The 260,022-nt window shown below is 34.5% G+C and overlaps 24 protein-coding genes, 3 long non-coding RNA genes and 2 other non-coding genes across 60 annotated transcripts; 14 read left to right on the top strand and 15 right to left on the bottom strand.

The window, feature by feature from the left end:
- Window positions 1-443: 443 nt before the first annotated feature.
- Window positions 444-8,264, top strand: LOC128194266 (uncharacterized). Its single transcript, XR_008245646.1, has 2 exons — window positions 444-877; window positions 7,903-8,264. It is a non-coding gene; the product is annotated as an uncharacterized LOC128194266 (long non-coding RNA).
- Window positions 8,265-21,005: 12,741 nt separating this feature from the next.
- LOC108334163 (putative glucose-6-phosphate 1-epimerase) lies at window positions 21,006-26,701 on the top strand. Of its 4 annotated transcripts, XM_052869414.1 has the most exons (11): window positions 21,006-21,170; window positions 21,262-22,626; window positions 22,741-22,837; window positions 23,374-23,587; window positions 23,772-23,846; window positions 24,312-24,368; window positions 24,451-24,614; window positions 24,773-24,907; window positions 25,525-25,627; window positions 25,852-25,951; window positions 26,067-26,701. In XM_052869414.1, exons 4-11 carry the CDS (start codon window positions 23,477-23,479, stop codon window positions 26,273-26,275), a joined length of 954 nt encoding a protein of 317 aa, XP_052725374.1. In that variant the 5' UTR covers window positions 21,006-21,170; window positions 21,262-22,626; window positions 22,741-22,837; window positions 23,374-23,476; the 3' UTR covers window positions 26,276-26,701. The 4 variants fall into 4 exon arrangements, with proteins under 4 accessions (XP_052725374.1, XP_052725373.1, XP_052725376.1 ...); XM_052869413.1 differs by having other exon boundaries at window positions 21,262-22,837; XM_052869416.1 differs by lacking the exons at window positions 21,006-21,170; window positions 21,262-22,626; window positions 22,741-22,837 and adding an exon at window positions 22,888-23,149.
- Window positions 26,702-27,953: 1,252 nt separating this feature from the next.
- Window positions 27,954-52,083, bottom strand: LOC108323307 (exosome complex component RRP41 homolog). Of its 5 annotated transcripts, XM_052869418.1 has the most exons (14): window positions 51,847-52,083; window positions 51,644-51,773; window positions 51,438-51,518; window positions 32,198-32,263; window positions 31,317-31,363; window positions 31,171-31,231; window positions 30,967-31,002; window positions 30,807-30,874; window positions 29,959-30,037; window positions 29,837-29,873; window positions 29,601-29,717; window positions 29,391-29,476; window positions 28,345-28,434; window positions 27,954-28,244 (listed from the first exon to the last, which is right to left on the bottom strand). In XM_052869418.1, exons 4-14 carry the CDS (start codon window positions 32,249-32,251, stop codon window positions 28,197-28,199), a joined length of 723 nt encoding a protein of 240 aa, XP_052725378.1. In that variant the 5' UTR covers window positions 32,252-32,263; window positions 51,438-51,518; window positions 51,644-51,773; window positions 51,847-52,083; the 3' UTR covers window positions 27,954-28,196. The 5 variants fall into 5 exon arrangements, with proteins under 5 accessions (XP_052725378.1, XP_052725379.1, XP_052725377.1 ...); XM_052869419.1 differs by lacking the exons at window positions 51,438-51,518; window positions 51,644-51,773; window positions 51,847-52,083 and adding exons at window positions 38,493-38,511; window positions 39,387-39,532; XM_052869417.1 differs by lacking the exons at window positions 51,438-51,518; window positions 51,644-51,773; window positions 51,847-52,083 and adding an exon at window positions 39,387-39,544.
- Window positions 31,717-32,088, top strand: LOC128194267 (uncharacterized). Its single transcript, XR_008245647.1, has 2 exons — window positions 31,717-31,757; window positions 31,912-32,088. It is a non-coding gene; the product is annotated as an uncharacterized LOC128194267 (long non-coding RNA).
- A 5,458-nt stretch (window positions 52,084-57,541) lies between the features above and the next one.
- LOC108335519 (uncharacterized) lies at window positions 57,542-58,776 on the top strand. Its single transcript, XR_001832751.2, has 4 exons — window positions 57,542-57,672; window positions 57,781-58,015; window positions 58,124-58,358; window positions 58,467-58,776. It is a non-coding gene; the product is annotated as an uncharacterized LOC108335519 (long non-coding RNA).
- Window positions 58,777-65,604: 6,828 nt separating this feature from the next.
- On the top strand, window positions 65,605-67,701 carry LOC108335581 (uncharacterized). Of its 2 annotated transcripts, XR_001832756.2 has the most exons (4): window positions 65,605-65,675; window positions 65,830-65,977; window positions 66,892-67,131; window positions 67,388-67,701. XR_001832756.2 is itself a non-coding variant. In XM_052869821.1 (2 exons), the coding sequence occupies exons 1-2, from the start codon at window positions 65,840-65,842 to the stop codon at window positions 67,096-67,098; spliced, it is 345 nt and encodes a 114-aa protein (XP_052725781.1). In that variant the 5' UTR covers window positions 65,760-65,839; the 3' UTR covers window positions 67,099-67,289. The 2 variants fall into 2 exon arrangements, 1 of the variants encoding a protein (XP_052725781.1); XM_052869821.1 differs by lacking the exons at window positions 65,605-65,675; window positions 67,388-67,701 and having other exon boundaries at window positions 65,760-65,977; window positions 66,892-67,289.
- Window positions 67,702-68,036: 335 nt separating this feature from the next.
- TRNAT-UGU (transfer RNA threonine (anticodon UGU)) lies at window positions 68,037-68,108 on the top strand. The gene has a single exon. It is a non-coding gene; the product is annotated as a tRNA-Thr (tRNA).
- An 875-nt stretch (window positions 68,109-68,983) lies between these two features.
- LOC108334676 (uncharacterized) lies at window positions 68,984-73,621 on the bottom strand. Of its 9 annotated transcripts, none has more exons than XM_052869925.1 (3): window positions 73,486-73,621; window positions 72,634-72,702; window positions 68,984-72,103 (listed from the first exon to the last, which is right to left on the bottom strand). In XM_052869925.1, the coding sequence occupies exon 3, from the start codon at window positions 72,034-72,036 to the stop codon at window positions 69,055-69,057; it is 2,982 nt and encodes a 993-aa protein (XP_052725885.1). In that variant the 5' UTR covers window positions 72,037-72,103; window positions 72,634-72,702; window positions 73,486-73,621; the 3' UTR covers window positions 68,984-69,054. The 9 variants fall into 9 exon arrangements, with proteins under 9 accessions (XP_052725885.1, XP_017426064.2, XP_017426065.2 ...); XM_017570575.2 differs by having other exon boundaries at window positions 68,984-72,192; XM_017570576.2 differs by lacking the exon at window positions 73,486-73,621 and adding an exon at window positions 73,037-73,442.
- Window positions 73,622-80,605: 6,984 nt separating this feature from the next.
- LOC108334720 (uncharacterized) lies at window positions 80,606-83,559 on the top strand. 2 transcript variants are annotated; one of them, XM_017570645.2, is made up of 2 exons: window positions 80,606-81,160; window positions 81,899-83,559. In XM_017570645.2, the coding sequence occupies exons 1-2, from the start codon at window positions 81,062-81,064 to the stop codon at window positions 83,141-83,143; spliced, it is 1,344 nt and encodes a 447-aa protein (XP_017426134.1). In that variant the 5' UTR covers window positions 80,606-81,061; the 3' UTR covers window positions 83,144-83,559. The 2 variants fall into 2 exon arrangements, with proteins under 2 accessions (XP_017426134.1, XP_017426133.1); XM_017570644.2 differs by having other exon boundaries at window positions 80,608-81,160; window positions 81,896-83,559.
- A 4,872-nt stretch (window positions 83,560-88,431) lies between these two features.
- On the bottom strand, window positions 88,432-93,512 carry LOC108335931 (signal peptide peptidase-like 2). The gene is made up of 14 exons (XM_017572159.2): window positions 93,221-93,512; window positions 92,861-93,019; window positions 92,661-92,772; window positions 92,388-92,507; window positions 92,025-92,176; window positions 91,735-91,917; window positions 91,469-91,503; window positions 91,174-91,330; window positions 90,711-90,764; window positions 89,774-89,866; window positions 89,546-89,688; window positions 89,210-89,280; window positions 88,898-88,981; window positions 88,432-88,781 (listed from the first exon to the last, which is right to left on the bottom strand). The coding sequence occupies exons 1-14, from the start codon at window positions 93,365-93,367 to the stop codon at window positions 88,660-88,662; spliced, it is 1,632 nt and encodes a 543-aa protein (XP_017427648.1). The 5' UTR covers window positions 93,368-93,512; the 3' UTR covers window positions 88,432-88,659.
- Window positions 93,513-94,401: 889 nt separating this feature from the next.
- LOC108334696 (uncharacterized) lies at window positions 94,402-98,242 on the bottom strand. 2 transcript variants are annotated; one of them, XM_017570611.2, is made up of 3 exons: window positions 97,929-98,242; window positions 95,389-97,305; window positions 94,402-95,117 (listed from the first exon to the last, which is right to left on the bottom strand). In XM_017570611.2, the coding sequence occupies exons 2-3, from the start codon at window positions 97,288-97,290 to the stop codon at window positions 94,788-94,790; spliced, it is 2,232 nt and encodes a 743-aa protein (XP_017426100.2). In that variant the 5' UTR covers window positions 97,291-97,305; window positions 97,929-98,242; the 3' UTR covers window positions 94,402-94,787. The 2 variants fall into 2 exon arrangements, with proteins under 2 accessions (XP_017426100.2, XP_017426098.2); XM_017570609.2 differs by having other exon boundaries at window positions 95,389-97,313.
- Window positions 98,243-102,469: 4,227 nt separating this feature from the next.
- Window positions 102,470-108,783, bottom strand: LOC108336014 (uncharacterized). Its single transcript, XM_017572291.2, has 8 exons — window positions 108,344-108,783; window positions 108,193-108,255; window positions 107,198-107,995; window positions 106,922-107,056; window positions 104,734-104,817; window positions 103,165-103,224; window positions 102,996-103,082; window positions 102,470-102,904 (listed from the first exon to the last, which is right to left on the bottom strand). Exons 1-8 carry the CDS (start codon window positions 108,611-108,613, stop codon window positions 102,797-102,799), a joined length of 1,605 nt encoding a protein of 534 aa, XP_017427780.1. The 5' UTR covers window positions 108,614-108,783; the 3' UTR covers window positions 102,470-102,796.
- Window positions 108,784-114,198: 5,415 nt separating this feature from the next.
- On the bottom strand, window positions 114,199-115,517 carry LOC108334753 (uncharacterized). Its single transcript, XM_052869481.1, has 3 exons — window positions 115,219-115,517; window positions 115,066-115,128; window positions 114,199-114,872 (listed from the first exon to the last, which is right to left on the bottom strand). The coding sequence occupies exons 1-3, from the start codon at window positions 115,507-115,509 to the stop codon at window positions 114,447-114,449; spliced, it is 780 nt and encodes a 259-aa protein (XP_052725441.1). The 5' UTR covers window positions 115,510-115,517; the 3' UTR covers window positions 114,199-114,446.
- A 1,678-nt stretch (window positions 115,518-117,195) lies between these two features.
- LOC108335465 (uncharacterized) lies at window positions 117,196-119,419 on the bottom strand. The gene is made up of 2 exons (XR_008245705.1): window positions 118,995-119,419; window positions 117,196-117,961 (listed from the first exon to the last, which is right to left on the bottom strand). It is a non-coding gene; the product is annotated as an uncharacterized LOC108335465 (transcript).
- Window positions 119,420-122,103: 2,684 nt separating this feature from the next.
- On the top strand, window positions 122,104-141,294 carry LOC108335641 (lysine-specific demethylase JMJ17). 4 transcript variants are annotated; one of them, XM_052869246.1, is made up of 33 exons: window positions 122,110-123,698; window positions 125,014-125,071; window positions 126,000-126,122; window positions 126,369-126,426; window positions 126,523-126,659; window positions 128,395-128,556; window positions 128,641-128,727; window positions 129,559-129,732; window positions 129,971-130,123; window positions 130,219-130,410; window positions 130,515-130,580; window positions 130,700-130,795; window positions 131,720-131,806; window positions 132,073-132,189; window positions 132,274-132,481; window positions 132,597-132,661; window positions 132,843-132,901; window positions 132,996-133,127; window positions 133,427-133,577; window positions 133,667-134,002; window positions 134,567-134,740; window positions 135,789-135,850; window positions 136,201-136,279; window positions 136,803-136,952; window positions 137,037-137,170; window positions 137,974-138,091; window positions 138,194-138,267; window positions 139,519-139,663; window positions 139,762-139,911; window positions 140,070-140,165; window positions 140,241-140,336; window positions 140,438-140,625; window positions 140,938-141,294. In XM_052869246.1, exons 1-33 carry the CDS (start codon window positions 122,377-122,379, stop codon window positions 141,185-141,187), a joined length of 5,499 nt encoding a protein of 1,832 aa, XP_052725206.1. In that variant the 5' UTR covers window positions 122,110-122,376; the 3' UTR covers window positions 141,188-141,294. The 4 variants fall into 4 exon arrangements, with proteins under 4 accessions (XP_052725209.1, XP_052725208.1, XP_052725206.1 ...); XM_052869247.1 differs by lacking the exon at window positions 128,395-128,556; XM_052869248.1 differs by lacking the exons at window positions 137,974-138,091; window positions 138,194-138,267 and having other exon boundaries at window positions 122,109-123,698.
- Window positions 141,295-143,661: 2,367 nt separating this feature from the next.
- Window positions 143,662-149,087, top strand: LOC108335640 (uncharacterized). 4 transcript variants are annotated; one of them, XM_017571698.2, is made up of 8 exons: window positions 143,662-143,749; window positions 143,874-144,052; window positions 144,140-144,197; window positions 144,792-144,860; window positions 144,924-145,019; window positions 145,264-145,356; window positions 148,178-148,266; window positions 148,414-148,708. In XM_017571698.2, the coding sequence occupies exons 2-7, from the start codon at window positions 143,904-143,906 to the stop codon at window positions 148,226-148,228; spliced, it is 516 nt and encodes a 171-aa protein (XP_017427187.1). In that variant the 5' UTR covers window positions 143,662-143,749; window positions 143,874-143,903; the 3' UTR covers window positions 148,229-148,266; window positions 148,414-148,708. The 4 variants fall into 4 exon arrangements, 2 of the variants coding, with proteins under 2 accessions (XP_017427187.1, XP_052725184.1); XM_052869224.1 differs by having other exon boundaries at window positions 143,668-143,749; window positions 143,896-144,052; XR_008245559.1 differs by lacking the exon at window positions 143,662-143,749 and adding an exon at window positions 148,834-149,087 and having other exon boundaries at window positions 143,756-144,052; window positions 148,414-148,456.
- A 3,605-nt stretch (window positions 149,088-152,692) lies between these two features.
- LOC108335945 (AT-hook motif nuclear-localized protein 5) lies at window positions 152,693-156,871 on the top strand. Its single transcript, XM_017572179.2, has 5 exons — window positions 152,693-153,716; window positions 154,891-154,958; window positions 155,554-155,685; window positions 155,983-156,141; window positions 156,360-156,871. The coding sequence occupies exons 1-5, from the start codon at window positions 153,227-153,229 to the stop codon at window positions 156,594-156,596; spliced, it is 1,086 nt and encodes a 361-aa protein (XP_017427668.1). The 5' UTR covers window positions 152,693-153,226; the 3' UTR covers window positions 156,597-156,871.
- A 908-nt stretch (window positions 156,872-157,779) lies between these two features.
- Window positions 157,780-163,272, bottom strand: LOC108335986 (probable glutathione peroxidase 8). Its single transcript, XM_017572245.2, has 6 exons — window positions 163,132-163,272; window positions 162,389-162,465; window positions 162,144-162,205; window positions 158,648-158,766; window positions 158,082-158,249; window positions 157,780-157,992 (listed from the first exon to the last, which is right to left on the bottom strand). Exons 1-6 carry the CDS (start codon window positions 163,183-163,185, stop codon window positions 157,960-157,962), a joined length of 513 nt encoding a protein of 170 aa, XP_017427734.1. The 5' UTR covers window positions 163,186-163,272; the 3' UTR covers window positions 157,780-157,959.
- Window positions 163,273-163,988: 716 nt separating this feature from the next.
- Window positions 163,989-165,616, bottom strand: LOC108335727 (probable phospholipid hydroperoxide glutathione peroxidase). Its single transcript, XM_017571848.2, has 6 exons — window positions 165,442-165,616; window positions 165,257-165,333; window positions 164,975-165,036; window positions 164,640-164,758; window positions 164,260-164,430; window positions 163,989-164,183 (listed from the first exon to the last, which is right to left on the bottom strand). The coding sequence occupies exons 1-6, from the start codon at window positions 165,490-165,492 to the stop codon at window positions 164,154-164,156; spliced, it is 510 nt and encodes a 169-aa protein (XP_017427337.1). The 5' UTR covers window positions 165,493-165,616; the 3' UTR covers window positions 163,989-164,153.
- A 482-nt stretch (window positions 165,617-166,098) lies between these two features.
- On the bottom strand, window positions 166,099-168,371 carry LOC108335726 (xyloglucan-specific galacturonosyltransferase 1). Its single transcript, XM_017571846.2, has one exon. It carries the CDS (start codon window positions 168,105-168,107, stop codon window positions 166,449-166,451), a length of 1,659 nt encoding a protein of 552 aa, XP_017427335.1. The 5' UTR covers window positions 168,108-168,371; the 3' UTR covers window positions 166,099-166,448.
- A 1,023-nt stretch (window positions 168,372-169,394) lies between these two features.
- Window positions 169,395-173,936, bottom strand: LOC108335725 (FT-interacting protein 3). 2 transcript variants are annotated; one of them, XM_017571845.2, is made up of 4 exons: window positions 173,904-173,936; window positions 173,323-173,407; window positions 173,181-173,233; window positions 169,395-172,648 (listed from the first exon to the last, which is right to left on the bottom strand). In XM_017571845.2, the coding sequence occupies exon 4, from the start codon at window positions 172,579-172,581 to the stop codon at window positions 169,552-169,554; it is 3,030 nt and encodes a 1,009-aa protein (XP_017427334.1). In that variant the 5' UTR covers window positions 172,582-172,648; window positions 173,181-173,233; window positions 173,323-173,407; window positions 173,904-173,936; the 3' UTR covers window positions 169,395-169,551. The 2 variants fall into 2 exon arrangements, with proteins under 2 accessions (XP_017427334.1, XP_017427332.1); XM_017571843.2 differs by having other exon boundaries at window positions 173,323-173,923.
- A 5,503-nt stretch (window positions 173,937-179,439) lies between these two features.
- Window positions 179,440-186,977, bottom strand: LOC108334737 (probable copper-transporting ATPase HMA5). 2 transcript variants are annotated; one of them, XM_052869225.1, is made up of 6 exons: window positions 186,657-186,977; window positions 182,222-183,613; window positions 181,855-182,109; window positions 181,555-181,677; window positions 180,998-181,474; window positions 179,440-179,752 (listed from the first exon to the last, which is right to left on the bottom strand). In XM_052869225.1, exons 1-6 carry the CDS (start codon window positions 186,945-186,947, stop codon window positions 179,480-179,482), a joined length of 2,811 nt encoding a protein of 936 aa, XP_052725185.1. In that variant the 5' UTR covers window positions 186,948-186,977; the 3' UTR covers window positions 179,440-179,479. The 2 variants fall into 2 exon arrangements, with proteins under 2 accessions (XP_052725185.1, XP_017426158.2); XM_017570669.2 differs by lacking the exon at window positions 179,440-179,752 and adding an exon at window positions 179,987-180,552.
- Window positions 186,978-194,353: 7,376 nt separating this feature from the next.
- On the top strand, window positions 194,354-195,028 carry LOC128194292 (uncharacterized mitochondrial protein AtMg00860-like). The gene has a single exon (XM_052869478.1). The coding sequence runs from the start codon at window positions 194,354-194,356 to the stop codon at window positions 195,026-195,028; it is 675 nt and encodes a 224-aa protein (XP_052725438.1).
- A 4,222-nt stretch (window positions 195,029-199,250) lies between these two features.
- On the bottom strand, window positions 199,251-203,690 carry LOC108335985 (probable copper-transporting ATPase HMA5). Its single transcript, XM_017572244.2, has 6 exons — window positions 203,330-203,690; window positions 201,839-203,239; window positions 201,467-201,721; window positions 200,871-200,993; window positions 200,216-200,692; window positions 199,251-199,842 (listed from the first exon to the last, which is right to left on the bottom strand). Exons 1-6 carry the CDS (start codon window positions 203,597-203,599, stop codon window positions 199,411-199,413), a joined length of 2,958 nt encoding a protein of 985 aa, XP_017427733.1. The 5' UTR covers window positions 203,600-203,690; the 3' UTR covers window positions 199,251-199,410.
- Window positions 203,691-205,241: 1,551 nt separating this feature from the next.
- Window positions 205,242-207,311, top strand: LOC108335349 (actin-depolymerizing factor 7). Of its 2 annotated transcripts, XM_017571351.2 has the most exons (3): window positions 205,242-205,704; window positions 206,265-206,524; window positions 206,657-207,311. In XM_017571351.2, the coding sequence occupies exons 1-3, from the start codon at window positions 205,702-205,704 to the stop codon at window positions 206,805-206,807; spliced, it is 414 nt and encodes a 137-aa protein (XP_017426840.2). In that variant the 5' UTR covers window positions 205,242-205,701; the 3' UTR covers window positions 206,808-207,311. The 2 variants fall into 2 exon arrangements, with proteins under 2 accessions (XP_017426840.2, XP_017426839.2); XM_017571350.2 differs by lacking the exon at window positions 205,242-205,704 and having other exon boundaries at window positions 205,738-206,524.
- A 167-nt stretch (window positions 207,312-207,478) lies between these two features.
- Window positions 207,479-212,649, bottom strand: LOC108336127 (probable LRR receptor-like serine/threonine-protein kinase At1g63430). Of its 2 annotated transcripts, none has more exons than XM_017572474.2 (13): window positions 212,348-212,649; window positions 211,386-211,524; window positions 211,170-211,241; window positions 210,889-211,032; window positions 210,649-210,798; window positions 209,919-210,035; window positions 209,780-209,844; window positions 209,238-209,495; window positions 208,937-209,142; window positions 208,702-208,837; window positions 208,465-208,622; window positions 208,078-208,293; window positions 207,479-207,973 (listed from the first exon to the last, which is right to left on the bottom strand). In XM_017572474.2, the coding sequence occupies exons 2-13, from the start codon at window positions 211,409-211,411 to the stop codon at window positions 207,728-207,730; spliced, it is 1,794 nt and encodes a 597-aa protein (XP_017427963.2). In that variant the 5' UTR covers window positions 211,412-211,524; window positions 212,348-212,649; the 3' UTR covers window positions 207,479-207,727. The 2 variants fall into 2 exon arrangements, with proteins under 2 accessions (XP_017427963.2, XP_017427962.2); XM_017572473.2 differs by lacking the exon at window positions 212,348-212,649 and adding an exon at window positions 211,823-212,341.
- A 6,225-nt stretch (window positions 212,650-218,874) lies between these two features.
- Window positions 218,875-226,622, top strand: LOC108334618 (amino acid transporter AVT1A). Of its 4 annotated transcripts, none has more exons than XM_052869226.1 (13): window positions 218,877-219,097; window positions 222,324-222,562; window positions 223,815-224,068; window positions 224,171-224,385; window positions 224,591-224,614; window positions 224,709-224,889; window positions 224,976-225,195; window positions 225,290-225,425; window positions 225,521-225,537; window positions 225,642-225,790; window positions 225,929-225,972; window positions 226,240-226,302; window positions 226,380-226,622. In XM_052869226.1, exons 2-13 carry the CDS (start codon window positions 222,372-222,374, stop codon window positions 226,470-226,472), a joined length of 1,587 nt encoding a protein of 528 aa, XP_052725186.1. In that variant the 5' UTR covers window positions 218,877-219,097; window positions 222,324-222,371; the 3' UTR covers window positions 226,473-226,622. The 4 variants fall into 4 exon arrangements, 3 of the variants coding, with proteins under 3 accessions (XP_052725186.1, XP_052725187.1, XP_052725188.1); XM_052869227.1 differs by having other exon boundaries at window positions 222,347-222,562; XM_052869228.1 differs by having other exon boundaries at window positions 222,364-222,562.
- Window positions 226,623-232,389: 5,767 nt separating this feature from the next.
- Window positions 232,390-233,466, top strand: LOC108335534 (protein LURP-one-related 4). The gene is made up of 3 exons (XM_017571570.2): window positions 232,390-232,806; window positions 232,881-233,111; window positions 233,185-233,466. The coding sequence occupies exons 1-3, from the start codon at window positions 232,486-232,488 to the stop codon at window positions 233,317-233,319; spliced, it is 687 nt and encodes a 228-aa protein (XP_017427059.2). The 5' UTR covers window positions 232,390-232,485; the 3' UTR covers window positions 233,320-233,466.
- A 9,389-nt stretch (window positions 233,467-242,855) lies between these two features.
- On the bottom strand, window positions 242,856-247,738 carry LOC108335957 (intracellular protein transport protein USO1). The gene is made up of 8 exons (XM_017572195.2): window positions 247,431-247,738; window positions 246,851-247,051; window positions 246,647-246,769; window positions 246,442-246,479; window positions 246,221-246,329; window positions 243,763-246,042; window positions 243,483-243,620; window positions 242,856-243,389 (listed from the first exon to the last, which is right to left on the bottom strand). Exons 1-8 carry the CDS (start codon window positions 247,506-247,508, stop codon window positions 243,183-243,185), a joined length of 3,174 nt encoding a protein of 1,057 aa, XP_017427684.1. The 5' UTR covers window positions 247,509-247,738; the 3' UTR covers window positions 242,856-243,182.
- Between the last annotated feature and the right edge of the window lie 12,284 nt (window positions 247,739-260,022).

Genomic DNA, 260,022 nt, shown 5'->3' on the forward strand with positions numbered 1-260,022 from the left:
GGAAGGCGTTAAAAAAATTGATGAATGAGATGCTGAGATGACGAACGAACGCTCGTCCACCAGCGAACGAACGCTCGTCCACCAGCAAACGAACGCTCGGCGACCACCGAACGAACGGTCGTCCAGTGTGGAACGAACGGTCGTCCAGCGGTAAGAGGTCGACGAGTGTTCGTTCGCTGGTGGACGAGCGTTCGTTCGCTGGTGGACGAGCGTTCGTTCGTCATCTCAACATCCCACTCATCAATTTTTTTAACGCCGTCCAGCCAACTTAACGGAAAGGACTCAATTGATATAAACTTTCAAAATTAAGGACCATTTTGATACACTTTAGAAAAAGAGGACCTATCTGAGACATTCCTACACAAATAGGGACGTCAAAAAGGATTAAACCAAAATTTAATGGATGGAGGAGGAAACTGTCGAAGAGGGAAAAAGCAAATAACCTTTGGGCCTTGTACCTCCGAACCAAAATACGAAGGGTAAATTGGGAAGTTTTGGAAAAATATCTGAGAGGGATAAACCGGTAAGAGATGAGTGTTTGAGAAACAACAGAAGAGAAATGAGAAAAGCGAGAAGAGAGAAGGATGTCGTCGTTGTCAAGCATGTTTGGGTGTGGAGTGGTGATGGCGCCACCACAAGCACTGGGAATTGGAAAGAGAAGTGACGGAGTATTGACGATAGTGTGTTCGTCTCGACCGCAGAAGAAAGCGACTGCGCATCACATGAAGACTCGGCCACGGAAGACGCAGCCATGAGATATAAACCGCAAGCCAACTGTGTACGATGTTATGCCTCCTCTTCCTCCGGATTGGACTCTCGTTATTCCTGCTGACGCTTCTTCTGCTCCTCCGCCTCCCTCTGCCTAGCCACTCACTCGGTACTGCGTCGTCGTTTTCATGCTTTCTCTGTTTTCTTCAAGCCTCATATTCGCTACTCTTTAAACATTTTATCTTATATTTCTTGTTTAAATCTCAAATGAAACTTTTTATCTGTGCAATTGTTTTGGATGAATTCACTTTCTTAGGTACGGTGAGCACGAGAATTCGATTAATTTGCGAACTGATGGTTAGGTTTTCTGAATGCGTCTAGTATACGTCAATTTTTAGACTAAAACTAGACACTCTCCCTACACACTCAGGAACCCTTTGCAACTTCCTTTACCTTTATATTTCTGAATTCTTGTAGACAGATGTTCTTTCTGCACTACTTTTCTTCTTACAGTTTTCTTTTTCACATTTTTTTTGTCTCTTATTTCTTTTCTCCACTTAGCTATGTTCTCGCATGTATACATATACTAGAGAAATTAAAGAAAGAGGCATAAGTGGACCAATATCGAACACCTTCAACTCAAAACTAAGGCAGTAGGAAAAATATTTGAATGTACAGTCTGACCAAGGGTCTGTGTAAATATCTGTAATGGAAAGTAGTTACTGCAGAAACAGAACAGAACAAAGCTGTTAATTACCACACGCTTGTGTTAACCAGAATACTCTCCCTTAATCCAAGTTCTCAAAAGGAAACAATTCGTATTTCATTTCTCAGTTTTACAAATTCAGACACTCAGACAGCATAATTCAACTGCTTTTATGTTGACTTAAGAAGTCGTATTCTTTACAAGTTGGTCTAAAGAATCAGTTTATCATTTGTATATGTGCTGCCTTCCCATCCTTTCTCTTAATCACAGTATTTCCCATTCCTTCTGCTAACAGAGTGCTAATGTATGCAATTCTAATCTTAATTATTTTGCTAACGTCAAATTCATTCAGCACCTCTCTTTACTCAGTCATATAGTTTTAACAACCAGTATTAAAATACCAAAATAGGGAGATCAGTCACCGCCAACAATACTGGATCCTAATCAGAATCTCGAGCCACATTTGTTTTTGGTCTATTTCCCTTTTGCATGCCAACACTCAGAAGCAAAATGGCCCGACACAGTTGTAACAGTGTATTTTTTTTTCTTATTAAAAGTGTCTTTCCTTGACTTTTACCATTTCCTCCTCCTCCTCCTCTACTTGAGAACTCTGAACTATCTTCACTCTCTTTCCTTTATTCGAGTGCCAATTTCCCTTTCCTCTTGCTTGTACCCTTCTTTCCATCTTTCCTATGACCCATTAGTTTTCTCATAAGTTTGAACTTGCACATGTTTGATCTGTCTCTCGTCTGGACTTTCTAAACACGAGTCTTTGGTCATCATGTGTCTCAAGTCATTGAATGTTTAGTGCGTGGAGAAAATATTATTTACAGGATATATTGTAAACTCAAGATTCTAACATTATTTTAAATTTAAAATGCTTTTACATTGTTGCTATATTGTATTTTGTACATTTATATGGTATAGTAATCTATTTGTCTTAAGTGATGTATGGTATATATTACCAACTTTAGTCTATTTTTATTTACTTATATTACTGCTAATAAGAATGTATTCATACGTTTTTATGGGTTTAGGGTAAACTCAAGATTCTAACATTATTTTAAATTTAAAATGCTTTTACATTGTTGCTATATTGTATTTTGTACATTTATATGGTATAGTAATGTATTTGTCTTAAGTGATGTATGGTATATATTACCAACTTTAGTCTATTTTTATTTACTTATATTACTGCTAATAAGAATGTATTCATACGTTTTTATGGGTTTAGGGTAAACTCAAGATTCTAACATTATTTTAAATTTAAGGCTTAATTACCTACTTAGTCCCCATGTTCCGAGGTAATTTGCTGTTTAGTACCCGGTTTTAAAAATGTAGGCATTTGATACCTATGTTTTGAAATTTGTATCAATTGAATCCTACCCACTTAACGCCGTTATAAATCTAACGTTTTTTCTGACTGTGTATGTGATTTGTGGACGAGCGGTTATGGACGAGCGTTCGCTTCGTTGGACGAGCGTCCTCTTATGCCTTATCATTTTATGGTTTTTCCGTAGTTTTCCAGAATAAACTATGGTGGCGACTCCCAAAAAATCTTTTTTTCAAACCCCTGCGTTTTCTTTTTCGGATCGTTGTCCCGTCGCGATTCCGGTTGCGACACTTGTCTATTCTAAAACTCGGGAAGAACATGAAGATCACCTTAGGGCAGTGCTTGAAGTGTTGAGGGAAAGAAGATTGTATGCCAAGCTATCCAAGTGTGAGTTTTGGATGGAAGAGGTTCCTTTTCTTGGGCATGTGATTTCAGCTAGAGGAATTGTTGTCGATCCCGCTAAGGTGCAAGCAGTACTTCAGTGGGAGAGACCTAAGACTGTTACAGAAATCAGGAGCTTTGTGGGTCTAGCGGGCTACTATCGTCGTTTTATTGAGAGCTTTTCCCGGATTGTGGCGCCGTTAACAAAACTGACTAGGAAGGATCAACCTTTTGTTTGGACAGACTATTGTGAGACTAGCTTCCAAGAGCTAAAGAACAGATTGACTAGTGCACCAGTTTTGGTTATCCCTGACACAGATAAACCTTTTGAGGTTTTTTGTGATGCCTCTCATCAGGGATTAGGGTGCGTACTGATGCAGGAGAAGAAGGTAGTGGCATATGCATCAAGACAACTCAAGGTTCATGAGAAGAATTATCCCACTCATGACTTGGAGTTGGCACCTGTGGTATTTGCTTTGAAGATTTGGAGACACTATCTGTATGGCGCGCAATTTCAGGTGTTCAGTGATCATAAGAGCCTGAAATACCTCTTTGATCAGAAGGAGCTTAATATGAGGCAAAGGCGATGGATGGAGTTTCTTAAAGATTTTGAATTTGATCTCCTTTATCACCCTGGGAAGGCTAATGTGGTGGTAGATGCATTGAGCAGGAAGTCAGTGCATATTTCAGCCTTAATGGTCAGAGAGTTAGAGTTGGTAGAAAGCTTCAGAGATTTGAGGTTGCAGGTAGAATTTGAAGCTGACAGCATCAGATGCAGTAATTTGGTGGTGTCCAATGACTTGTTGAAGCGTGTTAAAGAAGAGCAGTCGAAGGATGTTGAGCTCCAAACGTCATCCAGTTTGATTGGGACTGAGCAGGGAAAGGATTTTGCCTTGGGGGCTGATGGTATCTTAAGGTTCAAAGGCAGAGTCTGTATCCCTAGCAATTCAGAAATGAAGAGGTTAATCCTTGAGGAAGGTCATAAAAGCCGTTTTAGCATGCATCCTGGCATGACTAAAATGTATCAAGACCTCAAGGAGTCTTTTTGGTGGTCCGGTATGAAAAGAGATGTAGCTCAGTTTGTTGTCTCTTGTTTAACTTGTCAGAAAGCTAAAATAGAGCATCAGAGACCAGGAGGTTTGTTGCAGCCATTGGAAATTCCAGAATGGAAATGGGATAGCATCGTTATGGACTTTGTTACCCATTTGCCACGCACTGTTCGAAGACATGATGCAATATGGGTAATAGTGGACCGATTGACCAAGAGTGCCCACTTCTTGGCAATCGATTTGAGGATGTCTATGGCGAAGTTGGCACAACTGTATGTTAAGGAAATAGTGAGGTTACATGGGGTACCTTCGAGTATTGTATCAGATAGAGACCCAAGGTTCACATCCAGGTTTTGGCAAACTCTTCAGAGTGAGATGGGAAGCAGACTTCAGATGAGCTCGGCTTATCATCCCCAAACGGATGGACAGTCTGAGCGGACAATCCAATCGCTTGAAGATTTGTTGCGGACTTGCATTTTGGATCACCTAGGGGTATGGGATGAGATATTGCCACTAGTTGAGTTCACTTACAACAACAGCTATCAGACTAGTATCGGCATGGCACCGTTTGAAGCGTTGTATGGGAGGCGCTGTAGAACACCTCTTTGTTGGTTTCAGGATGGAGAAGCAGTTTTGACGGGACCAGAAATAGTTCAGCAGACTACAGAGAAGGTGAAGCTTATACAAGAAAGGATGCGGGCGTCTCAGAATAGACAGAAGTCCTATGCTGATCGGAGGCGCAAGCCGTTAGAATTTGCAGTTGGGGATCATGTGTTCCTACGAGTGACTCCTACTACCGGTGTAGGAAGAGCCATTCGTGCTAGGAAACTATCTCCTAGATATCTTGGTCCTTACCAGATTCTACGACGTGTAGGACCCGTAGCTTATGAGATAACCATGCCACCTCGGTTGGCAAACTTGCATCCAGTGTTCCATGTATCTCAACTGAGAAAATACATGTCTGATCCTTCTCATGTGCTTGAAGTTGACGATGTGCAAGTCAGAGAAGATTTGTCAATTGAAGTGCAACCAATAAAGATTGAGGAGAGTCAAAACAAACAACTTAGAGGAAGAACTGTCAGACTTGTCAAAGTTATCTGGAACAGTGGAACGGGCGACTCTACCTGGGAGTTAGAGGACGAGATGAGAGAAACCTACCCACACTTGTTCTGATAAAGCCTAATTTTCGAGGACGAAAATTTTTGTTGTTGGGGAGAATGTAAAGACCGCACGTCCCACTTTCTTTTGAAAGTGGGAGGGGCGGCTACCTAACAGAGAAGTGGTGAGGAAGGGAGGCACGTTCCTGGAAGTGGAAGGGGGCGGCTGCACGATGGAAGTGGGCGGCTGGCTGCACGTTCGTGTAGTGGTGGGGGGCGCTTCAAGTGGCAACAGCAGCTGGTGGATGGTGGGGTCTTCCCACTTTGAAAGTGCTCCAGCCACCAAAGACACCATCATCTCCTTTGTTGGTGGGCATAGCACTGAGGAGTGGCTATGGGGAGCACCATTTCTTCCTTCTTAAAGGTAGAAATCGTGGATTGAAGGGGTTGGATGCTACATCTGGAGAAGGGAGAGGCTTGCTGCAATTTCGGGAAAAGAAGAATTGGAGTTTTGCTGCAAAAATCTGAAGAGTGAGAGGAGAGCTCTGGAATTTCAAGGAGACCTTGGGAGAGAGATTCAAGATTCAAGGAGGTCTTCAAGAGGTAAGGGGAGCTAGATCCTTTTTTCTGGATTTTATGAACCATGTATGTGTGTACTGAAATCTATAATATAGTGTCGTTGATGAACAAATTTCGTACTTAGAGTGACTTTGTTGTGTATGAATCTGTATGAGTGATGGTAGAATATTGTTGTTGAAGCAAATCTGGGAAGAAGGGGATGAAAATGGGGTTTCTGGTTTCTCTCCGGAAATCTGGTGCGATTCTGCAGATCGCGCGTTCGTCCAATTTGGTGAGCCAAATTGGACGTTCGTCCAAATGGCTCGACAAATTAGTGGTCGGCCAAAATAGCATGAGCGTTCGGTTTTGTGTTAACGAGCGTTCGTTCGTTTGCAGTGATATATTAGACGTTCGTCCCAACTGTATACAGGAATTAGTAATTTTAGGCGTTCGTCCCTAAATTGATATTTAAGTAATCTTGAGCGTTCGGTATATGGTAATAGAAATTGCAGTCGTTCGTCCTTAATGGATTCTTAAGTTTAATCTTGATCGTTCGACCTTAAGTTGATACTATTAAGTCTGGATCTCTAAACGTTCGGTTTCGGTGTATTAGTCAGCGTTCGGCCTTGGTTAATTGTGATTGTGAGCGTTCGGCCGTTAGTTGGTATTCTTAGGATTGGATTTTGACCGTTCAGTCATAGTTTAATTCTCATTGTGAGCGTTCGGTTTTGGTTTAATTCTGATTGTGAGCGTTCGGTCTTTCCTTGATTCTAATTGTGAGCGTTCGGTCTTGGCTTGATAGTTTTAAGTTTTGGAATTTTGAGCGTTCGGTCTTATTCTGTTGAACGTTCGGTTTTGATAAGGTATTCTCGCTTCTGAGTGTTCGATTTTAATTTGGATTCCTTAGTTTGGATCATAAGCGTTCGTTCATGGATATTTGTGATTGTGAGCGTTCGGCCATAATTGGATATTATAATTTGAAATTTTTAACGATCGGCCTTATAATATTAGTGAGTTTGAGCGATCGTTCTTAACATTGTATTTTTTGGATGTGTGTGAACGTTCGTTATTTGATTGTATGAATATAATGCATGATATTGGATTTTCTGAATGTATGAACGTTCGTTATTATTGGTGAAATGAAACGTATGAAAATTGCATGATATTAGTCGTATGAAATCTGAGATTTTGGGGTGATTAGAACGAACGTAATTATGCAATTATGATGAGAAGTGAACTGAAAATGTAAATGAACTCCCCATGAAATTCACGTTCGTACTGGACGTTCCTTGACCGTTCGGTTTTCCGTAGTAATATGTTTGAAATGTTGATTCGGTCATTTGGGTAAATTTGTGGTTGAGGACGAGCGTCCTCGCTCTAAAATGTTCTATTTGAGCGTTCGGTCAAGTACTGTTGAAGCTAATGTTTTTGATAAACTTCTGTCTCTTTGTAATTGTCTGTGTATATGCAACTGTTTATCTTAACCGTTCGTAAATACTTCTTTAAAAGTATCTTAGTTTATTTTTCAAGTTCTACCAATATGAGCTATTAACGTTCGGTCTTATACCGAGCGTTCGTCCATATATTAAACTAAACGTTCGTCCTAATCTTATATTGAACGTCCTGATTGAGAATTTGAGAATTTGTAAATGTATGACTGTGGGAAGTTAATGCTGGCTGTTCGATCCTGATATTCCGTGACTACTCGTCCTCACATAGAGGGGGTATGCCATGCGTGGGAATGGCAGGAGGTCCCCGTCACATAACAGTAATTTGGACGGAATGGACTAACCTCGGGTGGCAGCTGATGAGAATGCCAGTTACCACACCACCCGGGTGCGTGAACGCCTGTAACTACGCAGATTTCATACAGTCCGGACGGTCAGTCGTGTCGAGTCTTATTTTGTGCATGCGTTATAATGCCTTGATATGTGATGAATTATGTAATGAATTGTATGACTGATGCATGAGTTAAATTAAGTAAGCTTACCCTTTCGTTTCCTTGTGTTGTCTATTGTCCTTGTACGTCCGTCTTGTCATTGCAATGATCATCCGTGTGGATGTGAGCAGAGGGAGACGAGCGATTGGAAGAGGCGCTGAATGAAGAGAACCTGGTTGATGTCGAAGTGAAGACCGAGCAGTGAGGCGCTCGGCCAGTTATGTAGCCTGTATTAGAGTGGTCGTTCGACCATCTTGTCTTGTTATTTTATTCTGATAGACCGTTCGGTATTTGTGCCGTGTAAACCGTTCGGTCAAGTTTCATGTACGTTCGGCTTTTTCATTTATAACTCTGAAGACGTGCGGCTTTGCGCGTCTGTTTTGTTATTATTGTAAGACTGTACTCAAGGACGTTCGTCCTTGAGCGTTGTTTTGTTTTTAGTTGGAAAACTGTATTGAAATATTATTAAATGTGATTTTCTGATTTTATGGTTTATGCTGTATTTTTGGGATGTCACACTTCCAGTATGCTCCAGGGCGCGAAACGGACTAACCTCGTGAGGGTGGTAGGGTGGAACCCATTGGCAATGGCTTTGCAAAGCAGTAGAGGCCACCACGAGTGCATAACCCGCCATAGCTCGGTAATCATTCTGGTCCAGACGAGTCGGTCTATAAAGTAACAAGTCGGGGTTTAATGTAACAAGTCTTGTGATGTTAGTTTACCATGTATGAGTGACTTTTGCATATCATGTTGGATTGTATAACATGTTTTTTTATATCTAGCTCACCCTTGCATTGTTTGTGTTGTGTGTTGTTTGGGAATGTTTCTTTGGCGATGATCATCCACTTGGATGGGAGCGGATGGCGAGGAGAATACTTTGGAAGCAACTCTTGATGAAGACGGCAGTGCTGCAGCCTAGATTAGCTAGTCTTATTTCATAATTCTTAATGTTTGGAATAACTCGTGTGTATTTTAAGTTTTAAATTCTCTGTGATTTTCATGGAGAAATTCTAAATACTCTTGTTGTCAATTCCGCACTATTCTAAGGATGACTGTAATCCTTAAATTACTCTTGACTGCTTTCTTATATTATGTATGATGACTCTTTATTATATATGCATGATGTATATTTTTGGGACGTTACAGTTAGTATTATAATATATTTTTTAATGAAGTCTGGTATTAGTTGAAAACAAACTCAACCACCAAAATACTTTCCTTTACCATAGAAATAATCCTAAAATTCTCTTGATCATTAACTTTCAGGTTAACTTTTTCTGTGATGTATTTGAAGACTAGTTATCGCAACTCATTAATGTTTTTGGACTATTGAGGTTAGGCCAGGAAAGAAAATGGCCTTGTCGTTGTTTATAATGTAATCCACCAAACATTTTACCTAGAACCAAATTCAGCATTATAATTTAAAATATGTTGGTTATTGATTGCATCAACAATGTTATGGTTATTGAAGTAATATAAAATCTTTGTTTTGTAATTATTCTTTCAATAAATTTGTAAAACAAAATATAACTTTCAATCCTTAAATCAGAATGTACGAAAATAATTTTTTTAATATTAAAAATATGTAAATATATTGGAATTTGATTTAAAACTATTTTAACTTCGTTTTAATCATCACTTTTTTTATTTTAAAAGTTCACATTTTAAACCAAAAGGCTGAATACTGTAAGGAATCATAATTAAAAAAAAAAAAAAAAAAAAAAAAAAAAAAAAAAAAGAGAGAACGGGGAGGAAGGGACGTGCGCTGCCACAAAGGGGCAGTGAACGTTGCTTCCCCTTTGAAAACAAAACCAAAAGAAAACAAGAAAAGGAAAGAGAAGAAGAGGGGAAGAGGGAAGAGTTTGGGAGGCTCGTGGGAGATAAAAAGGGGTATGGGTCTGCACTTAGGGAGTGAAATCATTGCTGCCAAGTTTCTGAGAGAGGTGAAGTTGAAGCTGCAAGCAAAGTTTGGTTCTGCAAGTTGGGGAAAAGAAGAGGAGGAGAACTTTTTGAGTTTGAAGGAAATCAAACTCTCTGGAAGTGATTCAAGGAAGTCTTCAAGAGGTAAGGGGAGCTAGATCTTTTGTTTGATTGTTGATATATACTATGTTTAATGCAAATCTGGGAAGTTGGGGATGAAAAATTTGGGGTTGTTCTTGGTTTCTGGGTTTTCTGGAAAATCTGCAGAAATTCTGCAGAAACGCCGTTCGTCCAATTTGATTTCAAATTGGACGTTCGTCCAAAATGACTGAACGTTCGTTCAAGTGAAATTGGTCGTTCGTCCAAATTATTCGGTGGTCGTGAGCGTTCGTCCTAAACTTAGTATTTTAGTGGGACGTTCTTGAACGTTCGGCCTTGGTCTCAAGACGAACGTCCATAGGTTGTAAGTATAGCGTTCGGCCTTGATTATTTTAGCATTCGGTCTTAATTGAGTAAAGTGATTTTAGAACGTTCGTACAATGGGCTTTGAGCGTTCGTTGTTAAATTGGTATGCATAGGTTTCAATCTTGAGCGTTCGTTAGTAAATTGGTAACTGTAGCGTTCGGCTTAATTCTTGAATCTTAAAACGTCCGCCGTGTTGAAATAGTGATCACAGGCGTTCATCCTCCAAATGGTGTCCGTCCTGATGTTGAACGATAGGTACTGGTTTAAGTCAGATTTTGAACGTTCGGCCTGATATTTGGAGATAACGTTCGTCCAGTTTATTTAGTGACGTTCGGTCAAATGGTGTTCGGCCATTTACTTGGAAATGGCGTTCGTTCGTTTTGGTGAATAAGTAATTTTAGACGTTTGTTCTTATCTTGGTAGTTCAGGAAGCGATCGTTCGATCTGGATATAATTATTTTAAGTTAGTGATCGTTCATAACGAACGTTCGGTTTTGATGACGTTAAGTTCAGATAGAATTCTCCATAAGCAGCGTTCATCCAAGATAGTTTTGTGAGCGTTCGTCCTTTGTTTTGTGAGCGTTCGTCCTTTTTAGTATTCTAAGTTTGAATCTTTGTCGTTCGGCATTGGTATGGTTGTGATGTGAGCGTTCGGCCTTGGTGTTGCTGTCATTATGAGCGTTCGGCCTAGGATCTGATAACGTCCGTTCTTATAGTATTCAGGAATCAACGTTCGGCCACATAGTGTTGAATCCAATATGACGTTCGGCCTAGTTGTATTTAGCGTTCGATTCTAGCGTTCGTCCAAACTGTGTTAAATCTCATAGCGTTCGTCCAACTAGCATGGTAGCGTTCGGCATTTGTTTTCGGTGAATAGTGTTCAATCAATTTTAGCGTTCGGCCTATTTGAATCTAATAGCGTTCGTCCTGAGTATCAATCTCAGCGTTCGGCCTTATGGTGTGATCGGTTAAATAGCGTTCGGCCTGCTGGTAATAGCGTTCGTCCTAAGTATCAATATCAGCGTTCGGCCTAAAAGTGTGTTCGGTGAAATAGCGTTCGGCCTGTTGGTAAATAGCGTTCGTTCAATACCGTTCGGCAGATAACGTTCGTTCAAATAGTGTTATGAAAATAATGGGTTTCAAGTTCATTTCTCTTGAATTGAATTATGTGCAAAATGTTTGGAAAATATATACTGTGATGGGATTTATGTGAATGTATGAAATACGTTGGATTTAATGTGATATCGTGGAGGTAGCTGGTCATTCATAACTTGGGATAAGGTTTAACGTAACAGTATAATTCATGGACGTAATTCCATGATCCTCAAGGAGAGGATATATGGTGGTGTTTTGGGGTTGTATAGAATAATTACATGGTAGCTCAGTTTTGGGGGTCATCCTGAATCTCCAATGGTCCTTCTTCTCATGTAGAGAGGATTGAACATGTGGTGAGGAGTAGCAGGAGGTCCTAGTCTTGGATGCTTCCATATGATCCAAGGTGAGTAATAACGGATTAACCTCGTGATTGTGGCCGGGCGGGAGTGCCCAAAGTTCCATCAGGCGGTAGTGCCTAAAGTTCCATCAGGCGGTAGTGCCTAAAGTTCCATCAGGCGGTAGTGCCTAAAGTTCCACCAGGCGGTAGTGCCTAAAGTTCCACCAGGCGGTAGTGCCTAAAGTTCCATCAGGCGGTAGTGCCTAAAGTTCCATCAGGCGGTAGTGCCTAAAGTTCCACCAGGCGGTAGTGCCTAAAGTTTCATCAGGCGGTAGTGCCTAAAGTTCCATCAGGCGGTAGTGCCTAAAGTTCCACCAGGCGGTAGTGCCTAAAGTTTCACTAGGCGGTAGTGCCAGGGCGGGAGTGCCCAATTTCATAAAGCCACCACGAGTGCAAGACCCGCCATAGCGGTAATCATTCTAGTCCGAACGAGTCGGTCAATAAAGCAACAAGTCGGGGTTTAAAGTAAAAAGTCTTGTGATGTCAGTTTACCATGTTTGGATGAATGTTTACATGTCATGGGAGTGTGTGAAATATGGATCAATGAGTATGCTTTAATTGTTCGAATGATTGCATAAATTAACTGTGCTGTATGTATAACATGCTTTTTATATCTAGCTCACCCTTGCATTGTTTGTGTTATGTGCTGTTTGGGTATGTTTCTTTGGCGATGATCATCCACTTGGATGGGAGCAGATGTTGAGGAGGAAACTTTGGGAGCAGCTCTTGATGGAGACGGCAGTGCTGCAGCTTAGATGTCTAGTTTTTATTTCGTAAACTCGTTTTATTTGGAATGATGTTTTGTGTATTTTAAGTTTTAAATTCTCCGTAATTCCCATAGAGGAATCCTAATACTCCAGTTGTCAATTCCGCACTATTCTGAGGATGACTGTATTCCTTATTTAACTCTTGACTGCTTTCCTATATTATGCATGATGAGGTCTTTATTATATATGCATGACGTATATAACTGGGATGTCACATTTATGGTATCAGAGCAGTTCGTCCTTAGGATGACCTTTGTGTTGTGGGTTTGCCATGTCTTCTCTGTGAAGAATTGAGTGTAAATGGTATGACTTACCATTTCCCCCGAATCTATATAGTAAGGTGTATATCTAACTAGAAGTTTTAAGAACAGAAAACGTCTTAATAAGAGTAATGAGGGTGCCAGTTGTTTCCTAATCATGTTCCATAAGGATGGGACTCCCAATGTAAACTTTTCAGCTCTTGAGAACCAGAGTGTAGACCTTCTGGTTGTGAATGACTTCATGGATGTTTTCCCAGGAGAAGTTCCTGGTTTACCTCCTCCGCGAGAAGTGGAGTTCTCTATTGATCTGGTCGCTGGAGAAGGACCAGTATCCATGGCTCCTTATCGGATGGCTCCAGCTGAGCTGGCTGAGTTGAAGAAGCAGATTGAAGAGTTGTTAGAGAAACAGTTTATCCGGCCAAGTGCTTCGCCGTGGGGTGCGCCAGTGTTGCTAGTAAAGAAGAAGGATAGTAGCTCAAGGTTGTGCGTTGACTATCGACAGCTGAATAAGTTGACGATCAAGAACAAGTATCCATTGCCGAGGATCGATGATCTGATAGATCAATTGCACGGAGCTACGGTATTCTCCAAGATTGATTTGAGGTCGGGTTACCATCAAATTTTAGTGAAAGCCGATGATGTGCAGAAGACGGCATTCAGGTCCAGGTATGGCCACTATGAGTATGTAGTTATGCCTTTTGGTGTGACTAATGCTCCAGCCATCTTCATGGACTATATGAATCGAATTTTTAGACCCTTCTTGGACAAGTTTGTGGTGGTGTTTATAGATGACATACTTGTCTATTCTAAAACTCGGGAAGAACATGAAGATCACCTTAGGGCAGTACTTGAAGTGCTGAGAGAAAGAAGATTGTATGTCAAGCTGTCCAAGTGTGAGTTTTGGATGAAAGAAGTTCCTTTTCTTGGGCATGTGATTTCAGCTGGAGGAATTGTTGTTGATCCCACTAAGGTGCAAGCAGTACTTCAGTGGGAGAGACCTAAGACTGTTACAGAAGTCAGGAGCTTTGTGGGTCTAGCGGGCTACTATCGGCGTTTTATTGAAAGCTTTTCACGGATTGTGGCGCCGTTGACACAACTGACTAGGAAGGATCAACCTTTTGTTTGGACAGACCGTTGTGAGACTAGCTTCCAAGGGCAAAAGAAAAGATTGACTAGTGCACCAGTTTTGGTTATCCCTGACACGAGTAAACTTTTTGAGGTTTTCTGTGATGCCTCTCATCAGGGATTAGGGTGTGTACTGATGCAGGAGAAGAAGGTAGTAGCGTATGCATCAAGACAACTCAAGGTTCATGAGAAGAATTACCCCACTCATGACTTGGAGTTGGCAGCTGTAGTTTTTGCTTTGAAGATTTGGAGACACTACCTGTATGGTGCGTAATTTCAGGTGTTTAGTGATCATAAGAGCCTGAGATATCTCTTTGATCAGAAAGAGCTTAACATGAGGCAAAGGAGATGGATGGAGTTCCTTAAGGATTATGACTTTGATCTTTTATACCATCCCGGGAAAGCCAATGTAGTGGCGGATGCATTGAGAAGAAAGGCAGTACATATTTCCTCATTGATGATCAGAGAGCTTGAGTTAGTAAAAAGCTTCAGAGATTTGAGGTTGCAGGTAGAATTTGAAGCTGACAGCATCAGATGCAGTAATTTGGTGGTGTCCAATGACTTATTGAAGCGTATTAAAGAAGAGCAGTCGAAGGATGTTGAGCTCCAAACGTCATCCAGTTTGATTGGGACGGAACAAGGAAAAGATTTTGCATTGGGGACTGATAATATCTTAAGGTTCAAAGGCAGAGTATGTATCCCTAGCAATTCAGAAATGAAGAGGTTAACCCTTGAGGAGGGTCACAAAAGTCGTTTTAGCATGCATCCAGGCATGACAAAGATGTATCAAGATCTCAAGAAGTCCTTCTGGTGGTCGGGTATGCAGAGGGACGTGGCACAGTTTGTGGCTTCTTGCTTGACTTGTCAAAAGGCAAAAGTGGAACATCAAAGACCTGGAGGTTTGTTGCAACCGTTAGAGATTCCCGAGTGGAAATGGGATAGCATCGCGATGGACTTCGTTACCATTTGCCACGCACTATTCGAAAACATGACGCAATATGGGTAATAGTGGACCGATTAACCAAGAGTGCTCACTTATTAGCAATTGATTTGAGAATGTCTACGACAAAGTTGGCTCAACTATATGTTAAGGAGAAGAAAGGTTTTAGAACAGATGATAAAGGGTGGTTGTAGTATAAGTTGCTAAAGAGGGTATCGAGAATGATCAGAGAAGTTTGGGTTGGTTGAGATGTTTAGAGTTATGAAGTTGTATGTTGTGATAAAGTTAATTTTCTTTGGGTATGGTTTTATGGTGAGATGTTTAGTGTTCGGCTGAGTTTGATCAAGAGAGAAGTGGATATTGAATGATGGAATGCAGAAGGCAGTAAGTTAGTAAGTTCAGATAAGGTCAGAGGATTGGTATTATTGGTTAAGATTATCTTGAGGTTTAGAGGATTAAAGATAGGGTTTATATTTTGACGACTCCGAGTTGAAGAGGACAATCCTTGAAGAAGAAGGTTTTAAGTTAATTTTGACGGGATGAGTACAAGAAGAAGTATGAGTGATGTGGCGTTTGTGGAGTTAATCTAAGAGCTCAAGTTTGAAGTTTATATGGAGTGCTTCCTTGACAAGGAAGGAGAACGAAGGTGGTGCATCAAGTGTAGTTGAGCGAAAGATCGAAGCAAGTGTTATGAGAATTCAAGATGTCTGCAAATTGTAAATGAAGAAGAGATGATGTTGTTCTTTCGTAAGTTTGAGGTGTGATTCAAGGGAAGGGTTTTGATTGGTTTTCTGCAACAAGTATGGGATTTTATGACTTGAAGAAGTGGAATTCACTTTGGAGTGGGGTCTTAGGCAACATCTGCGTCCGAAATTTTTGGGTGGTTCCTGTTTAAGTCGTGTAGTGTAAGAGGAAGATGGAGGTTGAGTTAGAGCAATAATATTTAGACTCAATATAATCATAAGGAGAACTACAAGGTTGAGGAATCGCAGAAGAGAAATAGAGGACATGTTGGCATAGTCTAGTATAAGTCTTGACAATCAGGAGTGATTTCAGGCATGGTCGTTTTGTGGAGTAGAAAGCAGTGTTGAGGAAATGGAATGACAAGGCTATTATGCAAAGGGAGAGTTCTCAGAGTTTTGGTAAGGCCATAAAAGTCCTGAGAAAGGTTCTTCGAGGGTGATCTTTTGCTGGTTACAGTTGTCATGAAGGAAGTGTCATTTTAAGTAAATTGGTTAGTAAGGAAGTATGAGGAGCAGAGTAGCGCAGCAGATGATGCTGAGCATGTTATTGTCAGAAATAGGTATGCATGAAGAGCTTTCAAAATTGTGGATTAGTAGTTTGTGAGGGACGAATTCTTTGAAACAATATTGGTGTTGTCTTATGAGCATGAGTTAGGAGTGTTTAGTAATCTTCAGGAGTCAGAAGTAAGTTTAGGTGTGAAAGAAACATGTATCAGGCAAGGAAGATAAGTGAGCCTTCGGTTGCAAGCTACAGGATCAACTTTAAAGTGAAAAGTATTAATGGCTTTGGAATGGGAAGAGTGGGTCAATGGGCGAAGGAGACTATTTGAGCTGTGGTTTTGAGTTATAGTGGCAATCTAGAGGTAAGGTTATGTTAACAGATGGTTTGAACAAAGAGAAAAATTTTCGACTTGTTCCGGGAGACTTAATTTTCGAGGACGAAAATTTTTGTTGTTGGGGAGAATGTAAGGAATCATAATTTAAAAAAAAAAAAAAAAAAAAAAAAGAGAACGGGGAGGAAGGGACGTGCGCTGCCACAAAGGGGCAGTGAACGTTGCTTCCCCTTTGAAAACAAAACCAAAAGAAAACAAGAAAAGGAAAGAAAAGAAGAGGGAAGAGTTTGGGAGGCTCGTGGGAGATAAAAAGGGGTATGGGTCTGCACTTAGGGAGTGAAATCATTGCTGCCAAGTTTCTGAGAGAGGTGAAGTTGAAGCTGCAAGCAAGGTTTGGTTCTGCATGTTGGGGAAAAGAAGAGGAGAACTTTTGGAGTTGGAAGGAAATCAAACTCTCTGGAAGTGATTCAAGGAAGTCTTCAAGAGGTAAGGGGAGCTAGATCTTTTGTTTGATTGTTGATATATACTATGTTTAATGCAAATCTGGGAAGTTGGGGATGAAAAATTTGGGGTTGTTCTTGGTTTCTGGGTTTTCTGGAAAATCTGCAGAAATTCTGCAGAAACGCCGTTCTTCCAATTTGATTTCAAATTGGACGTTCGTCCAAAATGGCTGAACGTTCGTTCAAGTGAAATTGGTCGTTCGTCCAAATTATTCGGTGGTCGTGAGCGTTCGTCCTAAACTTAGTATTTTAGTGGGACGTTCTTGAACGTTCGGCCTTGGTCTCAAGACGAACATCCATAGGTTGTAAGTATAGCGTTCGGCCTTGATTATTTTAGCATTCGGTCTTAATTGAGTAAAGTGATTTTAGAACGTTCGTACAATGGGCTTTGAGCGTTCGTTGTTAAATTGGTATGCATAGGTTTCAATCTTGAGCGTTCGTTAGTAAATTGGTAACTGTAGCGTTCGGCTTAATTCTTGAATCTTAAAACGTCCGCCGTGTTGAAATAGTGATCACAGGCGTTCGTCCTCCAAATGGTGTCCGTCCTGATGTTGAACGATAGGTACTGGTTTAAGTCAGATTTTGAACGTTCGGCCTGATATTTGGAGATAACGTTCGTCCAGTTTATTTAGTGACGTTCGGTCAAATGGTGTTCGGCCATTTACTTGGAAATGGCGTTCGTTCGTTTTGGTGAATAAGTAATTTTAGACGTTCGTTCTTATCTTGGTAGTTCAGGAAGCGATCGTTCGATCTGGATATAATTATTTTAAGTTAGTGATCGTTCATAACGAACGTTCGGTTTTGATGACGTTAAGTTCATATAGAATTCTCCATAAGCAGCGTTCATCCAAGATAGTTTTGTGAGCGTTCGTCCTTTGTTTTGTGAGCGTTCATCCTTTTTAGTATTCTAAGTTTGAATCTTTGTCGTTCGGCATTGGTATGGTTGTGATGTGAGCGTTCGGCCTTGGTGTTGCTGTCATTATGAGCGTTCGGCCTAGGATCTGATAACGTCCGTTCTTATAGTATTCAGGAATCAACGTTCGGCCACATAGTGTTGAATCCAATATGACGTTCGGCCTAGTTGTATTTAGCGTTCGGTTCTAGCGTTCGTCCAAACTGTGTTAAATCTCATAGCGTTCGTCCAACTAGCATGGTAGCGTTCGGCATTTGTGTTCGGTGAATAGTGTTCAATCAATTTTAGCGTTCGGCCTATTTGAATCTAATAGCGTTCGTCCTGAGTATCAATCTCAGCGTTCGGCCTTATGGTGTGATCGGTTAAATAGCGTTCGGCCTGCTGGTAATAGCGTTCGTCCTAAGTATCAATATCAGCGTTCGGCCTAAAAGTGTGTTCGGTGAAATAGCGTTCGGCCTGTTGGTAAATAGCGTTCGTTCAATACCGTTCGGCAGATAACGTTCGTTCAAATAGTGTTATGAAAATAATGGGTTTCAAGTTCATTTCTCTTGAATTGAATTATGTGCAAAATGTTTGGAAAATATATACTGTGATGGGATTTATGTGAATGTATGAAATACGTTGGATTTAATGTGATATCGTGGAGGTAGTTGGTCATTCATAACTTGGGATAAGGTTTAACGTAACAGTATAATTCATGGACGTAATTCCATGATCCTCAAGGAGAGGATATATGGTGGTGTTTTGGGGTTGTATAGAATAATTACATGGTAGCTCAGTTTTGGGGGTCATCCTGAATCTCCAATGGTCCTTCTTCTCATGTAGAGAGGATTGAACATGTGGTGAGGAGTAGCAGGAGGTCCTAGTCTTGGATGCTTCCATATGATCCAAGGTGAGTAATAACGGATTAACCTCGTGATTGTGGCCGGGCGGGAGTGCCCAAAGTTCCATCAGGCGGTAGTGCCTAAAGTTCCATCAGGCGGTAGTGCCTAAAGTTCCATCAGGCGGTAGTGCCTAAAGTTCCATCAGGCGGTAGTGCCTAAAGTTCCACCAGGCGGTAGTGCCTAAAGTTTCATCAGGCGGTAGTGCCTAAAGTTCCATCAGGCGGTAGTGCCTAAAGTTCCACCAGGCGGTAGTGCCTAAAGTTTCACCAGGCGGTAGTGCCAGGGCGGGAGTGCCCAAGTTTCACCAGGCGGTAGTGCCAGGGCGGGAGTGCCCAATTTCATAAAGCCACCACGAGTGCAAGACCCGCCATAGCGGTAATCATTCTAGTCCGGACGAGTCGGTCAATAAAGCAACAAGTCGGGGTTTAAAGTAAAAAGTCTTGTGATGTCAGTTTACCATGTTTGGATGAATGTTTACATGTCATGGGAGTGTGTGAAATATGGATCAATGAGTATGCTTTAATTGTTCGAATGATTGCATAAATTAACTGTGCTGTATGTATAACATGCTTTTTATATCTAGCTCACCCTTGCATTGTTTGTGTTATGTGCTGTTTGGGTATGTTTCTTTGGCGATGATCATCCACTTGGATGGGAGCAGATGTTGAGGAGGAAACTTTGGGAGCAGCTCTTGATGGAGACGGCAGTGCTGCAGCTTAGATGTCTAGTTTTTATTTCGTAAACTCGTTTTATTTGGAATGATGTTTTGTGTATTTTAAGTTTTAAATTCTCCGTAATTCCCATAGAGGAATCCTAATACTCCAGTTGTCAATTCCGCACTATTCTGAGGATGACTGTATTCCTTATTTAACTCTTGACTGCTTTCCTATATTATGCATGATGAGGTCTTTATTATATATGCATGACGTATATAATTGGGATGTCACAAATACAGCCACAAATCCTTTTCCTATGATCTTCTATTTTCTTTTCTTTTACCAATATTAAAATGAATCTTTCCTTTTCCTATGATCTTCTATTTTCTTTTCTTTTACCAATATTAAAATGAATCTTTCCATGTAGGCCGAAACGGTTCAGTGCAGCTAATATTTTTTTTTAATAGGTTCGGAAGTTCCTGTATTTACGGGTTCGTTTTAATTGAATCTTTTAATTTTAAAAATGATCAATTGAATCCCTAATTTAACATAATTAAATAATAATATCTTTTCTTTTAAATACAATGAACGGCGTTAATTTTTTAAACAGGAGACATACTGCCCCCACAGATCACCATCAGGCTTTCCAGTGTGCTTTGTCCTCACTCGCACACTTTCTGGGAAAACTTCCCAGAAGGTCACCCATCCCAGAATTACTCCAGGCTAAGCACGCTTAACCACGGAGTAATTCTGGGATGGGTGACCTTCTGGGAAGTTTTCCCAGAAAGTGTGCGAGTGAGGACAAAGCACACTGGAAAGCCTGATGGTGATCTGTGGGGGCAGTCGATGGTCCCTGTGAGTTGCCGGGGCGTTACAGATGGTATCAAAGCCTAGCCTCTCCCAGTACGGTGTGGTTCGAGGACGAACCAGAGCGGAAGCTGGTGGGCATGTGACACCCGGGCACGGAGACGAGGGCGGGGAGTGACGCCGGTGCAAGAAGCATGGTGCAGGGGGCACAGACAAGGAGCGGCTCCTGGCAGCTTCGGGTGGAAGGGGTACATGGACGAATCGAACATACACCGGAATGAGAGGGATCTGGAGACTGTATAGGTATGGGACTATACGGTTGAAGGATAGCTTAAAGGAATTGATTTGACTACTCATATCACCAAAATGCATTTGCTTTTCGGTGGCCTGACTCATAAGAACTCCATGGTTAAGCGTGCTTGGCCTGGAGCAATTCTGGGATGGGTGACCTTCTGGGAAGTTTTCCTGGAAAGTGTGCGAGTGAGGACAAAGCACACTGGAAAGCCTGGTGGTGATCTGTGGGGGCAGTCAATGATCCCTGTGAGTTGCCGGGGCATTACAGACTGGAAAGTGTGCGAGTGAGGACAAAGCACTGGGAAGTTTTCCCAGAAAGTGTGCGACTGAGGACAAAGCACACTGGAAAGCCTGGTGGTGATCTGTGGGGGCAGTCAACGATCCCTGCGAGTTGCCGGGGCGTTACAGATGGTATCAGAGCCTAGCCTCTCCCAGTACGGTGTGGTTCGAGGACGAACCAAGCGGAAGCTGGTGGGCATGTGATACCCGGGCACGGAGACGTGGGCGGGGAGTGACGCCGGTGCAAGAAGCATGGTGCAGGGGGCACAGACAAGGAGCGGCTCCTGGCAGCTTCGGGTGGAAGGGGTACATGGATGAATCGAACATACACCGGAATGAGAGGGATCTGGAGATTTTATTTGCAGGTGGCAGAGTCTGACGTGAATACATCGACCTCTATGAAGGGTGAGGATGACGGGTGAGTTACCGCCCTTTCTATATCACTCACTCTTGCTTCTGTATCTGATTTTCTCCGACAACCAAATCTATGGCTTCCGATTCTTCTCCGAATTTCAACAACGGTTCGTGCCGCTCCTCTCTCTGTCTCTTCTTTCGGTTTTCATTTTCCGAATTTTCTGATTTGTTAATTTATTCAAACCTCCTTTCTGATAGGTCCTTCTTCCCCCGACGACTCCCTTTCCAGCCCCATCAGCAACACCTTCTCTTCTCCGGGAAGTAGGCGCCGCCGCCGCCGCTCCTCCACTCCCTCCGCATTCGCCACTCCGTCGGAGCGCTGATCTCGATTCGCCTCCTCCGAAGCCACCCCAACCGCGCCGCGCTCCCGCTAAGGCGTCGGCGGAGGTGGGCGCGTTCCCGTCACACCTACATCCACAACATATGACGCGGCGGCCTCGTCTGACGGCGGCGATGGCTACGACATGGACGACGCCAGGCCCACCTTTGTGTGGGGCACTAACATAAGGGTGGAAGACGTGAACGATGCTATTCACAGGTTTTTGAGGGACTTTAGGGAAGTGTCTTCGTCGCAGGGCGAGGATGACAGGTTGAACTTGCACACCGAAGGGAAGTATGAGAAATTAGGGATGACGGGTTTAACCGCCTATGCCCTCTGCATCAACCTCCTCAACCGCCACGCCTTCTCCTTCTCGTCCAGGAATGGATATATGAAGGATGTACTGAAAGAACAAACCTTGTCCCAGCTTCAGGATCAAACAATTTGGCAAATTTTGAAGGCGAGAAGTGACCATCCTATTTTTAAACCTATTTTTATTGTGGGAATTTCAATTTCTTTTTTTGTGTGCTCTGTCTCAGTATATTAAAAAGAAAGAAAATGGTCAGTGTTTCCGTGCTAAAAGAAAAAAGAAAGAGAAATTGAAAGATAAGCCCGGAATTGCGGTGACAAATCCATTTTGCACACCTCATTGGAAGAAATACCGAACATCTACGCATGCCCTTATAGTAGTATGCTGAAGTGATGTGATGCCTCTGTGTTGTGTGTTCTGTGTTTAAGACAAAAGTGTTTTTTTTGTTTTTTCTATTGGTTTACATCTTGAGATGGATTCATCCATCACCTTCGATTGTGTTGTGCTGTGTGTTGTGTATGTGACTCTTGATTCTGTCCACCACAGTCCAAAGAAAAAGTAGCTTTCAACCCTGTACTGGAATGGTGTATATTTTATTCTGGTTTTAAATCTTGTACACAAAATTAATGTAGTTTAATTGTCATTAAAAAATGTTTAAATTTTTTAACGGTTTGTACATGTGTACATTTACTTTTCGTATCTCCACGTCCAAGAACTAGATCTCTTCAGCAGCCAACAGACACAGAATTTACAAGACCGGTTTTTGCTCCTTATCTTAAGCTTCTGTAAAAGTTTTATCTCGCCTTCACACAACATTGCCACCTACCATTTGCTGTAGTTTTTTTGGTTTTTCAAATCTTGGGGTTGTTGAAAGTTCTGAACTTTCTTGATTCAATTGCAAGTATGGTCTTGAATGCATACTTCTAAGAAAAGGGTACCTTTCAACTTTTTGAACGCTTCTTCTTCGTCATGTATGTATCTATGTACTTGATGAGCATGTGCTGCCTCGTGTCATTGGATGTGTGAATTTTCTTAACTCATTTCACAGAGGTCATGCATTATTCTGGCTCCTACTGCTGCTTCTCTCTGCATCCAAGACCTGGTGTCGGTTTAGACTTAAGAATTCCTGATTCCGGATTGTTGAAGTAAGTAAACTTATTACCAGTGTTTGGTTAATGGGAGATTTATTATTCAGTATTCTCTTGAGATTTATTAGTGTTTGGTTTTTCTTCCTTAATTTGAATTTTCCTGAAGAAATTATGGTTATTGTATTCTGCTTATATTAAAGAAAATTTTAATTTTATTACAGCTGTAATATATGTATGTGTGTATGTATACGTATGTATGCGTGCGTGATTTATTTATTTACTGATAGTTATTATGTTTTTTCAGTGTTTAATTGTCTTTTTCTGCTGTGAATCTGACAAGTTTTAAGGACATGTTTGGATGTGTACCAGGTAGATTGGTATTCAATTGCTAAATGTTCAGTGTAATGTTTCTGCTCTTGGCTTTCTGGAGTTTTCGTGGAATTCTATCACACATTCCAGATTCTTGTTTAAATAGGTTTATTGTTCCGTAGATCTGAATCATACCAGTGAGAAGAAATTTTGAGTGAAATTGGGTGTTGGGATTTTGGATTTAACTGACGAGGAGGCTAATTCACGTGTTTGTTACGGTATAGGTGTGAGGTGGAGACCCCTTCAATCCTCTGGCATTTGCATGTTCCGAATTTGAGAAGCTTAATAGGATTTTGCTGAAGAAATTTAGGATCTGCATTAATTTGAATGGGGCATTCTGCAGCCGTATGGGACTATAGAGCAGCAACTGAAATTACAAAGGACTGGAATGGAATTGATCAAGTTCTGCTTCGGACCCCAAGGGGTTCTTCGGCACGGGTGAGTAATTGTTCATTGCAAAACTGGTGTCGGTTTTAACATTTGGTAAAGTTATGATTTTAAAATTTACTATGACATCCAATGCGAATTCTTGATGTGGATAACTTGGTCTGTAAAGATATTTGTAGTTTGAGTAATTTAATTACTACGATTACTTAGATTAACTGTTTTTTCTCGAAATTAGGTAAGCTTACATGGGGCGCAGGTCACTTCATGGCGGAATGAGCACGGGGAAGAACTTCTATTCACAAGCAGCAAGGTATGTCTTTCAATTTTGATTGAAAATCAATTTGTACATTTTAAATTATATGAATTTTGTTAGTTGTCAGCGCTGATAAGGAAAACATGTCAATATTTCATAATCTTGCTTTCTGAAAATTTTCATTTTGGGATAATCTGCATTATATTGCAACTGGCATGTGAAGGGCATTGGCCCAAATAATCAATAAATTTAAGAAGAGTTTGGATTTTGATGAATCATAGTATTCTATGCTGTCCATCAATCACATCGATGCAAGAGAAAAACAGGGAAGAATGGTGCATTGTAGTGCTTTTGTCCTTTGGAACCACTGGGGTTGAATACTGGTATAATGAAAAACTTTGACGGCAAAACCAACTTCTTAACTGATGCTTTTGTAGGAACACAGAACTTTAATCAATTATACTTTTTAAAGAGGCAAGTAGTAATAACTAACTGTTTTGTTTCATTTTCCATTATCTGTAGGCAATTTTCAAGGCTCCAAAAGCAATTCGAGGAGGAATTCCCATGTGTTTTCCACAGGCAAGCTTATTCCTTTTTACGTTCATTTTATATAACTTGTAACATGCATACTTACATATCTTGAGCTGAATTTGTTTCACAGTTTGGAAACTGTGGATCGCTGGAGCAGCATGGTTTTGCAAGAAATAGAATGTGGGCAATTGATGAAAACCCTCCTCCTCTTCCTGGGAATGACTCCAGTGGGAAATCCTTCATTGACCTGGTGCTAAAATCATCTGAAGAAGATATGAAGTGCTGGCCACACAGGTATGAATAGCATGATGTGACAGTATAACAGGGATATCCACTCTCCATGTGTTTGATAATTTGAATCTGGCATATATGCACTCGATATTACTTTTTCCTGTGTTTGACAGTAAATTTCAAGCAGTAGTAATCTAACGATTGTTTAATAATTGTACCAGTTTTGAATTCCGTCTTCGGGTGTCTCTTGCAGCAGATGGGGACCTGACTTTGATATCTAGAGTCAGGAATATAAATGGCAAGCCATTTAGTTTCTCATTCGCGGATCACACATACTTATTGGTTTCTGACATTAGGTATGGATAATTCTTTGTTGTACTTGGTCTGCATTCCCTTTTCTGAGTGTGTGGGATGATGTCCAACCATCATTTTTCTTTTCCATAGTAAATTGATTGCTGAACACTTGATCGGAGTTTTATTAGCACTAATGGTACTTCCTTGTTCAATATTTATAGTAGACAAATATATTTGGTTTTTGTTCTGAAACGTGTAGTTTCTGCATTTGCTGAATGCTTTAAATTGTGGGATTTTAACATTCAAGCAGATCTTAGAGGACTGTTTCTCTTCTTTAGAAACTAATAACAACTTACACTCTAATCATTTGAAACTAGCATGGATACTCTATATATTAGGTGGATTCTTCTCCGAATACTGCAATTATGAGTTTTATTCATGTCAGTTATCGGGAAATATGTAAACAAGTGATCAGTCGTAATGAAAGTACAAAGTTCTTACACAGCCTATAGAATTTGTAAGCATTTGAAGCAAACTACTGTTTGCAATGCTTGTTACCTATATAGATTCTTGTTTACATATTTTTACTTGAACTACCTCTCTTTTGATTGTTTTAGAACAGGAAATTTTATTTTAAGATTGACAATCATTATTAACGTCACATTAACAATTTTTATAGTGAGATAAGGATTGAAGGTCTGGAGACACTGGACTACCTAGACAACCTTTTCAAAAAAGAACGATTTACTGAACAAGGAGATGCAATAACATTTGAATCTGAGGTAAACCCTTCTAGGTTATATTGATGTTAACAAAATGTAGACATTTATAGTTCCATGCTGCAATTTAAGCTATTACTTCAGGTTGAGATAAATAGAGCACTATATTCCTGGCCTATGCTGCAGTTTTGTCAATCACACACAGTATCCACTACTAAAGTCTTTTGGTTTTGACACAATGAAGGCTAATGAAGATGTTTTTAATATCCATACTTCCTTCATGGCAGGCGGATCGAGTTTATCTTAGCTCTCCAAACATAATTGCAGTGCTAGATCATGAGAAGAAGCGAACATTTGTTATAAGGAAGGAAGGTCTCCCTGATGTTGGTAAGCTCTAAGTAGCAAATTTTTTCCACAAACAAAATACAAACGTAGATAAGGTTTCGAGTTGTAGAAAATATAAAATCAGTCCTTTTCATCTTAACTTTTATGGTGTGTTCAGCTGTGTGGAATCCATGGGAAAAGAAATCAAAATCCATGGTAGATTTTGGTGATGAAGAGTACAAACAGATGCTTTGTGTTGACGGGGCGGTGATAGAGAAACCGGTGAGCTTGAAGCCGGGAGAGGAATGGACCGGTCGGCTGCAGCTATCAGTTGTGCCATCAAGTTTTTGCAGTGACCGTCTTGGTCTTGACAGAAGTGGTCTTTGAGGAATTGTACAAAATGGGTCTGAGTTAATGCTGCTACTACATCCAGCAATGTAGCAGCATCTAGTTGTAGAAATAGTGCTGTTCAGTAGGAGTGTCAGGTTTTATGTTGTTATGATCTTAGGCTAGAAATAGTGCTTTATAGAGGCCTATGTTTTGTGTGAGAATGGCTTTCAAGTGTTACCAGGTCATTAGTCAGTTGGTTCCTTCCGTTCTGCTATGGATGCTCCTTCTTTAAGCATTAGATTTGTTGAGTTGGTGCCGAGTTTATTCTCTCCATGGATTTGATGATATGTTCCACGGCATGGATAATTTAGCTTTGGTGTTCCAATTTGCTTATATTGGATGGTTACGGCTATGATCTGCCTCTCATGACAGAGATAAAACGAGTGATTAGTGGACAATGTGATCATGCATCTTTTTTTGGCATTTTCCATTTTACAGTGATACGTGCATAATTCAATAACCTTCACATAAATTTTGTATACTATCACTGTTTTTATTTCATGGTTAGTTGGCTGAATTATGCTATAAATGGCTTTTAAAGTAATCTAGAAGTCAATATTTTTATTATAAATGATGTTTACAATTGAATGACATTGTCAAGAATTCTGATGTTGACTGTGATGTAATTGAATTCATGTCTGTATTCAATAAAGTGGGTCAAAAGTGGTGCGTCAAAAAGCAATAGCACTTCTCCTGCTTTGTACAAATGGGACCGATGGGCTGTGCATTAAAAGGTTGAAGTTGCTGAGATTCGAGACATTGCGGTTGGTTATTCAAACTATGAATCGGTATTTACTTTTTTCCAACTGAGCTTCATATGTTCATCTGCACTTATAATTATCTTAATTTTTTCATCATTTACCAGTGGTTTCTTTTAAGAGGTAAAATTTTTGTGTTCAATTATATTCTCGTTATATCACTCTCCAGTCATAATTCTCATAACTTCAAACTTATTTTTATAAATAGTTAGTATTATAATATATTTTTTAATGAAGTCTGGTATTAGTTGAAAACAAACTCAAGCACCAAAATACTTTCCTTTACCATAGAAATAATCCTAAAATTCTCTTGATCATTAACTTTCAGGTTAACTTTTTCTGTGAAATTTTTTTCCCAGAAAAATTAACATTTTTCCATACAATATTATTACTTCAAATACTTTTTTTTCTTCTAAATCTGTATTAGTGATGTTTCAAACTTACTGTATTCAACTCTACCAAAAAACTTCAGTATTCCGCTCTAGCATACGTATTTAAAAGAAATAAAAAAATGTTAACTTAATTAAACTACTTTATATTTACCAGGATTTAGAAATTACTATAAATTATTTACTTTTTATATTTACATAATTAATCAGTTTAACTCGCTATATCAAGACTTTAACTGCAATACAAACATTTAACACCAAAGCTGTCTTTATCAAACTGTATCGTACCCAAAAAGGAAATTTAGGAAACTAACCATTGAAATTAGTTAGCAATTAAATTGTCAATACTGATGTCATTGCTTTTTCTGAGGATGCAATCACCATGTACACACACTCAACCAACCCACTGATTATTTTGATTCTAACTTCAATCATTAATTCTTCATTCGTTGAAGTGTCAGATCATTAGTTCCATTCTACACGTCTTATTTTGGGGGATTGGTGGAAATTCAGAAAGTGGTCCCAAAATAAATCATAATTTTGCTACCTTTTATTCATAGTGATAAGGTGACAGAAATGAGAAACGAATTCTACAACAATTTTCCGTTTTATTCAGCACCGTATGCTAAAAACAAAATTGTTCCACGTAAATACAAGAGAATTCTCCTCCATAACCAAAAAAAAGCACAAATGCTGAAAGAACGGACCTACAAATCTGGAAAACCGTGACCACAGGTAATAATAATCATAGCATCATTTCTGCTATAAAAACTATACACCTCGTCGATACTCCAGTTGCTTTGTGTTCTCCAGCAAAATCTGCCAGCCAACAAAGAAACAGGATTTAAGCAGTGAAATTAATGTAAAACTTGTTTGGACTCCTCTTAGTATAATCACAAAAGTGTCAGCAGGTTCTTACTTCTCGAATGTAGTTTGCTATTGCTTTGCAGCCTTCGATTGCCAGTTGCATAACATTTTCCAAAATGTCAATTGGTAGTTTAGAATCCATCTATAGACAGTAACAACAGAAATTAGTGCAAATAAAATTAAACTAGGAGCTTTTCCATTCTAAACTACGGAATATGGCAGGGAGTGAACGAATGAAATAAGCTGGATGAGAAAAGAAAAGCATTGCATGCTTTTCATAATAATGATAGTAGTAAATTTCTGATTAAAACTTTGAAGGTTCACAATCTCAACCAGCCTTTACATAGTGGCACGTGTTCGAAACAAATTTAACTCCATAATATCAATCTAAGAATGGGAGCAATAAACTGTCATTGGAAAAAATCTATGCCAGCCCCACCAAATGAAGTTACCCTCCCTCTCTGTTTTGTGGACCATACATGAATTTCATCCTATAATAAGGTGGCGGAAAGAATATATCAACTATATTTCTTCAGTCAAAATTTAAAGTATCAACAAAAGATCTGCAACTAAAAAAGTAAAAGATGCTGAACTGGAATTCCAAATAAAGAGTTACCAAGTATGATACTAGTGAAAATTAAGTTACACTTGATCAAACATTAACTCAGACTAAAAAGAAGATTTGTCATGACATAACTCCATCAAAGGGTACAACAGCAAATCACTCTATCAGGAACCTTCGTAAGAAGTATCTGTTGATTAAAAAACAACTGATATTTGAAAAAAGATTCATGTGTACAGCAAACTATTAAGTTGTTAAATCTGAGGCGAGCTTAGATAAGCTTCTTTGGGGGATTTCCGAACATGCACCTATTCCCTCGAGTAATCAAGGGTTAAAACTCTACTGTTCTCTCCAAAATCTCTAATAACAAGAACAGTTTTTGAAGGAAGAGGAATTAAAGCTTCAACACCACCAGACTCTTTACTACGTGAGTATCAATGACTGAGAGAGCAATAAAAAGTTTTCCTTTCTGTTGAACTAATTTACCTGGTTGACTACACAATAGATACAGAGAAAATAACAAGACATGAATTAACCTGAAGCAGTGTTACTTTATCCAACTTTGGCAGAATTCCTAGGGTTACATCAGGACCTCCAGCACTGTCTTCTACATAGTTCAAATCTGTACACATTCAGAAACCCTTAATAATTAGGGCAGCCCGTGCATCAGAAGTAGACAGAAACAAAACAGACATACCACACTTGTATTTAGCCAGTTCAAATTTAGAGTAAAAACAGATATATACCAAGCAGACTTGTGCTGTTAAGGTATCCGGCACTGCAGGATGTTACAAGATCACGCATAGGAATCCCAGCATCGGCAAGGGCCAAAGTTGCAGCATTTATACAAGCAGATCTAGTTCCTGTAAAAGACATGTCAACATCACCCAAAATTAATGTACATATTAAATGAGTAAAGAGAGAAAATAAAATGGCAATGACAGAAGAGAATCACAAGATCCCATTATCAAGTCTTAGTTACCTCCATCTGCTTGGAGAACTTGGACATATATATCTATCTGCAAATTTAATAAGTAAAACATTAGGGAGGACTAGGGGAAAGCAAAGCACATGACAAAATAAGTTCTTAATGTGTAATAAAACCTGAGATCGAGGCAATAGATGTGTCAATATAGATGCTTCCATGGTTTGCCGAATAACCAGGGAAATTTCAGTTGATCTCCTGTAGAATGAGAACTTCAAATCACGTAGTAAAAAATAAGAAGTGATCCTATTATCCTTCTGTAAGAGAACCTTACAATGAGAACCATATTAAAACTATGAAGGAAAAGCAAAACAGGATAACATTTATATCTGCCAACATTGATGGTTAAGCCATTCAAAACTATTCAGTGAGTTTTGGCCAAAGATTACTCAAAAAAGTCAAAGCTTGCAAAAAAGATTAAAAATGAGAAAAGGCAGTAAAAGGGTGCATGGGGTTAAGCTTTTCATTGTTTTATGATACATAACCCATTGCTGAGCCTGTAGTCAGCTATATCACAGGCATGGAGCAGCCAGCCCCAAAAACACTACAATACGTTAGTGGATAGCAAGATAGTTGTTACATAGAAAATTATGAATGCAAGATTAAAAAAAAAATTATACTGTATCACATGAACAAATGCAATATATATATATATATATATATATATATATTACTAATTAATAATATATATATTACTAATTAATAATCAAAATTTATACTCTAAAAGTCTAAACATGCATTACCACCATTGCTATTAAATTCTTACCTCAGTAAAAAGATCAAAAAGTCCAATTTACAAATTACAAGGCACTCTTAAGATAGATTCTACTAATGCAACATTCGCTATCATCCTAGTAGTCTATGCTCCAATACCATTTTGATAAGTATAAAACTAAGAATATATAAAAAATAAGTGAAAGGTCAAAAAGAATAGGAAGTTAAACAAAAGCAAGTAAATGAGCAAAACCTTTCACCCTTTGATTTCCTCATGCGATCTCCAGTGCTAAAATTAGCCATGCTGTACTCACACCGAACCTATAGACATACATTGCACATAAGCAACAATTAAGTTTTTGTTACAATTCATATAAATACAGACAACATAACTTAGAAAAAAAAAAAACTACCAGAGCATGGTTGGTTATTTGGCTTCTATTTTGCACCTGAAATGCAGAGAAGTTACTAAAGAAAAACAGCAAATCATCTAAAGCTCAACTACAACATCAAAGTTTTTTAAATGTCTAAACCAACTAACACTGAAAAAGGATAGTTAACAATCCTTAACTTACATAGACAAATTTTCATTAGCAAGGTAAATAATTAAACAGTACCTCTCTAGGGCCATAGACAGCAGCAATAACTTTTGTATTACCCATCTCAAACATGGCAGAACTGTTTTCAAAATAAAAAAACTTTATGGTCAAATGCTTCAAATGATATCACAACTTAATTTTCTAAAAAGCTAAAATTCATTTACCCATCTGCTTTGGATACAGCACCAATTTCTGCACGAATTTGTCGCATCTACAATATACCATAAAGAGAGGAGAAAAAGTTAAAGGCAAAAGATCAGTAGAGAAAGAAATATAAAATCATAGATTTAGATCCTCTGCAGTGAAGGAATAACACTTTAGAGGATAAACTGCAGTAATAGTCATTGAGATTTTAATAACTTCATAGTTTCTTATACATGTACATATATTTTATCACACTCTTAAATACTAAATTTTTAATACATAGTAATAACTTCACCTTATCCTCTAAAGTGCATCTCCTCATTTTAAATAGTCGAATCCCAAAATCATGTCCAAATCACAGCTGTTAAATAGGACTGAATTCCATAGGCCAGACCTTAAAATGCTGCTTTCAATTAGCTCATTTTGTCATAGGACCAAGTTCATATATCTCACTAAAAAAGGTTGGTTAGACATCCTTAGGGTTAGAACCCTCCATTTTCTTACTTTTATCATTTGGCAAACTACAACATTTGTAGCTTTTAAGTGATAGGTTTTAATGTTTATCAGAACTAAGGTTATTGACTGCTTCTAATCTGTTTATATGTTTTTTTGCAGTTCAAAATGTGCCCTTACACATTTCCATTACCCATGGCATGGCTCATCTATGTATAACCCATATGCAGAACTATCTGCAGATCTTATATATACTAATTAACATAAAGCTTCAGTAATTCATGACTATGTAAGAATTCATGTAGGATATTATTATTTATTAATACTCCGCATTTCATACACTTCATGAGTATTCTTGAAAGATCTAAAGGAACCTTTTTTGGAATGAATATTAAGTGAAGAAAAAAGGAGGAAAAAAAAAAGCCCAAGAAAAAAATAATAGCTGTACCTCCATGGGTCTGCGACCATCCAGTCGAAGTCCTTCTGGGCTGACGTATTCCATCCTCAGGTCAATCTATGGCAGAGACAAAAAGGAGACAAAGATGAGACATAAGCTGTTACGTGTCTGACCACGTAACTTGCTTTTCACTGTAAACGTACGTACTCAAATGAATGGAAAATCTTTATTATTGAGACTAGGGTAATCACAAACACAACCAATGACTGGGAGCAGGTTCTCCTTCAGTCACACGAGAGCATAACCTCTCTAACAATACTTCCAATAATCAAAACATATCCCCTAACCTCTAGGTACCCTCTATTAATAATATTAATCACTCCTTCCAGAAATGGTAAGGAATAATTACTAATTATTAGTAATTATTAGTAATTATTGGAAAGAATCATTCTGTCCTTATTTACTGCATTTATTACTAATTAACTCCGCTGACCACCTCTTGAATTCCCGCCTGATCTTCCGCTTGCCATTTAGACGAACGCTGTCGCTCCTCTTCGCTGCTGACGCTCGTCTTTATTTAGGACGCTCGTCCCGGTTAGGACGCTCGTCCTTGCCCATTGTTGGGACGCTCGTCCATGTTAGGACGTTCGTCCTCGCCCATCGTTGGGACGCTCGTCTTCGCCCCTTGCTCCGGACGTTCGTCCATGTTCTGCTCGTCCTCGCCCATAGTTGGGTCGCTCGTCCTCGCCCCTTGCTCTGGACGTTCGTCCATGTTAGGACGTTCGTCCTTTCCCTTCTCCCTCCTATATCGCCTTCTCTCATACACTCGCCAGGCCCTAACATTACCCACCCCCTGAAGATCAACCTTGTCCCCAAGGTTGAAGTCGGGATATTGGTCTTGAATGGTGAGGGCATCTTCCCATGTAGCCCCGTCAGGATCTCCCTCTTGCCATTCGACCAGTACTTCCTGGCGTACGTCCTCCCCCTGGTGCACTGGCCTCCTGTCCAGCACTCTGACCGGTCGCGGAGACGCTGCCTCCATCTCTAAGTCCATTGGTAACTCCTGTTCGACCCGATGATCCCCTACTGCCTTCTTTAGCTGCGACACATGGAACACGGGGTGTATTCTTGCAGACTCGGGTAATTGCAGCTTAAATGCGACTGCCCCCACCTGCTGGATGACCAGGAACGGTCCAAAATAACGAGCGGCTAATTTAGAATGTACTGTGGACGACATCGTAGTCTGCCTGTGCGGACGAATCTTCAGATAGACCCAATCTCCCACCCCAACTTGGGACGGCTTCCGTGCCTTGTCAGCCTGCCGCACCATTAACTCTTGAGCCCTGGCCAGATGAAACTTGAGCTGATGGAGTGCTTCATCTCTGGTCTGTAATTCCTGATTGACTGCTTCCACTAAGGTCTCCCCTGGAACGAACCTATGCAGTGAAGGAGGCGGCCGTCCATAGACTGTTTCAAAAGGGGTGCATTTGGCTGACTCCTGATAGCTGGTGTTGTACCAGTATTCGGCCCACGGTAATACGACGCTCCAGCCCTTGGGTTGTTCGGAACAAAAACATCTCAAATACCCCTCCAATATCCTGTTGACCACCTCCGTCTGCCCATCGGTTTCAGGATGGTAGGCTGTGCTCATCTGTAGTTGAGTGCCTTGCAATTTGAACAACTCCTTCCAGAAATTACTCAGGAACAGTGGATCCCGGTCACTGACTATAGATAAAGGCACCCCATGCAACCTGACGATCTCCTTCACAAAGACCTCGGCTATGGTGCGTGCAGAATACGGGTGTTTTAAGGGTATGAAGTGGCCGTATTTGCTGAGACGGTCCACTACCACTAATACTGCATCATACCCTTTTGACTTGGGTAATTTGACAATAAAATCCATGCTTATCTCCTCCCAAATTGCGTTGGGGATGGGTAGCGGTTGTAGCAGTCCTTGCGGAGATGATGTCAAATATTTATGTTGTTGACATACCAGACAGCTTGCAACGAACTCGGTCACGGCTTTCTTCATTCCTACCCAATACAGGGACTGTGCCACCTTGCGGTACGTTCGGTAAACTCCTGAGTGACCTCCGGTCTGAGTGGTATGGAATTCCGCTATCAACTTGGGCACCCAGGCCGAACGCGCTGACAGTACGAGCCTCCCTTTATAATGCAAACGCTCGTTTTCCAGTGTGAACGAGGGGTGGGAATTTGGGTCTTTTCTCAAATCCCCAATCACCTTCCTTAACTCTTCATCCTCCTCGACTTCTTGCAAGACTTCCGCGAAATCCTGCCAGTAGGGACGAGCAATCACCGTCAATTCCTTTTCCTCCGGCCGATTCTCCTCCTCCCTCCTTGATAGGGCGTCCGCGACCTTGTTGGTGACCCCTGATTTGTACACAAATTCAAAGTCGTACCCCAGGAGCTTTGCAAGCCAATTCTGCTGATTCTGAGTGGTGATGCGCTGTTCCAACAAGTACTTCAAACTTCTCTGGTCCGTGTGCACCACAAACCGCTGTCCCAAAAGGTAGGGCCTCCAGTGTTGTATGGCTAACACCAGTGCCATTAATTCCTTCTCGTAAATTGACTTCCTTAGGGAACCCTCAGATAACGCTTTGCTAAAGAAAGCTATGGGCTGCTTCCCTTGCATGAGGACCGCCCCTATCCCTCGTCCAGATGCGTCACATTCAATGTGGAAAGGCTGCTCAAAGTCAGGTAGGATCAGCACCGGAGCGGACGTCATTGCCTTCTTTAATCGGGACATGGCCTCCTCGGCCTGCTCCGTCCAGGCGAACTGCCCCTTTTTGAGGAGATCGGTCAGGGGTTTGGCGATCTTCCCATAATCCTTCACAAACCTTCTGTAATATCCTGTCAGCCCCAAAAATCCCCTCAATGCCTTCACCGTCTTTGGTTGTTCCCACTCCAGTATGGCCCGTATTTTGTCCTCATCCATTTCTACACCTCTTGCTGAGATCCGGTGTCTGAGATACCCTATTTGAGTTCTACCGAACTCACATTTCTTCTTGTTGGCTACCCATCGGTTTGTCACCAGTTCACCTAGCACTGTGTCTACGTGCACTAAGTGCTCCTCCCATGAACGACTATATACCAGTATATCATCAAAAAATACCAGGACGAACTTCCGCAGATATGGTTGCAACAGGCTGTTCATGGCACTCTGGAAAGTGGCCGGTGCGTTGGTTAGACCGAACGGCATTACCATGAACTCATAGTGACCTTGGTGTGTCCGGAAAGCCGTTTTCTCTATGTCGCCTCCTCCCATTCGTATCTGGTGATAGCCGGACTTCAAATCCACTTTTGAAAAATAGCTGGCCCCTCTCAATTCGTCTAACAATTCTTCTATTAGGGGAATAGGAAATTTATCAGGGACAGTAGCTCGGTTTAAGGCCCTGTAATCCACACAAAATCTCCAGCTGCCATCCTTCTTCTTGACCAAGATCACCGGACTCGAATAAGGGCTGTTGCTCGACCTTATAACGCCCGCCTTCAGCATTTCTGCTACCTGCTTCTCGATCTCCCCTTTCATCACATGGGGATAACGGTATGGCCTTACATTCACTGGGTCCGTCCCTTCTTTTAAGGGGATTTGATGCACCATCCCCCTATCTGGTGGTAGGCCGTTCGGCTCCTGGAATACGTCCCTGTGCCGTTCCAGAACTCGCCTCATGTCGCTCGCTTGCTTTCTTGTTAACTCTGGACCGAACGTCTCTTCTTCTTGAGCGTGTGGTCTTTGCTCCTCAGATTTTTCGGTCACCCCAAGCTCCCATACTAGCAACCAGACCTCCACTTCTTTCATCTTAAGCAAGGCTGCAGGCTCTACCAGTGTCCGAGTTAGAGTTGGGTCGCCTTTGATTATCACTTTTCGCCCTGCCTGAACGTACGCCATTGTTAGCTGGCCCCAGTTCAGTGTTACTTCACCCAGCTTGGCCAACCATTCTACTCCTAATATTACATCCACCCCTCCCAATTCGAACAGGTGGAATCGTTCCTGGATCACTGCCTCACCCATAGCGATCGTTACTGATTCACAACAACCCCGCGTTTCCTTCTTCTGCCCATCCCCCAAGCTCACTCTATACGGTTGAGTGTCTACTACTGGTAATGCCAGATCTTCTACCAACTTCCTGCTTATGAAGTTGTGGCTGGCGCCACTATCAATCAGAATTAATACTTGCCGCGTTCCTATTTGTCCATGCAACTTCATCGTCTTGGGCTGGGTAAGCCCGCCTGCCGAGAAGGCAGATAACTCCATGTGATCGAGTTCGACCTCCTCTTCCTCTTCTCCTCCTGGATCCTCGTCCTCTGCTAAGATTAGCATTCGTAAACTCCTTTCTGGGCACCGATGCCCTGGGCCGAAAGGTCCTCCACACCTGAAACACTTCCCTTCTTCCCTTCGTTTGACGTACTCTGCGTACGGTAAGTCCCGTACGTTCCTGCCTTGCGTGCGTTCGCCTTCTCTCCTTGGAACTCCTTCCTTGCCTCCCGTGCGTCCTCCTTCCACAGGTACCGTTCGGTTTTGATTGTAACGGTTGGGTTCCGTTTTTATCAATGCCCCACTCGGTTTTCCCCACGTCTGCCCTTTGCCGACGATCTCCCCGCCTGTCCACGTGCCTGCTTGGAAAGCTTCCACGTCCCTTGCTAGTCTCATGGTTTTCATTAAATCCGTCGCGTCGAGCAACCGAAGTTGGTTGCGGATCCCCTCCTGCAGACCAGCCATGAAATATCCCATCAACTGAGCTTCGGGTATCCTTTCTGCTTGGCCCACCAGCACTTCGAATTCCTGAATATACTCCCCCACGGACCCTGACTGTTTGCAGGATGCCAACCTCTCAAAAACTGTCCCTCGGTTTCTACCGCCAAACCGTACCACCAATGCTTCCTTTAAACCTGCCCACGAACGGTTTCTGGCCTTCTCCCTCCAAAACCGGAACCAATGCCCTGCAATTCCTTCCATGCTGATGAATGCCAGCCGCAATTTTTCGTCCTCGGGTACTCCTTGTAGTTCGAAAAATTTTTCGGCTCTATAGATCCAATTCATGGGATCATTGCCTTCGAACATGGGTAACTCGACCCTCCGCCTCCAAAACGGCTGCTCCTCTCGGGGTCCTCCCTCAGGGCCTCCGCCTTCCCCCACGTCCTCATCATTTCTTCTTCCATTGACCGAACCTTGGCTACCATCCAGGTTTCCATCGTACCGTCGACCTCGCTCCCCTATCACCCTTACCAGTTCCTGTACTGCAGCTTCCAGCCCTCCCATGGATATTTCCATGGACTCCATCCTCCCTTCCACCGCGTTCACCCTTCCTTCCATGATGCTTGGTTCCCCGTAATTGAGATCCGGCAGTTTCCTCCCTTGACGATCCGGCAGTTTCCTCCCTTGATGATCCGGCAGTTTCCTCCCTTGACGATCCGGCAGGTCGGACCAATTGTTACGTGTCTGACCACGTAACTTGCTTTTCACTGTAAACGTACGTACTCAAATGAATGGAAAATCTTTATTATTGAGACTAGGGTAATCACAAACACAACCAATGACTGGGAGCAGGTTCTCCTTCAGTCACACGAGAGCATAACCTCTCTAACAATACTTCCAATAATCAAAACATATCCCCTAACCTCTAGGTACCCTCTATTAATAATATTAATCACTCCTTCCAGAAATGGTAAGGAATAATTACTAATTATTAGTAATTATTAGTAATTATTGGAAAGAATCATTCTGTCCTTATTTACTGCATTTATTACTAATTAACTCCGCTGACCACCTCTTGAATTCCCGCCTGATCTTCCGCTTGCCATTTAGACGAACGCTGTCGCTCCTCTTCGCTGCTGACGCTCGTCTTTATTTAGGACGCTCGTCCCGGTTAGGACGCTCGTCCTTGCCCATTGTTGGGACGCTCGTCCATGTTAGGACGTTCGTCCTCGCCCATCGTTGGGACGCTCGTCTTCGCCCCTTGCTCCGGACGTTCGTCCATGTTCTGCTCGTCCTCGCCCATAGTTGGGTCGCTCGTCCTCGCCCCTTGCTCTGGACGTTCGTCCATGTTAGGACGTTCGTCCTTTCCCTTCTCCCTCCTATATCGCCTTCTCTCATACACTCGCCAGGCCCTAACATAAGCAGCTGGATTTTGTTTTATTTTGCTTTATATTCTTGGCTTCCAAAAAAAATGATATTTTCTACTAAAGTTATTGAAACAAAATGGTGAGATTTTGCAGAATCTGAGCCATTTAAAAGTTTGTGTTGGCTCAAGTAGTTTGTGGGTCATGCAGTGAGATGAGTGAGAGGGCAGTTCGAATTAATAACACTGCTCAATTGAAAACATACCGAACAAACTCCAGTTGCTCTGTAAAGATTAGGATGAAAACAAGGTTACAAAAAATCAAGCAATCTGAACTTTGAATGAATATCATATAGACAACAACAAACATTTACCCAATAAGTGGGGCACTAGGTAAATAATATTGCAGAAATAAATATTAGAAATCAGCAAACAACAAAATAACAACGCATTTGAAGAAAATAAATCTGGTCGTGTCCCTACCCTTTTAAACGTTTAAGTTTGCTCTTAATCTTACTGCAAGCAAAGAAAAAGAGGAAAGTACACCACGGACAGAAAGATATTGTAAAGGGGTGGTTCTCGAAGCAAATTCAATCTGCATACTGTTATTATTTTTATTTTATTCTAGCACTCCCCGAATTTCAACAAATTTCTAAAGGAGAATGAGCAGGCTTTTAGTTTAATAGTTACAGAAGAAAGATTTGGGTCAATTATATATGAGAAGGACAGTGTTCCCTTCCCACTTAATAAACTAATAACACAGAGCAATGATTTTAGTGACTCGGTTATGCTATAGATCAATTTTATGGTTGAGTGGTATGCAAGTTCAAGGTGCAGGATTTTTAAGAAGAGCTTTTGTGAGATCGATACAAAGGGCAAGGAAGGGTTATAAGTTTGATTGAGAGAACGATATAGTATAGGAGTAATTGGTTATCAAGATGTTCAATGTTTGAAGCTTATACAAAGCTGTCGTAAACTCCATTTTTCTTGGTTGTAAATGTTGAATTGATTAAATTAGAAAAGCATAGCAACTTTTACGAGTTTAACAGAAAATAGGGATTGGGTGGTGAGTGGTGACACTGCAAGGCACTACACATGACAACGCAAACATTGAAAGGGTTTGAACTTTGATGACCAGAGAGAGAGAAAAGGAAAAGTACCTGACTGACGGCGAGATTTGACGGTGGCTGTTACGCTCTGTGTGGCGACGGCGAGAACGGAAGTTGGTCCGCGCACTGCAAACGAGCCTAGTCTAGGCAGGGTTCCGCTGTTCGGTGTTTAAATAGGTCACTAAATAGGTTTAATAGGTCACTTGTTTAAACCTGTTCTGATAGCAATGTTGAGCGTTCGGCCTTGAGTAGTATTCTTAGGTTCCAAGCGTTGCGCGTTCGTCCAAGTATTGAATTTAGTACTGGTGTTCGATGGTTTAGCGTTCGGCCTGATAGTGTAGGATTTGATAACGTTCGTCCAACAGCGTTCGGCCTGTTGATTGATAACGAACGTACGTCCAAATAGTGTTCGGCCTAGTGGTTGGAAGGTAGTGTTCGTTCAGTAACGTTCGTCCACTGTGCTCGGTGAACAGTGCTCGTCCAAATAGTATTCTGCAAATGTTTGATTTTAAATTCATTTTCTCTTGAATTGAATTACGTGCAAGGTTTGGAAAATATATATTGTGAAGTGATTTATGTGAATGTATGAGGTGTGTTGGATTTACTGTGATAAAATGGATATGTAGTGATTCGGGAGTAACAATATGATTCATGGACGTAATTCCATGATCCTCATGAGAGGATACATGGTGGTGGATGTAATTCCATGATCCTCAAGGAGAGGATACATGGTGGTGATTTAGGGTGTACAGAATGATTTCATGGTAGCTCAGTCTTGGGGGTTTTCCTGACGCTCCAATGGTCTTTCATTCTCAAGTAGAGAGGATTGATCCATGTGGTGAGGAGTAGCAGGAGGTCCTAGTCTTGGAGGCTTCCAGTATGCTCCAGGGCACGGAACGGACTAACCTCGTGAGGGTGGTAGGGTGGAACCCATTGGCAATGGCTTTGCAAAGCAGTAGAGGCCACCACGAGTGCATAACCCGCCATAGCTCGGTAATCATTATGGTGAGTGCTCGTGTGAGTGTTCGTGCGATCGTGATTCTTAAATAGCAGTATAGTTGACGAGTCTTGAAACACAGGATAATAGTTCACATCTGGCAGCAAAAACTTCATGAGCAACAGGAATCAGATTCTTAACCAGCATGCCATTTTCAGGAGGTTGTAATATAGTCTCATGCACCTTTTGTCTCTCCTTTTTCTTTAGTATAGCTTCTCGCTTAAGCTCGTTAAAACTTGTCACTAGCGGTTTCCGCTCAAACTTGTTGAGCTTTTTTGGCATCTCATTGCAAGTCGACAGAGTGGAGTACCAAAGACAAAAATGTCCATGTATACCTCTGAGTTTTGAAAATCGAACAAGTTTAACTCTCTCAAGGAGATCACTAAGAGTTTGAACATGTCTTGGCAGCATCACTGCTCATTACAAGAGGATACCTACATACATGGACAAATTTATATATACTTTAAGCAAACTAAAAATTTGTGGCAATTATTTATTTTATGTTTTTATAAGTAAAATCCAATTCGTTGAAAAAACATGCATTATGATTTAATGTCTTCATGTTGGCTTTCCAACAAAACAGAAGGTTGTTAAATCCAAACTTTATGGCCGAAGTTACACATGTAACAGAATCATGACTAAAGCTAGGAAAAAACACCCACACAAATATGAGCTTCAGCAGTTAACTTCATACACATAACCTACTTAGATTATGAAAATTGTAAATTCAATCAACAAGCAATTATTATTCACATGCTTGGATCGAAACCATTTAATCATGCAGCTTTTGGGACAACCAACATTCTCTTATAAGTTTTAAGTTCTGTCTTTTTGTGGATGACTGTAATATCAGCTACCGAACTACTATTATACTCTGACGGTTCTCTTTATTGGAATGTGGACGCCAAAGTTATATGATTGTGGTTATTATATATTTGGGATGCCACACAAGCCATCTGTTGATTCTGCTCTGGAGATGAGAAATCACGTTAAGAAGTTTCAAGGTAAAAGAAATGGAAGCAAATATCAACATACTGGAGAACCGAAAGAATGATTTAGAGGAGCAACAAAATATATTGAAGAAAAGGATTTCTGACATAAGTCTAAGCCTTGAAATAATGAAAAAAGAGATGGCGACAAGAAAAAGAAGGGTATGTCGAATTGGATATGGACGGAGAACTTGAATATCCAGAATAATTTTTTCTAGCCTTTGTTATTGCCAGTGTTTTTAGTTTTTAGTGAGTTTAGCATAATCATGAGATACTCATTTTGTTTTGAATTCATTTTACAGATATTAAAGTTCACTGACACTGTTAATGAATTCATTTATGAAAATTTTTGTTTAAATGGATGAGATTTCACCAGCCATTTACTATCAGTTTTTAGTAAAACGTTGTTCCCTGTTATTTATAATTTTAAAAGTTCAATACAATATTCATTACTATATTTTGAAAATTATAAAATATAATCTTTAATTATTTTACACATTTATCATGAAATTGCCACAAAAGACGAATAATAAGAGATGGAGAAATTTATTTATTTAATTAGAGGGGTAAATGGTATAATATGAAATCAGATAATGATTTTAATAGTAATGAGAACATTAATTGTACTTCTCATTTACTATATCAACCATAAAAGACACTCAAAAAGGAACAAAGGTCATGGCATACATGCGCACACACATATCCTTAATGAACTAATCAAAAGCACTATCAGACCTGCAGTTAACATAAATTCAAAATCTCTTATTTACAAATCAATTGATGCCCTTTAAAAAAAGTACAAACACATTCGTTTTTACAATAGAGCAACAAATTAGAAACAAGGCCGACATTTCCCAATATCTCAGCTAATGATCCAAAACGGTAATGGGCAAATCAAAAACAACATATGTTCCATAAGTATAGCCAACCTTCAACATAAATTGAGCCATGGCAAGAAATATTTTCAACACTGGCAGAACTTTTCCATGAATCTTTCCATTTCATATAACCAGGCACAAAGACCATAATTTATTTAATACTTCAAAAAAGAAACAATACTTGGATAGATAAAACTTACTCGTTTCAAAAAGGAAATTGTCATGCAAAGTCTCTATGGCTTTATCATTATCATGCTCATTTTTAACATAAAAATGCTTAGTTGAGCCATTCCAAGATAATCCACTTAATCCATTAAATATGTCATGAATCTTTTGCCATTTATCCTTCTACACCTTTTGTCTATTTTTTATATTATTTTTGTTTAACCCAACTAAATTAGATTAGTGTAGGTGGTCGAGAATGTTATTGTATGCTAGCGACATCCAATTGTCATCCACCCCATTACCCAATCGAGCTTTGTCACCAAATTGTCACCCTTGCTTCTTTGTTGTGTGCTGCTTGTGTATGCTTTCCTTTGCGATGATCATCCATTTGGATGGAGCAGATGTTGTTGAGGAGGTTCCCTTGGAGCAAGAGTTGGAGGATGCTGATGATGCAGTATAATATTTTTAGGATTTCTAAATTTAAGTTGGTGTTATTTTGAAATACTCTAAACTGATTAAGTTTTAAGTTCTGTCCTTTTGTGGATGATTGTAATATCAGCTACTGAACTACTATTCTACTATGACTGTTCTTTTATTGGAATGTGGACGCGTAAGTTATATGATTGTGGTTATTATATATTTGGATGCACACAAGTGGTATCAGAGCCTAGCCTCTCCCAGTACGATGTGGTTCGAGGACGAACCAAGCGGAAGTTGATGGGCATGTGACACCCGGGCACTGACGAGGGCGGGGAGTGATCGCCGGTGCAAGAGGCACGAAGTGCAAGGGGCACTGACAAGGAGCGGCTCCTGGCAGACTTCTAGTGGAAGGGACACATGGATGAATCGAACATACACCGGAATGAGAGGGATCTAAAGACTGTATAAGTATGAGACTATACAGTTGAAGGATAGCTGAAAGGAATTGATTTGGCTACTCATATCACCAAAATGCATTTGCTTTTCGGTAGGCTAACCCATAAGAACTCCATGGTTAAGCGTGCTTAGCCTACAGTAATTTAGGGATGGGTGTGTGGGGGCTTGGAAGTGTTTCAACAGCTCAAGTGATGCTTCAAGCAAGTTTATGTCATCAATTTGAAGTTGTGCAACCACTTACACAGCCAAGAAACAAATTGCAATGAAAAATCACTGGTTCACTTCCATTTAAATCAAATTTTGATGGTTTATGTTAGGGCCTGGCGAGTATATGAGAGGAGATATAGGAGGGAGAAGGGAGAAGACGAACGTGCTAACATGGACGAGCAGAACATGGACGAACGTTCGGAGCGAGGGGCGAGGACGAGCGTCCCAACGATGGGCGAGGACGAACGTCCTAACATGGACGAGCGTCCCAACGAGGGGCAAGGACGAACGTCCTAACAAGGACGAGCGTCCTGAATAAAGAAGAGCGTCCGCAGCAGAGAGGAGCGACAGCGTTCGTCTAAATGGCAAGCGGAAGATCAGGCGGGAATTCAAGGGGCGATCAGCAGAGTTAATTAGTAATAAATACAGTAAATAAGGACAGATTGATTATTTCCAAATAATTACTAATAATTACTAATTATTCCTTACCTTTTCTGGAAGGAGTGATTAATATTATTAATAGAGGGCACCTAGAGGTTAGGAGGTATGTTTTGATTATTGAAAGTATTGTTAGAGAGGTTATGCTCTCGTGTGACTGAAGGAGAACCTGCTCCCAGTCATTGGTTGTGTTTGTGATTACCCTAGTCTCAATAATAAAGATTTTCATTCATTTGAGTACGTACGTTTACAGTGAAAGGCAAGTTACGTGGTCAGACACGTAACAATTGGTCCGACCTGCCGGATCTTATTGCAGGGAGTAAAGCGTCATGGAGGGAAGGCTGAATGCTGTGGAAGGAAGAATGGAGACCCTAGAAATATCTATGGGCGGGCTGGAGTCAGCAGTCCAGGAACTGGTGAGGGTGTTAGGGGAGCGAGGTCGACGGGATGACGGCCACCTTGATGGTAGCCAAGGATCAATCAACGGGAGGAGGAATGACGAAGAAGAAAGGATTGGAAGCGGCGCAGAGGGTGGACACCAAGAGGAGCAGCCATATTGGAGGAGGAGGGTCGAGTTACCCGTGTTCGAAGGAAACGAGCCTATGAACTGGATTTATAGGGCGGATAAATTCTTCGAACTGCAAGGGGTACCGGAGGACGAGAAATTGCGCCTGGCATACATCAGCATGGAAGGGATAGCCGGACACTGGTTCCGGTTTTGGAGGGAGAAAGCAAGGAACAGATCATGGGTCGGGTTGAAGGAGGCATTGGTGATCCGGTTTGGAGGCAGAAATCGAGGCACGGTCTTCGAAAGACTGGCATCTTGTAAACAAACGGGATCTGTGGGAGATTATATTCAAGAATTCGAGGTATTGGTGGGCCAAGCAGAGAAAATACCCGAGGCACAATTAATGGGGTATTTCATGGCAGGTTTACAGGAGGGGATACGTAACCAACTCAGGTTGCTTGACCCAAAAGAGTTTATGGACGTCATGAGACTAGCAAGAGACGTGGAGGCGTTCCAGGCTGGGACAAGGGCGAGCGGAGGCATCGTCAGCAAGGGACAAACGTGGGGAAAGCCGAGCGGTGCAGTGACAAGGGTGGATACTGGCCGCCACAATCAGAACCGAACGGGTACTGTGGAAAGGGAAGGAGGTACAAGACGAGAAGGGGAGCGTACGTTCTCTAGCGCTCAGGGCAGGAACGTACGGGATTTACCGTACGCGGAGTACGTCAAGCGCAGGGAGGAAGGGAGGTGTTTCCGGTGCGGAGGACCGTTCGGTCCGGGCCACCGCTGTCCAGAAAGAGGGATTCGGATGCTGATCTTGGCCGAAGAAGAGGAGCCAGGAGGGGAAGAAGAGGTGGAGGTGGAATGCGAACAACTGGAGCTGTCTGCTCTCTCAGCAGGAGGGCTCACCCAGCCCAGAACGATGAAGTTGCACGGACAGATAGGGACGCAGCAGGTTTTGATCCTAATTGACAGTGGCGCCAGCCACAACTTCATCAGCAGGGAATTGGTAGAAGATCTATCTTTACCCGTCGTGGATACACTACCCTACAGGGTGAGTTTGGGGGATGGACGGAGGAAGGAGACGAGAGGATGTTGTGAATCAGTAACGGTTCAGGTAGGGGAGATTGTGATCAACGAACGTTTTCACTTGTTCGAATTGGGCGGAGTGGATGTGATACTGGGGGTCGAATGGTTGGCCAAGCTAGGCGAGGTAATCATAAATTGGGGGCAGCTAACCATGGCGTACGTACAAGCAGGGAACAGGGTGACCATCAAGGGAGATCCAACTCTAACTAGGAGGTTGGTGGAACCTGCAGCTTTGCTTAAAATGAAGGAAGTCGAGGTCTGGTTATTAGTGTGGGAGCTAGCGGAGACAGAGAAGGAAAAGGAACCAAGCCCGAACGTTCCGGAAAAAGAGACGTTCGGTCCAGGACTGACTCGGATGCAGACGTTCGACATAAAGCGAATCCTGGAACGTCACGCTGAAGTGTTTCACGAGCCGGACGGACTACCACCTGATAGGGGAATGGCTCATCGAATCCCCTTAAAGGAAGGGACAGACCCTGTGAATGTAAGACCGTACAGATATCCCCATGTAATGAAGGAGGAGATTGAGAAACAGGTGGCGGAAATGCTGAAGGCAGGCGTTATAAGGTCAAGCACCAGTCCATATTCAAGCCCTGTAATTTTGGTGAAGAAGAAGGATGGCAGTTGGCGGTTTTGTGTGGACTACAGGGCCCTAAACCGAGCTACCGTACCTGACAAATTCCCTATTCCCTTGATAGAGGAGTTGCTTGACGAACTAAGGGGAGCCAAATACTTCTCAAAGGTGGATTTAAAGTCAGGCTATCATCAGATACGAATGGGAGCAGGTGACATAGAGAAAACGGCTTTCCGGACGCACCAGGGCCACTACGAATTCATGGTAATGCCGTTCGGCCTAACCAACGCGCCAGCCACTTTTCAGAGTGCCATGAACCAACTATTACAACCTTACCTGCGGAAATTCGTACTGGTATTCTTTGACGATATACTGGTGTACAGCCGCACCTGGGAGGAGCACTTGGAGCATGTAGCGACGGTGCTAAGGGAGCTGGTGGCACATAGATGGGTGGCAAACAGGAAGAAATGCGAGTTCGGCAGAACTCAAATAGGGTATCTGGGCCATCGGATATCAGAGAAGGGGGTAGAGATGGACGAGGACAAAGTGCGGGCAGTGCTGGAGTGGGAGAAACCGAAGACGGTAAAGGCTTTGAGGGGTTTTCTGGGGCTAACTGGCTACTACAGGAGGTTCGTAAAGGATTATGGGAAGATTGCCCGGCCCTTGACCGACCTTCTCAAGAAAGGACAGTTTGCGTGGACGGAACAAGCAGAGGAAGCCATGCTTAAGTTGAAGAAGGCAATCACGACAGCACCTGTATTGATTCTGCCGGATTTTAACCAGCCGTTCCACATTGAGTGTGACGCGTCCGGGAGGGGGATTGGAGCAGTACTCATGCAAGGGAAGCAACCCATAGCTTTCTTTAGCAAAGCGCTGTCGGAGGGATCGCTAGGGAAGTCAATCTATGAGAAGGAACTAATGGCACTGGTTTTGGCCATACAACATTGGAGGTCGTACCTATTGGGGCAACGGTTTGTGGTCCACACGGATCAGAGGAGTTTGAAGTATCTCTTGGAACAACGCATCACCACTCAGAACCAGCAGAATTGGCTAGCAAAACTCCTGGGATACGACTTTGAGATCGTGTACAAATCAGGTGTGACCAACAAGGTGGCGGACGCCCTATCACGCAAGGATGAGGATGAGCTGCGGGACGAGAAGGAGTTAACGGTGATGGTTCGGCCATATTGGCAAGATTTCAAGGAAATCTCGGAGGAAGTCGAGGCGGATGTGGAGTTACGGAAAGTGATTTATGACTTAAAGAAAGACCCCAACTCCCATCCCTCGTTCACGCTAGAGAACGAGCGTTTGCACTATAAAGGGAGGCTCGTGCTGTCGGCCCGTTCGGCCTGGGTGCCCAAGCTGATAGCCGAATTCCATTCCACACATACAGGAGGCCATTCAGGGGTCTACCGGACGTACCGCAAGGTGGCACAGTCGCTCTATTGGGTAGGAATGAAGAAAGCAGTGACCGAATTCGTTGCCCATTGTCTAGTCTGTCAACAACATAAATATTTAACCTCATCACCGCAAGGGCTGCTGCAGCCGTTACCCATTCCTAACGCCGTCTGGGAGGAGATAAGTATGGATTTTATTGTCAAACTACCCAAATCTAGAGGCTATGATGCTGTATTAGTGGTGGTGGACCGACTCAGCAAATACGGACATTTCATACCCCTAAAACACCCTTATTCCGCACGCACTATAGCCGAAATCTTCGTGAAAGAGGTTGTCCGATTGCATGGGGTACCACTATCGATCGTAAGTGACCGGGACCCACTGTTCTTAAGTAATTTTTGGAAGGAGTTGTTCAAGCTACAAGGCACTCGACTAAAGATGAGCACAGCCTATCATCCTGAGACGGATGGGCAGACGGAGGTTCTCAACAGGGTCCTGGAAGGGTATCTGAGATGTTTTTGTTCCGAACAGCCCAAGGGCTGGAGCACAGTGATACCGTGGGCGGAATACTGGTACAACACCAGCTATCAGGAATCAGCCAAATGCACGCCATTTGAAACTGTCTATGGAAGGCCGCCACCCTCCCTGCATAGGTTCGTCCCAGGAGAAACCTTAGTGGAGTCCGTCAGTCAGGAATTACAGACGAGAGATGAAGCCCTCCGCCAGCTAAAGTTCCATCTAGCCAGGGCACAGGAATTAATGGTAAGGCAGGCAGACAAGGCGAGACGACCGTCCCAAGTTGGAGTAGGAGATTGGGTCTATCTGAAGATTAGACCTCACCGTCAAACGACGATGTCGTCCATGGTGCAGTCTAAGTTGGCTGCTCGCTATTTTGGTCCCTTCTTGGTCATTCAGCAGGTAGGAGCAGTCGCATTTAAGCTGCAATTACCAGAGACCGCCCGAATACGTCCCGTGTTCCATGTGTCACAATTAAAGAAGGCAGTAGGGGATCACCCGGTCGAGCCGGAGTTACCCAGAGATTTGGAGGGGGAGGCACCATCTCCACGACCGGTCAGAGTGCTGGACAAGAGGCAAGTGCACCAGGGAGAGGACGCACGGCAGGAAGTCCTGGTCGAATGGCAGGAAGGAGGTCCTGACGGGGCTACATGGGAAGATGCCCTCACCATCCAAGACCAATATCCTGACTTCAACCTTGGGGACAAGGTTGATCTTCAGGGGGTGGGTAATGTTAGGGCCTGGCGAGTATATGAGAGAAGGAGATATAGGAGGGAGAAGGGAGAAGACGAACGTGCTAACATGGACGAGCAGAACATGGACGAACGTTCGGAGCGAGGGGCGAGGACGAGCGTCCCAACGATGGGCGAGGACGAACGTCCTAACATGGACGAGCGTCCCAACGAGGGGCAAGGACGAACGTCCTAACAAGGACGAGCGTCCTGAATAAAGAAGAGCGTCCGCAGCAGAGAGGAGCGACAGCGTTCGTCTAAATGGCAAGCGGAAGATCAGGCGGGAATTCAAGGGGCGATCAGCAGAGTTAATTAGTAATAAATACAGTAAATAAGGACAGATTGATTATTTCCAAATAATTACTAATAATTACTAATTATTCCTTACCTTTTCTGGAAGGAGTGATTAATATTATTAATAGAGGGCACCTAGAGGTTAGGAGGTATGTTTTGATTATTGAAAGTATTGTTAGAGAGGTTATGCTCTCGTGTGACTGAAGGAGAACCTGCTCCCAGTCATTGGTTGTGTTTGTGATTACCCTAGTCTCAATAATAAAGATTTTCATTCATTTGAGTACGTACGTTTACAGTGAAAGGCAAGTTACGTGGTCAGACACGTAACAGTTTAAAAGGTGATTCTGCATATAGGCTGAAAAATGACCAAAGGATCAGTGCAAACAACTTTGAAATGGCAATTTAAACTTGCTCAAACGTTGGAAATGCACAAAGACAGCAAGATTCAACAAATCACTCTTGTTATAGTCAAATATGCAGCAAAATGCACCAAAAACAGCACCACAAATCAGATTTGAGAGAATGAAAAAGAGGATAACAGCAACCAGGACTCTAGGAAGGCCTAATGCACTAGAGCTAACTGAAGATAATCAGCTAGAAGATTATAAGCACCTAAGACACAGTCAAAGAAAGCAATCACGGTGAAAAAGCTTGATGGAAACAGATTTTTAGGCATGTTTCTGGTAAAAAACAAGTTGCTGAAACAGATTTTTCTGAACTAATTTTGCTCATGATTGAGACTCTCTTCAAGAGGATCAGTCATATGTGGATGTTTTGAAAAGTTCAGAATAGATCAAGCACTTGTGCTGTGATTTTTATACTATCGTTAGGGAAGGGATGTGCTAGGAATTCGTTTCTAACAAATTTGATTAGGACTACACTAGCCACTACCTTGTCATGTGCTAACTTCTATATCATCACTTTTCTTTTCAGATGTTGAGGTACAAACATTCCCAAGCCTTCATATCAAAATATTCATGAAAGAATAGTAATGATAGAGAAAGGATCACACAATCCTTTTATACTGGTTCACTCTCAATTTTTGAAAGCTACACCCAGTCTCTTTGCATTAATCTCCTCTGTTTTTTAAGTTGTCAAACTTTAATATCTAACCTAACTTTCACTGCTGTATTGTAAATAGGTAGAGATTTCTTTAAGCTTTTTTTAGCATTGGTTACTAACTTCATATTAAACATTTCTCCTCCTTTTGGTTATGGGAGAAACCAATACAATCTTAAAGATTTGTAACTTTTGTTTTTTGCTTGTTTCAAAGACTTGTTATCCTCTTCTTTATATGTAACAAAATGTAAACGATTTCTATTACAAATGATGGATGGTCAGAACATTATAACAATTTATGCTTAAGTTTTGATATTTTAAATATACAACCATCATTAACCTTGCAATAATCAATAATGATAAATAATTCTGTTCTGATCAACCAATATTGTGTAGAATGCTTGATGGTGTCACTTGATCATGAAAGGATCAACCTGTTGTGCTGTTCCATTGCATTTCAATTGGCAATATTTTATTGTTCATTGCTAGGTTTCTTGCAAAAAGTATTGGAAAAGAAGCAGGAACTTGAATCTTTGGAATCAAAAGCAAAATCCTTAAGTGAATTCTTACAGAGTCACTGCAAGATGGAAGGAGACCAAAGCTTTACTGACACTGTGAAAGCTGTTTCTGGTTATTTGAGGAAGAGAATGCCTTGCAAGTCTATACGCCAGAATTTGAAGGTCTTGTGACTTTAAATATAGTTCTGTCCTCATACCAGTTATAATATATATATATATATATATATATATATATATTTAATAATGCTAAACATCCTTTTTCTTCTATTTTTTTCTTTCCCAGTTGTGGGAAATTGAAGATTTTGAGCGCAAGGATGTCTGTCACAATGTTTGTCTCAACTATTGTGGTTATGTAACCCAAAGTTTAGTCAATTTTGCTCCACTTCTTTTTGTGGTTGAAGCTGAAGTGTATCTTTTATGATATGACTAAATATGAAAGTTCCAACTATTTTGAGGGGATGCAGGGTCACTGTAAATACTGGTCAATCTAGCATAATAACATCAAGTAGTTTGAATGATGTGAATATTGGGAAGGTAATTTAATTAACAATTATTCTCTTTTATTACAAGATTCAACACATGTATCCTACACTAATATCAACACATGCTCATAAAATTTCTCATCAAAAACCACTTATGATCTGCCCAAAACAGCTAGCATAATTCCACAAATAAACCACGAAGGACACCAAAAAATTATAAGCATCACAATCATGGGCATTCACTCATGGATATCAAGCATTCAAACACATAAACCAGTGACCAAAATCAGCTCCATCTTAACAAAACTTCAACTTCCCCATTTTAAACGCAATTAAAACCCAAAATAAAGCAAGCCAAACACAAGAGCACGAACTTCACCTACCTGGAAATGATGAACTCTTGGACACTTCAGTGCAGCCCTTCAGCAATGACACGCCTCAGACCCTGATCGAAGCCCCAAAACCTTGTAAATTAATGGAAAAATGACATTAGCAAAACCTAACAGGAACAAATATTAATCATCAAAAGCACCCTGTTACCCAGCAAAAGGGGCTAAACACATTCAGGTTCGATTAGAAACCTACTTACCTCAACGACAGGGGAAGAAAGACAATCCAAAACCTCTACCAAGAGGATTTAGACAAGCTCGCTCACACGCACAAACCACACTCCAGCAAGAACCCTCCAAGAACAACCCTCCAACCCTCGAACAACAATCCTGCAAGAAGAACACACACGTCACAGCAAGTGGAAACTCACCGTTTAACTGCGAAGCCAAGCGCTGAACCTACCTTTACGATGGACGAACTCCGATGGCGATTGCGACACACCCAATCACGGACACGCGATTTCGACACAGCCAATCACCAATACGGTGGCTGACGGTCACGCTAGCTGATGGAGAGGGCCTCTGCTGGTGAAATGCTGGTGAAATGTTGGTGAACGAAGGGGGAATGCTGGTGAGGAATCGAACTCTCGAAGAAAGAAAGAGAATGTGTTTGGCTCGAAAAATGAAAAACTCCCTTATTTGAATGATTAAAGACTCTTTACCTAAATCTATCTTTAGATTTCTTTATTCATTTATTGGATTAGGAGATATTAAATTTCTTTCAGTAGAAGATAATGAAACATTTCCACTTCAACAGATATGCTAGTGTAAATTTCTTAGTCTTTAATTATAAAAACAAGGCTTAATTACCTACTTAGTCCCCATGTTCGGAGGTAATTTGCTGTTTAGTACCCGGTTTTAAAAATGTAGGCATTTGATACCTATGTTTTGAAATTTGTATCAATTGAATCCTACCCACTTAACGCCGTTATAAATCTAACGTTTTTCTGACTGTGTATGTGATTTGTGGACGAGCATTTGTGGACGAGCGACGAGGACGATCGTCCAGCGAAGAGGACGCTCGTCCAGCGAGGCAGAAGAGGACGCTCGTCCACAAATCACATACACAGTCAGAAAAAACGTTAGATTTATAACGGCGTTAAGTGGGTAGGATTCAATTGATACAAATTTCAAAACATAGGTATCAAATGCCTACATTTTTAAAACCGGGTACTAAACAGCAAATTACCTCCGAACATGGGGACTAAGTAGGTAATTAAGCCTAAAAACAAAATAAAATGTTAGCCAATTCAACCAAACCTAATTATATATATAATATTGAATTCATTTAATTTAAATTTAAAAATAATATATCTAATTTGATGTCAGAAAATACTAATATTTTATACCATCTATATCTATTGAGTAGTAATAGGGTGACACGCCTACGTGTCACTTACACTCATTTGACACGGTCCACGTCAGCTTTTTTGAAAAAAAATTGCAAAGTGATGGAGGGTAAAAGTGGAAAAACACCTACTAGGGTTTGTTTTTTCAGAATCGAAATCCCCATTTGAGTTTTCTTAAGAAACTCGATTTCCACCACTGTCATATGGTTCTCAGTTTCATCTTTCAGACACCTTAGTCGTTTGTTGTGAACGTTATTGAGGCGCTTCATTGGTTTATTGTGGAGGCGTGTGCTTGGTGTATCGATTTCTGTCGTGCGTTTCGTCTTCGGATTTTACGGTACAGGTTTTTGATTTTTTATTTTTTGTCTTAGGCTGTGTAGTTTTTGTCGCAATGTAATTTTTTGCTACATCGGTTTATTGATGTGGGGTTGTGGGGGACCAATCTCTGATTTTTGGGTTGATGGGAGGTGGGGTTGGTTTGTTGGTGATGTGTTCTATGTTGGAGGTGGGGTTGGGGTTGCTTTGCTGGTAACGTGTTTTATGTAGGAGCTTTATGTGTGGTGCGACAGGAAGCAGAGTAGTAAAAAGGTTGAGACTTTTGAGTTTCATTTTGACCCTAGGGTGTAGGCGTGATACGGGGTCCATTTGGTTTAAAATTGGGGAGGTGGTTTTTTAGACTTTTGAGTTTGTTTTTGTCGCTATGCTGTTGACTGAGGTGGGTTTTTAAGACCCTTTATGCATGCATGAGTTGAGTAATGAGTTGCAGTAAGTGGTTATGTTGTTAATCCTATGTGGTTATTTGTAAATCTGGTTTTGTACTGTCGTAGAAGTTTTTTATATTCAATGAGACAATGAGAGCCTTAGAAACAATGAGACCCTTCACAACCTGCTAAGCCAGTGAGCTTGCAGGACAACCTTTTGTTTCCACTCCCAAACGAAATCAGATTGCAATATTCTCCCTGCAGTAGCTGGTTATCTTGTTAGTCGGATGTGGTTATTTGTAAATCGGTTTATCTTGTTAGTCGGATGTGGTTATTTGTAAATCGGTTTTTGTACATCTGTAGCAGTTTTTATATACAATATCAATGTCCACATTTGAAAGTGCAATAAGTGGTGTTATGGTTAGTTATGCATGCATTAGTTAGATACATTGTATTTTTTGGTACAGTAAGTGGTCAATGTTAAAATTTTAATATCACGATTCCACTTTATGCATGCATTAGTTTGATACATTGTATTTAACCAATTTATTAATTTGAACATGTGTCTGTCAACTGAGATACATAGTATTATACAATCAATTTTATTTTGTTTTGTTAAATTTTCAGAAGAACACTTCTAACACGCTTCCTAGGTTGAGCTTTTAAACGCGTGTACATGTCAGATTTTTCAGTAGGCATCTCTGCATGACCTAAAACATCACCACCATTTTCAATGAAACTTTTTCCAACAGCAGGTGTAACATCAAAAACATTCTCAGAATTCGACTTCTCCACACGATCACCTTCGATCTCTGACTCTTTCTTTGAATTTGACTTCCCAATAGATGATACTACTACCTCATAATGTTCCTGTGAACTACTGGTCCCAAATTCATGAACTAACATGTCACACTTTTTATTCCAATTTGAATTCGTAACATCATCAAACTGTTGCCGCTTTTGTGCAACAAACATTGCCAGGTTGTCAACCATTTTCTCCAGCTTGCCAATGGATGCCTCTTGGTCAACAATGATAGCAACCAAAGCTTCATTTTCTGCCACAATATCAGCCATAGATCGCCTTTGCAAGTTCTCCTTCAATCCAGCATTATGATGACCATCTAAGCCTTCTTTGACTATTTCAGTACACATCTCTTCATTGCTTACATATACCTCGGTAATCACCTATACAAAACAAAATAACCACAAAAAACATATTAAAATCAATACAAATTACAAAACATCCAATTGGTATAACACATATTAATTTAATCTCACTTCATTACACAAAAAGGCTTTCTCAATTTCTGCTTCACCAACTTTAACATGTATCCAATGAAGGATTCTAGGTAAACAACTATTTGTTTTAGCCAACTTCTTCTGACCAAATAAAACATGTTCCATTGCCCAGATCTGTTACATACAAACTTAAATTTCAAAAAAATAACAATTGTAAGTTATAACACAATAACTTTTGTAACTAACATCAAAATATACCTGTAATGCAAATACACAACCAACCACATGACAGTGTGATCTGTTTTGTCTCTTTCCCACACACAATGCAGCATCACACAAACTAGAAATCAAATACTCATAAATAACACGCCCCCAGTTATATTTTCGAATACAGGATAAATCATCTAATAATTCAAATAAACCTAAGTGAACTTTTCCACCTCTATTTGGGAAGAAAAACTCACTCAACCCTAACAATAAATATAATCTACAAACATCACTTACTTCATCCCCTTTTATATGCTTTTGAATTTCTTCATAAACATTATGAACACTTACATCAACTGTGTCAAACAATCTCCTAGTATGACAATCAACTTCGTCTTTAAACAACTTAAACATCTCTCCATTAACCTTAACCCCTAAACCTAAACAAAGGTCTAACTTGGTGAATGGAATAAAGACAGACCTAACTTCAAACCCGCCCCTCCTCTCTGACCATCTACTACACAATTCTAAAAGTAGTGTCCTACTCATTTTGGCATCCACATCAATGGACAATAGCCATGCAAAAGGAGTTGTTTGTATCAATGTCTTTTGCACATATGTTAATAATGTGTTCACATGTGCCAAGTATTTTGTCCTGCATGAATGTCGTACATAAACCTATACATCAAAGTATACAATTGAATAAGTCAGACAAAGCATTTCACCAAATTAATTTTAAATACATAATAAATCATCATGTGTATTCAAACCTGTTTCTCCATAATGACTCTTCCAACTATCTCTATGGTTTGTACTGAATGTCCATAAAATAAACAAGTTAGACTTCAAGCCATAAAAGCTAGAAAATTAAAAATCTTGTCTGTCATTCATCAAATATCGTTTCAACCAACCAATTTATTAACCTAATTATATCAAACATTCTACAAAAAGACAGGATAAAAAATAAAATAGTGGTAATAATGATTGTGTGGATAGTAGGAAAGCATTAAATACTCTCTGGAAGGGAATACATACATTTGTCATAGGGTAATCATGCAATCTTCAAGTTCACAAACATTTCTCAAATCTAACTCCTGCATCAATTGTCATAGGGTAATACATGCAAAACAATTAATTTCGTAAGAGCTGATTCCACAAGGACACTAGAAACAGAAAAAATGGAGAAAGAAACTTTTGGTGTTAATCAAGCACTTAGCTCTATGAAAGAATAATCTATATTTAAATTCATAAATTAGATGAAACTATTCTCTACATAAAATCCAAGGAGTTAAAAATAACAGTGGGCAAAACACCATATACAGACCACAAACAACATAATCACGCAATATATCTAGAGGCAAAGAGGGCACAATGCACAATGCTAATACAACTGACCAAGAAAGGGCAACCTAGTACTGATACAAATAAAATATATGTGATGTATTCCAAAGCAAATTTATCACTGAGTAAAAAACATTGGATGCTGGTAAATAACATATAGAATACATAAATTAAAAATAATATGGTGCCAGAACCAAATCTATGAAAAATTCAGGACACCTTAAACTGATGTTCAACTCTCATGACAATATTTCCCTTTTTCTAACGCAAAAAAAATATCATCAAACAGAAAACAATGAAGGAACATAGAGGGAGCGAATGCAGCATGGAGAGGGAGTTTTCGGACTATACGAAAATGGGGAATCATTTGAATCAGTTCATGGGAAGTAGCTCCAGCATTGGCGCGAAGAGAGTTAGAAACGTTTGCGTTGCATTTCGTGCTGCTGCTGAGCAGAATAACCGTGCTGGGTGGGTGCCATTTTGCAAACTACCCTTTTTCCATTTCTTCTAATCATCTCACACTTTATCCATTTATTGCAATATTCCCTTTTGCAAATAACCAAAGCAAGCCCAAAAACACTAAGGACAGTAAATAATCCTACAGGTTTGCCCAATCGAGAATTCTATCTCTCACGACATTTCCCCCTTTAGTCTAGGGTATCCGAAAATAAACCAAAAATAAAAATAAAGATAGACAAATTATGAGAACAGAAGAAAGGAAGGAGAAACTCATACTTTATATTCTTCAAACGGTACAAAGGGGAGAAATTACAAAGGGGACAAACCTTCCGCGCTCCACATCGATCACGTCCGGTACGAACTTTGCCTTCGGCTTCACCTTCGCTGGTACAAACTTTTCCGATCACGTCCAGCCTCCGGTGGCAGCAAAGGAGTTCTCCTTTTTTTTTCTCCCTCGATCTCTCTCGTTCTCTCGTTATCTCTCGTTCTCTCTCAATCCTAACCCTAGCTCCAACTTTCGAAATTTCAAATCCCACACACGATCCTAACGCAGCAAGTGAAACGCAACGTTTCATTTACTTTTTTACAATCCAACTCAGCACCAGCCCATAAACTGAAATGACCAAGCTATCCTTCATGATGTTGACAATTATCGGGTCCCACCGCGTGTCAAATGAATGTAATTTGCTTTAACCGTGTCAAAGAATCATTTTTGGAGAAGAAAATGATAAAGAATAGAATTGAAAAAGAAAAGGGTCTGAATGTGTTGTTTTTTATTGTGGTACCAACCAAAACCAGTATGCATGCCGAAAGACGCTAGCCGACAATCGAACCCGCATACGTGGCAGATTCGCTCGCAACGACGAAATCAGCGAGATTCCGAAATCACTTTCTTCAACTTCGACAACAGAAGAATATGAAGACGAATTCTGGGTAAATACTATTTATTAACGTTTGATTGCTCTTCCTAAATCTCGATCAATAACACATTGTCATGTTCTAATAAGTTAAAGTTCGTGTCTGAGATATATTTTTATGCAGGTTGAGTTCATCGAAGGATTAAACGAGGAGGTCATCGGTTAGATGGAAGCAGAAGAATGTGCAGAATTTCAGTTTCTGTATCTGTGTCTTTGGAGTCTTGACAGAAGCATCTTTTGGAAGACCCTTTCTATGATACAGCATACGTGGCAGATTCGCTCGCAACGACGAAATCAGCGAGATTCCGAAATCACTTTCTTCAACTTCGACAACAGAAGAATATGAAGACGAATTCTGGGTAAATACTATTTATTAACGTTTGATTGCTCTTCCTAAATCTCGATCAATAACACATTGTCATGTTCTAATAAGTTAAAGTTCGTGTCTGAGATATATTTTTATGCAGGTTGAGTTCATCGAAGGATTAAACGAGGAGGTCATCGGTTAGATGGAAGCAGAAGAATGTGCAGAATTTCAGTTTCTGTATCTGTGTCTTTGGAGTCTTGACAGAAGCATCTTTTGGAAGACCCTTTCTATGATACAGCATACGTGGCAGATTCGCTCGCAACGACGAAATCAGCGAGATTCCGAAATCACTTTCTTCAACTTCGACAACAGAAGAATATGAAGACGAATTCTGGGTAAATACTATTTATTAACGTTTGATTGCTCTTCCTAAATCTCGATCAATAACACATTGTCATGTTCTAATAAGTTAAAGTTCGTGTCTGAGATATATTTTTATGCAGGTTGAGTTCATCGAAGGATTAAACGAGGAGGTCATCGGTTAGATGGAAGCAGAAGAATGTGCAGAATTTCAGTTTCTGTATCTGTGTCTTTGGAGTCTTGACAGAAGCATCTTTTGGAAGACCCTTTCTATGATACAACTTAGAACGAAACAAAACAGCCTTTTGTAAGCAAAGGAAATATTACAAAAGGCTTTTCAATTCATCTCAATTAATAAAGTCTAAGTATATTTGGAGCATAAGCTATGGTATGGAAGTCAAATGTAAGTTGGGCAGTTATAGGTTGGTTTTTTTGCTTAATTCTATTTCATTTTGATTTCTCCTTTCTATTATTGTTTTCCATTTGTTCATTGTATATAACCATGTATCATATTCAATAAATGTATGGTTAGAAAATATGTACACACTTTCTACTCTTTCTCCTATGCTCATCTTAAACAAAAACGATAAAAATAGAAAGGATGAAATATCTTTTTAATTCTTATAATTTTATGCAAAATTAATATTCGTTCTCAAACTTTAAATATAAATTAACGCAATTATTTTAATTGTCAATCACCTCTAAAAATTAAAACATGTAATCAGGGGGCGCGAAAAGAAAAAGAAACATGCACTTGAATTGAAGTAATGATTCGTTTTGTATTGAAGTGGCAAATATAGTGTGTTTTGGTGCATTATTAGAATTTTGTGAAGTGGGACTTCTCTTTTCCAATCAGATACTGGTCAAATAAATTCCAAGGATAAAGGACGGTTATTCAGTAGTTTATCTTTATATTTTTATGCTGTCAAATCATTGCCCATCATCATTATATTTAACACAACAACATTAAATCTAAACAAAAAAACATGGGCCTCCAGTTTCTTAACATAAATTTTATTTTTCGGCCCTGTCGGTCTGTAATGGAACTTCATTGGTAATAATCTAATATATCCTGTACAAAGTTAACTTTTTCTAATTTAAATACAAAACAGTCATGTGGTACAAGTCTTCCATGATTACCTCATTTAAATTTCTTTTACCTTAAGTGTATAGTTTTTTAATTTTATAACAAGCATTCTAAATATCATATTACCAATATTTGTATTTAATAAAAGTATATTTTTTTTATGTTAAAAATATACGATTGTTCAATATATGAAATATAAAAGTATTGCATATACAAATAAAAATAAACAAAACCTTGAAGATATATCATCAGACAACAAGATACCAGGACACGACTGCTTTTACAGATTCTCCTGTTAAATTATGAGGTGTCAGTACAAAGAGATGCTTCTGATATTTTTAGATAATATCCATTTTCATAGCCCTCTTAAACTTTGGCATCTTTTTGTACATTTTAATAATTAAATAAAAAAATATTTTTAGCTCGAAGCAATCGGTTGAAGAAAATTATATTTGTGTAATTAATTCATTGAATTAATTTTTTTACACAGATAATTGTTAATTCATTTAACTAGAAAATATGTACTAAAACTTAGTTAATAAATATAAATTTTGTAAAAATGTATTGACATGAAACGTTATATAACGGACATTTTTGGATAACAATATATTTATCAGTTTATTGCTTATGGTTTTGAGTTAATTTGAATTCTTGTTGTCTTAATTAGATTAAAGATGCTTTTAAATAGAAAATAATATAGATGGGGTAATTATTAAGTTGAATAATAAAAAGATTACTGTGTCACTTCGAGATGAGTGGAATAATATTCCTAATGGCACCACCAAGAAGACGGATTATTTAGTCCTATTTTTATTTGAGATAAATTAGATAGTTCCACAGTAAAATATTATAAGAGAGAATAATAAAGATATTTTTAAAATAATGAAAGTAAAAATGAAAAATACGTGCATATACTAATAAAAGTAAAAATGTTAATGAAATATATACAAACATACTGATTAAATATGTTTATTTTATGATTTTTTTAGTTACCCTTACTCTTCTTTTTATTTTGGGATACATGCATAATTATGTCAAAGTAATTTGATACAAGTTAAAAGTCAGGAATGTAACAGCGACAACTTATAAAAACTCCTAAATCTAATTAGTAAGAAGTAATCTAAATGTTCTTTATCATGAAAGGTTTGACATTTTGGAATGAATGATGAGAATGGTAGAAAGGGGGCACTTCCACAAATGCAAGGTAAGCTCTTTTTGACAATAGCTTTGTGGGTGTTTTTGTTTAGTATGAAATTCATTGTACATGATCAAATTCAATTTGCCTACTGTTATGTAGTAATATCTTAGATATTTTAGACAGTTAAAATATCAGTCAAAGCCACTAACCACACTTTTAGGTAAGGTGGTTATTTTTATTCTTTATAAATACAGTGACAGGACCCAAGTCCAGGTACGTTCTCTTTAGGCTCTAGAGATCCTGAATAATATTTCAGAGCAGTATCCAATTACTCTCTTCTGAGCTTCAGCTCCATAACTCATATCTGACTTGAACGTCGGAGTATCTTTGCAGGTACCTCCCCCTCCTTTGGTGAATACGAAGGACAACAGTTGAAGAAATGCAAGCATCCCAGACATCCAGGAGCAACAGAGACACACAGGAAAATGTACACCGAAACATTTTGGCGCCCACCGTGGGGCCAAGGGCCAACCCAAAGAAGCCACAAGAGGAGCCTCGGCCTCAATGAATCACTCCTTCGAATAGAGCTACTCCATCAAATCGCGGCATCGCCACCAAGATTCCCCTCCTCGAGCCATTGACATCACTGTCACTACCAGATCAAATGACGCCTCCATCGGGTTTCTCTCCTCCTTCCCCCGTGAGCCATTGATGTCAGTAGACATCAACGAAATCACTCCCCTTTGTGGGTCAGATCCAGTACAAAAACATGCTTAAATTCATCATTCACCTCCCTCAACGATGGTGGACAAATGAGAGGAAACTTCTTCCACTGCCTCTTTGAATCTCGACGTCGTCATCCCAGTCTTTCCTTCTATTTGGAAGATACAACAATGTCGTGAAAGGGCTGTCGCCTTCATCATCAGTTTCTCGCTCATCCGTATACTCACCTCTCCTCCATCCAGCAGCACTTGGCACGCGTCAGTATTCCTCGCATACACATTTCTTCTCGTCGCATCATCAACTTTATCAGCCACGTTTCAAGTCTCCTCATCAACGAAGCCTTCGAGAGATTCTTTACTTCAGAATCTCAAACTCCTCATGTCTGCCCAATCCACCGAACCACATATTCCTCTCTGCTTCACGACCATTCTCCACCGATTAGATCCTTCCTCACCAACTAAAATCACTTCTCCATTGCTCAAACCACTTCCGCATCAAACCCTCGGTTTTTAACCGAACAAACCTCGAATCTCTGGTTTGTTCCTCGCTGTTCATCTTTGAATCTGATGCCACCAAGCCAGAGCCACTGCCATTTGTCAGGCTCATCACCGGCCAAGGAATCAGACTCCCAAATCAAAACCCAGAAATTAGGGAGCCATTATCAAACTCGCACTTCCCTTCCAGAGTCGCGAAACTCAGTTCGTATCACCATGGAGATCGCAACAGCAACCTAAATCGTGAGCGCACATCGAATTTCTCTTGCCGTTATGTTTGACGACATCGTTCCTTGCTCATCCACTCAATAACACTCTTCCATTTCTTGCATCGTCCCTACTGGACGAAGAATCTTCCATGAGCGCGTCCAATAAATGAAGAGCAATGCCACCGCACCACCGCCAGCAGCCTCTCTGCACTCGCACACACCAGAAATCCCTAATTTCCCAATAATCAAAAACCCTAAATCCCCAAATTGAACTCAGTCACAGCCACATCAGCAAACTCGCCTTTTGCGCGGAAGGTTCCCACACAAAAGATTGCCAAACTGATCGCAGACCCATTCTCCACGTCTTCCGCAACAATCACGCCATCCACGCGTGATTCGGTTCTTCCTCCACGTCATTCAACCCAAATTCTAATCCCCAAAATTCAACCATTCGGCAATTCGACGCCACGACGTTCCCGTTCGCGCGCTCGACGTTCGGCCTCGACGTTCCTGCTCGCACGCTCGACAATCAGTGTGTGCGAGCGCCCAACAGCCGACGTTCGGCCTCGACGTTCTTGCTCGCACGCTCGACGTTCGGCCTCGACGTTCCTGCTCGCACGCTCGACAATCAGTGTGTGCGAGCGCCCAACAGCCAACGTTCGGACTCGACGTTCCCGTTCGCGCGCTCGACGTTCTGCCTCGACGTTACTGCTCGCACGCTCGACAATCAGTGTGTGCGAGCGCCCAACAGCCAACGTTCGGCCTCGACGTTCCTGCTCGCACGCTCGACGTTCGGCCTCGACGTTCTTGCTCGCACGCTCGACGTTCGGCCTCGACGTTCCTGCTCGCACGCTCGACAATCAGTGTGTGCGAGCGCCCAACAGCCAACGTTCGGCCTCGACGTTCTTGCTCGCACGCTCGACGTTCAGCCTCGACGTTCCTGCTCGCACGCTCGACAATCAGTGTGTGCGAGCGCCCAACAGCCAACGTTCGGACTCGACGTTCCCGTTCGCGCGCTCGACGTTCGTCCTCGACGTTCCTGCTCGAACGCCACAATCAGTGGTACGAGTATCCAAACAGCCAACGTTCGGCCTCGACGTTCAAGGAGTCGAACGCTCGACAATACCTGTGGACGAGCGACCAAGCATTCAGCCGTTCGTCCTCGCCTTTGGGTTCGAACGCTCGACACTCAATGTGGACGAACGTTCAAGCAAAAGACCGTTCTCCTCGCCCTTGAATGCGAACGCTCGACACACCACGGCTACGAACACTCCACGACGCAAGTGACGTTTGTTCTATCGGCCTCAACGTTCGGCCACCTCAACCATTCGGCCACCAGTCTCAACAACGTTCGGCCATCTCTGGCCTCGACCGTGCGGCCACCAGGTTTGCAAACTTGACCAAACGGTCTCACCTATATGCTTAATATTATTTCTTACAGTGCAGATAAGCATACCTTGTGCGTAAAAGCGAACACCTGAGAGTCGTTCATCCTGAAGCACTCCTAAACCCAACAGATGTTCGCCCAAGAACACCCACGTGCATAAAGGGATACACTCCCGCTGGCCGATGTTCGCCCTAGAACACCCAGCTGCATCGAGCAGCACGTGCATAAAGGGATACACTCCCGCTGGCCGATGTTCGCCCTAGAACACCCAGCTGCATCGAGCAGCACGTGCATAAAGGGATACACTCCCGCTGGCCGATGTTCGCCCTAGAACACCCAGCTGCATCGAGCAACACGTGCATAAAGGGATACACTCCCGCTGGCCGATGTTCGCCCTAGAACACCCAGGTGCATCGAACAAAGGGACACACTCTCGCTGGTAGATGTTCGCCCCAGAACACCCAAACAATCAAACTTAGGGGACCATCCCCATAGCCTAGCTTATGTTCGCCCAAGAACATCTACTTTCAAAGAATCTGTCGTTCAACATCGAAGGCGTTCGTCATTTGGTCTCAACGCTCGACATTCAATTGTCAGCGAGCGTCCACTCAGTCAGTCGTTCGGCCTCAAAGCTCGACATTCAATTGTCAACGAGCGTCCACTCGGTCAGTCGTTCGGCCTCAACGCTCGACATTCGATTATCAACGAACGTCCACTCAGTCAGTCGTTCGGCCTCAAAGCTCGACATTCAATTGTCAACGAGCGTCCACTCGGTCAGTCGTTCGGCCTCAACGCTCGACATTCGATTATCAACGAACGTCCACTCAGTCAGTCGTTCGGCCTCAACGCTCGACATTCAATTGTCAGCGAGCGTCCACTCAGTCAGTCGTTCGGCTTCAACGCTCGACATTCAATTGTCAGCGAGCGTCCACTCAGTCAGTCGTTCGGCCTCAAAGCTCGACATTCAATTGTCAACGAGCGTCCACTCGGTCAGTCGTTCGGCCTCAACGCTCGACATTCGATTATCAACGAACGTCCACTCAGTCAGTCGTTCGGCTTCAACGCTCGACATTCAATTATCAGCGAGCGTCCACTCAGTCAGTCGTTCGGCCTCAACGCTCAACATTCAATTGTCAAAGCGCGTCCTCATGATCGGCCTCGCATGCCACTCGGCCTCTACCGCTCGGTCATACGTATCCTCACGTTCGGCCTCACTTGTTCCAGCTTTTTGCCGTTTGGCTTCGCCTCCTTTTGGTCCATCAAATTCAACCACTCGGTCACGTTCAATCCACACATGAGCAATGACCAGGAACACGCTCTCTAATTACAGCAAAGACAGCCTCCCTCAAACTCATAAGTCCTATAGTTACCACGTCAACGGTTAACTCGGACTTGGGGGGCATGTTATGTAGTAAGGATATTTATGTAATAACATAAATATCTTAGATATTTTAGACAGTTAAAATATCAGTCAAAGCCACTAACCACACTTTTAGGTAAGGTGGTTATTTTTATTCTTTATAAATACAGTGACAGGACCCAAGTCCAGGTACGTTCTCTTTAGGCTCTAGAGATCCTGAATAATATTTCAGAGCAGTATCCAATTACTCTCTTCTGAGCTTCAGCTCCATAACTCATATCTGACTTGAACGTCGGAGTATCTTTGCAGGTACCTCCCTCTCCTTTGGTGAATACGAAGGACAACAGTTGAAGAAATGCAAGCATCCCAGACATCCAGGAGCAACAAAGACACACAGGAAAATGTACACCGAAACATACGTTAAAGGTAAAAGCAAAGAGAATATTCGAGTCAACTTCCAAGGTCTTCGCATGCAGGTTCCTCACTAACAATGTTCATAGTATCCTCAACGATCTCACCAAATATCTGATAGCGACACATTTCGTGATGTCTAAGTGCGTTTGCACGCATTTCTTTTCTTTGCTTTCTATTAACTCCACTACCAAAATTTCTTCCATAGCAAATCAAATTCTATACATTTCAAATTATAAATTCAAAATTTCAAATTAAATAAAAAAAATAAAGATGAGTACATTTTACAACATGTATATTTTTTGTTTCAGGCCCAATACTCATGTGGGCTGGGCCACACCGACATGGAGGTAACGTTCGTTAATATCATACGTGGAAAAAGATTACGCGCCAATAGCTTAACTGAAGCAGTTTCATTCTTGACTTGTCTGTTCATCTTTAAATACAGTTCCACTGCACTCGTCTACGTCTCAGCTTGTTCTTTCTTACTATCTTTGATTTCGTTGCGCGCCATTTGCTTCTTTTCATAGTTATCTATTTTCGGTATTCATCAAACTTCTTTGTCTCTATTCATTAGTTCATCGTTCTTTTAATTCTGTTTGTGCGTAATCACTGAAAGGCTGTTCTTGTAAACTGAATGAATTTCGATAAATGACGCTGCAAGCAACTGTGCTAACTATTATTTTTTAACACTTAGGATCCGAGAAATGGCCAGTTATCCCGAAGACCCACATGAATCCAGCGCTCCACCGCCGGAGCCACCGCCGCAACGACCACGGCCATCACGCCCACCACCGCCACGACCACAGCCTTCACGCCCACCGCCACCTCCTAATCCCACCCCCGTGAGTTTCCCTCCCATTTTCTAATCACTATTATGTAGTTCTTGCGCATGCGTTACTTTTTTCTTTTACTTATTTGAAAAATAATCACTCAACCACTAAAAACTAGCGAGACCATCACGGTTAATATGAGCTAGTTTTGATAAATTTGTCATATGAATATTAGATTTATAATAAAACAAGCCTGATCAAGATTAATAATTCTCTTCCTCTCTCGCCCTTGACACATTCTTATGCATATATGCTTTCATACTTGTGTGTGTGTACTGTGTGCAAGATTATATGACCGATACATGTAAAGAAAGTGTTTAGTGTTAGAACATGTTCAAGTGTACCTTTTCCCCAATTTAACTCAGTTTTCTATCTATTAAATTCACGGATCTTGGAAGTATATTCATCTTCATTTCTTGGAGCAGGAAAGGGTAAAAGATCTTCTGGCCCGGCCAATGCGAATTGAGTGAAATTAAGCTTTCTAGAAATTATGAATCAGACCCTCTACCCCGTACTATTGCAATTTCATTTTTTCGCCTCAAATTAATACCAATAGTTTCCATCAAATTACACTGGTGTTTGTTTGTTTCTTTATTTCCTATCTTTTTGTTTTACCTGTTCTTCCTTTTTCCAAAGCGAGGATCATGTTCTTAAATTTTGTGCGGTAAATATGGGTAGGGATTCTTGATCGACTTCGGGTTTAAGGAGCTTTGGTGACTCTTTTAAATATGTTTGATTATTCTTTGTTGTTGAACAAAGCACAGAGGACATACAGCATTTGGCATTTCTTTTTGGTGTAGAAGCTCTTTGAATTCAACTCCTTGTAACTGAGAATTTACAATTACCACCGAATTCTCATCCTCTAATAATTTTGTTGTCAATCTTTGTAGCATCGGTTCATTGATGTATGTTCGTTCCCTCTGCAGAACCCAAGACTATTCAAGCTTCGGTACTTCTTCAATGACACTTGCTTCTGTATCAGACCGTTTCAAAAGTCCTCTAGGTCTCAAATTCCACCTGAGGCCCCAAAAATAGTATATGAGAATCCTTGGACCTCGGCTCGGTCAGACTGGCAGAAAAAATCGGAAATTGGACCTCAATCTTGCAATTCAGAGGAAGAGGAGGATATATAGGCACAATTTGTTATGATGGTGATGTTGCCACAGGTTCTTTATTCTACTTCTTTGGCTTTATGCATTAACTAAGCTTGATCACGCCATCGCAGTTATCTTATTCTGTTGGGAATGGACGTTATTATTTGATGAATTTTCATCATTTTATCCTCACGGTATGATGGGGAGATGCCAAAATTCTATTCAAATTGTCCGGTGTGTAGTCAAGTTTGTCATTTACTCATGATCGTCTGTCTTGTAGATTTTTTGAAACATAAGCTTTTGAGTGTTTATGTTTCTTATAATGCAGGACGTAACTCGCAGAAAACTTAAAGACGACAACTACTTAGTTTGCAATTCAAATGCACTTCCCATATAATGTAGAGAGTTCCCGAGGTTACGAAATCCATGTAGTTCTTTTGTTCCTTTTTATTTTCCACGATACCTTATGCTGGGAAAAGCAAATACACAATGGCCACAACAGTAGAATGCAAAATTCATTTCTTTTCATTGTTCCTTTATTTGCAATTTGAAGACAGTTCAGGTGACATGTAAAGTGGGGTTAGTAGAGTTTGTGATGATGAGAAGTCTTGCACAGATAATCCTCCGAGACATGTTAGTTATATTACAGATTAAGTTTGATAATATACTTCATCCTCTTGTTTGATTCAAATATTCAGATTAAAGACTTCAATCGAAAGAAAGGTTAGTCATGTCATGCGATTCATTCTTATCTGAGAACTAAATAAGTTATTTTTATTTTCTTCAATGCTGTATTTGAAATAAAAATGGCTTAAATAAACTTTATTTCTCCCACTACAACTTGTTTATTTAAGAATGAAAAGCAATTTAAAAAAAGTATATCTAATAATAAAAGAACACGTCAATTGAATTTTTTAATAAATATTTGATAATATAAGTTATAATTAAAATATTTTGTTTAATAAAAATATCAACAGGCCCTTATAGCTCAGTGGTAGAGCGTCAGTCTTGTAAACTGAAGGTCCGTAGTTCGATCCTGCGTGAGGGCAAAATTCAATGTTTTTTAATTTTTTTACTTCTTCAGATTAAAAGTTGCTGTCAGATTAAAAGTTGCTGCAATTGTCGCAAATTCATTCAATCATTTCTGATGTAACTAAATGCATTTTATCTTGGTATTCTTTTTCTTTTATATGTATTTCTCAGACTTCTATGGTGAGTTTAAATAATGACAGATACATTGGATGCAGACGGTGCTAATAAAAATAGTCTGCAACTTTGATCAAGTTAGCTCGTAACTTCTGAAAACAACTTTTGTTGAATTTTGCGAGTAAAAAACATCATGATGACAAACATATACGTTCCATGTTCTGTTTTAATGTTTAATTAGTCGATAACACTAATACACGGTTTGCCTCAAAAAATAAACGAAGAAGGACAACAGGGAAATTCATTCATTAAATGACACCCGTTGTTGCACCCTCAAATTGAATGAACTCACCTTATAGCAGAAGCAAGTACAACTGTAGTTCCAGTTATTCATAACTTTAATGATTACAATTTATACCGTAACTGTATAAAAGAAAGAAGATCGACCTAAGACGAAGCTTTTATTGAAACATGTAAAGCATTGCTGCAAAGGCATCTTACGTCTGAATAAATATAATTTAGTGAATAATGAGATATAAACTTATATCAAATGGCAGGAATATGTGAAAGATGTGATATATCCTTAGATGAATGCATAAAACAAATAATTTGATTGTGTTCATAGCAATGGGGATTGGGAAATAGCAGCAGAAGGATCGTTATAGAATTTCTGTAAGGATGCGTACTAAGTATGTGAAGATAAGAAACAAAGAGGGATATTTTTTAAAATGGAAGGAATTTAGTTTGAGCTCTTTTAAAAATGCTGTAGAGAGAACAATGAAATAGTATGCAGAAATTTTATTAGAAATGTTGTGTATGATTCTAGAGTTTCCTTACAAGATACAAAATCTAAGTCGAAGCGTGAATTTGGACATTTGCATTAAGCCTGGTAAGTTTGCTCAATGTTTCACGAGCTGATACTGTATCTGGGTGATCTTCACCACAAATTGAAGTCCTAATGAAAACAGCCTTCCGGATTAGATCATCCCCTACGTCAAACTGAGCACCTCTCAGCATGAGCTTGGCCCTAGTCTCGAGAACAGTGGCTCTAGTCAATGCTAACTCTTGCCAAAGGCAAGGATTCAACTGAGCATTAGTCTGTATGGATCTCCAGCAAAGTGATTTGTCGAACCACTTGTCAACAGGGGTAACAAATGCTTGGTCTGCAGCTTCCAATGCATTGGTGCACAGACGCAGAAGCTCAAGGGCAGCAGTGCATCGAGAATATGTAATGAATGTGTGAATTGCAAGAGGCAGAACCACTCTTTTCACAAGATACAAAAGCTCAGACACTTTGAGCTCAACAATCACAGGATCGTGACCAAATCCAAACAGCAGAAAACATGCAGCCCATAAATGATCCAGATTTTGTGATATCGACCCGTTACTGATGATAGCTTGAATCATTGCTTGTGCAGCTCCAGTATTTTCTCTTTTCCGAGCATACAGTTTGAACACTTCATTGATATGGATATAGCCTTGCTTGGTACTGTTTCTTGCAATATTGAACCTCAGCAATAAAGAGGATGCTTCTAATTCTGGTTTTTTGGCGTAAGAGGATGGGAATCCACATGATAATAATTGAAGCATTTTTCTCCAGAAACACGTTCCCTGACATCTTTCTGGTACCTTTTCAGCAGCAAGTGCCAGTAGGGAAATCGGAATAGCACCAGGTGCAAACCATCCACTTACAAGCACCATTCTGGTGGCCAAGCTTCTTGGACCATCCGCATGATCAAATATGGAGAAACAAACGTCAAAGAGTTGAAGAAGGAAAGCGTTCTTCGTGAACGAGAGAGCTTCTTTATCACTCCATGGCATCTCCTTCAAAGGCATTCTGTTTATGGTATCTAGGAGTCTGCTTGGTGTTATGGGTAGTTCCGACAAAATTGCACTGATAATGGCAAGGCCAAGAGTTAACCTTCCAACTTTCTCCTCAATACTTCTCAGGGCATCAACCTCTGCCACCGAATAGTCCTTACTACTACCTACCATTAAAGACATTGCCTCAACTCCAGATAAGTATGAAAGTTTCAACGGTTCCAGGTTCATGATTCGAGGAAGGCGTGTTGATACAATTACATGGGTCTCTACCCCAAAACGAGGGAGAAGATCCATGACAAGTTTGTGATCCCACCAATCTTTTTCACTTTCCAAGTTATCAATGATCACAAGATATGGAATGTTTTTCATCAGTTCTTTGCGAACTCTAGAAATAGCAGCCACTTCCTGTTCTTCAAAGCTTCTTATTTTTGTTTTGTCCAAACTATTCTCGACTCCCACATCAACTTCTAAAAATGATCTGATATTTAGATAATTTTGTCTGATGTATCTGCTCTCCCCTCCTATCCATAAAACCATCTTGTATCTCTGATGAAATCTGTAAGCAAATTCAAGAATAAGTTCCGTTTTTCCAATTCCTGAATCCCCAGAAACACAAGCAATCCCTTTCCCATACAAAATCTTCATTCCGTTTTTCCTTTTAGTATACTTTCCCCGCTTGAGCCTCGGATGGTTATGCCTGTGAGAAAATTCAACACCTTGCATTTCAATGTCTTTTTCGGACTCTTTCCAGACAACTGGTTCTTTTTCCTTCCTTCTGTCGTTCCATCTTTCATCTATCATGTTGCTCTTGCCCCAACCAATTCTCACACTCTTTCTCCTGGGTCTGGCCTTAAGTTCAATATAGTGTTGTTCTGCATCTCCTGTGACATCACCAAAAAGTATAAATTCTAACTGTGAAAGCTCTTTCTTTCTTCCTATAAAATTCTCGTTTCTAATGAAAGGAAACTCCTCTTTTTCTACTTTTTCTCTCCACTTTGTCACACGTTCTGCTACACTTCTCCTTCCTAACCTCATTGCTATTAATGTGACAGCCCTTAATATGCAATCTCTCCAGTTGCCATCCTGAGCTTCCAATTTGCACTCATCAACCCGAGATAGCCCATGCACGGCATCTTTCCACTCTTGTTCCAACCCTTCATACGAAAGCCAAAGTTCCCCTCCATGTTTTTCCCAAAGCTCACCCCTCTTTTCAATTATATCCCTGACAAGACAATCAGCTGGACTCAAATCAAAGTATATTGGGATCAAATTCTTCCTCCTACAGAAAAAATTCAGCTCCTCAATAGTGTATTGGTTCTTGAAAGACTTCTTTGTTATAATTACTATCCCAAAAGAAGCAGCATCCATAGCTCTCTCGGCAATGCCAAGTTTGCGGGAGCTCCTACTTCGAGCCCTGTCCGAAACAAAGCAACTGATGCCTTGAATTTCCAACTCACCACACAGCCATTTAGCAAATCGTAACAAAGGGGGTTTTCTTCCATGCAATCCTATGAAAACATCACAACTCCTCAGCCTATAAGAAGAAAATGATGTGGAACCTGGAGTTGAGGATGTTCTATGGTTTCTGTCTTTCTTAATTCGTCTTTCTCTCTGTCCAGAATAACCATCATCATGGCAATTGGAGTAACTAGATATGCTGGTACTTGAGATGCCAACTGGGGAAGATTTACGGTCAAGTTTCATCAAACCGCCTGAATTGCATCCAGCTGGAGATGCAGAGACATCTGAGACATTACATCTAACATTTACTGTTGAATTTGGTTCTGGAATCTCTGAAGTGGTGCTTGAGGGAGTCAGACCTAAATGAACTGTGTTACTTTGAGTATCAAGCCTGGCTGAGTGTGATAATTGACATGATGATGGTGATCTGGGAGAGAAAAAGGGTGACTGATTTGCAGAGAAGAAAACAGAAGATGATGATGACATATTCCTTGTAGTCATGGCTGTCAAGGAACCAAATACGGGGCTTTCTTCCTGAATGTCCATGCCTGTTCTTGTAGGATTCCCAGTTATGCAAGATACCAAATCCCATGCACGCAACCACAATTTTTATCTGAAGTTCGGATGACGATGTCCAAGTCAGTCACAATTGCACAAATGTTGCCAAACTGAATGTTCTATATTGTTAGGTTCATGCAAGTGCTGAAATAAAAACAACATAAAAATATGGTAATAGAGCATCACCAAATAAGTTATACATCTCTATTTTACATGACAAGTTAAACTTTACCCAAAGAATCAAATTCCTCGACTTACAAAAAACAGAAAAAATCATTACCAGACAACAAGAGAATCAACTTAAACGGAAATAACTTACGGAAGGTGAATTTTAGGGGGAGGGGAGGTAAAACTTTACAGAAAGAGATTGATTCCGAACAGTGAATGCACCCCAAAAATTGGTATCTGCTTGGGGAATACAATCAATTGATGCAGAGTATTCGTATCTCATTAATTGAATAACCAAATTCAAAAGCAAATAAGAAGGCACCATATCAGAAAAAAATACAATCATCATAACCCCGGCTCGGAGAGAGAATTCAGAGAATCATAAAACTGCATTGGGATTCAGATCTGAGTACTTACAGGGATACCAAACAGAAACACTATGGGTGGATTCTGTATTTCGCCTCCAACCAAATCAATCTCTTTTCACTGAACATTCGAGGAAGGTCATAACGATTAAAACTTAGAACGAGCCGAGTTTGCAAGTACAACAACAGTGAAATAACTAACTCAAGAAAACCACCAGAAACACATCATGACCACAACATTGCATAAATAAAGATACAGTACATACTATTCAATATAGCTATGATTAACGCGTCCACTGGGTCACAACTATTGAGTGAAAGGCCAAAACACTTGGAAATTAAGTGGTGGGACTGAGACGTTTGGATGACCTGAGAGTATTTGGGAGACACCTCACACCGGTCACAGAAAAGAGGGAAAAGGACAGACTCGTTGAAAATGAAGGCAAAAACTGTACCTTTTTCTCAGAAGGGAAGAGAACAAGTCTTCTGGGGTTCAGAAACTCTAGCTGTTTTTTGATAAGCACGCTGTTTTGTAAGTATATACATATATATATATAACTGAAACCTGTCTCTGACCCTCTCAAAACTTCGGCCTTTCACACTCTGTCCATTATCATTATTTGTATGACTTTCTTCAACCTTTACAAGACATTTGCTTTTTAATTTTGGGTAGAGAAGTAGTATTTAAGTCTATATGAGTGTGAGAAAAATGGTGTTTGGGGAAGGAAGGAACAGGGTGGGAAGAAGGCAATGGGACCAAAGATGGGATCTGAGTAGGGTATGGTGTGAATGGAAGTAGGCTCCACAGCCATTTATACGAGTGTTAAATTTGCAGATATTGAGCAGTGTGATTTTGGAGCATTTGCATGGGTTTGTTAAAAAATTGAAAAAGATATAGAGTTACCTGTGGGGAGCTTAAAAGGCAACTTTGATTATGATAGTCGAAAGCAAAACGTGGAGTTTTGTACTTTGTTGGATATGTGACTGACGTTTTGAGGTTCTAACTTCTGAGGAATCCTTTCTCTGCCCTGCCACTTCTTTCTTCTTCTTCTCTCTCTGTTCCTCACTGTACTCTATTCTACTCTTTTTCTTTTTAAAGTACACACAAATTACATTTTTCCATTTCATTATACTTATAAACATTTCCCATCATTCTCAATAATTACACATTATTCCCTCGTAACTTACCAAATTATCAAATTATTTCCTTTTTTGTAAAAATATTTTAATTCATTTTCCATGTCAGAAATTGTTTTAGAAATTTAGTGGAAAACTATTTCCACTTTTCTTTCTGGGAATATTATTTTTTAAAGGTAAATAATCTTTTTTCAACTTCAAATTTTTAAGAAACTACAAATTTATTTTCTACCAAATCGTTGACAGTACACCGGATTAAAACAAATACACGATTTCTTGGTAAGTTACTAATTTATGATTTTTACTGGCATATATATAAATAGATATTTGAACTGGGTTTGTGCGTATGGTTTATTCTGTTTATTTTGGTGAAAATATAAGAAAAAATAACTGAATATAGAATTACATCATTGGAATATTTTTTTTCCTCTTCCACTGTAACATCATTGGCTATCAGTGCTGCTCTCACTCGTTTTATATCAATCTATATTTCACGTAGTATACTTTTTTATTTTTTAATTTGGCTGCAAATTTTATCAATTTGTGATCAAAGAAATATTTGTCACAACATTTACTAATTTAAAATGAAAACCTCATGCGAATTAACATCATTACAAATATTTAATATTTATGATTTAGCATTACGATAAATTTGTTTACTCTCTAAGTTTTTCTTTTACATTTTAGTATTAATGGGTATAATTTACCAATGTATAAATATTTTATCTTTAATTAATTAAGTTTGGTCACGAAATTTGAAAAGAAAAAAAATTACTTATTTTATTTAATTTGGCTGTGCAAAGAATAAAAAAAATGCATATACAAGTATATAAATAGTATGAATAAAATGTATTATACAAGTATTTTGAATTTAATAAGTACTTAGAAGAATTGCAAAATAAAATTGTGCATATAATATACAAGAAGATTCATAATTTGATTAAAAAAAACAGTTTACAGGGTATTTGTTTGAACTTAAAACTAAAAAAGTAGACTTTTTAGTATAGAGAAAAAGTCAAATAATAGTTTGCAATGGTAAAATAACATTTTTATTTAAAATGTAGAGATAAAGTTGATTAAAATAGGAATAGGATGAATGAAACCAAAGATAGGATGATGAATTTGATTTTCTAATGTGTACAAATGATTTGAATGGAACAATCAAAGAGTACGGCAACCAATCAATCCATCTATATAAAACACCAGGACAGGACAAAAAACTTCAAAAGTAGAACAGAGTTCGGACAATAATTATTTTTATATAAAACATGTATACCAGAAAATAATATTATATTATATATATACCCATTTAAGTAAAATTTATTTTTTATTTGTAGAAAAACATCTTTTGCATAATAAATTAAAAAAAAATACTCTAACATGAAAGAAATTTGTTAGCGGCAACGGTCATAAATTGCATGGGTTTAGATTTTTGTTAAAGAGTTGCTATTGCACTCAAAGTAAGTAGGTGGATAATTAGTTAGATTAATAAACCTATTAAAGTTATATTAATAAATTAGTATTGTATTATTATTAAATATTAACATAATACACGTCACACACACATATGGATGAGTTATAATTTATTGCAGTAGTATTAGAAATTATATAGAGCACATGCTACCATGTGAGACCTCACCACATCCCAATTTATTATCTTTCTAGTGAATGGCTTGGATTATGCCACTTGCTACTAATACAACAACTTTCAGCGTTTTATAATATTTTTCCGTTAAATTTAAATTATTGATTACTTTTTATATCTATATAAAAATTTAAAAATAATATCAAAAAGAAAAATTACTACTACTCCTACTGGTAGTAGATAAAGAATAAAAAGAAAAAAAAAAAAAAAAAAAGCGAATGTGAATCTAATAAGGACGAAAACACATGGTCATTGTTAACTCACCCTTCTGGCATAGTACGAAGATAGCAAATTCATCATTAATGGGACCCAACTGTGCAAATATATAAGGATTCTATCTTTATATATAAATACAATCCAATTTCATGGTTTCCAAAAATGGTGCTAACTATAGCCCAGTTTTTTCTCCTATCATAGGACACCAACATTTCAATTTTACTTTCATCTTTTATACCTAAATATAAGGCATGCACTTGTAATTTTTTCACCTTCATTTCAAAATTTAGTGGGATTTGTCTGATTATAACATTTTTTAAAATTATTTTTAAATATGTGTATATAGAAATAACAGTGGACTTTTAATTTTTAAAACTATGATTTTAATATTTATAAAATAAAGATACTTTGACATTTTACAAGATTTAATAATACTTTATTAAAGAATAATGCAAACAAGAAACAATAAACTACCCATATTTTATTTATAAAATACCACAATTTACATTTGGAAAATTATTTTGAACTTTGGTATTTAGTGTTAGTTTGATTTTTATGTAAATATCTATGCGGTGTTTTTTTAACATGAAGTCGATGTCGTAATAAACTTTCGTGCTTGATCCTTATAAATTACCAGGGTGAATATTTCATTAAAAAAATACAGTTTTCAAGTTAAACTTCATGACTATTATATATATATATATATATATATATATATATATATATATATATATACGGGTTTTGTTAATTTGTGCACGTCTATTTTTTAGTTGACAAAAATACCCTAATATATCATAGATTTTAAGTTTTAAGATTAAAAATATTTTAGTAATTTTCATTTTCAAAACTAAAAAAAAAAAACCAAACTCTTGCTCACTTCCATCATTCCTTTTTCTTTCATCTCTTCCACTCCACCATTTTCTCTGTCATCCATACTCAAAGTCTCAATTGAAAAAATCATAAACACTCCCCTAACCTTAATCTACCTTTCGCTTATCCAAATTGTTTCTCTCTCATCTCCATATTTTCCCTCACCCACATATAACAACCCGTGACACCGCAATTTGTTGCTTTTGCTCGATTCGTTCATTTGTTTTCCAGTTTAATAACAAAATAATTGATGATGTTGATGTTGATTGGAGAGGTGTTTTATATATTTTCTCTTCTTTATACACTTAAATACCCTACTTGGTGTTTGGATGTTTTTTTCGTTATTATTATGAGAGGCTGTTAGGTTAGGGATTATAGACAATTTTATGAGAAAAAAACTTTACATTGAAAAATGGAAGTAGCAATTCCATTATGGATTGACTGATGTTAGGCGAGTGTTTCTGATTTTGTTCAGTTGAGACTAGCGTAGAAATGACAGAGAAAATGTTGGAGTGAGAGAGATGAAAGAGAAAGGGTTGAGAGGAATGATGGAGGTGAGAGGTGAGCAAGAATTTTAGGGTTTCTTTTTTTTTATTTTTTTGAAAATGAAAATCATTAAAATACACTTAAGCTTAAAACTTATAATCATTATATATTAGAGTATTTTTATCTACTAAAACCTAATACGCATTGCTAAAATGTATCAACTCAAAAATAGACATACGCAATATATATAATTTAGTGATGAAGTAGTGGTTATTTGTGAATATAACAACAATTAGTATTCATTCTATAAGTCTACTCTATTATTTAAGAGTAATGGGGATAGTGAGTATTGTTTAATAAAATGAAACAAAATTAAGATTTTTTGTTTACTTGAGTTCATTCTAAATTTCATATCTAGATTCAAGCATAATCAATCTCTTCTATTCATTCTAAAATTGAAACTCGCTTTCCGTACCAAATATAAATAAAATAAAATAACAAAAGGATGGAATAAAAGAAGATCACGTGTGTTATATTAATTAGGTTTAATCTTTTTAGACATTTCTAAAGTTGTCTTAAATAATTCATCGTATTTATTATAACTTGTGTATTTCTGTTTTCACTATAGTGTAATTTTTTCTAACAAGTAGTATTAGATCTTCCATAAGTTATTTTAATATATTATGTGATTGTAACTGATTTTCCACATTAAAAAGAATTAATTTAAAAATAATTAATTTGTTGTTGTCGTAAAATTATCCTTGTTGCTAAAGTTACAATGACAAATTTGAACGAAGGATTATTTTAAACTTTGAATTGACGCGGTGAATTTACAATCGAGTTATTAGAGTACGACGAGTTATTTGAATACTTGTATATCATTGAATTAGTGGGAACTTAAACAAATGTATACCTGTATATAGTTGAATATACGTTTCAAAAGGCAATTTAAATCTTAATATTAGTTAAATTAAACGCTAAAATAATACAGGGTTATATTACACAAGATATAAATTTAATTTTAAACTATAGACTGTAATTTTACAGAACACACCTTTACAGAACTGTGGATTTAAAATTGAAGAAGTTTAATGTAAAAGAAAGAAGTTTGACTTTAAAGGTTACCTATAAATATTTAAATAGTTATATCCAGCTAGAACTTGGATTTTTGTGTATAACTAATTTGGTGTCAATTTTTGGAGGCATGTTGGCTGAACTTGGGCTACTATGGTCCATTCAAGTCCAACCATCATGTGTTTGTGAAAATGACAACTTATATAAACAAATCAGTTAATTTGCGACCAACCATGCAATCAGATCGGGTAAATTATAGAATCAGACAAACAAAATTCGCCTCTACATTAATATTCTGGTGAAAGTTTAAGTTTAACTTAGTCTAAAAAGTACGTTCTCTTTCCAAAGGTTAAAGAAGTTCTCGATAAAAGAAAAAAAAGGTTAAAAAGGAAACTTAAAAGGAAGAAGCAAATTACGTTGACGAAAAAGTACCGGTCAATTTTTCAAAAGAATAATGATACTTTAAAAACATTTTTTTGACAATATTTTAATGTGTCATTTTATGATTGATCTATGTTGGTGTTTATGATTATTATTATTGATCATGAAGTAATTTTAGACTAATTACAAAATAACACGTAGATAATATTAAAATGTTGTCAAAAAAATACTGTCAAAGTATCATTATCTTTTTCAAAAACCTTTTCAACTTGTGTTTTTCACTTCCAGTAATGATATTTTCAAATAACAAGACATCATCAATTATCTTAACTAATCAAATTATCTTAACTAATTCAAATTAAGGGTTAATTAACTGTAGTGATAAAAGTTTATTTTATAAATTATAGGTGGTAATCTGAGTCTTTATTTTTTTTTATTTTAAATGATACAAACGTGAGCCTTCAATAAATATTTTTTAAGTCTTACTGGAAATGTCACTGTTAAAAGATGGTCATTTTCTTTTCTTTTTAAGATTGTTGCATTGCACTTCCAACTTATATTAGTTTGAGTAAATATTCTTATCACTCTTTAATGAGAATAATGAATTTAAAGAATGATGATTGTGTTTACTAAAAATAGTAATTGACCATAAATACCGGTTTAACGAGAATGACTCTGTGGTGATGGGTTTTTTCTGCTATGTAAACTTAAATACATTCTCATATTAAAATTATGGAGTTCTTTACCATCTTTTTCTATACGACACACAAAATACGTACATATTATACACATATATAACAGAGATGAGAAATATCAAAATATTATTTTAAGAAACAAAGAAATAATATGGGCCTTAATCGGAAGAAAAAAATGGGCCTCTGAATTCAAATCTATTTCTGGAACCCAATTGCTTCCTGCAACCCATCATATTTATTTCTACACCTGACCGTACAAGCAAAATATTTAAATATCTTTCAACTGTTACACCACACCACCACCGATGCTGTTACTGCGTCATCAGATGGCTATTTCAGAAGAAAGAACAAAACATGCTAAAAAAAATCGTTCCGAAATTTTTTTCCAAAAATTATTTCTATAAATTAATTTTAAATATAATTCAACCTCACAAAATATTTTTTTTATAAGATAAGATTTTCATTCAATTATATATTAAAAATTAATTTTATTTCGAATCAATGCCAAACTTCTAACGATTTTATGAATTGCGTAAATTTTATTTCAAAAAATTTGTTCTGAAATTTTTTATTTTGGGAATGTTATTCCAGAAACTTGGAATATCTTGTTTTTGAGAGCTTACTCCAGAATTAATAACCCGAAAGTCAGTTTTAGAAAGCTAAAATGGTGATTTTGAAAAATTGATGTGGGTAGAGGAGAAAATGGTTGGAATGCAGGAAGCAATTACCTTTTCCCAATCCTGAATATTTTGTACGGGACATAGGTTAGTAGGTGGACTTTGGATTTAAACTCTTTAATAGGTCATAATTATCTTCTACCAAGGTTAGGTAAGCGCAAACCAATCCTCCTGTTTTTTTCTCCTATTTAGCTCCTTCTCATGCTTTTCCTTTGCAACCTATGTTTCCTCTTTCCTATTTATTCTTCTATAATTTCTCAATGTTTTTTTTTTTGCTTTCCGTACGCTGCAGTGCTTCTCTAAATCGTTGTTAACAAAACATGAAAAAAAAAAAAGGAATTCTGAGATAGAAAAAATGTGGTAATCAATACACCTTACCTTGGCAAACTGAGCTGGCGTTTAAAAGTCGAGAAAAGCTGCTTTAGTGCTGATTTCCAATTTGGCATGTTGGTATGATAATTTAATGTGAAAAAGAAGAAAAAGGAAATACGTGACGGTGGTTTGAGATCCGGAATCCGAAGAAACGAAGAAGGATTTGATAAAAAAAGTAATATTGTTTAGAAAAGAAGAAAAGCATTAGTTAGGGAAAAATCTGAGAGCTCTAGAGAATTAAGAGGAAGAAGATATTTGGGTGCGGTGGAGCCCGAAAGAAAGGACTGGAGAAAATGGGTGAACGCTAACACACGTGCACACGGACTTCATTATTTGGGAACAGTAACCCACTAATGACTCCTTTCTTGTTGTTTTGTGTGGCGGCCACAACACAACAACATTACATATACTATACTAATACTAGGTGTCACGTTTTGTCATTTATACCAAGGTACCCCCGGAAGTAGAAGAATGGGTAGGCTATGCAGAGAGAGAATAAGAGAGTCAAAGGAACGGTTGAGCAAGTTCCTTTCACTTTAATACCATCACCCAATACTACTACCAAACATCATGTGATGTACCGTTTTAATATTATTACGATCCTATGTAGCATAGTAAAGCCTCATCTGGTCTTCCTTGGTTAATCACTTGACATGACATTAGCACCAATCAAACCAAACCAAATCGAGTTAGTCAGTCATTGCCGTGTTTTGACCTCTTCAACATCAATACACTCTCTCCCTTTTTCTCTCCCCCAAATTTCACGATTCATATCTATAAACTATACATATCAAACTTTCATTTTATTTTCAGTTAGTCTCCTCCGACTTTTCTCAACTTTTCATTTCTCTATGTAAATTTAGAAACATCTAATCCCCTTCTCCCTGCTAGTCTGCTTCTTTATCCATCCTAAAACAAGAGGCAGAGATGAGAGCTGTTAACAACACTTTGGAGACTATCAACGCTGCTGCAACTGCCATCGCTTCGGTAGACGATCGCGTTAATCAATCTCTTCCTCACGTCCAGGTAAAATACATAAATCATTCATACTATAAATCACTTGTTTTTGCTACAGATGTGGATTTGGTCTTTTTTATGCTTCAGACCTTTCGGTTCTCTGTTCCCTCTTCACTCTGTTTTCCTTGATCAGATTCTATTATGCAAAACTTCATTTTTTTTGTTCAATGTTGCTCTGCTCTGATTGCTTTACCAGTTATGATCATCTCCTATCCAAAAGTAATGATATTTTCAAAAATTGTTTCTTGGGTTGAACGATTCAACGTCACATACATTAAGGGTTAAAGCAGAACTGTGTATGATATTATGTTTGATGTGGTATAGTGGAGAAACATTCCATTTTTGTTTCACCGTTTATTTATTTTCTCAATATACTGATTTATTTATTTATCATGTAACGGTGATCCGATTGTTCGAGAGAACTGGCATGTCTCTGTATTTTCTACAACTCAAAACTGGTTCCATTCCTGCGAATGCCACATGATTTAGAGTCTCATTCTTTTAACCAGAATTAGACTCTGCATGTTTTTGCGCACAGAGTCAATTTCCGGAATGGTGATGTCTAGATGCAGGCTAATAGTATTTATCCTATGCAGTCTGGACCCCGTCATGCCGTGAATGACAAATTCAGTGTCTTGTTTTCTTACTTTCCTCATCCTGCAGTCATTGATTCATAAACTCTTGCTGGGCATACTTGTGGCGTCTTCTATGACTGAAAATTAACACAAGTTTTGTTGGTTGTAGAAGAAAACCTGGGGAAGCTGGCTGAGCATATATTGGTGTTTTGGACACCGCAAAAACCAAAAGCGAATTGGGCATGCAGTCCTTGTTCCCGTAAGCACACCTTCTGCTGCAGATGCTACTGCTGCAGCAGTAGGTTCAACAGCTGCACCTAGTATTCCATTCCCCTTCGCCGCACCTCCCTCGTCTCCTGTATCTTTCCTCAACTCAGAACCTCCTTCTCTTGCTCAATCCCCAGGTGGTATCCTATCTCTCACTTCTGTGTCTGCCAGCATGTACTCTCCCGGTGGTCCTTTATCTATCTTCGCCATTGGACCTTATGCCCACGAAACACAATTAGTTTCACCACCCGTTTTCTCAACATTCACCACTGAACCTTCAACCGCTCCCTTCACTCCACCTCCCGAATCTGTCTACTTGACCACACCTTCTTCACCTGAAGTGCCGTTTGCTCAACTGCTTGATCCCAACAACAAAAATGCCGATACCTATCAAAGGTTCCAAAGATCTCTATATGACTTCCACTCCTATCAGCTTCAACCTGGAAGCCCTGTTGGTCAACTCATTTCACCAAGATCAGCTTTCTCAGCTTCTGGCACCTCATCTCCTTTCCCTGATGCTGAGTTCTCTTCTCGTGGCTCCATCCTTCTTGACTTTCCAACGGGTGACCCTACCAAGCTTTTAAACATTGATAAACTGTCTGCTCGTGAAAAACACAAGTCACGTCAAGGCTCTGGCTCTCTCACCCCGGATTCTATACGATCCACAACTCAAGCTGCTTTTCTTCCCAGTCACTGGGTTTCTGAGGTCATAAGGTCTCCACATCCAAGAAAAAATCGCCCCAATGATATTAGTGTAAATCACAGCCTCTCTATCGAAGTGTCTTCCCAGGAAGCATTGAAATGTGTGGAAAACAAGGCAGTGACATCGACTAAATCACTTCCATTCAAAACTGATACACCAGGACCAGAAAAAGAAGATAATTCAAGAGAAGCCCTCGTGAACGAAACTCACAACGATGTCCCCCAGGAGATCGCAGACGATGAAGATGTGGAAAGCGTTCATCATAAGGATGAAAGTGTAACATTTTCTTCTCCTAAAGAATTCAACTTTGATAATGCAGAAGGAGGGGATTCTCCTGGGCCGAATTTAGTTATTGAGTGGTGGGCTAATGAGAAAGTTGCAAGCAAGGAAGTAGAATCCTCCAAGAATTGGTCTTTCTTCCCGATGGGGTTGGCCAATAGCCAATGAGGACTCTCTTAGTTTGGTGACTGTTACTTAACATAGCCTTTGGGTTTTGACTTTGGTGCCATTGCTGCTAAGAATTTTACGTTGGTAGATCTAACAACAATACAGTGATGGGAATATTTTTTGAACTTGCTGGCCCCGAAATGAAGGTGAGTTTTGCAGACTAGTAATCAAATTTTCAGGTAAACCCACTTTAGATTAGGAAATGCTTTACATTTATAGCATCTACATTCTTCACACCTGTTAACCTTTTTGTGTGTAAGTGTAATATAGTTGACATAAAGACAGTGGTTACCAATAACCAACCAATAATGTTTTTTCTTTTTTTACTGTTACTGACAGTTCAAACATTTTAGCAATGTTCTTACAGTTCAAAAAGTGAGAAATATTTAAATTGATGTTTTCGTAGCAATTAATGCTAATTTTAATTTACTGATAGTTATATTTACTCTCCATTTTCTTCGCACTCGTCTTATTAGGAGTGGAGTTAGTGATAATTTATTTAATATACAGGATTTCATGCAGTCGTTTAGTTTAAGAGTTTTTCTCAATAATTAAAAAATAATATTTATTGAAGCGTAAGATAAATAATCACGTGTACAATTAATAAATTACTTAATTATAGATTACAAAACATAATAATTTGAGCAAAGGATGGCACTGATACGTTAATTAACTTAACTGCGGGATCTTCTTCTGATACTGATTGAATAACTAATCTTTGTTTAGGATTAAATTACGTAAACAGATGAAGAATTATTCTCTTCAACCAATCGGATCTAGTATTTTTTTCTAGCCATTTGATACTATTGCCATAGACAGTATAATTAAATAACCATTTATTCTATACTTTAATTAATTAATTAACTTTTTATGATATCTTAGATGCATTATATCAGTATACGGTATCTGAATAAGATTAAATAATAAAAAATCTATAGAAAAATGAGAATTAGAAAAAGGCATGAGATGTGTGCTTGATTGCTTCGCTCAATGTTTCCACTTGGTGCCTCTTTTCTTCTAATTTGTGGGTACATTTTGTTTTCCAACATTGAATTTTGTAACTAAATTATTGAGTTACATTTAATAACGAGTAACACCAAGACCATTGTGTCGGTCGAAGATGAGTGTAGGGGCGGGTGCCTAAGCTGTCTTACCAATTTATTACTTTCATTTTCATACCGTTATATCCCTAAGCTATTAATTTATTATTGTAGGTCACATTGTTTTTAATATTCTCCATTTTAATAATATATATAATAACAATAATAAATGGTTTCATGTTAATTTCTTTAATATTTAATATTTTTCAAATAAAATCAATTTATAATATATAAATTAAATTAAATTTCATTTTAACGAGTTTGAGTTGATTTTATAAGATTAAATTATATTTAAATTTTATGTATTAAAATTCATCGTAGATCAAGTTTGTTTAATCTATTTTTTCACTCAAGTTTTTTTAATCTATTATCTCATTTGTAATCTTTAGATATTATTAATACGCACAATAAGTTCTTAATATGAAAATATATATTAAAAATTTCACATTAGGTATAAAATTATATATAATAATTATTCTTTATTTAGTTAGGATTTAAAGGGAAGTCTTTTTTGACTCATGACCTATAATGTAACATACGTATAATAAACAATATGACATACGTATAACAAACAATAATAGAGAATTTTATCAAATTTTAGTATAATGAATTATTTCACATTTCAAGAAAGTTTTGTTAAAAACAAATATAAACTTAAGTATTCGATAAATAAAAAACTAACGTTTATATAATCTTGAATTTATCATATTAATCATCAAAATTAAAAGCAAAAACATATATGAATTTAAAATGATAAGAGTGGATGTAACATCCCAATAAATAGTAATTACCATTAATTAGAACTAATTACATTTACAGAATTAACAGTGCAGTCTTAGTTACAATAGCTCTTAAAAGCCGAACGTACAAAATACAGGGTTCGGAATATATCGACAAAATACTAAGTTCTGGACGAAACGGCTTTTCAAAACTAAGTAACCGAACGTCCCAAAATACAATCCAGAAACACTAACAGCTACTACTGAACGAGCGCTCTAGGGCTCGGCTTTAACCTCTACTTCAACCAGATTGGCGTCCTCCAAATCTTCTTCTTCCAGCGCTTCCTCAAGCAACGCCTCTCCATCTGCTCACATCCACACGGATGATCATTGCATTGACAAGACGGACGTACATGGACGAACGACAACACAAGGAAACGACACAGGGTAAGCTTATTGAATTTAATTCACCAATAATTCATACACATAACATTTCAACATTCATAAAGATATCACAACACATAATATCAGTTCAAACTCTCATAAGACAGACCGTCCGGACTGTATGAATCCATGTAACCACAGGCGTTCGTGCACTCGGGTGGTGTGGTAACTGTATTACACTCGACAGCTGCCACCCGAGGTTAACCCTATCAGTCCAAAGTACTCAATAGGACTAGAGTCTCCTGCCATTCCCACGCATGACCTACTCCCCTCTACATGAGGACGAGCACTCACGGAATATCAGGATGAACAGCCATCAGTGATTTTACCATGGTCATACTACACACTTCTCATATACAAATCATAGAGTCGTTCCTCCACGGAACGCTCGCCCAAATCCCACAACCATAGTTTCACCTCATATAATGTTCGGCATTTATAATCTTTCACTTTTATTTTCATTTTTATCTTTCAATCCAAGTACATAAGATCACAAACGTTCAGCCCCCTTTATAATGAGGACAACCGTGGAGAACAAGACCGAAGAATTTACTCCGTTCCAAAAACAGAATAGAACCGATTTCCAAATAGATGGACGACATGTATTAATCAAGGGTACTCGACACTGTCAGTTGACACAGATGGATGATCTGTAGTCACAAGGGTGATCGACACGGTATGTCGACACAGATGGATGATCTGTAGTAACAGGGGTGATCGACACGGTAGGTCGACACAGATGGATGATCTGTAGTCATAAGGGTGATCGACACAGTAGGTCGACACAGATGGATGATCTGTAGTCACAAGGATGATCGACACAATAGGTCGACACAGATGAATGATCTGTAGTCACAAGGGTGATCGACACGATAGGTCGACACAGATGAATGATCTGTAGTCACAAGGGTGATCGACACGATAGGTCGACACAGATGGATGATTTGTAGTCACAAGGGTGATCGACACGATAGGTCGACACAGATGGATGATTTGTAGTCACAAGGGTGATCGACACATCTCATTATGAGCTCTAAGTAAAAGACCTACATAGCTCATGCTCGACCAGAATCCTTCCCAAATGAAAGTATTCCAATTCAAAGAAGTTTACTGGAACATCAAACGGTCGAGAACCGTTTAATGTCGGACATACGTTATCATAGGGGAGTTGATATTCAAGTTTCACTTATGTTCACTACTTCTAAGCATGCATATTTCATATTCACATGTATCACCCATATCATACATTTCAACCAACATATATCATGTTCATGTAGTACAGCAACGTTCGATCATGCATACTCAACCAATATACACCTCATACTTATGATCATATACCAAAAATCAGATAACACAGTTCATACTTCATGCGACACACATAATATTCATACAGTACAAGACACACATACGAATTAAATTTAATAAGCTTCCCTTACCCGGATCAATGAAGGAAACGTCCTAATATGAGTCTTTTGGTTCGTCCAGCTAACGGTCTCCTACCCTCAACGTCTCTTGACTCTTCTCACAACCAATCTAATCCACAGAAAATGAATCCTTTAGACTATACACACGCATGCAGCCAACAACTCGGTTTCTAGAAAACCTAAGGACGAGCTACTGAAGGAGAACTTACCAATTTCCGTTCTTGAAACTGTTCGGTCCAATGAGTAGCTCTCGGTTCAGCGGACGTTCCTACGGTGCTGAAACGTGATCGGAGAAAAGCTTGGTGAGTTACAGTAGAGAGAAGTTGGGAGGTTTTAGAGAGAAGTTGGAGAGAAATGGAGGTTTAGGTTCTGAGGAAGATGAAGGGTGCGTGCGGGTGAGAGAGGGAGAGTTTTAAAATCTCAGTTTTGTTGCTTTCCTCGTCAAGACGGACGAGCGTCTCCCAGCCCGACACCTGCTCACCACTTCTGATTTCAGAAGCTTCTCCCGTGACACGTGGCGTGCGTGCATGCAGTGCAAAGTGCGCTTTTAATGCTTCAGGGGAAAAATGATGGGGTGGGGTTTTCTGTGCACGTCAGAGGACTGGTTTTCAGATTAGGGTGGGGGGTTTGTAGTGAGTTAAGCGTTAATGTGGTGTGCATTAATTTGTCGTGACAGAGATTTATTGCTACAAATTATTAGGAGTCTCACAGGAGCGCTTTGACTTTTCAAATCAACACATGTTCTCTTTATAGAATCTTTTGTCAATCTATCTGCCCCTATTAATAATAAGATGTCAAGAAGAATACAATGTGATATTGGGACCTAACTAGCTTATTTTTGAACATATAAGATTGTCCTTTAGCATTTATATTTACCTATTACTATTTGATCACTTTTATTTGGCATAAGAGTAACAATAGGTGTCCTTAATATTAATATGTAATTATTATATATAAGACCAATGTTTGATTAAGGATCCAACCATTTTTCACTCAGACGATATGTGTAACTTCATGATTATATACTTTAGCCAGTGTATCTTTAGTCAAATTAGTCTAACAATCATATAATCATATCATAGTAGTCTTTGCTTCATTTATCATAGCTAAACCAATCAATATTAACACAAACTATTAACATTAATCATTATATCAATGTGCAATATTGACATTCATACAATTTGAGCTCTTTTTTTAACAACAAAGAACTTGATATTGATGTTATATCTTTAGACTTCGTTGTTATTGAGAAATAGAATTGTTGATTTTATTGCAAAAATAACTTTATATAACAAAATTTCACAACTAAAATACTTTTAATACTATTTAACAACTTTTAATTTGGCATAACACTAAATATCTTTAATATATAATTATTCATAGGGTTCACATTATTACATTAGGTTCCATCATCAGCATTCACATTATAGGCCATCTTTGTCAAAGGATTACTGTTAAGTGTTGTTTATTATATACTATTCCCTGCATATTCCTTTTATTGATGTTGAGCTGTCAATGGAATATTAAAACGTGTCTTCTTTTTTTTCTTTAAAAAAAAGACTACTGTCTTGAAACATTTTAATAAAATTGACTCCCATCCATGTCTTGAAATAGTTTCTTTTGATGTATATAATAAAAACATTAATTATCAATTTTGGATTGGAATGGAAGAAGTATAATCATAAGCGATTTCTACGCAGCACTATTGTAACAAACTCTACACTAAATGTAGAGTGTTTCTATAAATGAGTCCCCTGGTTTGTTTTAAGGGGGTTGGTGCTAATAACTAAGGCTTTGTAAGGTACAGAGGTACAAAAAATGTTACAACTTCATTCAGGGCTTAATTCTCCACTGTTTTCGAGTCTTAAATGTGGGCAGTGTTTTTGAGGTTCTCCATTTCTCCACAAACCTTTCAAATCTCCTCGCTTCTGCCCCAATGTCATCAAGGTTCCTGCAGTAATCCATGCATGCAAAAAAGTAAGCACCTTTTCTAGATAGATTGTGGTTTCAATCATTTTTTATCTTGATAGGAAACCGTAACAAAATAATAGTTTCCATAAAAAGTACCAAGAGTAAATGGAACGATGTAAAGTAGTGCTGGTTGGCCATGTCCGTCCATCAAGTTTAGTGCCACATACGTAACTAAAAGACCTGCAACATTAGGAAAAAAGTCAGAACATGCGTATGTAACCTTTAAATCAATGATTAAAAATGGCTATTTAACAAACTTTCCGTAGCCCAGTAATACTTACACTACCTAAGAAATAACCATGCATGTCAGGTATCCTACTTTAAGGGAAAAAAATTATTTGATTCTAATAGCTGAAGAAAAAATGTTACTGAAGTAAACAGACAAGGCGATTGGTATTTGATTCTCACCAAAGCCATATGCAAGCATTGCCCACAAGAAATATCCACCTCTAAGGCTCTTGTTTGCCAGCCAATCGTACCTGAAAACACGTACCAGTTTTATCAGAAAAGTTTTTTCCGCATCTAGAACTTGTCCTTGCTTCACCAAAACAGTATTTTAAGTCTTAAGATCTCAAATTTCCTTTGTTCTACCTTCTGAGGTTGCTATTGTGAAAGAAAAAATCCTGGAAACATTTTCTAGGAAAAATACTGAAGCAAAGATTCCAATTCATGAAATCTGGAAACTGTTATTAAAATCAAATTTTGCGTTGACACAAGTCATATGCAAGAGGGAGGAAAGAAAACCTGAGTGAGAATGCCACCAGCATTCCAGGTAAAAGGATGTCTCCAAAACCTATGATGCTGTAGCCACCCCATGGATCAAAAATACGTGGGAATTTTAGTAACATTGGAATTCCATCTTCTCCACTTCGATCACCTCGGGCTACCTATGAGAAAAAGTAAGCAGAATTAAAATAAGTAAATACATAGTCTTAGTGATTGTCATGCAATAGAATGGTGCATAGTACTAACCACAATCATGACACTTTCCTTGAAGAACTTCTTTGAGACAAACACCCAAAAGATGTCGTAGATGAAAGCACAGCCGAGAAGAACAGTACCAACCTAATTCAGGAAACAGTCAATATTTCAACTTAAGTATCTTGGGGCCTATTTGGGATGGTTGCCAAGTTCCAAAATTTTAAGAAAATAAAACCAATTTAAGTTTTATGATTTGCTCTAGTTTTTTGTGATGACCTTGGTTGCAACAATAGTCAATAGTAGTAGTGTTGGTGGTGATAGTAGTATTGATGTGATAGGAACTTGGTATTATGGAGCATATAAGTCCCACGTTGAGTGATAAAAGATGTCGGTTGAATGCTTAAGTATTCGGTTCTCCACTTTTGAGGATGAGTTTTCCAAGTGCTTATCAAAAGTAGCATGTAAAAGACACTTTTTTTTAAGTCTTAAAAATTAAGTGTTTTGAAACTTGGTTAACAATCAATTCAGCCCAATTATACCATTTTAGCTTTCTTTGGTACAACTAAGAAATAAAAAATAAAAAAAAAACAAGGATCAAAGTAGGTAATCCAAATGTAAATCATGTCAAAAGCCGATCCCAATTATCTTCATGTGTTCCCCAACATGCTAATATAAGCCACCGCATAACAAGACCTTGATTTTCTTTAAAAAATATTTCCTGTAGCATAAATATATCAAGACAACTTCTCTAACTTGACAAACTATAGAAGGGAGTGCTTGCTGAGCAAATAGTAATTAAACATAGAGGTAATGCAACACCAGATACAATTTAAATACGTTGTTAGTTAATTTCTTCCCAGTAAAAGATGTATAAAAAAAAAGGCCCATTCAATGGCTTCTACTGAAAAGTGACAGAATTCAAGAATAATTTTATCATGGCTAACATAAAGCACAGCACAAACATAATAATGTGAGCTCAAATAATTACCTTGAGATTTGGTACATGTACAATCTGTAGAACTGTTATAATCAGTGCAATTCCCTGTTAAAGCAACCATGAAAAATTATTTATGATTAAATGGACTGTAAGTATAAAGGCGATATCTAGTTAAGTATAAACATATAAACAAAATTTTCATATCATGTATTTAGAATAGCGAAGTCCATGATATTTGTATAGTATTATGAAAAAATTGCATTTAGAAATAAGGATCCAAAGAAGCCTTCACCAAAAGCACCCCTTCGACAATCCTGACAGGCCATTAAATTTCCTTGTCGTATGTAGGAGAGGCAAATGGCTTCCTGCCAGGACACATTTTACAATTTATGCATATAAAGCACAACTAAATTATGAGAAATGTACCACCTTTCATTATAACAAAAAAGACAAACTTTCTTTAGATCTTGAGTGTCTACACGATATGTAAGACTGGAGAAATATTTATCCTTACGAGTATATCTTGACAAATCCAGGCAAAGGAATTGTTACGATAAACTGCCCAAAGAACGGCAAATGTTGTACAGAATGGAGAAACAGCCAAAGTCAGGTATGAGATAGATCCCAAGAAAGGTACTTTGATGTATGCCTCTCCAGCATGCTTGAACCACCTGCACAGGAAAACAATGTAAGTTTCTCTATGAGTTAAAATCATGGAGGAAGTGAGAAACAAATTGATAAGTTTAATTAAAAAGGACATAAAGGATGAAAGAGTTGAAAATCAAACATTATGACAGAATATACCACACCTGGACAATAGAGCAACCAAGCAAGTTTGCAATCCCTACATACATATACAAAAAAACACATGGTTACCGATGACTTGGTAGAGACTAGCATGTCAATTGAAGGAAAGACACAGTTTGTATTTGGTAAGGACTACAGAGAGTTTCTATAACATGCATTTGTGCTATGTCATATACGTTAATGTGGTGCCCTCCTTTTTCCTGCTCAGATTTTTCCTCACACTGATGCAAAAATATAAATTTTTGACTGATTTATTGGAAGTTAATACCTCAATCCCACCAATGCAGAAGAGAACAACCAAAACATCAATGAACCACGACGACATCAGTTTGTAAAGCATAAACAGGAAACATGAAGCAAATACAACAAAAAGGACTGCAGCTTTCACGTTCATATTTACAACTCCACTAACACTAGAATATTTAGTGTTAGGGATTTCATCTGAAGCATCCTATAAGAAAAAAAGAAATTCAGATTAAGTAGTGGGATAAAAAAACGTATTAAGACAACAATGAAAATCCAACTTGAGGGAATACTGACATAATAGGAAAAACAGACCTTTAGGAGCTTATCCTGTTCAATAGCTGCTTCTCGGGCTGTCCAAGCTGACCAATATGATGCACACAATATGGTAAGAACTGCCATCATCCAAAGAAATACTTCTGCTACGTCAACAGGTGGTCTACGTGGTGAGTATAGCTGCACAGACACTGCAAAGTGGCAAAAAAAATTAGAAGCTCCCCTCTCTTGCAGGAAAAACAAAAATAGCAGTTGCATTGCAATTACAGAATCTTCTCATAAGCATTAAAGATGTTGTGACCATCACTTAGCTAAACGCATTACTCAGAAACTATTACAATTTCCACATAGCATGCACAAGAAAACATCCAGAGATATTTTGAAAATCGAAAGGAAGCTCACCAGATGAAGTACTTGTCAGCATTTTTTCTAGTCTTGCACCTGCATCTAGTGGAAGCATGACTGCAGGTATATGTATGTTCAAATCAGTTTCATCAGGATCGCAAACCATCTTGTAGAGTTCTGCAAACAATGAAAACAAATTTGACATGAAAAGAGAAATAGGTGTACGAAATATACATAACAGCGGAGCAACTCCTCCAACTACTAAAATAACAACCCCGCACACACAAAAAAAAAGCAAAAAGGAAAAAAAAAACTTGGATATCTTTTTACCTTTTTGGTTATTTATAATGAGGATGGCTGAAGCATTAGCATTTTGTGCAGTATTTGCCTTTCTTGTGAATGTACAGTTGCCTCGATCCACCATGATAACATCTCCCACAATCTGACAGTTTAGACAACTACTAACATTCAGTACTTTGCTACACTAGTGGCTAAAGTACCCTACAACACGATACAAACGAAGAAAGAACCTTGTTCTTTGGCGGGCTGCAACAATCACGAGGATCTGAAAGAATAAGGCGTGTATGTTTTGCATTTTTCTCTTTTGACACAATGGCTCTGCCAAATCTGGCACCCACACCAACAAATTCAGCATCCTCTACACCGTTAACCCAGGTTTGCACTTTTACCTGACAATTATAAAAGTTATTCATAACTCAGATTGAACTCGAGGCTAATTAATAGCTAAAGAACTAAACGCTCAAATATTGTCTAATTCTGGACAATATGATTATGATGCTCCATGACCACGGATGCCTCTAGTACCTGAAAAGGTGAGAAACCCAGAAACGAAAAGAGAAAAAGAATTGAACTTTGCAAAGTGGGTATACCAGAACGAACTGGTTCGCGCAACCCGGCTTCTTGGGAGTAGAATCGTCGTCATGAACTATGTCCCCAGCTAAGACAGAAGGGGCACCATGGAGAAGCAATATAACTGCAGAAAATAAGAGAATCGAGCAGATCTTCTCCGAAGCCATGGATGCAGTCTCACCTCAACAAGATTACCAAATCATTACCAACTCATAGTTGAAACGAAGAGAGACAGACGCCGCCGCGTCTCGGAAAAATCCACTTTCAACTTTGATCCATTAGTAGGAAATAAAAAAAACAAGAGGCATGTTACTATTATTATTGAAAGGGAAATTACCTGCTCATCAGGTTGTTGTAATTTCTATTCGGACTTATCCTCCTTTTAATTTAAAAGTATTCATGCACATCTTTTAAGACTCTAATAAAACAACAATACTAATCCCTCTAATTTTTTAAAAATCAGTCATTTTTTAATGAAACTACTTTCTCATTCTTATATTTTTAATGAAGTAGTATTTACCTATTTTATTTTATCTGCACTTGAAATAAACTTAAATACAAAAACTGTAATTATTTTAGAATTCGCAAGGAGAATATGTCACAGTGATTTTGTTTGCATTGCACAATGAATCAAATAGTGCCAATTAGTAAGCAAATTATAGATACACAAGCTATATTTTAGACTTCGAGATAAGTGAATTTATATATTTCGAAATATTATTTATGTTTAATTTCAAAATTTAGTTTATTTTTATTTTCAAGTTTCTAATATATTCTATTAAAGATCCAGATAATTGCATAATAGTCATGTGTGGATAACTTAATTGGTATAATTTAAACTAGAAGAAGCAAAAATCACACTTTTATAATACTGAATATTATAAGTAATTCCAAGAGCTTATTTAAGAAACTTCTCTATTAAGTAATTCCATAAAATAAAACAAATTAAATTAAGGTTTTAATAAATTAAAATTAGAAAAATTGAAATAAATCATTTATAAAATTTAACTCATGTATACACTAATTAATTTACCCAAAAAAAGTCCTTTTCTATAATTTTTTTAGAATGTTTAAGAAGAAATTTATGCGCATGCCTTTGAAAAACAGTTGTGGCTGTGGTTTATGATCTACTCTGTCTTCCTGTTAAATGGAGGTTCATCTGGGATTTTGTCCCAGGCACTGACAAGTTTTATTAAACAAATTAATAGATTGATTTCCAGTGTGATTTGATTTCTGAATGTTTACATACAGAAAGGACTGGAATCCAGACTACAACCAATTTCTATACCCTCTTTTATCCCTTACAATATGGACAATATTATGTTCTATTTGGTGTTACAGACTATGATGCACATTTTCTTCATGATATAGCAGCGCATTGTGGGTGACATTGTGTATATGCTTTTGACATCATGAGCAATGACCCAGACCCAGTTCAAATAAGCAGAAGCAGAGAATGTTGCACCTCCTACTCATATTCATGTAAGTCCTGTTCTCCGCAAGGTCAAGCCAGCAATAGCAAAGGCTTGAACAATGGGCTCAAAGCTTGCAGAAATATCTCACTTGGATCGAGTGAACTCTACACTTTTATACGCGAGCAATAGGAGAAAAAGGTGGGTTTGGCACATAGGATCGAGGAATTCCTTTATGAATCTCGGACACATTCTTTTTCTCACCTTTGGTCACTGAGTTCATCAATAACTCCACCTCCTCCTCAAGAAGCATTTTCAATGAATTGCATCGAGAAATCTGTTTCCTTTTCTCCTGCCCCGTAACACCGAAGGTGGAGGTGCCATGCAAAATGGCAACACAAATGGAGAAAGCTTGTAATGGAGATAACTGTGCATGGAAATCAACTGCATATTGCCCCTCTTCAACCATCGTCATGCCAAATGTAGGAGTTCGTTCTTTGACTCCCTATGCACCAGAAGGAGAAATAAGTACCAGAGAAAACAATGAATTGACATCTTATGCAGATGCATGTCTTTGGAATTAGATCACTTAGCAAAATAGAGTCAGTATCTTTTTGTTTGTTATCCTATTCTGGATGCTTATATCTTTATTCGGAAAGAGAAAATACAAAAAATAAACTCCTATACAAGAAAAGAAACGTAAATGTATGACTATTTTTCTAAATAAATTTATTTAAAGTCTTTTCACTAGAGTTGTTGTGAAATTGAAGCTTTACCTGAGTGAAAAGTTCCAGAGTTTGATATTCCTCCATAAGAGGGTTGTCGTCAGCAAATTGAACAGCAGGGTTGCCTAAGAGAATAAGGGGACACGCCATGTCCCAGCCACCGCAATCACAACCTCCACCATGTTTCCATCGATCAAGTAATGATGAGGGACCCTGGCTATCAGAACTTGGCAAGCCATGGTTGCCGGTTGGTAGTACCACCTTCACCTGTTCTAGGACTTTTCCGTTATGAAGGCTTTTTCTACTCTGCTCTACAGCTGAAGAGAGATCACTTTGTTTGGAATACGCTTCAGCCTTCACTCTATCCTTCCTTTCGCATTTCAAGCTTTTACTCTTGCGAAAAGGAATTTGCAAAACAATGGCAGCCATCTCAGGGTTTGAATATAATTCTGTGGATGACAAAGGATAAGAATTTGAATTGTCAAAACACGCATTGCTTGATATAGGCTTGCTTTTAGTTGCCAAAGTCTCTTCGTCTGGTCTCAAAGTTTCTCTCTTCATTCCTACACGGGAATCTTTTAAAGTGTTGGAACAATTTTTCTCGCTGTAAGGCTTTTTTTCCGGCGAAACACTTTTTCTTGAGCGTGCAAGATCAAACAACACAAACTCTGTTACCATAGAGTTGTCAAACATTCCAACTTCTAATTTCGAACATGAATCAGAGGAAACTAGCATCTGTGCTACCATTGATGAATCTTTGTCAGAATAATGGGATCCAAAGTCAGAGGCCGTACTTTTCTTTCTATTATCCATTGAGTGAAAGGTATACGCCCAGTTGAAAGCATTGTCTGATTTCCAGGTCTTTGCCACAAAGATATCTTCAGGGCACTTTACCCTGAACTCAAAAACTGGCAGTCCATGTTTGTTTTTCAACTTGAGTTTGCCATGAAGATGAACAGGTGAGTATGATAGACCTGAAAACTGGATATCTCTATTGATAAATTCAGAAATAATGTCAGAATGCTTTGCTGTGTCAGAGAAGTCATTTAACAAAGATCTCTGATAAGTCCTGTTTCTTGTGCCATTTCTAGTACGAGTTAATTCGAGCTCAGTTTCCAGCACACAATTCACTGGGCTAGTCAAAGTTTTCGACTTTGTGAATGGAGTTAACCTTTTCTTCATAGAGGCGAGTGAGACTTTTGGACTTGCTCTTGGAGAGCAGTCACTCTCGGAAGGAGGTTGCATGTGAGAGATTTCAACTATAGAAGAGACTGGCTTTTCAAATCCATGAACTGAATCTTTTTTGAGATGATAATTACCATCGATTAGTGAACAAACAACCTTGTCACCTATGCTTTCTGTATTTATAGAACCAATCCCTTCTACAGCACCATAATTTTCATCCCAAACATCCGAATTTAAGCAAAATTCAATATAGCCATTTGAAGTGTTGTTCTCCATTCCAGCACAGGAACCAGAAACAGATGAAAATGGTGAACCTAAATTAGAGTCCTGGGATATTACTGAAGGTCTCTCGTCCATACTTTCATCATCTGAACCGCACAGAGAATCAACAACACTACCCGAAAAAGAGGCATCACTACTCCTAGATGAAATTTCTATTTTTTTCCTTCCCCTCATGGTGCTCATTTTCTTTATACTTATAACTTGCTCTGAAGTCTCATACTTGGAACCTTTTATAATTTCTAAATTACCTACAAGTCCATGAGATCTAAAGGTAAGGCTCTTATGTGAAGAAGAATTACGGGACCTACCAAAATTGATATCAGCAAAGTTCTCTTTAAGTTTCAAAAAATCATCTTTCCCAGTGGGTTTCCCATTTTTATATATTTTCTTCACATTCAAACAATATTGCTGAGATGGAAGAACTGTGTCGGGACTAAGACCCACGGAAGACTTGTCGTTCAGATCCAACTCCAATTCTTGCCCCATTCACAGACTACAGCCCTGCAATACTATTCAAAGGAAAATTAAAACAAGAAAAAAAAACGATTACTTTGCAAGAGAGAGATCAAATTGCACTTGACAAAATGTTGCATTTGGTGTGTAATTGAAAGAGTTTTAAATCTTATTTTGCAACTAATCTACGAATATTTAGCTCAGCTTCCCAGTCAACACAGAAATATCAATAATGATTCGGACCCTAAATTTTAACATAAACAGCTGAAAATCACAACTGAAACAGAATGTGATAATATTTCACAACAAACTGCTAATTGCAAGTCAGAAACGCCACCACCACTGACAACAGATATCAACAAACTCGCAATTGCAAACAACTAATGTTGTGAAAGAAGAGAGCGTCCCACAAGTGAAATCAAAAGTTAGAAACTGGCTTCCAGAAAAGCTTGAAGATAACATTTTTTACTCCCCCCAAATTGATTGCAAAAGTAGAAGGTTTTTTACATGTGTAACACCCAGAATTTGAGTAAAGTGATTACAAGGATGGTAATTGCAGCGCGAATGTTCAGTGTAATGTTCGAAAAATTAAAATAAAGCTCACTTTAACACCAAACAATAACAGTATAAAATTACAAGAAATGAAAAGCAGCAAAAGGAAAGGGCCATACGAAGTAGTTGTTGGAGAAGTGATGAAAGAATGAGTGTCAACACATAATCATTGTCTCTAAACTTGATAAAAAAAGTCTCCAAGAGTATAACCGAAGAAAGAACACTCCTTCTTGGCTCCTTGGAAAGTCAGAATTCGAAAACAAAAGGCAAAGACAGTGGGAAGAAGAAGAAGAAGAAGCAGCGAAGCATTATAAATGGTGTGAAAAAAGTGAAGGTAGAACGGTAACTACAGAAAAGAGAGGAACAACGAACTCTCTCTCACACGAAAAGGAGCGGAAAGAAGAGACAGTGAACAGATGATCTTCTGTACATGTCTATGCTAAAATTAAAGCTATTGTCTTCAAACACCATCATTGTGCTGTTCTCTTTTTCTTAGCTTTTTTATTATTATTTACTACGCTAAATTCTTCATTTTTCTTGTTACATTTATTTTCATAAAAATGTTGAATATATTCTTTAATCATTAAAATATACGCAATGTAATTTTTTATTCAATTACACTACCAAAAGGAAAAAACATTTTGTTACTTGAGAATAACATAATATATTTCAACAGTAAAAAACCAAGTTGAACAAATTAAAAATCAAATAAATAAATAAATAAAACTAGTTAATTAAATTATTATTTGCTTTTTTGTGTCTCACTCAATAATCGGCATGTGGGACCAATGAAGCACGGTAAAGTGCGTGCGTGCAGCCATGTGAAAAGACAAATAAGCCCCCCATAAAGGATGAAACTATTCCCTCGTACACACACAGCAATTCCATGAAAATAATAATTCATCTGTGTTCGTATAATGATGATAAGATAATAAGGATGGATTTTTTTGTCAATTTTGGTGCCCATAAAATTGCTCAGTTTTTTCAGAATGTTGTAATGATAAGATAGGTTAGGTTAGGGTCATTATAGGCACGAGAGGCAGAGGGGTGAAATGACCTACAATTAGAAACACAAAAGAAGAGGACAATATTGTAAAAATGAAAATATTGTTGAACTGCATGTCCTTGGATTGATATGTGACGTCATTTCTAATATTTTTACTAATTTCTTAGTATAAAACAAGAAATAGAATATTAACGTGCCCAAGGTTAAAACACAGAAAAAGTATTTAAACTTTTTTTAAATTGATACAAAATTATTGTAAGAAGAATATAAAATCATTTACCATAGAATTCAAAACTCAAATGCCATTGAGAGGATTTTACCATGTCTTTGCTTATGAGAATAAATTTAGAAAATAAATTTGAATAGATTTGAGGAGATTTAAAGGTGAAAGTGTGGTTATCTGAATTATGAAAAAATAAAAAGAAAAAAAAATCAAATAAGATGGAAATTTGAAAAAAGTAGTGAATAATTTTCAATTTACACTATGAAAATAGTGCAAATGTGAAAAACAAAGCTTAAATCTACAATATACAACTAATTCATATCAAAGATACACTCACATTTTATAACTTATGAAGATTAATTAACTTATGATTTGTGTACATATTTTCCCTTTTTATCTCTTTACATTAAGATTGATAAATTGAAGAAAAAAATAGTTGTTGTACAAGAGCTATTCAACATACGAAAGAAAAATCAGGTTATAGAGGTAAATGTAAGACATAATATATAATGCAATGGTTAGTGTGCTTCCTAAAGATATGGGCCGTATAAGATTTTAGGTCTTTTGAAGGAAACTTGAATTTTATTTAAAATAATTTTAATGATATGAAATGTATTATTGTGTCTGGATAAAAAACATTAGGAAATTTAAATATAATAATTTGAATTATTTCATTTTAAATTGGTTAATTTTCAAATATTTTATTGATAAGATAATTTAAGTTTATTTAATTATTTTTTCTATTTAGATATAGAGTATTTTAATTATTCTGTGCATACAAAAAATAGCATTTTAACTTTGAAGACACTGATAAAAAAAAATCAGTATTATTTCATGAAAAATAATCTATTTGCAATTATAGAAGGAATAGTCTTATTTTATTGACATGAGTTGAAAAAACTCAGCTGAAAAAAGTAATTATTTTGATTGACATTAATAAATTAATAAATAAATGATTTTAGCATGTAAACTAAAAAAATAAATTAACACTCAAAAAATTTTACATACACTATCATTGAGTTTAACTGCCATCAACTTAAAAATAATCAATTCTTTTAATGATATGAATCTAGTTGACATCAACTCCAAATACTACACCTTCGTGTATATATATATATATTTTGTCAATATTGACAAAAGATTCCTAATTAAAGTAAACTACGAAATAGTAATGGCTTAAATAGAAAAAAAAAACTTTCATGTTGATTAGCCAAAAATAATTAAGATTGACTAGAATTAAAAAATTCTCTAATGATATTAAACTAGAAAACAATTTCAAATCATTAAGTCTAATCAAAGAGAAAATATAAAAAGAAATATGAAATTAAAGTGGATAAAGTGTTAAAAAAAACTTTAAAATAATACCTTTTTTGTGAAATTTGACGCTATATGTAACTAAAATGCATTTTTACAAATTTTAAAAACTTATTTTTTTTTCTTAAAAATTATCCAAACAAATTATAAACTATTTTAAAATATATTATAAAAGTAAATTATCCTCCAAAAAAAATTCCCTAAATAAATGTATATTTTGAAGGATATTTGTTTTTGTTGGTAATTGACATGGGAGCATGGGACAAAGTTCACCAACACTAGTTGAGGAGAGTTAACAGAGTGATCCTCATAATAACAGACACCTTCTATATAGATTTCCTAGCTTCAAAGTTCTTTAAGCACTTGTTTATGAAACAGATTGGATTTTTATAATTTAGATTTAACAAGAAGAAAACAGTTTATTTAAGAAGAAAACAATGGTTTATTTAATTAGTTTGATACAGTGAGATTAACAGAATGAGCCACGGTAGTTGTCGGAGGTTAGGCTGAATGAGGGAACCGGATGTGTGCCACAAGGAATAACAGGACAACAAATAAATAATTATAATAAACGAAATGACTTGTGGATAAATAATGAATTTCAGAAATGACTTGTGGATAAATAATGAATTTCAGAAATGACGTTGAATATGATAATTGTGATGACGTGGAAGAAAAGGTGCATGGATGAATGAGGAATGAACGAGGAATGAAGGAGAAGTTGGTTCAATATAACATTCCCTTTTGTGCTCCAAATTATGCAGAACATCTCAAGCATGCAATTGCTTCTAATTCTAAGCGACAACCTCTGTCATGTCAAGGTTCTCTTGCTCCAACTATAGCAATTGGTTGATGAAAAATTGAATATCGTCACGCTCAGTGGTCACCGTGGCACTAATGGTGGCCATGATGTTTCAATTTATATTCATGTCTTGTCAAACTTTGTTCTAGGCTAAAATAAGTTAAACTTTCTTCCAATCAACAACTTGTAACTAATATCCTCCTCTGTGCAAAAGAGGAGACTTTCGTACACAAAATAAACGGATTATGCCGACAACAATCCTTTATTTGGCTCAAAACAAAAGTAATCAACAAAGGACTAATCGTCGGAACGAAGAAGGTTCGTGTTAGAATACTGATTAAAAGATAGTGAAAATCCTAAAGAAACGTTAAGAAAATAGAAGAGAGCATTTTTGTGCATATGTAAAACAAATTTACTTCTAACTTGTTCTATAAGTTTATATGTATTTACGAATTAGAATTTTGATCGTTTGCTAACAAAACAAACATAATTACGTTTCAAAAGAGAATGTAGACAGGCGATGGAAAATATGGTGATGGAGTAAACAAGAAACATCAATTGATTTGTCCGAGAGAAATACAATAACTTTTAGTTTAAGTTTTAATCGATTAAAAATTACGTAGTATGAATATTCAGCATCTAAATGATATTGAAGCATTTAGAGGAATTTCTGAGTAAATATAGATATTTTGAATGGTTTCACTATTTTCACAATAGTTTGTTGAAATTTTAATGTTGACTTTTTACAAGATTCTCAGACACGTGTGTTATGTTATGAAAATCACATTTATATAAATTAAAAAAAAAGTGGTATGATGATAACGACATAATGAAAGAAACAAATTTAACTTTTACAGATTACGTAATTTTCATGATAGGGAAAACTTTATTGTGTTTAAACATCACATTCAAACTTTTAAAAGCATAATTGATCTTTTAAAAAGAGCTTTCACGACAATAAAAATAAAAAAATTCTCTTATTATTGAAAGTTATGTATTGTGTAGTATTGAAGAAGGCCAACATACTTCGTCCTTAGGGTTTATACTATTCACTATCAGATTCATCCATTGTACACTTTGTAATTTAGTCCTCACGATCATAGGTAACGTCATACCAACCAAAAGTCTCCTTTGCTCTTACGTTCAATGCAGTGATAAGGAAGGGGATAAACACAACTCCAAGCATGTCATGGGCATACTTGACCTATGGGGATGGGGGGAAGGCGTAATGTGTTTAACCACTGGTATGAGTTTTACTATTTTTATTTTGCCCATTAATGAGTTTAAAAAGTTAGCGCCTATGTACGTTCAGGTCAAATTAAAGAATTCAATTTTATAACAAACATTACCCTTACAATGTAGAAGGTAACATCAGTCAGTTAATGTGAAGTTTACCCAACCCAACTGCTTTTTGCATGGAATAGGAGGAGAACTAAATCTATTTATAAACAATCTTTTGCTATGATGTGACTCAACACTGTACAAGATAAATACATGTTTACAGTCATCTTTGCACGACTAACTAGAAAAATAATTTCTAGAGATATACGATTAACTTGTTTTGTAAGAGATTTCATTGGCTGCCTTTGAAATCGCAGGGCCTCACCAGCCTCATCTGAACATCTTTAAATTATGCGACAGGCTACGGCGCTGTGCCTATGTTTCTTTTTGAATCAGATGAATCTACGACAGGCATAGACACCTCATCTCTAGAGGCATACCAGGAATGACCGCAGGAAACGCATTCCAACTGTATAGGCAAAGCGACAGGCAATCAAACCGGGCCATAAAAGTGCAAGGCATAGTTTTGGAAAAACGGACTAAGTTAAAAAGATGCAAACCTGATATCGTTCATTATTTCCAGCATGGATAATCTCTCTCAAGCCCACCTTACATTCCATGCATTTTGAGCAGCGGCCATCTGTCATCTGTTTCAGAGGAAGTAAAGCTGTTAACGTAAATCTTCACACTAAATAGTAATGACATAAAATTGTACACGGGAAACTTTACTTGCAAATGTTGGGTCTCGTCAGGTTTCTCCTTGATTTTTTTGTCAGCAACCAAACCCTCCTGAAGTTCATATGTTTAGTATATGCCATAAGAAGTTATGCATCAACGGGTAGCTCAATCTTTTATGAATGCAACTTTCAGAAATTGATGACAAAAGTTACCAAAATCCATAGCTGCTATTGACGGGTTGATGTATTTTTTTAGTTTTTTACATAGAAAAGACACAGCGCAAATAGCTTTTTTAAACATAAAAAGTTATTTCAGAGCGCCGTTCAAAATCAACCAATTTTAGAAGTAAAATTTCAAAAAAATAATGCATTACACACACACACACACAAACCACCCCTTTATCTTTGCCTCAGTAAGACTTGATTCGCATAAAGCAATTCCAAACAAAACAAGCACTAAAATGAGGACTAAAGTTCCTATTCGAGTAGTCTCAAGCTGAATACCTACAATCGAATATAATGCATGTCCCAAAGTCACCTTAAGTGCAATCAAACCCTAAACCCTGCCCACCTTAACTCGTTCTATCAAGTAGGTTGTCAATTTCTGAAAAAATACCACCTACAAAGGGGTTATTTCTGTACTTGAGTTTTTGTCCTAATCCCAAGTTCTAAGATGTTAGAAGTTATCCTAGATTTCTTGTTAATGTTTCAACCTCTTAGAATTGGTTGTCAACGTCTCAGAAAGGACTACTTACAAATGATCTTGTTAAATCCAAATGTTTCTAACTTAATGTTTTTTTTCTGAAAAGAACCTTTGGCCAAGCAATTGTTCTAGCGTCTTGCATAATAATGAACCGAGCCAAAACTATGTTCTTTTAAGATAAATATATACGCCAAATAGGCAAAATATGCAAGAGACTACTTGAGAAGGTCGAGTCTAGGGGTTTAGACAAGTTGAGTCAAACTGAAAACTAAAATTATAGGCTTCACTCGCGAGAAAAAAAAAAACTAGTTGTTCAGGCTTAATCCATTTATTCAAACAACCTAACTGAAAACATGACCTTGACATATTCAGGAAAAGAAAAATACAGCTTCAACTTGACTTGTATAATGCATCTATAACTTGATTAATTTTGCTTTTGTGAAAGTTTTCCTTAAAACTATTTTAACTTTAAATATGTTATATTATTTAATAGATATTTTAAAAATGGATAGTAATCTATAAAATAGAAGTACGTGTTAGTCTAGTGGTATTATACAGTAGAATCTATGTAATCTGCATTTTTCTAGTTTTCTAAGGTATAAACAGGTTTTCAGGAATTACTTTTGAGTTATAAAGTTTAGAATAATCGAGCCTAATCTCAAGCTTGACAGGTTTAATTAATTTAAAAAATGAACTCAGATTGAGCATTTAACAAATCGAACTCATGTAGTTCACAAATAACCTAAACTCCTAATTGGGCATAAAGTATTTCACTAATGGGAAAAAAAAAAGATCCTTCATGGCTGAAATAAAAAAGTAGTAACCGAAAATCTAGGAAACAAGTTCATCATTTCATCACAAACAAACAACTCAATAGTTGAATTGATTTTTTGTAAAGGATGTGGACATATATCATACCTTTAATTCAATGGGTGTCATGTTTAACATTTTTGAAGGTTCCAACTCTCCGTTTAATAAACGGCATGCTAACACTGCATTTTTCTGCAAAGAACACAAATTAACAATATAATCAATTTATTATTTTTGCAGGAAAGAAACATATATATTGAAAAGTCGCTTTAGTTGTGGTCATCCCTGACCAAACCTCATGCAGTCTCTCAGAGAATGCCTCAAAAAAAGCTACCTACAAAAGACTGACCAAAAAGACTGGGTCAAGAAGCATCATGGTGTTCAGCCAACAAGGCGGCAACTCTTAGGGGCTTAAGATAATGTGGTATACCATCATACAACTTGGCCAATTGCCAACGTACAAACCAATTTGTGGGATTAAATTAGATCTTAAACTTAAATGCTAAGATAGTATTAAAGCTTAAAATCATTGTCAAGCTCCAAGCCCAACACTAGGGAATGAGTACTAGGGTGTTGGAAAGCCATTATAATAGCAATCACCTCCAGCTCACCTTAATTGTAGCCTATTAGAGTTGGTTGTAAATGTCTCAAAAAGGTCTACCTTTGATGACAGGATTGATCCACTTGTAGTAAGGGGTTGAAAATTCAACATCTATTAGAGATAAGACCTAATAGAGCTTATAGATTTTTGGTGATCCTTACCACAGAAGTCAATTTTTCAAAGTTGAGTTACACCTTGACCCAAAATAAAAAATAGCATCAAAATTTATACTAAGTTCATTTTTAAACCACCTACATTACCATGCTCTTAGCCAATAGCTTTAGGCATGAGTTGGGGCATAGGAGAGTCTCCTAAATTCTGATACCACTATTCTGCCTTAATAGCATTTATAAGAATTTGTTGTGGATGTCTAGAAAAATACTAGCTGTGAAGAAGCTAACCAAAAAGGTTGAGTGAAACATCATCCGGTGCAACAAACGAGCTATAAAATCCTACATCGTGCATTCAACTAAAGATAAACCCTAAGTAGTTCTTCTAAAACTTGGAAACCCCTCAGCTCACAAATCAATTTAGTGGGATTGAGTTAAGCTTTTAAGTTCAAATTCCAAGAATAGATTCACACAGATTTCTCAAGCCAGAAATATCAAAATCACAAGTTCTGATGATGCATGTAAGTCAGAATATATAATTATTGTTACATGTAAGGTAATCTTTAATGAAAAAACGAATTTTGGGTTCTCTGCATTTTTGTGGACCCTTTACTGACAGCTCAGACTTAAGAAATTAAATAATTTTTTATGTTAACTTTAAAACTTCAATATGGGTTCTTATGTTTGTTAATTTTTCCTGGTTTTTAACTCTCACATGATGCAACAGTCCTTTCATGATTCTTATGTTTATCCTTTTTCTTTTCCTGGTTTTTAACTCTCACATAATGCAACACTCCTTTCACTCCCCCCCTTCTCCATACCCTCCCCGATTCTTTTGTCGTCACATTATCACACATGCTCTTTTCTCTTCCTTGGCCATCTTAACCAGCTGATACAAAATTTCCCCTCTCCCTTTCCTCCATGAAAGGATCTTGACACAAAAACACAAGAAAGATGGTTGATTGGAAAAAGGATGTGCCTTGACTGTGGCCGCTAAAAGGATGACAACCCTAAAAGATGCAGACTCAACAGCAACCATAGGTGCCATCATGGATGTGATGGTCTCAATGTTTCTTATTTGCCCCCCTTTATCAACTATATCTAGGTTCCAAAATTTATTTTTTATTTTCAATAACAGTTCTTACAGGTTCTTCAATAAGAGCTGATCTCCACCATGAAAGCTGACTCACTCTTCTCCAATGGAAGAACTGAGCAAAAACGTGTTCTTAGACTTAAAAGTTGTCGTAAGAACTTGTGATAAAGATGTTCTAACTAGCTTTTCCCATTCTTTTCCATGGTCCGAAGAGATAACAGCACATGGATATACATAGTGTGTTTCATGCATATAGAAATTACTTAGTATGCAATAGCATTATCATCCAACCTTCCAACTTATCATTTCTTAAATAGAAAGATAATAAATGGTCCATATTTGTAACCTCTTAGACACTACTTTTAATAGATAACATGAACAACGATCAATACAAGTTAGAAAGTTCCAGCTTAGACTTTAGCAGCAATATTAATGCAACAGTTAAAAATATCTGAAGCATATAACTTGTATATGCAAAAGTAATCTTCTGACCTGCAGATTAAAAGCTAATTGCCGCAACTTTTGGTTGTACTTCATAAAATCTGACGAGAGAGCGTCATGTGAAGCCTTTTCGAGAGAAACTATGGCTGAAACAGCAGCATCTGGCCAGATAAAAGACTTGGAATTCTGCAAAAAAAATAAAATTGGGGAGGGAGATGAGGGAAAGAAACCGAATTCATATTATCCGATAAGGAAAAAATAAATTTAAAAAACAAAATAAAGAAACCAACTAGTTCCTAAGAACATAATAATACATATTAATCATACCTTCTGAAACTTATCTTGACAGTCATTTAGTGATTCTGAACTTATATGCTTGCTTCCACCGTTGATTTCATCAGAATTGGCTTTTCCCAATCCTTTGTCCCTTTCTTTGCTATCATTACAATCACACGTGTACTGAATGCGTTGAAGCAACCTCTCCAACCATTTGTCACGATGGCTATCTCCAGTTAGAGCGTTGAATTCTACCAATATGCCATAATACTCTGAGGCATTACTTGTTACACAATTCACTGGTGGTTCTGATTTTGGATGTTGTTCACTCCTGGGTGTTTCTGATTTTGGATGTTGTTCACTCCTGGGTGTTTCCTCCTCTTCCTTTGAAGCATTGGGAGGTGAAACACTTTTTCTGTTCAAGCTTCTTCTATGTTTTATCTGGTCCTCGTCATAATCAGGGGCTTCCTCCTTAGGCTCAATGTCAAGAAGCTCACCAATACGTTCAAGAGTCTTTTGAACAAGCACATCAATTTCCTGCTGCTTAATATCCTCATAGTCCTTATCACTCAGCCTCCAGAGCTTTCTTTCCACAGTGTCATACACCTTCTGTACAATAAAACCAGGGTGATCCTTACGTTTTGGAAGCTGTTTGTGCCTGGGAACAAAATGCACCACACACTTATGCATTACAGACTCCGCAGGAACATCATCACGATGAAAACTATAAAATAGCTCCCTCGTATCACACGATTGCCAGTTTCCACCACCTTTTTTCTCAGCTTCTTCTGGGCGATAAAACCATTGTCCCGTTACTTTCACGTTGCCACTGTTAGACTGTGTAATGTCCTGACAGCAGAAAAACGTCTAAAATTCAAGTCCCTTGAAAGAGGATAAAAGATGCAGAAAACCCTCCCTAACAGCAATGGAACACGAACAGGTATTGATAAAGAGGAGTAACAATTATTTATCAGGAATGAAACAATTGAATCGACTACCCTTTTTAATGAAACAATTGAATGGACAAGGGAAACAGATAATAAAACCTTAATAATTGCAACATATGGCTTTTGGCCTTTGTCCTCGGGTACAAGAAGAACAGGATCCTCCTGCACAAACCAAAAAAACCAGAATTAGAACTATACAGTGGTCATAGAATCCCTATAATTGAAGAATCGATGAGAAAAAGGAGCTTACGAGAGTATATTGGATGCCATCGAACTCGAAGGAGTCATAGTGCCTTTTCCTGCCTCTTCCTTTTCCCGAAACCCTAACAGGCTCGCCAATAGGCTTAGCGTCCTCCAAGGGTTGAGGCGGTTCCGGTACCTCTTCTTTTTCTTCCTCTTCATTCTCGTCATCGTTATCTTCCTCCAGAAGCCTCATCCTCTTGCGCGTGGGCTGTGGGCGTGGTGCTTCGTCTTCGTCATCGCTCGTCGCCACCCGAGCCAGGCGTCGACGATTCACCATCTTCCAATTTTCAACTACAATCACCGTCTCACCTTTTCAATGTCAATTCAAAACTCGCCTTACAAAAAATGCATATTCCGCTCAAGGCGAGTCAACATGCACAATGTTATGAACACTCCTCTCACCCAACCTACGCCCTTTTTAATTATTTCTCAAATTTTAATTTCTATACATTTTAATTATTATTAAACTTAGTTATACGTTTATCCTCTCTTTTTTTATATTATTTATTAACTTTCTTTTGCTCTGTTATTAGATGTAGTGAAAAATAAAACACTTATTTAATATAAATTTCAATTTTTAATTATGATAGTTATAAATAAATAATATTAATGAAATATTTATGATATAATTAATAAAATATTAAGTAACACAAATTTTTATTCAAGTGTCTATTCAAAATATAATAAATTATATTGTACATACTTTAATGATATTACTGCATGGTTATATTTAAAATATAATTAATTATCTGTATTTGAGTGATTTTATAATATTGTTAGACAATTTATTATATTTTTCCCTTTTCCTTTCACAAACAAGGAAAACAAGGGCCTTTTTCACATTTTCTTGCCTATTTTTCTTTCTTTTGTTTCGTTTGTCGGAAATCAGAAGTTAATTAATTCAAAGCAAAATGCTTTTTTTTCAAAGCAAAATTTATGAGGATTTGTTTTACAAAAACTGTTTTTATAGGTTACCTATTAAATGAATTAGTTTTCAATGGTCAAACTTCTTTATGGTTTCCAACTTATAAAATAAATTGTTTGAGAATACCTGAGTCAATAATAAAACGATACAATTACATAAATCTTATTTTGTAAATAAAGTGTATATTTTAAAAATATATACACATATTATGTAATTATAATTTTTATTATTTTAAAAATTCTAATCATTTTATTTGTTTTTCAAAAGGTACATGTGTTTTTTATTTAAACTATTTAATTGAGTTTATCTGGTTAACATTAAATACATTTATTTTCTATTTATTTTCATAAATCTTAATTACTTTTTATCAATTTAAACTGTTATATTTTACAATTTTTATTGTGTATAATTTTGACATAATATATTGTAGTGAATCAATCGCTACTTTAATTTATACTGTTAAGAACAATGCAACGAGCATTTGTTACGTAATAAAAATGTATATTAGCATTTAAGGGATGGTACTAACCAAAAATAATTAAGTTATGAATTACATGTCATAATATATACTTGAAGCAACTCCAAAATAATAAGTTAAAAACTCCTTTAATAACTATTTTAAAGTATTAACAAACATTTTTATGTTTGTGTTTAACTTGAAGAATTGTCTCTTGAGAAACTATGGCAAAGCTAAAATATTTGTTCACCAATAAAAATATTAGTATCAGTCAGATAAACTAAAACTAAGCTTTATGATCTTATAAAAAAAGCATTTTAAAATTTATTTTATTTCATCGAGCATTAGGATTTAAAACAAAATTGTAAGTAATATTTACTTTACCATAAGTAAAAATTGCATGTAATGCTTACTTTATTAAAATCTTCATTGTGCTAATTCATTAAGTGTAAAAAATTAATTATCTCAAACGTAATTAATTGTATAACTTTCGAAGTTATATATAATTATTATGAGGACTATATAGTTTTCAAGCTTCTATATCAAAATTTAATTTTAAAACATAAATTTAAAATTTAACAAATGTCTGGTCAAATAAAAGTTTACACATATATATTCTTTTGTTGGTTGAATTTTTCATTTTATATTTTGAAAAAGAATGAACCTTTATTTTAAAAAAATGAAAAGTACAGATGTACAAATAAAAAGTATATAAATATCCTATCAAACATTAAAATGATGAGACATTGATAAAAGATCGAGATAAGTGTTCTTCAAACATAAATATACTGGAATACCTCTATTATTGTATTTTCTAATAAGATTATTTGAATTTTAAGCAATAAAATTAATTAAAATAAAAGAGTTAATTTGGTTTGGATTTTCCCATTGATTGGATGAATTTCATCTGAAAAACTATTTTATTTGTTTCTATTACTTTATACATAAAATATATGTCATTTTTGAAATTTTAATTTTGACAAAACTACATATAAGTTGGATAACTTTCTTTACAATATGAAAATTTAGAAGTGTGAAAGAGAAAGATTGACAATATGACGCAAAGAATTTTATCATGCTTCATTTTATTACAACTTTAAAGTTCAGTTCATCCAGCTAAAGAATTTTCAATATCAATAACATTTATATCAAATTTCACAACCTTTCTCAGTAAAAAAACATGATTTTACCTTCTACATATTAGCATAGATTAAATTGTGGCGTATTGATTTAGCAGATTTTAATATAATATAAAATATTAAATTAAAAAGTATACAAAATTATTTGTAATTTCTTTTTAAATATAATATTGATTAAGTGGCTAATAAATATTAAAAAAATTAAAATAAATAAGGTTAATTCTATCAATCTTATTTAGTTTTAATGTTTATTTATTTAAATGGATGTTAAATATATATAAAAAAACTAAAATAGATAATATTAGTGTTAACAATAATATTATTTATTTTAATATTTTGTTTATTTAAGGTGATGTTGAATTAGCAAATATGTATAAAATAAAATTAAAATAAATAAAATTAATGTGAACTAAACAATGTTTTATTTTTAATATTTATATTTATTTAAAGTATGTGAAGTTATATATTTTGAATTCATACATTTTTTATGTTAAATGTGTTAAATATGGATCGTGAATTAATTTTAATTTCATAATTCATATTTAAGAATGACAAATTTCTTTATTTATAATTTTCTTCCATATAAATTTTTATATAAATTTGATCATACTATTTTCTTTATTTATACTGATAAATTTTCTCCCACTCATGTTTGCTGCTAACGCGTGTATGCCTGTTTTTCAGTTGGTACATTTTAGCAATGTATACCAGATTTTAATAGACAAAAATATCCTTATGTATCATGGATTCTAAGTTTTAAAGTCAAGGGTATTTGAATAATTTTCATTCCCAAACTCTTGCTCACCTCCCTCATGACCTCCTTTATTCCTTTCAACCCTTTCTCTTTCATCTCTCACTCCAACATTTTATCTGTCATCCTATGGTAGTCCAACTGAAAAAAAATCAGAAACACGGTTTAACAATTTATTACAAAAAATGATTTTATAATAAGTTTTCATTTTATAATTTTTGTCTTATCTAATTTTCACAAGCATAACATATGAAAGAATTGGTAATTGGCCTAGAAAAAAATCAGAAATACTCGTTGTTAAAAAATTTCTTACAAAAAATGATTTTATAATGAGTTTTCATTTTATAATTTTTGTCTTATCTAATTTTATCTAATTTTCACAAGCATAATGACATTAAAGAAATTGGTAATTGACTTGGAAAAAATCAGAAACACTCGTTAAACAATTTCTTACAAAAAAATGATTTTATAATGAGTTTTCATTTTATAATTTTTGCCTTGTCTAATTTTATTTAATTTTTACAAGCATAATGACATCCGAAGGAATTGGTAATTGACTTGGAGGGTTTTTTTTAGAAATGATGATTCAACATCTGCAGATGATGAAATTAAAAAGGTTAGTAAAGAGGATGAAATTGAAGAGATCTTGAATGAACATTTGCCTAAAGGTGAATATGGAGAAACACTTATCTAACCCTAATCCATCTTCCTCACTTATCCAATTTGTTTCTCTCTCATCTCCATACTCTCCATCACCCCCACACAACAACCTGCGACACTGTAATTTGTTGCTCTTGCTCTATTCGTTCATTTGTTTTCCACTTTAATAATAAAATAATTGATGATGTTGATGTTGATTTTTGATTGGAGGACTGTGTTATATATTTTCCCTTCTTATTATTATTAAATTTCATTTTTAAATTAAGTGACGGTAGGAATGACAGAGAAAATATTGTAGTGAGAAAGATGAAAGAGAAAGGGTTGAGAGGAATGAGAGAGGTGACTAAGGGTTTTGGGGTTTCTTGTTTTTTTAGTTTTGAGAATGAAAATCATTAAAATACCCTTAACCTTAAAACACCCTTAACCTTAAAACTTAGAATGCATGATATATAAGGATATTTTTGTCTAATAAAACCCGATACACATTACTAAAATATACCAACTGAACAACAGACGTACGTGTTAGCAAACCCCATATTATATATATATATATATATATATATATATATATATATATATATATATATATATATATATATATATATATATATATATATATATATATATATATATATATATATATATTCATCTCTTTCACCTATATTCATTTAACATAATCTTTTTCATTCACAGACATTTATTTACATTTTTTTTCTCATTTTCTTCGTTCATATTATATTTTCTCTTTTCCTTCGTTGCACATTCTTTTCCTAATTTTCTTCCTTAATAATCATTCGTTTCATTCACATTCATCTCTTCTATATTCATTCCTTTCATCCATTATATATATATATATATATATATATATATATATATATATATATATATATATATATATATATATATATATATATATATATATATATATATATTTATTGTTTATATTTGTTAAACATTAAAGTATTGAATAGGATTTTTTTTTAATTTACTGTAATTAGTGTCAGATAAAATTGACCCTAAATTAAATAGTTTTAAAATAAACAATACAATAACATATTAACACGAGTTTGACCAGCACTAAATTACTTTAATAAAAATAATCAATTTAAAAGTTAGTAATAACTTTAGCACCTTGTAAGTGAAAGCTAGTTAAAGTCAATTTTAAAGATTAACATTAACAAATTAACGGTCAAAATTTAGAGTTGGATGCGCTGCTGTAACTCAACTGACACTAATAATTATTTAAAGTTAATTTATTTGTCAGCATCAACATTTGACCTGACGCTAGTGTTTTAAAGTCTCAACCAAACATGATCTCTTCATGATATTACAAATTAATCAAGTATTTTATTATTATTAAAAGTCACTCCAAGCTTTTAGAAGATAGCGAAATTGTTTCGCAAAAGCTAGCCCACGGATGAGAATATGAAACTTCAATTCAAAATACAAAATTGAAAAAGAATAAAAATAAGTTAGAAATTACCATTCATAATAGTCACGTAGTCGTCTACTATCATTTATTGAACTCTTCATTTTGCGTTTTAAAAAAGTAATCACCGCAAGAAGTCTTCCACTCTTTCTAAAACTCACGGGATATGAGAACATATTTTTAATGTTATATAAAACCACATGCTAGACACTCTTTTGTAATAAGTAACGTACGATAAAATAAATAAAAAATGGTTTTTTTGTGTGTTCAAAACCATGTTTTGGATCCTTAGGTCAAAAACACTTTGGCAGTTGGATTTACAAAACTTCAATGTTGGATTGTTCCCATCAAAACTTTCTAGGAGTTGGACAATTCATATGTTTAGGGTTTCAACACTATTTTGTTTTCTCATGATGGTGCGCACGCACGCACAAATTGCACACAAAAAGGAACTTAAACATAAAAGCAGGTATGGAAAAAAGCTAGGTTGGTGGGTGGATATATAATATATATGTATCACAATAAACAAGTATATGAGAGAAATTTTTAGAGAAAGAAAGAAAGAGATGTATCTGACCAAACATTCTGTCAAATATAATTTAGCTCTGAAAGACAAAAAAAGCTAATGGCCATGCATGAGTTGGTGGAGGTACAATGGAAAAAGAGTGGCTGAGAGCTTAAATATTCATGCAGTTCACCTCATAAGCTTTTGATCCTTTGAAATATCAAGAGTTGAACAGTGCTTCTCCTCAAACTTTTTCACTTTTCATTTGGTCATGCGCATCATCAGTGGTTTCCACGAACTCAATACGAGGTAGTTCACCAATAAGTTGTAGAGTCTTATGAATAAGCACATCAATCTCTCGCTGCTTAGTATCCCCATAAACTTTATCATCCAATCTCCAAAGTTTTTTTCCCACATTGTCATATACCTTTTGTACAATAAATCCAGGGTGATCCTTACGTTTTGGAAGTTGTTTATGTATGGGAGCAAAATGCACCACACACTTGTGCATGATAGCCTCAGCAGGAACATCATCACGATGGAAACTGTAAAATAACTCCCTTGTATCATGTAATTTCCAGTTCCCGCCACCTTTTTTCTCAGCTTCTTCAGGACGATAAAACCATTGTCCCGTCACTATCACATTACCATCACTTCCTTGTTTAATGTCCTGACAACATAACAACGTTAAGAAAACCCCTTTGAGAAGAAAGATATCAATGCAGCATTAATATTGACAATGGGAATGATAATACTAACTGCTAACAGTGATTATTTAATAGGTATGAAGAGAAATCAAATTGATTAATTTTGAAGATCTAAAATCACAATCAATAGTAGTTGACAAGTACATAAGCGTATACCTTAATAATTGCAGCATATGGCTTTTGGCCTTTTTCCTCGGGAAAGAAAAAAACAGAATCCTCCTGTATAGAAACAAAGCAAAAGGAATTGGGAAAAGTGTTTCGTCTTGAAAACCCTAATCTGTGAACAATTAATGAGAACAAGGAGCTTACAAGAGTATATTCGACGCCATTGAACATGAAGGACTCGTAGTGACTTCTCTTGCCTTTTCCTTTTCCCGAAAACCTAATTGGTTTACCAATAGGAGTAGCATCCTCCGCAGGCTGAGGCGATTCTGGAACTTCTTCTTTTTTCTGCAGTGGTTGTTCTTCGTTCTTGTTATCATTATCGTCGTCTTCCTCTTCCTCAAAAAGCCTCAATCTTTTCCGCGTTCGTCGTGGACGTGATGCTTCATCTTCATCGTCGCTCACTGCAACTCGAATAAAGCGTCGACGATTCACCATGTTCAAGTGTTGAGTGATGATTACTGTCATCAATCTAAAATCTAATGCAGACTCAATATATATACAAGTCAAGACAAATCTTGTACACACTCACGCCATGTCGATTCAACTCAAGCGTTAATTATTTTCTCTACCCAGGTCTTTTTGATATAAATAATTAATATAATTTTAAATATATATGAAAAATATTAAATATATTTTTAATCTCTAATTTCTTTTTGTAAAATTATAATTCTTTCCCAAATTTTAATATATTTTATCTTTTAAATTTTAAAAATAAATTAATATAATTTTTTAACTCAATTACGTTAATTTTATTTTATATGTTCTATATTTACATTTGATTTTTATACACGTTTTCGTTCAAATATCAATCTAAAATATTGTTTAATATATAAAAAAATCAATATCATGTATTAAAATAATTATATTCATTTATTTTTAAAATTTGACAAGTAAAATATATCATAGTTTAAAATAAGAGTTTCAATTTCATAAGTTTAGGATTAAAAATATATTTAGTCCTAAAAACAATTTAATTGTGTAATTAATGTCATGTTAATTTTAATTTATGTAATTTTATATAACTTATATATTTACAAGTGTAAAATTTATTTATTATTAAAAATTTTAATGAAATGTTGATTTGGTTATCAATGCATGTAAAATTTATATTTTATGTCTATGTAACACTAATAAACTGTATTATAAGTCATACGTAAAAAAAACATTGAAAAGTAAAATATTTATACCATTATATAAAGATGTTTTTTTTTGTGTTTTTATTTTCATTTTTATCTCTTAAATAGAATTTTTGAAAAAATTACAAAATTCTTTAATGACACAAAATTATTTAGAATCGTGTTTGTTGTACATGTAAAAGATTTATCAAGTTGTGATAATTACTGTTAAATTAATTTTTCATTTTTATAATAGTTTTATTATGTTTCGTTCTTCGTAAGTTTTATTATTCGATACGAAGATGAGCTTTTTGGGTGTGTTGGTGGTATAGCCATGTGAAGTCTAGTTAAACAGAAAACGTTCTTTAGGTGTTGAGTTCTTTTCTATTTTATAGCTATCTTTTTTTCCATTTTTCGTGTGCAATAGGTTGTAGGCTGTCTTCTTTCACATACAAAAATATAATAAGATAATGTTTTTTTTCGTATATTGGCTAATGTTTTCGCTTCTATTGTCTAATGTTTTTCCTTTTATCGTGTAATGCTTTTCTTCTATCATCCAATGCTTTTATTATTGTTTTTTTATTAATATAAATTAAGATAAGATCTTTAAAGCTAATTGATGTATTATTTTTTGGAATTTAAAACTCCCTTATAAAATTGAAATCAAATCAAATCAACCAACCTATACTGCATTTCCTTTCTTCATGAACGCACACCACATAACCTTATATAACTATCACGAATCTAGGTATTTTTTCCCAGCAAGTGTCTTGAAACAATCACGTTAACTTAAAATATCACTAGTCTTACCTATCCAATCACACAGGTTAATAACTTTATTTTAGTTCTCAATTTTTGTTAAACAAGTGTTAAACAGCAATTCTATTCCTAAAAATGACTCTTTATTTTAGTTCTCAATTTTTGTTTTACATTTAATTTTTGTTTGTACATACTTTTGAAGATATAAATATCTAAATATAATAATTTATTATCCGATTCTATATCTCCAATATATTACATAATATCTTATTATATAATACTTGATTATATTTAACTATTATACCTATTTATACATGACTTAGGAAACAGGAGAACAGGACTCTAACAGGGCATCAGTAAAGACAATTTAGGTAGAAGCAGCAATTGAAGTATAAGGCCAGCAGGCATCATGTAAAACATACAATTGAATTTAACCAACACAGGAAATTTCCCTATTTACAGAAAGACTGGGATTGTCAAATTACCAATCTGACTGTTCTTATGCTCTTTGCTCTGAGCAATTTCCTTTAAACTCATCCAAGATTTTCTTCGTCTTTTGATGGATGTACTCACAGGATTTGCTCCTTTTCCAGACATGTTTGTAGTTTTAATAATATCATTGGACAGGGGACTATCTTGCCTTCTCCTCTTTCCTTCTAACAAAGTTTTTGTATTTGTACTCGACGAAGTAGATTGAGTTTTGGCCCCTCGGGAAGGAAACACATTTATTTCATTGATTCCATCTTTACTTGCAATGCCTTTCTCTATTTTACAAGAATCACTTACAATGGATTTTGATGGAGGTGTTGACTCTAATGATGATTTAACTTTTGACGGACAGATTCCTTTTATGTGTCCCTCTCTTTAGATTCTGATGCAAACAATGATGACACCTGTACACTACGTTGTTTTGAGTAATGTTACCAGACTTCTTTTGCTTACGCCTGACCTTCAACTTACTCTTCTCAATTCTTACAGTTGAATTAAAGCCAGGTTGAAGAACAGTTTTACATCTGTAGAGCAGTCAAATGATTATCAGTGTTGATAAACATATTTCATACTGAGATCTTATGAAATTTCAAAGCACCAACAGTTTAAAGATAACTTAGAACATGAACCTGATTGGACATTCAATCAAACTCAAATAAATGCTACTTAAAAAAATCATCTGTTGGAGCTATCAAACGATTTTTGTTTCTCTCAATTAAACTATTATCAACAAAAGATCACCAAATTCTTTAATGATATACGGGTATGGTAATTAAGCAGCTGAACATTTATAAGCTAAACCATATTGAAACTTTTGAAGAACAACAATAGCATAGAGAATAACAACACAACAACCGCAACCATTACAAAATTGTCACAAATTGAATTGTTAATTTGAATAACAAAGATAAAATTGATTGGGAATCAAACATTACGAGCTGTCTAAATCTCATATAAACTAGTATGGAATGCTATCTTAGCTATTTAATTGTTTGGTTCTTCCCCCTTTAATAGCTAGTTTTTAAGAGTGATTCTCCGAGTGCTTGGATGCTTGTGACTTAGTATCAAAGTTGGTAAAAAAAGGCTTACCTATGGAGAGTTCACACTGGAGGAGTGTTACGACCAAGGAAGTTGAGTGAAGTTTCATCTAATGAAGTGTTGTAGAGTGAACGCCACTAAAAGGCTCTCAAAAATAGTTCTATGGTAGGAATTTGAGTATTACGGGATGTCAAAGCTCCACATCAAGTTGTATAGGATACTTGGTAGAGTGTAGTTTCGGTTCTCCTCTCTTAACAACTAGACTTTAAAGGTGGATTCCTTGGGTGCTGCTTATTAGAAATATAACACTTTGCTAACTTTGATCAGATAATAATTCCAACAACAGATAGGACATATTGCTCCGTATCACTATTCAAAATGTTAAAGAAAAATAATATTGTAAATGTAGTTTTCCGCTAAAGGTTCAAGCCATAAAATTAATTATTAAAGGGACAACTGCTGAACCAAATTGAAGAACAGGAATAACTACTAAACAGACAGAAATAGGGTATAACAAACCTTTGGCAAATTATTAGAGAATTATCAGGTGGTACTCCAATTGACTCTCCAAAGGTGGCAAATTGGTGTCCATAGAAGGCGCCCAGAGAGTGTATGGGAGGGTCATTGGTGGTGGCCCACACTGCAAGGTTTTTCAAGTGCTCAAATCTCAATTTTGACTTGGTCTCAGAGGCTGCCTTCGTTTGTAGTTTTCCGGTGACCTCTTCCCTTAATGATATTGGAGCGTGAGATACAGACTCCGATTTTTTTGCCCCTCCTTTCTTGCCCATGAACTTTGTTTATGGGAATTGCTTTGAACACCTGTTATGCACAGACAGAGACACACATATATAAGAGAAACTTAGTCTCTAATAGCTTTCTACATATTCACATACGTTAATTCTTTCTTGAGGACACAATTTTCATTTTCAACCAAAGAGGTTTAAAGAGTTACGCAAATCTTGCTTCCTGGGGTGGGGGCAAGATGGGAAACTTAGCTAGATGAGTATATATATATATTGATGTCAATTTTAAAGTTGCAAGTGTTGATAACTTGTCCAAGAGAATAATAAACCTAATCGGCTTTCAATAATAGAAGCTGCCACAATAAAGGGTCAGTGCCAATAAAGTAGGAAGATATATTGAAAAACAAAAGGTAAATCTGATACAATAAAAGATAATTTAAGATGTCAATAAAGTAGAAGAAACCAATAATATAAAGCAAATTTATAATAGAAAAGATAGTGGAAAAGAGAACACGAGAACGACGACACGAACCTGAGGGATGGATGGAAACGACAACCTTAGCGAGGGAGGCGCTTTCAATCAAGGAGAAGAAATTTTCTCATAATTTAATATAATAAAATATTTGCCGGAAATGCACATATTTACCATTCATGGAGAAAGTAATAGGGACAAAAAGCTCACTGAAATCAAAACTTTCTTTTGTTTTTAACTTTTTCTTCAACACAGAAAAGATTTACTACCAAAAAGTTAAATAATTTTATTTTTAAATTTTATTTATATTTTAATAACAATAAAATAATAATAGTTTTTTATTTTTCAATTAAAATATTTTTTTAATCTATAAAATTTCTCACATTATTTATTAATTTTGATCAACTTTCTTCTTAAATCTTTTCACTTTCTTTTAATTTAAACAATTTCACATTCACCTATTTTTCCTCTCAAATTTATTCTCACAAATTCATCTTCAAATCCAAAGACAGCCTTAGTCTCTTTCAATTACATTTAAAATAATTTATTTAAATAAAACAATTCAACTTTTGTGTTTCAATTTTCCATGTTAAATTTTATAATTGTTATATTTTTTTATTCATTAAAACCTATTCATTTTAATGTTGTTAAAAAATTATTCGTGTTAAACAACAAAACCTTATAAAATTTATATTATTTATGAAAGTTTGATACGCAACTAATTTTTATGTACGTTATTTTAACTTGTTGCACGATATAAATGTTTAATGTATAAGATTTACAATAAAAGAGTATTTTTGTAGCTATTAATATTTTTTAAAACATTGAAGTTTAATTTAAAAATAAATTAAAAGCGATAAATTGGAAGAGATGAATCATTGTGCAAATTAAGTATGCCAATTAAGAAAAAGATAGTTTAAAATTAGTTGAAAATAAAATTCAAAATATTTATAAAGATAACCAAATGAATAAAATCAAATAAAAAAGAGAGTCCGTGTATTCATTGACAAAAAAATTCACGCGATATTTTTGAATAAAATCCGCGACGGATAATTAATACTTACGGATATTTTAATATCTGTTTATAAATGGATCGGGTACAGATATTATACTATCCATACCTGCGTATATTGATATCCGCAAAAATAAAAATAAAAATTTAATTTATATCTTATTAAGTTAAATTTAATTAAAATTAATTTATATTTTATAAGGTTAAATTTACTTAAATTAAATTTTAATTTATATTTAACTTAGTTTATATTATATTTTATATATGTTTTTGTAATTTTATTTAAATTTTATTTTAATAATTTATAAAAATATTTCTTTTAAATATTTGCAGCCGCATGTTTTAAAATATCTGCAAATATTTTTTAAGCGAGTATCTGTGCGGATAGCGGGTTAGATAGCAGATGAAATGTTTTTTTCGGGTCAAGTTGCGGGTAGACATTATCCGTGTCCAATCCGACCCGTTGTTATCTCTAGGTGTACTCTCCAAAATGGAAAATTATCATTTGAGCAAATTGAGTCATAATGTCACGTTCCTTAATAAAGTAAAAAATATATATATATTTTTTAACACACCTAAAATTTTCATATTAATTTAATATTACCCTTATTTATTTCTATTTCTTATTGAAAAAATACAAAACTCACTTTCATGATCATTTTATTTTTAAACTTTACGTCAAATGAATGTAAAAATGTGTCATCTTATCATTATTCAAAAAATCTTACACACTATTGAAACTTATTAATAAAGTGTTTAATTAAGTTCCTTAACTTTTAACATTAGAGATATAACTACTATCCGTTAAATTTCTCAATCTTTAAGGATTTACGTTGAAATTGACTTATCTATTTATTACAAATTAGATTGGAAATAAATTAAAATAATCAATATTTTTCTGTTGGTGGTTTTACAATTGCTTTTCAAAAATCGAAGAATTCAATTCGGTGAATTTAAATAAAATAATATAAATAATAAAATATAGAAAGTAATTTAAAATGTATTTGTAAAAAAAAGAAAAATATAAAAGTGTGTATAGGATTTTGAACACATGTTTAAAAAAAATAGCTAAAACATGAAAAAAAAAAAACCAATTTAAGAAATAAAGTTAAAAGGTGGACAAGTTAATGAAGAAATAAAAACGTGGCACAGAAATATATACACGTGAGGATTATCCATTTTAATGCGAGAAAAGAAAATTAATGTACAAGTAGGAAATGAAACTTAACAAATATTGTAATGATGGGGGTGCAGGAAGCAAACTGTGAAAGAGAGTTGTGTTGAGTCCAGAAGAAGATTGGGCCCGAGTCAACGTGAACCTAACCTAACCCAAGCAAACGAACCAAAGTATCTGGATGACGAGTTATCTTTGGAAAGAAGTCTTCCCGTGAGATACGGCAGAGTAGAGAGAAGCTATATATTATTAATTAATTTAATAGCAGTCGAAACCAAATCAAAGGCACTGTACACGGGACAAGACTCCACTGCATCTTCCTGTCTTCATTGCGCTGCTATTGCTGCTGCTACTGTCACTGCCACTGCGCTTGGGCAAAAGGTAAACTAAACTGCAACCTCTCTCTGCTGCTGCTATTACTTGGCGTTTAACGAGTTAGTTAGTTAGTTATCTTTGAAGTGTTGGCATTGATGAATTGGTTGGCGGTGGTGATAGAATAGATGGGGAAGGGAAAACCTAGAGCTGTGGAGAAAGGTGTGGTAGGACCTAGTTTGAGTGTAGCATCCTCAACTATACCTGCAGGGCCTGTGTATTACCCTACTGAGGATGAATTCAAGGATCCTTTGGAGTATATTTATAAGATTAGACCTGAGGCTGAGCCTTATGGAATTTGTAAGATTGTGCCTCCGAAGAGTTGGAAACCCCCTTTTGCTTTGGATCTAGACGCTTTCACTTTTCCTACCAAGACTCAGGCCATTCACAAGCTCCAGGCTCGCCCTGCTTCGTGTGACTCCAAGACCTTTGACTTGGAGTACTCTAGGTTTTTGAAGGATCACTGTAGTAAGAAGTCCAGGAAAAGGGTTGTGTTCGAGGGGGCGGAGCTGGACTTGTGTAAGCTATTCAATGCCGTGAAGCGGTATGGTGGTTATGATAAGGTTGTTGATGGGAAGAAATGGGGGGATGTTGCACGGTTTGTGAGGTCCAGTGGCAAGATTTCGGATTGTGCTAAGCATGTTCTGTGTCAGTTGTACCGTGAACACTTGTATGATTACGAGAAATTTTATAACCAGATGAATCAAGGGACAGACCAGAGTTGTAAGAAAAGCTTGTATGAGGAGCACAAGAGTGATTGTGGGGTGAAACCTTTGGTGTCAAAGAGGATTCACAAGAGTATTGATTGTTTAAAACGGAAGGATAGTAAAGTGCAAGGAGAAGATCATGATCAGATTTGTGAGCAATGTAAAAGTGGTCTGCATGGGGAACTGATGCTTTTGTGTGACAGGTGTGATAAGGGATGGCATACATATTGTCTTTCCCCACCGTTGAAGCAAATTCCAATGGGTAATTGGTATTGTTTCAACTGCTTGAATTCTGATCGGGACAGCTTTGGTTTTGTGCCTGGGAAGCACTATTCATTGGAAGCTTTTAGACGGAAAGCGGATCTGTCAAGGAGGAGATGGTTTGGATCAGGGCCTGTTTCAAGGGTGCAAATAGAGAAAAAATTTTGGGATATTGTGGAGGGTTTGGTTGGTGAGGTTGAGGTTATGTATGGAAATGACTTGGATACATCTGTTTACGGGAGTGGTTTTCCACGAGTAGCTGATAAAAAACCAGAATCAATTGATGACAAATCATGGGAAGAATACTCAACTAACCCGTGGAATCTTAATAACCTGCCTAAGTTGAAAGGTTCAATGCTCCGAGCTGTTCATCACAATATCACCGGTGTCATGGTACCCTGGCTATATATTGGGATGCTATTCTCATCCTTTTGCTGGCATTTTGAGGATCACTGCTTTTACTCAATGAATTATCTACACTGGTATGCCTTACTTTTATTTATTTGTGCTGATCTTGTACAATTATCTTCTTTTTTTGTAATATATATCATAACAGCGCCAAACCATCAATTCTTGTTTGTTTCAATAAAATAGAACCCTTTCTTTCAGGAGTTATGTATTTTTTTCATGTATGCTAATAGGATAATTTATGGCCATGTTGAATGAACCTAACATGTTCAATGAATCATAACCTGATCACAAGAACAAGATTTGGTTGTATTAGGGAAAATTTAACTGTAGCAAACTTGTTACTAATGATGTGCACTTTGATGTTCCACATAAACTTGTTGGTTCAATCCAATAGCAAGAATACTATGAAAGGAATCATGGAGGTTTGAACTTGTGAACTGAGGCAAATTATCCAAACCTCTAACAACTAGCTCAATCCTAGTGGCTTGTTATTATTCTCCGTTTGAGAACACAAAAGCTTTCCTAGCTAAATATGTATGTGATCAGCAGAATTACAGAAGTGCTTCGTGCGTTCCATGCTAGTTCCATGCTAGTTCCAGACAGAGTCTTTTAACAAAAACTAGTTACATTCTTCCAAATTTTCTACCTAAGCATAGAACAATTCCTTCATTCATACTTTCTCTGAGCACCGCTTATTGCATACAGAAAATTTAACGTCAAGCTGCCAAATTTTTTGCGGCAATAGGATTGTAAATAATCTTATAGCATGTTTGGCTTGGCAGTGACTCAATAAAACTGCATATTTAACTTGAAATTTTGGATACAATTCACATGCGGAAAGCTAATTGTTTACAATTGACCCACCCATCACCACTCCAAACAAATTTAATCATAAAATTACTACATTCAATTAACATGGATGTTTAGTTCAAAAAAGGAAGAACGAAAGTTTTCTATAATTGTCAAATGAGTTTTTGTTTCAAATTTTCTCCTCATGCCGAAACATGTTTATTGATTAAATTTTTGTGTGACTTCTACATAAAAGTGTGAAATTGTAACAATTTTGGACTGACATTTTTTTTTCTTTTGGAAAGCTGGAAATCTCTGGTGTACTTAACCTGTGGCCTTATTTTGCCGAAGACTTAAATTTGGCTCACAATTTTTCTTGTACTTTTCAAAGAATTCATGAATTTTGCATTTTTGTTTAATCTGCTTTTCTTTTGCTTTTCTTTCTGCATTTGTGCGGTTTTTATGTGTCATGGAACCTCAACTGCCAATATTTGCAATGTTTTTATGATCTTTAATTTTTTTTTGAATATATATTTGGTTTCATGAGTGTTATGTGCCCCCCGCCACAATTCAGTTCTGATTTCTATTTTGTTCTAGGGGAGAGGCAAAGTGCTGGTACAGTGTGCCTGGTAGTCAATCCAGTGCTTTTGAGAAGGTAGGTCTTGGGTCCTTGTTATATCTATGCATTATTTTTACTTTTTGATATTTTCTTTAAAAAGAGTGATCTAATTGCCTCGTTTTTTTCTGCTGCTTCTTCCAACCCTGCACCTGTGGAGGATTAAAATTTGCAACAGAAAATTTATTGTCATGCTTGCTATTGCAGCCCATTTGTTTACCTGTGTTTATTTTCCAGTTTCTTCGCACACAAACACTTGCATGCACACTGTAATTGTGGGTGGACATGGGGTGTGTGTGTTTAACAAAGAAGTGTATTTTTTTATGAATAGAATTTATGAAGAGGGGAATAGTTTAAAAGGATTCTTCTGATTCGTTATAATTGTGCTATTCGATACTGGATACAAAGATAACCATAAAACTGCTCTCCTTTTCCTTACGTGTAAATTGAGTTGTCAATTGTATAAGCAACTATTAGTCATGAAATGAGATCACTTATTCGGGCAACTATTGTCAAGATTTTATGTAGTGGTATCCTGTGATATAAAATATGGTTTTGAGAAGTGTAAGCTGCTAAACATGTGTTAAATTTCCCACATTGAAATCTAAAATTTGATTTTTTTTTGTATTTATCTTTGATAGTATATATATAGTGTAGTTCACTTAAGTTAGTGGTTCTCTAAAAGTATTTTTAGATGGAGTCATTTTTAGGAGTCGTTAATATTTCAATTTGAATTAGTATTTTATTTAAAATTTTGAACATTTTTCAAGTGAGATATAGTCATGTAATCTTTGAATCATCCGTCACCAGTTTTCAAAGACATTTTATCACTCTCATTTGAAAATTCAATATTAAAACATAAATCCTCCCCTCCTTTCCCTACAACCCAACAATCCAAACATTTCATAATTTGTTAATTTTAAGAAATTCATTGACAATAACAGTAAAATGATCCACTTCCTTGTAGGTGATGAGAAGCAGTCTTCCTGATCTTTTTGATGCACAACCTGATCTACTTTTTCAGCTTGTTACTATGCTGAACCCATCTGTATTGCAAGAAAATGGAGTTCCTGTCTACAGTATACTTCAGGTATTATTTATCGGGTTTAAGATATATAATATCCAAGTAAATAAGTAATGCACAATAATGCTTATAATTTGATTAGGTGGAACATTGTGGGTTGCAGTTGAAGTTCTTTTACACTTAATATTCACTTACACTTAGTGTCCCTCCATGTATGTTTCCAGTAAATGAATACGGCTGTTTGCTTGTCATTTCTTTATATTTATATATATTTGATCTTTGACATGTTTCTTTTCATTTGATGTTTTCCAGGAGCCTGGGAATTTTGTTATTACCTTCCCCAGGTCTTACCATGGAGGTTTCAATCTTGGTATGCAATTTTATTTTTGTCTTCGTCTTCATCCAAAATTACAATCTTAAATATAATCTGAAGTGTGTCATACTTTGTATTTGTTTATGTTCTCAGGTTTAAATTGTGCAGAGGCAGTCAATTTTGCTCCTGCTGACTGGCTACCACATGGTGCTTTTGGAGCTGATCTCTATCAGCGGTATCACAAAACTGCTGTCTTATCTCACGAGGAGCTTCTTTGTGTAGTAGCCCAGGTTTGCACATTGTTATGACTTTGTTACATTAGTTAATGTAATAATTTGTTGATGAGGTTAAAATCTAATAGGGTGTTTGGTTTATTTTCTTGTTTACATTTTCAGTTTATATGTTTTCACTATGATTACCAAGAGGCATTTGGTTTGAGGAAACATTTTCTTGTTTTCATTTTTTCAAAAGTTTGAATAATAAAACGTTTTCTATATTCTGTGCAATCAATGAAAAGTTGTTTACTGTACAAACTTTTGAGAAACAGAAGCATTGAAAATAATGAAAAGTTTTTTTTTTTCACTTATATCTATTCCAACTTTAAAAAGGTAACCAAGTAAAAAAAACACCACTTTATTGTAATTAAAGTAAAAATAGAAAATGTTTTTATCAAACCACAGTGCCTAAAATGCAACATTTTTTCCTCTTATTTATTTTTTCAAAAACTTTATGAAGGAATTGTTAGTTTTCACTATTTGGTCTTAAAGTTTTGTGAACAAGGAATAGAATGAAAACATGGTTGCAATTTTTACAATAAGGGAAAATATAAACTTAATTGAAAACAAGGAAACAAACCAATCAGCCCCTAATTTTTGAGGTATGCAATTTGTAATTCAAGTCTAGCAAACAAAGTACATGGATCACTATTCTTGTGGATTGTGCAAGTGTAACATGGATCATCCTAACTAAAATACAAAATTATGTTTAAACACATGTACTGATAAATGAAGAGATATAAGGCAAAATAACTTTGAATTTCTCAGAGCCACAAACTTACAAGTCACACCAACAGTTCCAAATCTAGAACCCCCTCAACAACACTCACTGATCTGCTTTCAACTCTAGTCGCACCTGAACCCTCGTTGCCTTCCCTAGCAGTTCATTTCCCACTTAATAGTCATTATAAACCGCAAAACATATTAGAGAATGAGTGGAACCCAGCAGAGAGCAGAAAATTTAATCAAGTTCTCAAACATTAAAGAAACCAAACTGAAATTAGGAGTAGTGGAACCCACTAGCAAATGAATCGAGTGTTGAATCTAGAAGCAGAAGGACCAAGGAGGGGGTTTGGTACTGTTGTGTGCAGAGGAGTAGAAAAAAAGGTGAAGATTAATACTGGAATGAATGAGGCTAGGGCCTTAATCTGATGGGTCAACTGAAAATGGGTTGGGTTTCTCAGATTTTCAAAAAAACCATTCTACACTGCTGATCCCATCTAACTGTGTGAGAGAGTGTGATTAAGATGCCAAGGCATGAGAAAGTCGTATGATTGATTGTGCAGTCTTGCGAGTAAGGTCACAATTTATATTACTGTGTAACTGAGTAAACTAGTCTTGACTTGTGTTTTTATTATATAACAATAACAATAAAAACTAAGCTTTTGTTGCCATGTGGGGTGGGATACATGAATTGATGATGCCATATTGTTCATTGTTATATTTTGACTGCAACTGATGACAGAAAAAAAGTATTGTGTACCCTTTTTGGGGGAAGGGGGTAGGGCATGCTTTTGTAAACTGCGATGGCTGTCTCCTAATAACCTGCAATGTCTGAACTGGTATTTGATGTAAAGTTGTGATGGATTGTTTTGACTTGTTTATGTTGTTTCTAGATTTTCTTATTTAGGAAGATTTATTATCATTCTGTTTTAAATCTAAAAGTGCTCTAAAGTTTTTCAGATAAAAAATGTTTAGTTCTTGACTAATCTTGCATACTCTCTTGCGTGTTGATTGTCATCATTTTTAGTTTGGTGAAGTTGACGGCAGGGTGTCTTCTTATTTGAAGAACGAATTGTTGAGAATATCAGTTAAAGAAAAATCTCGAAGAGAGAAACTTTGGAAAACTGGTATTATTAAGTCTTCTCGTATGGCTCCTCGAAAATGTCCCCAATTTGTGGGAACCGAAGAAGTATGATTTTTTTACCAATGGTAATATAAATGATAACTCATGGCTTTGATATTTTCTGATTGTGTTTACTGGTGTGCGTTATAGGATCCAGCATGTATCATATGCCAGCAATATCTCTATCTCTCTGCTGTTGTATGTGGTTGCAGGCCATCGGCTTTTGTTTGTCTGGAGGTAAACGCACAAGATTGAGCTATTGATTTATTGATGATCAAATAATGTAAATATGTAGTTGCCATCAATTCATCTTCCACCATTGCATCAATGTCAAAGCAAAATAAAAAAAGTGTTACCAGCCCCCAGAATGTATGTAGTATCCATTTTCATAGCTGAATTATACTTATTTGTTTCAACCTAAGATTGAATGTACCCAACAGATTTTTTTAAGTTCTTAAGATAGCCACTCAAGTTAAGTGAGTTCTCTCAATATTCTGCCCTATGAGAAGTGTGAATGCATCAGAAAACCAGCCTGTCCCTGGAAAAGCATATGGGTTGTCTGTTTTTGTCTTTTGGAAGTGAGAATAAGTAGACTGTACTATGCACTTCTGTTTCTGGTGTTAGGGATAAATGGAAAATTGTATTGTTGCATGACAGATATATATATGGATCACTATTATTTCTTGGATTTGCATAAGTTGGTTTGTTGATTATGAATTTATGTATTAAGTGTCTGGTATCTTCCTCATGGTGTTTATTTCTCTCCATCTTTTCTTCTCTCTCTCTCTCTGTGTGTGTGTTTTTCTAGGAAAAGGTAGCACTGCCTTTGTACCCGGTGATTGTTTGTTCTTTTAAAGTGATCAGGATTTAATGCACACAGACATGCTTAAAATTCCCAATCCATTCATGTGTCAAGTAGGATTAGGCTTTATAGGTGATAGAAAAATATTTGTATTGTTGATATTATTGTGGTCAGGAGTCACTTGACAGATTCAGGTTTCTTGGGTTTGATTAGTTTGTTCCCTTGGGTGCCGTTTTATTATTACTGAATTTAGTTTTCTCTTGCAGCACTGGGAACACCTTTGTGAGTGCAAAACTGTTAAATTGCGTCTTCTCTATCGTCATTCACTTGCAGAATTGTATGACTTGGCCTATTCTATGGACAAATATACTTCTGAGGGCAAAGCTGAGTGTAGAAGTGTGAAAAGGCAGCCTTCATGTCTCAGTGCTTTGACCAAAAAGGTCATATATACAAATACATATTTTTTTAAGCCTCCAAAATTTCTAAATTCTAATATTTGGATATACTTATCTTTCTGCAATAAAAATATATGGTGTCTTCATTTCTATATCTGACTGCTGCTCTCCTGTAAGTGGTAATGTTTAATTTTTTAATTAAATTAGCTAACGTAGTGCTTGTATTGTTATGTATACATTTGTGATTTAAGAAAAAATACTGAGACTCCTGGTATATGTGTAGGTAAAAGGTGGCTCCATTACTTTTGCTCAACTTGCTACAGAGTGGCTACTGCAATCTAGTACTATTCTTCAAAATGTCTTTTTGCAAGATGCATTTGTTACTGCACTAAGGAAAGCTGAACAATTTCTTTGGGCTGGTTCTGAGATGGATTCTGTGAGTTCTATCTATTTATTGCTTTTTAAATTTTGTTGTATGTGCACACCGTGATGTACTTGACTTAGTTAGTTCTGCTTCTTTTCGGAATGTAGGTTCGAGACATGGTAAGGAATTTGCTTCAAGCTCAGGAATGGGCAGAAGGCATAAGAGACTGTGTAACAAAAATTGAGTTATGGTTGTGTCATCGAGACACTAGTGTAAAGAAAGTTCATTTAGAATCCGTTGATGAGTTGCTGAAAGTTAGTCCTGCACCTTGCAATGAGCCTTGTTATCATAAACTGAAGGTGCTTTTCTTAACAAACTGTTAATGCCTTTGGTAATTGGGTTTTTCTGCCTTTGGTAATTGCCTTTTTCTGCCTTTTTTCTTGTTTAATTTATATGGATGCAGGAGTATGCAGAGGAAGCAAGGTTGTTTGTACAGGAGATTGATACTGCTTTGTCAATGTGTTTAAATGTACTTTTTTCTAGACTCATCACTCGTGTTTCCTTCATAACTTTATACTGGTAACACTTATATCTGGTAACAATTTATGTTCTTGCTAATTATAATTTGACTAAAATTATGTTTTGCAGATGTCTGAGTTGGAACTTTTACACTCCAAAGCTTGTGGCTTACCCATCTACGTGAAAGAAAATAAGAAATTGGAAGGAAAAATTTCTTCAACCAAGGTAGATGTTTCCTTACATAATAGTTTGGCACATATTTTCTACGCTTTATCTTTCTTTTATACTGTTTATATTTGAAACTCTTTTTTCTCTCCAAAGTGCATTTTCTTATTTACATAGTTACGGATCTCTGTAGATATTTTTTTTTATCAGAATGTGTTTGTCAAAACTTAAATAAGAATCCATCTCTCCCTCCCAGAATCGAATCTGATCTTAAAAGTTATCACTGCTCTGCTGGTTCAGTTTTTTCTCATGGTGAAAATAATCTGGAAGTTCCATAGCCCTTTACTAGTAAGGTGAGACTACCAAGACCGTTGTGCCTTGTTCATCCTGATGGTATGAAAATGGCAGTGATTGAGTCTCTATTGGGTAATTCACAGTTAGTGACTCTCAGTTTTGGATTAGAGCCTAACTCAAGCCCGCCAAACTGACTTGGGATTTCAGCAAAACTCCTCATGCCAATATGAGGTGGCAAAATGGGTTTGGGCTTCAAATTTTGAGCCTGAATTAAATGCTGGCTGTTTAGAAAAGTAAAATTATGTTTAGAAGGAAGAAATCACTTCCACAAACAACATAACTGGCAAAATGAAAAAACAAAAAGACAAAAATGATCAACATTACCATCTAATCTTTAAATGTGAGTAAACCTTAAAAATACCGTGTACTAAACACAAATTTAAAATATTTTTATCTTCAAAATATGGAGAGCTAATAGTTGTTGTGGAAAGAGTTCACCTGATTTTTATCCATTTCTTGCTTTATTTGCGAGTCCGTCTCTATCCCAGGTTCGAAGATTGGCTCATGTTCTTAACTACCCCAATTTTGTGCTTGAGCTACTGTACACTTTTGCTGTACTGCAGGGTCTTGTTGATTTATGCATTGTTTAATTTTTCATGTTGCTAACACTATTTTTTTGAGGCTCGTTAGGCATGGCTGGATAGTGTCAGAAACTGCATCTCAGCAAGACACCCTGCTGCACTACATGTTGATGTTTTTTATAAACTAAAAGCAGAGGTAATAAGAACTCTGGAAACTGCACAGGCTTTGTTTATTTCTCAAGCCTTGTTCATGTGTAGCAGTTATCAATAACAGAGGAATAGAAGTGTTGTTACGTATGTACTGAACTATTATATTTACTAAATCTAATCATGTGGATAAATCATTCATTTTTAAATTAGGTGTTTCACATTTATGTGAGTAATATACGTCATACACAGACACAACACGTGTGCATTACTCAAGTTACTGACAAAATAATATGAAATTCATGCTTTCAATAGTTTTGGGATCTTCAAGTTCAACTCCCGGAGATAGATGTGCTTCAGAATCTACTAAATGAAGCTGAATCTTGTAGTGCTCAATGTCATGATATGTTAGAAGGACCTATGAATCTCAAGGTTTACATTTTGAATCTTTGTCATCTCTTTTTGTTTTCTATGATGGTTAAAAGGCATATCTTTATTGACTAAGGAACCTTGCAGAATGTTAGTTTGCTGCTTAAGGAATGGGAAAATTTTGCAGTTGATGTACCGGAACTCAAGATTCTAAGGCAATACCATTCGGATACTGTTTCATGGGTTTCCCACTGTAATGATGTTTTAGGGAGAGTTCATATGCAAGAAGATCAGCATGATGCAGTTGATAAATTGAATAGTATTTTTAAAGCAGGTTTATCTTTGAAAATTCAAGGTATTAGGGAATGTTGCTGCGTTATATGGGTTAAGATTTTCATTTTCGAGACCCATGCATTTATTGATTTTCTTGTTAGTTTACACTGCCTCAAGGTTTGACTTATATTTCTCAGTTGATGAGTTGCCATTGGTTGAGGTTGAGCTGAAGAAGGCTAATTGTCGGGAAAAGGCTGTGAAGGCAAGTTATATTATATTTAACCATTCTAATACTGTTTTCTCATTTCTCTCCTTGCTTTTTTTTAATATGAAAAAGTAGAAGATTTCTTAATATTCAGGGGCTAATCAACTTTGCCATGTTAAAGGCTCAGGCAGTTATTTAATCTGTGAAAACTGATTGAAATACTGTGAAATTGGTACAGGCGCATGATTTTAAGATGCCTTTGGAATTCATCCAGAAACTGTTGAAGGAAGCCACCATGTAATTTTAAATGCCCTTTCGTCATCTGAACTGGCACATCATTAGGTTTTTATTTTTTGTAGTTTCAACCATTTGCTTGTTATTGATTCTTCAGGCTTCAAATTGAGCAAGAGAAACAATTTGTCAATCTATCTTGCATGCTTACTGTTACCATTCCTTGGGAGGAAAGGGCTAGAGAGATGCTTTCACATGGGGCTCCTATTTCGGACTTTGAGGACATGATCAGGTTCAACAATGCTGGATATGTTTTATTTATTTTTTTTATCGGCAGCTGGAGATGTTTTATGTTTATAGCTTCAACAAGAATATACTTGAAGAGAACTTGAAAAAAAGGAACTTAGTATATTCATTGTGTATGTAATAGAAGTTTTATAGGCTAAATGACTAAACCTATTAATAGAAATAGGGGAGTAGGGGAACTAGGAAAGAGAATAAATGTACCCTACTAATAACATTAAGATTTTATCCTATTTATAACAATTATTTTGGGTAATGATAAATTTGTTTTTGATCTTCCTTTTATAGAGCTTCAGAGAACATATTTATTATTCTTCCTTCACTTAAAGATGTCAAGGATGCATTATCAGAAGCTAATTCCTGGTTAAAGAATTCAAAACCATATTTCGTCTCTTCTATGCAAACTTCTGATTCTATGCAGAAAGTTGAGGACTTACAGGTGCTTGTTTTATTCTGTTTGTTTTGTTGCCTTAAGTTTGCTGAAAACATGACCATTATGAATATGACAATTTGATCATCTACTTTTAGATGTTGGTATCTCAATCGAAGCATCTTAAAGTATCATTTGAAGAAAGAGGAATGCTTGAATTGGTTTTGAAAAACTGCAGAAGATGGGAGTATGAAGCATGTTCTGTACTAGATGATGCCCGGTGCTTATTTGAACTGGATAACTCTCTGCATGAAGTAGACAGTGGTTTAATGTGTAACATGGAAGATTTGATTGTAAGAATCCAATCCACCATAGCATCGGGTATATCACTGGGTTTTGCCTTTAGTGAGATTTCAAAACTCCAAGCATCTTGTTCTACGCTGCAGTGGTGCAAAAGGGCCTTGTCTTTCTCCAATTGCTCTCCTTCTTTAGAGGTTACTATTTATCTCTAGTGACAATTTATGTTATAGTCATGCATTTTACAAATGCAAAAACGTATGGTTTCTTACTCCATCCTTTTAGTGTTTGACTGCTGCCTTGAACATATACATGCTTATGCCAAATATACCCTGCCTCCATGCCTAACTGTCCACCAAATTTGGTTTATTTTTGACTGGCTATTAAGAACATGGTATTAACTTGATCTCTTGACACTTTATTTTGAGTTCGTTCATCTAGATGCCTTACAAAGTTGGTATCATATTTGATTATTTTCTTATTCCTATTCAACTACACATGAAACTTTTAGTGTGTTACTGCTGACTGCAATCTCGTTTTTCTTTTACATGGTTCATTGCTTAATAATTTTGTTCACCGTCTTTGTCAATCTTCTAACCTTTTCTTTGCATGGGCATAAATAAAACTTGATTTGGGATATAAGATCAGGTGTTTGCCAACTGTTTGGGGTAAAGAACATGGCCTTTTTAATGGGGCTAGCTAAGAATTAATCTTGTTGAATTTCCTTTGTTGTTGATTAGAGATGATTGCTAATCATGTAGGACGTTTTGGAGGTTGCGGAAGGTCTTTCTCATTCCTCTATTTCTGGGGCTCTGTTGAAACTATTAATAGGTGGGCTTGAATGGCTTAGGAAGGCATTAGAGGCGATTTCTGGTCCTTACAATTCTAGAAGATCCAAGTTGACTGAGATACAAGCTATTCTTACTGATTATCAGGTAATAGGTTATGAAATTTCCTGCTTTGTGTATTTTGTTATTTTGATGAGTGATTATTGTTTTGTTTGATTTATTAAATAAAGTGGCCACATTCTTGTTTGTGCGGGCATTTATATATAATTGAAAAGGAAAAGAACTTGAGTGAAATTAACAGAGTATCTTTTATGGTATTTAACCATTATTTTATAAGTAAAAGGAAATAGTACAGAGGTTGTGAAACTATGTCAAAAGAGAAAATGTGGTTTTAGTTTTTAGGTTGGTTTTTGAATCATGCTTACAATCAGACACCGTATGTTGGGGTTTCACAGATTTTATCTCTGGGACATACTTTTGTCTCTGGTATCTTGCGCATTTATTGGTTCAGGGGAATTTCCATTTTTGATAAGCGGAGACTTGACAGCATTTGGTGTACACTTGAATCTTTCTTTTAGTTGTTTTTCAACTCCTGTTCTGGGAATATCATATTCTCTTCCTGGTTTTACTTCTCTCTAATATTTTTAATAAAAAGACTAAATTTCATGCTGTGTTCGGTTTTGGTACATTGATATATTTTGTTGGATCACAATACTCTCATAGTCACATCTTCAAAACTAAAATGTTTGTTCTTACATGCTGTTGAATTGGATTGAGCGCTGTTATGTGCATGACTGTTTCAAAGGGTTTCCTTCCTATTACTGATACATAGAGACTGAACAACTTTGTGTTGTATTCACAATACTTTTTACTTCCTTCTGGTTTCACTGCCTTTTGTTTTATCCTTCCCCAGGCTGTAGTTTTGCATTGTTGCATGGTGTCTTTTCCCATATAAAATAAAGTGGTTGTTATCTCAACTAATTTTATATTTGTGTATGGTTTTAATTATTTCATTAAATTTATGATCTCATTTTTTTTGTGAATCATTAACAAATTTTCTGATTTATTAAAGACATTGATTTATGGAACTTTGGAGAGAGAAAAGTTGGGGTGAAAACGTTCAAGCTTTTTCTTACAGTGGTTGGGAAAAGTTGTTTTGCCTCATACAGCTTACATCTACAACTTTTTTCTGCAGACAATTAATATGACCTTTACAGCAGTAAATATTCAACTTGAAGATGCCGTTGGAAAACATAAGTAAGTCTAATTTGTTTGTTGTAGAATCCAGATTATCCTTTATGTTAATTTGATTTGTTTCTGTTTTATTCTTGTAATTTTTATTTTCTTCCCTTTTCATAAATGTTTCAATTAGTTTTGCACTTCTGAATTCTTTTATAAGCTTGATTGTTGTTATTGTCATTTTCAATTTGACTCTACCTTTCAATACTACTTTTTGAACCATGTCTGTCTCCTATTGTGCATCATCTCGGTAAAGAATATATTTCTTAATCACTTAAAACACTGGGATGGAGTGGATGGAGACTGTTGCTTCCAATTATTTTGTTAAAATGTTTTTATATGCTTAATTGTATTTTATTTCTGTTTAGGATGTGGCAAGAGCAAGTGTGCCAATTTTTTGGTCTAAGTTTTAGAGAGCGGTCTTGGTCTTCAATATTGCAGCTCAAGGTAAATTTTCTGGACGTGTAGCGGGTGGCCTTTATATGTGATTATTGATCAACTGATTGACTTAGGCGCCACTACAAAACTATGATTCTCTATTTTTGCATCTAAGCTTCTGTATTGTTCGTAAAAAAAGTACTGATCACTTTGGTCAGGATATTCCTTGTCTTTTAGACAAATTGTATGCGGGTTTGTTTACTTTCTTCATTTTTGGTCAGGATATTCATTTTTTTCTATTTGTAGATTTACTTTAAGCCTTAAGGTTTGTTTTCTATTTCCTTTGTAGCTTGTACATTATATTTTGCAGCACCTTTCCCATCAAGCATTTTCTTTCAATTTAATTTCATTATGTGTATATTCTTAGTTTGCATAGATTACCAAGCTTATTTGTTCACTACTTGTGAATATTATTATTGGAAATCTGAAAGCTTTCAAGCTAGTTGGGGAGCCTTTACCAGTTTGTTTTATTTTATTTATGACTTCACATATCAGTGTTCACTTGCATAGCACTGACATTACTTACCTCCAGGAGTATGGAGATACCATTGCCTTTGGTTGCTGTGAACTGGATTTGGTTTTATCTGAAGTTAAGAAGGTGGAAAATTGGAAGAAAACGTGCATGGATAAACTAGGAGCTTCAGTGAAAAATGAAAATTCGCTACTTCATGCATTGGAGAAGGTTTTGATTTAGCCATATTTTCCTTTGCATGATCCATTTGCATATCACGTATCACATACTCAGGACATTGCTTTATATTTTCAGATGGGACAGACTCTAGATAGATCATTGCTTATGTACGACAAATTGCAAGATATGAAGGAACCAAACCAATGTATCTGCTGCTTTGATGATTCTGAAGATCAGGAATTTCTTACTTGTTCCACTTGTATGGACTGGTAAAGTACTTCTTGTTTTCTAAAAATAGGAGTTCCATAGTCAGGCAATAGCTTATGAGACTTCATATACACACAACAAATTCGTACAATAAAATGTACAGTGTCAAGTTTTGTGTCTATTACTCTCCATAGCATCAATAAAGTTTCAAATTTGTCTTTCTTCATTTTACAAATTGTTTTACTATTTGTTATATAAGTAACATTTTTTATGGCTTATAATCTTCATGTAAGTGGATTAGTATTAATAAATAAGGAAATATCTCATCATATCTTAAGATTATCCTCTAGAATTTGTTCCCCTAACTAGCTACTATTACGATTAGTATATATACGGGTTCATGCTGTAGGTTTTATGTACATATCAATCAACACACTGTAATACTTTTTAGTTAATATCAGTTAGTGTTTCATTCTTATTCATTTGCCTTTCTTACTCTTTACCTAAAACCACAGATTTTCAACATGGCATCAGAATGTTACCTTTTACCATCACCTGTGACCTTGGGTTACAATTCCATTGCCATGTTCCAAAAAAATATGGAACTGGTGTGTCCAATTTAATTCCAAGTAGTCACCTAACATAACCTACCCTATTGTCATCCCAACAAGATCTTCCTCTCTTTCATCACTGGTTCGGTCAAACACTCAGGATATACTCTGTACAACGTTGCTTTTCTGATTACGGAAATAATTGTCATTCAGCCTGAAAAATTTGTTGTTTCCATACTTCTATTAATTTCTTTCATTATTAAGAAATACATTGATTAATTTGTTTGGTGCATCGATATGTTTCATATGGACAGCTATCATGCACAATGTGTTGGACTAACAGAAAAAGACGTGGCCATTGAAAACTACCAGTGCCCATATTGTGAAATTCTAAGGGGTGAATTCTGTTATCAGAATGGAGGTGCTCTACTGGTAGGATATTGTTTCGTTTAGCAGGAGTCAGCTAGTGTCCGTGTGTTTGTGTCTCGTTCTTTCAGAAACTCATTTGTACAGCTATTCTTTTTCTTTATGCAGAGGTTTAAGAAGAAACGTGTTGAACTGAAAGTTCTTACTGAACTCATGTCTGAGGCCGAAAATTTTTGTTTATGGTAATGTGGTTCACATTAAATATTTATGTACAGCATATATAAATGAGCTTATTTTTCTTAAATAATATTCATTTTTACTCAAATGCAGTTATTTTCAAATGTCCCTGTTTGGAAAAATTGAATTTTCAAATGCTGATATTTTGTGTGTATACAATATAGACATTAACACTTGAATGGATACAATTTAAAAGAAAGGAATTTTTAGGCAAAAATTGCTTGTAAAGTGTCTCCTAGCTTGATTCTGAAATCACTTGTAGCAAGCTCCCTGAAAACACGCCATCAAACAAATTTTGTAGTTCTTATGTAAAAGCTACCAGCATAAAAAATCTACCTTTCCAAACTAGACATAGATGTGTTATAGTTTTTGGAAAACTATTTTCTACACTTTGCCCTGATAGTTTCATCATTTTTGCTCAAGATTTGCTTTGGATAATTTCATTTTTTCTTTTTATGATCCCTTAATTTAACTGTAACATGCTAAGACTGGCAAAAACATTAGGTAAAGTCACGTTTAGTCAAGCAGAAATACTTGTGCTATAATGTATTTTAGTTTTGGTACATAAACATTAATGCTACTGTATTTTATGGGAAGAAGGAATTATGGTTGTTTTAGAGTATAATTAGATATTTTTGTTTAGGTGTCTGTTGGTGTGAGGTATCATACTTGTGGGGAAGGGAGGGGGGTTTAAAGGGTTGGTTCTGTCTGCAGATGCTGGAAAATGGTAAGGAGTGGATCCTGGCAGAACTGGAATTATTTATTGGCTAAGTTGCATGCAGTGTGAGCAGAGAGTTCAGACGTATGTGGGATACCCAATGATAATTTTAATATTTTTTGTTGTACACTTTTTAAAAAAAATTTAAAGCAGAAATATGTAATATAGAAAGTTGATTTTGGATTCTTTTTAGAATGACTCTGCAAACTGTCACTCTAAGAAAACTACATATATTTCTGTAGTTTCTTTCTTTCTCTCTTATTTTCTGCATTTTTTAGAAGGTGGTGTTCTATAAGAGTCTTGGACCTTCATCTATGGTGGAAAATTTGTAGAGTCTAGGTTCGTTGTATATACCAACAAAATCATGTATACAGTGATTAGGATAAGGGCATTTGTTTATTTTTTTGATCTAGATAATTCAGGTGTGGTGTGCAGTTTCGACACATGGATACCATCACGTACCTCTTGTTTTCTCTACCTTTGACAATCCTCACTGTAAGTTTTTTATTAACTTGTAATTTGTCTATTGTATGTGTAGGATTGATGAAAGAGATGTTTTGAGTCAACTTGTTGAGAAAGCCCTTCAATGCAAATCTTTCTTGAAAGAAATTGTAATCCTTGCATCAGCTAATGTTGATCAAGATATTTGCATAATCTCTGAAAAATTGGCCACTGTTGTAAAGGCATGTATTTATTTATTTATTTTTATCTAGTTCTTGTATTATTTCACTTAACTGGAACATGGTTGTTACAATTGAGTTGGTTTCTCTTATTAATACAGGCTAGCAACGTGGCTGTTGTCTATGATCAGCACGATACTTGTGATCTTGAGCTTACTTTGGCAAAATTCTTGTGGAAAGCTCAAGTCAATAGAATATTAAATGGTGTACCAAAGCCCACTGTCCAGCGTATTCAGAAGCATCTGAAGGAGGTATCTGCTGTTGCCTTGGTTTATATTGTTTTTTGGCATTCATTGAAAAACCAAGATGCCCCCTTTTTTATCAGTACTCGTTCACTTTTCTGCTTTTATAAAATGTCTTGCCAATATAAACAATTTTAAACGTACTGAAATGTCCGAGTGCATGATAGGGACTGGCTATGGGCATATCACCTGAAGATCACTATATGTTGAAAATTTCAAATGTGAATAGCTTAGGTTTGCAGTGGACAGAACTAGCCAAAAAGGTTATTCTTTTTCCTTTGGTGATTCTTCTCTGTACTTTATTACTCTAGCTGACTTTTAATTTTAAATATGAACAGGTGGCATCGGATTATGGGGCACTCGGCCTTGATAAAGTTCTTGAACTTATAGTGGAAGGTGAAAAGTTGCCTGTTGATGCGAATGAGGAACTAAGCGTAAGAGATCAGTCATTTCTTTATTTGTTAAAGTTGAGACATTTTTATTTTGGCAAGAATTTGTTGAGATTATAATCAAGTATTTTTTCTGTTGACAATAGTTGTTAAGGGCACGATGCATGCTTTATTGTATTTGTCGAAAGCCCTTTGATCCAGAAAGGATGATTGCATGTTGTCGTTGTAATGAGTGGTATCACTTCGATTGCATGAAATTGCCATGCACAAGAGAGGTCTACATTTGTCCCGCGTGTACCCCATGTACGGAAGGATTACCTCCAAACCATGACAGGTCTGTTTATTTTATTCGTCTCCAAATTAGTTTGAGAGTAGTTTTATTTTCACTGTGGTTGCTTGAAATTTTTAAAATATTATTTTCTAGCAAGCATTTTGAAAAGATTATTAGTTGCCAACTCCATTTTATCAGCAGAAAAACACAAGTTGTTGCATCATCATAGAAATTAGGAACATTACTTAATAAACTTTGTTAAGTTCCAGCTGGTTGAGTGTCTGGAAGAATGGTTCTGTCATGTATTTCTGCTAGAGGCTATTATTTTTGCAATTCTTTTGGGTATTTTTAGTGATTATCTGTCATGCTTTACAGATTAACTAGTGGTAAATTTGAGGAGCCAAAGACCCCGTCTCCCAGGCATTCAAACCCTAGAAAGAAACAGAAGAGAGACGCACCCAACCTCACTTGCAATACGTTCGCTACCAGGGATCAAGATAGTGAACGTTGGTATCCGAGTGGGATAGAATGTCTAAGGTGGCAAAATCGAAAGCCTTTCAGAAGAGCAGCTAAGAAACGTGTTGAACTTCGAAGTCTTTCTCCATTTATTTGCATACAAAGATAGTTGAACATGGTACACAATCATTGATCATTAAATTGATTCAATTGATTTTTATGGTGTCATCTAGGTCATTTTTAATCCATCTTAATGTGAAAATTTCATTTTTAGTTTCCGGTTCTGCATTGGATTTGAAGACTGGACTTAATAGGATAAAGATGGGCGTGAATTAACGTAGGAACCATTAGTTTTTATACAGCTGACAAAATTAGGCAGGATTTGATAGAATTCACTTAGTTTTTATGGGGTAAGTTAGATAAAGCATACATAGCTAATACGCCCATGTACTTAGTGTATAAGGTTTTTACATTGCTATTTAATCATAAATTGTCATGATGACTTTTAAAATAATGGTGTAATTTTCTGTGTACAGTAATTAAATTCTTCTGCCGAAAAGATCCTAATCAGAAATTGCATTTGTAATGTATATTTTGGATCTTTGTAAAATTGGTTTTTAAGATTGACAACAATAGAGGCTAATCTAACTTCTTAAATTAATTCTTAACAGGAGACCAACTATTGGCTCATATCCAAAATATAGGGTCAGATAATTGTATTCCCTAAAATTGACACTATTAATTGAGTTTAATATTTGAAGAAGGTTTAGTATTTTATCAAACTTGATTTCAATTAAATAATGTAAAAAGGGAACAAAAAATGAGAGTTAAAATCCTTACCAAACCCGAATCCTTAAACTCTTCCAAAACCTCATTAGTATAACATGCTAAATTTTCCCATTTTAATGTCATTCCTACTCCCTTGAAGTGTTTCCTACACCACCAGCAACGTTGTGTATAAACGACAAAAACAAGATGACAACGGATATCCCTGTGCATGAGTTCTCTAATTTTGGTGTTTGATATTTTAATTAATGAGTTTAATGATTTACTATTTGGTTTGTTCTTACTAGTGTTGCTTAACCTGTAGTATGTTATTATGGTAACGAAAAATTATTTAATTATTTTAAACTTGATAAAAATGCCAGTACTTTTATCTTACTTTTTATTCTATTATTCCTTTTTTTTTTACCTGCCCTATATTAAGAGAAATTCATTTTTATATAATACAATTCTTGTGAAAAATAATCGCAGTGAAAATAGGTAAAAGAGTGGTGTAAATAGTAAACCATATTAGAATAGCTGACAAGTGGCCAGTTGTGAGCTCAATAATTCGAGTCCACATACTGGGCGTAACTCGATGCAGTAATGTGGATCTGCCTAAGCTCATGGACAAGAATGGAGGGGTGACTGTTAGTTTATAATTAGTTGGTAATTAGCCAGTTAATTGAGTTGTTATGTCGTTTGTTGGACACTTGAAATAAGTAAATCTTAAAATAAATGTTTGTGGAGATAAGTATATTTTAAAATAATAACTTATTTAAAAAATAATATATATATATATATCTGAAATCCATTTACTTTATTAAAACATATATGTAGAGATATAATAGGAAGCCAACGAGTTTCCATATTTCATATTTATTCTTAAAAATATATTTAACTCAATTCCTATATTCAACGAATATTAAATTTTTTTTCATTTTCATTCAATGAGTATATATTTATACATGTTTTTCTTTACTATTTCAATATCAATTAATCAACTTTTAAAATAATAAAAAATTACAGAAAAAATATATAATATTATTAAATATTTAATATTAAAAAAGGATATTATTATTTTTTCAATATTAAATATTTTAAAAAATTATAATTATATACATTCAAATCATGAAAATAAAAAAATTTACAAACTTTAACAAAACCTAGTTAATAAAATTTTGAAATATTTCTAAGAATATTCAAATTAAAACATATTTTAAAATATTTCTACAAATATTCAAATTAAAAATTATGATATATCTTGATCAAAATCACATAGAGAATAAATATTAAATTATTAATAATTAGAATTTAACATATATTTCATCATTTGAATTTCAATATACATTTGGATGGTGACAAAAAAATTAATTACAATTATATTAAATTAGTGTATCATATTAAATAAAAATTATTTATATTTATAGTGATAAAATTACACTTATAATAATTTGTTAGAAAATAAATATAATTATATAAAAAGATTAAAAGAACATTTTATAATAAAAATAATCAACAAATAAAAGTATTAAAAAATATTAAATATATGATTTTGAAAAAATTTAGTAAACTATTAAATGAAATTCAGAAAACAAAATTATAATTAAGGATATAATAAAAAAAAATTCTTTAAAAATTTACAAAACTTTTTAAATATCATCGTACTAAAAAAGATTAAAATAATAAAAATTATTTTAGCAGATAATAATAAAAGATAAATGATAGATTTTTCATAATAGACCAAAAATTTGTATTATTGAACACATAAGTCAATCATTCTCATATATGACAAAACAAATACAATAAATAAAAATATTAAAATATGATGCATATAAAATATTTAATTGACACTTGAATGTAGTTACACATCGATTTTAATACAAATTAAAAAAATACTTGTACTTCAAAAGTGGTGTCTGTGGTTAATACTCCGTCCTGGTCCTGGTGGAAGAGAAGAGAAGCTGGGGTAACTTTCTGCGACATTTCTTCTGCGGTTCCTTTAGATTTAGTTGCATTTTTGCTCTCTGATTATGAATAGCAAACCCTAGATTCAGGGTCATAATTATTCATTTACTTATCCGATTTCGAAGGAACGCTCATCCAAAATTATAGGCAGATAAATGAGGTACATGAAGCCCTTGCAGTTGTTTCAGCATTTGAGGAATTCAACCCGAAACCAACGGGGAAGGTTGCTCGGTTTGGATGTTGGGGAGAAATATGTTGGCCTCGCTCTTTCTGACTTTGACAACAAAATTGCTTCACCTTTCAGGTTCCATTACTTCACACTCTTACTAAAATATAAAGCTTTATTTCGTAATACTAACAGTGCATACTCTTGCAATTTGTAATGCCACAGTGTTCTCGTCAGGAAGAAATCAAATATTAGTTTAATGGCTTCTGATTTTCAGAGTCTGGTAAGCTTCTTCTGTCCTCTGAATTCAAATTAAACTTATATATAGTTGTAAAGTATGTTAATTGAGTTGTTGAGGCTCTTAACATGAACGATACCATAAGTACACGCCATTTGCACCAGCTTTACTACTTGTTTTGTTCAACTATATTCCTCTTTCATCCGTGTCTTGACAAAATATATACACTACATACTTGAGGCACATAAGATCCTTCACCAGTTCTGCATGTTTTCTAGTTCAGTGATCATTTTATCCTTTTGCCTATAAAAGAAAAATGACTATTTAATCTGTTTAGTAATGATTCTTTTTGTTATTTATGTGAGATGTCTCTTCTATCTTTGATGAATGCTGATGATGTAAGATTGCCCTTTCAGGTCAACAGTAGTCGCACACAATTGTGTTATGGAAATACTTAGTGATTTCACTTGTACCATGTTCTATTTGTATGTTAGTTAGCCTGACCCTTGGTTTAGTGTGCACGGGGAATGCATATGATATATTTATGTATTTATTTTTATCATTTATAGATACAACCTAGCGAATTGAACAATAATACTCCGAAGCATGTTATGATGACTTCAGCTTTCTTATATGTAGATGTCTGAATATTCCTTGAAGGGATTTGTTGTTGGCCTCCCTTTTGACAGGCATCGGGTGGCTTCTGAAGTGAGTTTCATTTCATTGATCATTCATATATTCATTTTCCTGTACTCACATTTTTTTTTATAGGCTGCGCCGGTGAAGATCTTAATCGATCAGCTCTGTAGAACAAAAATGCTTGAAGGAGTAAAGTATACATATTGGAATGAGTGCTTTACATCAAAAGTGGGTTAACATGATTGCTATTATGAAACTTAATGAATTTACATTTGCCCCGAGCTATTTTTTCAAAATGACTCCAACCTCTCCCTTGGTTGGTGACTACCACTGTTGAAAGAATTAAATATCTATGAAGTGTGAAGTGGATATTGTATATTGAAGTTGTACAAAATAATGGGGAGTTACCAATTTCTTTCAGCGAATAAACTCAAAGAATGTGACAAAATCTAAAGTAGAACTTTGTTTGCAGAATGTGGAATTGCTTTTAAAGCCTTTGAACTTGAATCATCCAGTACTCTCCAAGACTATTCTAGACAAGTTTGCAGCGGTCGGAATACTTCAAGTGAGTTCTTTGCGCTGCTTCTTGACATAATCTACTATTCTACTCCTCATGTTACTCATTTTGGTAAAGATAATGTGTTCTCTTCATTTGCAATTGTACTAAGGGTCTATTTGAACATGATTCTCCATAAGAAATCTTAGGAGAGAAAAGGAAAAAGGAAATGAAAATTAACTTATATAAAAGTTAAAAACAAAAATTTAGAGAAGTTATATGAAAGGGGTTCTACAAAATAGCTTATGCATAAACTAATTTTAGCTTCTGAAAAGACTATTTTTTTTTGTTTAATAGCCAATTTTGTCCCTAGTTTCGTTGACAAATCTCAATTTAGTCCCTCTTTATAAAAGTGTTTGAAATGAGTCCTCACTTTTAAAATTTAGAGTCAAATTAGTCTCTTTCGTTAAATATAACCAAACGGAGTTAATGGAGTGATGATCTGACTGATTACGTGTCAAAATATACTGACGTGTTCGTTAATTAGAGGAAATATAGGGTTTTATTAAGAACACCCCAAGATGTCTGCAGGGACCTAAACACTTCTAACCTATATTTCAGTCCCTTCTGCTAAACACGATTACGACAGAGAAGGACAAGAACAAAAAGGGCCACATTCAAAAATCAAAGGCTTCCCTTTCACAAGATGTCCCTGCAGAGTGTAAGGAAAATCACCCCCATTTTTCATAGCACAAAAGCATCCATCACCACAACCATTCACACAGTCACAACCAGTAACATTCCCACTCTGATGAAACACAAACTGTGGAAAACTTGTCCTGGCAAGATACTCATAGTTAAGGGGATCTCGATCATCATCTATGTTGTTAAAAAGGCGAACAGGAACATTCTCCTTCTAGCTGGACATATCAGCAGAAAGAAAACGAACAATATTCGATTCCATTTCACCCCTCCTAATATTCCTAGCTTCCTTCAAAATAACACTTCCCATCTCAGCCTGCCCCTCAATCCTGGAAAGCCTAAACTTGTAAACCCCAAAACCAGATTTCCCCTTTTGAAACCAGCACTCAGTAATCTTATACACTCCATCATACACATACACCTTACCAGAAGCAGAAGCACTCCCCTCATACCTCATCCCACGAATAACCCTCACCCCCACTGGAGCTCATACTTGCAGGAAGATAATCAATGCCAGCCTACATCTGACCGTGCAACCCAAGCACACACAACTCCATTATGAAAAGGAACAAATCCCCCACCAAAATCCCAGGGATCGCCCCAACGATTCGCTTCTCCCGGTTCAACCACAGTCCACGCCACCGTGAAGCATCTTCACAGGAGCACCACCTCGCGCAAGCCGCGACGCAGAAGTGCCCCAATGCCTCCATTCAGCCAAGGACAACACAGAATCCAAACCAACATCACCCTCACCAAGTTCAGAACTTTCTCCACCCTTTGAAGGATTTTCAACAATGCTATCAGAATTCGACTCGGGTGACTTCAATTTAGTGAACTCACCACCCCTTTCAGCTTCCACGTACAGCATAAGCGCCTTTTTCTGCATCAATTTAAGCATGTTCAAAAACCCATTGTTCCTCGAGGGGGTCAGGCTCTACGGCAACCCAACAGCGTGACGAAATCCGGCGTGACCCGAATGATTTCACTAACGGGTCGACCCGAGAGGCCCTGAATGAGCAACACGGCGATGCCTTTGGTGAGGACAGAGTCGCAGTCAGCTTCGTAGATGACGTTGCGGTTGGGGTCGAGGTAGGCTCAGACCCAGACCTGGGAGACGCAACCTTGGACCTTGTTGCGTTGGTTTTGAAGTGGGGCTCAAGGGGTTTGAGGTTTTTGCCATAGAAAAGGAGTTGTTCGTATTTGGCCTTGGGTTCACAGACGGATTGGAAAAGGTGGACGATTTCTTGGAGCTTCGGAGGAAGGTCTTCGATGGGTTGAAGGGAATTGGATGACGATGACGATGATGATGGCGGCGGCGGCAGCGGTGATGATGATGGAAGTCTCTGGAAGGTGATGGATTTAGAGAAGAGAGTTTTTCTTATAGAAGAAGGGAAAGCTGGGTTTTGGGGAAGAGGGAGAGAAGGATTGTCTTCTCTGAATCGAGATTCACACAAAGGCAAGCAAAAATTATGTAATTAAGGAACACGTCAGGACTCACATATAACACGTAACTACTAACAGCTGCCACATCATCACCCCATTAACTTCGTTTGGTTATATTTAACGGAAGGGACTAATTTGACTCAAAATTTTAAAAATGAGGATCCATTTCAAACACTTTTAAAATGAGGGATTAAATTGAGATTTGTCAACGAAACTGGGGACAAAATTGGCTATTAAACCTTTTTTTTTCTTCTTAAATTGTCTCTTCTAGATGTGCTTTTAGAAAAGCTTGTGCAAAAAGACCATAAGCATATTAAAAATGTACTAGCCAGTGAGGCCTCGAATTGATGTGTATATTTTTTCTGAAGTAGGAAATGGTTTATTTGTTTTTCTTTTACATTTATAAGCCAAATGTATGACAATGAGAGCCTTGAACCGAAAAATAAGTGATTCCTTGTCTGTAATTATTGGGCCACATCCACTAGATGGCCGTCATTTGATCTGACTATTTATGCACTATAGCACCAGTATATTCTGTCTGGTTTTCATGGTTCGCATAGGAATTAGATTAAATTGAAAAGTAAATATTTTTATTTGCAATTGGGCAAATGGACCCTACTTATTTACTAGGGCTGAAGTTCAATCTGAACCACGTAAACATCTTGTTTAGATTTTATATCATTTGAGCCTGTATGTTATGTTGAGCTATATAATTAGGTTTCTACTTAAATTTTTTATTTTGTAGGGGTACCTGGATTTTGTCAACAGGAAAATGAAACTGACAGCAGTGGAGTGAGGAACTCTTAATTTTTTGTTACTTTTCAAGCTTGCTATGTTAGTCTCTCTTTTTTTTTTTCCTTTACGTGATTGCTATTTCTTAAAACTAGTAACTTACTGTGGTAGCTCTCCTCCTTTTTACTTTTATGACCTTTTCTCTTTATAGGTTTCACATTATTTGATGAATTAATGCTCTTTCTACAGGTGTAGGCATGGGTCACAAATCACAACTACCTCTGAATTAAAGGTTGGTTGGGGGACAGTATAATAGATTTTAAATTTTCCTATTTTTGCATTCTCAGTTCTGAAGCTGAAATGGAATGAATCATGTCACTTTCAGTCATATTAGGATTAGTTTACAACCTTGATGAAATCGTTAGATGCTGGGCTTAGTTTATGTTTCATTATGATTTGATAAGAAGAGCGGCCACAAAATGACGACAACACTGTAGATTACATAAATTATTGGAATTAATTTGATACATTTTTCTTGCACCAAGTACTTGTATTTTTAACTTATATCACTGTTTATGAAATTGTTTTTTATTTATGAATTTGTTTATTACATTGGAGGGAAAAGTTGTAGTGGGAGATCAAACTTCTAATATCACATCATAATTTTAGACTGTACCGACTGAGATGAAAGCTCCGCGCAGGTAGATCCATTTATTCCATTGTAGATTGAGAAGATTTTGGTTAAACTATTTGAGGTGCGGGGAAAATTGGCACATTATGTATGATTTTGAAGAAAAAAAAAGAAAGCCAGAAAAAGGGCTAGCAATCCTAGAGACAATTTCTCACCATATGTAAAAGTATTAGAAAGATTCATTGTATACATGGGTGGGAAAAATTAATTGAATTGCACTGAATTATCAATTAATTGTATTATTAATTGTATTACATTATATCAAAAGTATTGAATTGTTTTGATTAAAAATGGAATTATATCATTTTATAGTTCAGTTTGAAAAAAAAAGTCTCTAAAGTTATAATTAAGTTAACTAGTCATTAATTTAAAAGTACTTTGTTTTATAAATTTTTACTTATTTGAGAGTTTCTAAAGTTATAGTTGAGTTTAGTTGTTGTTGACTCGAGCAAACTTTGGTCATATATGACTTGGTTGAATTTGATCAATTTTCATTTGGAGTTAATTTGGTTGACTTATTTTCGAGTCAAATTTTGGTCAGGACAAATTGGATTAAATTTCGATCGTGGTTGACTCGACTGAATTTGACTAATATTTAGGAGTTGACTAAATTCGGCTGAATTTCGATAAGGACAAACTCAATCGAGTTTAAATTTCGGTCAAGATTGACTCGATTGAGTTTCAGTTGTGGCAGTCCCGCTTGATTTTCAGCCATGGCAATTCAGGTTGAATTTGACCAATTTTTGGTCAGGGTCAACTTAACTGAGTTTCGACCTTTGACATCTCGACTGAATTTGGTCGAACTTCGGTCTAGACTTGTCTTAACATTTTACCAGACTTGACCCATCTCAACCTTTGGTCTGTCTTGACCTTTTGTCCTGCTCAATTTGTCTCAACCTTGAACTCAGTCTGACCTATCTTGACATTTGACCTAACCTGGCCTGTCTTAACCTTGGTTTGACCTATCTTAATCTTTGGTTTGATCCATATCAAAGTTATGTTGTGTGTCAAAGTAGAAAAAAAATGTAGTATAAACTTAAGACTCTTGAACTTAATGCATGATTGCTTAAGGATTTAAAGAATTAAAACTTGAAGGGTTATCATAGGCTCAAAGTTACTAAGAATAAGATTTGAGTAATCTTGTGAGTTTTTTTACATGAATTTGGAATTGGGATGATTGTGTATGCATGAAAATGAAGTTGATGAAATATAGTCTTGCCAATTGTAAATAGTTTATGTTAAATTTCTTGTTGCACACTAAATATTTGATAAAAGCTTAAAAAGAGTTTCTTTATTATTTTTGAAATTTGTTGTCTAATTGAGTTGTGAATTGTGAGAGTTGTTATGTATTGTACAAATTCATGTGAAGAGAACATATTTATTACTTGTTACGTGTGACCGATGCACTTATCATTTTTCACTAACTTGTTATAAAAAAACAAGTGACAATATTAATTTTAAAACAAACATGATCTCCAATAAAAGAATGAGTTGAATTCCTGTTTTAAAAAAAAAAAACTTAATCACCAATTAAACTATCTATTTCTACAAATATAACAATTACAATATATAGGTATTTAAACTTTTTAAATTTCATATGGTCTTTAAACATTTTAAATTTCATTTTGTATGGGCGTGACCTTCCTCTTCTTTCTCCTTTTCTTCTTTACTATATTTTCATTGCTTTATCATCATAACATGATAAATTTTGTGTTTGGTGCTTCAGTAGCACACTCAAGTTTTTTTAATAGCAGCATACCACTTTCCTAAAGTATTTCATTCTCTTCGTCTCCATATTTATGTGCATGTTTTCAACCTCCTTCACCATCTCTATCTTTATCTTCTCCATCATCATAAACCTGTCATGCAATACCTTCATCGCTTCCATAATCTCGACCACCTAATTGCATTTCAAAAGGGTGTGGCACTCTTGCAGAAATCCGAAACTAGAATCGGATTCTAAGAGAGGGAAATCAATTCTTGCAAAGAGAGAAAAGAGGATAATAAATTATTCTTAAAAATGAGGACCAAGAATGTAATTTAAGATGAGTTGATCTGACTCTCTTGTCTTTTTCTCTCATTTAAACTAATGTACGTTGTTTCTCAATCCAGCAAATCTTTCCTCGCATTTCTTTTCAAACCACTTAGATCCAAATGGAGTTGTTCTTTACATTTCTTTCATTGATACATCAGATAAAACAATTTTAAACTTTAAACTTCAGATGCATTTGATAGCATGAACATTCTTATAAAGAGAGCAATAAGTGTGTTTAGTTTGTATTTTTCTTTAGAAAGTGGTTAGTAATTTACTCATTAAACATACCTAAATTAAAAACATCGTTTTTTTCTTGGCCATAATTTAATTATGTATTAAAAACTCCATGTACATTATTTATCGCATGATCACTTAAAAAAATGAGAAGTGTGTTTGACTATAGTTGTTTTTGTGTCATCAAATAATAACTATTTTATAACTTCATTCATGTTTTTTCTTGATTTTGTCATTGTGTGATCAAATTTGATTTTATCATATGCCACAAGCCTCTCCAAAAATAAATAATTAAGAACAAAAATTTGAATATTATATTAAAATTATTCTGACGTATGATTATAACAAAATCAATCAAAATCATTAATTAAAACAGACTTATAAAGATAACATACTAAAATTAATAACAAACAACCTAATAATTGAAAATCATAACTAAGTACCAAACTTAGACAAAAAAAAAACTCATAAATTCGTTTCAAATTTCAAAACGTCAAAATATCACACCAACAACAAATACAAAAGTTAAATTAAAAACAGCATACATATATTTTCAAAACTCAAAATGAATCATAGTATAATCAATTTATATAATTAACACTTGAAAAACATTATAAACAACGAACAAAGTTCACATATTTTTTTAAAAATTTAAATAATTACACAGCGCAATTTGAAAAATCTTTGTTTAAAAACTAAGATAAACTGAAAACAAAAAACTAGAATCACAGACCAAAATAAAAAAACTAAAAAACATCATTAATCAAGACACAACTATTGATTTCAAATATAAGAATTGCATACATAAGAATCAATTTGCATAATCATCATTTATAAGGTAAGGTAAGCAAGAAAATTACACAACAGCTCCAAACGTGAAAAAAAAAAATTATAACTAGCTCCAAACCTGAAAATTCACCAATGATTAACTTAATGTAATATTTGAGTTATAATTTTTATTTAAGATTTTGGAATATTTTGTAGAAAAATTTAATTAATATGAGACGAAGATGAATAAAAACAAGCTAGAAATATAAAATCATCTAAGAAAAATACAATTATAATTTACTACCTTTTAAAGATAATGTTATCTTGGTTTAACAAGATTTGATTATGGGAGGATGTCAATAGGAAATTTAGTACTATTTACTTTAGATTTTATTTTAAATTAGTCTATAAATATGACTTTATATCCTATAAAGTGTGCACTGAAATAAATTTTTGAAAGTTGAAAATAAAGAATGCCTCCAATCAAGATATTATCATAAGATAAGGGTTGATTGAGCAGGATGAAGGGGGTGACCTGACAATTGGTTTATACGAAAAGGGTCATTTGGTCTGTATTTGGTACTTTGGTAGGCCCACACTGTCTCTCCAAATTCCCACCACTATTCTTCCTTTCCCATTACTCCATTATTACTATTTTTTTATTTTCCTTTAAAAATTTATAATAATAATAATATTGAATTTAATGCAGATAGATACATATATTCTTTTCATTTTGATTTTCATAAAGTATTTAAGCACACTCCTCTTTAATTCAAATGCCTTCTTAACTTAATTATTTATATTATTTTTATTTTAATTTCCCATTCTCTTCTCAAGTCCCAAGTGAAGTCCCATTATTTGTCTTTTCTCTACCCGTTTCCCACCCTTACTCACACTGCATTCTTCTGTCAAAACCCTAGATTTGAAAAATCTAGGGTTTTGTTTTCGTAGCCTGTTACGCACATGATTCCGGAGCACAATCCCCACTCTGCTAGTTTCACTTTTTTCTCTTAATCTAGGCCTCTGCCTTTTTCTACATTTTCCCTCACTAACCTGTTCTGCATTTACTTTTCAAAATCTTTGAGCTTGAATCTTTGGTGTTTCTTGGCTTTAGATCTTCTTCTAGTATTCGTCGATTTAGGGTTAAAGATCTAATCTTTCCATCATTCTGGAAGCCATTTGCTTTTTAACTTGTAGAAGGGAATCTTTCTCAACCCCTGTTATTGTGTCTTTATTGGTTTCTTAGTTGAAGATAGCACCAGTGAGAGGATTTCGGGTTGAGGACACAAGATAGAGTATTATTTTTCACAATTGACGAACCTGTTGGTTAATGCATGGATGGAAGAGAAGGTATGGGTTTTCCTGGCGGCTCTGCTCCATATTACATGCAGCATAGAGGAGGGGTTAGTGGGTCTGGTCCTGGAACTGGAACGCCCTCTGGGTTCCAACCACCTTCTGGGTTCAGAGCTTTGTCTAATGTCTCATCAGGTTCTACATTCTCATTAGAAGCTAAGCCTCCGTCTCAACCTCAGCCTCAGCGGGGAGGTTTCGGTCATGGAATTAACTTAGGTTCCTCACCTGGAATTAACTTAGGTTCCTCACCTGACGGTGGAGGCGGTGGTGGAATGTCTTCTTCTGGTGACCCTGTGAAAAAGAAAAGAGGGAGGCCAAGAAAGTATGGTCCTGATAGTGGGACTGTTTCCCTGAGACTCTCTCCCTTGTCTGCCACTGCTAATTCCACCCCAGGATCAGGCACTCCCTCAGAGAAACGGCCTAGAGGGCGCCCACCTGGAAGTGGAAGGAAGCAACAGCTTGCTAATTTAGGTACTTTTATAATTATGTTAGTTTGAAATTATAATTATAAATTCCTGTTGATTGCTTGATCTGTTGATAGAGATTCAACTTCTCAAAAGTGAAACTATCATTTGAAAGGGAAAAGTGGGGTGTTAATAATTGTTGACAAGTTTCCTAAAAGAAGTTACCTTGTTTCTTTGGCCCTGAAGTTGACGGCTCGCTGACCAGTTCAATTTTTTTTCCTATTGAGGTTGTCAACTTGCTTTCAAGTTCATCCTTTTAGGGTATGCATGAAAATAAATTAGGAACAAAAGCAGTGATATTAAATATTTTTAAGAGACTGAGTCGTGTATTTTATCTAAGAAAATTAATGGAGAAGATTATGGTAAAATATGTGTACTTGTATATAGGTTGTTAAATCTGATTTTATGCTTATTTTGGTGATTATAAAAATGGACAACTGTTAAAATTTATGATTAACATCCCAACTTTGGGCTTTTATTTTAAAGAAAGGCAGTGAGCGTGCACCCTTTTCATACTGTATTTTTCCTTACACGCTTTATTGTTTGAAGTGGCAATTTCTATTTTACTATTTTCTTTTTCTTTTATCTATTTGGAATATTTTTCTATTTTTTGCCATTGTTGTGCTTTATGTTTGTGGCGGTTTTGGCTTCCAAGTTATTGATATCTCATTACTTTTTAATTATAAATCTTTCTTCAGAAATCCCTGAATTGATAGTGATTGTAATATATGGATCTTCTGAACACTTTCAAGATATGTTGAACGGTGGAAATTAGTGTGCTTGCTTCTGCTTGAGAAAAAGACAATTTTTTTGTCTAGCTTTCTGACAGCTTTTGAAAAGAAAGTAAAAAAAGTGTTAGCAGAAAGAAGTGCCCATTGTTATAATTTCTGATGTTCAACTTATGTGCGGGTTCTCAAGCACATGGTTTACAGAAGCAACATCGTGATTCTAATTTTGTTCTTATGGTGATTGCAAGATTCAAATTGCTGGTCTAGTTTCATTCTAAAGAATTCAGAAACCATGAAAATCTGAACATTTAGTATTGAGCTACCCTTTCCTCTCTGATGAAATTGTTTATTTTCTATTATTTTAATGGTTAGTAGTAATTGAAAATGCCAAGTTTATCTTTTTTTCCATGAAATTTGTAAACTTTTACGGTGATATTATTTCTCTCTTCCTAGGTGAATGGATGAACAGTTCTGCAGGACTAGCCTTTTCACCTCATGTTATCACTGTTGGAGTTGGGGAGGTATTTCACAAGAGCTATAGTTTCCTATAGTTTGTTTATTTCTCTTACTGTCTTTTGAAATCATAAATATATAAATGTTTAAGCTCACGTTGGATATTTCAAATTCTAAAAGCTCCTAAATAATTGTTTACGTCAACATGATGAAAATATGATTTCCCAACCAAAAAAGTTGTCTTCCATGATTTGAGAGATGTTGTAATTAGTTGTATGTACTTCATGTACTCATTCAGAAATGATCAAAAGTAGTTTAGAACTGGTATTTTGTTTTTTTAATTTTAGAGTGCTTCTCTGCTATTGTTCATAATATTGATATACCGTTCATGGATGGTCAATTGCAATCATTGAGTGCACCCAACGATTTAATAGTCATGTAGTCTGGGATTGTCAATGGCGTATAAACTGAAGCATCACACATCAATGTGGTTACTGATTGGATATAAAACTGATGATATTTAATGGATCTATCTAATTTTAATTTCAGCTGAAGTAATCGGTACATTTACTTTTTTTCATCATGTTGTAAACCTTCAAGATGGTTATTTATAACTGTACATTAATTTAAATGTTACTTGATTGTAGACTTTCTTTGTTTCAGGATATTGTAGCAAAGTTATTCTCATTTTCACAGCAGAGGCCAAGGGCTTTGTGCATCTTAACTGGAACTGGTACTGTTTCTTCTGTCACTCTGCGCCAGCCAGCTTCTACTACCATCAGTGCTTCTTATGAGGTTAAAGAACTGAACACTGCATACCTCGACTATTAGAAATTTTAATCATAAATATCCTTCATCTCTATCTCCTCTGCGTGGTTCTAACTTAGTGACAAGTTATCATGTAGCAAGTTGGTTAAGTTATAGTTCTGTGCTGTCCAAGAAAAGGGGTAAATGGTAGCAATTCTGGTATTGCAATCAAAATTCAGCTTTATGCAACGGCTAATGAGATTGAGTACTGTTTAAAGTGAATTAGGTTTCTGTTCTTATCATGATGCAATAGTAAACATTTTTTTTATCTTGTACGGTTTACAGGGCCGATTTCAAATATTATGCTTGTCTGGTTCTTACTTGGTCGCTGAAGAAGGTGGACCACGCAGTAGAACAGGTGGCATGAGTGTTTCCCTTTCTAGTCCCGATGGTCATATTATTGGTGGTGGTGTTGCCAGCCTTATAGCTGCAAGCCCAGTCCAGGTATATTCTTAATTGCCCAAACTCTATTTCTTGTACTTATGCGCGCTGTATGTTCATTCAAGATGTTAAAACAATTAGTTCAGCAACTAGAAGGTATTCTGAATGGGGTGGAAGCAGTGTTTAAGCCTAATAATGATTTACGTTCTTGTGCATCTGTACATGCTTTAGATACTAACCTTTTCCCAAACATTGAGAATTTGAGACTTCTCTTGGTGCAGGTGGTAGTGTGCAGTTTTGTATATGCAGGCTCTAAGCCAAAGACTAAACAAGTGACCACTGCTACAAAAGATAACAATTCTGAACCTCAGAGTAGTGACAAGTTAGCTTCTCCAGCCAGTGCTCCTCCTAATCAAAACTACTCTTCTCCTGCCCCAGGCATGTGGCCTGCTCAATCAAGGCCATTAGAGGTGAAAAGTGCACATCCACACACTGGTATTGACTTGACGCGTGGGTGAACAACATTTATTACTTTACAAGACATTGCAGTTTTGTATAGAAATCTCTTGTTGTAAATGAACCGAATTTGTGAGCATTGTGACTCTTGCTATCCCCGTTTATGGGTGACAAGTTCTTGCTAACCTATGCTGTAACCAATGGATTTCGGGGTCAAGTAACACTCTTGACTTAAGAAAAAACTGTTTGGTGAAGTGAAAAGCAAAATATCAGGATCAAGTTGAAAGCTTGTGCTAATCAATTAATTAACACTTCAAGAATATCACTTTGATGATAATAGCCTTGCTCCAATGCCACCTCAGTTCTCATTTTTCTTACTTTTTCGGTTTCCAATGCATTAACTCATTACTATTTTCTATTTAATTCGTCTCAACCACTTGGGGGTAATAATATATCAGGTATTCTATTATGGTCTACGATTAATCTTAGATTATTTATGAAGAATGTGCTTATAGAATTTCAGCATGGCATCAGGAATCTGTGAAACCGAGTTTTCTGCATACAATCGAGGGAGAGATTCGGTTGGAGGTTCTGTGCCAGCTCGTGATAGTAGGTCAGGCAACTTATCTATGCGTATGATTGAAATTAAAATATCTTTGCCACATTTCACTTTACGCTGTTTGTTTCTTTTGACCGTTTTTTAAATGGATATCATTTATTTCTTCGATGTAATAATGACAAGTTTATTAATTATTGGTTGAAAGCTCCACACCAATCGATTAAGTGATGGATTAATACTTTAATATCCTTGTTAGGCATCCAGTGTTTAATCTATTTATGGAAAGATGTGATTGTTGCGCTTATTTAATTATACAATTGGAAACACATTTTAGTAAAAAGAACTTATTCACGAAGTGAGGATATTTTGAGGAGTTGAAGTTTTAGGCTACTTATTTTGGAGTTATGATAATGATAACATTAAAAAGAACTAAAGGATAATTCTGTAAATAAAAATTATCATAACTTGAACAGTAACATTCTTTTTAGTCATTTGTATTTTTTGTAATTCGTAAAGAACTGTTATGACGCATAATTTTGTACTTCTAAGCTTCTATTAATTTTTGTGGGAGTTTTTAGAAAGTAATATTCAAAATGAAGCATTTATAAAAGATAAAATGAGTTAAAAAATCGTCAAAAATTGAAACTTCCATAGGTGAAACATTTATAACTAAGGAAGACCGAGGGTTAAAAAAACTGAAGAGAAGTATGGTTTATGATAGAAATGAAGTTAAAAAGGAAACAAGAAAGTAAAGGAGGAAGCCATTGTATGACAAGGTGCTTATTGCATAACATTGCCTCGAGACAAAGCTGTTAAGAAACTGAGGAAGACAACACATTCGCCATATCCTCTCTTCCCAGTTGCCTTCACGAAATACCCAGAAGTTGACGGATGTCTCTCTGCATTACAATTTAAAAGATGGCCAGAGAATTACAACAGAAGCAGCACAAAGCATATGAAGTAATTTAAAGAATAATTTAGTCCTGACCTCAAGGCTGAGAGGAGAAGTCGTGGGATAATAGCGACCCACTACTTGTCCCTTCTTATCAACCACAAACTTGGCAAAGTTCCACTGAATATCATCACCAAAAATACCCCATTTGCCGGACTTCAAGAATTTATACAGAGGAGCTGAATTACCCCCATTCACTTCAATCTAGCAATAAAACGAATGAAAGAGGTATATAATATCAGTGCATGCCACGGTTCTCAGCAAAATTTAGATAAATAGCAGTAATCATATATACTTTTGTACAAGAAACTAGTCAAGGTGCAGAATTTAAGTTACTAGAAAAATAGCCTGAAGCAGTTGAATATCATTAATAGAATCTTTTCCATAGAAAGCATAACGAGGGATTAGGATGAAAGCAAAAAATATAAAGCCAACGATGACACAGATCATAGATTTAGTCTAGACTTTAGAGTAGATCTTTAGCTACAAGTCTAAAAATACTGAAAATATATATAAAGGTTTCTTTCTTTATTTGGAAACATCATAACACAATTTTGGCGAATTGGATGCTTAAAAATAATAGTTCATGCATGTGGACCAACCTTATCAAAGATGGGGAATTCAGATTTGAAACGAGTGCAGACAAAGTCCACAATTTTATCATTGCTTTCTGGTTCTTGTTCTCCAAATTGGTTACATGGAAATGCCAGAATCTCCAAGCCTATGTAAGTTCAACAACCCAGTCAATTGCATTAGTTAAATTTATTTACAAGACAAGAGAAACAAAGATAATCAGAGCAATGTATCACAGAAACATTGCCCAAAACAGGGTTCCTCCCTAACACAAATTTTTCCAAGCTGGAAAATTATCAGCACGAAGAGATAATGAAGTATTTGATCAATTTACGCTATTTAAAAAAGCAGCAATTACAATAATAGGATGCAATGGTTCCTACTCAATTGCATTTTGAATAACAGCCCCACGTGTGCATGTTTTATCCTCCTAGATTTTGCAATTCCTTTTCCAATATATGGGCCATAAGAGCGTGGCCACCTTCCTCATAGTAGCACATGGTGTAATCAGCAAATCCTACCACATTTTCAACAGGACCCAAAATGCTATTCCACAGACGTGCTTGTACCCAGAAGTTCTATACATGGGTGCTGCCCAAAAAGCAGTGCCATGTGTTCTCAAGGTTGTTTTGGCAAAAGCAGCATAGAACTCCTTTAACTTAGAGTCTCTCGCGGCATGCCACAGGAAAATCCTCACCTTCTGTAGGATGTGTACGTGCCAAAGTTTATCCCAATCTCATGGCATACTGAATTGGATTAAGCCAAACACGGACTGTGATGTAATAATAGGTGAGTTTCACAGAAAATAAGCACATCAGCCTGAATTTCTAGACAAACTGGAATCTTCAAAATTTCCTCTCTTCATCATATTAAAACTAAGTTCAGGTCCTAGCGATTATGTTTCCTGTCCATGAAAGCAGATTCACAGAGGTTTGCCATGTGCCAAAGAATTTCCAAACATTTAGCCCTGGGACATTTCCAATTCTCCATTTCAAACCTCCTCTAACCACCATCTGAGAAGCATGGATGCTAAGCCAAATATAGTTTGTCTTATGGCCTAAAGCTAAGCTACCTCTAAGAAGACCCCTTTTGGGTAGTATTTAGCTTTCAGAACTCCTGATGTAATAGCATCATGACCGGAAGATAATTTCCAACCTTGCTGCCACAGCATGGCTAGATTAAAGTTGTGAATATATCGCAAACCCATTCCTTTGTATTATTTTCTCACAACAAAAAGAGTTAATCGTCCAATGCATCTTTAGACTAAGGATGCAGGTAGCAAAAAAGTGCTGCCAAGATTGCTTAGGCCACAAACTTAACAAGCGTAGCATAAAGGCTTTCTTGCCCAATAATTAACCTTCTTCAACACCTCATCTCTATGGAAGCTGAACACAACCTTCATCCTCTCAATCATAGACGACAAAGCCCAAGTACTTTCTTGTGCCCAAACACTAAGACTCCGAGGAGAGTGTTAATGGGCTGTATAGTTTGCATGCTTGTGTTAGTTCTATAGAAAATCTCCTATTTTGCCATGTTAATGACCTGTCCTAAACAACACTTTTTTGAAATTACTATTAGAAAAACTTTCTGATACAAGGAATTTACAAACCTAGGATTTTTCACTCACCACATATCGTACTTGTCTCAGCCGATAACAACGACAAACTAATAGTTATAATACCACTTGTGGGTTGTTCAAGGAGACACTCAAGGAGATTTGGCACCAATGAGTCATGGATAAACCCATACAACATCACCCTTAATCTAAAACCTTAAAACAATGAGTTTGTGACTCTTTCTTCTTTCATAATGCTTATCTTTCTCATTTTTATCCAATCCCCTTGTTTCTTGCAACAATCTCTTCCTCAACAATTGTCCTATTAGGAATCAAACTCTTTGATTGCAACTTGATCAACTTGCTCTATGCTATAGGATAAGTGATGCAACTTGCAACAATCTTCTACTTAACAATTGCCCACTCGAACTCGTGACTTTGACTTTGATACCAATTGTTGAATCAAATGCTTAAGATTATTTCAAAAATTATAGTTAATAGTTAGAGCACAACCTTTCCTATTGTGGCATGCTCCATGTAACCTTTGTCACTGGACAATTGATGCAACTTGCAACCATCTCTCCCTCAATAATTGTCTTGCAAAATTTAAACTCTTCAATTGTGACTTGACCTACCTTACCTACTCTACAGAATAATTGATACAACACTCAACAAGACCCATCCCCTCTTTATTAATATGGATAAAGAACATGATAGACTCCATGTGCATACCTTTGATGTAATTCATTCCATACTATCATTGACTTTATTTAAGACAAGCATGAGAGCTATTTCACCAATCTTCCCCCTCCTATTGCAACTCATATGGTGTACAACCTTAAAGTCCTCCATAGTATTATTCATGATATCACAAACTTAACCAAATGCAAGCTGCTCAGGATCTATGCAGTTAATGAAAAAAGGTTTAGACCTATTGGCCAAGACTTTGGCAATAAACCTGTACAAAATGTTGCAGGCATATCGGCCCAAATCCTTCATAAACAAGGGGTTCTCTTTCTTTGGAACAAGGAAATGTTGGTGTTGGGAGGGGGAGCCCTTTTCTAACCATTTCAGACTGGCTTGGTAAATGTCAACAAACAACATATATATCCCAAAATATTTTGTAGAAAGCTGGGTTTAACCCACTAGGGTCTGGAGCTTTTTGTAGAACAATGCTTTTTTGAATTCCTTGAGTCAGAAGGGTTTGGTTAAGATATCATTATACATATCCTACCACTAAAGTACCTCAACACAGAACCATAACTATTATTGTTGAACACTCAATTTCCCACAGTAAGTTTTAGCGATTTGACTCTGCCTACTTGAGAGTCTATTATGGGTTTATTTGTGCTCTTACGGGTTTATCTATTAGGAACCTCCAATGCTTTTTTGAATTCCTTGAGTCAGAAGGGTTTGGTTAAGATATCATTATACATATCCTACCACTAAAGTACCTCAACACATAACCATAACTATTATTGTTGAACACTCAATTTCCCACAGTAAGTTTTAGCGATTTGACTCTGCCTACTCGAGAGTCTATTATGGGTTTATTTGTGCTCTTACGGGTTTATCTATTAGGAACCTCCCAACCGGACATAAGGACCATTCCACACAAGTCCCCTCCTGTTGCTCAATATGAATCTCCATCTCACCTTTGTTTTGTTCATTCCTGAAGCCTGTATGTGTGTTCTTGCCCCCTGAATATCCTTGTTAGCCACGAACTGATGTGGGAAGGATATAAAAAACATGGCGGCTGCATAAGGCTGACCGAACAAGAACACCAAGAAAAACCTAAATCATCTCACGTGAAGAGAGGCATCCCACGACAAGAGAAAACATATTTTCCATTCACCATTATTCGACTAATATGTATTCATAGATTGCTTATCCTAAGGCTACTTTATAATAGTTACAGTTGGAAATGACAAATAAGAAAAGAAACACTAAGGGTCTAATACAATACAAACCTTCGTCTTTATACTTCGCATATAATTCATTCAGCTCCGTATAGTTGGAGTTGGTCAAGCCGCTGTCTCAATCAGAAAAGCAAACTAGAATTGTAAATATACTCAACATTTATACGATTACCTGTATGAATAGTTATTGACAAGTAGAAAATAGAATCTGCTGAAATTTCAAGGCTCTAAATTAATAGAAGCAAAATTGACGTAAAAAAGAAACAAAAAGTAAACGTCACACAAACTAAGGATACCATTTAGAAGCAACATTGATAATCAGCAGGACTTTTCCCTCGTAAGTGGAGAGATCTACCACATCTCCCTTAGCATCCTGCAAATGAATGGAAGAATTGTAACAGGAATTATAGTTATCACATGCAGATGATATTTGTGTTCTCAAGCTATACATAAACACCTCAGCTTACGAGATTTCAGATAAAATATTCTTCAAGGGATTATATCTAGGTCTAAAAATAATAGAGTAGAAGAAAATATAAACGGTTTTTGTGTTAAATAGAATAAAAAAATACACAGTTCTGTCAGTATCATTTTTTCTTAAATAGAGAAGTATCTAATAATCATGAATCACTCGCTTCAAAAATAATTTTTCATCTAAACACTCTTGATCTTCAAGCGCATGGACTACTAACTCCTTTTCTAGAGAAGCCCAGGATATTCTTGAAGGAGACTTATTTTTTACTAATTTCTCAAAGCACTTAAATCTATTTGGGAGACTATGTTAATAATCTTTCTTTGTAAGAGATTGTTTTACTAATGATCGTTTGGTGAATGCATGTTTGGTTAGACTTGTTTTGGAGAAAATGATTTAATGCTTCTTACGTTTTGCACTTGAGAAACATTTACTTATTGCATGTTCAGACTGTAATATTGATAAAGAAGGGGAAAAAAACTATTCCACTTTCAAAAAAATAGGCAACAGTGCTAGTTTATCCAAAGAAGCTCAATGCACAGACGGAGATGAAGTAAGAAGACGAACCTTAACAGAGAAATCGTACACGGATTTTGGATCCTTGGAGGAACCGGTGGACATGGTGTCTGTATGTACTGTAAGAAGAGGAACTGAAGAGACACGTTAGAATGAAGAGCAACACACCAACTCTTCGATTTTGAGTGTTGAGAGTTGAAATACGTGACCAGTAATGTTTGCACACGTTGCGGGGTTTTTGTCGTATTTGCAAACTTTTTCTCTCTCTGAATCTCAAGTATACTGCGAACTAATATTACTTTTGGGATTTTTATTAATTTTTGAGACTGAGTGAAAAAATTTTCTAACATAAAATTTAAGGTTTAATATTTCTGCATCTTATATTTTCTATATATTATTTAATTTTTTATTTTTACTCTCAACACTTACAAATACAACATTCTGTAAAAAATTTTCATACGAAAATTTGATTTAATTTTGGGTCAAAGTATTTATGTCTGTCTACCGTTTAAGACTAATAAACATGATATCTTAATTTGATGATTATTAAATAATTAAAGAGTTTTCTTGGCTAATGTTCTTATAATATTGATTTAAAAATTAAGCTCTCTTATTAAAATTATACAAAAACACAATAAAAAAACTAAAATAAAACTTTTGCCCGTGCCAATAAAAAGAATTTCTCTTTTCAAATCCTTAAAAATTGATTAGCACCTGTTATATTTAAATTTGTGATAAACTCCTCAATTAAAATTTCTATTTTGAACTTGTTGATTAATTTACTCCACAATTTCAGTGTAAACGGATAGGTTTCATATTTAAAGACTAAATTGAGTAATATGTCGTGCTTAGGAACCGAAATTACGGATGCGAAAAAGAAGAAACATCTAAGCTGAAAGTTCTACTAATGAAATTAAAGCAATCAAATTATTGGATGGTTGTTAGTCACAATTTTATGAAGATGAACAGCAACTCAGAGGTACATATAGAAGTAGAAATACTGTGGAAATTCCACTTATATGGCAATACATTTTCCTTATTCATGATGATATTCATTTAGTGGCAACTCCACATCATGCATCCAACAGCTTCTTTATGTCTTTCTGCAGACATTAAGACCAAACAGTCATTGTTAGTGTTCAAATTTTACTGGTGTCATCCTCGTACAGATCAAGTTACCTCAATGCTTAGTGGAGAAGTTGTTGGTGCATAACGGTCAACCACATTCCCATCCTTGTCAACAAGAAATTTAGAGAAGTTCCATTTGATACTATCCCCAAGGACTCCTCCACCTTTGCTTGATTTCAGAAATTTGTACAGTGGAGCAGCATTGTCACCATTCACATCCACCTACATACATTAGAAGCATGTACTAACAATACTTAACATGTTTACAACAGATTGTGATGAAATACAACATAATAAGAACACTCCGTCAACATCATATTCAACACAGTTTGCAGTTTGGTACCTTTCATAAATTGGGACCTGTTCTCGAATTCTATCGAATTGATAGATATTGAATGAAATCAGTGAGAGCAATTAAGGACAACACCAACCTTGTCAAAAATGGAAAACTCAGCTTTGAAGCGAGTACAAGCAAATTCCACTATCTCTTCATTAGTTCCTGGTTCCTGAGCCCCAAACTGATTGCAAGGAAATGCCAGAATTTCAAGTCCTACGCAAAAAATTAGAAGACTGCCTCTATAAAAAAGAAGATAAGGAGAGAGAGCCTTTTGATCTTAGAAATAGACACTATCTATGGCTGGTAAATACAAGGCTGAAGGAAGATCATTTTAGCATGAAGAAAAGGTATAAAACAAACCAGAACAGAGAACAAAAACAAAGATTTATATAAATCAAAAAGCCTGCAAGAAAGATGAGAAAACCATACCTTTCCCTTTGTATTTATCATATACTTGATTCAGTTCTGTGTAGTTTGAATTAGTCAAGCCACTGCAGCAAATATTGAGTATCAAAATATATTGTAAGGCTTACTATAGGAAGAAAAAGTGAAGTGTGAGAAAAGTGCATTAAGGTTTTTTGGTAAGCATAAGATGTGCCAAATAATGGAAGGAGATTGGTTGCTGTTTGCTAAAGTAGCTATTCGTATGTTATCATGAATGACCTGCATAACCATTCGAATTAGTTGGTACTTTTCAATTAGAGATAGTACCATTGTGAGGCAACATTGACAATGAGAAGAACTTTTCCTTTGTAATCTCCCAGATTAACATCATTTCCCCTGGCATCCTGCAGACAAACTTAATAATTAAACGAGTCCATGACTTGCAAGGGATTTATACATTAAAGAAAGAAAAAGAGATAAATAAGTGGGATGTGTAGAGAAAAACAACGTACTTTAACTGTGAAATCATGAACTGATGATTTAGTGTTTGATTGGCTAGCCATTTTTAGAGTGAAGGAATTTGAAATTGAAAGAATTTTTCCTGATGAAAGATAAGAAGGATGGAAGACTGTCGAATGAATGACTTGAGAGGTAGAGAAAAAAGCAAATTATTGGACGCAACAACCAGATAGAGCCACTTCTGTAGCATTCTGAATGTGATATGCTATATAATAGAAAATGCAAAAAAAAAAAATGTTGTAAAATGAATTAAAAGAGAATAAAATACCGATTGTTTGGCATATATACTGAATTAAGAAAATATTTATCTATTGAGAAATTAAATATTTATCTACTGAATTAAAATCCTTGTATGAAAGTGCGTACATGGTTAATGAATGACATTGGCATCTAAATTGGTCAAGGGAAGTGGCGAACCAAAACTTGAGGTCTGCAATCCTTAGTTGCAGTAGCTTCTAGATTAAATTGGATCAAAAGAATGCAATGGCATATTCTCAATGTTCACACTATAATCCAAGCCAAACATACCCAATAGGAATAAAGATGCTATGGAATATGAGAATCTATTCCACACGACAAAAATCAAGAAGTCTATATACATACAAACTACGAAGCTAGAAACAACAATTTCGTTTTCATTTTCTTTCCAGTGTTCTTTTGGACTTTGTACTCGTCATGTTACTCTTGAGGATAGATCCCAATTCCCAAGACTAATTCCATGAGCTACCTTACTGTTAAAGAAAATTCATTTGATAGATTTGTGCAGAAAAATGGAGGAGTCCTAACACACATTACTATGATGAACACATTGGAAGTGCTCATATTTGTAAGCTAACAGAGAGAAAACATAGATTCAAAATTGAGAGAAACAGAGAGAGATAAACTAATAATACTGTGGCACTTTATTATTGATGAAAGATGGTTACAAGTATTGTTAGTGAGTCAGTGTAAACATGGCATTAAGTGCAAAAGTAAAAAGAAACAAATAGAGAGTAGAGAATCAATCCTTGTGTGGTTGCTCCAACATGCTAACCCTCTCAAACAGATTGTTCATTGTAATGGCAAACGCATCCTGAAACTTGTCAGGCTCAGCGTTGTAATTCCCATATACCAATCCAGGCAACAGTTCGTATACAATATATCTCCTCATGTTTTCTCTCTCTCTTAACGAAATGTTGGCCAGTCTCTCCACCACATTCATTTGTGTCAACTCTTTTTTGTCCATAAACACGGAGTACTTATCATGGTCATGGGGCAAGTGCCAAGGATATTGGTAATAAGCTGTGAAAGGATCAAAGAGAACAGGGATGCAACCTGATATGAGCGAATCAAAAACAGATTTTCTTGTTGGACTATCTCCTGGGGGCTGTAGGCAAAACTCAGACTCCACAAAAAGTTCTATTACTGACTCAGCCTCACCACACTTCACAGAACTGCAATTCATAAAATGACATTTCCCATCACCTAATGAAGTGCATTGGTTGATTAATGCTGACCTAGTGTTGTCCTCTGCATTAGCCCGTGCTGCTCCAGCAAAACTCACAAGGTTTTTGCGGTTTGATCTAATGATTTTCAGTTGCCAGGAGATTATATCATTGTCTGAATGTGGGTGGAAATTGGTTGGGTGAGGAATTCCGATGTCATTGACGTGCCAAGGTTGTCTTTCAATCAAGAGCTTAATGGGGTTTTGCATTTTGTCAAGTTCTAACAATCTAGTCCCCCAAGGAGACTCACTGCTTCTCCTAAAATCCCACGAAATCTTACCTAACACAAACACATGATCCTTACCTGAATTCCTTTTCCACGGTCCTTGTCTCTCAAGCCAGTTCACCAATTCCAGACTCAAACTGTCCTTCACATCATTTGACACGTTCTTGAAATGCCATCGCAAGATATCCAAACCACCATAGAATGGAACATAGAATAGCTTTGCAACCGTTTCATCAGAAACCCTGCATGGATGCCTCAAGACTCTGGAATGAAATATGAGTTCAAGCGAGTACTGATGAGTCTTGTACCATCCTTTGCCAAGCTTGGCTATTGGCTCACCCAACCCCTCGTTACTTAAATAGCTGCAGAAGTCCTGCCATGGAACCATGTCACGGCATTGACCCACCAAGTCCTTGTTAAACTTGGATGGCAAGTCATAAACGTATATTCCATTACCATCACAAGTTGCATAGTTTTTGTTTGACTTTGACCTCCAGGATCTATGGACTTGCAATTGTTCCTCAACGACCTTAACAGCATTTGCAACCCTCTCATCTGTATCATTGATAACTAGTCTACTAGCAGCAGTAACCGGATGTGGGGTATATGGAAAGTTGACAGGTTCAGCAGTTGCATTACCCTGATCAATTCCAGGGGTAATAGTAGAGCTATTATTGTTTGTGGAGGTTGGTATTTCAAAGGAGGGGTGAGTACCTGCAGACAGACAATAGAGGTTATCGATTTTCCTTGTGGAAAAGCAAACATGAATGATGTTTCCTGTTATTAAGGTAGAGAAGGAAGACCACATGTAGATAAGGATTATGAGGAAGACTAGAGCAGAAATTCTACTAAGATAGTTGTAGAGGATTGTAAGGCCAAAGTAAGATTGTTTAGCTTCTAGATTTCTAGATGATGATTTTGGTCTTTTTCTGGATATAGACACTGCCATTTCTGGGTGATAACAATGATAGTTTGCCTTACTTCTGGTTTTTTATAAAGTAAAGGCAAAATTAATCGTGGTTTGCTCACCTAACATCTTATCATGCAAGCAAAGTTATTTTTCCTTGACTAAATAACACTATGCACGTCGAGATGTGCGTTGCCCGAAATTTCATGTTCTTGTTGGTTGTGCTCCCCGAAACATTTACAGATGGCATATTTTAGTGGTTCACATTCATGATGCAATTAGCATTCATCCTCTCAGCGGAATGGAGTCAACATTGAATAATAAAATTATGTTAAAAATATATACATACATATCATTAGCTAAAACAAGTAGATGAATGTGTATATTCACTTTGTATATTGTGTTGATTTCATCTGCATTTTATGATTGTGGTCTATCCAAAGCTTAAAGAGAAAAAAAGAAAGTCGTTTATTTTGCCCAACACCTTAAATAATCCCCTCTTTAATTACTTTTCACATCTAAAAGTCATAGTGTTCTTTGTATTGGAGAAGTCTGAATAAGTAGTTGAATAAAATCATTCAACCTCTCTACAATTGCCACGTTCATATTTTTCAGAAGCTATACCATTTATAATGCAAGCACGTAGTGCTGTTTTTCTCTTGTGTTGACTAAATTGTGCACGTCGAGTTGCGCTTTAATTATGTGTAATGTTTTCGTTGTGTAGTTGTGCTCCCAATATAATAATACGCTGAAGAATGGCATCATAGTGGTTGGAATTCATAATGTAATAAACGTTCATCCATGTACTCAAATGTTTGATTTTCTGAAAGTCAGACATTAATGTTTATTTATGTTAGGATAAACTTAAATGCAATGGAATTAAATAGGTTGTTTATTTGTTTAGGAGTTTTGTCTATTTTTTAGTGTAAGGGTAAGTAGTTTAATATATTGGTTATTAGACAATAAAAGGTACGTCTCTATGATAGAGTTTATTTGAAGATAAAAAGTCAAATGTGAATCCTGTAAGTTGTAGTGTCTAGTTGACATGTAAAATTGTACCAAAACAAGTAGGAATACAAGATAGTTATTAAGTTTTTCATATAAAGATCGAGTTTTGCTAAAACTCTACATATAGCACTCTTCTCAACCCGTTTTTCCTTAGTAGAAAACGAAATTAGCGAAAATGAAACAGGTTTGCACAAAATCTTTACGGGTTAAGATCTTGATTCATGTTTACATGTACTAGAGCGAGTCAAAGACCAAACACTAGAAGAAAGATAATTCTACTAAATTCTTACTGATTTGCATGCATCAAAGCAATCCACATACAAATCAGAAGTCCTTTCCAGCTTGAGTTTGCACGGAAACATCAGAAAGTATAGCGTTACATGATAAAAACACATTCAGCAATAGCAGATAAAACAATAAAAAGGAAAAAAACTTATTTGAAGCATCACTTACACTAGCACTACAGTATACAGCAACTCTACAACATACTGTCTGTTCTTGCAGGGAGGCGTCGGAAAAAGTTTATTGGGACACATGGCAGCCTGTGGCGAAACCTTGGATGCCTCATGATGTAGAAACCTGCCAAACCAGCCACAGCTTGAAAAGGGGTAACATAGAGCACCAACGCAGATAGAAGACACAATGTAATAAATAAGGATGTAGCACGAGGGTCTCTCCAGCTTAACAGTGCCTGAATCCTTTCTCCCTGGCTGGCCAAATCCCCAATCACTGTTTGAATCCTTCCAGCCACACTCCTCAAGCGATCATACCTCATTCTCACAAGGTCTGGGCTTCTGCTCGTTGGGAAAGTGTCAAACTCTTCATCCAATTCATCAGGGTGCACTGCCTCAGCTTGTGAGATTCTTGTGTTCATGTGAGGAGGGTACCTTGGTCTATATCTGAAGTTCCACACCCCTATCAAAAACATGTAGAGAAAAACAGTGGGCAAGATCAATTCTGGGAAGCACACAAGCATGAGAAACAGCACATGAACCAGCACTGTTGTGATAGGATTTCTCCACATGCAGATATCACCGAACCACTTCCCAACCGCAAACACACCAGAGAAGACAGTCATCAGTCTGAAGAAATTCGCCTTGCTTCGCCGCATGCTCCAAAGGTGAGAGTCCACATCTGACATGTATTCCACCACTTCCTTGCGAAGTGGTGGCTCTGCTCGGCCGAGTCGTGCTGCCACTATGTTCATTGCTTGGTGGCGTAGCATGTCTAGCTGTGTCACGGAGAAAGGCCTAACGTAGTGCATTTTAGGCAGCAGTGGACATGAGTACAAGTAAAGCATGTTTGCCAAAGAAGTGCATGAAAATCGTATTGCCAAGTGAAGTTCACCCATCTTCTTAACCCCAGTTGGGTGAAGAACCAACAATGGATATGAGTGAGTGTAAATCCTTCCTGTTTCTAAAGTAGAGATGCGAATTCTGACCTTCCCAACTTTCAAGTCCTTCGAAGTACCGTTACCCTTTTCCCCGATCTGGCTGTTGTCGAAGACACCAACTGTAAGAACTGTGGCATGATCAAAAACCTCCCAAGTGTATTGCTCGTTGTATTTTGGACTCAGATTGTCAACAATGGTCCTTGTTCTGACCCATTTGTGACCATATTTTGCTACACAGTATGTGTCAGATGTGCCTCTACCATCCCTTGTTTTCATTGGGTGGAGTCCTACAGCATTCAGTACTCCAAGCTCTAAAACCCCAATTGGTGGCTTCCACAATTGCTTTGCTGTGGGACGGAGATCACTGCTATAATGAGTAGACTCGTCAAGAACATGATATCCTCCATCTAGGCATAACCGGAGCTGAATTCTGCTTGAGAACTTTTCCTTCTTCAACTGATCAACATCTATAGCAACTGGCTTTTCCAAGTTGAACCATCGAGAATGAATGATTCTATCATCCGCACGCCTCTCCACAGAGTTCAGTGGTATGATGACCCTCCCAATGATTTCATCTTTTCCAGGACTAACCCGATCTTCAACTGAAATGATTAAATGATCTTCAAAAGGTTCAGCAGCGACAAATAAAAGATCCTCATTCCAGAGTGCGCTCAGCGTCCGTGCCGGAACTGTTTTTGTTTTCAGCACTTGGTTTCCTATCTGCACCTTGGCATACACATCTGGGAAACGGTTTTTTTCTGTAGGAACCAAGTCTTGTGCCTCCACAATATTGACACGTACGTACCATAACCTTGGCGCATGATACACCTTTGAACGCATCACTGCAGAGATAGCATGTGTGCTGTCAACAGGTGTGGCTGCATCTGAATGCCATGCATCTGAAAAAGCCTCATCTGCTTGAGTACCAATCCAGACAGCAAGCATCAACTCACCTTTAATCTTCTCCCCTTTCTTGTCCTCAAGACGGTACCACTCCGGAGCCAAAGGGCTATCTGGTGGGACTCTCAAAGGAACCTCATTGATGTCAAACCTCACAATGCCAACAAAATCATCTTTGATGAGATCCCTGTCCTTTATCACAACATCTAGTATGGATGCTTGCATCCGGTCCCTTGAAAAGGCAAACACCTGGTTCCATTCTGGACTCTGATTCTTATCAAAGTGTCTGGTAATGCCCTTGTAATTGCCAATTCTCACCTCAACAAATGGATCAAGACTCCCAGTCATATCCATAGCAGGAAGCTCACGAGCCTTGACAACCCTCACATACAGAAAATACATCCTTTCAACAAGATCATACGTACTAGCTGTTTTGTCTTTATGAATAACACGACCACCAACAACTCTTCCCCCGCCCAGATATGGACTAGTTTCTTTAAGTGCAAAATCAACTGGTTGTGCTGATGTACCAGTACGTACTAGCTTCATGGGTTGTGGTTCAGATTTCATTTCATCAGCTTCATACTTTGTTACATAATGAGTATCAGCAAAGCCAGTTGAATGCTGCTGGTGATGGTGCTGGTGCTGGTGCTGGTTTGTGTTAGGAAGATGATGGAATGTGTGCCTTGACTCAACCTTTTCATTTGGTAAACTGTTTGCCATTGCGCTTGCAGGTGCTCGAACTTCTGCATGTGAGCTAGGATTATTGGTTGGCATGGAATCAACAACGGAAGTTGGAACAGATGATTTTATGGTTGGGTCATCAGTGATGTAAACTTTAAGACCAATCTCTCCTCTTACACGCGAGAAAATACCACGCTTTTCCAATGGATAATGCAAGACAACTGCATCAGAGTATGGGACAAAAGAAGTCCCAGTAAGGCTAACCTTGCCAAGAAATGAAGTGGAGTTAGTAGCCTTTGAATGGCTGTGGACATAGACCTCAAGTGAGAGATAGTGAAGATTAGAAGGGTCAGATATGTTAAAGTAGAAGCTCTCATTCCAAACAGGGTTAAGATCCTTTTCTTTGATGGTCGTACGATACTTCTGGCCATCAAAATAAAGTTCCACAAAGGCATTGGATGAACCTAGTCCATCTTTAGGTAATAGATTGTGAGCACTAACCACATCTACGCCTAACTTGAAGTTGTTCATAACGTGGTGGTCTGGTTTCTATTTCCAAATAAGATTTTAGCGAGAACTACACGATCACTGTAAATGCCTACAAACAGAAGAGGAATAAATAACTCGTGACAAAACAACTGAAATTTCAAAAGTGAGACATAGCTGCTTAACTATGCGAGTAAAAATCTCACATGATTCTCTAGATGTTTGTTTATGCTTATAATCTGCATTTACATACATAAAAGAAACGTCTAAGCATGTTATATTTAGATTTAACCTCGGTCCAGGCAGGTATTGAGTATAGCAAAAAACTATACAAAGGCAGGGTTAAGCATGTTAAATCTCATGTCAGACTTTATTTGCGGTGGCAAAATAAAAAATCTGTTAGTTCCACAGAAAACATAGTCCAGCTAAAAGAAGTAGGAACATTTAATAAGGTACAGAGCTTGAATCAAGAGATTTATGCACTGAATGTCGTGATGTATATTTTGGGCAGAGGGGCCATGCAACAGCCTCTGTTTCTTTCACAAAAGGAATAAAAAGAATATACTGAATAAGGGGAAAATTTTCTGAGCGGCAAGAAAACTTTCTAATGGTAGCAAACGAGGAAGTTATAACTGATACATCACCTTGGAGAGCAGAGAGCAACAAGTTGAGTGAGCAATGAATGAATGCCAAACAACTGGAAATAAAAGAAGAGTTTGTGACTACCAAAATATAATCAAATGCAAAGGTTGGCAGAAGAAAAAGCAAAATGGGGTCAATACTTACCTCTTCATAGATCGAGCTCGATCATGTGCAAAACCCCTCGTGGAAGTGTTTATGTACACGCATCTAAAGAAAGCAGCATGTGGCACTGGATGTTTTTGCAGCTCCAAGTTAGTGATCCATTAAACACGGAGCATACACATGAGCTTTGCGTAGTGAATGGACTCAACTCACAAATTTAAAACTTTATAAAGATAAAAGAAAATGACTTAACAACAACATCATGCACGATGCAGATAAAAAATGAAGGGTGGTCTCTGATAACAGTGAATGATAAAAAAAAATAATGAGAAAAAGCAGTGTGCTTTAGCTATGGACTATGTAGTAGTGGAGAGCTTAAAACAGTAGCTGAGTTATGATGAAGAATACACCTCGTTCGTTGAAGAGAGACGAGTAGAGTATGTGGAAGAGACAAAGAGGAAGCAACAAAAAAAAAGATGAATGGAATGGGTGACCACAATGGCAGTGGCAATGGCGTTATATTTTACGGTTAACAATGGTAGTGAGTTCAGAGAGATGAATGGAAACAACACAGAGAGACAAGCACTGTCTCCAATGGTAGATGCAAGAAGACAAAGACGTACCCGTGCTTCAGTTTCTGACTAGTCCTTTTTGTTTTATTTTTCTAGTTTTGTAACTTTCGCTTCGCTCTTCTAATGTAAAATGTAACGTACTTTTATACATATAAATTTTTTGCATTTATTTTACACTACTTTTATTTATTTTATTTTTTAAAAATTACAAAAATTTCTTGTTTTATGATTATTTTAATTTTTTATAATGTTTCAAATAAATGTACGTCACATTATCATTATTCAAATATAATATTATTATTATAAGTAATGATAAGATGATACAATTTTGCAGTTTACCTGATATGTACAATAATAAAATAATTATAAAAAATAAATTTTTGTATTTAAAAAAGTATATAAAAATTTTGAGTATCTGAAATATAATTTGTTTTTTTTAAATATAAAAATTTATTTTTTATGACTATTTTATTATAAAAGTAATTTTGAAAGAGGGATGACAATAATTTCATTTTTCTAACACTGACTGTAAAAGAAATAATAGTATAATTTTCATAAGAATTAACAAACAATTAAATACTAAATATTTAAATATATCTAGGAGTCAAAACTTTATTAACTTGTGGCATTGGGAGACTGCCATTCCATTAGACCAATAATCATAATCGGTTAATCAAAGTTTCTTTTTACTTTTTAATTAATTAGCCAAAAGACAGTGGTTTAATAGTAGTACTTAATAATACTTAGTGATATATTTTTTAATACAATAAAGGTTTTTGCTTGTGAAGTCATTAACTAAAAGAAAATGCATTTTTTACTGCTGCTAGTATTTGGTAGTAGTATACTTTCATCGGAAGTTTTAACGAAAACACGTCTGTTCTTTATTTTTGTAAACATTTTAATTTTCTGTAAAAACCACTTTCTATACGAGATATCTATTCACGGATTCCTGAAGATATATAAAATAAATTTGATTATGATTTTAATTTTTAGAGCATAATATGATTTTGTTAATGGTTAAGAAGGAAAATCTCTTTTTTTTCTTTAAAATAAAATCGATTCACAATATATTATTTAACCATTTTGAGAGATGTATTGAAAATTCTATACTACTTAAAAATAAAACTAATTTATAGTATAGTATATAAGTGCATGAAGGAGGATGGAGAGATATTAAAATTGGACCTCCACTTCCTAACTCTTTCAATGTGGACTAAAGGTCATGGGCTTCATGTGGTGCCATTAATGCTACACGGGGCTTTCTTGCTATACCTGATGTGGTGCCATTAAACCCTAATTTTTCTTTATCCTTATATTTACTTTTGATTCTGATTTCGAAATTCTGTTTAGGTATGTATTAAATTTTAAAATTTGATTAAGGAAAATATTAGAATTTTGAATTCCAGTTAAGAAAATTATTGAATTTCAAAATTTAATTAAAGAAAATATCAGATTTCAAAATTTAATTTAGAAAAATACCATATTTTGAAATTTTGTTTATAAAAGTATTAAATTTTGAAATTCATTTTAGGAAAATATCAAATTTTGAAATTCAATTTAGGATGACACGTCAATGCTTTTACATTGCTTTTAGTGTGATAGTTTTGTTCGAACAAACCTCTAGACTTTGATGTTATTTTGGAAACTTTCATGAACCTTTTGGGCGTGAATTGCACGAGGGTTACATATGAACTTAGGCAATGACGTGGCCTCCATGTAAGATTATGTTGATTAATAGACATACATAATGAGTATTGTGAGAACTAATAGTAGGAGTATATCGCATAGGTCTATTTTTTACATTTTGTTGGATGCACAATTTTCGTGAATGAGAGGGTCAAGTGTATTCATGTTTCCTACTCAATGCTCTTCAGGGATCTACAATCATGTGACATGTATGCATGGAAAGTTGTTGCACTTGCCGTAAAGTAATTATTTGGATATCTCAATCTTTTATCTATACACATTTTACATGCACTTATATTTTTTTTACTATTTAACTGTCAAAATACATTTTCATTCTTATGTAGAATTGGATATACGAGTACTTCTTTGCAATGAGAACAAATTATTTGTTGAATAGTTATGATGAGACTATACCTCAGATAACATGTTTTGTGATGAGGAGGTAGATTTTTTACTCTGCATGAAGTCAATGTACAATTAGATATTTTTACGTATAACAAGATGATCTAAACTCTTGTATGGATTACATCGAGTTATGCTTCCGCTTGTGGAAGTCTCTATGTTCTCTGAATTCATCAAGATAGATAAAATTATTTATTATCATATATTTGAATATATATTAAAGTAATTTAGATTTAAATAATTTATCTCGCAATCTTCAAATATTATTTGAGATAGTGACTTAAAAATGATTGATAATTATTAGTTATGATTAACCATACATGATGTGTTGTGAATGTGATATTCTCTTTTATGTTGAAAAAGTATCTTATCTTTGTATTTTATTTTGTATCTTTCTTTTAATTTATATCCTTCTTCTCGAAACTTTGAGAGTATGGCCTTTTCTTTCAAGAAGCATGGCATGAGATTGTTCACCCAACTACTTCTGAAACTATGCCCATACCCAATTGATGTGTAGTTTCTTTAAATATAGTTTTAGTTTTTCCCTCCTCTTTATTATCGTGCTCTACCCTACAAAAGTTGCCTACAGTTTGTCAGAGTAAATTCACGCATAATGCATGTTTGGATAAAGAATTCCCCATATATAGAGATTCACCTTTTAATAGGAACCCTACATTCACAGAAGATACACATTTAATGAGAGAATACGTAAATTCAACGTGCCTTAGTGATGAACCCTACATTCACAGAAGATGCACATTTAATGAGAAAATACCTAAATTCAACCTTAGTAGTGAAAGTCAGTGTAAGCAAAACTAAAAGATGGACTAGATGGGCTACATTTTAGTCTCAAATAAGAAAAAAAACAATCTATTATTTATCTTTCTAATCCATTCGTTACCAAATATTAAAAAATAAAAAATTATCGATTATATTCTCAAAATCTAATGAATGTTTTTAACTAAAATAATTTTTTATAAGTATTCTTTTAAAATTTATCTTTTAAAAACTTTTGAAAAATATAATTTGAAATTTGTTTTAAAATTAATTTTGAAATTTTTTTAAAAATACAAATATTTTATTTTTATAATTTATTTCGCAATATAACAAAAGTAAATTGATTTGATTTTTTTTTATAACAATGAAATCATAACATTAACCTAATTCTTCAAATATTAGTTGAAAATTAAGGTATTAAATATATAACTTAAACAAATAAATTAAATATTTAAATTATTTAAATATTATTAGATAACCTATTTATTTATAAAAAAAATTATAAATAGATTAAAACTATAAAACTAAATTAAAATATATAAGTGAGGACAAATCTTAATTTATAAATTAATTAAGTAAGATTGAATTAGAATTAGAATTCATTTTTAATATGATAGGAGAGTTAATAGAATCTATTCTAACAATTTTTTAATTGATGTAAAAAGTGTTAATTTTTTTAACACTTTTCCTTTTATTAATTACAATGATCATGAATAGTTATCTCATGACTCAATTATTATATTTTAAATTTATTTATGTTAATTTCTTTTTCTGTTTCATTACAGTTTAAGTCTTAGTATTCAATATTCATTTATTCATACCGGTTCTATTTAAATTCATAATTCATTTGTGAAATTATTTATTTATTTATTAATTTGTTTATGTATTACATCTATTTCAATCATGTAATAATATAATGAGTGAAAATAAATGGAGTAAAGAAAATAAGTAAATAGAGTTAAGAGAAATAATCAATGCATCAAAGTAATTTTCAATAGTTCATAACATACACATTTAATTTAATTTATAGATATGATTTTTTTATTAAATTTATTATATAATTAAAATTACCGGTGTTTAATAAAATTATATAAAAATAAAACATAAAGACAACCAATATATATAAAATATTTTTTATTTACTTAATAAAATAAACAACTAATTTGAAATGACATTCATATGTAATTTTTTTTTCCTGTCAATTTTTTAATTACTGTCAATTAACTTATATATTCTTTTAAGGCTAGTCTAAATAGATAATAAATTTTATGAAATTAAAAACTGAATCCAAATTTCATTTATCAAATAATATATACTACTTATAGTATGCAAACTATCAATTAATTTTCTTTTGTACAATAATATTTATAAGACTTTTTTGAGAGAATATTGATAATATAATATCATATTTATATATAATATATATATATATATATATATATTATATTTTTATAGTTATTCATAAAATATCACAAAAACATGCATTTTGTATGATATTAAGAGTTTTACGTCAAAAGAGTATTTATATATTCAACATCTTCTAAGAGTATTAATATAAATTATATTAGAGTTAATCTTCAGAAGATTCTCAATAATTTATGAAATAACTTTTATTGAACATGTTTTTCTTCTACTCTCCTATTGAATACATATGATATAAAAATATGAAAGGAGTGACATATCTTAAATATCAACTTCAACTATACCAATCTTAATAAACTCAATAAACAATACAAACCTTAGGAACCTAGAATTGGACATACAATCACAAGACTCAATACCATTTTATCAATGGATTCATATTTCACTTATGATGAACATCAAAATTACTTTGGAAAGTGATTAGATAATTAAGTATTTCTCATAAAACATGATAAATTTTAATAATTTTTTTGTCAAAAATATTAGTCATTTATCAACTTACAAAAGAAATATATATTCAACCTAACCTTAACAAACATTGTATAATCTCAAATTTAAATTATGAATATTCTAGTCCAAGTATTTGAAACTATCCAAATATTCATCTATTTAGAAAAACTTCCTTAAACTCTAATATGGTTTGTATCTTTCATCCAACATTGTATCAATATGTGATTTTTCAAATATAGACACTCTAACATGGGTTTAATCTCAATTCATTGAAATGGAACCTAAAACTCTTTTTAAACATACATACTCTTTGACATTTTCACAAAGGACTATCACAACACAAAAAATATACAATAACAATAAAACATATAAATAATTTTTTTTATCCAAATTCTCTAAATAAATAATTATATATGAATTAAAATATTCTAAACAAACATAATAAAAATATAAAAATAAATGAAATAAAATAAAGAAACACTAGTACGTAGCTAAAGACAAATTAAGTTAAATAAATAAATAAAACTAATGTTTGATTGGAATTAAATTAAAAGAAATTTATGTTTTATTTTAAAGAATTTTGAAGTGAAAATAAAGAGATTTAAATTTAAAATTTGTCGAAATGATTTGATAGATATCATAAATAAAAAACATTTTAATAAATAAAAAATTAAGATTATATGTAGTTAAAGTCAATATAAAATAAAGATTGAGTTAAAATTAATTTAGAAAAAAAATATTAATGATTAATTTTTAAATAAAAAAATTATTTTTTTCCATTAATATTATTTTTAAAAGCTTTCTATTTGATTTATACTATTATTATTAATTATGATAACTATTATATTTGATGAAACTAGCTCCACAAAAATTGAGAATGAAGAACAAGGCTAACAAAAAACACTGTCTTCCACCAACACCAACTTCCTATTCAAACACCCATAATAGATGCACCATCCATCTACACCAAAACAAAACACAAAATGGGTTGAAAAACATACCAAAATTATCCACATTTCACCGCATTCGGTGCTTACCTCACCAAGAAAAACACCACCACAGAACCACCAATCAACCACCACAGCACCACCGCAAGCCACCCCCCTGCACCACCAAGGACCCGTGACGACCTCTCCCTCCGCACAACTCCGGGAACACACCACCTGCAAGAAAAGATGAGACCAAAACATATTAAAAACATAAAGAATTGAATTTTAATCTTAATTTAATCTGTGGACTGAGGATATAATAGGAAAAGAACCGTACATACCCTCAAATTCTCTCGCCAGGATAACCATCCTCCATATCCACTTTTCTCTCCAAATTTTTCGAAAGGAACGAGGTGGTCACTCGCTCGCCTATCCGTTAGTACACGAAATAATAAGTAAAAGTGAACATAGTAATAAATACCAATGAAGTATTTTTAACATTCAAAATGTAGTGTTAGTTTCTATATATTTGTGCAGATGTAGTTTGATTAAAATTAGGTGTTTTATTTACAGCCCCAACAAACAAACGAGACATTTGCAATTGGCACATCGAATGATTATTCAATCTTTACACCATTTATCTCCATGTTATTTAGCTTCGAAGGTCTCTTGTAATTCTTTAACAAGAGGGATGAGCAAACCACACTGAGAGAAGAGGCAGCCATTGCAGCTCCAGCAATCCAGGGTGGTAAGCGAAATCTAGTGGATGAGTAAAGAATGCCCGCTGCAATTGGGATGGCTAAGATATTGTAACCCAAAGCCCAAAAGTAGTTTAGACGTATACGAGAGAAGGTTTTGTTTGCAAGGTCAATGGCAATGATTATATCTTCCAAGTTGCTCTTCATCAGAACGATGTCAGCTGCCTCAATTGCAATGTCTGTGCCAGCACCTATTGCCATTCCAACATCAGCTGCCACAAGTGCTGGTGAGTCGTTGATGCCATCTCCCACCATTGCCACCGTATACCCAGAAGCCTGCCCCAACTTCTCCAATTAAATAATGACATAGCATATTCATAAATTGCTGTATTATATTGTTTGATGAAAGCAATACGATGTTAGAGAGAAGTATCAAGAATTTAATTTCTATGATATCAGTGTAAAATCACACTGTCCGTTGACAAAAAATCACAGTATGTATGACATTTAAGGTGACTATTATTGAATCAATAAATTTTTAGTCCATATCAACTTGTGATTGAATAGGTGTATGATTTTTTTCACTGTTATCATGTTTCGTAACTTGATTTAACCTTAGTTATACCCTGTCAAAAAGTTGGCTAAAGGTTGTATTATCATTTAACCTTGGCTTAAATGATGTTTTGTTGTAGCGAATTTAAGTAAAGAAATTAGAAGGACGTGTAATTATGTACTGTTTGACAGGGTTAAAGACTTATTTGGGGCAATGATTTTGTTATACCTGCAGTTCTTTTATTTTAGTTGCTTTAGTCTCTGGTTGAGCCTCTGCTATGACAGTTTCAATACCGGCTTGTCTGGCAATGGAATTGGCAGTACCCCAGTTATCACCTGTCACCATGATGCTCTTAATTTTCATGGAATTAAGAATGGAAATAACTTCATTGGCGCCAGGTTTCAATGGATCTGAGACAGCCAAAACTCCAGCGACTTCTCCATCCAAGGATACTAAAATCCCAGTTTGAGCCAGGCTTTCAGCTTCTGCTAGTATTTCTTCAGCATCTGCTGAAATGGTTATGTTATGATCCAGCATCATCTTTTTATTCCCAACCAATATATCCTTGTTTAGAACAATGGCCTTTACTCCATGGCCTGAAACAGAAACAAAGTTGTGTGCTTCTGGCCAGGAATGATTTTGTTCTTCTGTGATCTTCTTGGCGTGCTCAACAATGGCCTTAGCAATTGGATGTTCGCTGTTCACCTAATAAAGATATAAATTTAAATACTATTTTAAATGTAATTTCAGATTCAAGTAGTTATGGTAAATGGAATAAGGCTTGCCTCTGCTGCAGCAGTAAATTCGTAGAAATCTTTAATTGACATCTTTTTGAAGAGTTTTGTAGTTACAACCACTGGCTTCCCAACTGTGAGTGTTCCTGTTTTGTCAAACACAATGCAATTCACCTGCAATATTGCAAATTGTAATTGTGAATTTCACATCAAAGATAAACGCTACAAAACTTACTCTTTACTGAGAGACTCTTTTTGTGATTGGGTTGAACCCACATAATATCACCCTACAACAATGAGTGTACCAATAGAATTTGTCTATTGTTATTGTCAAGGCCACTACTTACTTACCTTGTGTGCACTTTCTAGTGCTTGGCCCCCTTTGATCAAAACACCTTGCGTTGCACCAACTCCAGTACCAACCATAACAGCAGTAGGAGTGGCTAGGCCTAGAGCACAAGGGCAGGCAATGACCATGACCGAAATACCAAACTGAAGTGCAAGCTCAAAGTAGTTCATGGAGGATGGTATCCAAGATTTCGGGTATGCATGTAACTTTCCTGCTAGAAACCAGGAGAGCCATGTTGAAAGAGAAAGCACAATGACCTGCAAAAAAAAAGGGAACTGGTGAGCATAGATGAATTTCCTCTGACTGAATCCATAAGTAAAACCTAAAAATAAATTAAAAATCATTAAATATAGTTAGTTCTAAGTTTACCAGAGGAACAAAATATTTAGAAATATGATCTGCAAGTTTTTGAACTGGAGCTTTAGCCATCTGAGCTGACTCAACAAGACGAACGATCTGGGAGAGAGCACTCTCGGATCCAACTCTTGTCACCTTAACATGCATAACCCCATTCTCATTCATAGTGCCTCCAATCACCATATCACCCCTCCTCTTTGCCACAGGCCTTCCCTCTCCGGTTATCATGCTCTCATTTACATGACTTTGTCCCCATATGACAAAGCCATCAGATGCTACTTTTGAACCAGGGACCACCTTGATCACATCGTCCTTTTGTATCAACCGAATATCAATTTGTTTTTCACTAACAACATCCCCCTTATCATCTTGAGTTAACAAGGTCGCTGTCTCAGGTGTCAAGTTCATAAGCTTTGCAATCGCCTGAGATGTCTTCCCCTTTGCTAACACTTCTAAATACTTACCCAACAGAATAAAAGAAATAAGCATAGAGCTGGTCTCAAAGAAATCGTTTCCTTTGAAATGCCGAGAGAAAACAGATCTTTCCACAACATAGAGAGAATAGAAATATGCTGCATTTGTCCCTAATGCTATCAACACATCCATGTTAGCAGAACCCTTGCGCAACGCTTTATATGCCCCAACATAGAACCGTCTACCTATGATAAACTGCACCGGGGTAGCAAAGTCACACCTCAAGAGAAGTCCAATATTCAACATATTAACAATTTTGACATCCAAAACACGTTTAACTCCAGGTATATACATGAGGACCATGGATGTCAAGAAAACAGGAATGGTAAAAGCTAGACTCCATATGAAAAGCTTGAAGTATCGGTTAATTTCCTGTTGTCTAAGTGCTTCTCTTCCTTCATCGTTTGGAAATATCACCGCTTTAAAACACCCTGATCCAGTGGATTCTATGACTTCTATGAAGGTTCTTGGTCCTGTCATGTGTGGTATGTAAGTTATGGCAATTTTGTTAATGTCCGGATATATGTCTATGGTTTCAACACCAGGGAATGAACGGAGAGAGCGCTCAATGGCACCAAGGGATTGGTCGTTTTTAATGCCATCAATTTTAAGTTCAATCTTGCTCATGTGTTCCCCTGTGCTTATTAGTATGGCTTCGAACCCGGTGCCTTGTATAGCTTCCATTAGGTAGTTGTGGGTGAGGATTTTGGGGTCATAGTGGACTTCTGCTTCTTCTGTTGCTAAGGCCACTCGTGCCTTGTGCACCCCACGAAGGGATTGTAGAGCTGATTCGATAGTGGAGGAGCAAGAGGTACAAGTCATGCCTCGTATGTGTATGCGGCATATTTGAGTTGAGGTGTAGTTGGAGTCTTCTTCAATAACTTTGGCTTCAAATCCAGCGTCTTCAATGGCCTCGCGTATCCTCTCCTCCTGCGTCAAATGTATGATTTGTGAACAGATGATGAAAGAAGAGTTTAATAATGGCCATAGCTATTCTTTTATCCATGAAAGAACAAAACAAAAATGATGGAAGACATACACCCTTCTCAATAAATATCTCTTGTATTTTTTTTTCCTGAAAATATTAAAGAGTTTACTCATGAATTTATTCACCACTAAATTTTTTTAATGTGCGTTAAATTAATTTTATTTATTTAATTAGTTATTCAATAAAACGAGGCTTTATTGATTCCACCTATTATTTTAAATTTTCAACAAAATATAATATCAGATAAAATATACTTTTCGTTGTATAATTTTTTTTTAAATTCTTCGAAAAAAAATTGTCCACTCTTAGTCTCTCTAATTTTGGAAAAAATAGTGTTTTGTAGAGGTATAAAAAGCACTTAGATGATGTTTGAATATCCAAAGTAATGTAGTTTCAGAGTACAGAGATTAAGATTGAACTTTATATGTTTTATGCAAACTAAAATTATATGTTTTATTTATTAATCACTAACAAAAGATTTTTTTTATTCATTTGATTTGATTTCAAACAAATTGTACCAAATTAATCTTCTCTTAGATATTTATTTCTTTCAATATTTTATTTGTATTTGAGTTATAGTATAATGTATTGATATAAAATACTGATTCAATTGGTATAAAATGGTTATTTATAATTAAATAAGAATATAAAATTGTTTTACCATCTCGCTACATCAACAATGATAATCACTTTCAGCAGTTAAATTCCTTATATATCATGTTTATAAAATTAGATTATACTTTTAGATCGTTGGAAGAAGATCCGGTAGAAGAGATTTATGTTGAATGTGATCTACTAATGGCTACAGGAAGAAAGTGGAGCACATCATAAAAAGTGTAATATTAATACGAATCAGCCAAGGAAAATTTCGGGTCTGATGAGGTAGCAAAAAGATTGTTCTCTCTCTCTCTCTCTCTCTCTCTCTCTCTATATATATATATATATATATATATATATAACAAGATATGGTTTAATCGTCAACTTTTAAAGCGGAAAAAGATAGCATATACGTGCACAATGGGCAGCATATTATTAATGTAATGAACACTGTAAAAATAGTTTCACTTTGACTTTAGTTTCTGGTATAAGCATGTTTTTGGTTGATATTTCGGTTTTAATTTATTTATAAACCATAGATAATAATAATAATAATAATAATAATAATAATAATAATAATAATAATAATAATAATAATAATAATAATAAAGATGATGATGCTTGTAAAGCAACAAGCCAAAGGATAAAAAAACTCAAGAAATAAAAGATGAAACTTTAAAAAACTTAAAATAAATCTTAAATTTCAACCCGGAATAAGATGGATTAAAAGAACTGAGAAAGAAAATGATTTTTTGACATCTTTTAGAGCATGACAATCCACTTTTAAAAATATTTTGGTAACTAAAAGTGCGTAAAATTGTGTTGATTGTCAAAAAATAATAGTACCCAATTGAGAATGCAAGTTTTAATCTAAAAGAAACACATTATTTATATTATATATTGTGCATATTACATTAATTAACTTTTTCATTCAAATAAAATAATTTAAAAACAGTTAATTCTATTTAATTTTAACAAGATCAATTTCAGAAACAATTGATCATTTAAAATAACATTAATAAACTATAAACTTCTCAACAAAAATTATTGGAGATTCAAAAAGAACGTAAGTTAGATAAAAAAAAGAAAAAAAAAGTATTGAAAATAATATGTAAAGTTATGAAGTAAAAAATTATTTAAGTCAATTCAAAATGATGTTCTATTTTCAGGGTTGTTCCATGAGAAAGACTAAAAAAAGGTATACGGAGGAACGTTATAAGTCAATTCAAAATGATGTCCTTTTCATGAGAAAAAAGAAACTCGAAAAAGCCAGAAAACTCACTCACTTATGATCTTATCACACCAGCTTTGAATATGTGTATCCAACTATTGCTTACGAAGACGTAATACATAAAATACATGTATATACCATAACAATAGCTATTGAGTCTCGACTTAGAAATTTTGACACGCAACTACCGACCTTCCACTATGTTAGCTAAAGGCCTTGTACCATCTATAGTTATACATATGCGTAAAGATAAAAAAAATGGTTAATATATGCAATATGTGTGTGATATCATATTATTGTAATAGTCTTTATAAACTAGAACAGTGAAATGTCACCATCTAAAGCATCATTATCTGTAAAAGAGTAAACATTGAAAGGTTTGAATTACGCTTTGGTAAATTATGTCAGTTCTTTAAACATAATTATTGAGTCTTTAGCAAAGGATAACTTTATCGATTTAATTAATCAAACAATTTTTTTCTGCACGAAGCATAGCACTCCGGAATTTCAAGATCTTTGATCCACGCACTTCCCCTACTCACCTTTCGATCGGCCACTTACTTTCGAAACACGATCATTTGCCATGATCATAATATTTTAGACGTTAATGAAAAACAATGATTGAAGAGATCAAGAATAGAAAATTTTGGGAAATTTTTAAAATGATCAATTGCCAATATTATTTATATCATGTACGTAGGCCTAACATATACTTAAAGAACCCCTTAAACACTAAATAATTGATATCGAAAGGTCGTCTTAAATTAAATAAAGCTTCTTGCAAAAACATGTATCTTCGGTCCATAATCTGAAAACTTAAATCAGAATGTTATTCTCAAGTATACATATGCCCGCCTCTTCAGTTTCGTTAACTGATGTAAACAACTATTATAATTGCACATTTAATTTTACATAAAATAATTCAGTTCTTTAAAGCAGGATCACAATCTTGTGAGTAGAATTGTTCAGTTAATATTCTTTTATGGTATCATTGTGCTGCGTATAAACTTTTGTGATTTTTTAAAGAACTCAGAATTCGTGTAAGGAGAGACGCGAATGTGTTGAAAAGGCGAAAGAAGTAGTTAAAGTGGGAAAAAGCAAAGCAAACAATCATGAAAATGTTGAAATAAAGTGTATGGAGAGAGATTGATACTCACGTTAACCATTGAAGGAAAGTAAAGAACCTGAGCTTTATGATTCAAGACATCAACAACGGCCTCTCGGATTCCAGGTAAGCGTTTGATGGTTTTCTCAACGGATCCGGCGCACGCAGCACACGTCATTCCCGTAACGCCGAACAAAACCACTTTGCTCTCTGATCCTTCTAATTCCGCCACCGTCTTTCCCGCTTCCACCGCCGTCATCGAAGGATAGTGTGCCTTAGGCCACAAATTTCCACAGCACTGGAAACTGCTACTGCACTCCCAACCTTCTAACTTCTCACCCATTTCACTCTCTATTACTTTCTTCTTCACAATCAACTGCGGTGAACCCTATTTATAGAACTCAAACATTGCTCAACATCATTTAAACAAATAATAAATAAATAGTGGGGCAAAATAAAATTATATATATAAAATAAAAAACAGCAAATAGATTTTCACAGAAAAATCAAAGAATTATTTAAAGGAAAACTTATGACACGACTCGTACCATATGCAACTTAAATTTACCTCCAATTAATGGGTGTAAATAGTTTAGAATATCTTTATAACAAAACTTATTAATATTACAAAAAATAAATTACACCAAGAAATATCGGAACTGTAAATTAATTGCGGAGTGATTTCTGATAAATTTTGCGTAAAAAGACAGCAGAGCTCAATAAATACTTCGTGTCTATAACTTGATTAAAGAATAATTTAATGAAACGTGAAATAATTATTGACTTTGTTAATGTTCTTCCTGACTTACTAAAAGAGTGCACTTTGATAAATAACTTAATCAGATATTTATTTATTATTTGTAATACATAAGTTAAGTTGCAAATTTGACGATAAAGTGATAGAATAAATTAACAATGTTTTTGGTGAATCAATAAATATATTTAGATAAGCATACTTTAAGAAGCTTGTTAGAAAAATTTTCCATAAGGATAAATATTTTTATAATTTTAAATCAGCTTCTTATAATTTTTTTCTGAATGTCCCTAATTAATAAAAAATAATTTAATGTTTAAATGTTTGAGTTTATAAAATTATGAAATAGGTCAGAAAATTTGAGTAACAATAGATTATGATTGAAAATAACGTTGAATTTAAGCCAAACTTTTGTTAAATAACAAACAAAGATACCTTTTCAAAAGTAAGAATTTTAAGTGTATACTCTTTAGTTGTGAGTATAACCTATTAAAAAAATAGAATTATTTTAAACGTATACTACATAGGTTATTCGGAGAAACCAAGCGTTTTAAGTGTATAAAGCTTTCAAAGAAGAATCGTTTGTTTAGAGCTAAATAAACCTAAAGTAATTTAATTTTAAATTTTCAGAAAAAAGATAGCATTTATAGTTTTAAATAGTATTTATATATATTTTTTGTTTTAAAATAAATATTATAAATTCGTAAATAAGGCTTTTTTTTTCTTAAAAACACACAAGCAAACAGTTTTTGTCAATTACACCATCACAATATTTAATCAATTAATTGAAAGTTTATATACTGGGCCATACACAAATACTTTACTGAAAACATTAATTATTACAAAAATTAAAATGATAATATAAATTAATATAATTTAATTTATGAATTGTTAAACTATATACACAATTTATTAGAGTAGTTTCAAAATCACAACATATGTAGTATTTACATCAATTCATAATTTTGTATATCCACACACTCACAGTCCACTTTATCTTTTACTTGCTTCTTTTTCCTCTATTACGTCTTGTAGGAAACCATAAAAGCTAAAATGTCCTGAACTATGTGAAAATCGAAATAAACTGAAAAAAAAAAATAGCTTGTTGGAATTGATTTGAATTAACAATTTATAAGTTTAATTAACTAAATTCTGGAAGTTAAAGCGAAATTATTTTCCAAAACGGAATTCAACCTTTTTTTCCCTAAATTAAACTTAACAAATTCTTCTAGTTTAAAACCAAAAACTCATCTTAATTACTATTAGACTTTAAACCAGTGTCCTCAATCATATTAATATTATTTGGTTAAAATGCTCCTAATTTGCTAACAGTCTAAATATACAAAAATACGGCAAGTTTTTAAGGTTTTCAAATTTGACACGTTGTCCTCTAAAAATCTGCATGTAGTCACTATATATTTGCATAAGGAGTTCATCGTTGAGAAAAATAAAGTTGAAATTTGCAAATAAATTTAAATGTAACATAATAATTAAGATAATTTTTCTAATAATTATATATAGTTTTGAAGTTTCTCGATAATATATATCTAGCTTATTTATCACACAACAAATTAATGTTCCCACAGAAGAATAGAGTCTAAATTGTAGTAGATAAATTAATTATCACAATACCTAAACTGATAAAAAAATTCATGTTATACATAACTTTAAAAAAAAATGCCATAAAATCATTCTGTATAATAAGATTTGAGCATATTTGATCCTTAGATTTGAATCAACCCAAAATCAGCACAGGGACTTTAAATCGTTCATATATACTTTATATTTCAAGTACTTTTTTTATATGGAATAGAATAAAACCGAATACAAGTATATATATTACTTTTTTTTAACATACATGGTAAGAAATTAAAAAACTTATTTGGTTTGAGTCCCGTACCATCATGGCCACTAAGTAACAAGTTGAAATATTTGATTATGAGAGATATATTGACTTTGTTTATTTTATCATATCTGTTATGTCCAACTTATTAGTTGATTATTACTATTAAAAATGACATCGTTTTAACCAATTTTTTATTTTAGGGTTTCAAAATTGCTAGTTGCTGAAACATTCAAAATTAAATGTAGAAGAATGCGAAGTTTGACATCTTATTCTTTAAGCATATTCAACTTTAAGATATCCTTTCAGGGGTAGGTGTATTGACAAATGAAAGCAACTATATTATTATTGTATTATTTGATTAATTTATTTATTTGTATTATAAGAAAAACAGAAAAAATTATTACAAATATTTATGAACGTTTGGGCAACTTATATAGCTATTTCAAAATCTATTATAAATAAATGAGATTTAATTATTTTTGTTGAATTATTTCGAAGGGACTACGTGTCAGAACTCTTAAATTTCGAAGATGAAGTGGAAGCAAGGTGGAAGGGTGGGAATTGAGAAATTCAGAAAGTGGTAAATTTCGAAGATGAAGTGGAAGCAAGGTGGAAGGGTGGGAATTGAGAAATTCAGAAAGTGGAAGACAGGTGTGAGTAGTAGAGTGGACCGATCGGTTTTGACGATAGTAATTAAGTGAAATTTTTTTAATCTGGTGTCACTTTCTGCATGCACTCTCTTCCCTAACTTTCTGAAAACTCATTTTCTCCTCCTTCTCTCTAACTTCTCTCTAAACTATCAACATTTCCCCATTGATTCTCACGTTTTCCTTCATCCGATCATTCATCAGATTGTGTTTGAAGTTGACTGGGGGCAAAGGTTCTCTTTTCAATCGGTCAAGTGGTGGTTTGAGCTGGTAGGTCTTTTTACTTTTAAAGAAAGTTTAGTTTTGGGCACATGCAAACTAAGTTTCTGTTTGCATGTGTTTATCTTCGTATTTTTCTTCAAATCTGATCACATTTCTGGTCCTTTGGGTGGTTTGTTTCCTCAAACAGTGAATATTGGTTACATGTTTGGTGGTGGACAGATTTTGTATTGTGAGCGGTTCGGTCTGTTAAGAGGTAAGGAAAGCTATTTAATTTAATTGTGTGTGATATGAATTTGTATGGAATGAATTGATTTGATGATTGGTATATGATTGTATGAAATGTATGTTTTTGGGTTTTGGGGAATCATGTATAAGTCTGTAGGAGTTCTACAAAAATTATGCAGAAGAGCAGAGTGTTCGGTCTTGACCGCTCGGTCATGGTCAGCCACTAGAATTTCAATGGAGTTATATTTTCTTTGGTTTTATCTGAGTATAACCGCTTGGTCTTAGTTGAGTGGTCAGTCCCCTAGTGGTAAATGGTTATGTATTAATGGTGGGTCTTATCAGGTTGTGTAATATTTTGTTAAAGATCATTCTAATACTAGAGTTAGACTTTGTATTTATATTAGGGTTAAAATACATTTGGTTATAATCGGAATAGTAGTTTCGGTACATAATATGGTCATATTGTTTCAACGGTTGGTTTCATTAAAAGTGTCTAGTTTGATGAATAGTATGTAGGATTTATCCTAAGTGTTCGGACTAAACTGTAAGTATTCTTCTTAGGTTATAGTGTTCGGTTTCGTGGTAGTATTTTATTCAGTTCTAGTATTCAACCATTTTTCATCCTTACTTAGTATGAAATGTCGTTCAGTCTTGTTTTGTGGATAGTAAAACACCGTTCGGTCCTGATTTATGAATAGTGAAATATCGTTCGATCTTACACCAAGGGTTCAGTTAAATTATAAGTGTTCGGTTTAAGCTCTAGTGTTCAGTTTTGTAAGTTAGTGAGTTTCCGTTCGGTCGTATTCAGGGGTTGCGTTGTTACCATTCGGTTTTCTTCTATGAATGAATATTTTATATTTAAATAATATTTTCAAAGTGTGACTCTAATTATTTGAGATAATTGTATGGATCTAAGGTGTATGGGAAATTTTATTGTTATTCAAATAAGTATAAGTTTCATGTAATGAGAAAGAGAATTCCAAGGAGGAATGTTTAAGTGAAATGTGTATTGATGTGGTAAAGTATGAATATGGATAGTGAAATTCACAGAGTTCATCCTGATATTCTGATGATTACTAATTCTCAAGTAGAGATGGGTAATGCATTGTGTGAGAATGGCAAGAGGTCCTAGCCCATAGGTTCTTGGGTGAGTTATAACAGACTAACCTCGAGTGACAGCTAATGGTTGTTTAGTTACTACACCACCTGAGTGCATGAACAGCCTCAAGCTACATATTCATACAATCCGGATGGTCAAGTCAGGTGTTCGGTTTATGCATGTAATATAGGGCTAATTTTGTATATGTTTATCTTCATTGGTTTTGGTATGCTATAGTGTTCGGTTTTGTATTGTTACACTTGTATGAATTGTATGTACGGATGCTCAATTTAAATTATAGTAACTTACCCTTATTTCCTGTTTTGTCCATATTATCGTTTGGTTTTCTCTTGCAATGATCATCCTTTTTGGATGTGAGTAGAAGGGGAAGAGTTCACTCTGGAACAGGAGCTGGAAGGCGAGACTCCTACTGTTTAGGTCATGACCGATCGGTCATATTAGTGTAGATAGTTTTGGTGAACCGTTCGATCACTATTTTGTTTTGTAAATATAATCGTTCGGTTATATGAGTATAGTTTGGTAGTAGTATAGGAAGCTTATGTAAAGTTTTAAATTTTATGGTTATTTTGTAATAACTGTAAGTTTAACTTTATTATTTGAGCAACTGTTCTATTATATTGTTAAATGATGACACCTGTATATAGTTTTATTCTATATTTTTGGGATGTTACATTAATGGTATCAGAGCAATTTTGTTCCTTAGGAATCCTGTAGGTTTTGAGTATGCCTTGCTTTTGCTTGTGTACTCTTAGCTATGTATAGTGGTTGTCTTTGTCCTCTTGAGTGAGATTGATGGATTTTTCTCTCGGTGTAAACAGAAATGGCGAATAGATCTCCTCCTTCTCCTTCTCCACCCCAAAATCCTAATACATCCAACGTTTGGAGAATGATGGAGTCTGTGTTAGAGGCAATGCAGCAACAGAACACTGCATTGGTTCATCAACACACTGCGGCCCTACAACAATTGGATGCTGCCAGGGTGTCGGTTGAGACATCTCAAAGGCAATGCTTGGATCTGATGCTGAGTGGGCGGGCCACAGCGGGTTCTTCTTCAACAAATCATCCTCAAGAGTGGAGTTTGGAGAGTTTTCTTCAACACCATCCGGCTAAGTTTAATGGCAAATGTAGTCCGGATGAGGCAGATCAGTGGTTTCGTGATATGGAGAGAATCTTTAATGCTAAGAGGTGTCCAGAAGATAACAGGTTGGCCTACTCGGAGTTTTTTCTAACCGGTGAAGCCAGTCATTGGTGGAGCAACGCTCGGTCTTTACTCGAAAGCAGTGGTAATCCCATCTCATAGGAAGTTTTTAAGCAGAAGTTCTATACCAAATACTTTGCAGACAGTGTTCGGTTTGCTAAAGAAGTCGAATTCCTACAATTGGTTTAGGGAGGCATGTTAGTATCAGAATATGTCAATCGGTTTAAGCACGTGCTCAGATTTCACACTTTGGTCATGAATGAAGAATGACAGTGTAGGAAGTTTGAGAACGAGTTGAGGGGAGATATCAAGTTGTTAGTGGCTGGTCTGTGTATCAAGGAGTTTCATGTGATGGTGGAAAGGGAAAACCAAGTTAGAGGTTGATAGTCAGCAGAAGCAATCGGTTAGAGTTGGAGGACCGACCATATCCAGAGGCAGTATTGGTTCAAGGAAAACTCCATACGCTCAGTCTTCTTTTTCTTTAGGTGGCAGTGGTTCATCTTCTCAGTCCTCGACTTCAGTTGGTCATCAAGGGCAGCAAGGGTCTATATCCTATTATAACTGTGGAGGACCTCATCTCAAGTCAGTGTGCCCTCAATTGGGAGGATTCAGGAAGTTCAACCGGTGCGGAAGGGAAGGTCATTGGGAAAGAGACTGTCCAATGGGAAGAAGAGTTGTATCAAGACCTTCAAATGCTGGGAGAGTGCAACCAAGAGGAGGTGGAAGAGCACAAGCTGTTGGGAGAGTATATGCGATGATTGGAACTGAAGCAACAAATGCAGGTAATCTTATAACCAATACTTGTTTGTTGCATGGTATTGCTTGTTGTGTTTTGTTTGATTCGGGGGCAACACATTCCTTCATCTCGAAGGAATGTGTTGAGAAGTTGGGTTTGTCTATGGGAGAGCTTCAGTTTGATTTAGTAGTGTCAACCCCAACAGTTGGTGAGGTTAGGACGACCACTTATTGTGCAAAATGCTCAATAGTGATTGAGGGTCGTTGGTTCAAAGTGAACCTAATTTGCTTACCTCTTCAGGGTTTAGAGGTAATTTTAGGAATGGATTGGTTAGCTGTCAATCACATTCTTATAGATTGTGGTGAGAAGAAGTTGGTGTTTTCGGAAGAAGGTCAGGAAGAATCATTGACGATCGGTGTGTTAAGACAAGATATATTGGAAGGCGCCAGTTGTTTTATGGTATTATCTTACTTGGAAGTGGTTCAGCATGAGATGTTTGACCGATCAGTGCAAGGTAATACGAGTGTAAATTGTTCCGTCGTAAGTGAGTTTTGGACGTTTTTCCAAACGAGGTGCCTGGATTACCTCCTCCTAGAGAAGTGGAATTTTCTATTGATTTGGTGTCAAGAGCACGACCAGTGTCAATAGCTCCTTATAGGATGGCTCCAACAGAGTTGGCTGAACTTAAGAACCAGATTGAAGATATATTGGAGAAGCAATTCATTCGGCCTAGTGCATCACCGTAGGGTGCTCCCGTGTTATTGGTCAAGAAGAAAGACGGTAGTTCACGGCTCTGTGTGGATTACAGACAACTGAATAAGTTAACCATCAAGAATAAGTATCCATTGCCAAGAATTGATGACTTGATGGATCAGTTGTATGGGGCTACTGTATTTTCCAAGATAGATTTGAGGTCAGGATACCATCAGATATTGGTGAAAGAGGGAGACGTATAGAAGACAGTCTTTCGGTCTCGGTATGGCCATTATGAGTATGTAGTAATGTCGTTCGGTGTTACTAATGCTCCAGCTATATTTATGGATTACATGAACCGTATATTCAGACCGTTTTTAGATAAATTTGTTGTTGTTTTTATTGATGACATACTTATTTATTCTAAAACTCATGAGGAGCATGAGGATCACCTTAGAACAGTGCTCGGTTTGCTGAGGGAAAAGAAGCTTTATGCAAAACTGTCTAAGTGTGAATTCTGGATGAAGGAAGTGCAGTTTTTGGGTCATGTAATCTCAGCGGACGATATTTATGTGGATCCTGCAAAGGTACAGGCAGTGCTACAGTGGGAAAGACCCCGTTCGGTCATTGAGATAAGGAGCTTTGTGGGATTAGCGGGCTACTATAGGTGGTTCATTGAAGGATTTTCCAAGATTGTAGCGCCGTTGACTCAGTTGACCAGGAAAGATCAACCTTTTGCATGGACCGATCGGTGTGAAGTTATCTTTCAAGAGCTAAAGCAAAGGTTGACGAACGCTCCTGTGTTAGTAGTTCCTGATACAGGAAAATATTTTGAAGTATTTTGTGATGCCTCTTATCATGGTTTGGGTTGTGTATTGATGCAATATAGAAGAGTGGTTGCTTATGTTTCTCGGCAGTTGAAGATTCATGAGAAGAACTATCCAACCCATGACTTGGAATTGGCAGTGTGGTATTTGCTTTGAAGATTTTGAGGCATTATTTGTATGGTGCTCAGTTTCAAGTGTTTAGTGATCATAAGAGTTTGAAATATCTTTTTGATCAAAAGGAATTGAATATGAGGCAGAGAAGGTGGATGGAGTTCTTAAAGGATTATGAATTTGAATTGTTATATCATCCAGGAAAAGCTAATGTTCTGGTTGATGCTTTAAGCAGAAAGACTGTCCATGTTTCTTCTATGATGGTCTGAGAATTAACTTTAGTTGAGAATTTTAAAGATTTAAGAATACAGTTTGAGTTGGAGCCGAACGATATCAGGTGTTGTACTCTCAAGTTATCAAGTGACTTGTTTGACCAAATCAAAGAGAAGCAGTCGGATGATGTGGAGTTTCAAAGGATCTTTGGGTTGATCGGTTCAAAACAAGGAAAAGATTTCAATACTGGGACGAACGGTCTCTTACGGTTAAGGGGTAGGACTTGTGTTCCTAATGAGGGAGAGCTGAAAAGATTAATTCTTGAGGAAGGACACCAAAGTTGTTTTAGCATGCATCCAGGCATGACTGAGATGTATCAAGATCTCAAGAAATCCTTTTGGTGGTCGGGTATGAAGACTGATGTGGCTCGGTTTATATCTTCTTGTTTAACTTGTCAAAAAGCTAAGGCTGAACATCAAAGATCAGTCGGTCTACTACAACAATTGGATATTCCTGAGTGGAAATGGAATAACATTGTTATGGACTTTGTTACCCATTTACCTCGAACGCTCAGACATCAAGATGCAATTTGGATAATAATTGACAAGTTAACTAAGAGTGCTCGTTTATTGTGGGCTCAACTTTACATCATTTCTCTCATCCACACATTAAATATTTTGAACACTAAGAAAACTAATTTTGTCATTCAAATTATTTTCTTTCAACAGCCATAAAACGTTTTCTTTTTTATGTAATCTAACCTATAATTGAAAATCTTAAACATGACATTATATATGTACATTAAAAATTTGACGAGTAACGTACACTAAAAATTCCTGTTCAATAATTATTCTTCCCATTTTTCAAACTTTCCCTCTTTTATTTCACGTGTTTTTATCCGTTTACTACAGTATATATTAATATCAGTAACTGTTATTGGTATGAAGAGTTTTAAGACATAATTAAGATTAATTTTTTTGAATTTAATTTAACTGCCTTTTGTAATTATATAAATTTGGTTCTTTGACTAAAATTAATGAAACGGTATGATTTTTAATCAAGTTTATAATCTGGTAAAGAGATTCAAGCATGAGTATAAACGTATAAATATATAATGTATTATAAAGTTTGTTTTTTCAACTTAAATTAATTATTTCATTATTTAAATATTAAATAAACGAAGGAAGTAACAAAGAACCCCATAATTAAAATATCAAATTTTTTTTAGATAAACTATTACTTCTAAAATTTAAAAACTAAATTTTATAATAACCAAAAAAAACATATAATACAGTCCTCTAATAAAATATTAACACAACATCATAAATTATTTTGTTGTTACGGAAGTTAGAAAAAGAAAGGGTGAAGATGAGAGAAACAAAGTAGATAAAAAAATTGTGGATTATAATTATGTAAATATTTCTGATTTTTTTTATTTTCTTATTTTAAATTAAAAATAAAAATTATTAAAATTATGTTTAAAGTATGTCTTTTTTTATGAATGAGAATTTCTTTTTTACTAAACTTGATACACTATGCCAAAATGTATCAATTACATAAATTAACAAACTCATATATATATATATATATATATATATATATATATATATATATAATAATAATAATAATCAAAACAAATTTCCTAATATTACTAATATCCTAAAAAATAGTTTGAAAGTGAAAACTACAGGAAGGTCAGAGTATTATCTAAATATTGAATGAATACATGAAGAAATTGTGAAAAAAAAAATCGAAAATTTAATCAAGCTGTTGTAATAATGTCCTAGAGAAAATATAATTTTTAAAGGAAAACACTTTTTACAGAAAAAGGACTATTTTCTTAAAAATAATAAACTGTCAAAAAGTGTTATCATATCATAATCATAGACACCCGGAATGACCAAAAGTCGATGCCTCTCTATCCACCAAATAAACACTGCAACTTGTTGCTTAGTGGTCAAAATAGTCCTTTGATAGTTCTTTGAGACTTGTTTCTTTGTAAAATCCCAATTCAAGGTATCATTTTATTGTAAAGTATACTAATTAGATAGAAGAATAATTTATTCATAATTAAATAAAAAATTTAATTTATCTTTTATTTAAAAAACATACTAATAATTAATTATGTTAAATATATTTTTTGCTTTAAAATTATTATAAAAAATTATATTTATGTGTGGAGTTTTTATTAAATGTCAAATAAAATTATATTGTTAGATTTTTTTTATAAAGTTAATAAACGAAATAATTTATAATTTAATTTGAAATAAAAAACTAAAAGAAAATATCAACAGTCGAGTAACATATACTTGCTGGATTCTTTTCTATTATCTTGACTAGAATAACTATTCAAAAAATAATGACACCAAGAAAAAGAAAAAGAAAATATAAATTCTTATAGATACTATAATGTGATAAAAAAAAATAAAGAAAATTTTTAAATATTGAGTGAGTAATTAAAAATAATGTATCATTATTTATATTTATTGTATAAGGTATGAATGTTTAAAATAAGGCACTATTAAATACGTTTGTAAGAAAATATAATAGTTGTTAATTTAAATGCATAACAGAGATAACCCCTAAGAGTGTAAGAATATTTTGGTCAATTTTTCCAACCCAGTAATTAATTTAGTATTAGGTTTAATGTATATGTAGATTCCTATTTTCGTACATAATTTTAAATAGGTCCTTTTTTTTTTCGGCGTCTCAATTGAATCCTTATTTTTGTAAAATTGAATCAAACAGGGACTTTCCATTAAATTGAGAAGATGGCGTTAATTAGGACGTTACGTGACATGCTGACTGTGTCTTTTTAAATGATGTATCATTAAAAATGTATTTGAAGTGTAATTTTTTAATTTTTGAATTAAAAAATAGGGTGAAAAGAGGGAAAATAAAATTTAAATGAGGACAAAATGGTCATCTTATTTCATAGAATACATGGAAAGGTCAAAAAACACTGTCAACACCAAACATTATTCTTGGAATACTATCCTTCATCTTCTCTGGTAACCAAATTATTCCTGGAATGTTATCCTTCATCTTCTCTGGTAACCAAATCACGCATTCATGGCAGAAAAAAAAAGTAGCTTTTAGAATCATTCAACTAATAAAAAAGGAGTATAAAAGTTCTCTATTCTCTTCAAGATTTGATGATCAACAAATATATATTTTAAATACTCACCGTCTACTATCTAGGCATGAAAACCTTCCATCTCCAAAAACTTTTCCAGAATCTGAAACGAAGAACAACCAACTTCTCAAAAATTAAACTCTTGTACCTACCACAATCACATAGTCTGGGATTTATAACATCAGTAACAAACTAACATTATCATGAACACTAAATAAAAATAATTGATAATAAATAATTAAAACACGTATCAGCATCCAAATGCTCATAGAGAACAACCAAAGACATTCAACAAACAATACCATTACATTTACACGTACCACAACAAAAATTCAAAACCCCAACCACGTCTGCGTCTTCCAAGGCACCACCGACCCCTGCCACACACTCCTCAAGACCTTCTACCTCAACCTCTTCGCCTCCAAGCACGCCTCCTTCATCCTGCTCTTCCGCAACAACATCTCAGAACACTCGCTGACCTCGAGAACCAGCTTGCTGGAAGATCCTCCAAGGCGAACTTCAACTCCTTCGTCGGCTCCGCCTCCTTCAACTTTCTCTCACGAACCCTAATTTCATTCCTCAATTGCAGAAAGAGTCACTGCCTTTAATTTCCTTTTCCCAATTTACCCTTAATTTTTTAATTTAGAAATTATAAAATACACATTAATCATGTATCAACTGCCACTTATTTAAAATAATACATTGACTATGCCACGTACTCCAAACTTAAACGGCGTTTGTCCAATTTAACGGAAGACCTCTAATTATTTCAATTTTACGAAAATAAGAACCCAATTGATACGCCGAAAAAGAAAGGGATCTATTTAAAATTCTGAACAAAAATAGGGACTTAAGGAGACATTAAACCTTAGTATTACTTTTAATGTGAGAAAATCTTAAATGAAAGACAAATTGAAATGGCAGGAGTAATTTGTAAATTTTAGATACGACAGAGTTTAACCTAAGGTTTTTTACATGACCGAAAACCCTTTCTCACACCTGTACACTAAACTAAAATGATCACAACACAACATTTACATACGTACAAAAATGGCTAAAGAAAAACCAGGAATCGTGATCATATATCACTGGATGACTCGATGCTTATGCCTCGTATTTCAAGGTTGTCTAGCTTCTTGGGTCTCCTGTAATATTTCAACAACAGAGAACAGCAAACAACACTGACAGAGGAAGCAGCCATAGCAGCCCCAGCAATCCAGGGTGGCAATCTGAACCTTGTTGAAGGGAAAAGAACTCCAGCAGCAATTGGGATTCCAAGTAAGTTATAACCCAAAGCCCAAACGTAATTCAGCCTTATACGGGTAAATGTTTTTCTTGAAAGGTCAATAGCAGTTATGACATCTTCCAAGTTGCTCTTCATGAGGACAATATCAGCAGCCTCAATAGCAATGTCTGTACCGGCACCAATTGCCATTCCCACATCCGCTGCCACAAGTGCAGGCGAATCATTGATACCATCCCCCACCATAGCCACGGTGTAACCAGAAGCCTGAAAGAGAAAAACAAGTCACTCAGTATGTTGCAACAGCTAATACATTCCTCTGAAGCAGTATAAACAACTTTGAAAGTGGGATTCAGGTACAAGCATTGAAGTTTATGGTATAAAAACCAGTAATCAAGTCAGGGAGTTTGAAAAGTAATGTCCAAAAGACAAAATTACATTAGTACCGACTACTGAACATAAGCAAAGGAGATACGAGTATTTCTCAGTTACCTTCCATGAAAGAAGAAATAGTTATCTAGTTATGGTTTGAAATAAGGTGGTATTATTTTCAATCTCAAGGCTCAGAACTATCATCTCATTGATGAATAACTAACTTCTTAAAATTAAGATGAAAATATGTAATACCATGCATTCGTACCTGCAAGTCTTTCACTTTCTCTGCTTTTTGATCCGGTTTAGCCTCCGCTATAACATTCTCAATTCCTACTTCCCTCGCAATAGAACTAGCTGTTCCGAAGTTGTCCCCAGTCACCATAATGCTCTTGATTTTCATTGATTTTAGGATGGAAATAACTTCTTGAGCACCTGGTTTCAGTGGATCGGATACTGCTAAAACTCCTGCCACTTTCCCACTTATAGATACCAATATTCCTGTTTGAGCCATCTTTTCGGCTTGAGCAAGCATATTTTCAGCTTCAACGGGAATTGCAATGTTATGGTCAGCCAACAGGCTTTTATTACCGACCATTATTTCTTTGTTTTGAACAGTGGCCTTTACTCCATGTCCTGTAATGGAAACAAAATCTCGTGCTTCTGGCCAGGAAGGATTCTCTTCATCTCGAAATTTTTTGGCATACTCAACAACGGCCTTGGCCAATGGATGCTCACTATTCACCTGAGATAGGTAAGTTAAATTAAGGGCAATTTTTATGACATGTATATGCATCTATAATCCATGAATTTTAAAAGCGCTTACAAACAAAGAAGCTATCATAATCAGAAAGCAAACTCTTATTTACTATAACTATTCACTAGGCTAAGCATTCGAGAAGTAGATAGGGGGAGAGGATTACCTCAGTTGCAGCCACAAGTTCATAGAATTCCCGGAGCACCATTTTTGTCAACAATTCTGTTCTCACTATAACAGGTTTCCCGACAGTGAGAGTACCCGTCTTATCGAAAACAATGCAGTTCACCTAGAAGACAGTCATAAATATATTCACGTGTAAGTAATTACAGATAAAATCATGAAAGCTTTAACAGATGGCACAACATACAACCAATGACCAGCTTGTCCATTTTAACTTTTAAAAAAGTGTAGAGAGATATGAATGAAAGAAAAATCAGATTGATACTTGATACTGATATCCAAAAAACCTATTTATCTTCACCATGCATAACGTTAACAAAAACACTACTTCATACTTCATCTTAAGAACTGAGAAATGAAATGAAGTGAACACATTAGTTGATACTCCCTCCTAGAAGGCTAAAACATATTTGATGTTGGATTAGGTGGCAGGAATGGCTATCAAAAACCACTTGATATTAATGGTTTTTGCTATGTTTACTTTCTTCTAGCAACTTTATTAACTGTTCAATTTTAACCGATCGACATAGACAAAGTAAATCCAGAACTAAAGGGACTAATCAAATCTGAAATGCTGACCTTATGTGCACTCTCTAATGCCTGCCCTCCTTTGATGAGCACACCCTGGGATGCACCAACTCCAGTCCCAACCATAACCGCAGTTGGCGTGGCTAAACCCAAAGCACAAGGGCAGGCTATGACCATGACAGATATTCCAAACTGCAAAGCAAGCTCAAAGCTGTCCATTGAAGACGGTATCCAAGACTTTGGATAAGCATGATATCTTCCCGCCAAAAACCAGGCAAGCCAAGTCGTGAAAGAGATCACAATCACCTGCATAGGAACATCCATCCATCCCTTTAGGATCTCATCCTCCGCGAGCACAAACAATAATTCAATAAAAACAAACAAAGTCCTTCATTTTCATCACATCAAACAATTAATAATTACCAGAGGCACAAAGTATTTGGAAATGCGATCAGCAAACTTCTGCACAGGTGCTTTGGCCATCTGCGCCGACTCCACAAGGCGAACAATCTGAGAAAGAGCACTCTCCGATCCTACCCTCGTCGCCTTAACATGCAAAACTCCATTCTCATTCACAGTCCCTCCAATAACAGTGTCCCCTTTCCTCTTCGCCACGGGACGCGCTTCCCCCGTGATCATGCTCTCATTCACGTGACTCTGCCCCCACACAACAACCCCATCGGAAGCCACTTTCGCCCCAGGAACAATCTTAATCACATCATTCTTCTGAACCAACCTGCTATCAATCTCCTCCTCTCCAACAACATTCCCATCAGCGTCCAAAGTCAGTAGAACCGCCGTGTCGGGTGTCAAGTTCATGAGCTTGGCAATCGCATCAGACGTCTTCCCCTTCGCCAAAATCTCGAGATACTTCCCAAGCAGAATGAACGAAATAAGCATCGCGCTCGTTTCGAAGAAATCATTCCCCTCAAAATGCGGAGAAGTAGCAGCTCTCAAAACAGAGTAAACAGAGTAAAAATACGCAGCGTTTGTCCCCAACGCAATGAGAACATCCATGTTCGCAGAGCCACGGCGTAACGATTTATAAGAACCGTAGTAAAACCGCCAGCCGAGTACGAACTGAACCGGCGTGGACAGCACCCACCGAGCAACCTCCCCCACGGTAAGCATGTTCACAACTTTTGCATCAAGTGCGTCCTTAATTCCAGGGACATACATAAACACCATGGAGGTTAGAAACACGGGAATAGTAAACACCAAACTCCATAAGAAAGATTTATAATACTGCCTTGTCTCCTCGCGTCTGTGAGAATTTCTTTGTCCTTGTTCCGTAGGATATATCGTCGCCTTGAAATTCCCATTGCCTGTTTGCTCAATCACGTTGATCAAATCTCTGGGTCCCGTGATGTCCGGTTTGTAAGAAACCGATATTTTGCTGAATTCCTCTGTTAAGTCCACCACAAGGACTCCTGGGAGTGTCCGCAGAGAATCTAGTATTGGCGTCATAGAAGCGCCGTCAGTTACCGCGCCTTCCACGCGGAGGTCTATCTTGGTGAAGTCTTCGCTTGAACTAATGAGAACTGCTTCGAATCCGGAATCTTCTATGGCTTGTAAAACGTCGTTTGGATTGAGGAGGAGATTTGGGTTGTAATGGACTTGGGCCTCTTCAGTTGCCAGGCCCACGTGGGCTTCGAGGACACCGTGAAGGCCTCGTAAAACGGATTCTAGCGTGGAGGAACAGGATGTGCAGGTCATGCCTTTGATTTGGATGCGGCATACTTTAACAGATTTGTCGTCAGTGCCGTCTGTGAGTAATAGCGCTTCGAAACCCGCGTCTTCGATGGCCTCGCGAATGGTCTCTTCCTGAAAGAACAAAAAAAAGTTAGAAGAGTGAACGAGAAGAAAGAAATGGAGAGAGAGAGTGTGACTCTGTTGTGGAGTTGTTTGACTCACGTTAACGAAAGAGGGGTAGAAGACGACGTGGGCACGGTTGTTGAGGACGTCGACGATGGCCTCGCGGATCCCGGGGAGGCGTTTGACGGCCTTCTCGACGGATCCGGCGCAGGCAGCACAAGTCATTCCGACGACGGAGAAAAGAGCGGTGGAGTCTGAGAGCTCTTCAACGGTGGTGGCGGGCTGTCCCTTTGGATATTTAGGCATGGAGGGGTAATGAGGTCGCGGTGAGAGGTTTCGCCAGCAACTTAACGCTAACAACTTCGCCATTGCTTTTTTCGAAAAGTAGTGCCTACCAAGCAACACCACTCAGGTTCGTAAATTTGAACACATACCAATACCAGGCTCGGTTTTATAGTGTCAACCGTGTTTTTGCTAATGTAGTCTCCATCCATACGCTTTTGACTTTAAACTGACACGGCTTGTTTGGTGGGTCCTTTTTTTCTATTTTTTAGTCGGTGGACCATTTACTTACGTGGGCTTAACGCAACTTTGGGTTCGGGGAGTTGGGTCCGTGTAACTAATAACCACTTCAAGGCCCAGAACTAGGGTTTTTCACGAAGAAGCCCACTAGATACGGGTTAAATAAGGGAAGTCGAATAGAATAGTTTAATTGTATGGTCAGTTTTAATTAGAACCAGTCTTAATCGAATTTTTTTTTATTTTTAAAATTTGTATTAAGAAAATTAATATGATTATTATTATATTAAAATAAATAATTTCTTTAAATGGTTATATTTAAGTGTTATAATTATATAGTTAAGAATATAATATTTAATTAGAGTGTTTGGTAATATGAAAAAGTTAAATACTTAATTACATGTATTTATAGTTTATAAAAAATTAACAAAAAATAAATAATTTTATTTTCATATTGGTTTCTTAAGTTAATGTAATATGTCAATATAAAGTACAAATAATAATTTCAATATTAATAGTACAAATAATAATAATATCAATATTAATAATAAAAATAAACCTAAACTATGCGTTTTTTGTATTCTTCTCTCTTACAAACTTTTTTAGGTTCTTTTTTAAAAAGTGATGAAGATTTTATGGAATATGTTCTTTTCTTTGCTTTTCAAATATTTTATACCATATTGAGTTAGAAAATGACACTTCTGGAAACGTCATGCATGAAGTTGGCAATGCACTACCTACCATTGATTACATTAATGTCATTATCTGTTATATATTTTATTTAATTGGTTAATGGCATTTCTTTATTGGGCCGCGACGTCATGGGTTACGTTTAGAGGCCGGCCAGCCGAATTTGACTTGGACTCCAAAATGAAGGCCATTCAATAATAGGCTTATAAAATCACAAGATCCAGTCAGCCGTGATCCACAATCCAATTCATTGTATATGGGCCTTGTCATCTTAGATTTTTTATTTGTAGAAGGGACCAACTCTCTGAGAATGTGGATCATTGATGACAGACGGTCCAAATCTTTGATGCCCAATTCCAAATTGCCAAGCCCACCCCACTTAAAATGAATACAGTATATGCGTGCTCAAGAATAACCAATAGAATTTTTTTTTTCATTTATACTATTATATAAAGAGTATTCTTCCCTTTAAATTTTCTTTCAATTTTATTCTTGAAGTAAATTTTTGTATGTAATATTTTTTTAAAATTAAATAAATAAAAATCATCTATAAAATAAATAAAAATGATTAGAATCAAATTATATTTTTTTTATAATTATAATTTAATTATTTTTTGTTAACATAGTCAACATACATGCAATTGTTTTTACTAGTTCATGGAGAGTGAATACACATATATAGAAACATTTACAACAATTCACACATACCAATAAATTAAAAAATTAATTGAATACAAATCAAACTTTAAAAAAACAACTCAAATCTAAAAAAAAGATCAAACGTAATATGTTAAATTTGAATTTTATAAACCAAACATATTAGAGTCTTCTGGTATCCTAACGAATCTGAATTTTTTTGGAAACAAAATTACACATATTCTCTAAAATGGAAAAGAAGTGCTTAAAAAGTATTTATCCCCAAATTTAATTGCATAGTTACTGGTTATCTGGGACATGATTTCTATAATTAAGGGCACTCCTAATTTGGAAGATCTAATTAAAATCAAGGTTGGTGCATTATATAGGCTTGAGAAAGGAAGTAAAACAGATCAAAACGAACCCATCCAACTTTGAATTCCCTAACCGCAATCATAGTCTTGTGAAAGTTGAACCTCTCGTGGCTCCTAAAAAAAGGATCTTTATCTGTTATTTCTATCCATAATTTTCATTGAGTCTGTTGCTCCCATTTCCATTCTCTATTGCTCCCATCCCTTTCTTTTCCTGTACTTTTCAAAGGGCGCTTCTTACTCATTGCTGGCAAAATGGTATTTTATTATCCATTTCTCTTCTTTATCTTTCAACCTGTTAGTTTTTATATAATACTTGTTTCTGCTTTGTCAATAGGGTTCTTCTTACCCTCATTCGGACCTTTCAATGTCAATATCACCAATTCATATTCGTATGTTTTTTCATTGTATATCACAACTGAATAAATATTTCGCATTTCATATAATTGGAAGAATGAAACTTGAGAGTTGATGAGATGGACAATGTCTAGGAGAATGGAAAGTATCTCATCATGTGCATATGCATGCATGCCCCTTACAAAATTAACTACTGTCAAAAGATGCTGCTGATACAAAAATGAACTTTCGTTTCAGTCTATGAAAGTTAAGTGGTGTTTTTACATCCTCTTAGATTTTGGAACACAAATTGGGAATCAAAAACATGCAAATTCTAAATTCTTACCCCAACGAAACCAGCTGAAAATCTGTAATTACATGGAAAAATCAGTTAACATCGCGTGTTGTGATGTGTGATAAAGAATGAACATATAGAATTCTTAAATGATCGAAGACATTTTTATGACAAAATTATGGAGCAGGCAAATGCAGCGTCCGGAATGGCCGTGCATGATGACTGCAAATTGAAGTTTCAGGAGCTTAAAGCAAGGCGGATCTACCGATACATTACGTTCAAAATTGAGGCACAATCAGTTGTGGTTGACAAAATAGGGGGATCGACAGAAACATACCAGGATTTTCAGGCCAGTTTGCCAGCTGATGAGTGTCGCTATGCCGTGTATGATTTTGATTTCACAACTGATGAGAATTGCCAGAAAAGCAAGATCTTCTTTGTTGCATGGTACTATAGTTTATAAACTGTACTTCACTTATTGGTTAATAACAATCAAAACGACTTTTTAATACTGTTTAATACAGACATCTGAAGACAAATACATATCGTTGAACAAACTGTTTAATACTGTTTGTGTAGGTCACCAGACACTTCAAAGGTGAGGATGAAGATGGTGTATGCAAGTTCCAAGGACAGATTCAAGAGGGAACTAGACGGCATTCAAGTGGAACTGCAAGCAACTGATCCAAGTGAGATGAGCTTGGACATTGTAAAAGCGCGAGCCCTCTAAGTCCCCCCTTTTGCTGCCTCAGCTCTCCTTCACAGTTCAAAGTTTACTATTTTTTCCTAACTATTTGACGACATCGGGGGCCATACTGTTATTGTTTATTTTAGCCTGGATTCAATCAACAACGACAAATCCAAAATGGCATGTACTATTATAATGTATCTTTCTTCCAAACATTCTTCAGTGTTCCATTGATCTTGATTAGTTTCAAGAGACAATGTGGATGGCTGGATCAAGACTAAGTAGCATTTATTATAGGTTGCTGGTCTGACATGTTGCCAACCAAACCACTTGGAAGATGAATTTATGTAAAAGTATTTATTATATACCTCTATTTTTTTTTTACATTTCGTGTTTGAAGTAGATCACTGTCGCCGTACATTATTTACATGCTTTTTTCTTTAAGTTACAATATTTATATTGTTAACAAACTCTAAAAGGATGCAACTACAAGAAATAAACAAACGGGAGAGTGCATGGCACTGGCACTGACATGACAATTGAAATGTTTCTTTCGTTTCATCTAAAACAAGCCCAACAAATAATAGTACAGAATAAGATTTCCATGATTACTCAAACATTGCTTTGAGCTTTGTAAAACGAGGCCCTTACAAAGCTATAACATACGTCATAAAAATCCCTGAAAAATACGTGCGTGAAGAGTCCAAGACAAATGACACAATGCTCGGTATAATACACAAAGGAAACACCAGTGGAATACAATCTTGTTCTATTTAACAATTTCTATACAACGAGACCTTCTCGTGCTTAAAGCCAGAACACATACCCTTTATGAGCAATCATTTACAATAGAAATGAAATATAAGAGTAAGAGAAAAGGAAGAGAGTAGTCAGAAAAAAGTATTACTAGTGTGTGTCTCGCTGCTTTAGTGTGAATCTGTTAATTTAGTTTTGACTGTATATTAAGATAAAAGTGCAAGTTCGGCCCAAGCCAAAGATGACGACTTAAGCTCCACGCTTACTGATGTATCAATTCTGTTCTCCAGCATGCTACATAATTCTCTCATAGATGGATGCTCAGTTTTATCAGGGTTGATACAGAGAGTTATTACCTCGCATATCACTTTGAGGTCTTCATGTCTAAAATGCTTCAGTTCAGGATCCAACACGCTTGACATTTCGTCTGGCCTTTCGAGGTAGTCCTTGGCCTGCAGCACAAATATACATATAAAAAATGCGGCTTAGACAAAATACACATTCTTCCAGGTTTGTGTAAGGCTTTTTAAACATCAAATTTCCGGAAGTTCCTTACCCAGTCAACCAAGTATCCTTTGTCCTTACAGTACGGAGGTCTTCCGCTAATTAACTCCAGTAGAAGTACCCCAAAAGCGAATATGTTTCCTTTGGTATCAAGATGGCGTGCTTCAAGGGAGTTTGGAAGAACACAGATAGCACCTTGGCTGCCAATGGAACCAGAATTCTTTTCTGATCTTTCAAGAATTGTTTTCCAACTTTCAAAATCGACCAGCTGCAATTCAGGTTCATGACAATGAATGAGCAAGCTTTTGGATCTCCAACACATTATACTATATAAACATAGGTGAAAGTTACTTTATTTCTGCTCATTCTTGACAGCAAGAAGATATGAACACAACTGTATTTGGTAAATTTGAAGATTTGAACTATCTAGTGACCGCACCTTAGGGGAAAATTCTTCTGTAAGGTATACAGCACTAGAATTCAGCTCTGAGATAGTAAATGGAGGCTCCACTTCGGTATGCAAATACTTGAGTCCACGCGCAATGCCTATGGCAATCTTCATACGCCGTGTCCACGAGAATTGACATCCTTCTTCATCTGCAGTCACAATTACATGTTGAAGGAATGAAACGCTTAAGACATGTTACATGTACGCCACCTGAGAAATTTGACTTACAACAATGAAGGTGATCATGAAGTGTCCCATTTGAAGCATAATCAAAAACCAACATCCTTGTAAATGGAGTGTCTTCTCTACAGTAACCAAGTAGTTTTCCTATATTCTCATGATTTAACCTTGCCAAGTCTGCCACCTGAATGGCATTAAGAGCATAAGTAAATATTAAAAGATTGGGACAACTATCTGTCCGCAAATTCTTGCAGGCTGTTGCCATAGGAAAATTTCCATTTACCTCTCTCTGAAAATAGAGTTCAAGATATCCTGTCCAATGCTCCTCCCTGATGCAGAGGGAAATCACAGCAATCTCAGGTCCACCTTTCATTGTTCCCTTGTAAACCACACTGTCTGGAGAGGACCCAATTATGTTGCTGAAGTCTTCACAGGCCACTTCAAGCTCTTGTCTGCTATACCTTCTCACATCCTTCAACATCTCAGGGTCTGCACTTTAATAGAACTCATTATGTTGAAAACAGCTCTAGAACTATTAACTGTAAATAGAATGTTAAGAAATCAGAAAAAGAGAATTTACATACCTATATATACTGCCGTCTGATCTTTCGGGCTTCCAGATTTTTTCCAAGGAATAATGATAGATGATTTTTTGTTACATCTCTGAAAAGCAGCAAGAACAGCAACCAGAAAGAGAGAGCCCACCATAGTCCCAGTTACTATTTCTAGAGCCAAAAGCCAAACAGGTTTTGACGCTCCGTGATGCTTGGACACATATTCAGTAGGTTGGTGACTTGGATTCACCACTGGCTGACTCTTGGCACTGGCAGGAGAAGCACCCGCTATGAAATAAAATTTCAGTGTTAGAACATAAGATTGGAAGGAGCAAGTGTTGTTCAGTGTATATTGGATTTGACAAAATTCTTATCTATAAAGAATACATAGATCTATTCTCAACACCTGTTTGGGTTTTAAAAAGAGGAATACAAAGGGAATATCCATGAAAGCCACTTCACAATTAAGTCAAGACTCAGCTCCTTTCATTTCTTTCGCATAATTCAAATATGAAGAGACATTTAATTCATGCCTTCAACCTGAGTTCTTGAAAGGTAATGTCAATACATACCACACTGTATAGGAGGTCGCTGCTTTATATCCTGGCTCTGGATGCAATTCCCTTGAAAGCTTAATCTGCCAGACATAGTATATGATTGCTAAATATAGTGGAGGAGTAGAATGTACATGACCAGAGTATCAAAAAGTACCTCGGAAGATACTGCAAGCATTTGGGTATGCTACCAACTAAAAAATTATATGAGAAGTCTGCTACTTTCAACTGAGACGAACGACAGAAGCCAGTTACGTTCTCCTTGGACACATACCTGAAGAAGACAGACAAATTTATTAGAGGCAGATTAAAAAAATTCAAATTTTGACCGGTATAACTTGATCTTTTACACTTAATGTTGAATCTGACTACATGTTTTTCAGCCACAACAGATATAAGCTGTTTCATAACCCAAAGGACGTTTAACTCTCCCTAATCAAATTCTTTTTAACGGCTCCTGAACAAGTTGAAAACTTGACACTAGTCATTCATTGCCAATAATAGATTATCCCATTCCATTTTGAATGTATCCATAATATCTTCTTCACAACAACAATCTTCAAGATAAATCTAATGCATGATAATATATATAAAAAAAAAAGGAATAAAATTTCTCGTCTGCATTAGTCATGACACGAGTGATGAAAGAAGTAACATTCAAACGTGAAACAGTAATTTGCATCAATTTAATAGCATACAAGACCAAACACTAGCTCGTTCAATCATGGCTACGTACAACATATATAAAGGTGCGCTACACTCCTATAGTCTACATCCGTACTATGAAAAGGAAGTGCTTTATCAACCAGGTTAGGAAGGAACTACGTGAATAAGAATACTGAATCCCTCACCAAACTATAATAACTCGATTGTAAAATTACACTCACATTCCATGCATATTTGAAGCAAAATTTGAGCTATCGCCAGCAGGAATAGGTCCTTGAAGTCTATTCCTATCCAGCTGAAGTTCTTGAAGGAATCTCAAGTTTCCAAGCTCTGGGGGTAGCCTACCAGTCAACCCGTTGGACTGCAAGTTTCTACAAGAATGCAAACAAATTTGAATAAGTAGGAGAGTCAATCATTTTTATTTTTTTCTATTCAGGAAGTTTATACTGAATTTCTTTTACATTTTCACAACTTGAGTTAGATTTCCAAACTCCGGAGGAATTGGCCCTGTTAACTGATTCATTCCTAGATCAAGCACCCTGAGATATTTCAACTCGCCCAATTCTCTAGGTATTGTTCCAATGAGATTGTTTCCGTGCAAAATTCTGCATAAACAAAAGAACCAGAAATCAGCTTCAGCCATGATATACCAGAACCAAGCCAAGTAATAATCACAATATGACCAAGCCACAGGTTTTCACTTTTCAGGATGAAGTACGGCTAGGAGAAAGGGTGAACATACAGTTCTTGCAAGTGGGTGAGTTGCCCCAACTCTGGTGCAAGAAACCCCTTTAATGATGATCCTGATATGTTTCTGCAAAGAAGAATCTCAATCTTTAGTGCTAGGAACGTGCTACCTTAGAAGTTCACGTCATCACCCATGTGAGATACCAACAGTACACCCCCATCGACAACAACAGAAAAGAGCACCAGCAAGAAAAGACCAGTGATATCTTACAGCTTGATGACATGATCTCGCACCATAGTGCAAGTGACCCCAAACCAGTTACAAGGCTCTGCTTCTAACGTATCCCAATCGGACAAAACTTGATATAGGTCTTCATAAACAGCTTCTTTGAAGCTCCTAAGCGCCCAAACTATCAAGAAAAGAAAGAAACGTCATTGCTACGAACACCGTAATAAAAACTTGGGTAGCTTTGCCAAGAAAAAAAGGACCACGTCCATGAAAAGCAAAACCAAGCACACTATCTCGAAACTTGCAAGGTCACCAAGAAATAGACCTACCTATCAATCTTGCTACTTAATTACACCTAACATACAGCCTTAGAAGAAATTAAACAGTCAACAAGATTGTCGAAGCAGAAAAACATGGCATAACTTGAGTGAATAAGTGAGATCTGAAAAAGAAAGTGAATTCTCAAACGAAACGCATACCTTCATTAGAGGGCAGAGTGTCAGAAGCCACAAAAGAGAGAGTGTAAATCAAAGAGAGAAACCATAATGAAGTGCGAGGCTTCATCTTGTTTTGTTAGTCACTCAGCTCTTGAGTTCTATCAAACAAAACTCAAAGGGCACTCTCAAAGAAAGAGTAGAACTCATGAGAAACAAGACTTGGTGGGAAGTGGGGAGAATATAAACTGCAACTAAGTTCAAAAGGTTCCAAAACTCTGCATAGTGTGCTACTAGAAGGTTAGTCTTGCAGCAAATATAGAACGAAAGGTACCAGAGAGTGACGAAAGAGGAGTCTAAATCCAAGATTTGGCAACAACCGGTGGAAAGAATAACCAACTAGCGGCTGGTTAGAATGAGAGACATAGAAAACTAAAAGTGAGCAAAATTGTTAGGGTGACAATGACAATGAACTGAAGCAACAGCAGAATGAAAACTTGGATTGAAAGAGAGTTTAGCAAACAAGCAAGTGCCAACAATTAAATTAATTTGATTAAGATTGGCACATACCCGTAATCTGTTAAAGATGGCCCTTTTTTTCATTTATGTCAAGGAAACTTAATTGAAAAGAGAAATAAAAGATGAAACATCACAGACAAAGGGAAAAATAATGTAAAGGTGTTAAATTTATAGGTTTATAATAAAATGTGTTCAAAGTGGCCATTTATGCTGTAAAGACAACTCTTCTTGTTTTGCCTTTCTGCTCTCTGCTTCATCAAATTAATTAATAAGAATGATTAGCAACAACGCGGTGTGGTAATTGATGAAGAGGTGGGGCTTGAATTGAAGGATAACAGTATTAAACTATCTCGTGAAGTTGGTGAAGAAAATTGATAGCTCAACCTTTTGGATAAAAGTCGTTCTACGTTAGTCAACAACTTATATGTAGGTTAAACAACGAGTAATCATGGATTACGAGATCTTCAAACTCCAAAGGATTACTCTTTCTCCTAATAATGACATTTTTTTCTGTGAAAGTGTGCATTGTTTGATTAGTTTTCTTCCTCTTGTGTTCGATCAAACATGGGTATATTCAACCTATTCCACGGTTTTCTTTTCGTTTTCGTGAAGAGTTTTTCTCCAAGGAAATTATCCTCCATTTTATTCATTGAAAACGTTATTTTCCATCAAGTTTCATCTGTTAAAAAAGGTTATCATAAGATTACGATATATATTAAATACCCAGATTACTTTACCAAATTTGTCTCTGATTGGAATTGATAAAATATAAGACTTTTACAGTTAAAATGTTATAAATAGTTGTCAGAACGTAAAACATCGTCACGATGAGCCTAAACTTTTTTTTTCTTTCAATTTCATTATTGTTTTGTTTCTTTTGCTTGTCTTGAACTGCTTTTTTCAATTCAACCTTGATTATGTATATCGATTTTACTAATTTTATAATAATTATCAATTTTATACTGTGTCAGTATTAATATTGTTTTGAAAATGGATATGATAAATGCATTTGATATAGTCTTGGTCGGGCCAAATTAATTATTTATGTATTTTCTTCTGTACCGTGATTATTGGTCGGTTTGATATTTGATTATATAAAGTAATATTAGCAAAAGAAAAGTGCTTTTTTTAAAAAGGCAGAGAACTCTCCAAAATTCCACAGTTTCCAGTTGTTCTCCAACAAGAACTGTGTCAAACATATTCTAACCTTGAAATATAACAAACCCCACTTCTCCTTTTCTTGATTGTGTTTTTGAATATCTACAGAGAACTAATACCTAATAAAGATTGCCATCATCATCATCATAGATCATACATATTCAGTTTAGTTTTACTTAATTGAATATTTACTCCACTGTCATCATGTTTATGTCTGATGTACTTGAATAATTAGTGATTAATTAACTTTGTATTATGGCTAAAACCAAAAAGCATTGTGCCACTGTGGAAATTTAATTGATTAAATATGTTGAGGTTTTTTCTCATTTGAATTGATTTTGCCCACCTTTTGGTTACTCTGAAATGATTAGAGACAAATGAAGATAATTTTTTAACCCAGAAAGGACCTGGCCAATGCTTCCAAGCAAAACATTCTAAGAGTTGGAGTATATTTTAAGGAAGAAGAAACCTCGTCGCTATCATTTCAATGCACAATTGTGCTTCAAAAAATATTAAAAAAAAATATAGTCAATTGGAAATCATAAATTATCAAAAACTACAGATAATTAAGTATTAGCTATTGTTAATTAGAGATCAATAATTATTATAAAAAGTAACTTTTCAGCAGAAGACGGGATAAAAAAATTTCTGATTTTGGACTTTTGGTTGCAAAAGATAAATTTCATAAATAGACAAACAGTGTAAAAGTCAAGACATCAGGTCTTCTGGCCCACAATAAAAAAAAAGGTTTAATACCCAATTTTGTCCCCAGTTTCGTTGGCAAATCTCAATTTAATCCCTCGTTACAAAAGTGTTTGAAATAGGTTCTTACTTTTAAATTTTTGAGTCAAATTAGTCCCTTCCGTTAAATATAACCAAACGGAGTTAAGAGAGTGATTATCTGGCATAATGCATAGTAACGTGTCATTTTTATATTATTTTTATATTTGTCAAAGGTTGAGCTGGATATTATCATTTTTAAATTGTGAAAAATTATATTGTTTGTTACTCCGTTCGCCCCACTTTCATCACACTGCAGCCACCACCCACTCATTTTCGCCTTTGCTTCCGTTCGACCTCGCTTACATGACGTTCACTGAATTTGTTCTGGGAAGATGGGGCAGCCAAATTTTGTCTTTGATTCACTTCCGAATTTGGGAACCTCCTCTTTCAGCTTCCCCTAAATCCAAACCTAGAAAATTTCTGAACCTAGACAGATCTTCTTCCCACCGAAAGTGTAGTAGCCGTGGGTGAGGTGGCCGCCGGAGGGGAGATCCAAACCCATGATGCGGTCGTGGGGCTGGAGCAGTGCAGTGTAGGCGGCGAAGTTGGCCGGAGAACCAGAGTGGGGTTGGACGTTGATGCCCCACCAGGAGGGATCGAGATGGAAGGCCTCGAGGGCGCGGGAACGGCACAGGTTCTCAATTTGATTTGCAGCTTTGATTGGTGGCTATGAAGGTGCTCTGTGAGTTTGGGGTTTGGGTGAACGGAGGTGATGAAGTATTTGTATGTGGAGTGATGAATGAGTTTGGAATTTGTGGAGGTGGGGGAGACATACGGAGGGAGAAGGGAGAGAACTTCCCGCCTGCGACGAACGACGGAGGAGGAGAGATTTCTCCTCGACTGGCGACGGCTCCGGTGGCTCGCGGCTGCCAATCGAGTGGAGGTTTGGACGTGCGATGAAGACGAACCCCTCCCTGGGTTGCCGGTGTCGGAGAGAGCAGACGAGATCGGAGAAGCAGTGGCACGGTGGCTGGAGTTGACGAAGCAGTGGCGCGGAAGAGGCGCGATGACTGGTTTGGCGGAGGGCTTTTTGCGGTAGATAGAAGGAGAGTGTGTCGGCCTCGCGCGTGAAGAAGAGAAGGCAGCGGAATAGGCGCGGTGGCCGGTTTGGCAGAGGGCTGGATCTGGATCTGTTCCCCAATTAAAAAATCATTTCTGAATAAAATCCTTTCTTCCCTAATTTATTTCCTAATTAACCAACACACGTAAGCACATTTTTTGACACGTAATCAATAAGTAGTGCCACATCATTAATCTATTAACTCCGTTTAGTTATACTTAACGGAAGGGACTATTTTGACTCAAAAATTTAAAAGTAAGAACCAATTTCAAACATTTTTTTAAAGAGAGACTAAATTGAGATTTGCAAACCAAACTAGGGACAAAATTGGGTATTAAACAAAAAAAAAAGCTATTGGTGTGGAAGTTAAGCAAATCAAACTTATTTGTATGTAGGTCTCTTTAATTACTTTTCATGTGGATTTTTACTATTTAAATTTAAATTGTATTTTAAAAAATAGTTATTCTATTGGAGCATGATTTTTCTTTTCTAACTAGTCACCCTAAAATTTAGAAGTGCATCTTATATTAATAGTTGAAATGGAACAAAATCCTTTGTTTAATATACTTTTCTAGTTTTAAATTTCTCTTGATATTGGTATTGATTGTGAAATTGTTATTGAAATAAAGTAATCAAAATATGTCATTTTTAAAATTATAAAATCTCTGAACAAATATTGTGTACTATTATTTAAAAATCAAATTATTTAGTAACATAAATTATTAACTTCACAAATTTTTATGACATTATGAATATATTTGTTCGTAAATTAATAGTTTTTTCATTATAAGTTTAATTACCAAGTCCTTATTAACATGTAAAATTGATAATTCATATATTCAAAAGTTTGGTTGTAGAAAGAGACACGTATTTTGTTTTCCATTCAATTATATATTTTATTATATACTATTTATGGTTTTAAATACTCTATATTTATAAATATTTTAAATAAAATTTGATGTTATATATGTTATAAATTAACCCTAATTTTTATAGTCGATGCTCGTAAACTTTTATCATGTTTCCTTCCCAGCAGCCACGTTTGTGTAAGATTTTGTTTTTTAGTCTTTACATGAGAAATGTAATAAGTATTATTAATTTTATAAATTATAAAAAAAAATGACACATGACCTGATAGAATTTATGCTTTTAAGTCTTTCTTTAGAAGTTTATACACACTTCCAAACATACAAAAGTTGAACCTTAAAGGATGGCATTCTATTATTTTTTAATTTAAAGTAAAAATTGATAATCATTTCCATTCCATCCATTTGTGTTTCATTATATAGTACATACTATTTATTTTAAATATTAGTTAAATAACATCTTTATAAACAATAATTAAAAAAAATAATATTATCAATTATTCAATATAAAAAATATATATTCTTTAATATCATATATTAAGAAAAAAATTGTATAATTTGTATAAAATTAAAAGTTCAAAGTAAGTTTATTTGATATTTTTAGTGAAAAAGAACTAAACAATAAATGAAAATAATTAAATATATTACTTAGAAACAATTTAATTTAATTAAAGTAGAAATTTCATTTTTTAGATGCAATACAACTTTCGAAAAAAAAAACTACACAAAGCAAAAAATATTTAATTGATGTAACTGAACTTTATAAGTATAAAATAAGTTGGATAATTACAAAAGAGATATTAAAAACTAATATAATAAAAGAAAAACTTTTCAAATGAATCAAATTTAAGGTTAAAAATACTGTAAATAAGTTATATATATTAAGAAAGATAGTGAATTAAGCATGAAGAATGATGGAAGAGGAAGCATGAAGGCATGTGGGGTTTTGGTTTATGCTTTTATAAAAGATCCATGATGTCGAGTCCTTACCTTGCTCCTATATAAACTGTCCCACAAATTTTGATAGATAAGGACATCCACCTCATATGCATTATTTGTATTCAATTCAACTCACCATTTTTTTGAGTATTTTTTGGCTCTTTAACTTTTTTTCACTAAATTATTCCATTTAGATTTATCAATTTTATATATTGTCTTGTTAAACTTAACCTAGCATTAAATAGTAAATTATTTTTAATATGTTACAACAAGGTTGTAGTTTTGCAATGATTATGTTTATGTCAAAAATTAAGATTGACTTAAACTCAAAATTGAGATTTTTAGTTTAAGATAAAATTGGAATATACTATTTTAGATTAAAGGTTTAGACGAATTATTCTAAATTGAAGATTAAAACAAGTCATTTCTACTGAAAATTTAGACAGATTATTCTAAGATAAAAGACTAAACTATCGTTTAAAGTCAAAGATCAATAAGAGAAAACTTAGACTGAAAGTTGTAATAGATTGACTAAGACAAATAGTTGAGACAAATCATCTTTTATCTAATCCAAACAAGCCAACTTGGATAAAAGTTCGTGAAAAATCAATCAAAATCAAATATCAAGAGAGACTGACTCAGAGTGAAAAAAAATGGACAAGCCTAAATTGAAAATTGGTTCAACTTGAAATTTTGATTTTTATATTAATTGTTACTTATATATCCAATAATATATTTAAAATTTTAATATCTTTTATTTTATTTTTAAAAAATATCTGTAAATTAATACTGGCAAATAGAATTTTTAAAAACATTTTAGTCGTATGAACTTTTACAATAATTATTTGACTATGTGACTTTTTTTCCTTATCTGGCGTGGAATGAATCAAATTAATTGCTCTAGTTCCATCATTATCCCATTAATAGTTTCATTACACGAAATTGAAATGTTATGTAGAATATTTATGCAAAAATATTAATAGAGTGACATTGGTCCTACCTTGGTAATTATTATCATGATGAGTTCATAACTCCCGTGCTCTCTTTAATCTGCACACGTTCTTCCTCACTTACATTATCATGTTTCCCAAACTCTAGTATGTGTGCAATTCACGCAAACTATAAATAATCAAGTCATACTCTTTGGTTGGAATGAGTATAAAAGCCAACACAGTACAAAGTTGACTCATATCATAACTGTAATTTCTAGAAAATATTATAAGAATGAACAAATTGTAGAAAAATTGCAAATTGGGATTTACAAATCGAAATAAACGTCTGGGGTTCTTCGTGCAGTCCATTGTTTTCTTCTTGCAATCCAAGCTTTTTACAATACCCAATTAACTCTGAAAGAAAAGCAAAAAACATAAAACCCTAAATTGAACATCTTCTTCTCTGCAATTTGGAAAAGTTTGGATAGGCAGGAAAAAAAACATGGAGTACATGAAGAAGCTCCAAAAAACGTTTCATTCTTAATTGTTGGGCTTGCAATAAACACCCATGTTGTTTTTGGCCCAATTCATGGTCTTTGTGTTTGTCTCTGAGGTTGGGCTTTCACAAACCCGATGTACAATCTTTTGTTTAATTCCTAATTTATAGTAATAAAAATCAATAACTTAGAGCTGAAATAACAATATTTTACACATGTCATTACCATAAAATTTAAAATAAATGAATGAATAAAAATTTAACAAATATAACAAGAAACAAACAACAGAATAGGCTGATTATGTGGCAAAACATGAGACAGGGTTAAAACGGTGTATATTGTATTTGTTTGGGGCATGAGATAAACATCTGAGCATAAGCGGCAGAACACTAAAGCGATTGGTGCAAACACATCAGTTGAATGTTTTGAGTGAGATGAAGCGAATATAGCTTTTGGCACAGAGGCAAACATATTTGCTTTATTTGAAAAAGGAAGTTGGCGATCTAACTCTGCAACTCCGTTCCGTTGTTATCACAGAAGAGTACTTTTTTTCGCCATTGCTTCAGGTTAGGATTGCCTTCATCCTTTTTTTCCTGAATATATGTTTTGTTTTCTTTCGATTTTATTTTTGGAACCCTACCATGCCTATCCAATTTTTTTTTTTGGTTTGATATTTTCAAATTTTTATATTGAAATTTTCTTCTCAACTACTACAAGTCTACAACCAATGTCCTTTATTATGATCTCTTATAAGGGGAGGTACTTAAACTTAGTGCATATAAAGAAGATTTTAATTTATAAGTTTAAAATTAAACCCAGTTTTAATTGATCAAAGAATCTGGAATTGACACCCATAATTATTTTGATAATTATGAGATAATTATTTCTTATCATGTACTCTTTTTCAAGAATGAAAAATGTATCATTCCATAACTATTTGTTAAATATATAGGGCTAACATTGTTTCCGTACTAAATTAAAATATATGTTTATTTTGTCTTTATATTTTACATAAGTCGTCTTTGTATGCTTGTGTAATACATCTTTAATATAGTGTGTTTGACAAAGAACTTTACATTACACCATAATTTTCAACTATAGTTTATAAGAAGAATGTTTTACATTACATTTATAAAATACATAGATAAATAGGCTCATAAAATACATAAATAAATAGGTATGTATTTAACAACAAAACATAATTTTTTAAAATAATTTAAGGACAAAAAATATAATTGCTAATATTTGTTAATATAATTATTACAAAGAATATTCAATCAAATATTTATATTTTTATGTTAAGTAACAATTTGAAGTAGATATGGATGAGGAAGGTTTTCATCAAATAAAATATTCGATGTAAACCTTTTTACATCAGAGATAATGAAATCAACATAATATATTTTTGTATAAATATTTAAATTGAAATTTATATACGATGAGTCATAGTATTATAGTATGACGAGAATCATGCTTTTATTGTATTATAGTATTATAATACAATAAAGAGTATTATAATTATTTACAAAAAGCTCATCACATATTTCTTGTGTCAGTTTGTTTGAATGGTGAGACGTGGATTAATTTTGCAGGAATGAGAACAGAAAAAAAGAGTTCAATTTGAGAATGTTTTCCAACATTCGTATTGTTGTGATGGTTTTGTTTGCGCTGTGTCCAGCTATTGCCACCTTTATCTCCATCCCAACAATTATTTGCTTTTTCTCATCTTGCTCATGTCATGCCACACAGTACCCACCTTTCAGACCAAGATTCACATCAATTACTAAATACAGATAAATGTTCACACCTTTTCAACACTTCCTCATCGGAACACCTAAACCACAATCTCCAACATTGGAAATTTAAATGTTGATCTAAGTCCGATAAAAATGAAAAAAATAAAATATCATATAAAAAATACATTAATTTATCATCTTAAATTAAGATTAAAAGAAAAAAATGTTTCAAAATTTGTGCTGTTCTAGAAGTTTTTACACTCCAGATTTTGAAAGAAAAGAGTAAAAATATTGTGGATAAAAGCCACTTGTGTACATACTTATCTCTCTTGTTTTCATCTGTTTCGACACTGTCATGGTTATCCATACATCAGTGTCTTCCCATCTCTTTTCCCTGCACTACTTCGCAGCCACGTGCTACTCTTATTTTTCTTATTCAGTTTTTCAGTCCCAGGTACTCCATAATTTAACCCATTTTTCAAACTTTACACAATAATGACTTTTGCCTTTTTGCATATTTTGTATAATATTATTTTACTTTCTTTTTCTCCAAAATTAGCTTCTCACACGTTAAAGTTGTCGACACGAATCTAAACTAAATAATATAGAATTAAAATATAAATTTCAATGTTTATCACGTAAGTTACAATTTTTGTAAGTAAAAAGAAATAATCATTTAAAATTTATTTTTAAAACACGAGTTTGTTTGAATTAAAATGAATGGAAAGGAAAAGAAATGAGAAAAGAAAATTGAAAATGAGTAGAAATGAATTAGAAGATTGTAAATGATTTGATTACATGATAACATAAAAAAAACAATAAAATAATTTAATATAGGAAATTATTTCCAGAAATAAAAATAGAAATAAAAATAAATTTATATTAAAAATCACTGTAAAATCTTAATAAAAAATTTATTTAAAATAAAAAATCAAAATCTTGTCACAAAATATCAAAAAGTAAATTATTTTGTTTTATTATAATATTAAAGCATGTATTAATAAATATTAATAGTTAATAAGCAAACTATATATATAATCTTAATCTATGATTTTTATATTTGGCTGTCTCACAACTTGCGGATAAGTATTAAAACACTATAAAAGAAAAATAAAAGATAAGCTTATTATTTTTTAAAAGTTTTATCGGATTTTGATACTCAGAACAAAATACTTTTGAACCATTCATTGTCTAATATTAATATTTTTGCTAACTTTTAGAAATTCGAACGTTAAGATGTCGGCCTTAGTTCATTTAATTTATTTATTTTTCCACATGCTGGTGCAATATAGTCAATTTGTTAATTGATTTCAAATTGATTTTATTATTTTAATTAAAAATTCCACAAATAGTTATATTAAAATTCAACAATTATGAAGCATGCTGTTCCGACCGGAGAGATAAGTTAACACAATTTTAAGTTATGAAACATGCATTCTCTTTTCTCTCTTCGTTATATTTTTTATATATTTCATTATCATTTAAATTATTTATTATAAATAAAATAAATTTGAAAGTAGTTATATATTAACAAATTCATTCCCAATACAGTTATATTAAAATTATGAATAAAATATTTATCTTACATATGCACTTCAGAAAATAAAATATAATTCGTGTTACATTTTAATTTTCTTTTCTGTGGGACCATTTGTTTAGACGATAGGATGTAACAGAACCTGGGAATCATCTTTTATATATATTTGTAATTTAGCAAGATCTAATATGAACATACCATCATCACAGGGACTAAAATTCTGATGGTATGATTTCATTTATTAAAATTAAATAGAAATGCCATGATATGTGTGGAGATAAAATTAGAAAGAAATTCTAATAATAGATGAATAGATCTAGATGTACCAGAGTCACTAATTTAATAAATTGATAAGGTTTTCTTATGTTGTCGATACAAGGATTTTTATATTTGTCGGGTTGTCGTTTTAATGGGCTTTCGTATATTATTCATTTTGTTGAATTGTCGTTTTGTGTTATTGATGACATTGAATAGTCCTTATATATGGCTTTATTGATTGCATCTTCTGCGGCGGAAAAGTTGTTCCTGAGTCATCGTTTCAGTTTGAGATTGTGAATAGTTGCAGCAATGGTTAGTAACGAGGGCAACGAGGAGGAGAAAGACCTTGAGTTTTTGTTTGAAGATGTTATAAACGACGTCGCACAAAATGATATTGAAACTGCCAAGTTAGAGAGTGAGAGCAGTAGCAGTGATGACGACGAAATTCATCAAACACACTCTCACTCTTTCACTTCTCTCCAATGGCCCCAAAGTTACAAGTACACTCTTCTTCTCTACTATACCTATTACTATTTCTTTAAATCCATTGCTATTATTTCTTCTTTCATGGTTTTTTTTCCCATTTTTAATCTCTCACTTCTATTATAAATTCAAGTGGAAAATCTAGTAAAAATCTCAATTTTTTTAAGATGATATTATGTTATTTTATATGATTGACTCATATCTATTTTTTTTTATGTAACATGTTTACACAACTATCAAGTATGTTTTTAGGTTTATTTATCTTGTTCTTTTATGTAACATGTTTACACAACTATCAAGTATATTTTTAATATTATATTTGTCCAAGATTTCACGTCAATTAATAATGAGATAAATTTGTATAAATATGTTTTATCTTACAAGTTATTTTTGTGAAAGTTAAATTAGTTTGTTTTATGAGATTTATTAAGTATTGGACCTATAACCTTATACATTATTAAATCTCATGAGTATTTAATTTTATGCTTTATATATATATATATATATATATATATATATATATATATATATATAAATAAATAAATAAAAGGTGTGTTAAATAATCTCAAATCGAGTTATGATAAGATAAAATTATAATTAATAAATAAATTCAAATATCTCTTTATAATCTAGCTGGGTAGAATTGCCAGAGTTAGAATTTCACCTTTTAATAACATCAATTAGTTTAAAGTATACATTTTAATTGACTTAGACTCTATGAGCTTAACTAAAAACTTGTCTAACTGAACTACTAAATAGATCATTAAAATTTGATAAATTAGTAAAAAAAAGGTGAAATGTGATTCAAATCAGATTATTAAATGAATTTTAAAATCATTTCATTTCAAATACTTAAACATACTAAAATTGTGATAGTGGTAAAAAATATTTAATATTACACGTTTGAGAACTTAAGATGCATCCCTATACATCCTTTTTATAACAGTAACAGTAACTTTATATTCATCAGAATAACAGGTATGAATGAGATTTAACTTTCTTGTGGAGAATCGTAAAACATACTTTCATTTTAAAAAAAAAATACGTAAAGATTCAGAATGCTCATTTTAAGCCGTGATCATGTCATGTTAATTTTCAATGATTCCACCATTTTAAAGTAGATTCTTAGAATAGCTTTTCTTTATGATTTTAAAAACTTGGATATAGTTGTGTTATGTAGATTATTGTAGTGCTTCTGATTCCTTTTAAGTAGGAAGTAGCTATAATCGTGATTGGTCTCTTACTAATTTCCCTGTTTTGTTATGACAGAGAGACTACAGATTCTTATACACTTGCAGCAACTCCACATTTCGAATCAATTCTACGAGTACCAAGTATTATATTGTCCAGTTTTGAAAGTCGTTCAAAGCAGAACTCGCAAATAGATGGAAAGACTCCTTTCCTCTCTAGTCCTGAAGTCACTACCCAATCACCATTGTTGAAGGAAGATGCAGCACAAGGGCATTCAGTAGGCGAATTGCCCGTTAGTCGTGGGTGCAGCTTAATTCAAACAATTTTCAATGGTATGTTATTTTATTGCAAACACTTGTTTTATTAAATTATTATTACTACCTGGTCATTTTACGAGGTAATGATGTTTTTCACCTTTGTCTGTCAAATGGCAGCAACTAATGTGATGGCTGGAGTTGGCATTCTCTCAACACCTTATACAATGAAAGAAGCTGGTTGGATTAGCATGGTGTTGATGGTTCTTTTCGCTGTCATTTGTTGCTATACAGCCACCCTTATGAGATACTGCTTTGAAAGCAGAGAAGGAATCAATAGCTACCCAGATATAGGAGAAGCTGCATTTGGAAAATATGGTCGTATTATTGTATCAGTGAGTTATCTGGTTTTGGTCATTTTTCTTGTTGATCTCATAAAGTTTAATTTATGGCCCTAAGAAAATGCTTCTTAAGATTATTCACTGTTTATCTTTATTTGTTGTATAACACAAACTGACACAGTAGTGAGATGTAACTTTTTGACTTACACAAGTGGTTATAGTGAATACTAATCGTTGTATACTTATGGAATTATTGCAGATCATCTTGTACACGGAATTATATGTAAGTGTTGCAATGATTTCTTATATTTCTTTTAATAACACTTTAATTCTGTCAGTGTGCAGTGTATTTATGACACATCTTTCTGTGAGTGTAGTCATGTTGTGTAGAATTCGTCACCTTGGAAGGAGACAACCTCACTGGACTCTTTCCAGGAACATTCTTAGATTTGGGTAGTTTGCATTTAGATTCTGTGCACTTGTTTGGAATTTTAGCTGCACTTATTTTTATCCCAACTGTTTTGCTGAAGGATCTTCGCATAATCTCTGTACTGTCAGGTACTGCAAAGTGTAAAGGACATTTCTTTTGTTTTCTATTTCACAACTCAGCATTTCCTTACCAGAACTTTTGTTGTGATATGCAGCTGGAGGAGTTTTTGCAACACTGTTGATTGTTATCTGTGTGTATTGTGTTGGGATGATGGATGGTATTGGATTCCATCACAGCACAAAATTTGTCAAGTGGAGTGGCATTCCATTAGCTATTGGTATCCACGGGTTTTGCTTTGCAGGCCATTCAGTTTTTCCAAATATTTACCAATCTATGGCTGACAAAACACAATTTACCAAAGCATTAATTGTATGGTATGGTATCCCTCTATTTTGTCTGTAACAGCAAAACGTATCAGATATCTTATTTCTGAATGTCTAATTCCTAAACTCATTTCTTCACACACAGTTTTGCATTGTCTGTTGCAATATATGGAGGTGTTGCTATCATGGGATTCCTTGAATTTGGCAACGACACTTTGTCTCAAATAACATTAAATTTGCCACGAAATGCATTTGCTTCCCAGGTTGCAATGTGGACAACAGTAAGTACGAGATTTTCTGGTCTCTTAGCATTATTTCATTACTTTCACCGAAGTGAACATTTTTTGTAATGTTGTGTTCCTCACTCTTTTTTCAGGTAATTAACCCATTCACCAAATATCCTTTTTGCCTCGAACTAGTGTGTTATGAACGTGAAAATTCAAAATTGCTTAATCAAATTCAGGAATAATTGTAGTTTGATTTTCCCTAACTATACACAAATATGCATTATTGATGACCCCATTAGCAAGAAGTCTGGAGGAGCTGGTACCAGATAGATACTCAAGTAGTAATCGGTGTTTCGTTCTTATCAGAGTTGCACTTGTTGTATCAACAGTTTGTGCCGCTTTTCTGATTCCCTTTTTCGGTGAGTCTTAAACTTTGTCTGTGTAATATTAGTTTTAATGTGACTGCTCAACTGGTCAAGGACAGTGAAGAAAGTAATATAGCTTTGTGTCCATATGATCCTAAGTGACTATTTAACACCATTTTATTACAATTTCAGGGTATGTAATGGCTTTAATTGGCTCTCTCTTCAGTATACTTGTGGTAAGCAAACACTTCAATGTACTCACAAACACTTTCACAACAACACATTCAAACATATATGATGAATAAATCACGAAAGGTCCATTTTCGTTATGGAAAATAGGAAGTGTTTGATATAATTGAGAAACTGAGACCTATGTTTAACTATAATGTTTGTTGGCATCAACTTGACATGAGCTTGTTCCGTCTATAGTCCACTGTTCTTTCCTTTATTATTATTGTAAGGAATTTCACTGCAAACTGATTTTGGGAGTGCAAAATTTACAGTCAGTGATATTTCCGAGTTTATGTTTTATGAGAATTGTGGGGAAAAAAGCATCGAATACACAGGTATGATATTGCTGTTCTTGCATTTAATTTTTAATTATTTTTTCACATTTCTTATACCTTTACTCTGACACTGTCAGGTTGCGCTGAGCGTGGTAATTACTGCATTTGGAGTCATTTTTGGAGTTCTGGGAACATATTCATCTGTGGTGAGTATTGTGAACAGTTACTGAGACATCTACTCTTCTTCACTTCAATTTTTGTGTCCAAGTATTTCTTTTTATTTCATTTTTCTTCGGCATACATAATGTAAGAGAATCCATGCTGTGCAACTGTCAATTTTTTTAATATTAAAATTAAAATTAATAATTTAGATAGAAAAAGTTGTTCAATGTAGGGAAAATAATTCTACGATTAATTAAAAAATTAATTTTTATACGTATATATTATTTCGAAAAGCAAAATTCTACTGCTTTTAAATTAAAAAATATATAAAATATTATTCTATCAATTTTCTAAAAGAAATATTTTATTTCAAAAAACTTTTTTGCTTTTTATTTATTTTACTATTGCAACTACGATCGAATTTATTTTATTCGTTCAAATTTAACATCACGCCTCTTTTACAAGAACCAGCTCAATTCTTATAGAAGTTTGGTAAAACATAAAGTGCAATAACTATATCAATAATAATAGATCACCATTTTAGTCAAACTAATGAAGAGTCTAAATAGTACAAATGGTTCTTATTCAATTTTTTTTTTCCAATTACTGTTTCGTTCAATTTGTTATTGTTGCGATTAAAATTAACTATTAAACAAATAGTTATCAATATTTTAATAATTTGTTAACATTTTAAGATTTGAGATTCTTTTAACTCTAATATAAAAGTACTGTGACATATGTGAAGTGAATATCAATTCTGATAAATTATATGTTACTTATTGTATTTTATTATTATCTAACTTAAATATATTATTATTATTATTATTATTATTATTATAAATGTAATTAATATATATTAAATTTCTGTGGTTAATATATATATATATATATATAATAAATCTATGTTATACGAGGTTTAAAATTATGTTTTTGATTTGTAAATTATATTTCACATCAAGCAAGTTGAAATTTTTCTAGAGTTCTTTAAATTTCATGACCACTTCTTTAAAAAAACACTAAACTTTATTAAAACTACTTAATTTAAGAAAACTAAAAACCAAATCTTAAAATTTTTATAGAAATCAAAATCTCCTTTATAAAACTATATATTTAAGAAAAAGAATATTATTTGTCGTCAGAAAAAAATTTAAGAAAGAAATGGGATATATATTTTACCTGCAATCGTTTTCCTAATTCTAAAGACACATAAAATTGAAACGGCGTTCTAAAAAATGACGGATTACGTGCCTCAGCTCAGCTGCATTTAAATCATTTCCGTATAATTTTCAATGTCGGCGGCTCAACTTGACTGTTTAGAGACGCACTTTTTCTATTAGATAGTTCCATTATTTATGAATTTGACTTAATTAAATATATGGTAAATTTAAGTATTCTTAATTAAATTTTTATTTATAAAAAATTATTGTATATTTAAAATATTTTTATTTTACTTAAATATGCTAATATTTTATTTTGTTATCAATCTAACTTGTCGATCAATTTTTTTCATTTTAATTTTTTAAAATTTATTAATTTATTTAATCTCTTTTTATAAGTAACTTGGAGATGAATGAAAAAGAAAAGAATGAGTTCATTAATGAACTGGAAAACTAAAACAATGTTTATAAGAAAATAAAAAAGATGTTTCAAATATTTAATAGTGTAAATTTTTTAATGGATACTTAATTAAATGCTAAAATTTATGAGATATTTAAAATTTAATTAAATATAAAAAACAAATAATGATCTATTGAATTTATGTGGTAAAAATAAATAAACGACAAAAAAAAAGACAAATGATAAATTCGATGAACTTTGTAATAATAGTAAAAATGGAAGATAAAGCTACATACGCAAATCTAGAAAGAAGACGTATGATAACTTGGATGAACTTTGTGAGAAAATATTTGAAGATAGTGTTATATATACAAGTTGAGTGAATCAATCGTCATCTGTATTTTAATTTCAATACCATTATAACATATAAATAAGGTTATTGACTTGGGTGGGTAACTTTTATCATGATTATTTTAAAACTCGTGTATTATAGAGTTTAAAAGAAAAATATATATAAATATTTAAGTATGCATTGAAATTCTTATGTTAAATATAAAAAAGAAAGTTAAATAATATAAAAAAAATACACAAACATCAATTTAATATATTTTTATTAAAATGATATCTTAATTCTCTATTCGCCTACGTTGAATAAGTATATAAAAATAAAGTTTATAAAATACTCAAAGGTAAGTACATTAACAAAACCTTTACCTTTGTAAAATTTGTAATGTGTATTTATTGTGTGTATCCATCTCCCAAAACCTGTCATTGCCACGTAATATTTTAGTTTTAAATCAATAAAAATGGTTGGTTTGAGATAATTTTAATTATTATTGTTTCTAAACATATTTGTTTTGTATTGATCAGATCAAATAAACTGTTATAGTTTCGTACTCGCTTGCATATGCATGTTTATTGTATTTTAATTTCGTATGTGCTTCCCGCACATATTATACATGTGCTTATATTTTATGTAATGCGTAAATGGGTTTCACTCACACCAATAAACCACAAATATTAATAATAATTTACATCTTAACGTGTCACACCAATACGACAATAAAAATTAATTAATTTTTTTATAACTTAAAAAATCATTTTTTTTATTTTATAACTTTAACCTATTTTACATTTTTTTTCTTTTAAAATGGTGATTTAAAATTTGGTTACTATAATGAATAAAGTTTTAACAAAATAAAAACTAATCACAAATAGTATATGATTAGTTTTCATATTCGTCACTATAGATAAAATTATTACCAAAAGATAGATTCCTATAGTTTCCTATCAACAATGGCTATAAATTAACGTAAGCCGACCATACATTGAATATGATCATGGAAGAAGTGTTGAATGACTCAAATGATTAATTGCTTTTTGTAGCTATATAACCTAACACTAAGTTTTTTTTTTTCAAACAAAAGGGACATAGGACAATGATTAATTAAGGTGTAGAAGATAGGATATAGAATATATAAAACTAATGTTTCTTCCAACAAAAAAGAAGATTAATATTATCATTTGTGGGCATGACATCTACACTATATAGCCACCCCCTAGCAACATGTTTCTGGATAACTACATAAATTTGTCTTAACTCCTATCACATCAACATACATGTTAAGACTCAATTAGATAGAAAAAAGCTATATAAAATAAAATAATGGTAAGAAATATGTTTTTTTAATTGATGATTAGAGTCACGGAAATATTAAAAAGACAAATATTGTAGATCATGAATAAATTAAATATATCAAAATTATAAACATCGCCAATTATATTCTTATCACCGAAATCAACTAGTAAATAAGATGTTTTTAAATGCCTATTTATAAATTATGTCGGGTGAGAAGATATCTGAAAAAGTATGCATTCCAATGTTTTTAGTTATAATATGCTTGGACGGAAATAAAAAGAAATAAAAAAATGAATAATTATATGATTTTATTTACGTGATTGAAGTGAATTTTTTTTAAAGAATCTATTTAAAATGGACAAAAACCAAAGGGTCAACGCCGTGAAAAATTTAAGATTCCGTGTGATGCAAGACTTTATTTAATATTAGTTACGTAAAAAAAGATAAAATTTTAAAAGCAACTCATTTAAATAAATAGTTATTACAATTTCATTATTTAAAACCTGAAAAATTTGACACCATTTGCACGAGATTGGCGGTGTGCGGTGTTGCTGAAAGTAAAAATTGGAGCAATTGGAGATGGTATGTGATGTGATTTGTGGTAGAAAATCAAAATATATGTAAAATAGAGTAAGATATTATTATTTTAAAAGAAATACTTGATTAGTGATTATAGTATGTCTTAAATATAGTAGTGATGATGTGATAGATGTAACGTCCCGGCAACTCACAGGGACCATCGACTGCCCCCGAATTACTCCAGGCCAAGCACGCTTAACCATGGAGTTCTTATGAGTCAGGCTATCGAAAAGCAAATGCATTTTGGTGATATGAGTAGTCAAATCAATTCCTTTAAGCTATCCTTCAACTGTATAGTCCCATACCTACACAGTCTCCAGATCCCTCTCATTCCGGTGTATGTTCGATTCGTCCATGTACCCCTTCCACCCGAAGCTGCCAGGAGCCGCTCCTTGTCTGTGCCCCTGCACCATGCTTCTTGCACCGGCGTCACTCCCCGCCCTCGTCTCCGTGCCCGGGTGTCACAATAGACACCTAGAAGACATCCACTTAAAATGATAATATATATATATATATATATATATATATATATATATATATATATATATATATATATATATATATATATATATATATATATTATTATTATTATTAAGGTAGGTTATTAATAGAATATTCTTTAGGACGTTAAACTATTATTTTTTAAAAATATAAATCAAACCAAATCTTTCTTTAATAGTCTTTTAAACCAATGGCTTTCATTTATTTTTATTTATTAAATGTATTTCTAATTGATATTTGAGTGAAAATATATTAAATAATATAAACACATCAAACACCAATCTAAAATATTATTTTACATATGATTTTATATTATGATGATTATATTTATTTCACTTTAAATATTTTAAAATTTAATAACTCAATTCGATTTTTGAGACAAAAATTAATTTTAATTTTTAAAAAAAATATAGAAACTAAAAATATATTTAACAATAATAAAAATTAACATTTAAAACAAGAACAGATTTGAAGATGAGTTTTACCATAAATGATCTGCTACTTTTGATAATAGTTGTCCATGTTGTTAAATATTGTTACAAATTAAAAACAGAAACTGATAATACATATAATAAATATTGTAAAATTCTTATTGTATCTCATATATACAATGAGAATTGCTATTAAAATTTTCTTCACATATTGAGATATGACATTAATTCAAAATTATAACTCAAGCGTCTTTTTCAATAATGCATATACTAATGAACAATATAAAGTCATTATTGAAAATTTATTGTAATTATTGTTAAAAGTCTTATTTACATAAATGCATACTATAGACTCACGCTAAAATTTTATAAATAAATTAGACTACAAATTTTATAACATCGTTAATCAAAAATATTTAATTTTTTTACAATTCAAAAATCTAACAAACTTGTCTATTTTAAATATCAATAAATAATATTTTTCTATTATTATCATTATAATTATTAAATCAATTTTTAGTAATTTATTAAAAGGGCACATAATTTTTTACTTTTTTTTTGTAAATTATTTACCTTTTATAAAATTGAAGAATGTTGATTCCCATAAAAATTCAAATTTATAAATCCATGTCATATTTTTTAATGAATTAGCATATGAAAGTCAACTTAAATCTGAAAACTATATTTGTTTATAGAAATATATCTACATCATATAAACATGTAAGATTGAGCTGTGTATAATGTCCAACATATCTATTTCCAACCGAGTGTCGCGTTTTCAGTACCAATAATGGTAATTTTCATAATTTATATATCTAGTTTATTTTTACACAATAAAGTTTCACTATATTGAACTATTAATGTATTTCACATTAAATATATAATCCAATATATTTAATGTGAAATAAAATTTAAGCTGATTATAAAGTTAAATAATTTAAAAGAATACTTTTATTAAGGATGCAATCCAAGTCAACTAATCCGTAAATGCATCAATATCAGTAAGTGTAACTGAATTCTTACAGAGACGGTTCCAATGGCGAATTTATTTCAAATAACATGGTTTGAGTAAGTCTTGAATTTTTCAAAACAATTGAAGAAAAATATTCAACCAGTTTCCACGTTTAATTGTTATCCACGAACTGTTGTATTATAATAATATAGTAAAAAGTGATTAATTAATTAATTAATTACGTTAGGCTGTTTTCAACGGAATACTTTTCTTTATTTTTTTCAACTGTCACTCATTAAATGATGACATGTACACTTTCTGCTATATTTAGAATTATATTATTGAGAAAAGTGAAAAGTACTTATTATTTTTTGTGTGGGAGTACAGTGAAAAGGTGGTTTGAGTTTTTGACCTAGCTGATAATGAATTGGAATATAATAGTGGTTCAAGCCTTCAACTTCAAATCAACCACTCCTTCTTCTTGCATTCTCTTTCCTTCTGATTCGGCTCAAATGGCGAAGGTTTACCCTGATCAGGAGGAACCCACTTTCTCTTCCTGCCCCTCCCACGGACCACACACATATACCCTCTGGATGAAATCACTCGTTTTCAACTCTAACGGTTGCACCGTCTACGATTCCAACGGTCTCATCGTTTATCGCGTTGATAACTACGACACAAAGGGTAGAAGAGACGTTAACCTTTTGGATCTCCGAGGAAGAGTCCTCTGCACCATACACAAGGTATGTGATAATGTTATGTTGTGTGGATAAATTGTCGGTTTGGGTTAAACTTGTTTTGATTTGAAACTTGGCAGAGACTGTTCGGTTTTGGACGTTGGGATGTTTCCAGAAGTAGCTATGACAGTAGTAACAGTGAAAACCAGGAAAAGCCTTGGTTTCATGTTAAAAGATGCCATGAGATGATGACAGGAAAATTGACGTGCCAGATTAGTACGGTGGAGTGTCAGAAGTACTGCATAGAGAAAATCGGTGCCAAAACAGCGTTTCGGATTGTCAACACAGATGATGGAGACATAGTTGCCCATGTAAGATTTGTTGTCGTTGTTCTTTTTTGTTTTGGTTTATCTTTGATGTTGAGAATTTGAGAATGATGTGCAGGCGAAGCAAAAGCACTCGACCTCGGGAGTGATACTGGGCAGTGATGTTCTAACGTTGGATGTTGAAGGTGGAATTGATCATTCTCTAGTAATGGCTTTTGTCACAGTGTTTGGATTAATCTGCGGCAGAATGTGAATTGTATATATTCGTGCTCTCGTGTATCTCAAATCAACCCATCTTATGTAATCGTGCTCTCCTCCTTGCTTTTTCTTCAATAACAATTTTGTAGACTGTATTTCACTTTATTTATATATAATTGTACATACGTATATATATATTGGCATAGGCATATGATTGTGATGAATAATTTCACGATATGTACAAATTTTATATATGATTATTCAATTATAAATTATTATGTAATAAACTTGTGTATTATATGTACCAAAAATATTTTAGGTATAATTTATTTTAGATGTAAAATACCAAAAAAAAAAAACTAATATTATAGACATCCTAGTTAAAAATGACACCACAAAGTAGGTGCGAATTTGAGTATACTTGTAATGAAAGTAGAGTACCAAATAAAGTTCTATTACAAGCAAACCATTAATTAAATTTTTAAATATTAATAAAATAAAGTTGATAAAATTTAAAAATATTTTTAAAAAATTCTAAAAATAAAACAAATATTCAAATTAAAAAATATTTTAAATGTATCTTTATTTCCATCATTTTAATTTTAATAAAAAAATACATAAGCTAATAAAAATTATAATATATCACTTGAATAAAATGACACAAAGAATAAAAATTAAACTAATAATGATTAAAAATTAACACACAATTTTCATTTTTTAAACTTCAATATATATTAGGTGATGATAAATAAGATTCATGATAATATCATTAAATTCTTAAAAATAAAATGACTGACCTCCTATTATTTTATTAAATTACATAAAATCGTTTAAAACATCAAATGATTTAAAAAAAAAAACAAATTATATACGCTTTAAAAACTTACAAAACCTAGTCTTTAAAAACTTTAATTATTTTTCGAAAATCTTTTCATCTTATTGTAAAAATCACTCTGTTGTCAACTTATTTTAGCACCATTTAGACAAAAAAAAGTTCTATTTATTCATAATTCTTATTTTCTACATTATTATTGCTCATGTATGTTTATTAATGCATGAATTAAAGACAAAAATGGTAATTATTTATGTATAACTTCATTTTTTTTTTCCTCAGACATGATGAAGAGATAAGATTGCTATCTCTTTCTTGTCTCTCATGTACAAAGAAAAAAAGCTTGCAAATATTTTACACTGATTAAATGACTGGTTGATGCTACTTCAATTATATAATATGTTAAACATTTCAAATTAATAAAACATCTACAATATGTAATAATATAAGTAAAATATTATATAAAAACATTGCATTACAAATTTAAGATGTTACCTTTACGTATTTTTCACTTGTATATTAGTACTTTAGAATTACATTCTAATTAAATTCGTATAATTTTTGTTAAAAAGGTAAAATTTATTGACTTTAGACCTTCAATAGATGAAGAGATATTTATAAGAGGAATGTTCTGTAAACAGGCATATATAAGAAGATATTTATAAGAAGACATATATAATAATTGAAACAAACATTGCACATGTACAAACCTAACACTTGGAAAGGTGTTCTTATGAAAATTGAAAACGTGAAATATGTTTATAATTTTGTTTGTATGTGTGTGATGTTATATTTCTTATCATACTTCAAATGTAATCTTATTGGAAAGTGTTGTTTTAAATATGTCTTATTTTGAAAACAATAAGGAATAAAAAAGCCGGAACACTGATGTTGACCAAATATTTTGAAAGTTTGGTAATAAATTGGTGATTGATTGAACATTCCATCTCTTGAAGCCAAATCTGTCTTGTCAGGTTCAATCTAATCCTAATCTCACACAAAATAACAGTTGAGTAGGGTTAGTAAAAAATTGAATTTATATATTAATATTTATATATTCATAAATATATTTTTAATTTTTAATTTTATTTTTAATATGAAATTATTTTGTTAAAATTTAATTATTTATTATAAAAATTATTGTTAAATTTATACATGTCATATTTTTAAGATAAACAAAGATTCATTATATTTATATTATTCATTTAAAATAAAAATATTTTTAATTAAAAAATAATTTAATATAAATTCATAATTCAAAAAACACGATCGTAATCAACCAATAATTGAAATAACTTAAAATTAATTAATTTAGTAAATTAAATGATCAAATATAAAATTTAAAATATAAAATTTCAGATTATATTAAATTGATCAAGTTAGATTCAAATCGATCTAACTCAAGCTGCTCACCACAACAGTCTGAGTAAGAGAATAAAATAGACAAAAATAAAATTATATATATATATATATATATATATATATATATATATATATATATATAATAAATAAAAATTATTTATTTAGAAAATTTAAGTAATAAAAAATCGTATTCTATTTGTTGTTAGTAATTTATTTATTTATGAATATTAATATTTACAGTTATATTATTATCATTATTATAAAAATTACAAAAAAATAATATCTATATATATACATATATAATCAATTATTATAATAGAAAAATAGATATATTTAATCACTGTTTTAATAAAATATATAATTCATTTTGTATTTTTAGTTTAATATTTTTTTTGGTTGAAAGTTTGAGATGAGATTCATATCTTTATTATTATTTTTTCACATTTCTTCAATCAAATTAAACCAAGCAACATTCTATCGTTTTTCTTTTTTTTCCTCTCTCATCACCTCTGAGAAACATTTATGTTTCACATATTTGACAAAATTTTATGTTTTGTATGCATCGTTCAAAGTTTATGCAAGAAGAAATGCAGACACTAAGACTTAATTCTGGTGAAAGGTGTTACAAGCACACAAAACAAGAAGAAGAAAAAAAGACGTGGAAACTTTTTCACATAAAATATTAAGAGAAAGACGAATAAAATGTGAAGAGTTGCCACATAATTATAACATATATATATATATATATATATATATATATATATATATATATATATATATATATATATATATATATATATATATATATATATATATATATATATATATATATATATATATATATATATAATCAATTGTGTTTGTTGTATAATCAATTATATTAAGAAAATTAAATGGTTTAGATGAATAGCACATCACCCATATATAGTTAATTACGATTAATTTATTGCTTTTTATTTATAAAAATTAATATTAAAACTACAAAAAATATTATTAATAAATGTTTTCATTTTTAATAAAAATAATTATACTTTTTCATTCATTATCCAACGTCTTGTTCTATATTAAATCATCCAAAACGAGCAAATTGATTGGTATCCACCTCAAATTACGAAATGAATTTGGATGCATAGTTATATTTTTAATAACGAAGTTTCAAAAACATTGATTTGCTATTTGTATTTAAGCTAATTTGTTATCATTTGATATTTTTCAGAAGAAACAAAATTAGAAACAATAACAAAAATTGTAAAAAGACTTAATACTATAATTGAATCATCAATTACGTGTATTTGTTCCTCTAGAGGTGATATTGAATTAATTAATAGTGGTACATAATATTAAATAAGAAAGAGAGAAGAAAGGATTAGTGTGATTGCTCTTGTTATAGTGCTGCATTTGCATTGGTTATGATACGTTGTTGAAAGTGATCTAAGTCCTGAAAATAAAGTATTTTGTTTTTGTTAAATTTCTGATTAACCAAATAGACAATTTTTTTATAATTTGTATGGATCTCTTAAATGTTTTGTTAAATTTTTGAAATCTGACAAATACAAAGTTCCTGGAAAATTCAAATTCTTAAACTCAAAGAGTAACCAAATATGTAACCATTTTTAGATCTCACAATTTAGATACTCAGCATTTCCAAAATATATCAAACCTTCTTCAAGATAAATGTTAACTTTCCATTCAAAATATAATTTCAAACCAAGAATTGGTTCAAAAATTATATTCTTAAAATATAAAGTTCAAATTCTATATTGATAAAACCTTTCCTTGTAATAATAGGTTGATACTGTTAGCAAAATGATGAAGATGAAGTTTTGATGATGTCCAAATCAAGTCAAGACCAATCAAGAATCAAAATGAATTGAAGACTTGTAGTGTGATGGAAAGCTTTTGTAATACTCTTAGAAATATGTATAGGACTTAGATCAAAAAAAGAAAAGTGTTTTGTAAAATTACTATAGTAAATCATTGCAACAAAACACTATAGTACTATTCACATGAATAGTAACACTATTCACGTGAATAGTAACACTATTCACGTGAATAGTGACGGTTAACGGTAAGAGTATCGCACTTAACACGGACGTTGGAGAAACTAGTCGTTGAAGAAACTAGCCGTTTATGACCATTGAAGAAACTAGCCGTTTATGACCGTTGGACAAACTAGCCGTTTATGGTCGTTGGAGAAACTAGCCGTTAAGTTTGTCTTTTAGTAAATGGAAGAGCCTTTGGATGAGTCTATAAATAGACTCTCATTTCCTCTCAAGAAGAAAACCAGAGAAACACAGAAACTCTTCCCTTGTGCTCAAAATACTCAGAAATTCTTGAGACTTGTGTGTTCTTGTTCGGCTTGTGAAACTCGTGTCTGTGGAGCTGGTGAAGTGCTGCTACGGTGACAGAGGAAATAGCCGGTTCATCCTTGGTGTGTCTAAGGAGGTGTTCGGAAGAGAATCATCCTTCGTGAAGTATTCGGAGGAGGTGTTCATCCTTTGTGAAGACTCAAAGGAGGTGTAGTTTCATCTCTTGTGGTATCAAGAGAGGTGGTTTCTAAACTCTTACAAATTGTTTCTTTGTGATTGTAATTTGTAATTATTTTGTGTTTAGTGAAACTGTTTATCTTGCTTTGAGATAAACGACTGGACGTAGGATTGGTAAGATCCGAACCAGGATAAAATCATCTGTGCAAATTTCTCTCAACCTTACTCTCTTTATTTGTCAATATTAATTGCTAAGTAAGTTTAATTGAGTAGAAATTAAAAGGCACACGTTTGAATTAAAAACCCTCTTGGTTTGTTATTCCACGCTAATCATTCCGCTGCAGCCGCTTCTGACAATTGGTATCAGAGCTTGCTTTGATAGTCATTCAAATGGCGGGATCGTATCAAACATTTGCAGAGTGTGCTTCTATCAATAGACCACCACTATTCACAGGTGAAAATTACGCATTTTGGAAGGTCAGAATGCAAATTTTTATGGAATCTATTGATATAGATATTTGGGATGCTGTTGCATTTGGTCCTTTTGTTCCAACTAACAATATGCAGGAACCAAAGCCCCGTGACCAATGGACTGCTCAAGATAAGAAAAAATTTGGTAATGATGTAAAATCTTGTAATATTATTTCATCTGCTTTAACTGTTGATGAGTTTTACAGGATTTCTGTTTGTAAAACTGCACAAGAAATGTGGGAAGTACTAAGAGTAACCCATGAAGGTACAAATGATGTTAAGAGAGCTAGAAAGAATACCTTAATCCAGGAATACGAGATGTTCAGGATGAAGCAAGGGGAAACAATAGTAGATGTTCAAAAACGCTTCACCAACATTGTCAATCATCTCATTGGACTAGGTAAATCTTTCGATACTGATGAGCTTAATATAAAAATTTTGAAATCTTTAGACAGGTCTTGGCAACCAAAAGTGACTGCAATTTCTGAGTCACAAAATCTCAACACCATGACTATGGCGACACTTTTTGGAAAGTTGAGGGAACATGAACTTGACCTCGGAAGACTAGATGAAGAAGAAGCAAAAGCAAAAACTAAGAAAAAGAGTCTAGCCTTGAAATCTGAGGTAGAAAGGAGCAAGAGCAAAATGGAAGATGAAGATTCAGAAGATGAAGAAAATTTGAGATTCATGATAAAAAGGCTCAACAGGTTCATGAAATCAAAAGACAAAGGAAGATTAAAATTCGAAAAGAAAGAAAAACAAGGATCTTCCTCACACTATAAATGTTATGGTTGCGGAGAAAAGGGACACTTAAAAGCAGACTGCCCAAATCAAAAGAAGGGTGAAGAAAAGAAATTCTTCAAGAAAAAGAAGGCATACATTGCATGGGAAGACGACAATGAGACCATTTCAGATTCAAGCTACTCAGATGAAGAAGCAAACATCTGTTTAGTGGTGAACGACGACGCTGGAAGCCAAGTAAGTACATCTAGCGATTCTGATAATTCTAGTCAAATTAGTGAAAATGAATTGCATGAAATTTATGCTGCTTTAATAGTAGAATCTGAAAAATTAGATAAAGCCCATCAGAAATTGAAAAAGGATTTCAAAAATTTAAAGTTAAATTTTGAAAATATTTCTGAAGAAAATAAAAATTTGAAATCAGACTTTGAAAATATTCTTGAAGAAAATAAGAATTTAAAATTAAATTTTGAAAATATTTTTGAAGAAAATAAAGATTTGAAAAATAAAGTTTTATTTTTTGAAAAGGGTAAATTTACAAGTAGTGATGAATGTGCTTCTTGTGAAAATTTTAAGAAACTACTAGAACAAACAACCTCAGGAGAATGTAGTAAAACTAATGAAAATAAGGTTGTTAAAAATAAGTATGTTCCTAGAATTAAAAATAAACATAATCATAGAACCCGTAGAACTTGGGTAGAAAAAGGAACAACTTATAGGAACACAAATGTTGTATCATGCTTTTATTGTATGAAAAAGGGTCATACATCAAACAAATGTAAAATTAAGCATTATGGTGTTCCAAGTGGTAGATATATTTGGGTTGTAAAATGATTTCAAATTTTCAAACTAACTCAAAGGACCCATACAAAATAGTTGGGTACTTATTGTTTAAAATTTAGAATTTCTTTAAAAACAATATTTAAGAAAACTTTTTAAAAAAAATTGTTTTGTTCTAAATATTTAAAAAGAAGAATTAAGAAATTTTTATTCCAAGGTAGATGGAACTATTTTTCAAACGGAAAACATTTGAAATAGAAGAATGTGTGCATGTTGTCTTTGATGAAATTGTAGACCTTGAGGCAAAACCTCTTAAGTCATTTGAATTACATGCAGGCAATGATGAAGAATTGTAGAAGACAACAAATGAAGCGAAGAATGATGACAATATGAAGATCTAAACAATGGTTTATAAGTTCTTTCTCCTAAAAATATTTGCTTTAAATATCCTATTGTGCATGTTTGAATGAATCTTTAAAATTGAAATATTTTTAGCTCATATGCATACATGCTTTTATTAAGGGGGAGTATTATCTTAGGGGGAGAACATCAAACACAACTTTTTAATTATGATAAAAAAGGGGGAGAAAATGTTTAAAGCTTATTTGCCTATTTGTACTATTTGTGCTTATTCACTAATGCACCTTTTCTTCCTTAAGTTGTGTTTTAAATACAGATTATTACCAAAAGCTTTAAATCAAGAAGTTTTTTATCATCATCAAAAAGGGGGAGATTGTTAGCAAAATGATGAAGATGAAGTTTTGATGATGTCCAAATCAAGTCAAGACCAATCAAGAATCAAAATGAATTGAAGACTTGTAGTGTGATGGAAAGCTTTTGTAATACTCTTAGAAATATGTATAGGACTTAGATCAGAAAAAGAAAAGTGTTTTGTAAAATTACTATAGTAAATCATTGCAACAAAACACTATAGTACTATTCACATGAATAGTAACACTATTCACGTGAATAGTGACGGTTAACGGTAAGAGTATCGCACTTAACACGGACGTTGGAGAAACTAGTCGTTGAAGAAACTAGCCGTTTATGACCATTGAAGAAACTAGCCGTTTATGACCGTTGGACAAACTAGCCGTTTATGGTCGTTGGAGAAACTAGCCGTTAAGTTTGTCTTTTAGTAAATGGAAGAGCCTTTGGATGAGTCTATAAATAGACTCTCATTTCCTCTCAAGAAGAAAATCAGAGAAACACAGAAACTCTTCCCTTGTGCTCAAAATACTCAGAAATTCTTAAGACTTGTGTGTTCTTGTTCGGCTTGTGAAACTCGTGTCTGTGGAGCTGGTGAAGTGCTGCTACGGTGACAGAGGAAATAGCCGGTTCATCCTTGGTGTGTCTAAGGAGGTGTTCGGAAGAGAATCATCCTTCGTGAAGTATTCGGAGGAGGTGTTCATCCTTCGTGAAGTATTCGGAGGAGGTGTTCATCCTTTGTGAAGACTCAAAGGAGGTGTAGTTTCATCTCTTGTGGTATCAAGAGAGGTGGTTTCTAAACTCTTACAAATTGTTTCTTTGTGATTGTAATTTGTAATTGTTTTGTGTTTAGTGAAACTGTTTATCTTGCTTTGAGATAAACGACTGGACGTAGGATTGGTAAGATCCGAACCAGGATAAAATCATCTGTGCAAATTTCTCTCAACCTTACTGTCTTTATTTGTCAATATTAATTGCTAAGTAAGTTTAATTGAGTAGAAATTAAAAGACACACGTTTGAATTAAAAACCCTCTTGGTTTGTTATTCCACGCTAACCATTCCGCTGCAACCGCTTCTGACAGATACCAAAATAATAAGACAAAAAATTTATAATTAAGATTAAAAGTGGAAAGAATAATAAAATAAATTATATAATTTCTTTGATTTGAAAATAATAACACATTTTTTTGAAAAAAAACTATAAAGAGAATTTAAAAAAAAACTAACTTTTTTTTAAATTTTTTTCTCTCAAACACTAATAAAGTTTAATATACAAGAAATATTGTAGTATTTTATAACATAAAAATATAACTAAAGTAAATTCTTTCAAACATCTTGTCACACAATACTTATATATATATATATATATATATATATATATATATATATATATATATATATATATATATATATATATATATATATATATAACTAATACTAAATAATTTTGACTTGATTAACAAAATATTCTACACATTATATAAAAATATAAATTAAAAAGTTATAACAAAAATAGTTTATTGTTTATTACAACATAATATGCAAATAAAATATAAATATTTAAAATTTTATTTTATTTTTTTATAATTTTCAAATGCATTATTAAAATTCTTAAAATACAAACCAAAAATTACATAGTTAAATGAGATAGAAAAAAAAATAGATGAGGTATACGTATTAAACACATTCATTCAATACATATTTGAAATAAGTGCATATGTGCATTAAATACATTTATGGAATACATAAATGTGTGTATTGAAAACATTTACTGCAAATTGAATAGATTTATTACATACATTTACATTTACTAAATATATGCACATACGCTTATTTAATTCATTTATTAAATACGTGTATTAAGTATGCAAATTGAGTCCATTCTTCATTCTTTGGAGAATCTCACAAATCTCCAAGAGCTTTGGCTCGCAAGGTTCAACCATGTGGGCATCACTTCAACTTCTTTGAAAGCATCATATTTAACAAAATATAGTGTTATTAAAAAAAATCACATTATATCCTTTTAAATAAAACTAAAATGAATAACTTTAAAGATCATGATATGTACATTAAGAAAGGTCCATATATAAACACAAAAACCCTACTTGACATAGTACTTATTAATAATTCTTTGATCAATCAGTTTAATTAACAATGCAAGAAACTGAGTATATATTTGCAAAAACAAAAACGTATAAAATTTATATCAATAGGTCAGATAAATCGAATTATACCAATAAAAGAACTATTTTTTTTTCTAATTACAGATACAATAAAGAATATGTATGTTTATAAAAGCAAAAAAAATACAAGAAAACAGCTCATCCTTGTTACCAAACGTGACAGCGAGAGAGAACCATTGGCAACAAAGTAACACTTGGACATTACAAACTGATAACATTGGAGGCAAATATCAAGACTAAGAAAGAAAAACGAACAAAAAATACACGTATTTTACCATTGTACACGTTAATTTATTCGTATGACATATGTTTGGTTGCTGCAACTATACAATGCAGAATCCAAGATATGAAATATTAGCCTTTCTGGGTACTCTTGAGATTCCGTACAGCCATCACAAGCTTTTGTCTTTCACCTTCTACCTCCGCAAAATTGAGGCTCATTTCTAAGTATCTCTCTTGCATCTCTTTAAGTTCACTTTCCATTGATTTGTTTCTTTCCTTCAACGATGTTAGCTCAGCAGATATCTCATTGGAAGCTGTAAAACTTCTATCTTGAACCACCTGTTTAAAAATGTACATTTATTCCATGTGTAACTAAGAAATGAAACTTCTCCAAAATATAGTTATATAGTTAGACTGTACTAATAAGTATACCTTCTGCAAAGCAACACTTCGGTTGAATTCCTCTACCTTGTTCTCCAGCTCCTCAATTTTGGTCTGGAGTTTCTTTTCCTTCTGCAAAAATGAAGTTGTTGAAGTTTCCAAGGTTGTTTCCTTTGTCTGTATCAAGCCCTGCAATAAAAAATCCCACCTCAATTACCACAAGTAAATTATTTTTTTCCCAAGAACGCAAACAAACACGAGTTGAAAATGGATAGAAGATGAAATCATGACAAATATTGCAGAAAAAAAATTCAAGCATTTGAAACTTTACCTCAAGCGTTTTTATTTTCTCCTTCAGAGTGGCTATTTCCTTTGAATTCTGAGGAACTGAAGCAGTTTTTTTGTTCTTTAGAATATTTTTAGTTCCATCGCTAAGTTGTGCGCGTGCACTACTTTCCCTGAACCTCTTCTCGAAGCTGATTAAAGCATCATCTTTCTTCTTCAATTCAGCCTTTAGCTGGAAAACTTGCTTTAGCAGTTTTTCTTTCTCAACTTCTTCCTTAGAAAAATAGTGTTTCAGGTCATTGTACTGAGCTCTGACGGCCTCCAACTCTGACTGCAAGACTCTGACCTCAGTTTCTTTTTCATCCTTGAGATGGATGATTCTGTTTAGCTCATTAAGTGACTCTTCTGCCTCCCTCTTCAACAATTCAATTGTTGCCAACAGTTCATTTCTTTCCACAGTTCCTTTCTGTAAAAGTGTCTCAAATTCCTCTACTGATTTCTTCATAATTTCCAAATCAGTTTTTAAATTTTCCTTATCTTCTAGTTGCACAAGTAAGCATGAAATCTCCATGTTATGCTTTCCAATCTCAGCTTTTAGTAATCCGATCTCATTAGAGAAATCCCTACTAACTTGTTCCTCGTGCTTCTTCTGATTTTCAAGCTGCTTGGACTTGTCCTCAATTTCCAACAACATCTGTTGTATCTGCCCTTTCATCATATCTACTTGGTTGGAAAGTTGGTTCAGTTTTACCTCATACTCAGCAGTAGTTGACTCAAGTTCTTCTTTGACTTTATCCAGCTCTTCCTCCTGTACCCTTTTCTGTGCACGCACTTCACACGCTTCTGTCAATGCTTTCATGGTAGCCTTCTCATTCGCATCAAATGTTGTGGTCATTTGTGTGGAGAGCCTTCGGAATTCCTCTTGCAGCCTCTCAGCAGTTTTAGCATTTCTCAGTCTGGTCTTTCGCAAAGCTTCCTCCGCTTGGATAGCTCTCTGTTCTTGTTCAACTTTGTCACGCGTCACTGCTTCTAGATCAGCTTCAAATCCTTGTGCTTGCTTCTCCATTTCCTCTTCCAATTTTCTGATATGGGTTTCAAGTGCCTTGATGGTAGCCAGAGAATTTGTGAAATCTTCTGATTGTTCCTTTAGTTGATTTTCCAGATTCTTGATGTGGATTTCAATGTCATTCATTGCAGAAGGAGAAGATGAACATTCGTACTGCATTTTCAGCTGGTCTTGCAGTTCGCTTTGCTCCAGCTTATATGCAAGGCCATGGTTTTCCTGCTTCAATATCTCATAGTCCAGTGCGAGCTGTTCCATCTGCATCTCTAACTCATCTTTGTCTCTCCTGTACATCTCTATTTCACCATAGAGGTCTACTATTTTCTTCTCCAGTATGTGTGTCTCCTTGGCTTCGGCGTGTTCCTTAACCAGCTCGTCCAATGCTTTCTGTTCTTCATCATCATCATCCGATTCACATTTAGAGAGGTTTATCTTTTTCTCCGCTGAAATTTTATCCTGGTCGTTTGCATAGGAATGGTTACACGTATGACTATTTTTCTGCTCCAACATTTCATCCAGGTCCTGCACAGCAAGAACCAGTTCGGCATTAGATTCTTGCATCTTCTTTAACTGTAACCTGAGATTTGCATTGAGGTCTTTCTCATAATCCAATTCTTCTCTTATTTCTTCAACAAGAGCATGAAGGTCTCCACCTTCCAACTGTGACCTATTTCTCACTTTGGCCTCTTCCATGCGTTTCTGAAAAGACTTGAGACTGTCACATTCTGTCTTGAATGCATCCCTTTCCCCTTTCAAGACAACGATTTCCTTCGTAAGATCCTGCCCTCTTTTGCATTCCTTCATAATTTGCTTCCTAAGGGTCTGTAATTCCAAGTCCGACACATCTACCTGCCTGGCCAAAGCAGCCAGTTCAGCTTTGAGACTTTCAATCTCTAAAGGGGAAGGTTGTTGGCAGCTTTCCTTTAGAAGAGAATTATGATGAGAACCATATGTTGCATCATCTGTACTTAGCCTGTGCTCCGACCCGGCTGACCAGTCCCAGTGTGATCTCTGATGCACATCATGCATTGATGTTGAGGCATTGAGAGCAAGGTTTTGAGGTTCTGAAGCATGGAGCAGAACAGGATCTGGAAGAAACCCTTTGGTGTTGAGGTGGATGTTCTTTTTTCTTGTTCCAATTTCGCGGGGAGTATCGAGTCCAGAGCTGTCATCAGAACTTGACAATGTCATATCAGAGCCGCTGGATGTCCTGTAATTAGAACTCAATTCAGCTCTATTGACAATTGCTTTGGCAGAGACATCCTGTGAAACAATGAAAGACATGGATAACTTTGGACTTAGAAACTAGAAAGGACACTTCAGTTTATATATGCTTGCACCCTTCTTCACAAAAGAGGGGAAAAAAGTGAGAAAAACTATCACAGGGTGAGCATAAAAGGAAGTAACAATAATTCTTTAGCCCAAAGGGTGAAATTCTTACTTCAGAAGAATAACTTTTGGTGGTTTCATCCGTATCGCCGTTGTTCAATTGGTTCCTTGAGCTCCTATCGTCGGATTTCAGTTTGGAATCTTCGCATTCATCTTCCTCTCTGCGAATGTTATCGAACAAGAAGAAACCGCATCATCAAATACTGAGCTGAGGCAAACTCTTTAACCTGAAAGGCAAAAATATATAATAACATGGCAATTCCCCCCTTGTACCTTCGATCACCGTTTTCTTGCAGCCTCTGAATTGATACCTGTTTGTTGAGCACCAAATGAAATTTACCTAGATCAACATTGCTTTGACTTATGGTTTACTCAAGTTTTTCATTAGTTTTTCCCTAAATTTTCAAGTAACTTTACCTCTGGACCACAACTCTTTTTCGGGGAAAAAAAATCAGAAAATAAGAGAGCGAATACTAACATGCAAAACAGCATCACAATGAGAAATCCTGATGGGAAGAGAAACAGAGGAGGGCTTTGTGGTCTCCACATAATCAGCAAAGTTTATAGAAACCTCCCCAATGGAACTAGCTTTTGGTAAACCCTGCATAAAACGCATAAACCAGATCACGTTAAAAAAAGAAACAATTAACAATAAATGACTGAGAGGGAGAAATATTCATACCGTTGAAACCAAAAAATGATATATTCTATCACTGACTTTCCCAGTCTTAGACTCCTGAACAAATTTCACAGTTTCATACACCGGATTGTCCCATCTGCAAGTTCCATCTCGAACTGCAGCTTTCTCCAATTTCGTAGTTGGCTTTCCAATGTCCCCTGGAACTATAGACAGAACCAATGCATCCATTCCAGATTGAAACACCTGAAATTGAATCATCAAACAGGACAACTCATTTACCATGTTGATTCTCGTCCCATTATAATTCAGCACTACGAGTACACCCTCAAAATCCATTTTCATTTCTCAAGAAAACTAAAAAAAGGGTTAAAAAAAATTTCTCTTTTTCTTTAGACCACATAACGAAGAGTCTCAAGACACAATTCTGCTCCAGACAGATAAAACTGTCCCTCAGGCATATTTAACTAGTCATTGTTTATCTTGACTCAAACTTTACACTGTGAGGTAATTGATCCGCAAGTTTGATGGTGAAACATGGTGTCTGTTTTTTTCACTCAATTACAATTCCGTAAAAGAAAAGAAGAAGAAAGAAATATGAAATACTGAGAAATATGAGAGGGACCTGGGTGGCATGGAAGTGCAGCTTGAAAACTGCTTTGACCCTGTTCTTGTCGCTCCTCCATCTCGCAGAACGAAACATCCTCTTCACTCGCTCACTCGCTCACTCACTCAGTCCACTGCACGTGGATTCCTTCAATGCGGCTCAACTCATTGGGCCAAAGCGAAACAGAGAGGAGGAGGAAACGGAACAGAGAAGGAGGTGATGAAAAACAGAATCAGGTGGATCTGATGTTGTGTGCTTCGTTGCTCATCCGTTGTTGTCGTCTCTGTTCGCAGCAACGGCTTTTAAGAATAAGATGATGACATACATAAGTAAAAATATATTTATATTTATATACTGAATTAAAGTGGAAGCTTCTGCTTCTAAAATATGGTAATTTTTAATTTCATTAAAGCAACAATTCGGTGGAAAAATGTTTGTTTTTGGTAAAGAAGACGATCGTGTATTTTTCTGAGTTATATATAAATATATCACGGACCTGTGCTTTTATGGGAGCGGACAATAACGTATCTTCTTGTGCGAACATATGCCCATAATACCCTTTTTTGTCGGTTTCATATTTAAATTGAAAAACAACGATTCGGCTGCGTGTGCAAATGAATGGAGTGGTGCAGAAGAATCTAATTACTGATTAATAATATAACATAACAAAACGAAGAGAAGAAGGCGTAGGAGTAATGCATGGGAAAACAAAAATTGTCTTGGCCTTCAAAGGGAAGTTAGAGAAATTTGATTTTACAAACCTGAAATCCTTGCTGGAATTCGTTGTTTCTAAGAAGTGGTTGATACTGTAAGTAGTAACAAAAATTTCAATGGAGACAAACAAAAGCATGTACTGCATTTTATATTAAATAAAAATGAAAAAATATATATATAAAAATGAAAACTCATAAATCCATTACCTCGGTATCCTCGTATATACTGTTACAAACTCTCATTCTCGTACTTCTCAGATGCACTGGCTCTACGAGAATATGCAAAATTAAGGTTCACCGTTTCTAATGCTAATAAAACACTCGTCATATATTGTTACATGTTTTTATAAAAGTCTACACCGTATTCTTCTTTTTGACGACAATAATCATAAATAGGATTTAAAGTAAAATGTAATGCGAACTTAAAAGAATATGTCATAATTAAAAGTAACAAATGTTTATAACTTAATTCGTTTTACGTTCTCATTTTACAATTTATACGACTAACATAAAAATATAAATAAGATTGACCGTACTTTAATGCTAAAAGTTATATTTATCAAGTGAAAGTTAAATCTAATTCAAAATCAATTGTAGTATTAAATGCGGTGTTCATTAACTATAATTTAATTATCAGAAAGATAGTTTCTCATATTAATTTTATTTATTTAACTACTAGTAAAAACACATATGTAATATGTTACATACATATGGTTTTTTTTATGGTAATAAAAAATATTATAATTATTATAATTATAAAATTAAAATTAATAAAATATGTTTTTCATCGATATTTGTAAAGATTTAAAAAATAATAATTTAGAATTGGTAGTTATTTAAAAATAATGAAACTTGATTATTCTAATATTAAAAGATTTGGTATAAATCTATTTGTTATAATAGTTTCATTCTTTTAAAACACAAATTCTTTATAAATCATTTTTTTTTATTTTTTACTTCTCTCTACAAGTTATTCTTCTTTGTTTATCGATCATAGGTCGTTTCTGTTATCAAAATATCAAGTTTTATAATGATAACTTATCAACATTTTCAATAGAGTAAGTTAGTTTCTACCATTTTTCTTAGTTCGATCTTTTTTTCTCTTTGCATATAGGTTTTAATTGCTTGTGTGTGATCTTAGAGTCATCAATACGAGTCTATACTAATTAATGATCATAATGATACGGTATGATCATGTTTGTGATGTTTTTATGTGTAAACCGAGTTTGTTGTAGAGTTAAATGTGTTTTGGTGTCTTGGAGTTTGATGAGATGTTTTAACCAATAATGGAAGTTAGCATTTTGTCTAGGAATTTGTGAAATTAGTTTAATTGTGCTACTGCATGTTGATGTTAGAGAAAAAATGAGTCAATATGATTTTTGCTTATGTTAAATATGTTATAGTATGTAATCATGTGTATTTGGTTGGGTGTTATATGAATGGATGATTTGGTATGGAAATTGAATTAGAAAACTCTAAATTGAGCATTTTTCTTAATTGGTATCAATTAAAGTCTGATTTACAACTATTTGAAATAAAAAGAAAGAAGTAGATATATCAAATTGAGTAAATTGATCAAGTTAGATCCTTTCTGTTCTTCTTCCTGATTAAATTGTTTTCTAAATATTTATAAATAAAAATATTTTATTTTAATAATATTATGTAATAAGAATATATATAATTTTTAGCAAACAAAAATAAGAAATTCAGTTAAAAAAACAACGTCATGATCTTAACAAATTGAAAAAAAAAAGAGAAGACAGTATCGTATTTTTAATTTGTACCGGTACGTATACCAAACCGCTTTTACTTTTGTTTTATATGTTGAAATTTCTGTTTTTTTTTACTCATATTCACATTTCCGTATACTTTGAAATTAATTTCTTTTATTTTACTAACATTTATTTTTCTAAGCAATTTTATAAAAGCCTGGTCAAATATTACTTAAACACTTCTTTTAAGGAGATTCAAATCATGATTTATTACTTTTGGTATAATGTGATTCTTTTGATAAACCAATGTTTAATAAAGGCGTGCTATTTCTTATTTATTTGTTAATATATATTCTAGTAACTTTGAATATATATTTTTATGTAAGGTAAAAAGTACTCAAAACTTTGTCTAAAAAATCATGAACGGAGAGTAGAGTATACAACTAGATATCATTTTTTTTATTCATAGGAATTAATAACATTTTTTATCCATAGGAATTAAGCCATGTTAGGTAATTTATAATAATGTTCGTATTTTCTTTAATTAGTTGAATTAAATAGCCTTGAGTCAAGAATTTGTGTATACTTATATAAACTGTGAAGAGGATGGATCAGTACGTAGATTTGTGTAATTTCTTTATTTGTTTTTTGTTTGATTACAGAATAAATAAAGTGTACCTTTTTTCACACATATCCATAAATAAACATAATATTCTTAGTTTTTTAGATAAAAATATATGATGAAAGTCTACGATGATGAGTTGAGTTTGTTTGGGGTTAAGAGAATAATTACTTATAAAAAAGAAAAGTCCCACGCTCCAATTAAAACCATAATTTCCTCGTTTCCTTTTATAATAATATGAAAACGACTTTTCAACAAAATTTAACATGTCATATGTAATGTAGCTCAAAAAAATTGCCCTCCAATCCTCACCTCACCTAAATGGCTACACAACAATATAATATAAATAAATTCTAAATAACTGAGTATAGAACATAAATTACTATCTTTGTATAATAAATTTCTTACATTTTACAATTGTTAGAATAAAAAAATTAATTAATAGTACACAACTGTTACTGTACTTTTAAACAAATTTTCACATAAAAAAATAAAGAAAGGTTTAATAAATTTTGTCTTTATGTTTTGTTAACTTTTTGGCAAGTATACCAAATCGTTCCAAGTAATATAGAGTAAGTTCAAAGTATCGTTCTCCTAAGGGACTTGTGCAACACATGACAATTCTTCCTTTTATAACTCAATTAGACATGAAAGTGTACAAAAAAAACACAAGAAACTTTTTTTGGTATTTTTATCAAACAGTTGGTGTGCAAGGAATTATATTTAAAAGAAACTTCGTTGGAATTGGGTGTCATGAATCATATGAATATAAAACTCTGTTCAATATTTCATTACTTCATTCAAACATTCACATCAAGGCATACTAGTCCTAATCCCTTAGCAACTAGTTCTAAATTAATATATTAAAATGATAATCTCTTAGTCAATTTAATATACAATTTGCATTAAGTCCGATGTTAAGAATGATCAAGTTATTGAGTCTATCCCTAGATCCCAAATCACTTAAGTGCCCTATCTACGTTCATGTTCAAAGTTACTTTCCAGTAATCAAAGACATTCAAATAACATCATATTTTCATACAATGATAATAAATTCAACATAGAGCATATGAACGAACAACGATATATTGAACAGGAAAAGTACATCACAATGAGTTCATTACATCCAATCCCAACGAAAGAAAAACTACTCCTAGTCATCTAAACGTACACATTTGAAGCAATCCCTTGCAAAAATGGTGTCTTGATGCCTTGGAGTAGTCTCTGAAAGTTCCTGAGATGTTTTCGTTTCTTTCTTTCGTCCGGAGCTTCTATTCGAAGAAGAGTGGTTCTGTCACTCTGTCACGTCTTTTAAAGCCACTTAAATTCATTAATTCGCTCAGCGCACATGTACTGGTGCGCTATGAATTTTCTTAACTGCTGCTCTTTAACTGATGTTATTCGCTCAGCGCACAGGTACTGGTGCGCTATGCGAATTTAGTTCTTCTGGCGTGCGAATTTTGGCTTTCGCTTTGCGAAAAATGGCTGACAGAGTCTAGATAATACACCACACCAGTACAATATTTTACATAACAATCTACTACCTATTACAACTTTTCAACTTTTCAATGAGGAACAACATGAATAATTACAAGATTGAGCTCGTTTATAAGTATAAAAATAACTCTTTTTCACACTTATCATGTTTAAAGAATTTATTCAATATAACTTTTTTATTTTTGTATTTTCAATTCAATCTCATTTTATTCAAAAACAAGTCAATTAATGTAATTTTATTAAATTTGTGTTGATACCATTTATACAAAAACACATATATCTTTCTCACATTAGAAAGTCTTTTATAAATTTTTATGTATCTGTATTGATACCAACATTTGTTTTCAAATAAAATAAAATAAAAAGACTTGAATTTTACTTTATTTTCTATTTTTTCGAGTTTGTTTAATGTAATTTTTTTTGTTTATGTATTTGATAATAACATAATTTTCGTAAATTTTTGTTAATTTGATTTTTTTAGATAATAACTTTTAAATCATTAATGGAAGGTAAAAAGTGTATCTCATGTGTTAGTTCATGATTTTTTAAATTTTATTTTAATTTTTTTAATTTTTTTTATTTAAAAAAGGTGTACACATGTACAGTTGTATTTAATTCAATTCTTTTGTTAATTTTATTTGATTCAATCCCATTTTTCATTAATTTTTTTTAGTTCAATTTTTTTTTTCACAATGAATTTTTTTTGTCCTTTTCCAAATTGAAATCAAATTTACTTTTTATATAAATGTTATACTAAAATATTTATTTAAATACACATTTTTAATAAATTTTCAGTATAATATATTTATATTAAAAGTGGTTCATAACCAATTTAATATATTAATATTAAAATCGATTTATAATCAATTTATTTTTCAAAGAATCCATTAAGTCGAGTTCCAATTATCTAGAAAATCAATATCACTTTGATTATTAAAAAATTATAAATAAAAATAAAAAAATTATCTTATTTTTTGACACAATATAAGTTTATCTATATTATTTTATTCTATTTCTACAACTTATTTCGTAAATAAAAATAGTTTCATGTTTAAAGATTGATGAAACTTCTTTTATAAAAGAAAATAATAAAACAAATGGTTAGAATAAATTATTTATAAAAATTAGAGAAATTCGTAGTCATAATAAAAAAATCATAAAAGTATAATTTGATATTGTATTTCACTATGTTATAAATGTTGTTATATACACAAATAAAAAATTTAAATGTTATCATAAAATATTTATTAAAAATGTGAATTTTAATTAAAGATTCAGCATAACATTTATATAAAAATAAAATTTAGTCTCAAATTAGAGAGAAACAAAATTGTATTTTTAAAAAAAAAATTAAATTGAATAACGTTAACAAAAAAATTAGGATTCAATTAAATATAAGACATTAATACATGATATTGATATTTATTTTGTGACACTGATACAAGCTTAAAATGTGATATTGACATTGTCATTTGATATAATACTAACTTAACACGTAGACAACAATTTTATTAAATTTAAAAAAATAAAAAAATCATAAACTGACACAATATATATTGTTCATCATTGACCATTTAAACACCATTATTAAAAAGTATCAAATTAACAAAAAAAAAATTGAGACGTTAAAAAAAATGACCACATTAATTCATTTAGTTTGTTTAAATGAGTTTTTCTTAACAAGTTATTATGAATGTTGATGAAGATGAACAGTCTTTGAATCTAAATATTTCTCTAGAAGGAATTTATTGGTATAATAAGAATAACATTGAGGATAATAAATAACTAAGAGATAAATATACTAAAAAATGAATTAGAATAGATAAATGGATGAAGTTTTTGTATTATATAAAAATTGAAGTCTTTTATAGGGTCTGAATTATTTAATTTTGAAATAACAAAAGTGAGAATATAAAGGGCACTTGACAATGACCCAATGGTACTTTGGGGGCAACAAGCAAATCACATTTAATGGCATTGAAACGAACCCAGTGACTTTGTTTAAAGTACACACACCACTTTTTCTATTTCTTAGACACTATTCACTTTGACAACCATCCAAAAAGTATCTAATAACTACTTAACTATATGAGAAGCATTTAATGTACCACATTCAAGATTTTTATCTACTCCAAAATACTCAACATTTTTTCAACTATTAATATATTATTTAAGAAAAACTGAAGCGAGAATGTAGTATGAATGGATTTGTGTGGAAAAATGAAGAAGCGGAAGAAGGAAGTGAAAGTTGGATTGGTGAAGTGAGGTAGGAGGTGGTTTAGTTACTTGGCTTTAAAGCTGGTAATGCGCAATGGTTGAAGGTGTGAGGTTGCTACTAAACTTTGAGATCAGTCAATGCTTGAAGCGTGCATCTCCAGTCACAACCCACCATACTCAATCTTCATTGGTTCATGTCCAATGGAAAACATCTTCAAACGGGTTCCACATTTATATATTAAAAAGATTACGATATTTTAACAATTTTTTTGATATGTGTCACTATTTTATTGATTAGTATATTTGAAACAATCAAATCACAAGTTACTGCATAAGTTTTTGTAAAAAAATTGACAAAAAGTTTTAAAATAACATTTTTCTATTAAAAATTTAATCGTTAGTCAAAGTTAATAACACATAGTTGTCAAAAAGTTGTTAAGAAAAATTGTTAACATATCATAGTCCTAAATAGAAATAAGAAAGTCTTACATTGGATAGAAATAAAAAAGTAAAACCCTGTGTAAAGATAAAGGAAAATGTCTCTTTAACAACTTTTTTATAACAACATATGTGCTAGCTTGTGATTGATTCGTTTCAAATATACTAACCAATAAAATAGTGACACATAGTCTGTTGTAAAAAAATTGTTAAAATATCATGGTCCAAAAATAAAAGAAATATTAATCCATTATTTAAAAAATTTTAAGTAGAGAATAATATTAATCATTTATCTTAGTAAACTCACATAATGGGTATTTATATTTTTCTAATAAACCTTGTGCTTCATATACCCAACATCACACGTCAAATGAATCAAAATTGATAAAATTAATAAATAAATATTTTTGTTAATTTGAGGCTAATTGCCCTAGTGTATTTCATATGTAATTGAAGGAGTACCAAAAAAAAGAACAGTATAATAAATATTGGTTGCTATGCAGATGAAGCCTAAATCACCGCCCGAACATCAAGAGTGAAATACTCAATTCAACCTGTATGGTAATTGAAAAAGACTTGATTTTTGAGAAAAAAGAGGGAACCATATATAAGGAAGTAGATGCTATATATGATGACTTATTTGTTTATTTTGCAGAGCATCATTGCGCGCGGGCTGGTTGGTCCCCTGCATATTTTCAACGAGAATGAACCCTAATCTGCTTTCTTCATTATGATTTCCACTTTTCAGCTTTATAACAAAATTCCATGGGATTGCAAAATTAAAGGAAACCCTTTTAGGCATAATATTATCACCAAATCATCTTCTAAAACAATCAGCAAGAAATTAATGGAACACGGTTTTGCAGTTTCCACCAAACTGCATTACAACGTAGGAACTAACTGGACATGTGAACTAATCGTGACAGAGATTACGAAGTTGCCTGTTACTTAATTTTGTCACATTTTGTCGTGTAGACCATATACCTTGCTTAACAACCATGTCAGGGAAGGTATATCTACAGCAGTTCATTAGTGCATTTACAGGTTGAATGGAATAACTGACAAAATGTTCCAATCTGCTGATAACAAGTGCTAAAGCAATTTCTTCGCTGTCATAAGATTATGTAGAATCATATTCCATAAAATGTGAAACTTTGGTTTTATCGGATGGCATAGTTAATTTTCATTATTTTGCGATCCTTTCCTTCCACATCAAGAATTCCAACTTCTAAGATATTGATTGAACTGTGTATGTGTACATAAATTCATATCACTACACAAATTTTTCTCTCTTTATTAGGAAGACAAAAATATCTACCTATGAATATCATACGTGAACTAGAAGTATCTGGGTAGTTATGTTTCTTTGATTTACTGTTGTTATAATACTCTCGTGAATATGGTTGTGTTAGTTTAGGTCATTCACTTCATCTCTTTCAGTAACGTGACTGCAATAAAATGAAATCTTCCACGTATTTACTCCGTCATGCAGCCTAAGAAGATATTTGTCTTCTACTTTCTTTTTGTTTTCAGTTAGGAAAAAAAGACAAGGCTGAATGATTGCAATGGAGGAGAGAAAGTGATGAAGTTGTTTTTCGTATCTGCACAGAGGAAGACATGAGAGACAACAGAAGGTGCTCACGTGAAGCAAATCCTCACCATATATGATCCATGAATATGTCAGGAACACACTTAAAAAACCACACCACACAAAACATGTCTGAGCTACTTTGCACTGTGAATATTTTTCACATAACATGTCGTGTCAGGTTTGTTTTCTAAAAGGGCATGCTTGAGTGGGCATTTTCTTTTTAATTTTAACAATAATTTACTGATTTTTAAAATTTAAGAAATATTGTGTTTAATGTCAGTACAGTAAACGTTTTAATTAGTTTAAACTGTAATGAAAAAAAACAAACTTCGATTTCATCTGTCTCCAAAAGTTCATTTTGAAACACAATTTAAGAAGATATTAGAAACATAAATAGTGACAGAAATGGTGAAAACCAGATGTTGTCGTAAAACAGTGAAAGTATGAAAGAATATATGCAACTCCAATTAATGTAACAAAAAGTGAAGGCAAGGAAAGGGTAATAAAAGATAAAGGAAAAGAAGAAGATGAGAAAAGGAAAAACATCACATACTATTTAGCCAAAGGTATAAAGAATTCACGTGATGAAAGAAACTTATGACTTTTCGGCTTTAATTGTTTTTAAGGGGTACCTCTACATTCTCCATCTATCACATATTAAAAGAGGATGAGACAGATGTCCATTTTTGGCAAAGATAGATGTTATGGCAAGATGTATTTAAAGCAAATTGTTGGGGCTTTTGCATGTTGTGTTGGGCTCAGCCATGGGATAATCCACATTCTGCTTGTGTTTACACAAAGCCCGCAACACAATTGCACAAAAACCTAACAAGTCTTTCGTGTTATCGATAAGAAATATAAATTGAGTCAGAAATACTCAAAAGTCTGATAATGATACCTCACATCATATTAATTATTTATAAAAAAGTCAAAATAAGAAGCATAATTTTATCAACCAAATCACTCATAAACAACATTTTCATTCCCAACAAATCTACTATGATTTCCATATATGAAAAATTATCTAGCTTTTTATCCCTTTATTATTGGAACTTTCGTACTTATTTTTCAGAATTGAAGCTGGGAAATGGAAAGAAATGGCACAATTACGGTAATCGTGATATTTTTTACATTTAATAAAATTTTACCTTTATCTCACACCTATTTTTTATTCTTTTTTTATTTTGTTTTTGTTTAAAAATATTAAAAGTTTTTTTTAATGATCACATTACTTCTAAAAATGGATTGTCAAGAGACCATAATAAAATCATTGTGTAGATAATGATTAGAAGAAAAAAAACATCACTGATCTAAAAAAAATCACACAAAAAATAAAAAGTACAATGAAGAAGAAGAAAAATATGATATTAAATATTAAATTTTAATGCATATTTTATTTCTCGAATTATATAAATATCCAATAAATATAAATTACAATTGGATAAATATAAAATAATCATAAGAGAAAAAAATTAAGAAAGATAGAAAGACCAAAGCAAAATTCATAATTTTAATAATTTTAAATGAAACAAATATAAATACTGAAACGAATTAAAAACTTTATGTACCTAAAAATTTCGATTTAGGTATCCAATTTAAAAAAAATAATATTACTCATACCAATTTATAAATATAAGTTGTTTTTTTATCCTAATCACATCATCTTCATGAAATATATATATATATATATATATATATATATATATATATATATATATATATATATATATATATATATTAGACATGAAATATCAATATGGAAAACAAAACAAAAAAAATGTTCTTGAATTTTTTTTAATTCTAAATCGATATATAATAATGCAAAAGCTCTTAATCAGAATGAAAGTTAGAATCGTTTAAAGATCTGGAATCCAAATAATTTTTAAACTTATTCATTCAAAATAAGGATTATTGAAGTTTTATTTGTTTGAAATAGGAGTTTCAAAAAGTGGTAAAAAAATTCAATAAAAAATAATAACCATATTTATCAAAACAAAAAATCACAAGTAGATAGTTGTATGTAGGATTATATTTATCTATTGTGGATACTTGTTTTTATATGCAAATCTGCTTTTATATTAATGTTTTTCTGTGATATGGAATGTTTACATAAACAAAACAATCATTTAAAAAAAAAACTATAGCCAACAATTGTAGTAAAAATAAAATCGAGGTAGAAAAAGGTCTATGGTCTCGGTTCTGAACCCAATTGAAGCGATAAACCCTATAATTAATTTTAAAGGTTTACGGTTCTCAATTGGAATCAAAACCGAGACAATAGATCCAACTTTTTTTTTGGTTTTGAATTTTTTGAACTGGGACAAAACCATAACCTATTTTGCTTCGATTTTTTATCTAAGGCCAAAAGTCCCACATTTTTACCTTGTTTGAATATATCTCAGTTGAAACAGTTGCCATAACACCAAAACAAACGTTGTGGTATCTCTTTTTTGCATTAGTGTTGACTCATTAGTTGTCTTAAATCTAGTTCGAAAAACGAGTTTATTTATTAGGGGTTCAACAAATTGACTCTTAATAAGAAAACTTATGATCATTCTTCTAAAGGATTATAGTTTGAGTAACTATGTGGGTTGGCATTAGTGTATTAATGGAGATGAGATGTGTTTATACATGCATAAGAGTGAAGTCGATGAAATCTAATTCTAATAATATCATTTTATATTATTTATCGTCTTTCTCATCGTCCTAAATTTTTAAAGTTCAACCTTTATTATTTATGCATAAATTTACTTTTTTTTGAATAAAATCCATTTTATGGTTATTTTTTAGTCAATATTAGTTTTTCGTTGCAAGATTGTTTGATATTGTATAAGTATCTCGAGAACAATATATGATTTTGGTAGGTTTGTCAGGGATTTAAAGGAAGCTGTCATTTAAGGGTGTTTTATTTATTATAATCGGAGAGATTACTCTTTAAAAGCTATGCACATTTGTGTGATTTTTTTTCCTGTCTATTTATATTTTATTAATTTGTTAAAAGACTATTGAGAAAATTTTATTTTTCATAAGAACATGTTTTGACTTTGATACATTAGTTTATCCTTCCAATTTTATTTGTGTTTTTATTTTATTCTGACTGTTATAAGTGTGTAATTTAACTTTATATTAATGAAAGTTGAGAAAAAATAAAAAATATTAAACAAATTTTAGACTTTTAATTTTATTAATTTATCAATAAATTTTGAAAGCAAGATATTCTTTATTTTTTATTTTTTATTTTTAGACTTTAATTTTGCTGTTAATTTTATTAATTTATCAATTTATCAATAAACTTTGAATGTAAAATATTTTTTATTTTTATTTATTCGCTCTAATAAAGTAATCACATTATTTTAAAGTATTTTTTTGAATGAAGTAGAATTATTTATGTGCTTATAGAAACATATAAATTTGAAAAATTGAATGTTAGATTCTCAGCCAACAAATATAAATCTTCATTTAAAGACATTGAAAAGAAATTTGAGAAATGAGCAATGAAATTTGCAAACTAATGGTGTTATTTTTTTTATTTATGTTTGTACCTTTTCTTAAAATTAATATGTGATGTATTTGGTTATATGCTTCCATTTTGTAAGATGTTTGAAAAATGATTATCATGATGTAATTTTATGTATTGGTTGACATGTGTTATACACTGAATGCGATGTATATTCTAATTTTTTTATTGAATAATTTTAATATTGACCCCTAATATGAAAATTACGTAAAAAATACATTTAAACTCTGTCATGGAAAATAAAATTATCTATTTTTTTAATTATTTAATTTTCTTATGTATCCTAATGTTTCTATTTTTTCT

Source organism: Vigna angularis, chromosome 10 (assembly GCF_016808095.1).
Source record: "Vigna angularis cultivar LongXiaoDou No.4 chromosome 10, ASM1680809v1, whole genome shotgun sequence".
NCBI lineage: Eukaryota > Viridiplantae > Streptophyta > Magnoliopsida > Fabales > Fabaceae > Vigna > Vigna angularis.

Coding starts and splice junctions, on each gene's coding strand:
- LOC108334163 (XM_052869413.1), top strand. CDS start 23,477: ATGGGGCATTCTGCAGCCGTATGGGACTATAGAGCAGCAACTGAAATT. Junction 24,369..24,450: donor TTCCCATGTGTTTTCCACAG/GCAAGCTTATTC, acceptor TTTGTTTCACAG/TTTGGAAACTGTGGATCGCT. Junction 25,628..25,851: donor CAATAACATTTGAATCTGAG/GTAAACCCTTCT, acceptor CCTTCATGGCAG/GCGGATCGAGTTTATCTTAG.
- LOC108323307 (XM_052869418.1), bottom strand. CDS start 32,251: ATGGAATACGTCAGCCCAGAAGGACTTCGACTGGATGGTCGCAGACCC. Junction 30,875..30,966: donor AAATAACCAACCATGCTCTG/GTAGTTTTTTTT, acceptor GTATGTCTATAG/GTTCGGTGTGAGTACAGCAT. Junction 28,435..29,390: donor ATAAAGTAACACTGCTTCAG/GTTAATTCATGT, acceptor TACTGTCTATAG/ATGGATTCTAAACTACCAAT.
- LOC108335581 (XM_052869821.1), top strand. CDS start 65,840: ATGGCCAGTTATCCCGAAGACCCACATGAATCCAGCGCTCCACCGCCG. Junction 65,978..66,891: donor CACCTCCTAATCCCACCCCC/GTGAGTTTCCCT, acceptor TTCCCTCTGCAG/AACCCAAGACTATTCAAGCT.
- LOC108334676 (XM_052869923.1), bottom strand. CDS start 72,036: ATGGACATTCAGGAAGAAAGCCCCGTATTTGGTTCCTTGACAGCCATG.
- LOC108334720 (XM_017570644.2), top strand. CDS start 81,062: ATGAGAGCTGTTAACAACACTTTGGAGACTATCAACGCTGCTGCAACT. Junction 81,161..81,895: donor AATCTCTTCCTCACGTCCAG/GTAAAATACATA, acceptor TGTTGGTTGTAG/AAGAAAACCTGGGGAAGCTG.
- LOC108335931 (XM_017572159.2), bottom strand. CDS start 93,367: ATGGCTTCGGAGAAGATCTGCTCGATTCTCTTATTTTCTGCAGTTATA. Junction 91,918..92,024: donor AACAGGATAAGCTCCTAAAG/GTCTGTTTTTCC, acceptor TTTTTCTTATAG/GATGCTTCAGATGAAATCCC. Junction 89,867..90,710: donor TACATGTACCAAATCTCAAG/GTAATTATTTGA, acceptor TTCCTGAATTAG/GTTGGTACTGTTCTTCTCGG.
- LOC108334696 (XM_017570611.2), bottom strand. CDS start 97,290: ATGGGGCAAGAATTGGAGTTGGATCTGAACGACAAGTCTTCCGTGGGT. Junction 95,118..95,388: donor CTCTGGAACTTTTCACTCAG/GTAAAGCTTCAA, acceptor TCTGGTGCATAG/GGAGTCAAAGAACGAACTCC.
- LOC108336014 (XM_017572291.2), bottom strand. CDS start 108,613: ATGGTGAATCGTCGACGCCTGGCTCGGGTGGCGACGAGCGATGACGAA. Junction 104,818..106,921: donor AATTAGCTTTTAATCTGCAG/GTCAGAAGATTA, acceptor TGTTCTTTGCAG/AAAAATGCAGTGTTAGCATG. Junction 103,225..104,733: donor TGACACCCATTGAATTAAAG/GTATGATATATG, acceptor TATGAACTTCAG/GAGGGTTTGGTTGCTGACAA.
- LOC108334753 (XM_052869481.1), bottom strand. CDS start 115,509: ATGGTGAATCGTCGACGCTTTATTCGAGTTGCAGTGAGCGACGATGAA. Junction 115,129..115,218: donor ATGGCGTCGAATATACTCTT/GTAAGCTCCTTG, acceptor GTTTCTATACAG/GAGGATTCTGTTTTTTTCTT. Junction 114,873..115,065: donor CATATGCTGCAATTATTAAG/GTATACGCTTAT, acceptor TTATGTTGTCAG/GACATTAAACAAGGAAGTGA.
- LOC108335641 (XM_052869246.1), top strand. CDS start 122,377: ATGGGGAAGGGAAAACCTAGAGCTGTGGAGAAAGGTGTGGTAGGACCT. Junction 130,411..130,514: donor CTTGTTATCATAAACTGAAG/GTGCTTTTCTTA, acceptor ATATGGATGCAG/GAGTATGCAGAGGAAGCAAG. Junction 140,626..140,937: donor TTACCTCCAAACCATGACAG/GTCTGTTTATTT, acceptor CATGCTTTACAG/ATTAACTAGTGGTAAATTTG.
- LOC108335640 (XM_017571698.2), top strand. CDS start 143,904: ATGAGGTACATGAAGCCCTTGCAGTTGTTTCAGCATTTGAGGAATTCA. Junction 144,198..144,791: donor CTTCTGATTTTCAGAGTCTG/GTAAGCTTCTTC, acceptor TCTTATATGTAG/ATGTCTGAATATTCCTTGAA. Junction 145,357..148,177: donor CAGCGGTCGGAATACTTCAA/GTGAGTTCTTTG, acceptor TTTATTTTGTAG/GGGTACCTGGATTTTGTCAA.
- LOC108335945 (XM_017572179.2), top strand. CDS start 153,227: ATGGATGGAAGAGAAGGTATGGGTTTTCCTGGCGGCTCTGCTCCATAT. Junction 153,717..154,890: donor GCAACAGCTTGCTAATTTAG/GTACTTTTATAA, acceptor CTCTCTTCCTAG/GTGAATGGATGAACAGTTCT. Junction 155,686..155,982: donor CCATCAGTGCTTCTTATGAG/GTTAAAGAACTG, acceptor TACGGTTTACAG/GGCCGATTTCAAATATTATG.
- LOC108335986 (XM_017572245.2), bottom strand. CDS start 163,185: ATGTCCACCGGTTCCTCCAAGGATCCAAAATCCGTGTACGATTTCTCT. Junction 162,206..162,388: donor ATCAATGTTGCTTCTAAATG/GTATCCTTAGTT, acceptor TGATTGAGACAG/CGGCTTGACCAACTCCAACT. Junction 158,767..162,143: donor TGCGAAGTATAAAGACGAAG/GTTTGTATTGTA, acceptor GAACTTACATAG/GCTTGGAGATTCTGGCATTT.
- LOC108335727 (XM_017571848.2), bottom strand. CDS start 165,492: ATGGCTAGCCAATCAAACACTAAATCATCAGTTCATGATTTCACAGTT. Junction 165,037..165,256: donor GTCAATGTTGCCTCACAATG/GTACTATCTCTA, acceptor TATTTGCTGCAG/TGGCTTGACTAATTCAAACT. Junction 164,759..164,974: donor TGATAAATACAAAGGGAAAG/GTATGGTTTTCT, acceptor TTTTTTGCGTAG/GACTTGAAATTCTGGCATTT.
- LOC108335726 (XM_017571846.2), bottom strand. CDS start 168,107: ATGGCAGTGTCTATATCCAGAAAAAGACCAAAATCATCATCTAGAAAT.
- LOC108335725 (XM_017571845.2), bottom strand. CDS start 172,581: ATGAACAACTTCAAGTTAGGCGTAGATGTGGTTAGTGCTCACAATCTA.
- LOC108334737 (XM_017570669.2), bottom strand. CDS start 186,947: ATGGGTGAGAAGTTAGAAGGTTGGGAGTGCAGTAGCAGTTTCCAGTGC. Junction 183,614..186,656: donor ACTTTCCTTCAATGGTTAAC/GTGAGTATCAAT, acceptor CATTTGACGCAG/GAGGAGAGGATACGCGAGGC. Junction 181,475..181,554: donor AATTTACTGCTGCAGCAGAG/GCAAGCCTTATT, acceptor TATCTTTATTAG/GTGAACAGCGAACATCCAAT.
- LOC128194292 (XM_052869478.1), top strand. CDS start 194,354: ATGTCGTTCGGTGTTACTAATGCTCCAGCTATATTTATGGATTACATG.
- LOC108335985 (XM_017572244.2), bottom strand. CDS start 203,599: ATGGCGAAGTTGTTAGCGTTAAGTTGCTGGCGAAACCTCTCACCGCGA. Junction 201,722..201,838: donor CCAAATACTTTGTGCCTCTG/GTAATTATTAAT, acceptor GTTCCTATGCAG/GTGATTGTGATCTCTTTCAC. Junction 199,843..200,215: donor AGAAAGTGAAAGACTTGCAG/GTACGAATGCAT, acceptor TTTCTCTTTCAG/GCTTCTGGTTACACCGTGGC.
- LOC108335349 (XM_017571350.2), top strand. CDS start 206,256: ATGGAGCAGGCAAATGCAGCGTCCGGAATGGCCGTGCATGATGACTGC. Junction 206,525..206,656: donor AAGATCTTCTTTGTTGCATG/GTACTATAGTTT, acceptor CTGTTTGTGTAG/GTCACCAGACACTTCAAAGG.
- LOC108336127 (XM_017572473.2), bottom strand. CDS start 211,907: ATGAAGCCTCGCACTTCATTATGGTTTCTCTCTTTGATTTACACTCTC. Junction 211,525..211,822: donor CACTCTGCCCTCTAATGAAG/GTATGCGTTTCG, acceptor TTTTCTTGATAG/TTTGGGCGCTTAGGAGCTTC. Junction 209,845..209,918: donor TGCTTGCAGTATCTTCCGAG/GTACTTTTTGAT, acceptor TATGTCTGGCAG/ATTAAGCTTTCAAGGGAATT.
- LOC108334618 (XM_052869226.1), top strand. CDS start 222,372: ATGGTTAGTAACGAGGGCAACGAGGAGGAGAAAGACCTTGAGTTTTTG. Junction 225,791..225,928: donor TTTTCTGATTCCCTTTTTCG/GTGAGTCTTAAA, acceptor TTACAATTTCAG/GGTATGTAATGGCTTTAATT. Junction 225,973..226,239: donor CTCTCTTCAGTATACTTGTG/GTAAGCAAACAC, acceptor CAAAATTTACAG/TCAGTGATATTTCCGAGTTT.
- LOC108335534 (XM_017571570.2), top strand. CDS start 232,486: ATGAATTGGAATATAATAGTGGTTCAAGCCTTCAACTTCAAATCAACC. Junction 232,807..232,880: donor TCCTCTGCACCATACACAAG/GTATGTGATAAT, acceptor GAAACTTGGCAG/AGACTGTTCGGTTTTGGACG. Junction 233,112..233,184: donor ATGGAGACATAGTTGCCCAT/GTAAGATTTGTT, acceptor AATGATGTGCAG/GCGAAGCAAAAGCACTCGAC.
- LOC108335957 (XM_017572195.2), bottom strand. CDS start 247,508: ATGTTTCGTTCTGCGAGATGGAGGAGCGACAAGAACAGGGTCAAAGCA. Junction 247,052..247,430: donor TGCACTTCCATGCCACCCAG/GTCCCTCTCATA, acceptor ATTCAATTTCAG/GTGTTTCAATCTGGAATGGA. Junction 243,390..243,482: donor GAAGTGTTGCTTTGCAGAAG/GTATACTTATTA, acceptor ATTTTTAAACAG/GTGGTTCAAGATAGAAGTTT.